This window comes from Oncorhynchus mykiss, chromosome 15, assembly GCF_013265735.2.
Source record: "Oncorhynchus mykiss isolate Arlee chromosome 15, USDA_OmykA_1.1, whole genome shotgun sequence".
NCBI classification, from domain to species: Eukaryota; Metazoa; Chordata; class Actinopteri; order Salmoniformes; family Salmonidae; genus Oncorhynchus; species Oncorhynchus mykiss.
In genome coordinates this window covers 78056653-78286652 of record NC_048579.1, presented here as the reverse complement: position 1 = coordinate 78286652, position 230000 = coordinate 78056653, and the positions used below count along the sequence as shown (strand labels likewise).

The 230000-nt window shown below is 44.8% G+C and overlaps 6 protein-coding genes across 8 annotated transcripts in view; 2 read left to right on the top strand and 4 right to left on the bottom strand.

Moving 5' to 3' along the window:
• Positions 1-9049: 9049 nt before the first annotated feature.
• LOC118938866 (CCR4-NOT transcription complex subunit 4-like) lies at positions 9050-60779 on the bottom strand. Its single transcript, XM_036945437.1, has 12 exons — positions 60578-60779; positions 50099-50321; positions 43384-43581; positions 40290-40376; positions 39982-40083; positions 38764-38889; positions 38354-38475; positions 35418-35633; positions 33073-33148; positions 31548-31812; positions 30137-30715; positions 9050-9928 (listed from the first exon to the last, which is right to left on the bottom strand). Exons 2-12 carry the CDS (start codon positions 50246-50248, stop codon positions 9594-9596), a joined length of 2256 nt encoding a protein of 751 aa, XP_036801332.1. The 5' UTR covers positions 50249-50321; positions 60578-60779; the 3' UTR covers positions 9050-9593.
• Positions 60780-92401: 31622 nt separating this feature from the next.
• Positions 92402-126862, top strand: LOC118938865 (probable E3 ubiquitin-protein ligase makorin-1). Its single transcript, XM_036945436.1, has 8 exons — positions 92402-92673; positions 93596-93730; positions 111135-111370; positions 114333-114556; positions 122127-122341; positions 124364-124474; positions 124999-125137; positions 125378-126862. The coding sequence occupies exons 1-8, from the start codon at positions 92606-92608 to the stop codon at positions 125591-125593; spliced, it is 1344 nt and encodes a 447-aa protein (XP_036801331.1). The 5' UTR covers positions 92402-92605; the 3' UTR covers positions 125594-126862.
• A 2707-nt stretch (positions 126863-129569) lies between these two features.
• LOC118938864 (transmembrane protein 121B-like) lies at positions 129570-137680 on the top strand. Its single transcript, XM_036945435.1, has one exon. The coding sequence runs from the start codon at positions 129693-129695 to the stop codon at positions 130920-130922; it is 1230 nt and encodes a 409-aa protein (XP_036801330.1). The 5' UTR covers positions 129570-129692; the 3' UTR covers positions 130923-137680.
• Positions 137681-137821: 141 nt separating this feature from the next.
• On the bottom strand, positions 137822-163571 carry il17r (interleukin-17 receptor). The gene is given in 14 exon segments (NM_001124413.1): positions 137822-138821; positions 138943-139534; positions 149673-150002; positions 150850-151091; positions 152258-152392; positions 152665-152731; positions 152876-152950; positions 156269-156423; positions 158293-158340; positions 158478-158604; positions 158694-158815; positions 160902-161048; positions 162302-162326; positions 163206-163571. Coding segments are annotated over 14 exon segments (2877 nt in total). The 5' UTR covers positions 163305-163571; the 3' UTR covers positions 137822-138108.
• Positions 163572-179635: 16064 nt separating this feature from the next.
• Positions 179636-191122, bottom strand: rergla (RERG/RAS-like a). The gene is made up of 5 exons (XM_036945434.1): positions 190421-191122; positions 190241-190297; positions 187872-187945; positions 186273-186421; positions 179636-181065 (listed from the first exon to the last, which is right to left on the bottom strand). The coding sequence occupies exons 1-5, from the start codon at positions 190470-190472 to the stop codon at positions 180780-180782; spliced, it is 618 nt and encodes a 205-aa protein (XP_036801329.1). The 5' UTR covers positions 190473-191122; the 3' UTR covers positions 179636-180779.
• Positions 191123-219688: 28566 nt separating this feature from the next.
• The window catches only part of LOC110490691 (Rho guanine nucleotide exchange factor (GEF) 39), a 107994-nt gene continuing 97682 nt past the window's right edge, over positions 219689-230000 (bottom strand). The window contains exons 10-12 of one of the 3 annotated variants that reach the window (XR_005036248.1): positions 222047-222289; positions 220041-220240; positions 219689-219997 (exon numbers count right to left, since the gene is read on the bottom strand). Coding sequence is in view for 1 of the 3 variants with exons in the window: in XM_036945433.1 (XP_036801328.1) it covers positions 220207-220240; positions 222047-222289 (277 nt within the window). In the remaining 2 variants the exon portion in view is untranslated. Of the gene's footprint in view, positions 220241-222046; positions 222290-230000 lie in introns of all 3 variants that reach the window. The other 2 variants (XR_005036249.1, XM_036945433.1) reach the window with 2 other exon arrangements.

Genomic DNA, 230000 nt, shown 5'->3' with positions numbered 1-230000 from the left:
GTCCCAATCCCTCCCTGGGCTAGCATTAACAATCAGAGGGCAGAGTGTAAACTGGTACCAATCCCTCCCTGGGCTAGCATTAACAATCAGAGGGCAGAGTGTAAACTGGTCCCAATGCGTCCTCCCTGGGCTAGCATTAACAATCAGAGGGCAGGGTGTAAACTGGTCCCAATCCCTCCCTGGGCTAGCATTAACAATCAGAGGGCAGAGTGTAAACTGGTCCCAATCCCTCCCTGGGCTAGCATTAACAATCAGAGGGCAGAGTGTAAACTGGTCCCAATCCCTCCCTCTACTAGCATTAACAATCAGAGGGCAGAGTGTAAACTGGTCCCAATCCCTCCCTGGGCTAGCATTAACAATCAGAGGGCAGAGTGTAAACTGGTCCCAATCCCTCCCTGGGCTAGCATTAACAATCAGAGGGCAGAGTGTAAACTGGTCCCAATCCCTCCCTGGGCTAGCATTAACAATCAGAGGGCAGAGTGTAAACTGGTCCCAATCCCTCCCTGGGCTAGCATTAACAATCAGAGGGCAGAGTGTAAACTGGTCCCAATGCGTCCTCCCTGGGCTAGCATTAACAATCAGAGGGCAGAGTGTAAACTGGTCCCAATGCGTCCTCCCTGGGCTAGCATTAACAATCAGAGGGCAGAGTGTAAACTGGTCCCAATCCCTCCCTCTACTAGCATTAACAATCAGAGGGCAGAGTGTAAACTGGTCCCAATCCCTCCCTCTACTAGCATTAACAATCAGAGGGCAGAGTGTAAACTGGTCCCAATCCCTCCCTGGGCTAGCATTAACAATCAGAGGGCAGAGTGTAAACTGGTCCCAATCCCTCCCTGGGCTAGCATTAACAATCAGAGGGCAGAGTGTAAACTGGTCCCAATCCCTCCCTGGGCTAGCATTAACAATCAGAGGGCAGAGTGTAAACTGGTCCCAATCCCTCCCTGGGCCAGCATTAACAATCAGAGGGCAGAGTGTAAACTGGTCCCAATCCCTCCCTGGGCCAGCATTAACAATCAGAGGGCAGAGTGTAAACTGGTCCCAATCTCTTTTGCTAACTCTTTATTACACCAGATTAGACATGACAATTCCATCAAGAGTTGGCAAGAGATCAGAACTAGACCGGCACCAGGCTACATCCAATTGTTTTAGTAGCTACTATCATGTCTCATCGTCACAACTCCCGTACGGGCTCGGGAGAGACGAAGGTTGAAAGTCATGCGTCCTCCGATACACAACCCAACCAAGCCGCACTGCTTCTTAACACAGCACGCATCCAACCCGGAAGCCAGCCGCACCAATGTGTCTGGCAACCTTGGTTAGCGCGCACTGCGCCCGGCCCGCCACAGAGTCTCTGATGGCACAGCTGGGGCTGCAGTACAGCGCCCTTAACCACTGTGCCACCCGGGAGGCCCGAGACTCCTCTTTTATGGCATTGGGACTTTTTATTTATTTATCCGTTATTTCACCCGGTAAGTTGACTGAGAACACGTTCTCATTTACAGCAACGACCTGGGGAATAGTTACAGGGGGGAGGAATTAGCCAATAGGAAACTGGCTTGTAATATTTCCTGTATAATAGTAGCTTGAGTCCTTACTTTGTGTATTTCATATTTCTTATGTTTTTTTTTTTTTTAGTATTGATTATTGATTATTGATTATTGCATTGCTGGGTTTTTGGAGTTAGCAAGAAAGGCATTTCACTGTACTTGTGCGTGTGACATTAAAAACGTCTCTCTAAAATCAGGACTCAAGTGGAGCGTTCCCTGATGGGTGAGCGTTCCCTGATGGGTGAGCGTCCCCTGATGGGTGAGCGTCCCCTGATGGGTGAGCGTCCCCTGATGGGTGAGCGTTCCCTGATGGGTGAGCGTCCCCTGATGGGTGAGCGTTTTCTGATGGGTGAGCTTTCCCTGATGGGTGAGCGTTCCCTGATGGGTGAGCGTTCCCTGATGGGTGAGCGTTCCCTGATGGGTGAGCGTTCCCTGATGGGTGAGCGTTCCCTGATGGGTGAGCGTCCACTGATGGGTGAGCGTCCACTGATGGGTGAGCGTTCCCTGATGGGTGAGTGAACTGTGTTGTGCCACGGTCCAGTTTTAAACTCGGGACCTGTAGTCTGTGTCACCGTTAAGTCATGGCTACCAGGTGTCGACTCACTGAGGGAAGTTACAGTACAACAAGCCCCACATAGTGGCGCCCAGTCTCCTTCCTGGCCCAACCTGTGCTGTTCTGAGAGGGTCACAGGTCCATCTCCATGCTCCCTATGAGGTAGAGGTGGTCGCCCCCTTCTGGTCTGGCATGGAGCTGCTCCTTCCTCTGATAGACGGTCAGCTTACAGCCACGCCTGGTAAGGGTCGTCTCAAATGCCACCCTATTCCCTATGTAGTGCACTACTTTAGACCAGAGCCCTATTCCCTATATAGTGCACTACTTTAGACCAGAGCCCTATTCCCTATATAGTGCACTACTTTAGACCAGAGCCCTATTCCCTATATAGTGCACTACTATAGACCAGAGCCCTATTCCCTATATAGTGCACTACTTTAGACCAGAGCCCTATTCCCTATATAGTACACTACTTTAGACCAGAGCCCTATTCCCTATATAGTACACTACTTTAGACCAGAGCCCTATTCCCTATATAGTGCACTACTTTTGACCGGAGCCCTATAGTACCGCACTATAAAGGGGTTAGGGCACCTTTTGGGACGAACCCAAGGTGAATCCTCCCAACCCCTCTCCCCCTTCTCAGGGAGGCCTGAAACCAGAGACCTATTTAGGGATGTGAGAAACTCTGAACCCTACAGATATAAATAAACCTGTGGAGTCAGAGGCTTAGCTTTCACTACTAACCTGCAGAGTAAACTAACCCGTAGAGTAAACTAACCTGTAGAGTAAACTAACCCGTAGAGTAAACTAACCTGCAGAGTAAACTAACCCGTAGAGTAAACTAACCTGTAGAGTAAACTAACCCGTAGAGTAAACTAACCTGCAGAGTAAACTAACCCGTAGAGTAAACTAACCTGTAGAGTAAACTAACCCGTAGAGTAAACTAACCTGCAGAGTAAACTAACCTGTAAACTAACCTGCAGAGTAAACTAACCTGCAGAGTAAACTAACCTGCAGAGTAAACTAACCCGTAGAGTAAACTAACCTGCAGAGTAAACTAACCTGTAAACTAACCTGTAAACTACCCTGCAGAGTAAACTAACCTGTAGAGTAAACTAACTCGTAGAGTAAACTAACCTGCAGAGTAAACTAACCTGTAAACTAACCTGTAAACTACCCTGCAGAGTAAACTAACCTGTAGAGTAAACTAACCCGTAGAGTAAACTAACCTGCAGAGTAAACTAACCCGTAGAGTAAACTAACCTGTAGAGTAAACTAACCCGTAGAGTAAACTAACCTGCAGAGTAAACTAACCTGTAAACTAACCTGCAGAGTAAACTAACCTGCAGAGTAAACTAACCTGCAGAGTAAACTAACCCGTAGAGTAAACTAACCTGCAGAGTAAACTAACCTGTAAACTAACCTGCAGAGTAAACTAACCTGTAGAGTAAACTAACCCGTAGAGTAAACTAACCCGTAGAGTAAACTAACCTGTAGAGTAAACTAACCCGTAGAGTAAACTAACCTGTAGAGTAAACTAACCTGCAGAGTAAACTAACCTGTAGAGTAAACTAACCTGCAGAGTAAACTAACCTGCAGAGTAAACTAACCCGTAGAGTAAACTAACCTGCAGAGTAAACTAACCTGTAAACTAACCTGCAGAGTAAACTAACCTGCAGAGTAAACTAACCTGCAGAGTAAACTAACCCGTAGAGTAAACTAACCTGCAGAGTAAACTAACCTGTAAACTAACCTGCAGAGTAAACTAACCTGTAGAGTAAACTAACCCGTAGAGTAAACTAACCTGTAGAGTAAACTAACCCGTAGAGTAAACTAACCTGTAGAGTAAACTAACCTGCAGAGTAAACTAACCTGTAGAGTAAACTAACCTGCAGAGTAAACTAACCTGTAGAGTAAACTAACCCGTAGAGTAAACTAACCCGTAGAGTAAACTAACCTGCAGAGTAAACTAACCCGTAGAGTAAACTAACCTGCAGAGTAAACTAACCTGTAAACTAACCTGCAGAGTAAACTAACCTGTAGAGTAAACTAACCTGCAGAGTAAACTAACCCGTAGAGTAAACTAACCTGCAGAGTAAACTAACCTGTAAACTAACCTGCAGAGTAAACTAACCTGCAGAGTAAACTAACCTGCAGAGTAAACTAACCCGTAGAGTAAACTAACCTGCAGAGTAAACTAACCCGTAAACTAACCTGCAGAGTAAACTAACCTGTAGAGTAAACTAACCTGCAGAGTAAACTAACCCGTAGAGTAAACTAACCTGTAGAGTAAACTAACCCGTAGAGTAAACTAACCTGCAGAGTAAACTAACCTGTAAACTAACCTGCAGAGTAAACTAACCTGTAGAGTAAACTAACCTGCAGAGTAAACTAACCCGTAGAGTAAACTAACCTGCAGAGTAAACTAACCTGTAAACTAACCTGCAGAGTAAACTAACCTGCAGAGTAAACTAACCTGCAGAGTAAACTAACCCGTAGAGTAAACTAACCAGCAGAGTAAACTAACCTGCAGAGTAAACTAACCTGCAGAGTAAACTAACCTGCAGAGTAAACTAACCTGCAGAGTAAACTAACCCGTAGAGTAAACTAACCTGCAGAGTAAACTAACCTGTAAACTAACCTGCAGAGTAAACTAACCTGTAGAGTAAACTAACCCGTAGAGTAAACTAACCCGTAGAGTAAACTAACCCGTAGAGTAAACTAACCTGTAGAGTAAACTAACCCGTAGAGTAAACTAACCCGTAGAGTAAACTAACCCGTAGAGTAAACTAACCTGCAGAGTAAACTAACCTGTAGAGTAAACTAACCCGTAGAGTAAACTAACCTGTAGAGTAAACTAACCCGTAGAGTAAACTAACCCGTAGAGTAAACTAACCCGTAGAGTAAACTAACCCGTAGAGTAAACTAACCTGCAGAGTAAACTAACCTGTAGAGTAAACTAACCCGTAGAGTAAACTAACCTGCAGAGTAAACTAACCTGTAGAGTAAACTAACCCGTAGAGTAAACTAACCTGCAGAGTAAACTAACCTGTAGAGTCAACTAACCTGTAGAGTAAACTAACCCGTAGAGTAAACTAACCCGTAGAGTAAACTAACCTGTAGAGTAAACTAACCTGTAGAGTAAACTAACCTGTAAAGTAAACTAACCCGTAGAGTAAACTAACCCGTAGAGTAAACTAACCTGTAGAGTAAACTAACCTGCAGAGTAAACTAACCTGTAAACTAACCCGTAGAGTAAACTAACCTGTAGAGTAAACTAACCTGTAAACCAACCCGTAGAGTAAACTAACCCGTAGAGTAAATTAACCTGTAGAGTAAACTAACCTGTAGAGTAAACTAACCCGTAGAGTAAACTAACCTGTAGAGTAAACTAACCCGTAGAGTAAACTAACCCGTAGAGTAAATTAACCTGTAGAGTAAACTAACCTGTAGAGTAAACTAACCCGTAGAGTAAACTAACCTGCAGAGTAAACTAACCCGTAGAGTAAACTAACCTGCAGAGTAAACTAACCTGCAGAGTAAACTAACCTGCAGAGTAAACTAACCCGTAGAGTAAACTAACCTGTAGAGTAAACTAACCCGTAGAGTAAACTAACCTGTAAACTAACCTGTAAAGTAAACTAACCTGTAAAGTAAACTAACCTGTAAACTAACCCGCAGAGTAAACTAACCTGTAAACTAACCTGTAAAGTAAACTAACCTGTAAACTAACCCGTAGAGTAAACTAACCTGTAAACTAACCTGTAAAGTAAACTAACCTGTAAACTAACCCGTAAACTAACCCGTAGAGTAAACTAACCTGTAAACTAACCCGTAGAGTAAACTAACCTGTAAACTAACCTGTAAAGTAAACTAACCTGTAAACTAACCCGTAAACTAACCCGTAGAGTAAACTAACCTGTAAACTAACCCGTAGAGTAAACTAACCTGTAAACCAACCCGTAGAGTAAACTAACCCGTAGAGTAAATTAACCTGTAGAGTAAACTAACCTGTAGAGTAAACTAACCCGTAGAGTAAACTAACCTGTAGAGTAAACTAACCCGTAGAGTAAACTAACCCGTAGAGTAAATTAACCTGTAGAGTAAACTAACCTGTAGAGTAAACTAACCCGTAGAGTAAACTAACCTGCAGAGTAAACTAACCCGTAGAGTAAACTAACCTGCAGAGTAAACTAACCTGCAGAGTAAACTAACCTGCAGAGTAAACTAACCCGTAGAGTAAACTAACCTGTAGAGTAAACTAACCCGTAGAGTAAACTAACCTGTAAACTAACCTGTAAAGTAAACTAACCTGTAAAGTAAACTAACCTGTAAACTAACCCGCAGAGTAAACTAACCTGTAAACTAACCTGTAAAGTAAACTAACCTGTAAACTAACCCGTAGAGTAAACTAACCTGTAAACTAACCTGTAAAGTAAACTAACCTGTAAACTAACCCGTAAACTAACCCGTAGAGTAAACTAACCTGTAAACTAACCCGTAGAGTAAACTAACCTGTAAACTAACCTGTAAAGTAAACTAACCTGTAAACTAACCCGTAAACTAACCCGTAGAGTAAACTAACCTGTAAACTAACCCGTAGAGTAAACTAACCTGTAAACTAACCCGTAGAGTAAACTAACCCGTAGAGTAAGACGCTAAGCAGTATTTTGTTGAGTCTCTCCATGTCCTTTTCTAGCTTTGATCTGGACAAATTGCTGCCAGGCACAAAGTTATATTTTTGGCCCATGAATTTTTCAAAAAGTAAAAAATAGAAATGTCAAAAAGTTTTAAGAAAAAGTTTATTTTCATTAGTTTATCATACTAATGATCGCTCCTGAGGTACTGCATCTCAGTTCATCACTACAGTACCTGGTTCGAATCCAGGCTGAATCACATCCGGCCGTGATTAGGAGTCCCACAGGGCGGTTCACAAATGGCCCAGCGTCGTCCGGGTTTGGTCCGGGGTCCACCGTCATTGTAAATAAGAATTTGTTCTTAACTGGCATTGCCTTGTGAAATAACACTACCGTCATAAAAATGCCATGAATTGTAACCACTGATAAATGGACATAAATCCATCATTTAAAAACCAATTTAATAACGAATGTAACAAACTGGACTATATTTAGGACCTTAATTTGAAGAGATTGTGATTGGGTCTGAATACAGTAGCAAATGTTGAGACACACCTCCTCATTCAAGGGTTGACAGAATGACAAAGCTGTCATCAAGACCACAAAAAAGTGGCTACTTTGAAAAAGAAATCTGAAATATAAAATATATTTTGATTTGTTTAACACTGTTTTGGTTACGACATGATTCCACATGTGTTATTTCATAGTTTTGATGTCTTCAGTATTATTTCACAATGTAGAAAATAGTAAAAATAAAGAAAACCTCGTGAATGAGTAGGTGTGTCTAAAGGTTTGACTGGTACTGTGCTTGGCAGGGTAGATTCTGTGTTTCTAACTGCCATTCCCCGACAGACTCACCACACAACAACTCTGGTTCCTCATCTTCAGAAGCATCAGCGGTCACCAAACGGTGTGTGGTTATCCTTAGACCTATTTTCTTACTTATACATAGGGCTTAGTTGACGTGTCGTCCAATTTTTTTTTATTCTAGATGACATTTTCTCCTGAAAAAAATTGCATTTGAGTATTTTTGACAGATAGATGGTTTAATTCACAATCTGTTATGTATAAATCCAGTCGTGGAGTGTCCTAACAAAATTAAATCGGCTAAATATTTGTGACTTTAAACCCAGTGTCCAAAATAATGTATTCGCGTGATATGCAAATATGTGCATAAAAATTTAAAAAATGAAATATCACCTCATTTGCATATCTCAACATAATATTTCCAGGGGGGGTAAATTAAACAAAACGTATTATATTTGTGTCCACGTTCAACCGGTAAAAGTTGATTGTGATGTGATTAAGGGTGTGGTGCCTGACCTTCCATAGAACAAATGGAAGAACTGCCCACCGGATCAAAGGAAGTTCCAAAGAGGAAGTGTGACGAAGCCCGAGATTTGATCTGCGAATCAGAAGCGTACGTCTCGGGGTCTGGCAGGAAGCTGCGTATAAACAAAACGGGAGGTGAGGGACGCACCCAAAACCTATGTAGGACACCGCTTTAGACCAGAGCCCCATGGGGTCCTAGGGAGTAGTGAACTATACAGGTAACAGGGTCCCCCGTTTGAGATAGATCTGATTCGTAGCTTCGAAGTGACTCGTTTCATTTCAGTCAACCAAACAACTCACGACTGTCGCATCCATCCTTTCAAACATGGTTTTATTTCTCCCTACGTTCAGTTATATTTGTGATAAAACACAATGTTTTAATATCTGGATCATTCGCCAATATCTCGGTTTTGACAACTTCAAATGCTCCTCTTTAGCTCGCCGTCAAATCCCGATGGTGCCGTCCCTAATGCTGCCATAGCAACCTGGGAACATCTGGTAACTGTTATCGGTCACGATGTGGTTGGACAGACAGAGACAGGTAGACAGACAGACAGACAGAGAGAGACACAGACACAAACAGACAGACAGAGAGACAGAGCCAGGTAGACAGACAGAGAGACAGGTAGACAGACAGAGACAGACAGAGCCAGACAGAGAGCCAAGTAGACAGACAGAGACAAGTAGACAGACAGAGACAGACAGAGCCAGGTAGACAGACAGAGACAGGTAGACAGACAGAGACAGACAGAGCCAGGTAGATAGACAGAGACAGGTAGACAGACAGAGACAGACAGAGCCAGGTAGACAGACAGACAGAGCCAGGTAGACAGACAGACAGAGCCAGGTAGACAGACAGACAGAGCCAGGTAGACAGACAGAGCCAGGTAGACAGACAGACTGAGCCAGGTAGACAGACAGACTGAGCCAGGTAGACAGACAGACTGAGCCAGGTAGACAGACAGACTGAGGCAGGTAGACAGACAGACTGAGGCAGGTAGACAGACAGACTGAGGCAGGTAGACAGACAGACTGAGGCAGGTAGACAGACTGAGGCAGGTAGACAGACTGGGGCAGGTAGACAGACTGGTGCAGGTAGACAGACTGGGGCAGGTAGACAGACTGAGACAGACAGAGCCAGGTAGACAGACAGAGGCAGGGCCAGGTAGACAGACAGAGGCAGGGCCAGGTACAGACAGAGGCAGGGCCAGGTACAGACAGACAGAGGAAGGGCCAGGTAGACAGACAGAGGAAGGGCCAGGTAGACAGACAGAGGCAGGGCCAGGTAGACAGACAGAGGCAGGGCCAGTAGACAGTGTAGCAGGATAGTAGTTTGCCTCTATAGACCAACTGAAACAACCCAACCAAGATGGAACACAGGATCATAAAACCAGCTCACCAGGAAGAACAACATCTCTTAATGTTTTTTTTGTTTGTTAATTACATCCGATTTAGTTTAATTTATGTTTCTGTGGGGGATTTAAAGACGGGAATCAGAAGTCCACTTCACAGCATCGCCCCCTAGTGGCGGTCCATGCCGGCGCTCTGTAGCAGCTCTGTGGGCGTCTGAGCCGGGGATCTGAAAGCAGTCTGGAAGCCTGGAGGTGGGGAGTGGAAGTGGCCGACTGGGTGGGGGTTGTGAGAGGCTGTGGATGGGGGTGGGAAGGGGGCCCAGCTGGGTCTGTGGTGAGGACGGACCTGGCCGCTGTGTGAGTTGGGCTGCTGGGGGTTCGGGTTCACAGTGGAGCTGGGGATAGACGGAGCATCCATCTCTGTAAGGGCCTGAAGGGACTTGAGCCAGTGGGGAGGGTTGTCATCCTGGGAGTCAAAACTGTTGCCTGCTGACGATGGGAAACCTGGAGAGAGAGAGAGAGACAGAGAGAGAGAGAGAGAGAGAGAGAGACAGGAGAGAGAGAGAGAGAGAGAGAGAGACAGGAGAGAGAGAGAGACAGAGAGAGAGAGAGACAGACAGACAGAGAGAGAGAGAGACAGAGAGACAGGAGAGAGAGAGACAGAGAGACAGGAGAGAGAGAGACAGGAGAGAGACAGAGAGAGAGAGACAGAGAGACAGGAGAGAGAGAGAGAGAGAGAGAGAGAGAGAGAGAAGAGTTAATGAGAACCACAGTACAGAACAAGCCTGAAGTCCAACTGACAAAACTCAGGGTGGAGAAAGAACTCCTAGACTGATGTCAGCACTGACAGACCCAGGATCCACATCACTAACCAGGCTGCCTCCCCCCGACAGGACAGCTACAGATAGGAGAGCTGGGCCTGGCTGGCTGACGAGAGAGCTTGCTATTAAAACCACACAGAGACAGACAGCCACAATGATTGGCCACCATTACATGATTAGCCGTTAGAGAGAGGAGAAATCCTCTGTGTAGAGGACCTGTCTGTCTGGAGTCATGACCTACTAATACGACAAAAATCCTTTAGGCCTAACAGCTAGCGTTAGCCACTTCCTGTCTGGGAAGATCTGCTGAGTTATTATAGTTACCCTATTCCCCATATAGAACACTACTATAGACCAGGGCCCCATATAGAACACCACTATAGACCAGGGCTCTATATAGAACACTACTATAGACCGGGGCCCTATATAGAACACTACTATAGACCGGGGCCCTATATAGAACACTACTATAGACCAGGGCCCTATATAGAACACTACTATAGACCAGGGCCCTATTTAGAACACTACTATAGACCAGGGCCCTATTTAGAACACTACTATAGACCAGGGCCCTATATAGAACACCACTATAGACCAGGGCTCTATATAGAACACTACTATAGACCGGGGCCCTATATAGAACACTACTATAGACCGGGGCCCTATATAGAACACTACTATAGACCAGGGCCCTATATAGAACACTACTATAGACCAGGGCCCTATTTAGAACACTACTATAGACCAGGGCCCTATATAGAACACTACTATAGACCAGGGCCCTATATAGAACACTACTATAGACCAGGGCCCTATATCGAACACCACTATAGACCAGGGCCCTATATAGAACACTACTATAGACCAGGGCCCTATATAGAACACCACTATAGACCAGGGCCCTATATAGAACACTACTATAGACCAGGGCCCTATATAGAACACTACTATAGACCGGGCCCTATATAGAACACTACTATAGACCAGGGCCCTATATAGAACACTACTATAGACCGGGCCCTATATAGAACACTACTATAGACCAGGGCCCTATATAGAACACTACTATAGACCGGGGCCCTATATAGAACACTACTATAGACCGGGGCCCTATATAGAACACTACTATAGACCAGGGCTCAGAGGGAATAGGGTGCCATTTGGACCACGATAACCGTTTCTTAGATTGATGAGGTCTTCTGCCCGCTGGTGATTGAACGTCATCTTAAAAGGAAGAAAATTGATTGGATGGGACCCTAGACGGAGTGCATTGATTGGTCGATGTCCAATTGGCAATAACCCTGTTTTACTGCCATTGATTCAGCATTGTTTCCAGGCTGTTATGGACTACAGGGGTGAAGAGAACAGCCCTATTGGACAATCTACTTCCCATAGTATTTTACTGAGACCGTTGGGTTGATACTAGAGCAGACAGACATTATGGTAGTATAGGGGGAGCTTCAGAGCTCCACTATCCTCAGTCAGAAGATATAGTTCTCTGATAATGTCTGTGAATTTATGCACTTCGGGAATAGACATTCTAAACAGAACAGTATCTGACAGTGGGGAGGTTTGGATGGAAGGAAGGAGGGAACAGTATCTGACAGTAGGGAGGATTGGATGGAAGGAAGGAGGGAACAGTATCTGACAGTGGGGAGGTTTAGATGGATGGAAGGAGGGAACAGTATCTGACAGTAGGGAGGATTGGATGGAAGGAAGGAACAGTATCTGACAGTAGGGAGGATTGCATGGAAGGAGGGAACAGTATCTGACAGTAGGGAGGATTGGATGGAAGGAAGGAACAGTATCTGACAGTAGGGAGGATTGGATGGAAGGAAGGAACAGTATCTGACAGTAGGGAGGATTGGATGGAAGGAAGGAACAGTATCTGACAGTAGGGAGGATTGGATGGAAGGAACAGTATCTGACAGTAGGGAGGATTGGATGGAAGGAAGGAGGGAACAGTATCTGACAGTGGGGAGGATGAGATGTTTCACAATCTCAGACAGTCTCACACAGTCACAGTCTCTCACAGTCTCTCACAGTCTCTCACAGTCTCACACAGTCACTCACAGTCACTCACAGTCACTCACAGTCACTCACATTCACAGTCTCTCACAGTCACAGTCTTTCACAGTCTCTCACATTCAGTCTCTCACAGTCTCTCACAATCTCTCACAGTCACAGTCTCTCACAGCCTCCCAGTCTCCCACAGTCTCTCACATTCACAGTCTCTCACAGTCTCTCACATTCACAGTCTCTCACATTCACAGTCTCTCAGTCTCACATAGTCACAGTCTCCCACAGCCTCTCACAGTCTCACACAGTCACAGTCTCTCACAACCTCCCACAGTCTCCCACAGCCTCTCACAGCCTCTCACAGCCTCTCCACAATACATATTATGGATCCCAGCAATATACTGGGATTATGTGTCCGAATTCATTTAATCCCAGATTACATGTAGACTAGTGGTTGTTTCTGACAAAACCCAAATCCTGGGCCTGCCAAGCAAGCATCTGCCAAGCAAGGCTTGACTACCCTGCCCAAAACACAGGGCATTCGACAAGTATTCCAGACAGACTTTTTCACACATTTTGTTATTTTATTTTTACCTTTATTTAACCAGGCAAGTCAGTTAAGAACAAATTCTTATTTTCAATGACGGCCTAGGAACAGTGCCTGTTCAGGGGCAGAACGACAGAACGACAGATTTGTACCTTGTCAGCTCGGGGGTTTGAACTTGCAACCTTCCGGTTACTAGTCCAACACCCTAACCACTAGGCTACCCTGCCGCCCCATGTTATGTTACAGCCTTATTCTAAAATGGATTAAATAAAACATTTTTCTCATCAATCTACAGACAATACCCAATAATGACATCACAATACCCAATAATGACATCACAATACCCCATAATGACATCACAATACCCCATAATAACATCACAATACCCCATAATGACATCACAATACCCCATAATGACATCACAATACCCCATAATGACATCACAATACCCCATAATGACATCACAATACCCCATAATGACAAAGCGAACAGGATTTATTCGGGAGGTGTTTGCAAATTAATAAAAATAAAATAAAAAATTATTTGCTTAAGGATTCAGACCCTTTGCTATGAGACTTGAAATTGAGTTCAGGTGCATCCTGTTTCCATTGATCATCCTTGAGATGTTTCTACAACTTGGAGTCCACCTGTGGTAAATTCAATTGACCGGCCAAACTGAGCAATCAGGGGAGAAGGGAACGATGGTCACTCTGACAGAGCTCCAGAGTTCCTCTGTGGAGATCGGAGAAACTTCCGGAAAGACAACCACCCCTGCAGCACTTCACCAATCAAGCATTTATGGTAGAGTGGCCAGACGGAAGCCACTCCTCAGTAAAAAGCACATAACTGCCCACATAGACTTGAACCAGAGAGCCAGACAGGCCATCTCAGGGAACCAGAGAGCCAGACAGGCCATCTCAGGGAACCAGAGAGCCAGACAGGCCATCTCAGGGAACCAGAGAGCCAGACAGGCCATCTCAGGGAACCAGAGAGCCAGACAGGCCATCTCAGGGAACCAGAGAGCCAGACAGGCCATCTCAGGGAACCAGAGAGCCAGACAGGCCATCTCAGGGAACCAGAGAGCCAGACAGGCCATCTCAGGGAACCAGAGAGCCAGACAGGCCATCTCAGGGAACCAGAGAGCCAGACAGGCCCTCTCAGGGAACCAGAGAGCCAGACAGGCCCTCTCAGGGAACCAGAGAGCCAGACAGGCCATCTCAGGGAACCAGAGAGCCAGACAGGCCATCTCAGGGAACCAGAGAGCCAGACAGGCCATCTCAGGGAACCAGAGAGCCAGACAGGCCATCTCAGGGAACCAGAGAGCCAGACAGGCCATCTCAGGGAACCAGAGAGCCAGACAGGCCATCTCAGGGAACCAGAGAACCAGACAGGCCATCTCAGGGAACCAGAGAACCAGACAGGCCATCTCAGGGAACCAGAACCAGACAGGCCACTCAGGGAACCAGCGAACCAGACAGGCCATCTCAGGGAACCAGACAGGCCACTCAGGGAACCAGCGAACCAGACAGGCCATCTCAGGGAACCAGAGAACCAGACAGGCCATCTCAGGGAACCAGAGAACCAGACAGGCCATCTCAGGGAACCAGAGAACCAGACAGGCCAGCTCAGGGAACCAGAGAACCAGACAGGCCATCTCAGGGAACACCTCAGAGCGAAACTAGGCAGACATCATCCCGGAGAAGAACGCCAAGAAGGTGTCATTGAACTCTCTGTCTGCAGCAAACACAACACAGAGGAGAGTGTGAGAACTGACCATTAGAAACATTCATCGAACTGAATCATAATGCTGTTGTAAGATGGGCTGGGGGCTTTGGGGAGTTGGGAGGGAGGGAGGGTAGTAATGTCTGCCAAAAAGCTCAGTGGCTCGCTGTGAACTATGACTTGATAGTCAGAGCACACGCAACATACAACACAACACACAACAACGAGAGGCTGTCAGTTTAAAAGCACCTGCTTTCAAAATGGAGACTGTTGGAGGGATGGAGGATGGGCTGTACAGTTGTCTGCAGTGCACAATGATCTAGCTTCATCTCAGTGCCTGGATCTGGTATATTCACCTCAGTGTCTGGATGTGGTATATTCATCTCAGTGTGGTATATTCACCTCAGTGTCTGGATGTGGTATATTCATCTCAGTGTGGTATATTCATCTCAGTGTCTGGATGTGGTATATTCATCTCAGTGTGGTATATTCATCTCAGTATCTGGATGTGGTATATTCATCTCAGTGTCTGGATGTGGTATATTCATCTCAGTGTCTGGATGTGGTATATTCATCTCAGTATCTGGATGTGGTATATTCATCTCAGTGTCTGGATGTGGTATATTCATCTCAGTATCTGGATGTGGTATATTCATCTCAGTGTCTGGATGTGGTATATTCATCTCAGTGTGGTATATTCATCTCAGTGTCTGGATGTGGTATATTCATCTCAGTATCTGGATGTGGTATATTCATCTCAGTATCTGGATGTGGTATATTCATCTCAGTGTCTGGATGTGGTATATTCATCTCAGTGTCTGGATGTGGTATATTCATCTCAGTGTCTGGATGTGGTATATTCATCTCAGTATCTGGATGTGGTATATTCATCTCAGTATCTGGATGTGGTATATTCATCTCAGTATCTGGATGTGGTATATTCATCTCAGTATCTGGATGTGGTATATTCATCTCAGTGTCTGGATGTGGTATATTAATCTCAGTATCTGGATGTGGTATATTCATCTCAGTGTCTGGATGTGGTATATTCATCTCAGTGTGGTATATTCATCTCAGTGTCTGGATGTGGTATATTCATCTCAGTATCTGGATGTGGTATATTCATCTCAGTATCTGGATGTGGTATATTCATCTCAGTATCTGGATGTGGTATATTCATCTCAGTGTCTGGATGTGGTATATTAATCTCAATGTCTGGATGTGGTATATTCATCTCAGTGTGGTATATTCACCTCAGAATCTGGATGTGGTATATTCATCTCAGTATCTGGATGTGGTATATTCATCTCAGTGTCTGGATGTGGTATATTCATCTCAGTGTCTGGATGTGGTATATTCATCTCAGTGTGGTATATTCATCTCAGTGTCTGGATGTGGTATATTCATCTCAGTGTCTGGATGTGGTATATTCATCTCAGTGTGGTATATTCATCTCAGTGTCTGGATGTGGTATATTCATCTCAGTGTCTGGATGTGGTATATTCATCTCAGTGTCTGGATGTGGTATATTCATCTCAGTGTGGCATATTCATCTCAGTGTCTGGATGTGGTATATTCATCTCAGTGTGGTATATTCATCTCAGTGTCTGGATGTGGTATATTCATATCAGTGTCTGGATGTGGTATATTCATCTCAGTGTGGTATATTAATCTCAGTGTCTGGATGTGGTATATTCATCTCAGTGTCTGGATGTGGTATATTCATCTCAGTGTGGTATATTAATCTCAGTGTCTGGATGTGGTATATTCATCTCAGTGTGGTATATTAATCTCAGTGTCTGGATGTGGTATATTCATCTCAGTGTCTGGATGTGGTATATTCATCTCAGTGTGGCATATTCATCTCAGTGTCTGGATGTGGTATATTCATCTCAGTGTCTGGATGTGGTATATTCATCTCAGTGTGGCATATTCATCTCAGTGTCTGGATGTGGTATATTCATCTCAGTGTCTGGATGTGGTATATTCATCTCAGTGTGGTATATTCATCTCAGTGTCTGGATGTGGTATATTCATCTCAGTGTGGTATATTCATCTCAGTGTCTGGATGTGGTATATTCATCTCAGTGTCTGGATGTGGTATATTCATCTCAGTGTGGTATATTAATCTCAGTGTCTGGATGTGGTATATTCATCTCAGTGTGGTATATTAATCTCAGTGTCTGGATGTGGTATATTCATCTCAGTGTGGTATATTAATCTCAGTGTCTGGATGTGGTACATTCATCTCAGTGTCTGGATGTGGTATATTCATCTCAGTGTGGTATATTCATCTCAGTGTCTGGATGTGGTATATTCATCTCAGTGTGGTATATTAATCTCAGTGTCTGGATGTGGTACATTCATCTCAGTATCTGGATGTGGTATATTCATCTCAGTGTCTGGATGTGGTATATTCATCTCAGTGTCTGGATGTGGTATATTCACCTCAGTGTGGTATATTCATCTCAGTGTCTGGATGTGGTATATTCATCTCAGTATCTGGATGTGGTATATTCATCTCAGTGTCTGGATGTGGTATATTCATCTCAGTATCTGGATGTGGTATATTCATCTCAGTGTCTGGATGTGGTATATTCATCTCAGTGTCTGGATGTGGTATATTCATCTCAGTATCTGGATGTGGTATATTCATCTCAGTGTCTGGATGTGGTATATTCATCTCAGTGTGGTATATTCATCTCAGTGTCTGGATGTGGTATATTCATCTCAGTATCTGGATGTGGTATATTCATCTCAGTGTGGTATATTCATCTCAGTGTCTGGATGTGGTATATTCATCTCAGTGTCTGGATGTGGTATATTCATCTCAGTGTGGTATATTCATCTCAGTGTCTGGATGTGGTATATTCATCTCAGTGTCTGGATGTGGTATATTCATCTCAGTGTGGTATATTCATCTCAGTGTCTGGATGTGGTATATTCATCTCAGTGTGGTATATTCATCTCAGTGTCTGGATGTGGTATATTCACCTCAGTATCTGGATGTGGTATATTCACCTCAGTGTCTGGATGTGGTATATTCATCTCAGTGTGGTATATTCATCTCAGTGTCTGGATGTGGTATATTCATCTCAGTGTCTGGATGTGGTATATTCATCTCAGTGTGGTATATTCATCTCAGTGTCTGGATGTGGTATATTCACCTCAGTATCTGGATGTGGCATATTCATCTCAGTGTCTGGATGTGGTATATTCATCTCAGTGTCTGGATGTGGTATATTCATCTCAGTGTGGTATATTAATCTCAGTGTCTGGATGTGGTATATTCATCTCAGTGTCTGGATGTGGTATATTCATCTCAGTGTGGTATATTCATCTCAGTGTCTGGATGTGGTATATTCACCTCAGTATCTGGATGTGGTATATTCATCTCAGTATCTGGATGTGGTATATTCACTTCAGTATCTGGATGTGGTATATTAATCTCAGTGTCTGGATGTGGTATATTCATCTCAGTATCTGGATGTGGTATATTCATCTCAGTGTCTGGATGTGGTATATTCATCTCAGTGTGGTATATTCATCTCAGTGTCTGGATGTGGTATATTCATCTCAGTATCTGGATGTGGTATATTCATCTCAGTGTCTGGATGTGGTATAATCATCTCAGTGTGGTATATTCATCTCAGTGTCTGGATGTGGTATATTCATCTCAGTGTGGTATATTCATCTCAGTGTCTGGATGTGGTATATTCATCTCAGTGTGGTATATTCATCTCAGTGTCTGGATGTGGTATATTCATCTCAGTGTGGTATATTCATCTCAGTGTCTGGATGTGGTATATTCACCTCAGTATCTGGATGTGGTATATTCATCTCAGTATCTGGATGTGGTATATTCACTTCAGTATCTGGATGTGGTATATTAATCTCAGTGTCTGGATGTGGTATATTCATCTCAGTGTGGTATATTAATCTCAGTGTCTGGATGTGGTATATTCATCTCAGTATCTGGATGTGGTATATTCATCTCAGTGTCTGGATGTGGTATATTCATCTCAGTGTGGTATATTCATCTCAGTGTCTGGATGTGGTATATTCATCTCAGTGTCTGGATGTGGTATATTCATCTCAGTGTGGTATATTCATCTCAGTGTCTGGATGTGGTATATTCACCTCAGTATCTGTATGTGGTATATTCATCTCAGTGTCTGGATGTGGTATATTCATCTCAGTGTGGTATATTCACCTCAGTGTGGTGCGGAGGAGAGCCGAGGAGGGGAGGAGCTGCTGAGGTAAACGGAAAAGCGAAGAGGAGCCCGACACTTACTTGTCAGCCTCACAGGATGAATGACCCAGAACCAGGGCTGACCCCAAACGGCCTGGTCACAAGTTGTTCTACACTATATAGGGGGGGGGGGGGGGGGGGGGGGGGGGGTGTTGAACTGGCCAATGACAGTTGACATTGTTTATTCTGGGCAGCCCATCCAGAGAGCAGAGGTGTGTCAGCAACAGCCAAACAAAGAGCTGACGGGACGAATGAGGAGCGAGAGTGGAGGTGGCTCTGATAAACTTGTTTGTTTCTGTTCTTCACACAGGAAGAGGTCGTTCAGGTCAGAGGCCATGGTCTGATTCCTATACTGGTCAGACAGATCTGACTCGTCCTGGGGAGGATTACGTTGTCGGTCAGTCAGAGAGAAAGATGGATTGTAAAATGTTTTGCAGTCAATGTAGGAGCTCAACTACCTAACCATAGGCATTTAGATTATTTGATCAATTTGCTATATTATTATTATAATTATATAATTATTATTACACATTATTTCAAAGCTATGTAGCCAAACAGTGATGCAAAATCTGTACATATGACCCTGGAATTAACATCCTGTGACATCTTCTATACTGTTGGCTGACTGGGTGAGTCTGTTCTGTTCTGATGGTCATTCCAGCCACTACACTACACTAGGGTAATCATGTGCTGCCACCCAGTGGTTCTCTCGCTCATGTATTACCTATTACTTACCCACAATGCAATGCAATTCAATGACCTCATGGGATTGTTTGTGGACAAAAAAACACACAAAAAAGAGAGCTGCAGGGTTGGGTTTTTCCCCCAGTCATAACTACCACTGGCAGCTGTTCCCAGTCATATCTACCACTGGCAGCTGTTCCCAGTCATAACTACCACTGGCAGCTGTTCCCAGTCATAACTACCACTGACAGCTGTTCCCAGTCATAACTACCACTGGCAGCTGTTCCCAGTCATAACTACCACTGACAGCTGTTCCCAGTCATAACTACCACTGGCAGCTGTTCCCAGTCATAACTACCACTGGCAGCTGTTCCCAGTCATAACTACCACTGGCAGCTGTTCCCAGTCATAACTACCACTGGCAGCTGTTCCCAGTCATATCTACCACTGGCAGCTGTTCCCAGTCATAACTACCACTGGCAGCTGTTCCCAGTCATAACTACCACTGGCAGCTGTTCCCAGTCATAACTACCACTGGCAGCTGTTCCCAGTCATAACTACCACTGGCAGCTGTTCCCAGTCATAACTACCACTGGCAGCTGTTCCCAGTCATAACTACCACTGGCAGCTGTTCCCAGTCATATCTACCACTGGCAGCTGTTCCCAGTCATAACTACCACTGACATCTGTTCCCAGTCATATCTACCACTGGCAGCTGTTCCCAGTCATATCTACCACTGGCAGCTGTTCCCAGTCATAACTACCACTGGCAGCTGTTCCCAGTCATAACTACCACTGGCAGCTGTTCCCAGTCATAACTACCACTGGCAGCTGTTCCCAGTCATATCTACCACTGGCAGCTGTTCCCAGTCATAACTACCACTGACAGCTGTTCCCAGTCATAACTACCACTGGCAGCTGTTCCCAGTCATATCTACCACTGGCAGCTGTTCCCAGTCATAACTACCACTGACAGCTGTTCCCAGTCATATCTACCACTGGCAGCTGTTCCCAGTCATAACTACCACTGGCAGCTGTTCCCAGTCATAACTACCACTGGCAGCTGTTCCCAGTCATAACTACCACTGGCAGCTGTTCCCAGTCATATCTACCACTGGCAGCTGTTCCCAGTCATATCTACCACTGACAGCTGTCCCCAGTCATAACTACCACTGGCAGCTGTTCCCAGTCATAACTACCACTGGCAGCTGTTCCCAGTCATAACTACCACTGACAGCTGTTCCCAGTCATAACTACCACTGGCAGCTGTTCCCAGTCATAACTACCACTGGCAGCTGTTCCCAGTCATAACTACCACTGGCAGCTGTTCCCAGTCATATCTACCACTGGCAGCTGTTCCCAGTCATAACTACCACTGGCAGCTGTTCCCAGTCATAACTACCACTGGCAGCTGTTCCCAGTCATAACTACCACTGGCAGCTGTTCCCAGTCATAACTACCACTGGCAGCTGTTCCCAGTCATAACTACCACTGACAGCTGTTCCCCAGTCATAACTACCACTGGCAGCTGTTCCCAGTCATAACTACCACTGGCAGCTGTTCCCAGTCATAACTACCACTGGCAGCTGTTCCCAGTCATAACTACCACTGGCAGCTGTTCCCAGTCATAACTACCACTGGCAGCTGTTCCCAGTCATAACTACCACTGACAGCTGTTCCCCAGTCATAACTACCACTGGCAGCTGTTCCCAGTCATAACTACCACTGGCAGCTGTTCCCAGTCATAACTACCACTGGCAGCTGTTCCCAGTCATAACTACCACTGGCAGCTGTTCCCAGTCATAACTACCACTGGCAGCTGTTCCCAGTCATATCTACCACTGGCAGCTGTTCCCAGTCATAACTACCACTGGCAGCTGTTCCCAGTCATATCTACCACTGACAGCTGTTCCCAGTCATATCTACCACTGGCAGCTGTTCCCAGTCATAACTACCACTGGCAATTGTTCCCAGTCATATCTACCACTGGCAGCTGTTCCCAGTCATAACTACCACTGGCAGCTGTTCCCAGTCATATCTACCACTGGCAGCTGTTCCCAGTCATAACTACCACTGGCAGCTGTTCCCAGTCATAACTACCACTGGCAGCTGTTCCCAGTCATAACTACCACTGGCAGCTGTTCCCAGTCATATCTACCACTGGCAGCTGTTCCCAGTCATAACTACCACTGGCAGCTGTTCCCAGTCATAACTACCACTGGCAGCTGTTCCCAGTCATAACTACCACTGGCAGCTGTTCCCAGTCATAACTACCACTGGCAGCTGTTCCCAGTCATAACTACCACTGGCAGCTGTTCCCAGTCATAACTACCACTGGCAGCTGTTCCCAGTCATAACTACCACTGGCAGCTGTTCCCAGTCATAACTACCACTGGCAGCTGTTCCCAGTCATAACTACCACTGGCAGCTGTCCCCAGTCATAACTACCACTGGCAGCTGTTCCCCAGTCATAACTACCACTGGCAGCTGTTCCCCAGTCATAACTACCACTGACAGCTGTTCCCAGTCATAACTACCACTGGCAGCTGTTCCCAGTCATAACTACCACTGGCAGCTGTTCCCAGTCATAACTACCACTGGCAGCTGTTCCCAGTCATAACTACCACTGGCAGCTGTTCCCAGTCATAACTACCACTGACAGCTGTTCCCAGTCATAACTACCACTGGCAGCTGTTCCCAGTCATAACTACCACTGGCAGCTGTTCCCAGTCATAACTACCACTGGCAGCTGTTCCCAGTCATAACTACCACTGGCAGCTGTTCCCAGTCATAACTACCACTGGCAGCTGTTCCCAGTCATAACTACCACTGGCAGCTGTTCCCAGTCATAACTACCACTGGCAGCTGTTCCCCAGTCATAACTACCACTGACAGCTGTTCCCAGTCATAACTACCACTGGCAGCTGTTCCCAGTCATAACTACCACTGACAGCTGTTCCCAGTCATAACTACCACTGACAGCTGTTCCCAGTCATAACTACCACTGGCAGCTGTTCCCAGTCATAACTACCACTGGCAGCTGTTCCCAGTCATAACTACCACTGGCAGCTGTTCCCAGTCATAACTACCACTGGCAGCTGTTCCCAGTCATAACTACCACTGACAGCTGTTCCCAGTCATAACTACCACTGGCAGCTGTTCCCAGTCATATCTACCACTGGCAGCTGTTCCCAGTCATAACTACCACTGGCAGCTGTCCCCAGTCATAACTACCACTGACAGCTGTTCCCAGTCATAACTACCACTGGCAGCTGTTCCCAGTCATAACTACCACTGGCAGCTGTTCCCAGTCATAACTACCACTGGCAGCTGTTCCCAGTCATAACTACCACTGGCAGCTGTTCCCAGTCATATCTACCACTGACAGCTGTTCCCAGTCATAACTACCACTGGCAGCTGTTCCCAGTCATAACTACCACTGGCAGCTGTTCCCAGTCATAACTACCACTGGCAGCTGTTCCCAGTCATAACTACCACTGGCAGCTGTTCCCAGTCATAACTACCACTGGCAGCTGTTCCCAGTCATAACTACCACTGGCAGCTGTTCCCAGTCATATCTACCACTGGCAGCTGTTCCCAGTCATAACTACCACTGGCAGCTGTTCCCAGTCATAACTACCACTGGCAGCTGTTCCCAGTCATAACTACCACTGGCAGCTGTTCCCAGTCATAACTACCACTGGCAGCTGTTCCCAGTCATAACTACCACTGGCAGCTGTTCCCAGTCATAACTACCACGGACAGCTGTTCCCAGTCATAACTACCACTGGCAGCTGTTCCCAGTCATAACTACCACTGGCAGCTGTCCCCAGTCATATCTACCACTGGCAGCTGTTCCCAGTCATAACTACCACTGGCAGCTGTTCCCAGTCATAACTACCACTGGCAGCTGTTCCCAGTCATAACTACCACTGACAGCTGTTCCCAGTCATAACTACCACTGACAGCGTTCCATGTCTCCATTATAAACAGGGACAGCTGTTCCCAGTCATAACTACCACTGACAGCGTTCCATGTCTCCATTATAAACAGGGACAGCTGTTCCCAGTCATAACTACCACTGACAGCGTTCCATGTCTCCATTATAAACAGGGACAGCTGTTCCCAGTCATAACTACCACTGGCAGCGTTCCATGTCTCCATTATAAACAGGGACAGCTGTTCCCAGTCATAACTACCACTGGCAGCGTCCCATGTCTCCATTATAATAAACAGGGACAGCTGTTCCCAGTCATAACTACCACTGACAGCTGTTCCCAGTCATAACTACCACTGGCAGCTGTTCCCAGTCATAACTACCACTGGCAGCTGTTCCCAGTCATAACTACCACTGGCAGCTGTTCCCAGTCATAACTACCACTGGCAGCTGTTCCCAGTCATAACTACCACTGGCAGCTGTTCCCAGTCATATCTACCACTGGCAGCTGTTCCCAGTCATAACTACCACTGGCAGCTGTTCCCAGTCATAACTACCACTGGCAGCTGTTCCCAGTCATAACTACCACTGGCAGCTGTTCCCAGTCATAACTACCACTGGCAGCTGTTCCCAGTCATAACTACCACTGGCAGCTGTTCCCAGTCATATCTACCACTGACAGCTGTTCCCAGTCATAACTACCACTGACAGCTGTTCCCAGTCATATCTACCACTGACAGCTGTTCCCAGTCATAACTACCACTGGCAGCTGTTCCCAGTCATATCTACCACTGACAGCTGTTCCCAGTCATAACTACCACTGGCAGCTGTTCCCAGTCATATCTACCACTGACAGCTGTTCCCAGTCATAACTACCACTGCCAGCGTTCCATGTCTCCATTATAAACAGGGACAGCTGTTCCCAGTCATAACTACCACTGGCAGCATTCCATGTGTCCATTATAAACACGGACAGCTGTTCCCAGTCATAACTACCACTGGCAGCGTTCCATGTCCCCATTATAAACACGGACAGCTGTTCCCAGTCATAACTACCACTGGCAGCGTTCCATGTCCCCATTATAATAAACACGGACAGCTGTTCCCAGTCATAACTACCACTGGCAGCGTTCCATGTCCCCATTATAAACACGGACAGCTGTTCCCAGTCATAACTACCACTGGCAGCGTTCCATGTCTCCATTATAAACAGGGACAGCTGTTCCCAGTCATAACTACCACTGGCAGCGTTCCATGTCCCCATTATAAACAGGGACAGCTGTTCCCAGTCATAACTACCACTGGCAGCGTTCCATGTCTCCATTATAAACAGGGACAGCTGTTCCCAGTCATAACTACCACTGGCAGCGTTCCATGTCCCCATTATAAACAGGGACAGCTTTTCCCAGTCATAACTACCACTGGCAGCGTTCAATGTCCCCATTATAAACACGGACAGCTGTTCCCAGTCATAACTACCACTGGCAGCGTTCCATGTCCCCATTATAAACAGGGACAGCTGTTCCCAGTCATAACTACCACTGGCAGCGTTCCATGTCCCCATTATAAACAGGGACAGCTGTTCCCAGTCATAACTACCACTGGCAGCGTTCCATGTCTCCATTATAAACAGGGACAGCTTTTCCCAGTCATAACTACCACTGGCAGCGTTCCATGTCCCCATTATAAACACGGACAGCTTTTCCCAGTCATAACTACCACTGACAGCGTTCCATGTCCCCATTATAAACACGGACAGCTTTTCCCAGTCATAACTACCACTGGCAGCGTTCCATGTGTCCATTATAAACACGGACAGCTTTTCCCAGTCATAACTACCACTGGCAGCGTTCCATGTGTCCATTATAAACAGGGACAGCTGTTCCCAGTCATAACTACCACTGGCAGCGTTCCATGTCCCCATTATAAACAGGGACAGCTGTTCCCAGTCATAACTACCACTGGCAGCGTTCCATGTCTCCATTATAAACAGGGACAGCTGTTCCCAGTCATAACTACCACTGGCAGCGTTCCATGTCTCCATTATAAACAGGGACAGCTGTTCCCAGTCATAACTACCACTGGCAGCGTTCCATGTGTCCAATATAAACAGGGACAGCTGTTCCCAGTCATAACTACCACTGGCAGCGTTCCATGTCCCCATTATAAACAGGGACAGCTGTTCCCAGTCATAACTACCACTGGCAGCGTTCCATGTCTCCATTATAAACACGGACAGCTTTTCCCAGTCATAACTACCACTGGCAGCGTTCCATGTCCCCATTATAAACAGGGACAGCTTTTCCCAGTCATAACTACCACTGGCAGCGTTCCATGTGTCCATTATAAACAGGGACAGCTGTTCCCAGTCATAACTACCACTGGCAGCGTTCCATGTCCCCATTATAAACAGGGACAGCTTTTCCCAGTCATAACTACCACTGGCAGCATTCCATGTCCCCATTATAAACACGGACAGCTTTTCCCAGTCATAACTACCACTGGCAGCGTTCCATGTCCCCATTATAAACACGGACAGCTTTTCCCAGTCATAACTACCACTGGCAGCGTTCCATGTGTCCATTATAAACAGGGACAGCTTTTCCCAGTCATAACTACCACTGGCAGCGTTCCATGTCTCCATTATAAACAGGGACAGCTTTTCCCAGTCATAACTACCACTGGCAGCGTTCCATGTCCCCATTATAAACAGGGACAGCTGTTCCCAGTCATAAGTACCACTGGCAGCGTTCCATGTCTCCATTATAAACAGGGACAGCTGTTCCCAGTCATAACTACCACTGGCAGCGTTCCATGTGTCCATTATAAACACGGACAGCTGTTCCCAGTCATAACTACCACTGGCAGCGTTCCATGTCCCCATTATAAACAGGGACAGCTGTTCCCAGTCATAACTACCACTGGCAGCGTTCCATGTGTCCATTATAAACACGGACAGCTGTTCCCAGTCATAACTACCACTGGCAGCGTTCCATGTCCCCATTATAAACAGGGACAGCTGTTCCCAGTCATAACTACCACTGGCAGCGTTCCATGTGTCCATTATAAACACGGACAGCTGTTCCCAGTCATAACTACCACTGGCAGCGTTCCATGTCCCCATTATAATAAACACGGACAGCTGTTCCCAGTCATAACTACCACTGGCAGCGTTCCATGTCCCCATTATAAACAGGGACAGCTGTTCCCAGTCATAACTACCACTGGCAGCGTTCCATGTCCCCATTATAAACAGGGACAGCTGTTCCCAGTCATAACTACCACTGGCAGCGTTCCATGTCCCCATTATAAACAGGGACAGCTGTTCCCAGTCATAACTACCACTGGCAGCGTTCCATGTCCCCATTATAAACAGGGACAGCTGTTCCCAGTCATAACTACCACTGGCAGCGTTCCATGTCCCCATTATAAATAGGGACAGCTGTTCCCAGTCATAACTACCACTGGCAGCGTTCCATGTCCCCATTATAAACACGGACAGCTTTTCCCAGTCATAACTACCACTGGCAGCGTTCCATGTCCCCATTATAAACAGGGACAGCTTTTCCCAGTCATAACTACCACTGGCAGCGTTCCATGTGTCCATTATAAACAGGGACAGCTGTTCCCAGTCATAACTACCACTGGCAGCGTTCCATGTGTCCATTATAAACAGGGACAGCTTTTCCCAGTCATAACTACCACTGGCAGCGTTCCATGTGTCCATTATAAACAGGGACAGCTGTTCCCAGTCATAACTACCACTGGCAGCGTTCCATGTGTCCATTATAAACAGGGACAGCTGTTCCCAGTCATAACTACCACTGGCAGCGTTCCATGTCTCCATTATAAACAGGGACAGCTTTTCCCAGTCATAACTACCACTGGCAGCGTTCCATGTCCCCATTATAAACAGGGACAGCTGTTCCCAGTCATAACTACCACTGGCAGCGTTCCATGTCCCCATTATAAACACGGACAGCTTTTCCCAGTCATAACTACCACTGGCAGCGTTCCATGTCCCCATTATAAACACGGACCGCTTGGATTCCGGATGCTTATTGACTAAGTATATAGCACTACATGCATCTATACTACTGTATATTTCATACATTATCCCCAAGTCCTTATCACTGACTATTTAAATACATTATCCCCAAGTCATTCTCGCTGACTATTTAAATACATTATCCCCAAGTCATTCTCGCTGACTATTTAAATACATTATCCCCAAGTCATTATCGCTGACTATTTAAGTACATTATCCCAGTCATTCTCAATGACTATATTCCATACATTATCCCCAAGTCCTTCTCACTGTGTATATTCCATACATTATCCCCTAGTCCTTCTCACTGACTATATTCCATACATTATCCCCAAGTCCTTCTCTGACTATATTCCATACATTATCCCCAAGTCCTTCTCACTGACTATATTCCATACATTATCCCCAAGTCCTTCTCACTGACTATATTCCATACATTATCCCCAAGTCCTTCTCACTGACTATATACCATAAATCATCCCCAAACCCTTCTGCCTATATTTCATACATTATTCCCAAACCCTTCTGCCTATATTTCATACATTATCCCTAAGTCCTTCTCACTGACTATTTAAATACTTTATCCCGAAGTCTTCACTGACAATATTTCATACATTATCCCAAAGTCCTCACTGACTATATTTTATACATTATACCCAAGTCCTCTCTACTTAGTCTGTACTGGGAGTCTTGGCTGTATCGTGTTATCTGTACTGGGAGTCTGGACTGTAGCGTGTTATCTCTCCACTTAGTCTGTACTGGGAGTCTTGGCTGTATCGTGTTATCTGTACTGGGAGTCTGGACTGTATCGTGTTATCTCTCCACTTAGTCTGTACTGGGAGTCTGGGCTGTATCGTGTTATCTGTACTGGGAGTCTGGACTGTATCGTGTTATCTGTACTGGGAGTCTGGACTGTAGCGTGTTATCTCTCCACTTAGTCTGTACTGGGAGTCTGGGCTGTATCGTGTTATCTGTACTGGGAGTCTGGACTGTATCGTGTTATCTGTACTGGGAGTCTGGACTGTAGCGTGTTATCTGTACTGGGAGTCTGGACTGTAGCGTGTTATCTGTACTGGGAGTCTGGACTGTAGCGTGTTATCTGTACTGGGAGTCTGGACTGTATCATGTTATGGGAGATGGGAGAACATTTCCGAATCACTCCACCAATCAGGTCTTTATGGGAGTGGCCAGACGCCAGCCACTCTTCAGTAAAAGGCACATGACAGCCCGCTTGGAGTTTCCCCAAAAGGCACCTAAAGAGTCTCAGACCATGAGAAGCAAGATTCTCTGGTCTGATAAAACCAAGATTGAACTCTTTGGCCTGAATGCTAAAGGAAACCTGGCAGCATCCCTACGGTGAAGCACGGTGGTGGCAGCATCCCTACGGTGAAGCACGGTGGTGGCAGCATCCCTACGGTGAAGCACGATGGTGGCAGCATCCCTACGGTGAAGCACGATGGTGGCAGCATCCCTACGGTGAAGCACGGTGGTGGCAGCATCCCTACGGTGAAGCACGGTGGTGGCAGCATCCCTACAGTGAAGCACGGTGGTGGCAGCATCCCTACGGTGAAGCACGGTGGTGGCAGCATCCCTACGGTGAAGCATGGTGGTGGCAGCATCCCTACGGTGAAGCACGGTTTTTCAGCGGCAGGGACTGGGAGACTAGTCAGGAATGAGGCAAAGATGAACTGAGCAAAGTACAGAGAGATCCTTGATGAAAATCTGCTCCAGAGCGCTCAGGACCTCAGACTGGGGTGGAGGTTCACCTTCCAACAGGACAATGACCCTAAGCACACAGCCAAGACAATTCAGGAGTGGCTTCAGGACAAGTCTCTGAATGTCCTTTAGTGGCCCAGCCAGAGCCTAGACTTGAACCCGATCAAACATCTCTGGAGACACCTGAAAATATCTGTGCAGCAACGCTTCCCATCCAACCTGACAGAGCTTGAGAGGATCTGCAGAGAAGAATGGGAGAAACTCCCCAAATACAGGTGTACCAAGCTTGTAGCGTCAAACCCAAGAAGACTCGATGCTGTAATCACCGCCAAAGGTGCTTCAACAAAGTACTGAGTAAAGGGTCTGAATACTTATGTAAATGTGATATATATATTTTTTTAAAGAAATTAGCAAACATTTCTAAAATCCCGTTTTTGCTTTGTCATTATGGGGCATTGTGATGTCATTATGTGGCATTGTGATGTCATTACGGGGTATTGTGATGTCATTACGGGGTATTGTGATGTCATTATGGGGTATTGTGATGGGGTATTGTGATGTCATTATGGGGTATTGTGATGTCATTGTGGGGTATTGTGATGTCATTATGGGGTATTGTGATGTCATTATGGGGTATTGTGATGTCATTATGGGGTATTGTGATGTCATTGTGGGGTATTGTGATGTCATTGTGGGGTATTGTGATGTCAGTATGGGGTATTGTGATGTCAGTATGGGGTATTGTGATGTCAGTATGGGGTATTGTGATGTCAGTATGGGGTATTGTGATGTCATTATGGGGCATTGTGATGTCATTGTGGGGTATTGTGTGTAGATTGATGAGGGAAAAACATTAATTTAATCCATTTTAGAATAAGGCTGTAACGTAACAAAATGTGGACAAAAACGTCAAGGGGTCTGAATACTTTCTGAACGCTCTGTATACATTATTATGGTATGTATTACCTGTCGTGGCGATGCCTCCCAGCCCTGCACTGGGCAGCATCAGGTCCAGGAAGCTGCTGTGTTGTGACACCGTACGATTGCCGCCGAAGTGCGTCATGAAGTTATTTCGGTTCGGGGCAGAAGTCATCCAGGGGTGGCGGCTGGTCTGTGATGAAGACGAGGACGATGATGATGATGATGAAGGCGGCTGTCCGGGGAAGCTGAAGGAGTTATAGACAGCCCGTTGTTGAGGGTGGTGTTGATGCATCTGGGAGAAGCAGTGATTACTAGAGAGACCGGAGATGGGCCCAGAGAAGAAGTGGTTACGGGGTATCAGCTCTCCAGGGGGACCAGGAGCAGCTTTGGTGGCTACGGAGGAGAGGAGTGAGTGGTGGTGGTGGGGGGGGAAGGGACCTGGGGAGATGGAGAGGGACGGGAGGCTGTCCTGAACGCTGAGCTCCTTCTCTATCAGGTCCTCCAGGGCTTTACGGGTGATGTCGAAAGGATCGAATCCCAAGTCATCTTCTGACGTCTGCTGTTTGGATGAGCCGAAGCCGAAGGCTGCCTGCCAGTCTGTTGAGGACGATACTGGGATGGAATCTAGAGGCGGAGAGGGAGGAAGAAAGAGAAAGATATCAGTGATGTCAAATTTAACAGAAAAAGCTTTTAAAACGCCTATAATTAATACACAAACGAACTAGGCCGCCTCCGACAGCGGCCAGGCCGCCTCGACAGCGACCAGGCCGCCTCGACAGCGACCAGGCCCCCTCGACAGCGACCAGGCCCCCTCGACAGCGACCAGGCCCCCTCGACAGCGACCAGGCCGCCTCGACAGCGACCAGGCCCCCTCGACAGTGGCCAGGCCCCCTCGACAGCGGCCAGGCCCCCTCGACAGCGGCCAGGCCCCCTCGACAGCGGCCAGGCCCCCTCGACAGCGGCCAGGCCCCCTCGACAGCGGCCAGGCCCCCTCGACAGCGGCCAGGCCCCCTCGACAGCGACCAGGCCCCCTCGACAGCGACCAGGCCGCCTCGACAGCGACCAGGCCGCCTCGACAGCGACCAGGCCCCCTCGACAGCGACCAGGCCCCCTCGACAGCGGCCAGGCCCCCTCGACAGCGGCCAGGCCCCCTCGACAGCGACCAGGCCCCCTCGACAGCGACCAGGCCGCCTCGACAGCGACCAGGCCCCCTCGACAGCGACCAGGCCGCCTCGACAGCGACCAGGCCCCCTCGACAGCGACCAGGCCCCCTCGACAGCGACCAGGCCGCCTCTCGACACCGGCTAGACATTTGGACAGTGTTGTCCACCCGGACTCTCAAACCCCCAGTAAATCAATTAGATGATCAAAAAGAGAACGGATCTCCCATTTGTAACGTACACAGATAAAAATAAAAAAAGCTATACTTGTCGTTTATATTGAGTTCCCACAGTACCTGAAGTGAAGAGGCTGTGTGGTTGGGGTGCAGTGGGCCAGGTGTCGTTATGTGTGGAGCTGCTGGTGAACCCACGGAGGCTACTGGGGACGGGGTTAGGATGGCGATAGTTACTGTTGTCTGAGAACAGAGACTGGGACTCGGCGTCAGCCCCCTGAAAGGGAGACCGGGTAGTCACACTGATGGGAACCACCTGGCTGGCTTTGGAGAAACCAGGAGGGCCGGAGAGGACAGGAGGGGGCGACGGAGAGTCACTGTCTGGGAGCTGGGGGAGGGAGGGAGATGAGGAGAGGGAGGGAGGGAGATGAGGAGAGGGAGGGAGGGAGATGAGGAGAGGGAGGGAGGGAGGGAGGGAGGGAGGGAGGGAGGGAGGGAGGGAGGGAGGGAGGGAGGGAGGGAGGGAGGGAGGGAGGGAGGGAGGGAGGGAGGGAGGGAGGGAGGGAGGGAGGGAGGGAGGGAGGGAGGGAGGGAGGGAAAGAGAGAAAGAGAGAAAGAGAGAAGAGAAAGAGAGAAAGAGAGAAAGAGATGAGGGAAGAGAGAAAGAGAGTGATGAGGGAAGAGAGAAAGAGAGAGATGAGGGAGGAGAGAGAGATGAGGGAGGAGAGAGATGAGGGAGGAGAGAGAGATGAGGGAGGAGAGAGAGATGAGGGAGGAGAGAGATGAGGGAGGAGAGAGAGATGAGGTAGGAGAGAGAGATGAGGGAGGAGAGAGAGATGAGGGAGGAGAGAGGGAGGGAGTAGAGAGAAAGAGCGAGATGAGGGAGGAGAGAGAGATGAGGGAGGAAAGAGAGAGAGAGATGAGGGAGGAGAGAGAGATGAGGGAGGAGAGATGAGGGAGGAGAGAAAGAGAGAGATGAGGGAGGAGAGAGAGATGAGGGAGGAGAGAGAGATGAGGGAGGAGAGAGAAAGAGAGAGATGAGGGAGGAGAGAGATGAGGGAGGAGAGAGATGAGGGAGGAGAGAGATGAGGGAGGAGAGAGAGATGAGGGAGGAGAGAGAAAGAGAGAGATGAGGGAGGAGAGAGAAAGAGAGAGATGAGGGAGGAGAGAGATGAGGGAGGAGAGAGGGAGGAGAGAGAAAGAGAGAGATGAGGGAGGAGAGAGAAAGAGAGAGGAGAGAGAGAGAGAGAGAGATGAGGGAGGGAGGAGAGAGGGAGGGAGGAGAGAGGGAGGGAGGAGAGAGGGAGGGAGGAGAGAGGAGAGGGGGGGGAGGAGAGAGGGAGGGAGGAGAGAGGGAGGGAGGAGAGAGGGAGGGAGGAGAGAGGGGGGGGGAGAGGGGGAGGGAGGACAGAGAAGGGAGAAGAAGCGAGAGCAATAATATTAGAATGAATAAACCATTAGTCAGCAACACTGATTAGTTGTTGTTTTTTATGAAGAATAATACTGACCAATGTGTAACAGCTTTTCAATCAAGATGTCTAGGAAGCAACAGATAGCTGCAGATTCCCATCTACCAAGTCTAAGGTCGAATAAAGACCATCTTGGCATTACATTTCCCCTGAAAACTCTCCCATGTTCTCCATCTTACCAGGTTGTGACGTTCTGAGGAGTCCCCATGTTGTGTGTCCCTGCTCCTGGTGACGTCTGGCAGAGCGTCCCTGGGGCTGAAAGACACAGCAGCCCTGTTAGAACAACCATGGTGTGGAGAGGATGACCAGAGATTAAATTACACCACCAACAGGATGTGGACACCTGCTCGTCCAACATCTCATTCCATCACCATGAGCATTAATACGGAGTTGATCCCTTCTTTCCACTAGATGTTGGAACATTGCTGCTATAACAACCTCCACTCTTCTGGGAAGGCTTTCCACTAGATGTTGGAACATTGCTGCTATAACAGCCTCCACTCTTCTGGGAAGGCTTTCCACTAGATGTTGGAACATTGCTGCTATAACAGCCTCCACTCTTCTGGGAAGGCTTTCCACTAGATGTTGGAACATTGCTGCTATAACAGCCTCCACTCTTCTGGGAAGGCTTTCCACTAGATGTTGGAACATTGCTGCTATAACAGCCTCCACTCTTCTGGGAAGGCTTTCCACTAGATGTTGGAACATTGCTGCTATAACAGCCTCCACTCTTCTGGGAAGGCTTTCCACTAGATGTTGGAACATTGCTGCTATCACAGCCTCCACTCTTCTGGGAAGGCTTTCCACTAGATGTTGGAACATTGCTGCTATAACAGCCTCCACTCTTCTGGGAAGGCTTTCCACTAGATGTTGGTACATTACTGCTATAATAGCCTCCACTCTTCTGGGAAGGCTTTCCACTAGATGTTGGAACATTGCTGCTATCACAGCCTCCACTCTTCTGGGAAGGCTTTCCACTAGATAGCAACACCAGTAGACGAGAGATAACAGCAACACCAGTAGACAAGAGATAACAGCAACACCAGTAGACGAGAGATAACAGCAACACCAGTAGACGAGAGATAACAGCAACACCAGTAGACGAGAGATAACAGCAACACCAGTAGACGAGAGATAACAGCAACACCAGTAGAGAGATAACAGCAACACCAGTAGACAAGAGATAACAGCAACACCAGTAGACGAGAGATAACAGCAACGCCAGTAGACGAGAGAGAACAGCAACACCAGTAGATGAGAGATAACAGCAACACCAGTAGACGAGAGATAACAGCAACACCAGTAGACGAGAGATAACAGCAACGCCAGTAGACGAGAGATAACAGCAACACCAGTAGACGAGAGATAACAGCAACACCAGTAGACGAGAGATAACAGCAACACCAGTAGAGAGATAACAGCAACACCAGTAGACGAGAGATAACAGCAACGCCAGTAAACGAGAGATAACAGCAACGCCAGTAGACGAGAGATAACAGCAACACCAGTAGACGAGAGATAACAGCAACGCCAGTAGACGAGAGATAACAGCAACACCAGTAGACGAGAGATAACAGCAACACCAGTAGACGAGAGATAACAGCAACACCAGTAGAGAGATAACAGCAACACCAGTAGACGAGAGATAACAGCAACGCCAGTAAACGAGAGATAACAGCCACACCAGTAGAGAGATAACAGCAACACCAGTAGAGAGATAACAGCAACACCAGTAGAGAGATAACAGCAACACCAGTAGACGAGAGATAACAGCAACGCCAGTAGACGAGAGATAACAGCCACACCAGTAGACGAGAGATAACAGCAACACCAGTAGACGAGAGATAACAGCAACGCCAGTAGATGAGAGATAACAGCAACACCAGTAGAGAGATAACAGCAACACCAGTAGAGAGATAACAGCAACACCAGTAGAGAGATAACAGCAACACCAGTAGATGAGAGATAACAGCAACACCAGTAGATGAGAGATAACAGCAACACCAGTAGAGAGATAACAGCAACACCAGTAGACAAGAGATAACAGCAATGCCAGTAGATGAGAGATAACAGCAACACCAGTAGATGAGAGATAACAGCAACACCAGTAGAGAGATAACAGCAACACCAGTAGAGAGATAACAGCAACACCAGTAGAGAGATAACAGCAACACCAGTAGATGAGAGATAACAGCAACACCAGTAGATGAGAGATAACAGCAACACCAGTAGATGAGAGATAACCAGTAGAGCATTGAGGAGGTTTGAAGGAGTTGTTGCCCGGGAAACAGGATAAATTAAAATTCTACTTCTCATGTTAGTCATTGTTCTTTGTGTGAAAACATTTCAAATGGGGCCTTTAGATAAGAAGCTGTGTGTAAAATGGGTTTGGGGAGTTAATGTCAGCGGACGGTTGTTTAAGACTGATACACACAAACAGAGCGATGGAGCGTTGTAGACCAGCGCCGTGGCAACATTAGAGGTACTCGGACGTGCTCGAGTGAAGTGTGTACCGCCCTTTTACCTTGGGGGGTCACGGCTTGAGGAGAAAGGCGAGAGGCCGGTCACAGAGCCCAGGCCAACGTCACGTTCTGGTCCGTCCGGTGTCACGTGTTCAGAGTCCAAGCCGCCGCCGTTCGACGGCGGACTCTTACTGTGCTCCGATAGACCATTGGTCGTCTTCCCCGTGGGTTGTAACGCTGGCCACGCCTCTTGTCCATGACTGTTGTTACTGTTGGATCTGGAGAGGAGAGGAGAGAGCGGGCAGGGGAAGGGGGTGGAAGAGAGCGAAGGGGGGGGAAGGGAGCGGGGGAGGGGAAGAGAGCGAAGGGGGGAAGAGAAGGGAGACGAATGTAACACGAGTCAATCTCAGCTCTTCAAAAGACATCAGTCAAGCGTCAGGTATCAAAATGGATCCCAGGATAGTGTTCTCCTCTAAAGAGCTTAGCCTACCTCTGTAAAGAGCAGGGTTTAGCGCTCTTAGCCTACCTCTGTAAAGGTTTAGAGCGCTTAGCCTACCTCTGTAAAGAGCAGGTTTTAGAGCTCTTAGCCTACCTCTGTAAAGAGCAGGGTTTAGAGCTCTTAGCCTACCTCTGTAAAGAGCAGGTTTTAGAGCTCTTAGCCTACCTCTGTAAAGAGCAGGGTTTAGAGCTCTTAGCCTACCTCTGTAAAGAGCAGGGTTTAGAGCTCTTAGCCTACCTCTGTAAAGAGCAGGGTTTAGAGCTCTTAGCCTACCTCTGTAAAGAGCAGGGTTTAGAGCTCTTAGCCTACCTCTGTAAAGGTTTAGAGCTCTTAGCCTACCTCTGTAAAGAGCAGGGTTTAGAGCTCTTAGCCTACCTCTGTAAAGGTTTAGAGCTCTTAGCCTACCTCTGTAAAGAGCAGGGTTTAGAGCTCTTAGCCTACCTCTGTAAAGGTTTAGAGCTCTTAGCCTACCTCTGTAAACAGCAGGGTATAGCGCTCTTAGCCTACCTCTGTAAACAGCTGGGTTTAGAGCGCTTAGCCTACCTCTGTAAAGAGCTGGGTTTAGAGCTCTTAGCCTACCTCTGTAAAGAGCAGGGTTTAGAGCTCTTAGCCTACCTCTGTAAAGAGCAGGGTTTAGAGCTCTTAGCCTACCTCTGTAAAGGTTTAGAGCTCTTAGCCTACCTCTGTAAACAGCAGGGTATAGCGCTCTTAGCCTACCTCTGTAAACAGCTGGGTTTAGAGCGCTTAGCCTACCTCTGTAAAGAGCTGGGTTTAGAGCTCTTAGCCTACCTCTGTAAAGAGCAGGGTTTAGAGCTCTTAGCCTACCTCTGTAAAGAGCTGGGTTTAGAGCGCTTAGCCTACCTCTGTAAAGGTTTAGCGCTCTTAGCCTACCTCTGTAAACAGCAGGGTTTAGAGCTCTTAGCCTACCTCTGTAAAGAGCAGGGTTTAGAGCTCTTAGCCTACCTCTGTAAAGGTTTAGAGCGCTTAGCCTACCTCTGTAAAGGTTTAGAGCTCTTAGCCTACCTCTGTAAAGGTTTAGCGCTCTTAGCCTACCTCTGTAAAGGTTTAGAGCTCTTAGCCTACCTCTGTAAAGAGCAGGGTTTAGCGCTCTTAGCCTACCTCTGTAAAGAGCAGGGTTTAGAGCTCTTAGCCTACCTCTGTAAAGAGTAGGGTTTAGAGCTCTTAGCCTACCTCTGTAAAGGTTTAGCGCTCTTAGCCTACCTCTGTAAACAGCTGGGTTTAGAGCTCTTAGCCTACCTCTGTAAACAGCTGGGTTTAGAGCTCTTAGCCTACCTCTGTAAAGGTTTAGAGCTCTTAGCCTACCTCTGTAAAGAGCAGGGTTTAGCGCTCTTAGCCTACCTCTGTAAAGAGCAGGGTTTAGAGCTCTTAGCCTACCTCTGTAAAGAGTAGGGTTTAGAGCTCTTAGCCTACCTCTGTAAAGGTTTAGCGCTCTTAGCCTACCTCTGTAAACAGCTGGGTTTAGAGCTCTTAGCCTACCTCTGTAAACAGCTGGGTTTAGAGCTCTTAGCCTACCTCTGTAAAGGTTTAGAGCTCTTAGCCTACCTCTGTAAAGAGCAGGGTTTAGCGCTCTTAGCCTACCTCTGTAAAGAGCAGGGTTTAGAGCTCTTAGCCTACCTCTGTAAAGAGTAGGGTTTAGAGCTCTTAGCCTACCTCTGTAAAGGTTTAGCGCTCTTAGCCTACCTCTGTAAACAGCTGGGTTTAGAGCTCTTAGCCTACCTCTGTAAAGAGCAGGGTTTAGAGCTCTTAGCCTACCTCTGTAAAGAGCAGGGTTTAGAGCTCTTAGCCTACCTCTGTAAACAGCTGGGTTTAGAGCTCTTAGCCTACCTCTGTAAAGAGCAGGGTTTAGAGCTCTTAGCCTACCTCTGTAAAGAGCAGGGTTTAGAGCTCTTAGCCTACCTCTGTAAAGAGCTGGGTTTAGAGCGCTTAGCCTACCTCTGTAAAGAGCTGGGTTTAGAGCGCTTAGCCTACCTCTGTAAAGGTTTAGAGCTCTTAGCCTACCTCTGTAAAGAGCTGGGTTTAGAGCGCTTAGCCTACCTCTGTAAAGGTTTAGAGCTCTTAGCCTACCTCTGTAAAGAGCTGGGTTTAGAGCGCTTAGCCTACCTCTGTAAAGAGCAGGGTTTAGAGCTCTTAGCCTACCTCTGTAAAGGTTTAGAGCTCTTAGCCTACCTCTGTAAAGGTTTAGAGCTCTTAGCCTACCTCTGTAAAGAGCTGGGTTTAGAGCGCTTAGCCTACCTCTGTAAAGGTTTAGAGCTCTTAGCCTACCTCTGTAAAGAGCTGGGTTTAGAGCTCTTAGCCTACCTCTGTAAAGAGCAGGGTTTAGAGCTCTTAGCCTACCTCTGTAAAGAGCAGGGTTTAGAGCTCTTAGCCTACCTCTGTAAAGAGCAGGGTTTAGAGCTCTTAGCCTACCTCTGTAAAGAGCAGGGTTTAGAGCTCTTAGCCTACCTCTGTAAAGAGCAGGGTTTAGAGCTCTTAGCCTACCTCTGCAAACAGCTGGGTTTAGAGCTCTTGGTCGTCTCCCCTCCTGAGGTCTGGGTGGTAAAGCTGGGGTTCTGGTACAGATCCTGTAACAGCCTCTGTTCATACTCTTGATGCTTCCCTGCCTGACAGACGACACAGAGCGACACAAAGGATCACGTTAGAAAGATAAAACACCTGCTGTGAAGTCGACACCACTACAATCCTGGGACTCCCATTTCAATTCTCCTCAGTTCATCGCATCCCATCTATTCGTCTCCTTCTCAAGCATGAATTGGAGGAGAAGGTCCCAGGTCCCTCAAACCATTCCCACAATGTGTTTTGAGAAGGAGGTAGGAGATAGCAGGGTGAGGATCGGAGGAAAGATGAATTGAGAAAGAGCCTTTCCTAAGTATTGAAATTGGTCATCTTACCTGCATCTCCTCTTTAGTGAAGCTGGCCGCATCGTCCCCCAGTTCGTGTAGATACATGCAGTCGGGTTTGGGACACCCCATGCTCTTCAGAAAGTAGCTGCAGTATTTCGTCGTCCCTAAAGAAGCCTGTAGAACACAACGACAGCTCGTTAGCGGCAGTATTTCATCATCCCTAAAGAAGCCTGTAGAACACAACGACAGCTCGTTAGCGGCAGTATTTCGTCGTCCCTAAAGAAGCCTGCAGAACACAACGACAGCTCGTTAGCGGCAGTATTTCGTTGTCCCTAAAGAAGCCTGTAGAACACAACGACAGCTCGTTAGCGGCAGTATTTCGTCGTCCCTAAAGAAGCCTGCAGAACACAACGACAGCTCGTTAGCGGCAGTATTTCGTCGTCCCTAAAGAAGCCTGCAGAACACAACGACAGCTCGTTAGCGGCAGTATTTCGTCGTCCCTAAAGAAGCCCGTAGAACACAACGACAGCTCGTTAGCGGCAGTATTTCGTCGTCCCTAAAGAAGCCTGCAGAACACAACGACAGCTCGTTAGCGGCAGTATTTCGTCGTCCCTAAAGAAGCCTGCAGAACACAACGACAGCTCGTTAGCGGCAGTATTTCGTCGTCCCTAAAGAAGCCTGCAGAACACAACGACAGCTCGTTAGCGGCAGTATTTCGTCGTCCCTAAAGAAGCCTGCAGAACACAACGACAGCTCGTTAGCGGCAGTATTTCGTCGTCCCTAAAGAAGCCCGTAGAACAACGACAACTCGTTAGCAGCAGTATTTCGTCGTCCCTAAAGAAGCCTGCAGAACACAACGACAGTTCGTTAGGTCAAACTATGCACGAGATATCCACATGTACAACACGCTTGGCAGTAATTCCCCAAGACAGGGATCTTGATTGAACGAGTAGAAAAGGGAAACATCTTCATTTAGTCAAGAAAGTTCAAGTTAAACCCCTTTTCAAACCGAGACGACAAGTCGCTAACGCCTCAGTATAAACCTCTCCTCTTAAAAAATAAAAATGGGGCTGTTTGAAAAGAAGATTTTAAAAACATCACACAAATGTTATTACAGCCAACATACAATAAATCCTGTGTGAAAGGTGTAGAAATTGACATCAGAGAAGCGGACATTTCAAACGTCGATCTAATACAGATATGCTCATTGTTTTGTCCTGTGCCCAGACTAGATGTACATAGCGTGGTATATTTCCCCAAACTTACCTTCAGTGTTCTGCCGTCTACTACTAGGTTGTTGACACACTGTATTGCTCTGAGGGCGTCTTCTGAGCGGATGTAAGTGACATAGGCACTGGCACTGGGACCCTTAGGGGGACAAGACCAAGACAATCAATGGATCAATCAATCTATGTACTTTATGTATTTCCCTTGTACTGGTGTTATGGCTGTATATCGTGTTAGTAATACATTTCTAATGCACTCCATCAACCAACCAAACGCCATCCATTTAAACTATAACATTACTGTCAATCATCCTCGCCCACAGGAAGTTCCCGCCCCCCACCTCATACCTGTGAGCCGGCGTATGAGGTGCTGTTGTTGATGACTACTTTATGGACCTTCCCAAACTTCACAAAATACTCGGGTCTCTTTAGAATCTGGGACGGACAGAGAAAACAGAGGGGCTGATGGGAAATGTAGTTTAGTCTACACATCAAAACATACAACTGTTATAATCAGGTTACAACAGGCAATTACGCTCCAAAGCTGTTACGATAAGACAGTCAGAACGAGAAAATAATTTCCATGATTTCTGATCCGTTTGGTTGGTGGTTTCTGATCCACAGTGAGGAGGTTTCTGATCCGCAGTGAGGAAGTTTCTGATCCGCAGTGAGGAAGTTTCTGATCCGCAGTGAGGAGGTTTCTGATCCGCAGTGAGGAGGTTTCTGATCCGCAGTGAGGAAGTTTCTGATCCGTAGTGAGGAAGTTTCTGATCCGCAGTGAGGAGGTTTCTGATCTGCAGTGAGGAAGTTTCTGATCCGCAGTGTTGGTGGTTTCTGATCCGTCATGTTGGTGGTTTCTGATCCGCAGTGAGGAGGTTTCTGATCTGCAGTGAGGAGGTTTCTGATCCGCAGTGAGGAGGTTTCTGATCCGCAGTGAGGAGGTTTCTGATCCGCAGTGAGGAGGTTTCTGATCTGCAGTGAGGAGGTTTCTGATCCGTTATGTTGGTGGTTTCTGATCCGTCATGTTGGTGGTTTCTGATCCGCAGTGAGGAAGTTTCTGATCTGCAGTGAGGAGGTTTCTGATCCGTTATGTTGGTGGTTTCTGATCCGTCATGTTGGTGGTTTCTGATCCGCAGTGAGGAGGTTTCTGATCCGCAGTGAGGAGGTTTCTGACCCGCAGTGAGGAGGTTTCTGACCCGTAGTGAGGAGGTTTCTGACCCGTAGTGAGGAGGTTTCTGACCCGTAGTGAGGAGGTTTCTGACCCGTTATGTTGGTGGTTTCTGATCTGCAGTGAGGAGGTTTCTGATCCGCAGTGAGGAGGTTTCTGATCTGTAGTGAGGAGGTTTCTGATCTGCAGTGAGGAGGTTTCTGATCCGCAGTGAGGAGGTTTCTGATCCGTAGTGAGGAGGTTTCTGATCCGTAGTGAGGGGGTTTCTGATCCGTTATGTTGGTGGTTTCTGTGGAAGGAGTCCAGGGTAGTGAGAGGGGTAAAAGAGGGAAGAGGTTGGTTGGTGGTTGCTATGGCCCGAGCCGCTGGGCGACGATAGTTTTGACATTCTGGTCACTCTCCGTCCACTTCGACCAGAGCTCAAGACATCTCTTTGCAGCCTTTGTTTGACCAATACACACACTCACTCTCTCTCTCTCTCTCTCTCTCTCTCTCTCTCTCTCTCTCTCTGAGACTGAGTGAAACCATTGGCAGTAGCAGCTGTGTGATAATCAAACACCACTATATCAGGCCAGCCAGAAACAACGAGGACAGACATGGGAAAATGTTGCTGGTCGTGTGCGTAGAAACAGCAGAGTGCACGTGAGCAGACGGGGTTCAACCGTGAGAGGATAGGACAACAGAAAGGTGTTGTCATGTCCAATTCCAACAGCATGGTAAACTCAGTATCTTCCTGACACTTCATGTCCACTTCCAATTCCAACAGCATTGTAAACTCTATCTTTCTTTCCATAGACATTTTTTTTTTTTTCTGTGAACAGATGAATATTGGTGTCCTGTCTATTTGTGTGGAGGGTTGTTGCTATGACGACCATCCGGGACCACGTCAGAACACGCCGTTGTTGTTGTCCTGTACTTATGTTGTTGTTGTTGTTGTTGTTGTTGTGTGGGAAATTAGCAAACAGAAAGGCTGATGCCTAGAAGCCAGCTAGCTAGTACACCAGATTCCAGACAAACCAGATTCCAGACAAACCAGATTCCAGACAAACCAGATTCCAGACACACCAGATTCCAGACAAACCAGATTCCAGACAAACCAGATTCCAGACAAACTATTTTTCCCCCTAGAGATTTTAGACAAGGTCTTTTGTTCTGGTGTTGTTGGGTTCACCAAAACCCTTCTGTTGTACATTACACTACAGAGGAAACTGCTCCAGCTTTCTGTTAATGGAGCCTTTTCACAACACTGAATAAATCACCAACTAGTGTGATTCTACATGAGGTTTAGTGATGGAATATTCCTGGGTCATTTATAGCCCCAGTGGGGATACAAAGCATATTACCCCACAAGCCTTACATTAAATCAAATTGGATTTTTCACATGCGCTGAATACAACCTTACACTGAAATGATTACTTACGAGTCCCGAACCAACAATAGCAGTTTTAAAAAATACAGATAAGAATAAGAAATAAATGTAACCAGTAATTAAAGAGCAGCAGTAAAATAACAATAGCGAGACTATAAAGAGGGGAGCACCGATACAGAGTCACTGTGGAAGGGGCACCGGTTAGTTGAGGTAGTATGAACATGTAGGTAGAGATATTAAAGTGACTATGCATAGATGACAACAGAGAGTAGCAGTGGTGTAAAGAGGAGGGGGGGGGGGGGGGGGGCAGGAATGTCAATAGTCTGGGTAGTCATTTAATTACTTTCCATTATAAACTGGCTTTGCCCTATAATCTCATCCTCTGCATATTATATCACACTCCACTGCCTCCAGAGTTACACATCTCTCTCTCTCTCCATCAGAGCTGACTGAGTCAACATCTCTCTTTCTCTCTCCCCCCGCTCCTTCCCTCCCTCTCTTCCTCTCCCCCCCTCCCTCCCTCTCTTCACCCCCGATCCTTCTCTCCCTCCCTCCCTCGCTCGCTCTCTTCCCCTCTCCCTCCCTCCCCATCCTCTCCCTCTCCCCCCCTCTCCCTACCTCCTCCTCTCCCTCTCCCCCTGTCCCTCCCTCTCTCTCCCCCTGTCTCTCCCCCTCCCTCCCTCCCTCTCTCTCCCCCTGTCTCTCCCCCTCCCTCCCTCCCTCTCTCTCCCCCTGTCTCTCCCCCTCCCTCCCTCCTCTCATTAAGTGAATTTACAGGAAGCAGGGAAGGAAAGGAAGGATAATCTCACAGCAGTCATTGATGACGACGATAATGAACAAATATTCCCTCTGTTGTTTTTAGGAGTGTTATTCTCAGATCTCCGGGTGTGTCTCTGTGTTCCTACCTCGGGGTCGGCCAGTCTCTGTGACAGCCCCACTAGAAACACCAGGTTTCTCTGCACCACCCTGACGCTGGCCAGGTGCTTCCTGTTTTCTGTCGTCTTCTGTTTCTTCTCCACCTGTTTGGCCTTCTTCTCATTCTTTATCCTCTGCAGCTCCTCCGCTGACAGGGGGTTGTAGACCGCTGGGTTCTCTGGGTAAGGCTGTTACAGAGACAGGAGAGAGAGGGGTTTGTACACCGCTGAGGCCTCTGGGTAAGGCTGTTAGAGAGACAGGAGAGAGAGGGGTTTGTACACCGCTGAGTTCTCTGGGTAAGGCTGTTAGAGAGACAGGAGAGAGAGGGGTCTGTACACCGCTGAGGTCTCTGGGTAAGGCTGGTACAGAGACAGGAGAGAGAGGGGTTGTACACCGCTGAGGCCTCTGGGTAAGGCTGTTAGAGAGACAGGAGAGAGAGGGGTGTGTTAGATAAAGGACAGGGATTTGTACACCTCTGTGTAAAGCTGTAGGCAGAGAGGCAGCACGTTACACCGCCCCCGAACTTTCCCAAGATTCCCCGGTTTCCTGTTGTTCCCAGAGCAGGCTATTCCCCAGTTTCCTGTTGTTACCAGAGCAGGCTATTCCCCAGTTTCCTGTTGTTACCAGAGCAGGCTATTCCCCAGTTTCCTGTTGTTACCAGAGCAGGCTATTCCCCAGTTTCCTGTTGTTACCAGAGCAGGCTATTCCCCGGTTTCCTGTTGTTCCCAGAGCAGGCTATAACCCAGTTTCCTGTTGTTACCAGAGCAGGCTATTCCCCAGTTTCCTGTTGTTCCCAGAGCAGGCTATTCCCCGGTTTCCTGTTGTTACCAGAGCAGGCTATTCCCCGGTTTCCTGTTGTTCCCAGAGCAGGCTATTCCCCGGTTCCCTGTTGTTCCCAGAGCAGGCTATTCCCCGGTTTCCTGTTGTTACCAGAGCAGGCTATTCCCCAGTTTCCTGTTGTTACCAGAGCAGGCTATTCCCCAGTTTCCTGTTGTTACCAGAGCAGGCTATTCCCCAGTTTCCTGTTGTTACCAGAGCAGGCTATTCCCCAGTTTCCTGTTGTTACCAGAGCAGGCTATTCCCCAGTTTCCTGTTGTTACCAGAGCAGGCAATTCCCCAGTTTCCTGTTGTTACCAGAGCAGGCTATTCCCCAGTTTCCTGTTGTTACCAGAGCAGGCTATTCCCCAGTTTCCCGTTGTTACCAGAGCAGGCTATTCCCCAGTTTCCCGTTGTTCCCAGAGCAGGCTATTCCCCAGTTTCCCGTTGTTACCAGAGCAGGCTATTCCCCAGTTTCCCGTTGTTCCCAGAGCAGGCTATTCCCCAGTTTCCCGTTGTTCCCAGAGCAGGCTATTCCCCAGTTTCCCGTTGTTCCCAGAGCAGGCTATTCCCCAGTTTCCCGTTGTTCCCAGAGCAGGCTATTCCCCAGCTTCCTGTTGTTACCAGAGCAGGCTATTCCCCAGTTTCCTGTTGTTCCCAGAGCAGGCTATTCCCCAGTTTCCTGTTGTTACCAGAGCAGGCTATTCCCCAGTTTCCTGTTGTTACCAGAGCAGGCTATTCCCCAGTTTCCTGTTGTTCCCAGAGCAGGCTACTCCCCAGTTATCTGTTGTTCCCAGAGCAGGCTATTCCCCAGTTTCCTGTTGTTCCCAGAGCAGGCTATTCCCCAGTTTCCTGTTGTTACCAGAGCAGGCTATTCCCCAGTTTCCTGTTGTTCCCAGAGCAGGCTATTCCCCAGTTTCCCGTTGTTCCCAGAGCAGGCTATTCCCCAGTTTCCCGTTGTTCCCAGAGCAGGCTATTCCCCAGTTTCCCGTTGTTACCAGAGCAGGCTATTCCCCAGTTTCCCGTTGTTACCAGAGCAGGCTATTCCCCAGTTTCCCGTTGTTCCCAGAGCAGGCTATTCCCCAGTTTCCCGTTGTTCCCAGAGCAGGCTATTCCCCAGTTTCCCGTTGTTCCCAGAGCAGGCTATTCCCCAGTTTCCTGTTGTTACCAGAGCAGGCTATTCCCCAGTTTCCTGTTGTTACCAGAGCAGGATATTCCCCAGTTTCCTGTTGTTACCAGAGCAGGCTATTCCCCAGTTTCCTGTTGTTACCAGAGCAGGCTATTCCCCAGTTTCCTGTTGTTCCCAGAGCAGGCTATTCCCCAGTTTCCCGTTGTTACCAGAGCAGGCTATTCCCCAGTTTCCCGTTGTTACCAGAGCAGGCTATTCCCCAGTTTCCCGTTGTTCCCAGAGCAGGCTATTCCAGTTTCCCGTTGTTCCCAGAGCAGGCTATTCCCCAGTTTCCCGTTGTTACCAGAGCAGGCTATTCCCCAGTTTCCCGTTGTTACCAGAGCAGGCTATTCCCCAGTTTCCTGTTGTTACCAGAGCAGGCTATTCCCCAGTTTCCCGTTGTTACCAGAGCAGGCTATTCCCCAGTTTCCCGTTGTTACCAGAGCAGGCTATTCCCCAGTTTCCCGTTGTTACCAGAGCAGGCTATTCCCCAGTTTCAAGTTGTTCCCAGAGCAGGCTATTCCCCAGTTTCCCGTTGTTACCAGAGCAGGCTATTCCCCAGTTTCCCGTTGTTCCCAGAGCAGGCTATTCCCCAGTTTCCCGTTGTTCCCAGAGCAGGCTATTCCCCAGTTTCCCGTTGTTCCCAGAGCAGGCTATTCCCCAGTTTCCCGTTGTTCCCAGAGCAGGCTATTCCCCAGCTTCCTGTTGTTCCCAGAGCAGGCTATTCCCCAGTTTCCTGTTGTTCCCAGAGCAGGCTATTCCCCAGTTTCCTGTTGTTACCAGAGCAGGCTATTCCCCAGTTTCCTGTTGTTACCAGAGCAGGCTATTCCCCAGTTTCCTGTTGTTACCAGAGCAGGCTATTCCCCAGTTTCCTGTTGTTACCAGAGCAGGCTATTCCCCAGTTTCCTGTTGTTACCAGAGCAGGCTATTCCCCAGTTTCCTGTTGTTACCAGAGCAGGCTATTCCCCAGTTTCCTGTTGTTACCAGAGCAGGCTATTCCCCAGTTTCCTGTTGTTACCAGAGCAGGCTATTCCCCAGTTTCCTGTTGTTACCAGAGCAGGCTATTCCCCAGTTTCCTGTTGTTCCCAGAGCAGGCTATTCCCCAGTTATCTGTTGTTCCCAGAGCAGGCTATTCCCCAGTTTCCTGTTGTTCCCAGAGCAGGCTATTCCCCAGTTTCCTGATGTTACCAGAGCAGGCTATTCCCCAGTTTCCTGTTGTTCCCAGAGCAGGCTATTTCCCAGTTTCCTGTTGTTCCCAGAGCAGGCTATTCCCCAGTTTCCCGTTGTTACCAGAGCAGGCTATTCCCCAGTTTCCCGTTGTTCCCAGAGCAGGCTATTCCCCAGTTTCCCGTTGTTACCAGAGCAGGCTATTCCCCAGTTTCCTGTTGTTACCAGAGCAGGCTATTCCCCAGTTTCCTGTTGTTACCAGAGCAGGCTATTCCCCAGTTTCCTGTTGTTACCAGAGCAGGCTATTCCCCAGTTTCCTGTTGTTACCAGAGCAGGCTATTCCCCAGTTTCCTGTTGTTACCAGAGCAGGCTATTCCCCAGTTTCCTGTTGTTACCAGAGCAGGCTATTCCCCAGTTTCCTGTTGTTCCCAGAGCAGGCTATTCCCCAGTTATCTGTTGTTCCCAGAGCAGGCTATTCCCCAGTTTCCTGTTGTTCCCAGAGCAGGCTATTCCCCAGTTTCCTGATGTTACCAGAGCAGGCTATTCCCCAGTTTCCTGTTGTTCCCAGAGCAGGCTATTCCCCAGTTTCCTGTTGTTCCCAGAGCAGGCTATTCCCCAGTTTCCCGTTGTTACCAGAGCAGGCTATTCCCCAGTTTCCCGTTGTTCCCAGAGCAGGCTATTCCCCAGTTTCCCGTTGTTCCCAGAGCAGGCTATTCCCCAGTTTCCCGTTGTTCCCAGAGCAGGCTATTCCCCAGTTTCCCGTTGTTACCAGAGCAGGCTATTCCCCAGTTTCCCGTTGTTACCAGAGCAGGATATTCCCCAGTTTCCTGTTGTTACCAGAGCAGGCTATTCCCCAGTTTCCTGTTGTTACCAGAGCAGGCTATTCCCCAGTTTCCTGTTGTTACCAGAGCAGGCTATTCCCCAGTTTCCTGTTGTTACCAGAGCAGGCTATTCCCCAGTTTCCTGTTGTTACCAGAGCAGGCTATTCCCCAGTTATCTGTTGTTCCCAGAGCAGGCTATTCCCCAGTTTCCTGTTGTTCCCAGAGCAGGCTATTCCCCAGTTTCCTGTTGTTCCCAGAGCAGGCTATTCCCCAGTTTCCTGTTGTTACCAGAGCAGGCTATTCCCCAGTTTCCTGTTGTTCCCAGAGCAGGCTATTCCCCAGTTTCCTGTTGTTCCCAGAGCAGGCTATTCCCCAGTTTCCTGTTGTTCCCAGAGCAGGCTATTCCCCAGTTTCCTGTTGTTACCATGGCAGGCTATTCCCCAGTTTCCTGTTGTTACCAGAGCAGGCTATTCCCCAGTTTCCTGTTGTTCCCAGAGCAGGCTATTCCCCAGTTTCCTGTTGTTCCCAGAGCAGGCTATTCCCCAGTTTCCTGTTGTTCCCAGAGCAGGCTATTCCCCAGTTTCCTGTTGTTCCCAGAGCAGGCTATTCCCCAGTTTCCTGTTGTTCCCAGAGCAGGCTATTCCCCAGTTTCCTGTTGTTCCCAGAGCAGGCTATTCCCCAGTTTCCTGTTGTTCCCAGAGCAGGCTATTCCCCAGTTTCCTGTTGTTCCCAGAGCAGGCTATTCCCCAGTTTCCTGTTGTTCCCAGAGCAGGCTATTCCCCAGTTTCCTGTTGTTCCCAGAGCAGGCTATTCCCCAGTTTCCTGTTGTTACCAGAGCAGGCTATTCCCCAGTTTCCTGTTGTTACCAGAGCAGGCTATTCCCCAGTTTCCTGTTGTTCCCAGAGCAGGCTATTCCCCAGTTTCATGTTGTTCCCAGAGCAGGCTATTCCCCAGTTTCCTGTTGTTCCCAGAGCAGGCTATTCCCCAGTTTCCTGTTGTTACCAGAGCAGGCTATTCCCCAGTTTCCTGTTGTTCCCAGAGCAGGCTATTCCCCAGTTTCCTGTTGTTCCCAGAGCAGGCTATTCCCCAGTTTCCTGTTGTTCCCAGAGCAGGCTATTCCCCAGTTTCCTGTTGTTACCAGAGCAGGCTATTCCCCAGTTTCCTGTTGTTCCCAGAGCAGGCTATTCCCCAGTTTCCCGTTGTTACCAGAGCAGGCTATTCCCCAGTTTCCCGTTGGTCCCAGAGCAGGCTATTCCCCAGTTTCCCGTTGTTACCAGAGCAGGCTATTCCCCAGTTTCCCGTTGTTCCCAGAGCAGGCTATTCCACAGTTTCCCGTTGTTACCAGAGCAGGCTATTCCCCAGTTTCCCGTTGTTACCAGAGCAGGCTATTCCCCAGTTTCCCGTTGTTACCAGAGCAGGCTATTCCCCAGTTTCCCGTTGTTACCAGAGCAGGCTATTCCCCAGTTTCCCGTTGTTACCAGAGCAGGCTATTCCCCAGTTTCCTGTTGTTACCAGAGCAGGCTATTCCCCAGTTTCCTGTTGTTCCCAGAGCAGGCTATTCCCCGGTTTCCTGTTGTTCCCAGAGCAGGCTATTCCCCAGTTTCCTGTTGTTACCAGAGCAGGCTATTCCCCAGTTTCCTGTTGTTCCCAGAGCAGGCTATTCCCCAGTTTCCTGTTGTTACCAGAGCAGGCTATTCCCCAGTTTCCTGTTGTTACCAGAGCAGGCTATTCCCCAGTTTCCTGTTGTTACCAGAGCAGGCTATTCCCCAGTTTCCTGTTGTTCCCAGAGCAGGCTATTCCCCAGTTTCCTGTTGTTACCAGAGCAGGCTATTCCCCAGTTTCCTGTTGTTACCAGAGCAGGCTATTCCCCAGTTTCCTGTTGTTACCAGAGCAGGCTATTCCCCAGTTTCCTGTTGTTCCCAGAGCAGGCTATTCCCCAGTTTCCTGTTGTTCCCAGAGCAGGCTATTCCCCAGTTTCCCGTTGTTACCAGAGCAGGCTATTCCCCAGTTTCCCGTTGTTACCAGAGCAGGCTATTCCCCAGTTTCCCGTTGTTACCAGAGCAGGCTATTCCCCAGTTTCCTGTTGTTACCAGAGCAGGCTATTCCCCAGTTTCCTGTTGTTACCAGAGCAGGCTATTCCCCAGTTTCCTGTTGTTACCAGAGCAGGCTATTCCCCAGTTTCCTGTTGTTACCAGAGCAGGCTATTCCCCAGTTTCCTGTTGTTACCAGAGCAGGCTATTCCCCGGTTTCCTGTTGTTCCCAGAGCAGGCTATTCCCCGGTTTCCTGTTGTTCCCAGAGCAGGCTATTCCCCGGTTTCCTGTTGTTCCCAGAGCAGGCTATTCCCCAGTTTCCCGTTGTTCCCAGAGCAGGCTATTCCCCAGTTTCCCGTTGTTCCCAGAGCAGGCTATTCCCCAGTTTCCCGTTGGGGTAGGGGGTAGACTAGGGCAGGGTTTAGGGTAGGATATGGGGTAGAGGGTAGACCAGGGTAGCCTACCTTTCTGCAGGCAGGGCAGAGGGTAGACTAGGGCAAGGTTTAGGGTAGGATATGGGGTAGGGGTTAGACTAGGGTAGTGTTTAGGGTAGGATATGGGGTAGGGGTTAGACTAGGGCAGGGTTTAGGGTAGGATATGGGGTAGGGATTAGACTAGGGTAGGGTTTAGGGTAGGATATGGGGTAGGGGTACACTAGGGCAGGGTTTAGGGTAGGATATGGGGTAGACTAGGGTAGCCTACCTTTCTGCAGGCAGGGCAGAGGCCGTTCTCGTCTGTGCGGATCCGGTGCCAACAGAAACGACAGATCTGGTAGCCGCAGGTGCAGGGGAAGAAGTTGGCATCGTCCGTCTCCAGCGGCTCCAAACACAGCGGACACTCCATAGGATCCATTTCCTTCACCTCTGGACTGCAGGATATCCAAGACAACGAGCAGAGAGAGACACGTGGCAGAGGGCAGCGCAGGCTGGAAAGAGACGTCGGGGGGGGATATTACAACACTGAACAGATAGTCCCACCAGTGGACAAAGTGTGTTGAATTTGGAAACAGGAAATGAGCTTTGAAAGTGTGTTGAATTGCAGGAAATGAGCTTTGAAAGTGTGTTGAATTGCAGGAAATGAGCTTTGAAAGTGTCACATTTCCTTTCCGCCAAACAAGAGGGAAGGGAACAGTTTTGGGGGAAGCATTTTGTCTCGAGGTGGACGTTCGTAACGATGTCGATAAACAATTACATCTATCCGAACCGTTGCCACCTAGGAAATTAGTGACCAGACCTTCTCAGATAGTATCTGGTTGAGTACCCCTGGTGTGAGTGTTAATAGTATCTGGTTGAGTACCCCTGGTGTGAGTGTTAATAGTATCTGGTTGAGTACCCCTGGTGTGAGTGTTAATAGTATCTGGTTGAGTACCCCTGGTGTGCTGGTTGAGTACCCCTGGTGTGAGTGTTAGTAGTGTCTGGTTGAGTACCCCTGGTGTGAGTGTTAACAGTATCTGGTTGAGTACCCCTGGTGTGAGTGTTAATAGTATCTGGTTGAGTACCCCTGGTGTGAGTGTTAATAGTATCTGGTTGAGTACCCCTGGTGTGAGTGTTAATAGTATCTGGTTGAGTACCCCTGGTGTGCTGGTTGAGTACCCCTGGTGTGAGTGTTAGTAGTGTCTGGTTGAGTACCCCTGGTGTGAGTGTTAACAGTATCTGGTTGAGTACCCCTGGTGTGAGTGTTAATAGTATCTGGTTGAGTACCCCTGGTGTGCTGGTTGAGTACCCCTGGTGTGAGTGTTAATAGTATCTGGTTGAGTACCCCTGGTGTGAGTGTTAACAGTATCTGGTTGAGTACCCCTGGTGTGAGTGTTAACAGTATCTGGTTGAGTACCCCTGGTGTGAGTGTTAACAGTATCTGGTTGAGTACCCCTGGTGTGAGTGTTAACAGTATCTGGTTGAGTACCCCTGGTGTGAGTGTTAACAGTATCTGGTTGAGTACCCCTGGTGTGAGTGTTAACAGTATCTGGTTGAGTACCCCTGGTGTGAGTGTTAACAGTATCTGGTTGAGTACCCCTGGTGTGAGTGTTAATAGTGCTGTACAGAACCAATGACCAACAAAGCATACTGACTACACGGTACCGTACAGAGAAACAATCATTGGCTTAAAAGGTTTCTGGTTGACCATGTGTCTGAGTGAGTCTCAACCAACCACTGAGAGAAAGAAAGGCTTTTATGTCCCAGCCGTGTGGCCTGTTTTCCGCTCAGCCATTTGAGGAATTAAATTGATTTAGTGGTCTAGACCTCGTTAAAATTCTCATGTTCCTCTACCCAGAGAGAGATGAGAAGAGCCATTGGAGAGGTTGAAACACAGGCCTATGCTTTAAGTCTTAAGTGAACACTACACATAATGAGTTGCTGTTTCCGGTGTTAACCGGCTAAAGTCTTCCGGCGTGCTTTGGTTCGGTTGGCGCCGAGGACCTCATCTACGCCAACCGAAACCAGCTCCATACTCCCTTAAAAAGACCTTCACTTGAAAAATGAGGGGGAACAAAACGGCACTAGTACTGTTTGTCCATCTAGAGACGCCGTAGCCAGTATATTCTGACTATTCCTCAAAATAGTCAGAATTAAAATCTAAGAATCTAACTCAAGAAAAATCGGTCAGTAATTTTGACGTGGAGAACACAGGCGTCCAATTTTATATCCAACACTAAATATGTGCATTATTTCTCAAGTCAAAAAAAGTTGCAAGGCGGCGGTGATTCCTCGATGAACCAAACTTCTCTTTGACTTGGTCTAGCAGAGAGAAAGAGAGAAAAAAAAGTCTTGTGCACAAACATCCCGAAAGAACCCTCGTCAAAGACCAAAAACACCATAAAATGTCCTGATACACGAAGGAACGGTCCTGAACTGTTTTAGATGGGAAGACAAGAAGATATAAACTAACCAGAGTCTCGTGAGGGTAATAACGGCAGCCTAATTAAAAACTGCCGTCAACAACATACCCAAAACGCTACACCCGTACTCATCAACATTCTCTGCAAAGCCTCGTCATGTGACGACTGACGTCTGAAGAGTGGAGATATTTATAAACTGATAGAGCAGACGTCTGGTGTGACGTGAGGAGTGTTGTATGTGTCAGGGAAGGTGTGAATCATAAGAACTATGAGCATACAGACTACAGGTACACAGTGCCTTGGGAAAGTATTCAGACCCCTTCCCTACTTTCCACCTTTGGTTACGTTACAGCCTTGTTCTAAAATGGATTGAATCATTTGTCCCTCAGTCTAAACACAATACCTCAATAATGACATCACAACACCCCGTAATGACGTCACAACACCCCGTAATGACGTCACAACACCCCGTAATGACATCACAACACCCCATAATGACATCACAACACCCCGTAATGACATCACAACACCCCATAATGACATCACAACACCCCATAATGACATCACAACACCCCATAATGACATCACAACACCCCATAATGACATCACAATACCCCATAATGACATCACAATACCCAATAATGACAAAGCCAAAACAGGTTTTTAGAAATGTTAGCATAAGTATTCAGACCCTTTGCTATGAGACTTGAAAATGAGCTCGTATGCATCCTGTTTCCATTGATCATCCTTGAGATATATTCTGCAACTTGATTGGAGTCCACCTGTGGTAAATTCAATTGATTGGAAATGATTTGGAAAGGCACACACCTGTCGATATAAGGTGCCACAGTTGACAGTGCATGTCAGAGCAAAAATCAAGCCATGGGGTCGAAAGATTTGCCTGGAGAGCTCCGAGACAGGATTATGTTGAGGCACAGATCTGGGGAAGGATACCAAAAAAATGTCTGCATCATTGAAGGTCTCCAAGAACACAGTGGCCTCCATCAATCTAAAATGGAAGAAGTTTGGATTCAACAAGACTCTTCCTATAGCTGGCCGCCCGGCCAAACTGAGCAATCAGGGGAGAAGGGCTATGGTCTGGGAGGTAACAATGAACCCGATGGTCACTGACAGAGCTCCAGCGTTCCTCTGTGGAGATGGGAGAACCTTCCAGAAGGACAACCACCTCTGCAGCACTTCACCAATCAGGCATTTATGGTAGAGTGGACAGATGGAAGCCACTCCTCAGTAAAAGGCACATGACAGCCCACTTGGAGTTTGCCAAAAGGCACCTAAAGAACTCAGACCATGAGAAACAAGATTCTCTGGTCTGATGAAACCAAGATTGAACTCTTTGGCCTGAATATCAAGCGTCATGTCTGGATGAAACCTGGCACCATCCCTACGGTGAAGCATGGTGGTGGCAGCATCATGCTGTGTGGATATTTTTCAGCTGCAGGGACTGGAAGACAAGTCAGGACAGAGGGAAAGATGAACGGAGCAAAGTACAGAGAGATCCCTTGATGAAAACCTGCTCCAGAGCGCTCAGGACCTCAAACTGGGGCGGAGGTTCACCTTCCAACAGGACAACGACCCGAAGCACATAGCAAAGACAGCGCATGAGTGGCTTCAGGACAAGTCTCAATGTCCTCGAGTGGCCCAGCCAGAGCCCGGACTTGAACCTGATTGAACATCTCTGGAGAAACCTGAAAATAGCTGTCAGAGCTTGAGAGGATCTGCACAGAACAATGGGAGAAACTTCCAGAATAGAAGTAGCGTCATACCCAAGAAGACTCGAGGATGTAATCGCTGCCAACGGTGCTTCAACAAAGTACTGAGTAAAGGGTCTGAATACTTGTGTAAATGTGATCTGTTTTTTTTTTTTTATAGATATATACATTTGCTAAATAACAGTTTTTGCTTTGTCATTACGGGGTATTGTGATGTCATTACGGGGTATTGTGATGTCATTACGGGGTATTGTGATGTCATTATGGGGTATTGTGTGTAGATCGACGAGGGGAAAAGACACGTTCATCCATTTTTAGAAAACGTCTGTAACGTAACAAAATGGGGGAAAAAAAGTCAAGGGGTCTGAATACTTTCCGAATGCCAAGTCACTAACACACAGGGACACACACAAAGGAAGAAAGAATCTCTCCCTCACACACACACACAGAAATGGGGATAGGAAGAAAGAATCTCTCTCTCACACTCACACCCCCCCCCCCCATATGGAAGGATAAAATCAGACCGGCTGAGTCAGAGACACACTGGAAGACTCCCCCAGAGAGGATCGTGGGTAAATAACAACTCATCAAGCTCTCATCAGGATGTCTCATCAGAGAGCGAGAGAGAGACACAGCATGCCTGTCTGTAAAAAAAAGCTCTGAATGGATGTGCTGGACAATAACAAGGGCCTTTTACAATCCATCCCATCACACCGGAAGACTCCCCCAGAGAGGATCATGGGTAAATAACAACATCCCCAGACATCTGTCTTTTTAATTGGGAAAGGATCCCCTACTTCTAAAGTGATTTACTCTAACAGTAAGCAATACAACACATACACTACATGACGAACGGTATGAGGACACCTGCTCGTCCAACAACTCATTCCAAAATGATGGCCATTAATACGGAGTTGGCCCCGCCCCTTTGCTGCTGTAACAGCCTCCACTCTTCTGGGAAGGCTTTCCACTAGATGTTGGAACATTTCTGCAGGGGGACTTGCTTCCATTCAGCCACAAGAGCATTAGTGAGGTCGGGCACTGATGTTGGGCGATTAGGCTTGGCTCGCAGTCAGTGTTCTAATTCATCACGAAGGTGTTCGATTTGGTTGAGGTCAGGGCTCTATGCAGGTCAGTCAAGTTCTTCCACACTGATCTTGACAAACCATTTCTGTATTGACCTCACTTTGTGCACGGGGGGCATTGTCATGCTGAAACAGGAAAGGGCCTTCCCCAAACTGTCGCCACAAAGTTGGAAGAACAGAATTGTCTAGAATGTCATTGTACGCTGTAGCGTTAAGATTTTCCTTCACTGGAACTAAGGGGCCCGAACCATGAAAAACAGCCCCAGACCATTATTCCTCCTCTACCAAACTTTACAGTTGGCACTATGCATTAAGCAGGTAGCGTTATCTTGGCATCCGTTAAACCTTGATTTGTCTGTAGGACTGCCAGAAGGTGAAGCGTGATTCATCACTCCATAGAACTATCTGCTCGATTTTATACACCCGTTACCAACGGCTGTGGCTGAATTAGCTGAATCCACTCATTTGAAGGGGTGACCACATACTTTTCTATATAAATTGTAGGCCTAAAGGGCAAATAACCAATTTCACTCCATGTTTCATGCTTAGAGATGCATTTTATTTTGTTATTTCCAGGGCAACATATTGGTTAGCAAAGCCTTCGCCGTTTTCTCCTCAAACTTTAAAATATCCTTTTTGTTTTACAAAACAATGGTCTCTTGAGGATGCTTTAGGCTGACACCTGGGCCTGCATGACTATCAACAAGTCCTGGTGCAAAGACCAAAGTTCAACTCAGGCTGAATTCTGTTCTGGTTCTCACAGAGAGAGAATGTCTCTTCAGGCTGACACACACACACACACACACACACGGGGTAGAGGAAGGGGGAGTCTAAAAATACACTGTCCCATCCCCAGCACGGAGAGAGGAGGAGGAGGAGCCAGCTCCCATCCCCAGCACGGAGAGAGGAGGAGGAGGAGCCAGCTCCCATCCCACGCCCAGAGAGAGGAGGAGGAGGAGCCAGCTCCCATCCCACGCCCGGAGAGAGGAGGAGGAGGAGCCAGCTCCCATCCCCAGCCCGGAGAGAGGAGGAGGAGGAGGAGCCAGCTCCCATCCCACATAGCCCTTCTTATACCCCTGCCCTTCTTCTCCTGCCTGCTCTACATGTAAGGCCACCAGCCTTTCCTGGGGTCGACCCCGTCATGCAGCCCAAATAGATCCCTATTCCCTATATAGTACACTACTTTAGACTAGAACCCTATTCCCTATATAGTACACTACTTTAGACCAGAGCCCTATTCCCTATATAGTGCACTACTTTAGACCAGAGCCCTATTCCCTATATAGTACACTACTTTAGACCAGAGCCCTTTTCCCTATATAGTGCACTACTTTAGACCAGAACCCTATTCCCTATATAGTACACTACTATAGACCAGAGCCCTATTCCCTATATAGTGCACTACTTTAGACCAGAGCCCTATTCCCTATATCGTGCACTACTTTAGACCAGAGCCCTATTCCCTATATCGTGCACTACTTTAGACCAGAGCCCTATTCCCTATATCGTGCACTACTTTAGACCAGAGCCCTATTCCCTACATTGTGCACTACTTTAGACCAGAGCCCTATTCCCTATATCGTGCACTGCTTTAGACCAGAGCCCTATTCCCTATATAGTGCACTACTATAGACCAGACCCCTTGTGATAAAGTAGCGCACTATAAAGAGAGTAGGGTGCCATTTGGGGGACAACCCCACTGGACACAGGCCAGAGGTGGGGTATCCGAGTGGGCCCTACCCTGATTGGATGGGTGATAGGCCTGCAGAGTGGAGCTTGTCTGACTCACGCTCCTGCACGTGTCCAGTATGAAATTAGAAAACAGCCACGGGCGCATTTTATCCTCCCAGTTAAGGTACTGTACAGCGTTGAGACTCGGGCAGTGGTTTCCCAGGATGCCGTCACGGTAAGATCTGTCTGTCTGGCTACGGAGGGAACCACCACTGTGGTCGTTCCTACCAGGGGGCGTAGAGTGGAGTCTGCACCATATACTCTCACTAGTGGGGTCCCCCAGGGCTCGGTTCTAGGCCCTCTCCTCTTCTCTCTATAGACCAAGTCACTGCTCCTCTCATGGTCTCTCCGATCATTGCTATGCATTGACAATCCACTACTCTTCCACATTTACTCAATATTATTTATTTTTTTAAATTATTTCTCTCAAAACCTTTTGTATGTTGTCCAATAGAATAATCTGTACTCTTTACTAATGTGTCAAAAAAAACTAGAAAAATATTTTAGGGACCCCACCGCAGTTTCCCTGCGACAACACTAGGGGTCGCCACCCCACCTTTGAATAGCACTGCTCTATAACATCAGCAGAGTGACATACCACTGCTCTATAACATCAGCAGAGTGACATACCATCAGCAGAGTGACATACCACTGCTCTATAACATCAGCAGAGTGACATACCACTGCTCTATAACATCAGTAGAGTGACATACCATCAGCAGAGTGACATACCACTGCTCTATAACATCAGCAGAGTGACATACCATCAGCAGAGTGACATACCACTGCTCTATAACATCAGCAGAGTGACATACCACTGCTCTATAACATCAGTAGAGTGACATACCATCAGCAGAGTGACATACCATCAGCAGAGTGACATACCACTGCTCTATAACATCAGTAGAGTGACATACCACTGCTCTATAACATCAGCAGAGTGACATACCACTGCTCTATAACATCAGCAGAGTGACATACCACTGCTCTATAACATCAGCAGAGTGACATACCACTGCTCTATAACATCAGCAGAGTGACATACCACTGCTCTATAACATCAGTAGAGTGACATACCACTGCTCTATAATATCAGACTTTACATCACACAGGAAGTGGCGCAGGTCCTAACCCAGGCACTTGTCATCTCCAGTTTAGACTGCTGCAACTTTGTTGTCTGGGCACCCCGATGAGCCATCCTTATCCACAATTTTTTTCATTTGACCTTTATTTAACTTGGCAAGTCAGTTAAGAACAAATTCTTATTTTACACGACAGCCGAGGAAGAGTGGGTTAACTGCCTTGTTCAGGGGCACAACGATTTTTACCTTGTCAGCTCAGGGATTTGATCCAGCAACCTTTCAGGATACTGGCACAACGCTCTAACCACTAGGCTACCTGCCACCCCATAATGAATGACACAGCCCGCCTGGTCGTTCAACCTTCCTAAATCCTCCCGTGTCACCTCGCTCCTACGCACACTCCACTGGCTTCCAGTCGAAGCTCGCATCATCTTCAACACCATGGTGTTTACCTACGGAGGAGCAAGAGGAACGGTCCCTCCCTACCTTCAGGCTATGATCAAACCCTACACCCCAACCTGAGCACTCCGTCCTGCGACCCCCTGGTCTCTTGGCCCCAACTACCTTCAGGCTATGATCAAACCCTACACCCCAACCTGAGCACTCCGTCCTGCCACACCCTGGTCTCTTGGCCCTAACTACCTTCAGGCTATGATCAAACCCTACACCCCAACCTGAGCACTCCGTCCTGCCACCTCTGGTCTCTTGGCCCTAACTACCTTCAGGCTATGATCAAACCCTACACCCCAACCCGAGCTCTCCGTTCCTGCCACAGCACTCCGTCCTGCCACGCCTGGTCTGTTGGGCCTCCCAACTAGGGCTGGGAAATATGGCCTAAAAATCATATCTTGCTTTTTTCAAATGTAAGGGTGATTCACAAATATATATATATATACACACACACACACACACATACACGCACCAGCTTGGTTCACAAGTTTCTAAACCATCTTTGGTATAGTTTCACCATAATATTTACATTGAGGAAGTGTGATCATAATCATTATATTTCCTGTAGTTACGTTCGCCTCCCATGGTCTGTTCTGGACTCAAGACTGCGAAGAGACCACTGGTGGCATGTCTTGTGGGGGTATGCATGTCCGAGGTGCGTGCTCTTTGTTTAAAAACAGACAGCTCGGTGCTTTCAACCTCTCACTAATACAAGTAGTGATGAAGTCAGATCTCTCCTCTACTTTGAACCAGGAGAGATTGACATGCATATTATTAATGTTTGCTCTCTGTCTACATCCGAGGGCCAGCCGCGCTGCCCTGTTCTGAGCCTTGTAAAAACCGCCATGCAGAGAAGATGGACGGAATCCAAACATTAAAACAGAATTGAACAATATTCAGTAAAGTTTATCATAAGACATGAACAGAATGCTTCAGTGATTCGTATTTCCTGCAACTTTCTGAACAGGCAACGAGATCCCCTGTGTGTATGTGCCGGTCTACCACTTTGTGTAGACGTTAGCAAAAATGCGACTATAAACAGTCTTCTGGTAGATGGAAAGGCTTTCCCAAAAACTTTCTCAATTAAATGTTAACTACAAAGTAGCCTATTGCCTACCTGGCAGAATGGTATCTTGATTATTTACAAACTCTACCATCATGTGCACTACAAAAACACTGCTAAACAACAGCCTCTGTAACTGTTTTAAAGTCACCATTGGCCTCATGGTGAAATTCTGAGCGGTTTCCTTCCTCTCCGGCAACTTAGTTAGAAAGGACGTCTATCTTTGTAGTGACTGGGTGTATTGATACACCCTCCAGAGTGTAATTAATAAATTCACTACGCTCAAAGGGATATTCAATGTATTTTTTTCTTCCCCATCTAACAAGCTCCCTGGTCTTTGTGGTTGAATCTGTGTTTGAAAAACACTGCGGAACCTTAAAGATAATTGTATGTGTGGGGTACAGAGATGAGGTAGTCATTCAGAAATCATGTTAAACACTATTGTACACAGTGAGTCCATGCAACTTGTGACTCAACTCAATATCATTCTAATACATATGTAAAGACTTGTAAAAAACATAATTCCACTTTGACATTACTATACGGGGTGTTGTGTGTAGGCCAGTGACAAACTAATCTAAATGTTATGAATTTTAAATTATGGGTGTAACAACAAAATGTGATAAAACTGAAGTGGTGTGAAAACTTTAAGGGGACTGACTGTATTTGACAGATGCTTTACACTTTTAAATAAGCCGGTCAAGTGACGCGAATGTAGCTAGCTAGCGCTAGCGTATGAAGCTAGGAACTCTCTGTAGGCTAGCTAGCTAACCAGACAACCCAACAATAATAAACAAAACTGAATACTAATGACATTCTAAAATACTATTTTCATATTATAAACAAAAACACTACACTACTTTTAGACGTATAAAACAGGTTTTCAAACGAGAAAGAAGTGTCAGGTTTGCTATCTGTTAGCTAGCTAGGTTTAGCATTAGCAAAGAAGAAGGAAAACCGTTCAACACTGACAGTGCGGCCTACCTCTTCCCGGCAAAGCCTGGGACTTTCCTACTCAGATTGGCCCCCAAGACCTGCAAGCATTTTGGGCGAACCTTTTGACTTTTCCCACTGCTCTTATAACATTAACTTCGAAGACAGGGGTGGGATATTTGTGGTGGGTTTGTACTCCATCCCGATTTACTTTTGTAATCATTGCAAGCTATCTGGCGCTAGTTTTCAGGCGAGAGTTTGAGTTACTCACCCTGTCTATTTTTGCTGGGATTTCTCTCCAGGGGATATCCAGACCAAACTGGGGCAGGGATTGATAATATTTCTGAGCTTGCAACTGTATTTCAGTCAGCGTTTATATTCAATTCTAGTTGTCCCTCTTGAGAAAACGCCTTGCTTTTTCTCTTTCAGCCTCTGTGTAATGATAGCGGTACCTTCTCTTCTTCTCTTCGTGTTGGTCTGACAGACTAGAGGCTTTGTTGCGTATCACTGCCTTTCACAGGTCGGAGTGTGAATTGCACGTTTTGTTCAAATCAAATCAAATCGTATCGGTCACGTACACATATTTAGCTGATGTTATTGCAGGTGTGGCGAAATGATTGTGTTCCTAGCTCCAGCAGTGCAGTGGTATCCCCTTCACAAAAAACGATAAAGGGGAATGGGATTTTCTTTTTTTATTGCACCACAATCTAACCCTACCACATGAGGCTGATGAGGGGAGGATGGCTACTTCGGCTGCTACCAGATCCTACAAAAGGATTACGGCCTGGGGGGGCTGGAACCCCTTCTCTCATAACCCCATGTAGTTCTTCTGCACTAAAAGCTCTGACGCCCAATAACTTATCTGCTGCTGATACCAGATCAACCTTCTGCGATTTCCATTCCATTTGTGTGGTACAATTAATGACCATAGAAATAAAAACTCAAGAAATCATACCTTACTAAAACTAATTCTCTCTGTCTCTCTCTCTCTCTCTCTCTCTCTTCAGGCCTACTCACTGACGGGCTCCCAGTGAAATCACTTACCCTTGGGCTATCTTCTAGTCTCTTCACTGCCTCAGCATAGGGAACTTTCTTCCCCACTCGAAACTGGCAATCTCAACCTGTCTGTATCTCACAGCGCACTTCGCATCCCCAGCTGCAGTTAACACACAGTGCTTTTTTCTATACCAACTCTATCCCAACTTTACACTCCCTCTGACCATGCCCTCCTGCACATCTACCTTTTACACAATGCTGCAACATGTCTGAATCCTTGGCACCTAAAGCACCGTAGCGGGTTCGGAACATGGGCCCTCACAGAATATCAAATATAACCTAACCTGACCTTATCAGGTGGAAACTCTGTGTCAAAGCTAACCAAACAGACAGGGAATTGCCACCGGGGCTACATCTCATCAAACGGCGGGCGTCACAAATACCAGCAATATTATTTTTTTCCATTTGATCCACCCCACTGATCACTCCTTTGAGCCGCGCCCTGCTCCGGATTGCAAAGCACGACACAGGTTGAGCCCTGAGACGCGTGACAGAGAGCGCCTGCAGCCTCTGGGCAAAGGATGCAGAAAAACAATAAAAACAATTACACTTTTCAAAACTTTGACAGATTTAACCGCTGCCAGTTTGTTTTTCAACCAGCTTGACACGACATACACCACATGGCCAAAAGTATGTGGACACCTGCTCGTACAACATCTCATTCAAAATCATGGGCATTAATATGGGATTGGCTCCGCCCCTTTGCTGCTGTAACATCCTCCACTCTTCTGGGAAGGCTTTCCACTAGATGTTGGAACATTGCTGCTATAACAGCCTCCACTCTTCTGGGAAGGCTTTCCACTAGATGTTGGAACATTGCTGCTATAACAGCCTCCACTCTTCTGGGAAGGCTTTCCACTAGATGTTGGAACATTGCTGTTATAACAGCCTCCACTCTTCTGGGAAGGCTTTCCACTAGATGTTGGAACATTGCTGCTATAACAGCCTCCACTCTTCTGGGAAGGCTTTCCACTAGATGTTGGAACATTGCTGTTATAACAGCCTCCACTCTTCTGGGAAGGCTTTCCACTAGATGTTGGAACATTGCTGCTATAACAGCCTCCACTCTTCTGGGAAGGCTTTCCACTAGATGTTGGAACATTGCTGCTATAACAGCCTCCACTTTTCTGGGAAGGCTTTCCACTACACTTGCTTCCATTCAGCCACAAGAGCATTAGTGAGGTCGGGCACTGATGTTGGGCGATTAGGCCTGGCTCGCAGTCAGCGTTCTAATTCATCACGAAGGTGTTCGATTTGGTTGAGGTCAGGGCTCTGTGCAGGTCAGTCAAGTTCTTCCACCCTGATCTTGACAAACCATTTCTGTATGGACCTCGCTTTGTACACGGGGGGCCTTGTCATCGTGAAACAGGAAAGGGCTTTCCCCATACTGTTGCCACAAAGTTGGAAGCACAGAATCGTCTAGAATTAAAATGTATGCTGTAGCGTTAAGATTTCTCTTCACTGGAACTAAGGGGGAAGGCCGAACCATGAAAAACAGCCCCAGACCATTTTTCCTGATCCACCAAACTTTACAGTTGACATTGGGGCAGGTAGCGTTCCAAAGCCAGATTCATCCGTCAGACTGCCAGATGGTGAAACGTGATCCATCACTCCAGAGAACACGTTTCCACTGCTCCAGAGTCCAATGGCAATGATCTTTACAACACTCCAGTCAATGCTTGGCATTGCCCATGGTGGTCTTAGGCTTGTGTGCGGCTGCTTGGCCATGGAAACCACTCTACATAAAGCTCCCAACGAATAGTTATTGGACTGGCGTTGCTTCCAGAGGCAGTTTGGAACTCAGTAGTGAGTGTTGCAACCAAGGACAGATGATTTTTTAGGTGCTACGCGGTTCAGCACTCGGCGGTCCCGTTCTGTGCGTTTGTGTGGCCTACCACTTCGTGGCTGAGCCGTTGTTGCTCCTAGACATTTCCATTTCACAATAACAGTACTTAGAGTTGACCGGGCCAGCTCTAGCAGGGCAGATTTTTGAAAAACTAACTTGTTGGAAAGATGGCATCCTTTAAATGGTGCCAAGTTGAAAGTAATTGAACTCTTCAGTAAGGCCATTCTACTGCCAGTGTTTGTCTATGGAGATTGCATGGCTGTGTGCTCGATTTTATACACCTGTCAGCAATGGGTGTGGCTGAAATAGGGCAGGCTTAACTTCAGAGCAAACCACTAGTGCCATTTAGACATTCTCAAGATTCTCAAATACATCTAAAAGGATGTTTACTTGGATTGTACTCAGGAGATGTTTCTTTGTACTCAGGAGACAAAGGTTTGTAGTAGGCGCCATTGTTTCGCCTTTGTCGCGTCGTCTCACTTTCTCTACCGACTTCTCTCTTCTGCATTACCTTCTCACCACCATCTTAAATTGGAATAGAGAGGAGGGAAAATGGGAGACCATTAACAACTCGCTGCTCCTCCTGCTGCTGCTCCCCTCTCCTGCTGCTCCTCCTGCTGCTGCTCCCCCTGCTGCTGCTCCTCCTGCTGCTGCTGCTCCTGCTGCTCCTGCTGCTCCCCTCTCCTGCTGCTCCCCTCTCCTGCTGCATGTGCTGCTTCTTCTGTGGTTTTTATATGACGGTTGGCAACCAACTTTAAGGTGCATTACTACCACCAACTGGAGTGGAGTGCGGACCAGAGACAGAGAAGGTCGGAATCCTACCCATTATTCTCATCTCCTTAAGGCAACGATATAAATCATTAAATACGACTATATCCTGAAGATTTCCCCAGCAGTTCACTTAAAGCTCTTCAACACCATTACTCCTTAAAATATAATAACTATCTCTCCCCCTTTCCCCCATCCCATATTGCTGGCACTAAAATAGAATGTGTTCCTTTGTCTCCATCTCCTCTGGTTAGCGATGACACCTCCCAGTCGGATGCTTTCCCACCAATCAACTGTTAAGCCTGGTGTGTCCAAACCTTTGTTTCCTCCGTTCCCTCTCCACCTGAGAATGTTCCTGTCGTCACCTTTTCCTGGATCTTATACAGGTGTCTTTCCATTGGTTTCTCCCTGTTCCACAACTCTTTCCATTGGTTTCTCCCTGTTCCACAACTCTTTCCATTGGTTTCTCCCTGTTCCACAACTCGTTCCATTGGTTTCTCCCTGTTCCACAACTCTTTATATTGGTTTCTCCCTGTTCCACAACTCTTTCCATTGGTTTCTCCCTGTTCCACAACTCTTTCCATTGGTTTCTCCCTGTTCCACAACTCGTTCCATTGGTTTCTCCCTGTTCCACAACTCGTTCCATTGGTTTCTCCCTGTTCCACAACTCGTTCCATTGGTTTCTCCCTGTTCCACAACTCGTTCCATTGGTTTCTCCCTGTTCCACAACTCTTTCCATTGGTTTCTCCCTGTTCCACAACTCTTTCCATTGGTTTCTCCCTGTTCCACAACTCGTTCCATTGGTTTCTCCCTGTTCCACAACTCTTTCCATTGGTTTCTCCCTGTTCCACAACTCTTTCCATTGGTTTCTCCCTGTTCCACAACTCTTTCCATTGGTTTCTCCCTGTTCCACAACTCGTTCCATTGGTTTCTCCCTGTTCCACAACTCTTTCCATTGGTTTCTCCCTGTTCCACAACTCTTTCCATTGGTTTCTCCCTGTTCCACAACTCGTTCCATTGGTTTCTCCCTGTTCTACAACTCTTTCCATTGGTTTCTCCCTGTTCCACAACTCTTTCCGTTAGTTTTTTTAAACAATGTAATAAATAAACCCCCTTGGCTTCTGCTTAACTGATGGACATTTCCATATGAATATTAGGATGTCGGAGAGCCTGCTTGGCAAGAACATCCACTTCCTCATTCCCCTGTACTCCAACATGAGCTGGTACCTAGAAGGAACCCCACAAATACCCTCTGGCTGCAGAAATAGTCATTGTAATGGACTTATGGGTATTGTAGTCACCAACATAGCTTTCTCCAAACGTTCCATTCAATAATATTGAAGGCAAAAGAGAGCACAAAATATGTTGTTGTTGTAGTTTTAAACATCACGCATTAAAATACACTGAGATACTAGACACACACAACTGATTACTGCATTACATTTCCTTATAAGTGATGCATTTAGGCATCATGTTTGGGCATTTAGGCATCATGTTTGGGCATTTAGGCATCACGTTTGGGCATTTAGGCATCATGTTTGGGCATTTAGGCATCATGTTTGGGCATTTAGGCATCATGTTTGGGCATTTAGGCATCATGTTTGGGCATTTAGGCATCATGTTTGGGCATTTAGGCATCATGTTTGGGCATTTAGGCATCATGTTTGGGCATTTAGGCATCATGTTTGGGCATTTAGGCATCATGTTTGGGCATTTAGGCATCACGTTTGGGCATTTAGGCATCACGTTTGGGCATTTAGGCATCACGTTTGGGCATTTAGGCATCATGTTTGGGCATTTAGGCATCACGTTTAGGTATGAGAAGCATTTGATAAAAATCACAAATAGGCCTTAGAATTATTTTAAAACATTTTATAAAACTGTTGTCACATTGTTATTTAAACACTGACACATACACATTGTATTTACAATGACATATTCTATGATATCCTACAGGAGAAAAAAGGTGCCATGCTCAGCCCTGGTCTGTCATCAGAGGTAATGTATCAGCTACATCTGCAGCTAGGACCTTTAGCACCATGCTCAGCCCTGGTCTGTCATCAGAGGTAATGTATCAGCTACATCTGCAGCTAGGACCTTTAGCACCATGCTCAGCCCTGGTCTGTCATCAGAGGTAATGTATCAGCTATATCTGGAGCTAGGACCTTTAGCACCATGCTCTTGTCTTCTGTCCTCAGCATAGCTTTCAGACTGCTCCAAAACGCCTGTCTCCTGTTCCTCTCCAGACCAGCCCCGGGACACTCCAGGTAGCTCTGCTGCCTCCGCATTGTCCGCAGGTTGGGGAACTTCCTAGGCAGAGAGTCTGGAGGGATGGACTCCAAGAGGAGGAAGACCAGGGAGTCCTGCTGTACACTGATTAGAGAGAGGAAGACCAGGGAGTCCTGCTGTACACTGATTAGAGCGAGGAAGACCAGGGAGTCCTGCTGTACACTGATTAGAGAGAGGAAGACCAGGGAGTCCTGCTGTACACTGATTAGAGAGAGGAAGACCAGGGAGTCCTGCTGTACACTGATTAGAGAGAGGAAGACCAGGGAGTCCTGCTGTACACTGATTAGAGAGAGGAAGAGAGAAATACTTTATTAATCACGAGGGGAACGTTTAGTTTCGAGAGAAAACCACTCACTTCCTGTCACCCGTATAAAGATATATAAGTTTCGCAGCGGGTCAAAGTCAATGTTGTTCACTGAAATGAGCAGTCGCTCTCCCAAACGCAAAGAATTCAAGATGGGTTAGGTTTTCAAAAGGTACTTGGCAGTCGATAGATGTCTTGATAAGGTCCAGGATCGGGAGTTGAGGCAACGAGAGATCCATGATGGTTGACAAGCAGTGAGATACATTCAGAACCTTTAGCTTCGCCTCAGACCCACAGTGAGTTGCCTTCAGGAGATATGAACCTCAGACCCACAGTGAGTTGCCTTCAGGAGATATGAACCTCAGACCACGATGAGTTGCCTTCAGGAGATATGAACCTCAGACCCACAGTGAGTTGCCTTCAGGAGATATGAACCTCAGACCCACAGTGAGTTGCCTTCAGGAGATATGAATCTCAGACCCACAGTGAGTTGCCTTCAGGAGATATGAATCTCAGACCCACAGTGAGTTGCCTTCAGGAGATATGAACCTCAGACCCACAGTGAGTTGCCTTCAGGATATATTAATCTCAGACCACGATGAGTTGCCTTCAGGAGATATGAATCTCAGACCCACAGTGAGTTGCCTTCAGGAGATATGAATCTCAGACCCACAGTGAGTTGCCTTCAGGAGATATGAATCTCAGATCCACAGTGAGTTGCCTTCAGGAGTTATGATCCTCAGACTCACAGTGAGTTGCCTTCAGGAGATATGAACCTCAGACCCACAGTGAGTTGCCTTCAGGAGATATGAACCTCAGACCCACAGTGAGTTGCCTTCAGGAGATATGAATCTCAGACCCACAGTGAGTTGCCTTCAGGAGATATGAATCTCAGACCCACAGTGAGTTGCCTTCAGGAGATATGAATCTCAGACCACGATGAGTTGCCTTCAGGAGATATGAACCTCAGACCCCACAGTGAGTTGCCTTCAGGAGATATGAACCTCAGACCCACAGTGAGTTGCCTTCAGGAGATATGAACCTCAGACCCACAGTGAGCTGCCTTCAGGAGATATGAATCTCAGACCCACAGTGAGTTGCCTTCAGGAGATATGAATCTCAGACCCACAGTGAGTTGCCTTCAGGAGATATGAATCTCAGACCCACAGTGAGTTGCCTTCAGGAGATATGAATCTCAGACCACGATGAGTTGCCTTCAGGAGATATGAACCTCAGACCCACAGTGAGTTGCCTTCAGGAGATATGAACCTCAGACCCACAGTGAGTTGCCTTCAGGAGATATGAACCTCAGACCCACAGTGAGTTGCCTTCAGGAGATATGAATCTCAGACCCACAGTGAGTTGCCTTCAGGAGATATGAACCTCAGACCCACAGTGAGTTGCCTTCAGGAGATATGAATCTCAGACCCACAGTGAGTTGCCTTCAGGAGATATGAATCTCAGACCACGATGAGTTGCCTTCAGGAGATATGAATCTCAGATCCACAGTGAGTTGCCTTCAGGAGTTATGATCCTCAGACTCACAGTGAGTTGCCTTCAGGAGATATGAACCTCAGACCCACAGTGAGTTGCCTTCAGGAGATATGAACCTCAGACCCACAGTGAGTTGCCTTCAGGAGATATGAATCTCAGACCCACAGTGAGTTGCCTTCAGGAGATATGAATCTCAGACCCACAGTGAGTTGCCTTCAGGAGATATGAATCTCAGACCACGATGAGTTGCCTTCAGGAGATATGAACCTCAGACCCCACAGTGAGTTGCCTTCAGGAGATATGAACCTCAGACCCACAGTGAGTTGCCTTCAGGAGATATGAACCTCAGACCCACAGTGAGCTGCCTTCAGGAGATATGAATCTCAGACCCACAGTGAGTTGCCTTCAGGAGATATGAATCTCAGACCCACAGTGAGTTGCCTTCAGGAGATATGAATCTCAGACCCACAGTGAGTTGCCTTCAGGAGATATGAATCTCAGACCACGATGAGTTGCCTTCAGGAGATATGAACCTCAGACCCACAGTGAGTTGCCTTCAGGAGATATGAACCTCAGACCCACAGTGAGTTGCCTTCAGGAGATATGAACCTCAGACCCACAGTGAGTTGCCTTCAGGAGATATGAATCTCAGACCCACAGTGAGTTGCCTTCAGGAGATATGAACCTCAGACCCACAGTGAGTTGCCTTCAGGAGATATGAATCTCAGACCCACAGTGAGTTGCCTTCAGGAGATATGAATCTCAGACCACGATGAGTTGCCTTCAGGAGATATGAACCTCAGACCCACAGTGAGTTGCCTTCAGGAGACAAAGGTGGTTTTAATCCTGTGAGGTCCTCATCATCTAGTCTATCGATGGTGTTGTGGGAAAATGTCTAAGTATTGGGGTGTCGTCGGGCAGATTTGGTGGCACGCTGTTGAGATTTCTGATAGGATAAATTCTTTATTCTCTTGTCTTGAAGTGACACACACAGGCCCAATCATCTCTCTCCTCCCTCTGGAAGCACACAGTGGGACTGTCAGGAGGGATGGGATGGCAACGGGACAAAAGAGTAAAGACATACTGGAAAGAAAGGCCGCTCCGACCTGGTGATGTGGAGAGGATCAGTGTCTGCACCACGTAGTCTCACTGACCTGGTGATGTGGAGAGGATCTGTGTCTGCACCACGTAGTCTCACTGGCCTGGTGAGGTGGAGAGGATCTGTGTCTGCACCACGTAGTCTCACCGACCTGGTGATGTGGAGAGGATCTGTGTCTGCACCACGTAGTCTCACCGACCTGGTGATGTGGAGAGGATCTGTGTCTGCACCACGTAGTCTCACCGACCTGGTGATGTGGAGAGGATCTGTGTTTGCACCACGTAGTCTCACTGACCTGGTGATGTGGAAAGGATCTGTGTCTGCACCACGTAGTCTCACCGACCTGGTGAGGTGGAGAGGATATGTGTCTGCACCACGTAGTCTCACTGACCTGGTGATAAGGAGAGGAACTGTGTCTGCACCACGTAGTCTCACTGACCTGGTGAGGTGGAGAGGATCTGTGTCTGCACCACGTAGTCTCACTGACCTGGTGATAAGGAGAGGATCTGTGTCTGCACCACGTAGTCTCACCGACCTGGTGAGGTGGAGAGGATCTGTGTCTGCACCACGTAGTCTCATTGACCTGGTGATGTGGAGAGGATCTGTGTCTGCACCACGTAGTCTCACTCCAGGCTCTTGTCATCTCCCCGTCTGGACTACTGCAACTCTCCGTTGGCTGGTCTCCCCGCTTGTGCCATCAAACCCCCTGTAACTTATCCAGAACGCAGCAGCCCGCCTGGTTATCAACCTTCCCAAGTTCTCTCATGTCACCCCGCTCCTCCACACACTCCACTGGTTTCCAGTCAAAGCTCGCATCCACTACAAGAGAGAACCAGTTTCATATCTCTGCTACTCACTTCCTGTCACCCAAACTAAGGTGTTTTAAAGATATACGTTTCTCAGGGTAGCAAAGTCATTGTTGTTCCCCCGGAAATGGCATTTACGCTTCCGAGCGCAAGGAATTGAAGGTGTGTTAGGTTTTTAATGGGATCTTGGCACTAGGTGACTGTCATATATTAGTTGCTTGATAAAGCAATGACAGATCCAGGATGGTTGACAAGGAGTTGTGAGATACATTTAGGAACTGGAGCCTGACAGTGTGAGCCAACGCATTGGGTCAGTCCAGGAAGGTCCTCATAATCTAATCTATCGATGTTGTTGTGTGAGATGTCTACATATTGGGTGTCGTCGGGCAGATTTGGTGGAACGCTGCTGAGATTCTGATTCTAAAATATCAGGTTGAATAGGACAGTTAGGTACAGTATAATACCAGGTTGAATAGGACAGTTAGGTACAGTATAATATCAGGTTGATTAAGACAGTTAGGTACAGTATAATACCAGGTTGAATAGGACAGTTAGGTACAGTATAATATAAGGTTGATTAAGATAGTTAGGTACAGTATAATATCAGGTTGATTAAGACAGTTAGGTACAGTATAATATAAGGTTGATTAAGATAGTTAGGTACAGTATAATATCAGGTTGATTAAGACAGGTAGGTACAGTATAATATCAGGTTGATTAAGACAGTTAGGTACAGTATAATATAAGGTTGATTAAGACAGTTAGGTACAGTATAATATCAGGTTGATTAAGACAGTTAGGTACAGTATAATATCAGGTTGATTAAGACAGTTAGGTACAGTATAATATCAGGTTGATTAAGATAGTTAGGTACAGTATAATATCAGGTTGATTAAGACAGTTAGGTACAGTATAATATCAGGTTGATTAAGACAGTTAGGTACAGTATAATATCAGGTTGATTAAGACAGTTAGGTACAGTATAATATCAGGTTGATTAAGACAGGTAAGTACAGTATAATATCAGGTTGATTAAGACAGTTAGGTACAGTATAATATCAGGTTGATTAAGACAGGTAAGTACAGTATAATATCAGGTTGATTAAGACAGTTAGGTACAGTATAATATCAGGTTGATTAAGACAGGTAGGTACAGTATAATATCAGGTTGATTAAGACAGGTAGGTACAGTATAATATCAGGTTGATTAAGACAGGTAGGTACAGTATAATATCAGGTTGATTAAGACAGGTAGGTACAGTATAATATCAGGTTGAATAAGACAGGTAGGTACAGTATAATATCAGGTTGATTAAGACAGGTAGGTACAGTATAATATCAGGTTGATTAAGACAGGTAGGTACAGTATAATATCAGGTTGATTAAGATAGTTAGGTACAGTATAATATCAGGTTGATTAAGATAGTTAGGTACAGTATAATATCAGGTTGATTAAGACAGTTAGGTACAGTATAATATCAGGTTGATTAAGACAGTTAGGTACAGTATAATATCAGGTTGATTAAGACAGTTAGGTACAGTATAATATCAGGTTGATTAAGACAGGTAAGTACAGTATAATATCAGGTTGATTAAGACAGTTAGGTACAGTATAATATCAGGTTGATTAAGACAGGTAAGTACAGTATAATATCAGGTTGATTAAGACAGTTAGGTACAGTATAATATCAGGTTGATTAAGACAGGTAGGTACAGTATAATATCAGGTTGATTAAGACAGTTAGGTACAGTATAATATCAGGTTGATTAAGACAGGTAAGTACAGTATAATATCAGGTTGATTAAGACAGTTAGGTACAGTATAATATCAGGTTGATTAAGACAGGTAGGTACAGTATAATATCAGGTTGATTAAGACAGGTAGGTACAGTATAATATCAGGTTGATTAAGACAGGTAGGTACAGTATAATATCAGGTTGATTAGGACAGGTAGGTACAGTATAATATCAGGTTGATTAAGACAGTTAGGTACAGTATAATATCAGGTTGATTAAGACAGGTAGGTACAGTATAATATCAGGTTGAATAAGACAGGTAGGTACAGTATAATATCAGGTTGATTAAGACAGGTAGGTACAGTATAATATCAGGTTGATTAAGACAGTTAGGTACAGTATAATATCAGGTTGATTAAGACAGGTAGGTACAGTATAATATCAGGTTGAATAAGACAGGTAGGTACAGTATAATATCAGGTTGATTAAGACAGGTAGGTACAGTATAATATCAGGTTGATTAAGACAGTTAGGTACAGTATAATATCAGGTTGATTAAGACAGGTAGGTACAGTATAATATCAGGTTGAATAAGACAGGTAGGTACAGTATAATGTCAGGTTGATTAAGACAGGTAGGTACAGTATAATATCAGGTTGATTAAGACAGGTAGGTACAGTATAATATCAGGTTGATTAAGACAGGTAGGTACAGTATAATATCAGGTTGATTAAGACAGGTAGGTACAGTATAATATCAGGTTGATTAAGACAGGTAGGTACAGTATAATATCAGGTTGATTAAGACAGTTAGGTACAGTATAATATCAGGTTGATTAAGACAGGTAGGTACAGTATAATATCAGGTTGATTAAGACAGGTAGGTACAGTATAATGTCAGGTTGATTAAGACAGGTAGGTACAGTATAATATCAGGTTGATTAAGACAGGTAGGTACAGTATAATATCAGGTTGATTAAGACAGGTAGGTACAGTATAATATCAGGTTGATTAAGACAGGTAGGTACAGTATAATATCAGGTTGATTAAGACAGGTAGGTACAGTATAATATCAGGTTGATTAAGACAGGTAGGTACAGTATAATATCAGGTTGATTAAGACAGGTAGGTACAGTATAATATCAGGTTGATTAAGACAGGTAGGTACAGTATAATATCAGGTTGATTAAGACAGGTAGGTACAGTATAATATCAGGTTGATTAAGACAGGTAGGTACAGTATAATATAAGGTTGATTAAGACAGTTAGGTACAGTATAATATCAGGTTGATTAATACAGGTAGGTACAGTATAATATCAGGTTGATTAAGACAGGTAGGTACAGTATAATATCAGGTTGATTAAGACAGGTAGGTACAGTATAATATCAGGTTGATTAAGACAGGTAGGTACAGTATAATATAAGGTTGATTGGGACAGGTAGGTACAGTATAATATAAGGTTGATTAAGACAGGTAGGTACAGTATAATATCAGGTTGATTAAGACAGGTAGGTACAGTATAATATAAGGTTGATTAAGACAGGTAGGTACAGTATAATATCAGGTTGATTAAGACAGGTAGGTACAGTATAATATCAGGTTGATTAAGACAGGTAGGTACAGTATAATATCAGGTTGATTAAGACAGGTAGGTACAGTATAATATCAGGTTGATTAAGACAGGTAGGTACAGTATAATATCAGGTTGATTAAGACAGGTAGGTACAGTATAATATCAGGTTGATTAAGACAGGTAGGTACAGTATAATATAAGGTTGATTAAGACAGTTAGGTACAGTATAATATCAGGTTGATTAAGACAGGTAGGTACAGTATAATATCAGGTTGATTAAGACAGGTAGGTACAGTATAATATCAGGTTGATTAAGACAGGTAGGTACAGTATAATATCAGGTTGATTAAGACAGGTAGGTACAGTATAATATAAGGTTGATTGGGACAGGTAGGTACAGTATAATATAAGGTTGATTAAGACAGGTAGGTACAGTATAATATCAGGTTGATTAAGACAGGTAGGTACAGTATAATATAAGGTTGATTAAGACAGTTAGGTACAGTATAATATCAGGTTGATTAAGACAGGTAGGTACAGTATAATATCAGGTTGATTAAGACAGGTAGGTACAGTATAATATCAGGTTGATTAAGACAGGTAGGTACAGTATAATATAAGGTTGATTGGGACAGGTAGGTACAGTATAATATAAGGTTGATTAAGACAGTTAGGTACAGTATAATATCAGGTTGATTAAGACAGTTAGGTACAGTATAATATCAGGTTGAATAAGACAGTTAGGTACAGTATAATATCAGGTTGATTAAGACAGGTAAGTACAGTATAATATCAGGTTGATTAAGAAAGTTAGGTACAGTATAATATCAGGTTGATTAAGACAGGTAAGTACAGTATAATATCAGGTTGATTAAGACAGTTAGGTACAGTATAATATCAGGTTGATTAAGACAGGTAGGTACAGTATAATATCAGGTTGATTAAGACAGGTAGGTACAGTATAATGTCAGGTTGATTAAGACAGTTAGGTACAGTATAATGTCAGGTTGATTAAGACAGTTAGGTACAGTATAATGTCAGGTTGATTAAGACAGGTAGGTACAGTATAATATCAGGTTGATTAAGACAGTTAGGTACAGTATAATATCAGGTTGATTAAGACAGTTAGGTACAGTATAATATCAGGTTGTTTAGGACAGTTAGGTACAGTATAATATCAGGTTGATTAAGACAGGTAGGTACAGTATAATATCAGGTTGATTAAGACAGGTAGGTACAGTATAATATCAGGTTGATTAGGACAGGTAGGTACAGTATAATATAAGGTTGATTAAGACAGTTAGGTACAGTATAATATCAGGTTGATTAAGACAGGTAGGTAAAGTATAATATCAGGTTGATTAGGACAGGTAGGTACAGTATAATATCAGGTTGATTAAGACAGGTAGGTACAGTATAATATCAGGTTGATTAGGACAGGTAGGTACAGTATAATATCAGGTTGATTAAGACAGGTAGGTACAGTATAATATCAGGTTGATTAGGACAGGTAGGTACAGTATAATATCAGGTTGATTAAGACAGGTAGGTACAGTATAATATCAGGTTGATTAGGACAGGTAGGTACAGTATAATATCAGGTTGATTAAGACAGGTAGGTACAGTATAATGTCAGGTTGATTAAGACAGGTAGGTACAGTATAATATCAGGTTGAATAAGACAGTTAGGTACAGTATAATGTCAGGTTGATTAAGACAGGTAGGTACAGTATAATATAAGGTTGATTAAGACAGTTAGGTACAGTATAATATCAGGTTGATTAAGACAGGTAGGTACAGTATAATATCAGGTTGATTAGGACAGGTAGGTACAGTATAATATAAGGTTGATTAAGACAGTTAGGTACAGTATAATATCAGGTTGATTAAGACAGGTAGGTACAGTATAATATCAGGTTGATTAGGACAGGTAGGTACAGTATAATATCAGGTTGATTAAGACAGGTAGGTACAGTATAATGTCAGGTTGATTAAGCCAGGTAGGTACAGTATAATATCAGGTTGATTAAGACAGTTAGGTACAGTATAATGTCAGGTTGATTAAGACAGGTAGGTACAGTATAATATCAGGTTGATTAAGACAGGTAGGTACAGTATAATATCAGGTTGATTAAGACAGGTAGGTACAGTATAATATCAGGTTGATTAAGACAGGTAGGTACAGTATAATGTCAGGTTGATTAAGACAGTTAGGTACAGTATAATGTCAGGTTGATTAAGACAGTTAGGTACAGTATAATGTCAGGTTGATTAAGACAGGTAGGTACAGTATAATATCAGGTTGATTAAGACAGTTAGGTACAGTATAATATCAGGTTGATTAAGACAGTTAGGTACAGTATAATATCAGGTTGTTTAGGACAGTTAGGTACAGTATAATATCAGGTTGATTAAGACAGGTAGGTACAGTATAATATCAGGTTGATTAAGACAGGTAGGTACAGTATAATATCAGGTTGATTAGGACAGGTAGGTACAGTATAATATAAGGTTGATTAAGACAGTTAGGTACAGTATAATATCAGGTTGATTAAGACAGGTAGGTACAGTATAATATCAGGTTGATTAGGACAGGTAGGTACAGTATAATATCAGGTTGATTAAGACAGGTAGGTACAGTATAATATCAGGTTGATTAGGACAGGTAGGTACAGTATAATATCAGGTTGATTAAGACAGGTAGGTACAGTATAATATCAGGTTGATTAGGACAGGTAGGTACAGTATAATATCAGGTTGATTAAGACAGGTAGGTACAGTATAATATCAGGTTGATTAGGACAGGTAGGTACAGTATAATATCAGGTTGATTAAGACAGGTAGGTACAGTATAATATCAGGTTGATTAGGACAGGTAGGTACAGTATAATATCAGGTTGATTAAGACAGGTAGGTACAGTATAATATAAGGTTGATAAAGACAGTTAGGTACAGTATAATATCAGGTTGATTAAGACAGGTAGGTACAGTATAATATCAGGTTGATTAGGACAGGTAGGTACAGTATAATATAAGGTTGATTAAGACAGTTAGGTACAGTATAATATCAGGTTGATTAAGACAGGTAGGTACAGTATAATATCAGGTTGATTAGGACAGGTAGGTACAGTATAATATCAGGTTGATTAAGACAGGTAGGTACAGTATAATGTCAGGTTGATTAAGACAGGTAGGTACAGTATAATATCAGGTTGAATAAGACAGTTAGGTACAGTATAATGTCAGGTTGATTAAGACAGGTAGGTACAGTATAATATAAGGTTGATTAAGACAGTTAGGTACAGTATAATATCAGGTTGATTAAGACAGGTAGGTACAGTATAATATCAGGTTGATTAGGACAGGTAGGTACAGTATAATATAAGGTTGATTAAGACAGTTAGGTACAGTATAATATCAGGTTGATTAAGACAGGTAGGTACAGTATAATATCAGGTTGATTAGGACAGGTAGGTACAGTATAATATCAGGTTGATTAAGACAGGTAGGTACAGTATAATATCAGGTTGATTAAGACAGGTAGGTACAGTATAATGTCAGGTTGATTAAGACAGGTAGGTACAGTATAATATCAGGTTGATTAAGACAGGTAGGTACAGTATAATATCAGGTTGATTAAGACAGTTAGGTACAGTATAATATCAGGTTGATTAAGACAGGTAGGTACAGTATAATATCAGGTTGATTAGGACAGTTAGGTACAGTATAATATCAGGTTGATTAAGACAGGTAGGTACAGTATAATATCAGGTTGATTAAGACAGGTAGGTACAGTATAATATCAGGTTGATTAAGACAGGTAGGTACAGTATAATATCAGGTTGATTAAGACAGGTAGGTACAGTATAATATCAGGTTGATTAAGACAGGTAGGTACAGTATAATATCAGGTTGATTAAGACAGGTAGGTACTTATTTAAATATATACAGTTATCGATATATATGTATTTATCAAACTGTGGTTGACATCAATTCATAAGTGGAATGAAAAGTAAATAATAATCATACTGTAGAGATATAAAACCAATGGGGGAAATCAAAACATTCCCCTTTACCTGGCCATAGTTTCTTTGGGTTCTACATAGACTGGTTCACATTGTGAGTCCTCAGCTCCAATAGTCTGTGAGTGGGACATTTCTCCAATAGTCTGTGAGTGGGACATTTCTAAACTATAAGTGTGTATTGTGAGTCCTCAGCTCCAATAGTCTGTGAGTGGGACATTTCTCCAATAGTCTGTGAGTGGGACATTTCTCCAATAGTCTGTGAGTTGGACACTTCTAAACTATAAGTGTGTATTGTGAGTCCTCAGCTCCAATAGTCTGTGAGTGGGACATTTCTCCAATAGTCTGTGAGTGGGACATTTCTCCAATAGTCTGTGAGTGGGACATTTCTCCAATAGTCTGTGAGTTGGACACTTCTAAACTATAAGTGTGTATTGTGAGTCCTCAGCTCCAATAGTCTGTGAGTGGGACATTTCTCCAATAGTCTGTGAGTGGGACATTTCTCCAATAGTCTGTGAGTGGGACATTTCTCCAATAGTCTGTGAGTTGGACACTTCTAAACTATAAGTGTGTATTGTGAGTCCTCAGCTCCAATAGTCTGTGAGTGGGACATTTCTCCAATAGTCTGTGAGTGGGACATTTCTCCAATAGTCTGTGAGTTGGACACTTCTAAACTATAAGTGTGTATTGTGAGTCCTCAGCTCCAATAGTCTGTGAGTGGGACATTTCTCCAATAGTCTGTGAGTGGGACATTTCTCCAATAGTCTGTGAGTGGGACATTTCTCCAATAGTCTGTGAGTGGGACATTTATCCAATAGTCTGTGAGTTGGACATTTCTCCAATAGTCTGTGAGTTGGACATTTCTCCAATAGTCTGTGAGTGGGACATTTCTCCAATAGTCTGTGAGTGGGACATTTCTCCAATAGTCTGTGAGTTGGACATTTCTCCAATAGTCTGTGAGTTGGGACATTACTAAACTATAAGTGTGTATTGTGAGTCCTCAGCTCCAATAGTCTGTGAGTGGGACATTTCTCCAATAGTCTGTGAGTGGGACATTTCTCCAATAGTCTGTGAGTGGGACATTTCTCCAATAGTCTGTGAGTTGAACACTTCTAAACTATAAGTGTGTATTGTGAGTCCTCAGCTCCAATAGTCTGTGAGTGGGACATTTCTCCAATAGTCTGTGAGTGGGACATTTCTCCAATAGTCTGTGAGTGGGACATTTCTCCAATAGTCTGTGAGTGGGACATTTCTCCAATAGTCTGTGAGTTGGACACTTCTAAACTATAAGTGTGTATTGTGAGTCCTCAGCTCCAATAGTCTGTGAGTGGGACATTTCTCCAATAGTCTGTGAGTGGGACATTTCTAAACTATAAGTGTGTATTGTGAGTCCTCAGCTCCAATAGTCTGTGAGTGGGACATTTCTCCAATAGTCTGTGAGTGGGACATTTCTCCAATAGTCTGTGAGTTGGACACTTCTAAATTATAAGTGTGTATTGTGAGTCCTCAGCTCCAATAGTCTGTGAGTGGGACATTTCTCCAATAGTCTGTGAGTGGGACATTTCTCCAATAGTCTGTGAGTGGGACATTTCTCCAATAGTCTGTGAGTTGGACACTTCTAAACTATAAGTGTGTATTGTGAGTCCTCAGCTCCAATAGTCTGTGAGTGGGACATTTCTCCAATAGTCTGTGAGTGGGACATTTCTCCAATAGTCTGTGAGTTGGACACTTCTAAACTATAAGTGTGTATTGTGAGCCCTCAGCTCCAATAGTCTGTGAGTGGGACATTTCTCCAATAGTCTGTGAGTGGGACATTTCTCCAATAGTCTGTGAGTGGGACATTTCTCCAATAGTCTGTGAGTGGGACATTTCTCCAATAGTCTGTGAGTGGGACATTTCTCCAATAGTCTGTGAGTGGGACATTTCTCCAATAGTCTGTGAGTGGGACATTTCTCCAATAGTCTGTGAGTGGGACATTTCTCCAATAGTCTGTGAGTGGGACACTTCTAAACTATAAGTGTGTATTGTGAGTCCTCAGCTCCAATAGTCTGTGAGTGGGACATTTCTCCAATAGTCTGTGAGTGGGACATTTCTCCAATAGTCTGTGAGTGGGACATTTCTCCAATAGTCTGTGAGTGGGACATTTCTCCAATAGTCTGTGAGTGGGACACTTCTAAACTATACGTGTGTATTGTGAGTCCTCAGCTCCAATAGTCTGTGAGTGGGACATTTCTCCAATAGTCTGTGAGTGGGACATTTCTCCAATAGTCTGTGAGTGGGACATTTCTCCAATAGTCTGTGAGTGGGACATTTCTCCAATAGTCTGTGAGTGGGACATTACTAAACTATAAGTGTGTATTGTGAGTCCTCAGCTCCAATAGTCTGTGAGTTGGACATTTTTCCAATAGTCTGTGAGTTGGATATTACTAAACTATAAGTGTGTATTGTGAGTCCTCAGCTCCAATAGTCTGTGAGTGGGACATTTCTAAACTATACGTGTGTATTGTGTTAACTAAACAAAGAGCCTAGAGGCTCAGTTATCTGATCACATAACACTTCTCCAATCTTGCCAAGACAAGAGGCTACTTACTTCCTGTTGCCAGCTACAACACAACGTTTGGTGGCCATGACATATTTTCTGCTTTTATCAAAGATGTAGTAAATTATCTTTGAAAACGTTGGCAGTTTTAAGTTGACACCATTTTATAACGCATGTATTTACAGACTATAATACATGTAACAGAGATGCTATTGCAGTAAAACCCTCATTAATTATTCAAAGTAGAATCAAGGTCATTTTTTAAAAATGTTTTTATTTTTTATTGATAAAATGTGAACATTTTTTGATCTTCTGAGGAAATTCCCCTTATATTTTGCCCAAAACAAGATAATATCATCAGGTATCCAGAGATGTTTATCAAATATTCTGACCACTAAGCCCATAACGAAGTAATATCCGAAGAGGAACTGACCCCTGAGGAGATTGATTACAAAATAGCATCACACATTATATTAACAATTCATATTAACATCAACGTTTGAGTACATTTGAGTTCACTCTAGTACCAGTAAACCATTGACCATGAAAATAAATTGCATTTTATTAGAAAATTCAAATTAGAAGTTGCATTTCCTGCACATCAGTAAAATGCGCAACAACAACAACAGAATCAGTAGAAAAGGTCAAGGTTCATCATCGGGTTGTGTTGGTTTAGGTGTCAACTCCGTCTGCTATCACTCAGGGTCTGGAAGAACTTGCTTTCTGCAAACGACAAGACAAAACACATCGTCTGTTTTTTTTACATTTATTTTTTAATAAACAACACATTTGTCATAACCTATGAGTGACACATCCAAATCGACAACATTATGGGGGACTTGGACCCAGGTTACCTGTCCTCTGTGAGATCCCCTTGAGGTGACACTTGCCAAGGTCCGCGTCACAGGTGTAGAGTCCCAGGCATCCTGCACAGTGACCATGACCACTGCAGCTCCTTGCCTGGATACCACTGCAGCCGTGCTACGGAGACATTACAGGGTCAATCGGTGACTCACATAAGTAAGATGTGATTCAACGTGTCTGCTGAATGTGACGTCCTTGGTGGGATCGAATTGACGAAGGAAGAAAAACTGTCGCTTCATTAAAGATCATTTATGACATTAAATGTTTTTAATGAGTTATCGAATCACAACAACACTCACCGTGTCCGAGTTGAATTGACCAGAGTTGAATTGACCGAAGCGTGTCTGTTCTCTGTCCCTGCGATTTCTGTTCAACTGTTTTGGCGGAGAAAATGAACCAAATCCCACAAAACCTCGGTTCAGACGGTCCCTATCGATTCGATCGATTACCCCGCCGTGGAACGTAGAATATTCGTCACGGTGTCTCTCTTCGGGGAGAAAAGAAGCGTGCTGTCCTCTCGGCGAAACCTCGCCAGTACTCTCCCTGTTACCGATATGACCTGACCAACTCAACTGACCGTCTCTCTTTCCCCGTCTTGGGTTGGACACTCCTGACTCGGCTGAACTCAACGCCTGTGTTAAAATCAACAGGAGGAGACACTTCCCAAGAGGAGACATGTTGTCCATTAGAACTCTGACAACAACCTAGAAGTTTAGCCTGGGTAAAAAAAATCTGTATCTATCTCAGGCTTGGGATCCATTTATAAAGGCCATCCTAGACCTAGAACCCCTCCTCTTTAACTCATCTGTGACGTCTCTACATCTCATAGATACTCACTTTAACATTTGAAAATAAAAAGTAACGCCCCCCCCCTGGGGCTACAAATGTTTAATTAACTGTTTAGTAAAGCTCGATGAGAGCAAATTTTAGTGATGTGATGATTGGTCTATTATTATGAGCTGTCAGCCAATCGCCTACTGCTTTGTCTGGAAGATTTTAACTTTTAATGAGTATTTACCTAGTGCTCCGTGTCCTGAAGAGCCGTGCTTTTGTGACATATTAGAGAGACATAGAATCTCTCTCTCTCTCTCTCTCTCTCTCTCTCTCTCTCTCTCTCTCTCTCTCTCTCTCTCTCTCTCTCTCTCTGTCTCTCTCTGTCTCTCTCTGTCTCTCTCTGTCTCTCTCTCTCTATCTCTCTCTCTCTATCTCTCTCTCTCTCTCTCTCTCTCTCTCTGTCTCTCTCTCTCTCTCTCTGTCTCTGTCTCTGTCTCTCTCTCTCTCTCTCTCTCTCTCTCTGTCTCTGTCTCTCTCTCTCTCTCTCTCTCTGTCTCTCTCTGTGTTTGCATCTCAAATGGCACCCTATTCCCTATATAGTACACTACATTAGACCAGAGCCCTATTCCCTGTATAGTACACTACATTAGACCAGAGCCCTGTTCCCTGTATAGTGCACTACACTCTTAGGGGGAAAAAGGTGCTAAGTAGAACCATACAGGGTTCTTTGGTTCCCCACAGGGTTCTTAATCCCCACAGGTTGAACCCTATTTTGGTGTTAGGTAGAACCCTCTGCAGAGGGTTCTGCCTAGCACCCGTCGTGTAGGGTTCTTCATAGAACTCTCTGTATACGGTTCTACCTAGAACCCTCTATGAAGGGTTCTACCAATAACCATTTTATAATATAAGCGTTCTTTCTAGAAGCCTCTATGAACGGTTCCACCAGCCTTATTAGTTTTTTAAACTGTAATTATGCATGAGAATACATTACATATATCACAAGGTCTTTCTTTGAGGGTCTAATTATACCCTAACACAATGGTGTATGGAAACCCCTGGTTTACAGGCCACATCAGGCCTGCAAGTCACATTATTCTGGCTTGCAAAGGGATGCTTAATCACTATTGGAATCTAGTCCGAGTTAGGATATCCAACAATTGGAATTGTTAATCACCCGCAACCTGCATTCAGAATAACTGCCAGGGTAGGGGAGATTGAATACTGAGACTACCTCAATCCTTTAAACTGGAACAACTGTCTCAGGAACAGGTGCAACTACTAACAGATTGGATTAGTTTAGAAAAATGTTCTCTATTTATATTTGTGTAGCATTCAATTAATGAATCAATCAATGTACATTCAAGAACACAGATATTAAAACAAAACAGAAAAACATAAAATCACCATGCAACACAGCATGCTGGGAAATATGATATATGGTTCAATGTAGAACCCTTTCCTGCATTCCAAAGAACCCTCCTTGCATTCCAAAGAACCCTTCTTGCATTCCAAAGAACCCTTCTTGCATTCCAAAGAATCATCAAAGAACCCTTTGTCTTCCAAAAGGGGTTCTTGAGATCAAAACGGTTCCTGGTAGAACCCTCATCCCTCCGCAAAGAACCCTTTTGTGGAACCCTTTTTTCTTCTAAGAGTGTACTTTTAACCTGAGTTTTTTTTTTTCTGGGCCTCCAGGCAACTCCTAGCCAAAAACACGTCTGCAAAACAGACTCGGTGACGACCGTTGCAGACGTCCAAATTAGTGAGCCGTCACTCAGAGAGTAATGAAGCTTTGCAGTTCTTTTGGAGGGCACTCAGAGTTATTCTGCCACACGGTAAGATGGTATACGGTCACCGTGTCAAAGCATTTCCTTCATAGGATTCTCATTTGACCTTTATAGTACAACTGTATAATGGTATTTCTCCATAGATTTTTTGGGGGGGTCATTGGGGGGTCATTGGGGGGTCATTGGGGGGGTCAGACGCCATTGAATGTCCATTCCAGGTCTAATATTGGAACCACACCTGTGGCACTTGCACCTGTGATTATCCCGTTTCCAAGGGTGGCAGTGTGTGTTTGGTCTCCAAGCAATGCTCTGTGGAGTCTAATCTCTCCTCTTAACGGGCCAATTCGGGTGAGGGTGATGACAGGTGACGGACAGGGAGTGCCACAGGGATCAATGTTGGGGTCAATTCTGTTCTCAGTTCAGTCAACTTATTTTGACTGAATTATAAAACTGAAGTGATGCAGGATTCTCATTCCTTCACGATGCAGGATTCTCATTCCTTTATGATGCAGGATTCTCATTCCTTTACGATGCAGGATTCGCATTCCTTTACGATGCAGGATTCTCATTCCTTTACGATGCAGGATTCTCATCCTCAGTGATAGCAAGTTGTTTGCTTCTCCAACATGGTCCTGTTGGTGTTTAAAATGGGGCTTGTTTATAGACCTCTTTCTGAAACACTACAGGTGAGAGAGAGTATTTTCCTTCTCTCTCTATCGTTGTCTTTTGTGTTCTCTGTTCTGATCTGCACTGAGACTTCATAATGAAGACAAATCAACCATCCATTTAAACCTAATGAACCACTCCTGTCCCTGGCAGGATAAAGCTGTTTATAAAACATATTTGGGTTGCTGTCTGCTGCACTGCACAGGCTGTCTCCACCAACACGCCTCTTCTTCTGTCCTTGTTTGCTTCTCAAAAGCAGTAATAATTAATTAATAATTAATTTATTTCACCCTTTATTTAACCAGGTAGGCTAGTTGAGAACACCTTTATTTAACCAGGTAGGCTAGTTGAGAACACCTTTATTTAACCAGGTAGGTTAGTTGAGAACAAGTTCTCATTTACAACTGCGACCTGGCCAAGATAAAGCAAAGCAGTTTGACACAAACAACAACACAGAGTTACACATGGAATAAACAAACATACAATCAATAATACAGTAGGAAAATAAGAGAGGTAAGGCAATACATATAGAGAATAGGGTGCCATTTGGGACGCAACTTCTGGCCGTTTGCCAGGATTCTCATTCTATTACGATGCAGGATTCTCATTCTATTACGATGCAGGATTCTCATTCTATTACGATGCAGGATCCTCATTCTATTACGATGCAGGATTCTCATTCTATTACGATGCAGAATTCTCATTCCTTTACGATGCAGGATTCTCATTCTTTTACGATGCAGGATTCTCATTCCTTTACGATGTAGGATTCTCATTATTTTACGATACATGATTCTCATTCCTTTATGATGCAGGATTCTCATTCCTTTATGATGCAGGATTCTCATTCCTTTATGATGCAGGATTCTCATTCCTTTATGATGCAGGATTTTCATTCCTTTACGATGCAGGATTCTCATTCCTTTACGATGCAGGATTCTCATTCCTTTACGATGCAGGATGCTCATTCCTTTACGATGCAGGATTCTCATTCCTTTACGATGCAGGATTCTCATTCCTTTATGATGCAGGATTCTCATTCCATTATGATGCAGGATTCTCATTCCTTTACGATGCAGGATTCTCCTTCCTTTATGATGCAGGATTCTCATTCCATTATGATGCAGGATTCTCATACTATTACAATGCAGGATTCTCATTACATTACGATGCAGGATTCTCATTCTATTACGATGCAGGATTCTCATTCCTTTACGATGCAGGATTCTCATTCCATTATGATGCAGGATTCTCATACTATTACAATGCAGGATTCTCATTACATTACGATGCAGGATTCTCATTCTATTACGATGCAGGATTCTCATTCCTTTACGATGCAGGATTCTCATTCCTTTACGATGCAGGATTCTCATTCCTTTACGATGCAGGATTCTCATTCTATTACGATGCAGGATTCTCATTCTATTACGATGCAGGATTCTCATTCTATTATGATGCAGGATTCTCATTCTTTTATGATGCAGGATTCTCATTCTTTTATGATGCAGGATTCTCATTCTATTACGATGCAGGATTCTCATTATTTTACGATGCAGGATTCTCATTATTTTATGATGCAGGATTCTCAGATACATGGTCTCCACGTTTCCTTTGTTTTAGACAGCATCAGATACATGGGCTACATATTTCCCTCCCACGGATGATTTTTTCTGGTGTGATTCAGCCATTTGCGAATATACCGAAAATTATGAAAACACAGAGACGAAAGAGAACATATTTAATATATATATATTTTTTAATTGGTCAAATATTTGGGGAAGCTTGGCTTCCTTTAGCATCCACTGCTTGCTATTCCCCATCCGTTTCCATCAACAACACTGTCGTAAGTCTACACAGTTACCTCTGACTGTTTGATGTACGTTGCTTAAATCTCCTAGAGAACAATAAATACAGAAATAGGGCTGAATAGTAACGGATTACAGGCTTTAGCAGGGTAAAGAGGAACAGAAACGGTTGCCTCTTGTGATCTTCACAAGTGTTCCACTACCGCTATAACCCCTCTATATCTCCTCCAGTGAGATCATATCAAGGAGGGTTTGTTTGAAAGCTTCAACACGTTTTTCATTTTGTTAAAAAATTAGCCTGTTGTTTTTTTTTTTTTGGTTGGGTGACATCAGAACATTGTGTGTGGTATTGTACACGCTTTCATCACTTCCCTCTCCTCAAACACGAGCTGTGTTCCGTGTTCCAGCCTGGTATCCACGGTGACAGCACATCCTTGTTTACCTTGCGTTGCTCATAGAGGAGTTTGCATAAATGTGCTGATGTCACAAAGACATCTGCTACACACACACACACACACACAACCACACACACACACACACACTGAACATGGAAACACACGGTTTACAGTATAGAATGTCTCTCCAAGGTGACTGAGCCCTCAGGATCAGTGGTCTTGTATGACGGTGACTTGAGCTGCATTGACAGACACGTTAATGTACTGAGATCTGTGAGAATTTCTCCAAGCTGTAAGCCTTACAGAATCATGTTGCCGCGACCTTTTATCAAAGGACTGTTAAGTGGATGTGCAGCTGATTGGGGATTTATAAAGACTTTTCTTCAGCTAATGATCTGTTCGTCTCCGGAGGTCTGCTTATGTCGCTATTCAACAACATCCAATCGACACCTGTCGTCGCTCTGAGGCGTAAGAGTTCGGGAAGTGTAGATCCTGGAAAATGTCGAGACAATTCCCAGCACCCGCGAGCAGAAAGCATGGCCGTGATCTCCTGCGTCGTCTACCTCCAACCTACCTAACCTCTCACCTGTAACCCTGAAGGACAGCTTTTGTCGTGGTAACCAAACGGTTAAACAACAGCAAAGTGGGAAACCTGAAGATCACTGCTGTGACAAAGGACGTTCCCCTAACCCATTCTCCCTAATTTATTCTCCCTAACCTATTCTCCCTAACCTATTCTCCCTAACCTATTCCCCCTAACCTATTCCCCCTAACTAATTCTCCCTAACCTATTCTCCCTAACCTATTCTCCCTAACTAATTCTCCCTAACTAATTCTCCCTAACCTATTCTCCCTAACTAATTCCCCCTAACTAATTATCCCTAACTAATTATCCCTAACTAATTCACCCTAACTAATTCTCCCTAACTAATTCTCCCTAACCTATTCTCCCTAACCTATTCTCCCTAACTAATTCCCCCTAACTAATTCTCCCTAACTAATTCTCCCTAATTTATTCTCCCTAACCTATTCTCCCTAACTTATTCCCCCTAACGTATTCTCCCTGACCTATTCTCCCTAACTTATTCTCCCTAACCTATTCTCCCTAACCTATTCTCCCTAACTTATTCCCCCTAACTTATTCCCCCTAACTTATTCTCCCTAACCTATTCCCCCTAACCTATTCCCCCTAACTAATTCTCCCTAACCTATTCTTCTGTCATGATCATACTGTTTCTACTTGTGTCTGGGGCCTTTTTTGTTCCAACCGTACTCACCAGAGGAGGCTGCTGAGGGGAGGACGGCTCATAATAACGGCTGGAACGGTGCACCAAACACCTGGAAACCATGGAAACCAATGTGTTTGATGTATCTGATACCATTCCACTGAATTCCGCTCCAGCTCTTACCAGGAGCCCATCCTAACCCACCTGAGATACCTATATATACATATATACAATTATACAGAATGGTGAAGCAGTGACTGTTTCCCTTGTGTCATCATAACAACTGCATCTGTCAGCCAATCATGATGCTAAGCTCATCCTCTGTTCTCCTGTCTATCTCCATAGCAACCCAACGGGTGTTCTCTGCCTGGCCTGGACCCAGAATACAGTTCTGCCATACTCCTGACATCCCAGAATACAGTTCTGCCATACTCCTGACTTCCCAGAATACAGTTCTGCCATACTCCTGACTTCCCAGAATACAGTTCTGCCATACTCCTGACTTCCCAGAATACAGTTCTGCCATACTCCTGACATCCCAGAATCCAGTTCTGCCATACTCCTGACATCCCAGAATACAGTTCAGCCATACTCCTGACATCCCAGAATACAGTTCTGCCATACTCCTGACTTCCCAGAATACAGTTCTGCCATACTCCTGACATCCCAGAATCCAGTTCTGCCATACTCCTGACATCCCAGAATACAGTTCTGCCATACTCCTGACTTCCCAGAATCCAGTTCTGCAATACTCCTGACTTCCCAGAATCCAGTTCTGCCATACTCCTGACATCCCAGAATACAGTTTGACTTCCCAGAATACAGTTCAGCCATACTCCTGACATCCCAGAATACAGTTCTGCCATACTCCTGACTTCCCAGAATACAGTTCTGCCATACTCCTGACATCCCAGAATACAGTTCGGCCATACTCCTGACTTCCCAGAATCCAGTTCTGCAATACTCCTGACTTCCCAGAATCCAGTTCTGCCATACTCCTGACATCCCAGAATACAGTTCTGCCATACTCCTGACTTCCCAGAATCCAGTTCTGCCATACTCCTGACTTCCCAGAATACAGTTCTGCCATACTCCTGACTTCCCAGAATCCAGTTCTGCCATACTCCTGACTTCCCAGAATACAGTTCGGCCATACTCCTGACTTCCCAGAATCCAGTTCTGCAATACTCCTGACTTCCCAGAATACAGTTCGGCCATACTCCTGACATCCCAGAATACAGTTCTGTCATACTCCTGACTTCCCAGAATACAAGACAGACCAAACTGAGGAGAACTTAACCCAGTGTCGCAAAAAGGAGAAGACACATTCTTTGCTACTGCTGTTTGAGGACAAAAGTAGGTAATAAAAAAATATTGATCCTAAAACCAGACAGTCACTATACCTGGGTGTATTGACAGAAACCTCAACCCAGCAGTGTTACAGTATTACTACGGACCGTTCTGTCTCGGGACTAGGCTTATTAACTAACACACACTAACTACCTATTACAGCGACAGACACACGTCTGACGTGGATAGTAAGATTACTGTTGATCATGATCATAATAAACAGATTTCAATCAATCCACCATCCTAATTGATCTCTGGTTCACTCCTGATAAACTATTCCATGAGACTGGCTGTAGGTGTAGAGGAGGCAGGGCTGGCTGTATGAGTAGGAGAGACAGGGCTGGCTGTATGTGTAGAGGAGAGACAGGGCTGGCTGTATGAGTAGGAGAGACAGGGCTGGCTGTATGAGTAGGAGAGACAGGGCTGGCTGTATGAGTGGGAGATACAGGGCTGGCTGTATGAGTAGGAGAGACAGGGCTGGGTGTATGAGTAGGAGAGACAGGGCTGGCTGTATGAGTAGGAGAGACAGGGCTGGCTGTATGAGTAGGAGAGACAGGGCTGGCTGTATGAGTAGGAGAGACAGGGCTGCCTGTATGAGTAGAGGAGACAGGGCTGGCTGTATGAGTAGAGGAGACAGGGCTGGCTGTATGAGTAGAGGAGACAGGGCTGGCTGTATGAGTAGAGGAGACAGGGCTGTCTGTATGAGTAGGAGAGACAGGGCTGGCTGTCAATCTGGCAAAGTCATTGCTGCCTGCCTTGAGCTCAGTGTTTGTGTTTGTGTGTGCGTGTGTGTGTGTGCGTGTTTGTGCGTGTGCTGGTTGGTGGCTCAGGCTCAGCTTGTAATCATGCTAATCATAGCTAATCATAGCTAATCAAGAAGCAGTGATCTCGCAGGGAGAGCAGTGGCTGTTCTAATTAACTGTGGTACACTAACGAGGTGTCTGTGTCAGAACGAGGCATCGGTAAGTGGCACAGAGAGAGAGACATACAGGCACAAGTAGGCATGAGTGGGAAAGGGATGTGGGTGCAGACACACACGTGCACGCGCACATTCACCTGTAAAGTCAAAATAAAACACAGAGTTTTAGTGTCCTCTAGTGGTGAAATATAAGGTTTACTCCCACCCACACAACAGGTGCAGATTCTCCCTCTCTCTCTCTCTCTCTCTCTCTCTCTGTTTCTCCCTCTGTTTCTCTCGCTCGCTCTCTCTCATTCTCATTCTCTCTCTCTCTCTCTCTCTCGCTCTCTCTCTCTCTCTCTCTCGCTCTCTGTTTCTCACTCTGTTCCTCTCGCTCTCTCTCTCATTCTCTCTCTCTCTCTCTCTCTCTCTCGCTCTCTCTCTCTCTGTTTCTCACTCTGTTTCTCACTCTCTCTCTCTCGCTCTGTTTCTCACTCTTTCTCTCACTCTCTTTCTCATTCTATCTCTCACTGTTTCTCATCTCTCTCTGTCTGTCTCTCTCTCTCTCTCTCTCTCTCTCTCTCTCTCTCTGTTTCCTCACTTCCCCCACCCCAACCCTCTTTCCCTAGTCCTCTCTCTTTCAATTAACAAAGAGCAAAATAGGTTTTTAAGGTCCCTCTCACTGAATATGCACGTTGTTCTGTCCCTCTCACTGAATATGAATGTTGTTCTTATATACAGGGCATTCGGGAAAGTATTCAGACCGCTTGATTTTTTCCACATTTTGTTACGTTACAGCCTTATTCTAAAATAGATTAAATAATTTTCCCCCTCAGCAATCTACACACACTCTGCCATAATGACATCGCTCAGCAATCTACACACATTCTACCATAATGACATCACAATACCCCATAATGACATCACAATACCCCATAATGACATCACAATACCCCATAATGACATCACAATACCCCATAATGACATCACAATACCCCATAATGACATCACAATACCCCATAAAGACATCACAATACCCCATAATGACATCACACAGACCTGTGAAAATCAACAACTCCTTTGGGAGTAAGTCAATAGGATTTCCTGTTTAGGGTGTCTAGACCGACCCAGTGGGAATACAATCTACACATTGTAACACCAGGTAAAAATGGGAGTTAGCCAATAAAAAAGGTTTTGGTAAAAAAAATGTATACAGGAGTCTGTCATCATGACATGTGACACTTTGGGGTGGAACCCCCCCCCCCCCCCCCCGTCTCAACCAATGAGAAGACTTGAAATAGACAAGACGACGAACACATTGTTCCGTTACTTCATGGAGCAAAACATATATTTATTTTAATTAACTGATCTTTTTTTCTTTTTGTTTCCAGAATTCAAACGCAACTGGACGTGAACATTTTATGAGACTCTTGTTTCCACAAATCAAAGACGAAGACGGTATCGCTGAGGTTGGTTGGCAATTCTCTGTGCTACACCAAACAGTACCTACCCTATAACTCCCTGTATAACCAGGTAGCCTAGTGGTTAGAGCGTTGTGCCAGTAACTGAAAGGTTGCTAGATTGAATCCCCCGAGCTGACAAGATAAAACATCTGTCATTCTGCTCCTGAACAAGGCAGCTCACCCACTGTTCCTAGGCTGTCATTGTAAATAAGAATTTGTTCTTAACTGCCTTGCCTAGTTAAATAAAGGTAAAATAATAATGGATTCCAAAGAAATGTGGTTAACTCACATTATCTGGTGTTAGAATCTGTAGTTATAAGAGAATCTATGCATTTGTTCCTGTTCTTTCATTCAGTTGAGTTGAGTTGAGCTCCATTTTGTTCTCTGAACACGTAGATAGTGTTACAACTACATCATAATGAATTGTCTACTTCTTAAATGACTTTTGTGTAAATTCTGATATGAAAGGGTGATTTATGCAATCGATGTAAAAATGTATTTTTTTTATTTTTTATTTAACTAGACAAGTCATTTAAGAACAAATTCTTATTTACAATGACAGCCTACCCGGGCCACAACCCTCCACTTACCAACACGACACTAGGCCAATTGGCGTCACCCTATGGGACGATCACAGCCGGTTGTAATACAGCCCGGGATCGAACCAAGGTCTGTAGTGACGCCTCTAGCACTGGCGATGCAGTGCCTTAGACCGCTGCACACCTCGAGATGTGATGTTGCATTTGCATAACAGCATATCTGTTCTGTCAGTTTTATTATGACCTCATAATGTGAATCAAAGATTTTTTACAACTGACCCAAGATATGCCAGCCTGTCGTTTCCGATGGGAACAAATTAGTCATAGTGGGCGGAAGAAGCAAGTAGGGAGCAGATCCTAGCTAGCTAGATCCTATTGGTGCGTTCTAACATTATTTGCATATTTCCGTTAGGGGATGCCTACGCTCCTAAACAACAAAACATTTTACAACTTTGGCAAAGGGTAAAATCAACAATAATTAGTCCACCCTGTTGTAACAAATTCTAGTTTTAGGAACAGAAGACTGTATTGAGATCAAATTATTCATAGATGAGAATTTGCATAATCTCGGCTAAAATGAATCGCCCTCGATCTTCTCCACTGCCGTCCACTGGGTTTCTTCTCATCCCCATATTTGACCCAACCGGATGCTTCACATTTATACATCCGGTGAAATATCTGGCTCATTGTTCTATCTGTGTTCAGATTATTTGATTGATTTGCCTGAAATATCCTGCTGCTCTGGCGTGCCCTCTGGCGGTAGGTCGGTGCATGGGCTTCATTACAGGTCACATGCAGAGAAACAGCAGCAGCGTCGATTTTCCGAAGATTCCCGATTCGGAGCTCGACTTTCCGGAAGATCCGGGTACTCGGCTTCATTACATTACAGGTCACATGCAGAGAAACAGCAGCAGCGTCGATTTTCCGAAGATCCCCGATTCGGAGCTCGACTTTCCGGGAAGATCCGGGTACTGGGCTTCAACCTCAACATAACAGCAATGGCGGAGGCAGCAGCTACAGCGGCTCCAGCAATACCAGGAGCCTGGACCAAACACGTCACCTGCAGGTAACGACCAGACCCGGGGATCAATTTAGCACCACTGTGTTGATGTTGTCCATGGTTTGTAACCAAAACGCCGGGGGTTTTGGCCGTTTGTTAAGCGACTTTACAACGCCGTCTTTTGTGCTCCGGTAGCAAGCCCAGCTGTGTTTTGTTGTGATACAGGCAGCCGACGGTAAAACGGCTTCGTCCTGCAGTTGAGACATTATTAACTAGAGAGAAATTCCCCCGTACGATTCAAAGTGATACACAGTAACATCCGCAATGGCAACACAAAAGGAAAACGCACGGAGACCCAGCGGCAAATAGACGCTGAATTCAATATAATTAAAATGGTTTTAATATGATTATATTTATCAGCCAAACACTGAAATGATTCCGGTGGGGTGTAAATATGGTTGGATATTTCGCAGAGCTCTCATTCCTCGACCAAAGCTGAAATGCGGTAGAGACAACCAGCTAACTAGCTAGAATTACATAAGTCAGTGTTTACTGTGTTACCTAATGTGAATTACACTCTGAACGTGGTCATCACCGTCAATGCCAGTTCTGTAATAGTGCTACTGTGTTTACTAGCTGTCCACTGGTCTCTGAATTCCGCTGGATATTAGTTGGAGTTACACCAATGGAGTATTGAGTCAAAGCTCCTGAAATAATGGTATCATTTAGGCCTTAATTTTGTCGCAAGTGATACATTTGTTTTATTGATAACGGGAAGAATTGTTTCCAGTCTTCATATTCCCACTGTGACGTTTTACAACGAGCATCATCGTTCGGTTCAACAGCTACATTCAGGCTGTTTGTAATCGATGTGAAATAACTTCAGCAGACATTTTTCCCATTTTGTCTTTCCCTTTCGCAGGTGTTTCAACAGAGCACATTTCAAATGATTTGTGTGACTTTTTTTTTGTCTTTGGTTTATTCGCAGGTATTTCATGCATGGGCTTTGCAAAGAAGGCATCAACTGTCGATATTCCCATGATCTCAACACCAGTCAACCAGCTGCAGCTATGATTTGCAAGTTCTTTCAGAAAGGAAACTGTGTGTTCGGCGACCGGTGCAGGTAAATATTATTTAAAGTTTAATATGTTCCTTGTAGGTGTTGGGCCATAACTAGCTGCCTTGTAGGTGGTGGGCCATAGCAAGCTGCCTTGTGGATAGTGGGCCATAGCATACTGCCTTGTGGGTAGTGGACCATAACAAGCTGCCTTGTGGGTGTTGGGCCATAGCATGCTGCCTTGTGGGTAGTGGGCCATAGCATGCTGCCTTGTGGGTAGTGGGCCATAACAAGCTGCCTTGTGGGTGTTGGGCCATAGCACGCTGCCTTGTGGGTAGCAGGCCATAACAAGCTGCCTTGTGGGTGTTGGGCCATAGCACGCTGCCTTGTGGGTAGTGGACCATAGCAAGCTGCCTTGTAGGTGGTGGGCCATAGCAAGCTGCCTTGTAGGTGGTTGGCCATAGCAAGCTGCCTTGTAGGTGGTGGGCCATAGCAAGCTGCCTTGTAGGTGGTGGGCCATAACAAGCTGCCTTGTAGGTGTTGGGCCATAGCAAGCTGCCTTGTAGGTGGTGGGCCATAACAAGCTGCCTTGTAGGTGTTGGGCCATAGCATGCTGCCTTGTAGGTGGTGGGCCATAGCAAGCTATCTGCTTTAGTTTTTGAGATTCTCGAACTCTGCCAAGTCATGCTGAGAGATTTGGTGCTGAGAGATTTGGTGCTGAGAGATTTGGTGCTGAGAGATTTGGTGCTGAGAGATTTGGTGTTTTTTGAGGTCTGGTTCAGATATTTACATGAAATACATTATAAAATAATGGCGTTACAATTATTTTATAGCTCTTTTTAATGGAAATTCCAAAGCCCAAAAATAGTGAACATTGAATTGCCAGAACAGTAAAAATATTCCATTGTCTCGGAGTTCCACATTGGGTAGACATCTATGAAATTATACATATTTCAGTTTTGTATATTACTTAGTGTTCTTTAATGACTTATTTTTCATTCCTTAAAGTTGCCTGATCACCTCATCGCTGTTCAGGCAGTAGCAGCCAGCCAGGCCGTCTAACTTTGTCCTGCCCCACACTGCACTGTCTGTAGTCTGTACTCCTTCTACTTAGCTAGCCTGCCCACACTGTACTGGCTGTACTCATTCTACTTAGCTAGCCTGCCCACACTGTAATGTCTGTACTCATTCTACTTAGCTAGCCTGCCCACACTGCACTGTCTGTACTCATTCTACTTAGCTAGCCTGCCCACACTGTACTGTCTGTACTCATTCTACTTAGCTAGCCTGCCCACACTGTACTGTCTGTACTCACTCTACTTAGCTAGCCTGCCCACACTGTACTGTCTGTACTCATTCTACTTAGCTAGCCTGCCCACACTGTACTGTCTGTACTCATTCTACTTAGCTAGCCTGCCCACACTGTACTGTCTGTACTCATTCTACTTAGCTAGCCTGCCCACACTGTACTGTCTGTACTCATTCTACTTAGCTAGCCTGCCCACACTGCACTGCCTGTACTCATTCTACTTAGCTAGCCTGCCCACACTGTACTGTCTGTAGTCATTCTACTTAGCTAGCCTGCCCACACTGCACTGCCTGTAGTCTGTACTCATTCTACTTAGCTAGCCTGCCCACACTGTACTGTCTGTAGTCTGTACTCATTCTACTTAGCTAGCCTGCCCACACTGTACTGTCTGTACTCATTCTACTTAGCTAGCCTGCCCACACTGTACTGTCTGTACTCATTCTACTTAGCTAGCCTGCCCACACTGTACTGTCTGTACTCATTCTACTTAGCTAGCCTGCCCACACTGTACTGTCTGTACTCATTCTACTTAGCTAGCCTGCCCACACTGTACTGTCTGTACTCATTCTACTTAGCTAGCCTGCCCACACTGTACTGTCTGTACTCATTCTACTTAGCTAGCCTGCCCACACTGCACTGCCTGTACTCATTCTACTTAGCTAGCCTGCCCACACTGTACTGTCTGTAGTCATTCTACTTAGCTAGCCTGCCCACACTGCACTGCCTGTAGTCTGTACTCATTCTACTTAGCTAGCCTGCCCACACTGCACTGCCTGTAGTCTGTACTCACTCTACTTAGCTAGCCTGCCCACACTGCACTGTCTGTACTCATTCTACTTAGCTAGCCTGCCCACACTGTACTGTCTGTACTCATTCTACTTAGCTAGCCTGCCCACACTGTACTGTCTGTAGTCTGTACTCACTCTACTTAGCTAGCCTGCCCACACTGCACTGTCTGTACTCATTCTACTTAGCTAGCCTGCCCACACTGTACTGTCTGTACTCATTCTACTTAGCTAGCCTGCCCACACTGTACTGTCTGTACTCATTCTACTTAGCTAGCCTGCCCACACTGTACTGTCTGTACTCATTCTACTTAGCTAGCCTGCCCACACTGCACTGTCTGTAGTCTGTACTCACTCTACTTAGCTAGCCTGCCCACACTGCACTGCCTGTACTCATTCTACTTAGCTAGCCTGCCCACACTGTACTGTCTGTAGTCATTCTACTTAGCTAGCCTGCCCACACTGCACTGCCTGTAGTCTGTACTCATTCTACTTAGCTAGCCTGCCCACACTGCACTGCCTGTAGTCTGTACTCATTCTACTTAGCTAGCCTGCCCACACTGCACTGCCTGTAGTCTGTACTCATTCTACTTAGCTAGCCTGCCCACACTGCACTGCCTGTAGTCTGTACTCATTCTACTTAGCTAGCCTGCCCACACTGCACTGCCTGTAGTCTGTACTCATTCTACTTAGCTAGCCTGCCCACACTGCACTGCCTGTAGTCTGTACTCATTCTACTTAGCTAGCCTGCCCACACTGTACTGTCTGTACTCATTCTACTTAGCTAGCCTGCCCACACTGTACTGTCTGTACTCATTCTACTTAGCTAGCCTGCCCACACTGTACTGTCTGTACTCATTCTACTTAGCTAGCCTGCCCACACTGTACTGTCTGTACTCATTCTACTTAGCTAGCCTGCCCACACTGTACTGTCTGTAGTCATTCTACTTAGCTAGCCTGCCCACACTGTACTGTCTTTACTCATTCTACTTAGCTAGCCTGCCCACACTGTACAGTCTGTAGTCTGTACTCATTCTACTTAGCCAGCCTGCCCACACTGTACTGTCTGTACTCATTCTACTTAGCTAGCCTGCCCACACTGCACTGCCTGTAGTCTGTAGTCATTCTACTTAGCTAGCCTGCCCACACTGCACTGCCTGTAGTCATTCTACTTAGCTAGCCTGCCCACACTGTACTGTCTGTACTCATTCTACTAGCTAGCCTGCCCACACTGTACTGTCTGTAGTCTGTACTCATTCTACTTAGCCAGCCTGCCCACACTGTACTGTCTGTACTCATTCTACTTAGCTAGCCTGCCCACACTGTACTGTCTGTACTCATTCTACTTAGCTAGCCTGCCCACACTGCACTGTCTGTACTCATTCTACTTAGCTAGCCTGCCTACACTGTACTGTCTGTAGTCTGTACTCATTCTACTTAGCTAGCCTGCCCACACTGTACTGTCTGTACTCATTCTACTTAGCTAGCCTGCCCCACACTGTACTGTCTGTAGTCATTCTACTTAGCTAGCCTGCCCACACTGTACTGTCTGTAGTCTGTACTCATTCTACTTAGCTAGCCTGCCCACGCAGTACTGTCTGTACTCATTCTACTTAGCTAGCCTGCCCACACTGCACTGCCTGTAGTCTGTAGTCATTCTACTTAGCTAGCCTGCCCACACTGCACTGCCTGTAGTCTGTACTCATTCTACTTAGCTAGCCTGCCCACACTGCACTGCCTGTACTCCTTCTACTTAGCTAGCATGCCCACACTGTACTGTCTGTACTCATTCTACTTAGCTAGCCTGCCCACACTGTACTGTCTGTACTCATTCTACTTAGCTAGCCTGCCCACACTGTACTGTCTGTACTCATTCTACTTAGCTAGCCTGCCCACACTGTACTGTCTGTACTCATTCTACTTAGCTAGCCTGCCCACACTGTACTGTCTGTACTCATTCTACTTAGCTAGCCTGCCCACACTGTACTGTCTGTACTCATTCTACTTAGCTAGCCTGCCCACACTGTACTGTCTGTACTCATTCTACTTAGCTAGCCTGCCCACACTGCACTGCCTGTACTCATTCTACTTAGCTAGCCTGCCCACACTGTACTGTCTGTAGTCATTCTACTTAGCTAGCCTGCCCACACTGCACTGCCTGTAGTCTGTACTCATTCTACTTAGCTAGCCTGCCCACACTGTACTGTCTGTAGTCTGTACTCATTCTACTTAGCTAGCCTGCCCACACTGTACTGTCTGTACTCATTCTACTTAGCTAGCCTGCCCACACTGTACTGTCTGTACTCATTCTACTTAGCTAGCCTGCCCACACTGTACTGTCTGTACTCATTCTACTTAGCTAGCCTGCCCACACTGTACTGTCTGTACTCATTCTACTTAGCTAGCCTGCCCACACTGCACTGCCTGTACTCATTCTACTTAGCTAGCCTGCCCACACTGTACTGTCTGTAGTCATTCTACTTAGCTAGCCTGCCCACACTGCACTGCCTGTAGTCTGTACTCATTCTACTTAGCTAGCCTGCCCACACTGCACTGCCTGTAGTCTGTACTCACTCTACTTAGCTAGCCTGCCCACACTGCACTGTCTGTACTCATTCTACTTAGCTAGCCTGCCCACACTGTACTGTCTGTACTCATTCTACTTAGCTAGCCTGCCCACACTGTACTGTCTGTAGTCTGTACTCACTCTACTTAGCTAGCCTGCCCACACTGCACTGTCTGTACTCATTCTACTTAGCTAGCCTGCCCACACTGTACTGTCTGTACTCATTCTACTTAGCTAGCCTGCCCACACTGTACTGTCTGTACTCATTCTACTTAGCTAGCCTGCCCACACTGTACTGTCTGTACTCATTCTACTTAGCTAGCCTGCCCACACTGCACTGTCTGTAGTCTGTACTCACTCTACTTAGCTAGCCTGCCCACACTGCACTGCCTGTACTCATTCTACTTAGCTAGCCTGCCCACACTGTACTGTCTGTAGTCATTCTACTTAGCTAGCCTGCCCACACTGCACTGCCTGTAGTCTGTACTCATTCTACTTAGCTAGCCTGCCCACACTGCACTGCCTGTAGTCTGTACTCATTCTACTTAGCTAGCCTGCCCACACTGCACTGCCTGTAGTCTGTACTCATTCTACTTAGCTAGCCTGCCCACACTGCACTGCCTGTAGTCTGTACTCATTCTACTTAGCTAGCCTGCCCACACTGCACTGCCTGTAGTCTGTACTCATTCTACTTAGCTAGCCTGCCCACACTGCACTGCCTGTAGTCTGTACTCATTCTACTTAGCTAGCCTGCCCACACTGCACTGCCTGTAGTCTGTACTCATTCTACTTAGCTAGCCTGCCCACACTGTACTGTCTGTACTCATTCTACTTAGCTAGCCTGCCCACACTGTACTGTCTGTACTCATTCTACTTAGCTAGCCTGCCCACACTGTACTGTCTGTACTCATTCTACTTAGCTAGCCTGCCCACACTGTACTGTCTGTACTCATTCTACTTAGCTAGCCTGCCCACACTGTACTGTCTGTAGTCATTCTACTTAGCTAGCCTGCCCACACTGTACTGTCTTTACTCATTCTACTTAGCTAGCCTGCCCACACTGTACAGTCTGTAGTCTGTACTCATTCTACTTAGCCAGCCTGCCCACACTGTACTGTCTGTACTCATTCTACTTAGCTAGCCTGCCCACACTGCACTGCCTGTAGTCTGTAGTCATTCTACTTAGCTAGCCTGCCCACACTGCACTGCCTGTAGTCATTCTACTTAGCTAGCCTGCCCACACTGTACTGTCTGTACTCATTCTACTAGCTAGCCTGCCCACACTGTACTGTCTGTAGTCTGTACTCATTCTACTTAGCCAGCCTGCCCACACTGTACTGTCTGTACTCATTCTACTTAGCTAGCCTGCCCACACTGTACTGTCTGTACTCATTCTACTTAGCTAGCCTGCCCACACTGCACTGTCTGTACTCATTCTACTTAGCTAGCCTGCCTACACTGTACTGTCTGTTGTCTGTACTCATTCTACTTAGCTAGCCTGCCCACACTGTACTGTCTGTACTCATTCTACTTAGCTAGCCTGCCCCACACTGTACTGTCTGTAGTCATTCTACTTAGCTAGCCTGCCCACACTGTACTGTCTGTAGTCTGTACTCATTCTACTTAGCTAGCCTGCCCACACTGTACTGTCTGTACTCATTCTACTTAGCTAGCCTGCCCACACTGCACTGCCTGTAGTCTGTAGTCATTCTACTTAGCTAGCCTGCCCACACTGCACTGCCTGTAGTCTGTACTCATTCTACTTAGCTAGCCTGCCCACACTGCACTGCCTGTACTCCTTCTACTTAGCTAGCCTGCCCACACTGTACTGTCTGTAGTCATTCTACTTAGCTAGCCTGCCCACACTGTATTGTCTGTAGTCTGTACTCACTCTACTTAGCTAGCCTGCCCACACTGCAATGCCTGTGGTCTGTACTCATTCTACTTAGCTAGCCTGCCCACACTGCACTGCCTGTAGTCTGTACTCATTCTACTTAGCTAGCCTGCCCACACTGCACTGCCTGTAGTCTGTACTCATTCTACTTAGCTAGCCTGCCCACACTGTACTGTCTGTAGTCATTCTACTTAGCTAGCCTGCCCACACTGCACTGCCTGTAGTCTGTAGTCATTCTACTTAGCTAGCCTGCCCACACTGCACTGCCTGTAGTCTGTACTCATTCTACTTAGCTAGCCTGCCCACACTGCACTGCCTGTAGTCTGTACTCACTCTACTTAGCTAGCCTGCCCACACTGCACTGTCTGTACTCATTCTACTTAGCTAGCCTGCCCACACTGTACTGTCTGTACTCATTCTACTTAGCTAGCCTGCCCAAGTATGGCTGCAGAGCTGTCTGAAAATCATTCTACTAGTTCTTCATAGTAGAGGTATACTTTCACAAACCGTCTCTGTCTCTGTCGTTGTTGTGTAAGTTTCTCTCTCATGTGCTCTCTGAGTGTATCTAGCCCAACGTAGCAGGTGTAGAAAGTGTATCCCGTCCAAAGATCTGTAAATAATGAGATGCTCATGTCCCCTGGCCCTAACAATGGCAGTCATTGTCCCAAAGGCAGGAAGGCAAGGTGACAAGCTTAGATCCAAAATAAGCCCATAGAAAGTCATTGTACTTATTTTGCTAAGAGTAAAACCTCTCGCTTCGCCTCTTTCTCTCTGATCACTCTCTTGAGTCTGAAAAACAAAATGGCGCAATGAATTATGGTAATTGTAGGTAATTACCACATTTCTGCGCTGAACTAGGTTGGATATTTGCTTAATGAAAACCACCACTTCCTACATCATTCCTAACTTGATTTCTCAGATTTCTCTCAAATTATTTGATTTCTCTCTAGAGAAACTGTGTGTTGGGCTCACAAATACCAGAACGAAATGGAATTCAAGTAATTGAATCAATGTCGGTCAATTAAAAAAAAATAAAAAAAAAATAATGAAAAAACAATGTTGGTTAACCACTCGGCACTACTGTGGAGGGAGGAGCTTGTTTTTACATTTTGTGTATATTTATTTATTCTGAACACATTTCTGTTTGGCAAAGTCAATTTTTGAAAATTATTTTAAAGTACTTAAGTTCGCTAGCTGGACAGGCCAACGCCGCGGAGTACCAAACTGTAAACCAATCAGAACTTGTGTCCTATCCATGGTACTACGCCTGCCAATCACGGAAGGTGGTATCGAGGTCCTGGTATAGAGGTCCTGAATGGCAGGGAGCTCAGCCCCAGTGATGTACTGGGCTGTATACACTACCCTCTGACACCGCCTGGTATAGAGGTCCTGGATGGCAGGGAGCTCTGTCCCAGTGATGTACTGGGCTGTATACACTACCCTCTGACACCGCCTGGTATAGAGGTCCTGGATGGCAGGGAGCTCTGTCCCAGTGATGTACTGGGCTGTATACACTACCCTCTAACACCGCCTGGTATAGAGGTCATGGATGGCAGGGAGCTCTGTCCCAGTGATGTACTGGGCTGTATACACTACCCTCTGACACCGCCTGGTATAGAGGTCCTGGATGGCAGGGAGCTCTGTCCCAGTGATGTACTGGGCTGTATACACTACCCTCTGACACCGCCTGGTATAGAGGTCCTGGATGGCAGGGAGCTCGGCCCCAGTGATGTACTGTATACACTATACCCTCTGTAGCGCCTTGCGGTCGGATGCCAAGAATGATATAGACCGTTCGTATTGCATTCTGCATACTTCAAGTGCACTCAAACAGATATCTTATTTCAGTCTTTGGGAGCTTCAGTTAACACACTGACAGACGATGAAAGGCTGTGTTTACATCTTAGATGCCATTGGCTGCAGGATACAGTATGTTTAGTATAGACGGCAGCAGGCCATTGGCTGCAGGATACAGTATGTTTAGTATAGACGGCAGCAGGCCATTGGCTGCACGATACAGTGTTTAGTATTGACGGCAGCAGGCCATTGGCTGCAGGATACAGTATGTTTAGTACTGACGGCAGCAGGCCATTGGCTGCAGGATACAGTATGTTTAGTATTGACTGAGACGGCAGTAGGATACAGTATGTTTAGTATAGACGGCAGCAGGCCATTGGCTGCAGGATACAGTATGTTTAGTATTGACGGCAGCAGGCCATTGGCTGCAGGATACAGTATGTTTAGTATTGACGGCAGCAGCAGTAGCATACAGTATGTTTAGTATTGACGGAGACTGCAGTAGGATACAGTATGTTTAGTATTGACGGCAGTAGGATACAGTATGTTTAGTATTGACTGAGACAGCAGTAGGATACAGTATGTTTAGTATTGACTGATACGGCTGCAGGATACAGTATGTTTAGTATTGACGGCAGTAGGATACAGTATGTTTAGTATTGACTGAGACAGCAGTAGGATACAGTATGTTTAGTATTGACTGAGACAGCAGTAGGATACAGTATGTTTAGTATTGACGGATACAGTATGTTTTAGTATTGACTGAGACGGCAGTAGGATACAGTATGTTTAGTATTGACGGCAGTAGGATACAGTATGTTTAGTATTGACTGAGACGGTAGTAGGATACAGTATGTTTAGTATTGACTGAGACGGTAGTAGGATACAGTATGTTTAGTATTGACTGAGACGGCAGTAGGATACAGTATGTTTAGTATTGACTGAGACGGCAGTAGGATACAATATGTTTAGTATTGACTGAGACGGTAGTAGGATACAGTATGTTTAGTATTGACTGAGATGGCAGTAGGATAGAGTATGTTTTAGTATTGACTGAGACGGCAGTAGGATACAGTATGTTTTAGTATTGACTGAGACGGCAGTAGGATACAGTATGTTTAGTATTGACTGAGACGGCAGTAGAATACAGTATGTTTAGTATTGACAGCAGTAGGATACAGTATGTTTAGTCTTGACTGAGACGGCAGTAGGATACAGTATGTTTTAGTATTGACTGAGGCGGCAGTAGGATACAGTATGTTTTAGTATTGACGGCAGTAGGATACAGTATGTTTTAGTATTGACTGAGACTGGTCAGTCAGCTTTTCTTCTGAGAACAGTTAGCAGGCTATGTAGTGGAATTCTCTTCCGGGGAATCATCTGACACCTAAGAACGCAACGCCACGAAACGCCACAGCGGTTTCCTAATGTCAACATGTTGTTCACGTTGCTTGCACGCACACACATACCCATACCGGGGATCAACCAGGCTAGAGATCATTAAGGGCCCTAGTAATGGGACAACATCTGCCGTCATATCAGCCTATATTGCCCTGATGGAGACATGGATTACCCAGAGCACACTGCGCCTCCAGCTGCTGTTTCTTCATCTGACCATGTTTTCTCTCATCGTCTGAGAGCATCTGGGTCATGGCGGTTTTGGCACAGGGCTACTCGTTTCTCCTAAGTGGAGATTCTCTCACCTGTCCATCTCCTCCTCATTTTAAATGCCATCACTGTAACTTGTCCTCTGAAGCTTAACATTATCTATCGCCCACCTGAGGGGTATCCCAGGAAGCAATATAGAGCCACTTAGAAAACCTTCCTAGCTTCAGTGACCTTCACATTCCAGGTCAGGCTCCATCCGTACTACGACAGTGACCTTCACATTCCAGGTCAGGCTCCATCCGTACTACGACAGTGACCTTCACATTCCAGGTCAGGCTCCATCCGTACTACGACAGTGACCTTCACATTCCAGGTTAGGCTCCATCCGTACTACGACAGTGACCTTCACATTCCAGGTCAGGCTCCGTCCGTACTACGACAGTGACCTTCACATTCCAGGTCAGGCTCCATCCGTACTACGAAGGTGGATAATGCTCGTTCCGCCTGCCGCTAACTCTCCCAGCAGGCTTGTAACTGCACGTCCATGTGGCACGTGGCGAGTCGAACGCCAAACGATGCTGAGACAGTCAGCCATGGGTTGGTGCCGCGTTTTTGATTTGTGCCAAAAGTAAAAAGTTATTGTTAATTCAGCAGGCTGTGGTGTGAAGCAGGCTGTGGTGTGGAAGCGGGCTGTGGTGTGGAAGCGGGCTGTGGTGTGGAAGCGGGCTGTGGTGTGGAAGCGGCCTGTGGTGTGGAAGCGGCCTGTGGTGTGGAAGCGGCCTGTGGTGTGGAAGCGGCCTGTGGTGTGGAAGCGGCCTGTGGTGTGGAAGCGGCCTGTGGTGTGGAAGCGGCCTGTGGTGTGGAAGCGGCCTGTGGTGTGGAAGCGGCCTGTGGTGTGGAAGCGGCCTGTGGTGTGGAAGCGGCCTGTGGTGTGGAAGCGGCCTGTGGTGTGGAAGCGGCCTGTGGTGTGGAAGCGGCCTGTGGTGTGGAAGCGGCCTGTGGTGTGGTGTGGAAGCGGCCTGTGGTGTGGTGTGGAAGCGGCCTGTGGTGTGGTGTGGAAGCGGCCTGTGGTGTGGTGTGGAAGCGGCCTGTGGTGTGGTGTGGAAGCGGCCTGTGGTGTGGTGTGGAAGCGGCCTGTGGTGTGGAAGCGGGCTGTGGTGTGGTGTGGTGTGGAAGCGGGCTGTGGTGTGGTGTGGAAGCGGGCGGTGGTGTGGAAGCGGGCTGTGGTGTGGAAGCGGGCTGTGGTGTGGAAGCGGGCTGTGGTGTGGAAGCGGGCTGTGGTGTGGAAGCGGCCTGTGGTGTGGAAGCGGCCTGTGGTGTGGAAGCGGGCTGTGGTGTGGTGTGGTGTGGAAGCGGGCTGTGGTGTGGTGTGGAAGCGGGCTGTGGTGTGGTGTGGAAGCGGGCTGTGGTGTGGTGTGGAAGCGGGCTGTGGTGTGGTGTGGAAGCGGGCTGTGGTGTGGTGTGGAAGCGGGCTGTGGTGTGGTGTGGAAGCGGGCTGTGGTGTGGTGTGGAAGCGGGCGGTGGTGTGAAGCGGGCGGTGGTGTGAAGCGGGCTATGGAGATGATTGCACGAACTGGAAGTCTCTCTAGATAAGAGAGATGAGTAAAATGTAAAACATTAGCCTGGTCCCAGATGTTTGAGGTCTTGCCAACTCCTATGGTTTGTCGTTACAATGACCGTTGGAGTGGGCAGGATGGTCCAAACCGACCAAGCTATCTAGGTCATCATGACAATTACCCAACAACTCAAAAACACTCCATCAAATCAAACACCCGTATTTACATTGTGTTCTGAGGAAGTCCGACTGCCCTACAATGTCTCTTACTGTGTAAATAATCTTGGGTTGTAATTCTATGCTGTTTTGTGTTGTTGTTGTTTTGCGTTGTTGTTGTGTTGTTGTGTGGTGTTTTGTTGTGGTGTTTTGTTGTGGTGGTGTTGTGATGTTGTGTTGTTGTTGTTGTGTTGTTGTGTTACTCCGAGGAATGTTTGCCCAAGCAAGAAAGAAAGGAAAGGCCATGATTATTTACACAGTAAGAGACATTGTAGGGCAGTCTGACAAGCAAGGCCTTTCATGGTGTTATCTGTTTTAAAAACAAAATGGCAGGCTGGGAAATAGGATTGAGACTGAAATGGCGGCGAGTTTTGTAATGGGCTAGCAGGTACGAGTGAACATGTTTAATTGTGCCGAGTTGAGATACTCACTCGAAATCGTATGTATTACGTGAAGTGAGAGTGTTGTAATGGGCTAGCAGGTACGAGTAAACATGTTTAAATGGCCAACTATTTGCGTTTTTTTTATTTTAAACAATAGGCTAAATCAATAATATCCAGGAGCCACGATGCTGTTTATGCCGTCAAGTGTGGGAGTCCTAGCCTACGTCACATCCTAAGAAATCTCACTGAAAACTCATTCCCACCACATTTGTTTGTAGACTTCTCATTGAGTCTTTAAACCAAGAACACGAGTTCAACCAGTTCATTCAGACAGCGTCTCTCTCCTATTGGTCTGCTTTTAGCAGCATACCCATAGTTACCATCCCATAGTTACCGCTGCTAGCATGCTCCCCAGGTCAACTGTCTGTCTAGGGAATTGTCCGTGTCCCCAAAAAGGCTCCCTTTTCCCTATTTAGTGCACTACTTTTGACCCAGGGCCCTTATCAAATGTAGTGCACTATATCGGGGATAAGGGTGCTATTTGGGATGCACTCAATGTGCTTTTGTTAGCCGTCTAGCCTAGATGGTAATAACAAGGATTTACATAGTCCATACATAGGCTGCTGACTCTGTGAGCATTTGCCTTCTAGCCTTCCCACTGAGACGGCTTTGACCAGAACCGGTGTGGCATTGACCCGTTGTTGTTATGTAACTAGACCTAAAGGAGGACTTCTACCAGCCAACCCACTGAGAGGACTTGAACATGTGTACCATTGACCCGTTGTTGGTATGTAACTAGACCTAAAGGAGGACTTCTACTTTTCCATACAGACTATTTATTTGACTACCAGCCAACCCACTGAGAGGACTTGAACATGTGTAGCATTGACCTGTTGGTATGTAACTAGACCTAAAGGACGACTTCTACTTTTCCATACAGACTATTTATTTGACTACCAGCCAACCCACTGAGAGGACTTGAACATGTGTAGCATTGTGTTGCTGCTGTTGGTATGTAACTAGACCTAAAGGAGGACTTGAACATGTGTAGCATTGTGTTGCTGCTGTTGGTATGTAAAGGAACTTTCCTCTGTCAGTCGGTCCATATGATGGGGATGTATCAGCCCTCATTATTCCATAGGAAGAAGAGGGAGGGAGGGAAGAAGAGGGAGGGAGGGAAGAAGAGGGAGGGAGGGAGGAAGAAGAGGGGTAGTGGAAGGAGGAAGACGATGGGTAGTGGAAGGAGGAAGACGATGGGTAGTGGAGGAAGAAGAGGAGTGGGGAGGAAGGAGAGGGGTAGTGAAAGGAGAGGGGTAGTGGAGGGAGGAAGGAGAGGGGTAGTGGAGGGAGAAAGGAGGGGGGGGGGGTGGAGGAGGGAAGAAGAGGGGTAGTGGAAGGAGGAAGAAGAGGGGTAATGAAGGGTCTGTACACTCTCTGTTTTTAATGTTGACAGCTGAAAAGAAACATGCTAGCCTGAGAACATGTTATGTAAACGTTAGTTATAGTCTACACAGATGTATATAGGATCCCAACTGAGTAGTATAGTGTGTCGACTAGTACTACACTACTCAGTTGGAATTCTATATAAATCTGTGTAGAGTGTTACTATATTTATAGGGGACAATGCACACACATCAATTTTACAATAATATACAGCCATGTAAGTGTGCCCGGGGTTAGCCAAAAGCTAATTAGCATCCGTAGTCCCTGGGCCTTTACACAGCCACTATACAACATACCATTACATCCAATAATATATCATTCTAACGACATCAACAACAACAACAGTCGTCTTGCGTATGAGGAACCACAGTACAGGTTTGGATTGATTTTGAGCCATGTTTTCAATATAACAACAATAACAACAACAAAAATACAATAATCAATGCAGCTTCTCCATGGGCATCGCGTTCCACTATATTGTAGCTCTAACAGAGAATACCCATGTTTACTGTGTGGAAAAGGCACAAGGTGATCCCCTCTAGTTACTGCCCTTGTAATCCTGATGGGGCTTTCCTTCAGCGTGATATAGAGGTGGAGGGGCAACCATGCAGGATCTAAAAGACAAGGGCTTTCCTTCAGCGTGATATAGAGGTGGAGGGGCAACACCATGCAGGATCTAAAAGACGAGGGCTTTCCTTCAGCGTGATATAGAGGTGGAGGGGCAACACCATGCAGGATCTAAAAGACGAGGGCTTTCCTTCAGCGTGATATAGAGGTGGAGGGGCAACACCATGCAGGATCTAGAAGACAAGGGCTTTCCTTCAGCGTGCAGGATCTAGAAGACAAGGGCTTTCCTTCAGCGTGATATAGAGGTGGAGGGGCAACACCATGCAGGATCTAGAAGACAAGGGCTTTCCTTCAGCGTGCAGGATCTAGAAGACAAGGGCTTTCCTTCAGCGTGATATAGAGGTGGAGGGGCAACACCATGCAGGATCTTAAAGAGGCTTTCATCTAATCTACATACTGCTTATTAAAGCTATCCAGACTTAAATCAATTATGTTTGTAAATGTTATGACAATAGTGGTAACTGTTTTTGGTTTGTGATCAAAAATCTGAAGTGTTTTGTTTTTGTAGAGTGACTCAATTGGTTCTCACATGCTGGTCACAAGCAGAAACATGACAGCAGGCCTCCAGAGGAAGGAAATGCCTTTTTATTCAAACCTAAAGTTGGATAATCCAACCGTAACCGTGTTGACCACCACCTTCTTCACATGTTTCTTACATGTCAAGTCGGAGTCCAAAATGACGGCGAGAGAAGTTAGACACAACTTTCAGGTTCTTCCCCCCCATTTCAACCAGAACGTCTGGATTTCTTAAGTCCGGTCTTGTCGATTTTAATAAAATGGCGGTTAAGAATTAGTCATCCATTTTTTAGAAACATGTGCCATAGCTTTAGTTAACTTGTTAACAACTAGTCTTGTTTTTTTTTTGTGTGTACAAACTGTATCGTCACATACATCTTCATGTTAAGAACAAATTCTTATTTACAATGACGGCCTACCAGGGAACAGTGGGTTAACTTCCTGTTCATGGGCAGAACGACAGATGTTTACCTTGTCAGCTCGGGGGATTCGATCTGGCAACCTTTCGGTTACTAGACCGACCTGCCGCCCCTATATACCGGTGTGTAGACTACTACTACATTGATGTTAGTCATTTAGCAGACACTCTTATCCAATTTACAGTAGAGGGATCACATTGTCATACTGGCCCCCCACCGTGGGAACCGAACCCACGACCCTGGCATTGCAAGCGCTACGCTCTACCAACTGAGCCACACGGGACCACCACCTATGTTGGGATTCTATATAGCTGTGTGTAGACGAGTACTCTATTGGGATTCTATATAGCTGTGTGTAGACTAGTAGTCTGTTGGGATTCTATATAGCTGTGTGTAGACTAGTACTCTGTTGGGATTCTATATAGCTGTGTGTAGACTAGTACTGTTGGGATTCTATATAGCTGTGTGTAGACTAGTACTGTTGGGATTCTATATAGCTGTGTGTAGACTAGTACTCTGGGATTCTATATAGCTGTGTGTAGACTAGTACTCTGTTGGGATTCTATATAGCTGTGTGTAGACTAGTACTCTGTTGGGATTCTATATAGCTGTGTGTAGACTAGTACTCTGTTGGGATTCTATATAGCTGTGTGTAGACTAGTACTCTGTTGGGATTCTATATAGCTGTGTGTAGACTAGTACTCTGGGATTCTATATAGCTGTGTGTAGACTAGTACTCTGTTGGGATTCTATATAGCTGTGTGTAGACTAGTACTCTGTTGGGATTCTATATAGCTGTGTGTAGACTAGTACTCTGTTGGGATTCTATATAGCTGTGTGTAGACTAGTACTCTGTTGGGATTCTATATAGCTGTGTGTAGACTAGTACTGTTGGGATTCTATATAGCTGTGTGTAGACTAGTACTCAGTTGGGATTCTATATAGCTGTGTGTAGACTAGTACTCTGTTGGGATTCTATATAGCTGTGTGTAGACTAGTACTCTGTTGGGATTCTATATAGCTGTGTGTAGACTAGTACTCAGTTGGGATTCTATATAGCTGTGTGTAGACTAGTACTCTGTTGGGATTCTATATAGCTGTGTGTAGACTAGTACTCTGTTGGGATTCTATATAGCTGTGTGTAGACTAGTACTCTGTTGGGATTCTATATAGCTGTGTGTAGACTAGTACTCTGTTGGGATTCTATATAGCTGTGTGTAGACTAGTACTCTGTTGGGATTCTATATAGCTGTGTGTAGACTAGTACTCTGGGATTCTATATAGCTGTGTGTAGACTAGTACTCTGTTGGGATTCTATATAGCTGTGTGTAGACTAGTACTCTGTTGGGATTCTATATAGCTGTGTGTAGACTAGTACTCTGTTGGGATTCTATATAGCTGTGTGTAGACTAGTACTCTGGGATTCTATATAGCTGTGTGTAGACTAGTACTCTGGGATTCTATATAGCTGTGTGTAGACTAGTACTCTGGGATTCTATATAGCTGTGTGTAGACTAGTACTCTGGGATTCTATATAGCTGTGTGTAGACTAGTACTCTGTTGGGATTCTATATAGCTGTGTGTAGACTAGTACTCTGTTGGGATTCTATATAGCTGTGTGTAGACTAGTACTCTGTTGGGATTCTATATAGCTGTGTGTAGACTAGTACTCTGTTGGGATTCTATATAGCTGTGTGTAGACTAGTACTCAGTTGGGATTCTACACACAGGTGTATAGACTACTTCTGTATATAGAATCCCAACGTAGTAATAGTTATAACATTGGGGTCCCACAAGGGTCAATATTAGGCCCCTTTCTGTTTACCATCTATATAAAATGATCTCCAAGTTAACTAGTTATATTTAAATATTTTGTATTTATTTAAATATTATGTCAATAGTGAAAGGTTCTGAGGGAGCTACGGTGAAGCTTTGTCTTCAATGAAAAGTTGGTTGTAAAGATGAGTTCAGTTCCCTGCAAGAGAACCTTAACATTGAATCATTTAAATGTATTATTTTCTCTCGTCTTTCTCTGCCTCTGACCTGTCTCATTTGCTCTCTGACCTCCCCCCTTCTCCCTCCCTCTCCCTCTCTCCCTCCCCCTTCTCCCTCTCTCCCTCCCCCTTCTCCCTCTCTCTCTCTCCCTTCTCCCTCCCTCTCTCTCTCCCTCCCTCTCTCTCTCCCTCCCTCTCTCCCTCTCTCTCTCACTCCTCTCTCTCTCACTCTTCCCTCTCTCTCTCACTCTTCCCTCTCTCTCTCACTCCTCCCTCTCTCTCTCACTCCTCCCTCTCTCTCTCTCCCTCCCCCCTTCTCCATCTCTCTCACACCTCCCTCCGTTCTCTCTCCCTCCAGGTTTGAACACTCTAAAGAAGACGTGCCTGGGCCCAAGCCGTCGCTGCCACCCCCTGCCTCCGCCTGCGCCCTTCTCACTCCTACGTCCCTCGCTGCCAGCGCCCCAGCCCCCGTTCCCAGTGGATCGGCGGGTGGTGAGTCGGCAGACGGCCCAGAGAACCCTCATGGATCAGGCGCAGGGGACTGGGTTATGGCGGCAGAGTTTGTACCAGGCCAGCCGTACTATTGTGGAAGGGGTGAGTGTGTCTAGGATGCTTGTGATTGAGCCTACTTGTACATAATTACACTTATTATTATTATTATTATTATTATTATTATTCTTATTATTATTATTATTGAAATGATTAAGTTAAAGTGCCTTAACATGTAACACGTACCGATAGCAAGGTGCAGCCTGTCTGGTCCAGTCATTCAATGTGGTGGTCTTTACCACGTTGTGATTGTTGTCACACTGGCTGGTTCTCATTCAGGACCCAGGTGACTACATCTTCTGTTAACCCTGTCACACTGGCTGGTCCTCATTCAGGACCCAGGCTGCTAAAGCTTCTCTTAACCCTGTCACACTGGCTGGTCCTCATTCAGGACCCAGGCTGCTAAAGCTTCTCTTAACCCTGTCACACTGGCTGGTCCTCATTCAGGACCCAGGCTGCTAAAGCTTCTCTTAACCCCAGAGCCATGTTGTCTCAATGTGATCAATTAATCGTGCAGCCCTACTGGCTTCTACAAGGTGTCGAAAGCGTTCCACAGGGATGCTGGTCCCGTGTTGACTTCAATGCTTTCCCACAGTTGTGTCAAGTTGGCTGGATGTCCTTTGGGTGGTGGACCATTCTTGACACACACAGGAAACTGTTGAGCGTGAAAAACCCAGCAGCGTTGCAGTTCTTGACTCTAACCGGTGCACCTGGTACCCCGTTCAAAGGCACATAAATATTTTGTCTTGTCCATTCCCCCTTCTGAATGGCACACATACACAATCCATGTCGCAATACTTTTTTTGTTGTATTTTTTTAAACCACCTGTCTCCTCCCCTTCATCTAAACTGATTGATTGAAGTGGATTTAACAAGTGACATCAATAAGGGATCGTAGCTTTCACCTGGATTCACCTGGTCGGTTGATGTCATGGAAAGAGCAGGTGTTCCTAATGTTTTGTACACTGTGTGAATAGGGTGCTGTTTGGGACTGGTATGCTTAGCTAGCTCAACTGTGGAATTGGAGGAGGAGAGCAAAGCTACGGTCAAAATGACACCCTGTTACTACGGTCAAAATGACACCCTGTTACTATGGTCAATATGACACCCTGTTACTACGGTCAAAATGACACCCTGTTACTATGGTCAAAATGACACCCTGTTACTATGGTCAAAATGACACCCTGTTACTATGGTCAAAATGACACCCTGTTACTATGGTCAAAATGACACCCTGTTACTATGGTCAAAATGACACCCTGTTACTATGGTCAAAATGACACCCTGTTACTATGGTCAAAATGACACCCTGTTACTACGGTCAAAATGACACCCTGTTACTATGGTCAAAATGACACCCTGTTACTACGATCAAAATGACACCCTGTTACTACGGTCAAAATGACACCCTGTTACTACGGTCAAAATGACACCCTGTTACTACGGTCAAAATGACACCCTGTTACTACGGTCAAAATGACACCCTGTTACTACGGTCAAAATGACACCCTGTTACTATGGTCAAAATGACACCCTGTTACTATGGTCAAAATGACACCCTGTTACTATGGTCAAAATGACACCCTGTTACTACGGTCAAAATGACACCCTGTTACTACGGTCAAAATGACACCCTGTTACTACGGTCAAAATGACACCCTGTTACTACGGTCAAAATGACACCCTGTTACTATGGTCAAAATGACACCCTGTTACTATGGTCAAAATGACACCCTGTTACTATGGTCAAAATGACACCCTGTTACTATGGTCAAAATGACACCCTGTTACTATGGTCAAAATGACACCCTGTTACTATGGTCAAAATGACACCCTGTTACTATGGTCAAAATGACACCCTGTTACTATGGTCAAAATGACACCCTGTTACTACGGTCAAAATGACACCCTGTTACTACGGTCAAAATGACACCCTGTTACTATGGTCAAAATGACACCCTGTTACTATGGTCAAAATGACACCCTGTTACTACGGTCAAAATGACACCCTGTTACTATGGTCAAAATGACACCCTGTTACTATGGTCAAAATGACACCCTGTTACTATGGTCAAAATGACACTCTGTTACTATGGTCAAAATGACACCCTGTTACTATGGTCAAAATGACACCCTAGTTACTACGGTCAAAATGACACCCTAGTTACTATGGTCTTAATCAGTGCGCTCTACAGAATAGAGTTCCATTTGAGAGGCAGATGGTGTCCTTAGCTAGCCCAACTGCTGACAGGGTGAGTTTGTGCCAGTCTGCCAGGGTGTCCTTAGCTTCAGCCACTGATATCCCAACAGTGCTAGTCGCTGCCAACTTCTGCCATGTGGCCGGACACAGTGTGAAATGAATGGATGATTTGAATGTAGCGATCTTTCAGTCTGTCCCTCCTGTCTCCCTGTAGGATGGACATGATGTACTGTCAGTCAGCTACTAAGTCAATAAGACACTTTCAGTCTGTCCCTCCTGTCTCCCTGTAGGATGGACATGATGTACTGTCAGTGACTCAATAAGACACGTTCAGTTTGTCCCTCCTGTCTCCCTGTAGGATGGACATGATGTACTGTCAGTCACCTACTAAGTTAGTACTTTTGGCCCCTGTGGGCACCGGTCAGAAGTATGGCTCTATATAGGAAATGGGGGCCATCTTGGAATACACAGCATCCCCTTTCTGTTTGGTCTGCTGCCAAATGCTCCCCAATCCAGTCTCCCACTGAACAGGTGTATTTTTATCAGAGAGAGAGAGAGAGAGGGGAGGGGGCGACTTCTGGTTGATTTTGTTTCCTTTTGGGGGCATTTTAGCATCTTTTATTTACAAGTTGGTTTGTAGACCACCAGACTCATGAGGTAAATAAATGACACCATTTTGTTGGCGCCAAGTCGATGACTGTTTTCCATGTGTCTTAATAAGGGTGTGTGTCTGGCTCGCTCACCTCTCTCTCCTTTTCGCTCACGTCTCTCCTCTTCGCCCTCTCTCCTCTTCCCCCTCCCTCGTCAGACCCGGTGAAGTCTGAAGGGTTGGGGATGAGTCCTCTGATGGAGCGAGAGAAGGACCGGTCGGGAGACGATAAGGAGTTGAGGAAGACTCTGTGTCCCTACGCCGCCATGGGGGAGTGTCGCTACGGACTTAACTGTGCCTATCTCCACGGCGACGTGTGTGACATGTGCGGTCTGCAGGTGCTCCACCCCTCCAACGACGCACAGCGATCAGAACACACCAAGGTAACGGTTCTACCCCTCCATCAGAACACACCTATACCTGTCAACACACGCCCCTCCATCAGAACACACCTGTACCTGTCCACACACGCCCCTCCATCAGAACACACCAAGGTAACGGTTCTACCCCTCCATCAGAACACACCTATACCTGTCAACACACGCCCCTCCATCAGAACACACCAAGGTAACGGTTCTACCCCTCCATCAGAACACACCTATACCTGTCAACACACGCCCCTCCATCAGAACACACCAAGGTCAAATCAAGATGAGGCGTTAGGATTAATGTAACTCAGCTGTGTGGTACTTAGTCTTCATGTTTTACTGTCAGATACTGTATTTATATACTACGGTCTCCATGTTTTATATACTACGGTCTCCATGTTTTACTGTCAGATACTGTATTTATATACTACGGTCTCCATGTTTTATATACTACGGTCTCCATGTTTTATATACTACGGTCTCCATGGTTTATATACTACGGCCTCCATGGTTTATATACTACGGTCTCCATGTTTTATATACTACGGTCTCCATGTTTTATATACTACGGTCTCCATGTTTTATATACTACGGTCTCCATGTTTTATATACTACGGTCTCCATGTTTTATATACTACGGTCTCCATGTTTTATATACTACAGTCTCCATGTTTTACTGTCAGATACTGTATTTATATACTACGGTCTCCATGTTTTATATACTACGGTCTCCATGTTTTACTGTCAGATACTGTATTTATATACTACGGTCTCCATGTTTTATATACTACGGTCTCCATGTTTTATATACTACGGTCTCCATGGTTTATATACTACGGCCTCCATGGTTTATATACTACGGTCTCCATGTTTTATATACTACGGTCTCCATGTTTTATATACTACGGTCTCCATGTTTTATATACTACGGTCTCCATGTTTTATATACTACGGTCTCCATGTTTTATATACTACGGTCTCCATGTTTTATATACTACGGTCTCCATGTTTTATATACTACGGTCTCCATGTTTTATATACTACGGTCTCCATGGTTTATATACTACGGTCTCCATGTTTTATATACTACGGCCTCCATGGTTTATATACTACAGTCTCCATGTTTTATATACTACGGTCTCCATGGTTTATATACTACAGTCTCCATGGTTTATATACTACGGCCTCCATGGTTTATATACTACGGTCTCCATGGTTTATATACTACGGTCTCCATGGTTTATATACTACAGTCTCCATGGTTTATATACTACAGTCTCCATGTTTTACTGTCAGATACTGTATTTATATACTACGTCTCCATGTTTTATATACTACGGTCTCCATGGTTTATATACTACAGTCTCCATGGTTTATATACTACAGTCTCCATGGTTTATATACTACGGTCTCCATGTTTTATATACTACAGTCTCCATGGTTTATATACTACGGTCTCCATGTTTTATATACTACGGTCTCCATGTTTTATATACTACGGTCTCCATGTTTTATATACTACGGTCTCCATGTTTTATATACTACGGTCTCCATGTTTTATATACTACAGTCTCCATGTTTTATATACTACGGTCTCCATGGTTTATATACTACGGTCTCCATGGTTTATATACTACGGTCTCCATGGTTTATATACTACAGTCTCCATGTTTCATATACTACGGTCTCCATGGTTTATATACTACGGTCTCCATGTTTTATATACTACAGTCTCCATGTTTTATATACTACAGTCTCCATGGTTTATATACTACGGTCTCCATGGTTTATATACTACGGCCTCCATGGTTTATATACTACAGTCTCCATGGTTTATATACTACGGTCTCCATGTTTTATATACTACAGTCTCCATGTTTCATATACTACGGTCTCCATGGTTTATATACTACGGTCTCCATGTTTTATATACTACAGTCTCCATGGTTTATATACTACGGTCTCCATGTTTTATATACTACAGTCTCCATGTTTCATATACTACGGCCTCCATGGTTTATATACTACAGTCTCCATGTTTTATATACTACGGTCTCCATGGTTTATATACTACGGTCTCCATGTTTTATATACTACAGTCTCCATGGTTTATATACTACAGTCTCCATGGTTTATATACTACAGTCTCCATGTTTTATATACTACAGTCTCCATGTTTTATATACTACGGTCTCCATGGTTTATATACTACGGTCTCCATGTTTTATATACTACAGTCTCCATGGTTTATATACTACAGTCTCCATGTTTTATATACTACGGTCTCCATGGTTTATATACTACAGTCTCCATGGTTTATATACTACGGCCTCCATGGTTTATATACTACGGCCTCCATGGTTTATATACTACGGTCTCCATGTTTTATATACTACGGTCTCCATGTTTTATATACTACAGTCTCCATGGTTTATATACTACGGTCTCCATGTTTTATATACTACAGTCTCCATGGTTTATATACTACGGTCTCCATGTTTTATATACTACGGTCTCCATGTTTTATATACTACAGTCTCCATGTTTTATATACTACGGTCTCCATGGTTTATATACTACAGTCTCCATGGTTTATATACTACAGTCTCCATGGTTTATATACTACAGTCTCCATGGTTTATATACTACGGTCTCCATGTTTTATATACTACGGTCTCCATGTTTTATATACTACAGTCTCCATGTTTTATATACTACAGTCTCCATGTTTTATATACTACGGCCTCCATGGTTTATATACTACGGTCTCCATGTTTTACTGTCAGATACTGTATTTATATACTACGTCTCCATGTTTTATATACTACGGTCTCCATGTTTTATATACTACGGCCTCCATGGTTTATATACTACGGTCTCCATGTTTTATATACTACGGTCTCCATGTTTTATATACTACGGTCTCCATGTTTTATATACTACGGTCTCCATGTTTTATATACTATGGTCTCCATGTTTTATATACTACGGTCTCCATGTTTTACTGTCAGATACTGTATTTATATACTACGTCTCCATGTTTTATATACTACGGTCTCCATGTTTTATATACTATGGTCTCCATGTTTTATATACTACGGTCTCCATGTTTTACTGTCAGATACTGTATTTATATACTACGGTCTCCATGTTTTATATACTACAGTCTCCATGGTTTATATACTACGGTCTCCATGTTTTACTGTCAGATACTGTATTTATATACTACGGTCTCCATGTTTTATATACTACAGTCTCCATGGTTTATATACTACGGTCTCCATGGTTTATATACTACAGTCTCCATGTTTTATATACTACGGTCTCCATGTTTTATATACTACAGTCTCCATGGTTTATATACTACGGTCTCCATGTTTTATATACTACAGTCTCCATGTTTTATATACTACAGTCTCCATGGTTTATATACTACGGTCTCCATGTTTTATATACTACAGTCTCCATGGTTTATATACTACGGTCTCCATGGTTTATATACTACAGTCTCCATGGTTTATATACTACAGTCTCCATGTTTTACTGTCAGATACTGTATTTATATACTACAGTCTCCATGGTTTATATACTACGGTCTCCATGTTTTATATACTACAGTCTCCATGGTTTATATACTACAGTCTCCATGTTTTACTGTCAGATACTGTATTTATATACTACAGTCTCCATGGTTTATATACTACAGTCTCCATGGTTTATATACTACAGTCTCCATGGTTTATATACTACAGTCTCCATGGTTTATATACTACAGTCTCCATGGTTTATATACTACAGTCTCCATGGTTTATATACTACAGTCTCCATGGTTTATATACTACGGTCTCCATGTTTTATATACTACAGTCTCCATGGTTTATATACTACGGTCTCCATGGTTTATATACTACGGTCTCCATGTTTTATATACTATGGTCTCCATGTTTTACTGTCAGATACTGTATTTATATACTACGGTCTCCATGTTTTATATACTACAGTCTCCATGGTTTATATACTACGGTCTCCATGTTTTATATACTACAGTCTCCATGTTTTATATACTACAGTCTCCATGTTTTAGATACTACGGTCTCCATGTTTTATATACTACGGTCTCCATGGTTTATATACTACGTCTCCATGTTTTATATACTACAGTCTCCATGTTTTATATACTACGGTCTCCATGTTTTATATACTACAGTCTCCATGTTTTATATACTACGGTCTCCATGTTTTATATACTACGGTCTCCATGTTTTATATACTACAGTCTCCATGGTTTATATACTACAGTCTCCATGTTTTATATACTACGGTCTCCATGTTTTATATACTACGGTCTCCATGTTTTACTGTCAGATACTGTATTTATATACTACGGTCTCCATGTTTTATATACTACAGTCTCCATGGTTTATATACTACAGTCTCCATGGTTTATATACTACGTCTCCATGGTTTATATACTACAGTCTCCATGTTTTATATACTACAGTCTCCATGGTTTATATACTACGGTCTCCATGTTTTACTGTCAGATACTGTATTTATATACTACGGTCTCCATGGTTTATATACTACGGTCTCCATGTTTTACTGTCAGATACTGTATTTATATACTATGGTCTCCATGTTTTACTGTCAGATACTGTATTTATATACTACGATCTCCATGTTTTATATACTACGGTCTCCATGTTTTACTGTCAGATACTGTATTTATATACTATGGTCTCCATGTTTTACTGTCAGATACTGTATTGATATACTACGATCTCCATGTTTTATATACTACAGTCTCCATGTTTTATATACTACGTCTCCATGGTTTATATACTACGATCTCCATGTTTTATATACTACGGTCTCCATGTTTTATATACTACGGTCTCCATGGTTTATATACTACGGTCTCCATGTTTTATATACTACGGTCTCCATGGTTTATATACTACGGTCTCCATGTTTTACTGTCAGATACTGTATTTATATACTACGGTCTCCATGTTTTATATACTACAGTCTCCATGGTTTATATACTACGGTCTCCATGTTTTATATACTACAGTCTCCATGTTTTATATACTACGGTCTCCATGTTTTATATACTACAGTCTCCATGGTTTATATACTACGGTCTCCATGTTTTATATACTACAGTCTCCATGGTTTATATACTACGGTCTCCATGTTTTACTGTCAGATACTGTATTTATATACTACGGTCTCCATGGTTTATATACTACGGTCTCCATGTTTTACTATCAGATACTGTATTTATATACTACGGTCTCCATGTTTTATATACTACAGTCTCCATGGTTTATATACTACAGTCTCCATGTTTTACTGTCAGATACTGTATTTATATACTACGGTCTCCATGGTTTATATACTACAGTCTCCATGTTTTATATACTACGGTCTCCATGTTTTATATACTACGGTCTCCATGTTTTATATACTACAGTCTCCATGTTTTATATACTACGGTCTCCATGTTTTATATACTACGGTCTCCATGTTTTATATACTACGGTCTCCATGTTTTATATACTACAGTCTCCATGTTTTATATACTACAGTCTCCATGTTTTATATACTACGGTCTCCATGTTTTATATACTACGGTCTCCATGTTTTATATACTACAGTCTCCATGTTTTATATACTACAGTCTCCATGTTTTATATACTACGGTCTCCATGTTTTATATACTACGGTCTCCATGTTTTATATACTACGGTCTCCATGTTTTATATACTACGGTCTCCATGGTTTATATACTACGGTCTCCATGTTTTATATACTACGGTCTCCATGGTTTATATACTACAGTCTCCATGGTTTATATACTACAGTCTCCATGTTTTAGATACTACGGTCTCCATGTTTTATATACTACGGTCTCCATGTTTTATATACTACGGTCTCCATGTTTTATATACTACAGTCTCCATGGTTTATATACTACAGTCTCCATGTTTTACTGTCAGATACTGTATTTATATACTACGGTCTCCATGTTTTATATACTACAGTCTCCATGGTTTATATACTACGGTCTCCATGTTTTATATACTACAGTCTCCATGGTTTATATACTACGGTCTCCATGTTTTATATACTACAGTCTCCATGGTTTATATACTACAGTCTCCATGTTTTACTGTCAGATACTGTATTTATATACTACGGTCTCCATGTTTTATATACTACAGTCTCCATGGTTTATATACTACGGTCTCCATGTTTTATATACTACAGTCTCCATGTTTTATATACTACAGTCTCCATGGTTTATATACTACGGTCTCCATGTTTTATATACTACAGTCTCCATGTTTTATATACTACAGTCTCCATGTTTTATATACTACGGTCTCCATGTTTTATATACTACGGTCTCCATGTTTTATATACTACAGTCTCCATGGTTTATATACTACGGTCTCCATGGTTTATATACTACAGTCTCCATGGTTTATATACTACAGTCTCCATGTTTTACTGTCAGATACTGTATTTATATACTACGGTCTCCATGTTTTATATACTACGGTCTCCATGTTTTACTTTCAGATACTGTATTTATATACTACGGTCTCCATGTTTTATATACTACGGTCTCCATGTTTTACTGTCAGATACTGTATTTATATACTACGGTCTCCATGTTTTATATACTACGGTCTCCATGTTTTACTGTCAGATACTGTATTTATATACTACAAAGTATCGGTGTTCTAGAATTGAGACATTTAATCATTTCCAATGACTTCATCATTGTTTTGTTATCTGCCCCGTGATGGTTTCTGGTGGTTAACTTGTTTTGGTTTCCCCTCAGGCTTCATAATGCATTATAGTGGTTAGCTATACCTTTAGTACCCCCCCCCCCCCCCAGGCTTCATAATGCATTATAGTGGTTAGCTATACCTTTAGTACCCCCCCCCAGGCTTCATAATGCATTATAGTGGTTAGCTATACCTTTATCCTCCACCCCCAGGCTTCATAATGCATTATAGTGGTTAGCTATACCTTTATCCTCCACCCCCAGGCTTCATAATGCATTATAGTGGTTAGCTATACCTTTATCCTACACCCCCAGGCTTCATAATGCATTATAGTGGTTAGCTATACCTTTAGTATTCCCCCCAGGCTTCATAATGCATTATAGTGGTTAGCTATACCTTTATTAATCACCCCCCAGGCTTCATAATGCATTATAGTGGTTAGCTATACCTTTATCCTCCACCCCCAGGCTTCATAATGCATTATAGTGGTTAGCTATACCTTTATCCTCCACCCCCAGGCTTCATAATGCATTATAGTGGTTAGCTATACCTTTAGTATTCCCCCCAGGCTTCATAATGCATTATAGTGGTTAGCTATATCTTTAGTACCCACCCCCTCTCCCCCAGGCTTCATAATGCATTATAGTGGTTAGCTATACCTTTATCCTCCACCCCCAGGCTTCATAATGCGTTATAGTGGTTAGCTATACCTTTAGTACCCCCCTCCCTCCCAGGCTTCATAATGCATTATAGTGGTTAGCTATACCTTTGTTATTCCTCTTCAGGCTTGCATCGAGGCCCATGAGAAGGACATGGAGCTGTCGTTTGCCATCCAGCGCAGTAAGGACATGCAGTGTGGCGTGTGTATGGAGGTGGTGTTTGACAAGGCCAACCCCAGTGAGAGACGCTTCGGCATCCTGTCCAACTGCTGCCACTGCTACTGCCTCAAGTGCATCCGCAAGTGGAGGAGCGCCAAGACGTTCGAGAGCAAGATCATCAAGTAAGGAAGTAGTGTTTATTATCCTGAGGGACAAGATCATCAAGTAAGGAAGTAGTGTTTATTATCGCGAGGGACAAGATCATCAAGTTAGGAAGTAGTGTTTATTATCGCGAGGGACAAGATCATCAAGTTTGGAAGTAGTTTTTATTATCCCGAGGGACAAGATCATCAAGTTAAGAAGTAGTTTTTATTATCTCGAGGGACAAGATCATCAAGTTAGGAAGTAGTTTTTATTATCTCGAGGGACAAGATCATCAGGTAAGGAAGTCGTTTTTATTATCCCGAGGGACAAGATCATCAAGTTAGGAAGTAGTTTTTATTATCCCGAGGGACAAGTTCATCAAGTAAGGAAGTAGTTTTTATTATCCCGAGGGGCAAGATCATCAAGTTAGGAAGTAGTTTTTATTATCCCGAGGGACAATTAATTTTGCAGCACGTAGTCAAAAATGCAATGAACACATGACAATAAATATAGACCTAAAACCAAAGCAGTGTATGCTGCAATATGTAGACAATACTACTACAGCTTATTGAGGTAGATGAGACTACTACAGCTTATTGAGGTAGATGAGACTACTACAGCTTATTGAGGTAGATGAGACTACTACAGCTTATTGAGGTAGATGAGACTACTACAGCTTATTGAGGTAGATGAGACTACTACAGCTTATTGAGGTAGATGAGACTACTACAGCTTATTGAGGTAGATGAGACTACTACAGCTTATTGAGGTAGATGAGACTACTACAGCTTATTGAGGTAGATGAGACTACTACAGCTTATTGAGGTAGATGAGACTACTACAGCTTATTGAGGTAGATGAGACTACTACAGCTTATTGAGGTAGATGAGACTACTACAGCTTATTGAGGTAGATGAGACTACTACAGCTTATTGAGGTAGATGAGACTACTACAGCTTATTGAGGTAGACAATACTACTACAGCTTATTGAGGTAGACGAGACTACTACAGCTTATTGAGGTAGATGAGACTACTACAGCTTATTGAGGTAGATGAGACTACTACAGCTTATTGAGGTAGATGATACTACTACAGCTTATTGAGGTAGATGAGACTACTACAGCTTATTGAGGTAGATGAGACTACTACAGCTTATTGAGGTAGATGAGACTACTACAGCTTATTGAGGTAGATGAGACTACTACAGCTTATTGAGGTAGATGAGACTACTACAGCTTATTGAGGTAGATGAGACTACTACAGCTTATTGAGGTAGATGAGACTACTACAGCTTATTGAGGTAGATGAGACTACTACAGCTTATTGAGGTAGATGAGACTACTACAGCTTATTGAGGTAGATGAGACTACTACAGCTTATTGAGGTAGATGAGACTACTACAGCTTATTGAGGTAGATGAGACAACTACAGCTTATTGAGGTAGATGAGACTACTACAGCTTATTGAGGTAGATGAGACTACTACAGCTTATTGAGGTAGATGAGACTACTACAGCTTATTGAGGTAGATGAGACTACTACAGCTTATTGAGGTAGATGAGACTACTACAGCTTATTGAGGTAGATGAGACTACTACAGCTTATTGAGGTAGATGAGACTACTACAGCTTATTGAGGTAGATGAGACAACTACAGCTTATTGAGGTAGATGAGACTACTACAGCTTATTGAGGTAGATGAGACTACTACAGCTTATTGAGGTAGATGAGACTACTACAGCTTATTGAGGTAGATGAGACTACTACAGCTTATTGAGGTAGATGAGACTACTACAGCTTATTGAGGTAGATGAGACTACTACAGCTTATTGAGGTAGATGAGACTACTACAGCTTATTGAGGTAGATGACCCAACACCTGTTTAGAGTGTTGGGTCACGTCCAACTAAACCTCTCTCTCTCTTCCCAGGTCCTGTCCCGTCCAACTAAACCTCTCTCTCTCTCTCTCTCTCTTCCCAGGTCCTGTCCCGTCCAACTAAACCTCTCTCTCTCTTCCCAGGTCCTGTCCCGTCCAACTAAATCTCTCTCTCTCTCTTCCCAGGTCCTGTCCGGAATGTCGGATAACGTCCAACTTCGTCATCCCCAGTGAGTACTGGGTGGAGGACAAGGAAGACAAGCAGAAACTGATACAGAAATACAAGGATGGCATGGGGTAAGATATGTACTGATGATAGGAGGGGGTAAGATATGTACTGATGATAGGAGGGGGTAAGATATGTACTGATGATAGGAGGGGGTAAGATATGTACTGACGATAGGAGGGGGGGGTAAGATATGTACTGACGATAGGAGGGGGGGGTAAGATATGTACTGACGATAGGAGGAGGAGGGGTAAGATTTATTTATTGATTTTATTTTACCTTTATTTAACTAGGCAAGTCAGTTAAGAACAAATTCTTATTTTCAATGACGGCCTAGGAACAGTGGGTTAACTGCCTGTTCAGTGGCAGAACGACAGTTGTACCTTGTCAGCTCGGGGGTTTGAACTTGCAACCTTCCGGTTACTAGTCCAACGCTCTAACTGACGATAGGAGGGGGTAAGATATGTACTGACGATAGGAGGGGCTAAGATATGTACTGACGGTAGGGGGGGGGGGGTCTGTCTCTCTGTTCCTCATCTATATCTGTGATAATCACTGTCCTCTGCTGACGGTCCCGTCCGTCTCTGTTCCTCAGGACTAAAGCCTGTCGTTACTTCGACCAGGGTCGGGGCACCTGCCCGTTTGGCTCCAACTGCTTCTACAAACACGCCTTCCCTGACGGACGGCTGGAGGAGCCCCAGAGGAGACCTGCAGGGTGCAACGGCAGGAACAGGGTAAGACGCTGCCCTGACAAATGTCCTTTCTGTCAGAAATAGATTGAGACCATTTTTGGTTTTCCTATGGGGGTTCATACGTTTAACAGACATCGATGTGGCATTTGGACATTTTGTGTTTTTTACGGTCCAGAAGTTCTCAGCCCTATTGTAAAACGCTTCCTGTTCTGCTTTCGTGATACCGAAACAAATTCCTGTTTTTTTTTGTTTTTTTTTATATATTCCTGTTCTCCCCTCCAGAACTCGAGGAGGACACCCCTGTGGGACCTGTTTGAAGAGCGGGAGAACAGCAGCGACTCTTTGGACAACGAGGACGAGGAGATGGTGACCTTTGAACTGAGCGAGATGCTCCTCATGCTCCTCGCCGCGGGAACCGACGACGACGTCACGGACTCGGAGGACGAATGGGACTTGTTTCACGAAGAGCTGGACGATATCTACGAGATTTACCTATAGCAACATCTCCCTAACGTTACCGTTGAAACCCCCCTTTATCGTTTTTGACTACCCCCCCCCCCTCCTTCACCTTTACCGTGCTGTAGAATGGACTGTCTTGTGTGTTTTGGACAGTAGCTTCTCTCCTCTGTGTTGTGGCAGTGCCGTTGGGGCAGGCCTTTCATTCAGAAATCAACTACATGAAGAAGAAGAAGAAGAAGAAGAATTAACAGATTTAAAAAACAAATGTAAATGAGAAACAGGTGGGTGTAAAACAATTTTTCTAGAAACATCCTGTCCTTGTGAATTTATCTATCCGTGTCAGGTTCATGTAAAAAAAATAACAACAACAAAAAACAAAGGGGGAAAAAAATTACAAACATTTTTTTGAAAATATCGCTAATAAACAGTGTTTATTTGTGGACGTGGGTTTGACTTACCGTTTTTACCCAGGTGATGTTTTTAAGACTTGTTTTTTGTTGTTGTTTTGTTTTGAGGATGATGCACCTAAACCAACTCTACACAACATATACTTCCTGGTGATGATGTCATGTCTGTGGTGGTCATGGGTATCGTAGTCCTCTGGTTGGTCATGCACTGAGTATATTGGGTGGAGGGAGACAGCAGTCCTGTCGACTTCCTATATTTACATGTACCCTCTTGATTCACTCTCTTTCCCTCCTCCCTGGTGGTGGGAACTCCCTCTGTCAAGGAGGGGGATGAGGACGACTCCTCTGTCAAGGAGGGGGATGAGGATGACTCCTCTGTCAAGGGGGGGGGTGGGGGCTTCGGGGAACAACTTACAATATCTAAAGTTGTTTGTTTTAAATGGGCCCAAGTCCACTTTTATTTTGTCCTCCCCCCCCGATCGAATCGCAGCTATTATTCAGGAACACCCGTGGTACCTAATGACAAGTCTCTCCTCGGAACCGAGCTGATAGTGACACTGTGTCCCTAATGGCGCCATATTGTGACGATACACTGAGTGAACAAAGCATTAGGAACACCTTCCCAATATTGTTGCACCCCCCCCCCCCCCCCCCAACCCTCTCATTTCTTTCGGGGGGGCATGAACTCTACCAGGTCTGATCCTTATACCGTAGGGCTCTAGTGAACTGCCAGTGGTCTAGAGAGGGTGCCGTTTGGAACACAGTCCTGGTCTTGGTCACTACTACTTCTCTCTGAACTCCCATTTAGAATGCACTATATATATTATGTATCTCTTCTTGTTTTTCTACGGTCCACAACCATCCATCATGACTTGAAATTAAAGTTTATTATCAAAAGTTACCAGGGTTGCTTTACTGAGTGGAATTCGTTATTGATCGTTAAACTTGTGCTCTGATATTATGGCTTGTATGTAGTACACGTGTCTATACATGTAGTACACGTGTGTCTATATACAGTGCCTTGCGAAAGTATTCGGCCCCCTTGAACTTTGCGACCTTTTGCCACATTTCAGGCTTCAAACATAAAGATATAAAACTATTTTTTTGTGAAGAATCAACACAGGTGGATTGTATTTATCATCATTAGTCATTTAGGTCAACATTGGATCATTCAGAGATCCTCACTGAACTTCTGGAGAGAGTTTGCTGCACTGAAAGTAAAGGGGCTGAATAATTTTGCACGCCCAATTTTTCAGTTTTTGATTTGTTAAAAAAGTTTGAAATATCCAATAAATGTCGTTCCACTTCACGATTGTGTCCCACTTGTTGTTGATTCTTCACAAAAAAATACAGTTTTATATCTTTGTTTGAAGCCTGAAATGTGGCAAAAGGTCGCAAAGTTCAAGGGGGCCGAATACTTTCGCAAGGCACTGTATGTAGTAGACGTGTGTCTATATATGTAGTAGACGTGTGTCTATATATGTAGTACACGTGTGTCTATATATGTAGTACACGTGTGTCTATATATGTAGTACACGTGTGTCTATATACGTAGTACACGTGTGTCTATATATGTAGTACACGTGTGTCTATATATGTAGTACACGTGTGTCTATATATGTAGTACACGTGTGTCTATATATGTAGTACACGTGTGTCTATATATGTAGTACACGTGTGTCTATATATGTAGTGCACGTGTGTCTATATATGTAGTGCACGTGTGTCTATATACGTAGTACACGTGTGTCTATATACGTTTTGGAATTTCACTTACATTTCTACATTTTTAAGTGGGGGCTCTGACATGGTGGTTCTATGTGATCTGTTGTGTCACCCAGAATGCATTATTTTGTTACCCAACTAACTCAAGTCCCTACTCGGGGGGGGGGGGGACAGTCGTTCAAGGTTTAGCATTCTCTGCCATGCTTTGTCCTCACTCTGAAGGTCTGTTGCCGTCCCAGCCAATCAACATGTCTGTTGCCGTCCCAGCCAATCAACCGCGGCATGTTTAATGACATGTCTGTGTACGGTGGGGAATTGATGTGACATCGGGGGGGGGGGGGGGGGGGACGTCAGTCCATATTACTGTCTTCTCTCTGCTGTCTCTCTGAATGTCTTATGTCCCAGAATCCACCTCTGTTCCATATAGTGAACTATCTATTACCTGGGTCCTGTGGATCATAGTTAAAAGTAGCATAGTTCACTACAGGGATCAGGGTGGGGTAACTAACTAAAGTTCTGGATACATGGAGCCTGGGTAACTGAGGTTCTGGATACATGGAGCCTGGGTAACTGAGGTTCTGGCTACATGGAGCCTGGGTAACTGAGGTTCTGGCTACATGGAGCCTGGGTAACTGAGGTTCTGGATACATGGAGCCTGGGTAACTGAGGTTCTGCATACATGGAGCCTGGGTAACTGAGGTTCTGGATACATGGAGCCTGGGTAACTGAGGTTCTGGATACATGGAGCCTGGGTAACTGAGGTTCTGGATACATGGAGCCTGGGTAACTGAGGTTCTGCATACATGGAGCCTGGGTAACTGAGGTTCTGCATACATGGAGCCTGGGTAACTGAGGTTCTGGATACATGGAGCCTGGGTAACAGGTTCTGGTAGTCCATTTAACAGGGTGGGATGAAGCCTGGGTAACTGAGGTCCCGGTGTTCTGGACACATGGAGACAGGGTGGGATGAAGCCTGGGTAACCGAGGTCCCGGTGTTCTGGACACATGGAGACACCAGTAGTCCATTTACTCTACTGGAGGATTCAGCTAGAAATGCTTCAGACCAGAGGGCTAGACTAGCTCTGGTCCAGGGTGTCTTCAGGCTGCTAGCTCATTATAGATAGTGATGGATGGTGAGAGCACAACAATGCCCTGCACCAGAGCTATAGGGCTAGAGGCTCTACTTCCTGTCACCTCTAGACATACTTCCTGTATGACACCTCTGAAGAGGTGATGGAATTATAACTAATCTATTATAACTAATTGCCAGGCACTCCTAGAATACCAAGGGATTTTGCTTAGCAAATCCTAGGGATAGATCAACCGTTATATCAACAGTATGATTCGTGTCCAATGTTGCGGAATTATTGGGAAAGGAGTCTCAATTTAAAAATCCTGGAAAGCTCAAAAAAAGAACAAAACGATTGGTGATACGCATCTGCACACAGCAATAATTCCGTCCACCGCATTTCATTCCAGTGGGAGAGAAATACCATGCCTTGGTTTACGCCGCGCCCCCTATCGCTCTCCAACCTAAAAGCAAAGACAGTACAGTAGGAAGACGGGTAGAAACTGCTTCTCCAATAGAAATCTCCGATCACGCTTGTAGGCGATGTCATGGCAATGTTGGCAAGCTAGGCGCATGCGTAAAAATTACGTAATTGTGCATGCCGTCAAATTAAAGGCACTCCTTCAATATAAAGTCATTTTTTAAGGAAAATTAAAACGTGTCAGTTTGTCACTTTCACGAAGTTGGAGTGACAACACGTTCAACTACTTAATTTGGCTCGAATATAGGTTGTGCCTTTAAATTTTGAGAAAGTTAACTAAGGAAGAATTTTTCTCGTCTCTCATTGACTTCTCAAGCCCTCAACACTGGCTTGTTCCCGGAAGTATCGCGATATTGCGCCTCTGGGTTTAGAAACTCTGTGCTAAAAGCATATATCACTACCAAACCAGGGAAGAAAAAGAAGAGAGGAGAGAAAGGAAAGCGAACGCGCAAATACATGCATACAATGATAGCAGAAATTGGTGCCGCCGACAATCCCAAGGCCAGCTCCAGCTATCCCCATCCCCAAGCAGCTGTGATCTGCCCGGACTCACCGGTTTCATTCGCCCCGGACTACGGAGTCGGACAGCTGTTCATACGTAGCGCCTCGTCCAGGAGGGACACACAGACGTCCGCGGGGAGTATCAACCCAGACGAGAGCTCCATCAAGCCGCTGGTATCCGGAGTATCCTCCGCTATTACAGACGCCTATATCATGACCTCTGAGGAATTCATGCAGACCGCTCCCTTGTTCGGCCAGAGGTCCAAGAGGAACGTTCTCTACAAGATCCTGTGTTTCCTCATTCTGATATTCCAAGGAGGCATTCTAGATTTCTACCTCATTATCTTCACGGATCTGTACTGGTGTTCGTGGATCGCCACGGATCTGGTGGTGATCTCTGGCTGGGGGATCTTCTTCATGAAGAACGCCAGGAGCAAGAGAGAGCGGGCGTGTGGGTTCCACCAAAAGAACTCTATATTCGGCTGTAACCTCGGCGAGTTTACCTACGCCTACCTGGCCTGGTTAATCTACGTGATCGCCTGCACCCCTAAAATAGTCCTCATTCTAGAGACTTCGATATTAGATCTCATCGCGCTCAAAGTTCCGTTCGGTGTAACCGGATTTAAGATTATCACGTTGCTCTCGGTCCCGTTACTCTACTGTCTCGTCAATTCTATCACCGAGGACCAGAACGGAGCTACGCGCCACCGGTCCCAAAGCTGCTTCATAACCACCTGTCTGGACCTCGCAGACTGTTTTACCCTGGTGGAGTTGTTTCTGAAGAACGAGATACCGACGGTCTATTTAAAATACACGGTCATCTCGGTGTATTTCATCGCCCTGGGCGTCCCAGTGGTGTGGTTATACGAGTTGACAGCCTCCGAGATGCGCTGTCGCTGGGTCTGGGCTAGGTTCCTGGTCGGTGTGTTGGTCAACGCCCCACTTCTGGTGGTGCGGTGTTTCCAGGTGTATGTTCACGAGATGCCCGTCTCAGTGTTCATGTTCAAGAATATGTTCTTCCTGGCCTGTAAGTGTCTGGAGCTGATAGAACAGTGTTTCACAGTGCGGGGTGTCAGGAGGTTCGGTGAGGGAAGCAACCCGGCGCAGTTCTCTCACTGTGTCTCAGAGAACGATATGTGTCCCCATGGATATGTCAACACCCTGGCGGTTACCACGCAGTCATAGGCCCGGCTTGGATCTCACCCTGGCCGTCACTACCTAGACCTAAAACGGCCTGGATTTTATTTTATCCCCCTGGAGGGTGGAAGGCACATGAGTGATGCTGAAGGAAGAATTTTGAGGGACAGGGTTACGCCCTTAAACGGCACCCTATGCCCTATATAGTGCACCTACTTTTGACCAGGGCTAATAGGGTTCTGATCAAAGGGAGTGCACTATATAGGGAATAGGGTGCCAATGAGGATGCATCAACGACAGCCTTATTGACGATTTTGTAATTTATTCAGATGTGAACATTTGATAACAACAGGTGCTACAGAATCATTATGCATCAACTACACCTGCTTAAGATCTGGTCAACCTGGCAGACCTGGCAGACCTGGCCAACCTGGCAGACCTGGCAGACCTGGCCACTGGCCAACGATTGTCGTTTTGAAATGGGAGTCTTGGATATGGTGTCAATGTCGATGTAAAGTCATGTTTTACGTTGGTAGAGTCTTGTCTCTCAATCTGTGAAACTTCCAAATAGCATTTCCTAATCAATGAATAGATGGAAACCTTGTGGTAATATAGATACCTGATTAGTGTGTAATTGCGGTATACGTAATGATTCTAATGTGTAATCATGTCCTCTCATATCCTAAACTATTTTTGGGGGAATATTTCATGTTATCAATATAAATCAATTGATATTTCTTAAAGAATTTGACATCACTATGTGTATTTTACTGTATGCTTTGAAGTAGCACGACAATGTGTCATGATGATATGAGATAGAGCAGGCAGCTATAGAGCAACCTCTTTATTATACTGTGTCTCTGTCTGTCTGTCTGTCTGTTAACATGTGTACTGACAGTCTGTCTATCTGTCAACATGTGTACTGACAGTCTGTCTGTTTGTCTATCTGTCAAAATGTGTACTGACAGTCTTGACTGATGGAATTTATACAGGGTCAGCCTTGCCAATTTGTCACCCAGAAATGAACGGAGCTTCAAAAAAGTGAATATAAATGTGATATCGTTTAGATCAAACATGATGAGACAATCTACTCCAAGGTGCTATGAAGGAATGTGCAGCTGTGGAATCAGATGTGAGTGGCGTTGATATGCGTAATCAGATGGGTGTGGCGTTGATATGCGGAATCAGATGTGTGTGGCGTTGATATGCGTAATCAGATGTGAGTGGCGTTGATATGCGTAATCAGATGGGTGTGGCGTTGATATGCGGAATCAGATGTGTGTGGCGTTGATATGCGTAATCAGATGGGTGTGGCGTTGATATGCGTAATCAGATGGGTGTGGCGTTGATATGCGTAATCAGATGGGTGTGGCGTTGATATGCGTAATCAGATGGGTGTGGCGTTGATATGCGTAATCAGATGGGTGTGGCGTTGATATGCGTAATCAGATGGGTGTGGCGTTGATATGCGTAATCAGATGGGTGTGGCGTTGATATGCGTAATCAGATGGGTTTGGCGTTGATATGCGAGGTGTTTGACATCCTATTGCCGGAACTCTGGATAAAAATTTAAAAAACACTGCTATTATTACCTAACAGAAGACCCTTATGTGGATGAGAGAAATATAGGTCACTGTGCAACCAATAGAACAGGGTTGAGAGAATGCAGGAATTACAGACAGATCGGAGAATAAATCACGATCGTAAACACTTGTCATCTCAAAATGTAGGTCTCTGTTTCTCCTCATGGATCTTCTCATACAGTGAAAAACACCAAAATGATGTTTGATAAAAAAAGTACCCAAATACATATTGGTAATGACCGCAGTCTGCAGAGAAGACACTATTGTACAGTACGTAACATCAGCCGCCATCTCGCATTTACTGTGTTACAAAAAGGAGTCCCTTTAGTTTCCAGTACCTAAGCCTCTAGTCATTAAAAAAAGATCTTGGATGTGATATAATTCATTCAACCTAATGGTGATCTGTGACATTTCCTGTTCCTGTTTGTCCTTCACTTTCTTTTTTCCTGATGGGGGGAAAAAAAAAAAGAGTGAGCTGAATATAGCCTGAGTTCCGGTCTGTATGTGCCATCACGCCAGCTCCTTGTTACTCAGCCTCAGTGCACGCCAAACTGTTTGTGTTGTATGGAGTATGGCTAGAACACCAACTGATCTGAGACCAGGCTATGAGTGTTGTATGGAGTATGGCTAGAACACCAACTGATCTGAGACCAGGCTATGAGTGTTGTATGGAGTATGGCTAGAACACCAACTGATCTGAGACCAGGCTATGAGTGTTGTATGGAGTATGGCTAGAACACCAACTGATCTGAGACCAGGCTATGAGTGTTGTATGGAGTATGGCTAGAACACCAACTGATCTGAGACCAGGCTATGAGTGTTGTATGGAGTATGGCTAGAACACCAACTGATCTGAGACCAGGCTATGAGTGTTGTATGGAGTATGGCTAGAACACCAACTGATCTGAGACCAGGCTATGATGAAGATGCAGGTAGGTGATGAATAGGAATGAAAAAAACACTTAAGAAAAAAAAATGGTGCCTTTTTGAGTGCAGTGTGAAGTGAACAGGATTGTTGATGGGTTCCTTCATGAAGTGTTGTGGAATAAAAGGACATTATATTTTAGCATATAAAGTCAAATTAGGATATTTATATTGAGGGATTTAAAATGAGGAGTCCTTCTACCTAGCCTTATGTTGGCTGATGGGACTGAGGTGTCCTTCCACCTAGCCTTATGTTGGCTGATGGGACTGAGGTGTCCTTCCACCTAGCCTTATGTTGGCTGATGGGACTGAGGTGTCCTTCTACCTAGCCTTCTGTTGGCTGATGGGACTGAGGTGTCCTTCTACCTAGCCTTATGTTGGCTGATTGAACTGAGGTGTCCTTCTACCTAGCCTTATGTTGGCTGATTGAACTGAGGTGTCCTTCTACCTAGCCTTATGTTGGCTGATTGGACTGAGGTGTCCTTCTATCTAGCCTTATGTTGGCTGATGGGACTGAGGTGTCCTTCTATCTAGCCTTATGTTGGCTGATGGGACTGAGGTGTCCTTCTACCTAGCCTTATGTTGGCTGATTGGACTGAGGTGTCCTTCTATCTAGCCTTATGTTGGCTGATGGGACTGAGGTGTCCTTCCACCTAGCCTTATGTTGGCTGATGGGACTGAGGTGTCCTTCTACCTAGCCTTATGTTGGCTGATTGAACTGAGGTGTCCTTCTACCTAGCCTTATGTTGGCTGATGGGACTGAGGTGTCCTTCTACCTAGCCTTATGTTGGCTGATTTGAACTGAGGTGTCCTTCTATCTAGCCTTATGTTGGCTGATGGGACTGAGGTGTCCTTCTACCTAGCCTTATGTTGGCTGATTTGAACTGAGGTGTCCTTCTACCTAGCCTTATGTTGGCTGATGGGACTGAGGTGTCCTTCTACCTAGCCTTATGTTGGCTGATGGGACTGAGGTGTCCTTCTACCTAGCCTTGTGTTGGTTGATTGAAATGAGGTGTCCTTCTACCTAGCCTTATGTTGGCTGATTGAACTGAGGTGTCCTTCTACCTAGCCTTATGTTGGCTGATTGGACTGAGGTGTCCTTCCACCTAGCCTTATGTTGGCTGATTGAACTGAGGTGTCCTTCTACCTAGCCTTATGTTGGCTGATGGGACTGAGGTGTCCTTCCACCTAGCCTTATGTTGGCTGATGGGACTGAGGTGTCCTTCTACCTAGCCTTATGTTGGCTGATGGGACTGAGGTGTCCTTCTACCTAGTCTTATGTTGGCTGATGGGACTGAGGTGTCCTTCTACCTAGCCTTATGTTGGCTGATTGAACTGAGGTGTCCTTCTACCTAGCCTTATGTTGGCTGATTGAACTGAGGTGTCCTTCTACCTAGCCTTATGTTGGCTGATTGAACTGAGGTGTCCTTCTACCTAGCCTTATGTTGGCTGATTGGACTGAGGTGTCCTTCCACCTAGCCTTATGTTGGCTGATTGAACTGAGGTGTCCTTCTACCTAGCCTTATGTTGGCTGATGGGACTGAGGTGTCCTTCCACCTAGCCTTATGTTGGCTGATGGGACTGAGGTGTCCTTCTACCTAGCCTTATGTTGGCTGATTGAACTGAGGTGTCCTTCTACCTAGCCTTATGTTGGCTGATTGAACTGAGGTGTCCTTCTACCTAGCCTTATGTTGGCTGATTGAACTGAGGTGTCCTTCTACCTAGCCTTATGTTGGCTGATTGGACTGAGGTGTCCTTCCACCTAGCCTTATGTTGGCTGATTGAACTGAGGTGTCCTTCTACCTAGCCTTATGTTGGCTGATGGGACTGAGGTGTCCTTCCACCTAGCCTTATGTTGGCTGATGGGACTGAGGTGTCCTTCTACCTAGCCTTATGTTGGCTGATGGGACTGAGGTGTCCTTCTACCTAGCCTTATGTTGGCTGATGGGACTGAGGTGTCCTTCTACCTAGCCTTATGTTGGCTGATTGAACTGAGGTGTCCTTCTACCTAGCCTTATGTTGGCTGATTGAACTGAGGTGTCCTTCTACCTAGCCTTATGTTGGCTGATTGAACTGAGGTGTCCTTCTACCTAGCCTTATGTTGGCTGATTTGACCTCAAATAAAACTGGAATGGCCCTTTCTTGCTTCTGTTTGTTCCTAATCAATCAAGCCAACGTATTTACAGTGTTTTTATACTTTTCACATATTATTTACGTGCCGATGACACTGCTGCATATTGAGATATTGAAAAGGTTACAATTTGTGACTTGGGGTTTAGAGATGATACAAGATAGCCTGGCCCCCCAGATCTGTTTAGAGATGATACAAGATAGCCTGGCCCCCCAGATCTGTTTAGAGATGATACAAGATAGCCTGGGCCCCCAGATCTGTTTAGAGATGATACAAGATACCCTGGCCCCCAGATCTGTTTAGAGATGATACAAGATACCCTGGCCCCCAGATCTGTTTAGAGATGATACAAGATAGCCTGGGCCCCCAGATCTGTTTAGAGATGATACAAGATAGCCTGGGCCCCCAGATCTGTTTAGAGATGATACAAGATAGCCTGGGCCCCTGGATCTGTTTAGAGATGATACAAGATAGCCTGGGCCCCAGATCTGTTTAGAGATGATACAAGATAGCCTGGGCCCCTGGATCTGTTTAGAGATGATACAAGATACCCTGGGCCCCAGATCTGTTTAGAGATGATACAAGATACCCTGGGCCCCAGATCTGTTTAGAGATGATACAAGATAGCCTGGGCCCCCAGATCTGTTTAGAGATGATACAAGATAGCCGGGCCCCAGATCTGTTTAGAGATGATACAAGATAGCCTGGGCCCCCAGATCTGTTTAGAGATGATACAAGATAGCCTGGGCCCCCAGATCTGTTTAGAGATGATACAAGATAGCCTGGCACCCAGATCTGTTTAGAGATGATACAAGATAGCCTGGGCCCCCAGATCTGTTTAGAGATGATACAAGATAGCCTGGGCCCCCAGATCTGTTTAGAGATGATACAAGATAGCCTGGGCCCCCAGATCTGTTTAGAGATGATACAAGATAGCCGGGCCCCAGATCTGTTTAGAGATGATACAAGATAGCCTGGGCCCCCAGATCTGTTTAGAGATGATACAAGATAGCCTGGGCCCCAGATCTGTTTAGAGATGATACAAGATAGCCTGGGCCCCCAGATCTGTTTAGAGATGATACAAGATAGCCTGGGCCCCAGATCTGTTTAGAGATGATACAAGATAGCCTGGGCCCCTGGATCTGTTTAGAGATGATACAAGATACCCTGGGCCCCAGATCTGTTTAGAGATGATACAAGATACCCTGGGCCCCAGATCTGTTTAGAGATGATACAAGATAGCCGGGCCCCAGATCTGTTTAGAGATGATACAAGATAGCCTGGGCCCCCAGATCTGTTTAGAGATGATACAAGATAGCCTGGGCCCCCAGATCTGTTTAGAGATGATACAAGATAGCCTGGGCCCCCAGATCTGTTTAGAGATGATACAAGATAGCCTGGGCCCCCAGATCTGTTTAGAGATGATACAAGATAGCCTGGGCCCCCAGATCTGTTTAGAGATGATACAAGATAGCCTGGGCCCCCAGATCTGTTTAGAGATGATACAAGATAGCCGGGCCCCAGATCTGTTTAGAGATGATACAAGATAGCCTGGGCCCCCAGATCTGTTTAGAGATGATACAAGATAGCCTGGGCCCCAGATCTGTTTAGAGATGATACAAGATAGCCTGGGCCCCCAGATCTGTTTAGAGATGATACAAGATAGCCTGGCCCCCAGATCGGTTTAGAGATGATACAAGATAGCCTGGGCCCCAGATCTGTTTAGAGATGATACAAGATAGCCTGGGCCCCCAGATCTGTTTAGAGATGATACAAGATAGCCTGGGCCCCCAGATCGGTTTAGAGATGATACAAGATAGCCTGGGCCCCCAGGATCTGTTTGTGCTCTCACCAACTCCATTTCTCATTGTCATGAGTTGTCATAACAACACAATCAGACAGGTACCCAGGCTAGATAAAAGACAGGTTGTAACAATGTATGTACTGACAACAACAAAAATATATATTTTGTGTCCAGCAATAGGCCAATAGAAGAAGCACTGAACCACCAAGGGCTTTCTTTCTTGGATCTAGAATACTTGTTAAAAGAGACCAAGACTAACTCTGACTGACTCCATTTTGATTTGTTAAAATGGGATTTACAGTGCCTTGCGAAAGTATTCGGCCCCCTTGAACTTTGCGACCTTTTGCCACATTTCAGGCTTCAAACATAAAGATATAAAACTGTATTTTTTTGTGAATAATCAACAACAAGTGGGACACAATCATGAAGTGGAACGACATTTATTGGATATTTCAAACTTTTTTAACAAATCAAAAACTGAAAAATTGGGCGTGCAAAATTATTCTATGGACATGATCACGTTTTATTGTCCCTGTACCAACCAGATAAGGAAGTGATGTCAGAACTAAATATATGGATTATGCTGTACAAACCCATTGGCTGATTCATTGACTCCAGGTTTGTTCATCATTTCAAATCAGGAAATCAGGAAAACTTTTATAGACAATAGTGTTATAACAACATGAAAAGACGATGCTGAACAACTAAAGTGTTTATGATCCAGAGTATATATGATTAACATCCGTTTTCTAGAACGTTCTCTCCGCGTTTTTATTGCAGAAGCCAGAGTATTTAATTGTTTAGGTAGAGAGCCTGTTGTAGCCTGGCCAGTGCCACCAGTGGACTGTCGCTGTCCTCTCCTACAGGGTAGTGGACAGAAGAGTCCTGCTGGAAGGAGCTCCTGGAGATATAGCCCAGGTCTGACCCACTGACGGGTCTCTTCTCCTGGGCAGCAGGCTTCATCACCTCCCCACCCTCCTCCATCTCTACCGGCTGGGAGTGGGTTATCTCTGGCAGGGGAAGGAGGTACGGAATCTGACTATCCATCGGTACAGGTGGGGTAACCTGGATGGAGCTGAAGGACAGTCGTGATTGGCCCATCTCTCCACGCGGTTGTGATAGGTAGCCGTTCTCCGTGGACACAGAGGTGATTTCTGGGATAGCACTGAGACCACAGAGTGACAGCTGGAGAGACATGAGTTGTTCCAGGGTGTCAACAGAGGGTTGACAAGAAGGACTGTATGCCTCCTCCTCTTCCTCGTTCTCTAGAGGGCAACGGTCTGCTGTTCCCCACCTCTCCTGTAGGCGGAGACAGTTCTCTCTGGCCAAGGGTGGCTCACTCGGGAGAAGATCTGACAACCCACAGGGTTGACTCTCCAGGGCATTGGGGTGCAGATCAGAGATAAGTACCCCGGGTGGGGCCTCAACGACTGGGTATGATGGGTACACCTGGTGGCTGTCGGAGCTGACCCCTGGAAGAAGCTCCAGCACACACGTCCCATGACCTGGAAGGAGAAGACTTTATTAATACGTATCAGACAGACATTTCTTCTGTTGTACCAAACCCCTTTAGCCTGGGCACCAGTCTGTTTGTGCTATCATTCCACTCCCCACTGATAACCTTACCTTCCAGTTTCACTTCAGGAGTCGAGACCTGGACTCCCAGGCTGTTTTCATTGATCTCTACATCATAGTTGGAGATTGGAGGCCCCTTCCTGTATTCTGGAACACACTCTAGAACAGGAGGCCCCTTCCTGTATTCTGGAACAAACTCCAAAACAGGAGGCTCCTTCCTGTATTCTGGAACAAACTCTAGAACAGGTGGCCCCTTCCTGTACTCTGGAACAAACTCTAGAACAGGTGGCCCATTCCTGTATTCTGGAACAAACTCTAGAACAGGTGGCCCATTCCTGAACTCTGGAACAAACTCTAGAACAGGTGGCCCCTTCCTGTACTCTGGAACAAACTCTAGAACAGGTGGCCCATTCCTGTATTCTGGAACAAACTCTAGAACAGGCGCGACCGGCTTTTCCAGTAGAGCGTCATACTCTGTTACTGCGAACACTTCCTCCTCTGCGTTGATGTCAACACACTCCTGTTCAAACCAGTCTGGGTTCTCTAACTGGAACGCCTGGAAGGCTTCGATGGCGTCTCGCAGATCCCTCCCCGGTGGACATTTGAAGTACTCTTCCACTCCGATCCCCTCGATGTGGCTGACCTGATTTGAATTAAATCATTCATTTTATTTGACACGTTCAAAATATACTGAACGAAAAAATATATAAACGCAACAACTTTGAAGATTTTACTGAGTTACAGTTCATATCAGGAAATCAGTCAATGGAAATAAATTCCTTAGGCCTAAATCTGTGGATTTAACATGACTGGGCAGGGGCGCAGCCGTGGGTGGGGGGCATAGGCCCACCCACTTGGCAGCCAGGCCCACCCACTAAGGAGCCAGGCCCAGTTAATCAGAATGTGTTTTTTCCCTACAAAAGGGCTTTATTACAGACAGAAATATTCCTCAGCACATTTTTAAAGGGGCCCTTTTATTGTCCCCAGAACAAGGTGCACCTGTGTAATGATCATGCTGTTTAATCAGCTTCTTGATATGCCACACCTGTCAGATGGATGGATTATCTTGGCAAAAGAGAATATGCTCACTAACAGGGATGTAAAACACATTTGTGAACAACATTTGAGAAAAAAATATATATATATTGGTGTAGTACATAAAGAGTTTCCTCAGCCATGAGAGTACTGGTACACTAACTAACTAACTAACTAACTAACTAACTAACTAACTAACTAACTAACTAACTAGCTAGCTAGCTAGCTAGCTCGCTCGCACACACACACACACACACACACACACACACACACACACACACACACACACACACACACACACACACACACACACACACACACACACACACACACACACACACACACACACCACACACACACACACACACACACACACACACCAAAAGTTATTTTGTTGGCATTTAAATACGTCCCCATTACCAGTAAAACATCATCAAAACCTGTTTCTTTCACTTACTGTGCTGTTTTGCTGTTTCGCTGTTCATTAGTTCCGTCGTTTCATTCTCAACCAGGATTTCTATGGAATGCTGTTTGGGTCTTTGCTTGTCAAAAAAGATAAATATACACTATTTGACCAATAAGGATCTGAATATGACGCGCGTCACTTAATAATTTAACGCATTCATTCATTATTTTTTTAACGTAGTTATGACACATTGATTACACGATCACTCGTATTTCATGTGTCACAACGATTCATCGATACGTACAGTTTGCCATGACGCTGGTAAAGTTGTCTCACGCACCTTCAGTGCTGGTTAAAAAGCTAGCTAGCTCATCATGGATGCAAAACGACATCTGTTCCAGTAGCTATCGTTAGCTAGCTACATATATAGCTACAGTTGAAGTCAGAAGTTTACATACACTCAGGTTGGAGTCGTTAAAACTAGTTTTTCATACACTGAGGTTGGAGTCATTAAAACTAGTTTACATCCACTGAGGTTGGAGTCATTAAAACTAGTTTACATACACTTAGGATGGAGTCGTTAAAACTAGTTTTTCATACACTGAGGTTGGAGTCATTAAAACTAGTTTACATCCACTGAGGTTGGAGTCATTAAAACTAGTTTACATACACTTAGGATGGAGTCGTTAAAACTAGTTTTTCATACACTGAGGTTGGAGTCATTAAAACTAGTTTACATCCACTGAGGTTGGAGTCATTAAAACTAGTTTACATCCACTGAGGTTGGAGTCATTAAAACTAGTTTACATCCACTGAGGTTGGAGTCATTAAAACTAGTTTACATCCACTGAGGTTGGAGTCATTAAAACTAGTTTACATCCACTGAGGTTGGAGTCATTAAAACTAGTTTACATCCACTGAGGTTGGAGTCATTAAAACTAGTTTACACACACGGAGGTTGGAGTCATTAAAACTAGTTTACATCCACTGAGGTTGGAGTCATTAAAACTAGTTTACATCCACTGAGGTTGGAGTCATTAAAACTAGTTTACACACACTGAGGTTGGAGTCATTAAAACTAGTTTACATACACTTAGGTTGGAGTCATTAAAACTAGTTTACATCCACTGAGGTTGGAGTCATTAAAACTAGTTTACATCCACTGAGGTTGGAGTCATTAAAACTAGTTTACATCCACTGAGGTTGGAGTCATTAAAACTAGTTTACATCCACTGAGGTTGGAGTCATTAAAACTAGTTTACATCCACTGAGGTTGGAGTCATTAAAACTAGTTTACATCCACTGAGGTTGGAGTCATTAAAACTAGTTTACATCCACTGAGGTTGGAGTCATTAAAACTAGTTTACACACACGGAGGTTGGAGTCATTAAAACTAGTTTACATCCACTGAGGTTGGAGTCATTAAAACTAGTTTACATCCACTGAGGTTGGAGTCATTAAAACTAGTTTACACACACTGAGGTTGGAGTCATTAAAACTAGTTTACATACACTTAGGTTGGAGTCATTAAAACTAGTTTACATACACTGAGGTTGGAGTCATTAAAACTAGTTTACATACACTTAGGTTGGAGTCATTAAAACTAGTTTATATCCACTTAGGTTGGAGTCATTAAAACTAGTTTACATACACTGAGGTTGGAGTCATTAAAACTAGTTTACATCCACTGAGGTTGGAGTCATTAAAACTAGTTTACACACACTTAGGTTGGAGTCATTAAAACTAGTTTACATACACTGAGGTTGGAGTCATTAAAACTAGTTTACATCCACTGAGGTTGGAGTCATTAAAACTAGTTTACATCCACTGAGGTTGGAGTCATTAAAACTAGTTTACATCCACTGAGGTTGGAGTCATTAAAACTAGTTTACATACACTTAGGTTGGAGTCATTAAAACTAGTTTACATACACTCAGGTTGGAGTCGTTAAAACTAGTTTTTCATACACTGAGGTTGGAGTCATTAAAACTAGTTTACATCCACTGAGGTTGGAGTCATTAAAACTAGTTTACATACACTTAGGATGGAGTCGTTAAAACTAGTTTTTCATACACTGAGGTTGGAGTCATTAAAACTAGTTTACATCCACTGAGGTTGGAGTCATTAAAACTAGTTTACATACACTTAGGATGGAGTCGTTAAAACTAGTTTTTCATACACTGAGGTTGGAGTCATTAAAACTAGTTTACATCCACTGAGGTTGGAGTCATTAAAACTAGTTTACATCCACTGAGGTTGGAGTCATTAAAACTAGTTTACATACACTGAGGTTGGAGTCATTAAAACTAGTTTACATACACTGAGGTTGGAGTCATTAAAACTAGTTTACATCCACTGAGGTTGGAGTCATTAAAACTAGTTTACACACACTGAGGTTGGAGTCATTAAAACTAGTTTACATACACTGAGGTTGGAGTCATTAAAACTAGTTTACACACACTGAGGTTGGAGTCATTAAAACTAGTTTACATCCACTGAGGTTGGAGTCATTAAAACTAGTTTACATCCACTGAGGTTGGAGTCATTAAAACTAGTTTACACACACTGAGGTTGGAGTCATTAAAACTAGTTTACATCCACTGAGGTTGGAGTCATTAAAACTAGTTTACATCCACTGAGGTTGGAGTCATTAAAACTAGTTTACACACACTGAGGTTGGAGTCATTAAAACTAGTTTACACACACACACACCACACACACACACACACACACACACACACACACACACACACACACACACCAAAAGTTATTTTGTTGGCATTTAAATACGTCCCCATTACCAGTAAAACATCATCAAAACCTGTTTCTTTCACTTACTGTGCTGTTTTGCTGTTTCGCTGTTCATTAGTTCCGTTGTTTCATTCTCAACCAGGATTTCTATGGAATGCTGTTTGGGTCTTTGCTTGTCAAAAAAGATAAATATACACTATTTGACCAATAAGGATCTGAATATGACGCGCGTCACTTAATAATTTAACGCATTCATTCATTATTTTTTTAACGTAGTTATGACACATTGATTACACGATCACTCGTATTTCATGTGTCACAACGATTCATCGATACGTACAGTTTGCCATGACGCTGGTAAAGTTGTCTCACGCACCTTCAGTGCTGGTTAAAAAGCTAGCTAGCTCATCATGGATGCAAAACGACATCTGTTCCAGTAGCTATCGTTAGCTAGCTACATATATAGCTACAGTTGAAGTCAGAAGTTTACATACACTCAGGTTGGAGTCGTTAAAACTAGTTTTTCATACACTGAGGTTGGAGTCATTAAAACTAGTTTACATCCACTGAGGTTGGAGTCATTAAAACTAGTTTACATACACTTAGGATGGAGTCGTTAAAACTAGTTTTTCATACACTGAGGTTGGAGTCATTAAAACTAGTTTACATCCACTGAGGTTGGAGTCATTAAAACTAGTTTACATACACTTAGGATGGAGTCGTTAAAACTAGTTTTTCATACACTGAGGTTGGAGTCATTAAAACTAGTTTACATCCACTGAGGTTGGAGTCATTAAAACTAGTTTACATCCACTGAGGTTGGAGTCATTAAAACTAGTTTACATCCACTGAGGTTGGAGTCATTAAAACTAGTTTACATCCACTGAGGTTGGAGTCATTAAAACTAGTTTACATCCACTGAGGTTGGAGTCATTAAAACTAGTTTACATCCACTGAGGTTGGAGTCATTAAAACTAGTTTACACACACGGAGGTTGGAGTCATTAAAACTAGTTTACATCCACTGAGGTTGGAGTCATTAAAACTAGTTTACATCCACTGAGGTTGGAGTCATTAAAACTAGTTTACACACACTGAGGTTGGAGTCATTAAAACTAGTTTACATACACTTAGGTTGGAGTCATTAAAACTAGTTTACATACACTGAGGTTGGAGTCATTAAAACTAGTTTACATACACTTAGGTTGGAGTCATTAAAACTAGTTTATATCCACTTAGGTTGGAGTCATTAAAACTAGTTTACATACACTGAGGTTGGAGTCATTAAAACTAGTTTACATCCACTGAGGTTGGAGTCATTAAAACTAGTTTACATCCACTGAGGTTGGAGTCATTAAAACTAGTTTACATCCACTGAGGTTGGAGTCATTAAAACTAGTTTACATCCACTGAGGTTGGAGTCATTAAAACTAGTTTACATCCACTGAGGTTGGAGTCATTAAAACTAGTTTACATCCACTGAGGTTGGAGTCATTAAAACTAGTTTACATCCACTGAGGTTGGAGTCATTAAAACTAGTTTACACACACGGAGGTTGGAGTCATTAAAACTAGTTTACATCCACTGAGGTTGGAGTCATTAAAACTAGTTTACATCCACTGAGGTTGGAGTCATTAAAACTAGTTTACACACACTGAGGTTGGAGTCATTAAAACTAGTTTACATACACTTAGGTTGGAGTCATTAAAACTAGTTTACATACACTGAGGTTGGAGTCATTAAAACTAGTTTACATACACTTAGGTTGGAGTCATTAAAACTAGTTTATATCCACTTAGGTTGGAGTCATTAAAACTAGTTTACATACACTGAGGTTGGAGTCATTAAAACTAGTTTACATCCACTGAGGTTGGAGTCATTAAAACTAGTTTACACACACTTAGGTTGGAGTCATTAAAACTAGTTTACATACACTGAGGTTGGAGTCATTAAAACTAGTTTACATCCACTGAGGTTGGAGTCATTAAAACTAGTTTACATCCACTGAGGTTGGAGTCATTAAAACTAGTTTACATCCACTGAGGTTGGAGTCATTAAAACTAGTTTACATACACTTAGGTTGGAGTCATTAAAACTAGTTTACATACACTGAGGTTGGAGTCATTAAAACTAGTTTTCATACACTTAGGTTGGAGTCATTAAAACTAGTTTATATCCACTTAGGTTGGAGTCATTAAAACTAGTTTACATACACTGAGGTTGGAGTCATTAAAACTAGTTTACATACACTGAGGTTGGAGTCATTAAAACTAGTTTACATACACTGAGGTTGGAGTCATTAAAACTAGTTTACACCCACTTAGGTTGGAGTCATTAAAACTAGTTTACATACACTGAGGTTGGAGTCATTAAAACTAGTTTACATACACTGAGGTTGGAGTCATTAAAACTAGTTTACATACACTGAGGTTGGAGTCATTAAAACTAGTTTACATACACTGAGGTTGGAGTCATTAAAACTAGTTTACATACACTGAGGTTGGAGTCATTAAAACTAGTTTACATACACTGAGGTTGGAGTCATTAAAACTAGTTTACATACACTGAGGTTGGAGTCATTAAAACTAGTTTACATCCACTGAGGTTGGAGTCATTAAAACTAGTTTACACACACTGAGGTTGGAGTCATTAAAACTAGTTTACATCCACTGAGGTTGGAGTCATTAAAACTAGTTTACATCCACTGAGGTTGGAGTCATTAAAACTAGTTTACACACACGGAGGTTGGAGTCATTAAAACTAGTTTACATCCACTGAGGTTGGAGTCATTAAAACTAGTTTACATCCACTGAGGTTGGAGTCATTAAAACTAGTTTACACACACTGAGGTTGGAGTCATTAAAACTAGTTTACATACACTTAGGTTGGAGTCATTAAAACTAGTTTACATACACTGAGGTTGGAGTCATTAAAACTAGTTTACATACACTTAGGTTGGAGTCATTAAAACTAGTTTATATCCACTTAGGTTGGAGTCATTAAAACTAGTTTACATACACTGAGGTTGGAGTCATTAAAACTAGTTTACATCCACTGAGGTTGGAGTCATTAAAACTAGTTTACACACACTTAGGTTGGAGTCATTAAAACTAGTTTACATACACTGAGGTTGGAGTCATTAAAACTAGTTTACATCCACTGAGGTTGGAGTCATTAAAACTAGTTTACATCCACTGAGGTTGGAGTCATTAAAACTAGTTTACATCCACTGAGGTTGGAGTCATTAAAACTAGTTTACATACACTTAGGTTGGAGTCATTAAAACTAGTTTACATACACTGAGGTTGGAGTCATTAAAACTAGTTTTCATACACTTAGGTTGGAGTCATTAAAACTAGTTTATATCCACTTAGGTTGGAGTCATTAAAACTAGTTTACATACACTGAGGTTGGAGTCATTAAAACTAGTTTACATACACTGAGGTTGGAGTCATTAAAACTAGTTTACATACACTGAGGTTGGAGTCATTAAAACTAGTTTACACCCACTTAGGTTGGAGTCATTAAAACTAGTTTACATACACTGAGGTTGGAGTCATTAAAACTAGTTTACATACACTGAGGTTGGAGTCATTAAAACTAGTTTACATACACTGAGGTTGGAGTCATTAAAACTAGTTTACATACACTGAGGTTGGAGTCATTAAAACTAGTTTACATACACTGAGGTTGGAGTCATTAAAACTAGTTTACATACACTGAGGTTGGAGTCATTAAAACTAGTTTACATCCACTGAGGTTGGAGTCATTAAAACTAGTTTACACACACTGAGGTTGGAGTCATTAAAACTAGTTTACATACACTGAGGTTGGAGTCATTAAAACTAGTTTACACACACTGAGGTTGGAGTCATTAAAACTAGTTTACATCCACTGAGGTTGGAGTCATTAAAACTAGTTTACATCCACTGAGGTTGGAGTCATTAAAACTAGTTTACACACACTGAGGTTGGAGTCATTAAAACTAGTTTACATCCACTGAGGTTGGAGTCATTAAAACTAGTTTACATCCACTGAGGTTGGAGTCATTAAAACTAGTTTACACACACTGAGGTTGGAGTCATTAAAACTAGTTTACATACACTTAGGTTGGAGTCATTAAAACTCGTTTTTCAACCACTCCACACATTTCTTGTTAACAAACTATAGTTTTGGCAAGTCGGTTAGGACATCTACTTTGTGCATGACACAAGTCATTTTTCCAACAATTGTTTGCAGACAGATTATTTCACTTATAATTCTCTGTATCACAATTCCATTGGGTTAGAAGTTTACATTCACTAAGTTGACTGTGCCTTTAAACAGCTTGGACAATTCCAGAACATTATGTCATGGCTTTAGAAGCTTCTGATAGGCTGATTGACATCATTTGAGTCAATTGGAGGTGTACATGTGGATGTATTCCAAGACCTACCTTCAAACTCAGTGCCTCTTTGCTTGACAATCAAAAGAAATCAGCCAAGACTTCAGAATTGTTTTTTTAGACCTCCACAAGTCTGGTTCATCCTTGGGAGCAATTTCTAAACCCCCTGAAAGTACCACGTTCATCTGTACAAATAATAATACACAAGTACAAACACCATGGGACCACGCAGCCGTCATACCGCTCAGGAAGGAGACGCGTTCTGTCTCCTAGAGATTAACGTATTTTGGTGCGAAAGGTGCAAATCAATCCCAGAACAACAGCAAAGGACCTTATGAAGATGCTGGAGGAAACATGTACAAAAGTATCTATATCCACAGTCAAACCAGTCATATATCGACATAACCTGAAAGGCTGCTCTGCAAGGAAGAAGCCACTGCTCCAAAACCGCCATAAAAAATGACCATCGTTATGTTTGGAGGAAAAAGGGGGAGGCTTGCAAGCCGAAGAACACCATCCCAACCGTGAAGCACAGGGGTGGCAGCATCATGTTGTAGGGGTGCTTTGCTGCAGGATGGACTGGTGCACTTCACAAAATAGATGGCATCATGAGGAAGAAAATGATGTGGATATATTAAAACAACATCTCAAGACATCAGTCAGGAAGTTAAAGCTTGGTCGCAAATGGGTCTTCCAAATGGACAATGACCCCAAGCATACTTCCAAAGTTGTGGCAAAATGGCTTAAGGACAACAAAGTCAAGGCATTGGAGTGGCCATCACAAAGCCCTGACCTCAATCCCATAGAACATTTTTGGGCAGGATGTCATCTGAGGAGGACATTGGGAAAAAATATCTTGGGTACCGAGTAGACTGATACCCCATTTCATTGCTTCACATTCCAGCCTTGTTTAACACGGTCTAAATATGCCATGACTCCACCAATTGTAACCTTCTGCCTCACTTTCAAAAGGTACTTTTATTTTGAAGGCAAACCGCAAATTCCACTATTGTGCCTAATCCTTATTGTGGCTAGCTTCACAACACATAACCAGGTCCGGTCGAGCCTCATTAGCCAGATGAGGCTAGCTGGCTGCTTATAACATTAGCTTTGGGCAACAGGGTTAAGTAGCTGGCTAGCTATTTATTTTCATGAACTTAAGTTCAATTTCAATAGTCGAACAACCAAGTGGAAACCTAGCTAATACTTACTCACAAGGATCCCTAAATCATTGCTTAGAATAATGAAAATGGCTGCAGGTTCTACTGGTCATTGTTTTCAGGCTGGTTGTATTGGGGCTAGCTAGATACCAAGCTAAAGCTAACTAGGTACCAAGCTAAAGCTAGCTAGATACCAAGCTAAATCTAACTAGATACCAAGCTAAAGCTAACTAGATACCAAGCTAAAGCTAGCTAGATACCAAGCTAAAGATAACTAGATACCAAGCTAAAGCTAACTAGATACCAAGCTAAAGCTAGCTAGATACCAAGCTACTGCTACTGGTGCTACTGTATCTTTTTTGACACTCAAAGACCCAAACGGCGTTCCATAGTATGTTGTGAAGCTAATAGCAGTGACGCTATTACTACTGTGTAGTGTGTACCGGTGCTCGACCAGTGCTACTGATAGTCATGGTGGCGCTTGGCTTGAACGTGCAAATTCAGAACACACAACATTCTATAATAGAACTATAACATTCTATAATAGAACTATAACATTCTATAATAGAACTATAACATTCTATAATAGAACTATAGCATTCTATAATAGAACTATAACATTCTATAATAGAACTGCGTTATTTAACGTGGCTATTTTGACGGGTATCTTTTTTTTTGACAGGCGAAAGACCCAAACTCTTTCAAATGACTGCTGGACTTGTTGACGGCTCGATCCACACAGGAGACATTGTGGGCGAGGTTAGAGATGCTGTGTTGCACGTGTAGCGTAACATTTTACGTGGCGTCATTACGTCATGTAGGTACGCACGCCAGCTATGACATCCGGTTGTTAACATCAACGTTCAACTAGACATCGGGCCGATACAGATGTCGTCATTTTTTAGCTAATATCGTCCGAGTCCGATGTGTTCACCGATATATTGTGCATCCCCCAACTATTACCTTTAGAAAGCTAGGACCATACACTAGGGTACAGAACAACAGACCAGGCAGGAAGCATAGGGAGATCCCATCAACAAACTGACCTGTCCCGGTGCGTACTTCTCCTGGTCCAGGATCCTGAAGCAGAGCTCCTCAAAGTGCTTCATCAGCTTGTACTTCACAGCGATGTCGAAGACAGACGGCACGTCACGCTCGCTGCCGACCTCGTCAAAGTAGGCCACCATGTACTTCCCTAGCGCGGCGGCCTGCTGCATGTCGGGCAGGAAGAGGTTGAGGGCCGGCGTCAGCATGTCGTCGATGGGCGACCGGAGGTCCTCTCTTAACGTCACACGACTCTGGCCACACATCGCCCTCCACTTGGCCTGGACGCCACGAGAACAGAGGACCAGGATCTTGTCTGATGATTTGTTGACCTGTAGGAGAGAAGCAGAGAGAGGGGGAGGAGAGAAGAGAAGAGAAGAGAAGAGAGGGGGAGGAGAGAAGAGGAGAGAGGGGGAGGAGAGGACAAGAGAGGAGAGGAGGGAAGAGAAGAGGAGAGAGGGGGAGGAGAGGAGAGGAGGGAAGAGAAGAGGAGAGCGGGAGAGGAGAGGAGGGAAGAGAAGAGGAGAGAGGGAGAGGAGAGAAGTAAAGGGGGAGGAGAGAAGAGAAGAGGAGAGAGGGGGAGGAGAGGACAAGAGAGGAGAGGAGGGAAGAGAAGAGGAGAGAGGGGGAGGAGAGAAGAGGAGAGAGGGAGAGGAGAGAAGAGGAGAGAGGGAGAGGAGAGAAGAGAAGAGGAGAGAGGGGGAGGAGAGGAGAGAATAAGAGGAGAGGAGAGAGGGGGAGGAGAGGAGAGAATAAGAGGAGAGGAGAGGAGAGAGGGGGAGGAGAGGAGAGAATAAGAGGAGAGGAGAGAGGGGGAGAAGACAATAAAAGAAAAAAGAGAAGAGAAGAAAGGAGAAGAAGAAAAGAGGGGGAGAGAAGAGGAGAAAATAAAAGAAGAGAAGAGAGGGGAGGGGAGAGGAGAGACAGATTTATCAATCTATCCATCTGTGGAAACAGATTTCTTTCCTTGCTAAAGGGAACAACGTTACAGGGTCTGAAACCAACAACACTTTTACTTCCTAACCATCTAGTCCTCTTCTCTACTGGGCCTGTATGTATAAAGCGTTTCAGAGTAGGACAACTGATCTAGGAGCAGTTTAGCCTTTTAGATTATATTGATGGATATTACATGAACAAGGGACACCTGATCCTAGATCAGCACTCCTGGTGTCTACCCGCCTGTTGTCTCTGCCACTCCAGCCAGGGTAGTCTCCCCACAGTGCCCAGCCAGGTTGTGTCTAGAAGGTCCAACACAACCTCAGTTCCACACTTGGCCTGGAGGAAGGCACAGAGCTTCAGGACTATCTTCCTGTAGAGAGGATGGTCCTGAGAGTAGATCACCAACACCTTGGGAGGAACCCTGGGGAGATGAGGAGTCTGGACCTCTGGCTCTACAGCTGGGGGATAGGGGCCTGGTGGGACTGAAGGAGAGACAGAGAGGGAAGGAGGGGAGGGAAAGAGAGAGATAGAGGGAAGGGAGGGAGAGAGAGAGAGAGAGAGAGAAGGGAGGGAGAGGAGGAGAAAGAGCGATAAAGAGAATAATGAGAAAATGAAAAAAAGAGAACAAGAAGATAGCAATAAAAGTATCAACTAGAAAGATGAAACTATGAAACAGGAAGTCAGATGGATGCTCCTCCTCTCCTCCCACGGACCATTTAGTCCCAAAATCCATCCTCATTTCTTAACCATCCTATTCTGCTGATGTCTTAATTAATGTCATGCATTTAGTTATGGCTACACGACCCTGCAGTAATGAAGCATGTTATATACATATTATAAACGCCTTCATTTCTGAACAGCCAAAGGAAGTCAAATAGAGACTGGTCAAAATAACTTGTTTGTCACTAAGGAGCACCGAATAACCGATTTCCAATACATTTTGAGTGAGAGATAATAAGTGAGAGATATTAAGTGAGAGATCATAAGTGAGAGATAATAAGTGAGAGATCATAAGTGAGAGATAATAAGTGAGCGATAATGAGTGAGAGATAATAAGTGAGAGATAATAAGTGAGCGATAATGAGTGAGCGATAATGAGTGAGCGATAATGAGTGAGAGATAATGAGTGAGAGATAATGAGTGAGAGATAATGAGTGAGAGATAATGAGTGAGCGATAATGAGTGAGCGATAATGAGTGAGAGATAATAAGTGAGAGATAATAAGTGAGAGATATTAAGTGAGCGATAATAAGTGAGCGATAATAAGTGAGCGATATTAAGTGAGAGATATTAAGGGAGAGATAATAAGTGAGCGATAATAAGTGAGAGATAATAAGTGAGCGATAATAAGTGAGAGATAATAAGTGAGAGATATTAAGTGAGAGATATTAAGTGAGCGATATTAAGTGAGAGATATTAAGGGAGAGATAATAAGTGAGCGATAATAAGTGAGAGATAATAAGTGAGCGATAATAAGTGAGCGATAATAAGTGAGCGATAATAAGTGAGAGATAATAAGTGAGAGATAATAAGTGAGCGATAATAAGTGAGCGATAATAAGTGAGCGATAATAAGTGAGCGATAATAAGTGAGAGATAATAAGTGAGAGATAATAAGTGAGAGATAATGGCATCTCTCCTCAACTCACCTTTCTTTCTCCGTGTCCGTAGCTGACAGACGAGACAACAGACCATTCCACCGACCAGCAGCACCACCGCGGCTGCTATGGCTGTGTAGACTTTAGGAGATGAAGAATCTCCCTTTAACACAGTTGGAGAGGTCTCTGAAATCACATCAGTATGTTGTTAGTGGAGAATCTCCTGTTAACACAGTTGGAGAGGTCTCTGAAATCACATCAGTATGTTGTTAGTGGAGAATCTCCTGTTAACACAGTTGGAGAGGTCTCTGAAATCACATCAGTATGTTGTTAGTGGAGAATCTCCCGTTAACACAGTTGGAGAGGTCTCTGAAATCACATCAGTATGTTGTTAGTGGAGAACATGAAATCTATCCTATTTTTACCATGTAATATAATAGACTTGTTGATGAACCTACCACATATGTTAAACGTTTTCCTTCTTCGTACACAGTCGTTGTTGCAACGGCTAAAAAACGGATGGATCTAGTAGGACGAAAACAAAGCTTTTACTAGGCCACTATCAGGTACACACAACAGGTCAACAACATAAACGTGTAGCGTTGCTGAACGCTGCCGAGCAAATTTGACGGAAACAAGTAGGTTGTAAAGTTGTAAAGGAGGACTTACCTCCACATCAAAATAGCAACAGGTCTGGGGCCAGTTCTCCAGGTCAAACACTACAGTCAGCCATGTCTGATTGGTCTTAAAGGGAAAACACAAGATACTGTCACGCCCTGACCATAGTTTGCTTTGTATGTTTCTATGTTTTGTTTGGTCAGGGTGTGATCTGAGTGGGCATTCTATGTTGTGTGTCTAGTTTGTCTGTTTCTGTATTTGGGCCTGATATGGTTCTCAATCAGAGGCAGGTGTTCGTCATTGTCTCTGATTGGGAACCATATTTAAGTAGCCTGTTTGGTGTTGGGGATTGTGGGTGATTGTTCCTGTCTTTGTGTTTGTTGCACCAGACAGGACTGTTTTGGTTTTTTTGGTCACCTTTCTTGTTTTGTAGATTGTTCTATTTTCATCTTTATTAAAGTACAAAAATAATACAATAATACAAAAATGTACAAAAATAACCACGCTGCATTTTGGTCCGCCTCTCCTTCACTAGAAGAATCCCGTGACAGATATGAACTTCCTTATCTACTTGATCTCTACATCATAGACGTGACGCAGGTACAGTCCCTTCAGAAAGTGTTCAGACCCCTTCCCTACTTTCCACATTTTGTTATGTTACAGCCTTGTTCTAAAATGGATTGAATCATTTGTCCCTCAGTCTAAACACAATACCTCAATAATGACATCACAACACCCCATAATGACATCACAATACCCCATAATGACATCACAATACCCCATAATGACATCACAATACCCCATAATGACATCACAATACCCCATAATGACATCACAATACCCCATAATGACATCACAATAACCCATAATGACAAAGCAAAAACATGGTTTTATGAATTTTGGCAAATGTATTACAAATAAAAAACAGAAATACTTTATTTATATAAGTATTCAGACCCTTTACTATGAAACTGTAAATTGAGTTCAGGTGCATCCTGTTTCCATTGATCATCCTTGAGATGTTTCTACAACTTTATTGGAGTCCACTTGTGGTAAATTCAATTGATTGGACATATATTTGGAAAGGCACACGCCTGTCTATATAAGGTTCCACTGCTGACAGTGCATGTCAGAACAAAAACCAAGCCATGAGGTCCCAAGAACAGTGGCATCCATCATTCTTAAATCAAAGAAGTTTGGAACCACCAAGACTCTTCCTAGTGCTGGCCGCCCGGCCAAACTGAGCAATCGGGGGAGAAGGGCCTTGGTCAGGATCAAGAACCTGATGTTCACTCTGAAGGAGCTGCTGAGTTCCTCTGTAGAGATGGGAGAACCTTCCAGAAGGACACCCATCTCTGCAGCATTCCACCAATCAGGCCATTATGGTAGAGTAGCCAGACGGAAGCCACTCCTCAATAAAAGGCACATGACAGCCAGCTTGGTCTAACAGTCTCTCAGACCATAAGAATCAAGATTCTCCGGTCTGATGAAACCTGACACCATCCCTACAGTGAAGCATGGTGGTGGCAGCATCATGCTGTGGGAATGCTTTTCAGCGGCAGGGACTGGGAGACTAGTCAGGATCGAGGGAAAGATGAACGGAGCAAAGTACAGAGAGATCCTTGATGAAAACCTGCTCCAGAGCGCTCAGGATCTCAGACTGGGGGGAAGGTTCACCTTCCAACAGGACAATGACCCTAAGCACACAGCCAAGACAACACAGGAGTGGCTTTGGGACAAGTCTCTGAATGTCCTTGAGTGGACCAACCAGAGCTTAGACTTGAACCCGATCGAACATCTCTGGAGAGACCTGATAATAGCTGTGCAGCGATGCTCCCCATCTAACTTGACAGAGCTTGAGAGGATCTGCAGAGAAGAATGGTAGAAACTCCCCAAATACAGGATTGCCAAGCTTGTAGCGTCATACCCAAGAAGACTCGAGGCTGTCATCGCTAGCAAAGATGCTTCAACAAAATACTGAATACTTATGTAAATGTGATATTTCCAGGCTTTTTTTTTTTTATACAATTTCTAAAAAACTGTTTTTGCTTTTTCATTATGGCGTATTGTGATGTCATTATGGGGTATTGTGATGTCATTATGGCGTATTGTGATGTCATTATGGGGTATTGTGATGTCATTATGGAGTATTGTGATGTCATTATGGGGTATTGTGATGTCATTATGGCGTATTGTGATGTCATTATGGGATATTGTGATGTCATTATGGGGTATTGTGATGTCATTATGGCGTATTGTGATGTCATTATGGGGTATTGTGATGTCATTATGGGATATTGTGATGTCATTATGGGGTATTGTGATGTCATTATGGCGTATTGTGATGTCATTATTTATTTATTTTTTTATTTATTTTACCTTTATTTAACCAGGCAAGTCAGTTAAGAACAAATTCTTATTTTCAATGACGGCCTGGGAACAGTGGGTTAACTGCCTGTTCAGGGGCAGAACGACAGATTTGTACCTTGTCAGCTCGGGGGTTTGAACTCGCAACCTTCCGCAACCTTCCGGTTACTAGTCCAACACTCTAACCACTAGGCTACCCTGCCGCCCCGATGGGGTATTGTGATGTCATTATGGCGTATTGTGATGTCATTATGGGGTATTGTGATGTCATTATGGCGTATTGTGATGTCATTATGGGGTATTGTGTGTAGATTGATGAGTAAAAAAAACAATGTAATCCATTTTAGAATAAGGCTGTAACGTAACAAAATGTGTAAAAAAGTCCAGCAGTCTGAATGCTTTCCGAATGCTCTGTATGTGTGAAGAAGATTAGAATCAGGGGCAGAACCACAGCGATGAAGTGTGACACAGGATGTGCAGTGTCTCGCTTTGAAAACCTAAATGTTCTAGGTCAAACCATTGGAAGGGAAAACAACACGTCTCCTGTAGCGATGTCATTTGACGTGGTGTAGCGAGCTACAGACACAATTCTGCTGATGATGCAGTTCTTTACACAATGAGAAGGATGTCAACAACAAAAAACGAATAGAGCAGCCTATTCCCTATATAGTGCACTACTTTTGACCAGAAGCCTATTAGTAGTTCACTTGATAGGGAGTAGGGCGTCATTTGGGACACACCTTTAGTTGATTTAGTTTGTATTGAACTAGGCATGTCAGTTAAGAACAAATTGTTATTGTACAATGACGGCCTACCCCGGACAAACCCTCCCCTAAACCGGACGACACTGGGCCAATTGTGCGCCGCCCTACGGGACTCCCGATCAACGACCAGTTGTGATACAGCCCGGGATCGAACCATGGTCTATAGTGACGCCTCTAGCACTGAGATGTAGTGCCTTAGACCGCTGCAACACTCGGGAGGACTAATTAGTTAAAGGGAACCTACATATATCTATTGACTTCATAAGATATTCATAAGGCATTCATAAGCCATTCATAACATTAATAACCATACCATGTCTGTGTCCTGCCATTGTCTGTTGCTGGAGCACAGTAGTGAGACTCTGTAGTTGTGTGAGTGCTGATCTGTACTGAACCCAACAGTGAGCGTGGTTCTGTCTTGTGGTCCAGTAGACCGCTCCAGCGTAGTGTTAGGTCTCCACAGACTCCCTTCACACAGCAACAAAGGAACCATGTCAGCACTGAGTAGCAGCATCCTGGAATGTTCTACTTCTGGAATGATCTACTACTGGAATGTTCTACTACTGGAATGTTCTACTACTGGAATGTTCTACTTCTGGAATGATCTACTACTGGAATGTTCTACTACTGGAATGTTCTACTACTGGAATGTTCTACTACTAGAATGTTCTACTACTGGAATGTTCTACTACTGGAACGTTCTACTACTGGAACGTTCTACTACTGGAACGTTCTACTACTGGAACATTCTACTACTGGAACATTCTACTACTGGAACATTCTACTACTGGAACGTTCTACTACTGGAACGTTCTACTACTGGAATGTTCTACTACTGGAACGTTCTACTACTGGAACATTCTACTACTGGAACATTCTACTACTGGAACATTCTACTACTGGAACGTTCTACTACTGGAACGTTCTACTACTGGAACATTCTACTACTGGAATGTTCTACTACTGGAACGTTCTACTACTGGAACATTCTACTACTGGAACATTCTACTACTGGAACATTCTACTACTGGAACGTTCTACTACTGGAACGTTCTACTACTGGAACGTTCTACTACTGGAACATTCTACTACTGGAATGTTCTACTACTTGTGTTCGGACACCTCTTATAGAATATTAGAGTTTATTATTATTGTCTATTTATTTGATTTATTTATATAAAAGTATTGAGGAGTTCCTGCAACTAAGTATAAACAGTACTGGCACCCAAAATGAGGACTGGCACCTGTTTCAGTCCAAGTCAATAACTGGTCATAATACACTATGCACATTATACCTGTATGACTTGATTTTAAGATATTTATTTAACGAGATGTTAATTACAACCACTGACCACTCACCACTTCACATAATATAACAGTAATGTGATTGGTCACTCACCACTTCATATAATATAATAGTAATGTGATTGGTCACTCACCACTTCATATAATATAAACAGTAATGTGATTGGTCACTCACCACTTCATATAATATAAACAGTAATGTGATTGGTCACTCACCACTTCATATAATATAAACAGTAATGTGATTGGTCACTCACCACTTCATATAATATAAACAGTAATGTGATTGGTCACTCACCACTTCATATAATATAAACAGTAATGTGATTGGTCACTCACCACTTCATATAATATAAACAGTAATGTGATTGGTCACTCACCACTTCATATAATATAAACAGTAATGTGATTGGTCACTCACCACTTCATATAATATAACAGTAATGTGATTGGTCACTCACCACTTCATATACTATAAACAGTAATGTGATTGGTCACTCACCACTTCACATAATATAACAGTAATGTGATTGGTCACTCACCACTTCACATAATATAACAGTAATGTGATTGGTCACTCACCACTTCACATAATATAACAGTAATGTGATTGGTCACTCACCACTTCATATAATATAAACAGTAATGTGATTGGTCACTCATATAATATAAACAGTAATGTGATTGGTCACTCACCACTTCATATAATATAACAGTAATGTGATTGGTCACACACCACTTCATATAATATAACAGTAATGTGATTGGTCACTCACCACTTCATATAATATAATAGTAATGTGATTGGTCACTCATATAATATAACAGTAATGTGATTGGTCACTCACCACTTCATATAATATAACAGTAATGTGATTGGTCACTCACCACTTCATATAATATAACAGTAATGTAATTGGTCACTCATATAATATAACAGTAATGTGATTGGTCAATCACCACTTCATATAATATAACAGTAATGTGATTGGTCACTCATATAATATAACAGTAATGTGATTGGCCACTCACCGCTCTCCAAACACACCTTGCTCCTCTGAATCTTGGGATCTTTACAATCTAAGGTTAAATAACATCAGGTATTGAATGAAAAGCTGTTGATGCCAATCCGATGTGCAGTAGGAATAGACAGTAGACTACTGTACAAAGTCTCTACACTGTGTTTTACTAATCTCACCAAAATGTACGGTTCTCACCGGGCACAGTGATATGTTTATCGATGTTGTAACCAGAGTGTTTCAGGTTGGGTTTGGGGAGGTTGGAGACTGAGACAACGTATGACAGGCCGGGTTCAACCACCACTCGATCCAGGGAGAAAGACCACTGAGAGAAAATAGATAGTCTGTTTACTAGGGTGTGTCACGTAAGAATGGATATTTACCATTAAATTGATCACTTGTAATGCCGCCTACCTTTTCATATGCTGGATTACGCATGGACATCTTGTCGAAGAATTCATACCGAACACACAGATTCTGGTTTGTGGCTTCCTTCAAAACATGAAGCTCTGTTCCTTTCAGGGAACTAATGCTTCCTGATGAGAAGAAGAAGGAGGAGAAGAAGATGAAGGTGGAGAAGAAGGTGAAGGAGAAGTAGATGAAGAAGAAGGTGAAGGATAAGAAGAAGAAGAAGGTGAAGAAGAAGGTGAGGGAGAAGAAGAAGGTGAAGGAGAAGTAGATGAAGAAGAAGGTGAAGGATACGAAGAAGAAGGTGAAGGAGAAGAAGAAGGTGAAGGAGAAGAAGAAGGTGAAGGAGAAGTAGATGAAGAAGAAGGTGAAAGAGAAGAAGAAGGTGAAGGAGAAGAAGAAGGTGAAGGAGAAGAAGAAGGTGAAGGAGAAGTAGATGAAGAAGAAGGTGAAGAAGAAGGTGAAAAAGAAGGTAAAGAAGGAGGAGAAGAAGGTGAAGAAGAAGGTGAAGGATAAGAAGAAGAAGGTGAAGAAGAAGGTGAAGGAGAAGAAGAAGGTGAAGGAGAAGTAGATGAAGAAGAAGGTGAAGAAGAAGGTGAAGAAGAAGGTAAAGAAGGAGGAGAAGAATGTGAAGGAGAAGAAGGTGAAAGAGAAGAAGAAGGTGAAGGAGAAGAAGAAGGTGAAGGAGAAGTAGATGAAGAAGAAGGTGAAGAAGAAGGTGAAGAAGAAGGTAAAGAAGGAGGAGAAGAAGGTGAAGAAGAAGGTGAAGGATAAGAAGAAGAAGGTGAAGAAGAAGGTGAAGGAGAAGAAGAAGGTGAAGGAGAAGAAGAAGGTGAGGAAGAAGGTGAATAAGAAGAAGGTGAAGAATAAGAAGAAGAAGGTGAAGAATAAGAAGAAGGTGCAGGAGAAGAAGGTGAAGAAGAAGGTGAAGAATAAGAATAAGAAGGTCAAGAAGAAGGTAAAGAAGGAGGAGAAGAAGGTGAAGAAGAAGGTGAATGATAAGAAGAAGGTGAAGAAGAAGGTGAAGGTGAAGAAGAAGGTAAAGAAAGAGGAGAAGAAGAAGGTGAAGAAGAAGGTGAATGATAAGAAGAAGAAGGTGAAGGAGAGGAAGGTGAAGGAGAAGAAGGTGAAGGAGAAGAAGAAGGTGAAGAAGGTAAAGAAGGAGGAGAAGAAGAAGGTGAATGATAAGAAGAAGAAGGTGAAGGAGAGGAAGGTGAAGGAGAAGAAGGTGAAGGAGAAGAAGAAGAAGGTGAAGAAGAAGAAGAAGGTGAAGGAGAAGAAGGTGAAGGATAAGAAGGTGAAGGAGAAGAAGAAGAAGGTGAAGAAGAAGGTGAAGGAGAAGGTCGAAGGTGAAGAAGGAGAAGAAGGTAAAGAAGAAGGTGAAGAAGAAGAAGGTGAAGGATAAGAAGATGAAGCAGAAGAAGAAGAAGGAGAATGAGAAGAAGGTGAAGAAGAAGGAGAAGAAGAATGTAAAGAAGGAGGAGAAGAAGAAGGTGAAGAAGAAGAAGAAGAAGAAGGTGAAGGAGAAGAAGGTGAAGAAGGTAAAGAAGAAGGAGAAGAAGAAAGCGAAGAAGAATGTGAAGGAGAAGAAGGTGAAGGAGAAGAAGAAGAAGGCGAAGAAGGAGAAGAAGGTAAAGAAGGAGGAGAAGAAGAAGACGGTGAAGGAGAAGAAGGTGAAGAAGAAGGTGAAGGAGAAGAAGTTGAAGAAGAAGGTGAAGGAGAAGAAAGTGACGAAGAAGGCGAAGGTGAAGAACGAGAAGAAGGTAAAGAAGAAGGTGAAGCAGAAGGTGAAGGAGAAGAAGGTGAAGGAGAAGAAGGTGAAGGAGAAGAAGAAGGTGAAGAAGAAGGTGAAGGAGAAGAAGGTGAAGGATAAGAAGAAGAAGGTGAAGGAGAAGAAGAAGGAGAAGAAGAAGTTGAAGAAGGTGAAGGTAAAGAAGGAGGAGAAGAAGAAGGTGGAGAAGAAGGTGAAGAAGATAAAGAAGAAGGTGAAGAAGAAGATGAAGGAGAAGGTCAAAGGTGAAGAAGGTAAAGAAGAAGGTAAAGAAGAAGGTGAGGAAGAAGGTGAAGAAGAAACGTAAAAGTCACAAAGTGCTGATATACTTCTAGTGCTCCTCTCCACTTACAACACATGTAACAAACAGCACCCTATGGCCTAGTGAGCTTTAATAGGGAGGCAAGGTCATGTCACATTGTGATAGTGGCCAGTCAACCCACCGTCATCCTGAGCTTTCCATCGGGCCACTAAAACAGGCACCAGGTGTCCCTCCTCATCTTTTCTAGTGTCCAGCTCCACCTCTAGGTTCACTGGGCTGCTAGGAGTGTAGCGCCAAGGCTTCAACCACCCAGGATCCAGGCAGTTATCTATGGAGGGGAGGGGAGGGGAGAGAGAGAGGGGTGGAGATGGGAGGGGAGGGGAGAGGGAAGGAGAGAAGAGGATATGGGAGGGGAGTGGAGGGGGGAGAGGGGTGGAGATGGGAGGGGGGGAGAGGGGAGGGAAGGAGAGAAGAGGAGATGGGAGGGGAGGGGTGGAGATGGGAGGGGAGGAGATGGGAGGGGAGGAGATGGGAGGGGAGATGAGGGGATGGGAGGGGAGGGGAGAGGAGGGGTGGAGATGGGAGGGGAGGAGATGGGAGGGGAGGGAAGGAGAGAAGAGGAGATGGGAGGGGAGGAGATGGGAGGGGAGGGAAGGAGAGAATAGGAGATGGGAGGGGAGGGGAGGGGAGGAGATGGGAGGGGAGGAGATGGGAGGGGAGGGGGGAGAGGGGAGGAGATGGGAGGGGAGGGGGGGAGAGGGGAGGAGAGGAGAGACGAGGAGATGGGAGGGGAGGGGTGGAGATGGGAGTGGAGGGGGAGGGAGAGAAGAGGGGATGGGAGGGGAGGGGAGGGGAGGGGAGGAGAGGGGAGGGGAGGGGAGGGGAGGAGATGGGAGGGGATGGGTGTGGAGGGGGGGAGAGGGGAGGAGATGGGAGGGGAGGGGTGGAGATGGGAGTGGAGGGGGGAGAGGGGAGGGAAGGAGAGACGAGGAGATGGGAGGGGAGGGGTGGAGATGGGAGTGGAGGGGGGAGAGAAGAGGAGATGGGAGTGGAGGGGAGGGGAGGAGAGGGGAGGAGAGGGGAGGGGAGGAGATGGGAGGGGATGGGATGGGTGTGGAGGGGGGGGAGGGGAGGAGATGGGAGGGGAGGGGGGAGAGGGGAGGAGATGGGAGGGGAGGGAGGAGAGGGGAGGAGATGGGAGGGGAGGGGTGGAGATGGGAGTGGAGGGGGGAGAGGGGAGAGGGGAGGGAAGGAGAGAAGAGGAGATGGGAGGGGAGGGGGGAGAGGGGAGGAGATGGGAGGGGAGGGGGGGAGAGGGGAGGAGATGGGAGGGGAGGGGGGAGAGGGGAGGAGATGGGAGGGGAGGAGGAGAGGAGGGCATTTTAATCCAATATGTCTACTTTGAACAGAAATGTTTTCCATCTTTATTACACTTATTGATGAAGGAAGTGATCGACTATCACATCATAAAGGAATCAGGCAACTGTGATCCCAGCTGGTCTGAACACAATAACCACACAATGTAAAACACTGTGTGGACCAATAGTAACAGTCTACGGTACGTTTAGAGATACTACTCACTGATGTTGGCTTCACATCTCAAACCCTGCACAAAAAGAGGAATGCACACAGGCACATGAGCAAATGAAAACCATAGAACAAGAAACAACAACAACTTAGAATGTACGATGGGACTAATCGTATATTTCTGTTAAGTCTGGCGCAAACCTGACTTCTCTCTGTTTTAGATATATTTCCACACTATGAGGTTGGAATAATATTGTGAAATTGTGAAAATGTTGATAATGCCTGTTTAGTGTAAAGAGCTGTTTGAAAATCCTTCCTGAAATGGCTGCCCGTTTTAGCGGGATGGACTTTTGGCCTGCCAGGTGGTAAACTAGTTCATAAAAGACCACTGGAAATGTTGGCCTGCCCAGTGACATCACAAGGCTGTAAAGTGACATCACAAGGCCTGCCCAGTGACATCACAAGGCCTGCACGGTGACATCACAAGGCTGTAAATTAGATTATTATTATTTTAAACAGCTGCATTTGTCCTTTAATCGTTTTGAATGATTTACAAATAAATGTACTTGCTGAGATTAGTGGTATTTTTTGTTAATATGACAATTTCAAAGAATGATAGAATGATTAGTCGTCTCTTTTGATAAGATATTTATCTTATTATGATCAAGTAAATTAGTAGCCTGAGGCATAATTAAAGTCAGCCTGATGGACGGATTATAGATACGGCAATTACATGTTTAAATATTTTATGTAACTTTTATTTAACTAAGAAAGTCAGTTAATTAAGAACAAATTCTTATTTACAATAACGTCCTACCCCGGACAAACCCTGACGACTCTGGGACCATTGTGCGCCGCACTACGGGACTCCCAATCACCGCCGGATGTACTGACGCAATGCACTGAGAGGGTTTGACTCTTTTGCCGAATACATTTTTAAAAGTCAGTCGTCATTTACCTCTTGAGTACAGTTTAGTGTGGGCCATTCCAAAATCCGTAGACTTGATGAAGTAGAGACAAACGCCAACAACAATCCCACCGTGAGAAGTAACTTCATTTTCGTTTAGTCAAAAGCAAGTAGCTTTCCTTCTGCGAATCATTTTCACAGCTCAAAAACAACAACACATTTCCAATTGTCATTGGGAATCATAAATGTAGCGCACACGTCACGATTGAAACAAAGAAAAACTCTCTAATCTGCAAACGCGCATTTACTGTACAATACAGCAGGCTATACTAGACAGACAATACATTAGATGCCACGAAATGTCTCATGAAGGTAAATCCCCAGAACTACCCGTGAAGGAAGGTCGGTACGACGTCTAAATGGTTAACTTACTGTAACTTCCTGGTGGTTATGCAAATGAAAAGAACACCTGACCTACTGGAAATATTGTTTTCTTTCCTTCCACTCTGTGTCAGGTGCGTGGGTATATGGGAGTCCTCCCAAAATGGCACCCTATTTCCTGTGTAGTGCACTACTTTTAACCAGGTCCAATAGGGATCGGGCCAGAAGTAGTGCACTATGAAGGAATAGGGTGCCATTTGGGAAGGTTACATGCAGTACGCGTGTATTATAGTCATTGCATATTTATATTTCCAGTTAGGCATGTTTCACTCCAGGTTATCATATTTATATTTCCAGTTAGGCATGTTTCACTCCAAGTTATCATATTTATATTTCCAGTTAGGCATGTTTCACTCCAAGTTATCATATTTATATTTCCAGTTAGGCATGTTTCACTCCAAGTTATCATATTTATATTTCCAGTTAGGCATGTTTCACTCCAAGTTATCATATTTATATTTCCAGTTAGGCATGTTTCACTCCAAGTTATCATATTTATATTTCCAGTTAGGCATGTTTCACTCCAAGTTATCATATTTATATTTCCAGTTAGGCATGTTTCACTCCAAGTTATCATATTTATATTTACAGTTAGGCATGTTTCACTCCAAGTTATCATATTTATATTTCCAGTTAGGCATGTTTCACTCCAAGTTATCATATTTATATTTCCAGTTAGGCATGTTTCACTCCAAGTTATCATATTTATATTTCCAGTTAGGCATGTTTCACTCCAAGTTATCATATTTATATTTCCAGTTAGGCATGTTTCACTCCAAGTTATCATATTTATATTTCCAGTTAGGCATGTTTCACTCCAAGTTATCATATTTATATTTAATAACCTTTTTTGATTCTACAACTACGTATAGCTAACTATATAACTATCTAACTATATATAACTATCTAACTATATATAACTATCTAACTATATATAACTAGATAACTATATATAACTATCTAACTATATATAACTAGATAACTATATATAACTATCTAACTATATATAACTAGATAACTATATATAACTAGATAACTATATATAACTAGATAACTATATATAACTAGATAACTATATATAACTAGATAACTATATATAACTATCTAACTATATATAACTAGATAACTATATATAACTAGATAACTATATATAACTATCTAACTATATATAATTAGATAACTATATATAACTATCTAACTATATATAACTAGATAACTATATATAACTAGATAACTATATATAACTATCTAACTATATATAACTAGATAACTATATATAACTAGATAACTATATATAACTATATAACTATATATAACTAGATAACTATATATAACTATCTAACTATATATAACTAGATAACTATATATAACTAGATAACTATATATAACTAGATAACTATATATAACTAGATAACTATATATAACTAGATAACTATATATAACTATCTAACTATATATAACTAGATAACTATATATAACTATCTAACTATATATAACTAGATAACTATATATAACTAGATAACTATATATAACTATATATAACTATATATAACTATCTAACTATATATAACTAGATAACTATATATAACTATCTAACTATATGTAACTATCTAACTATATATAACTAGATAACTATATATAACTATCTAACTATATATAACTAGATAACTATATATAACTAGATAACTATGTATAATTAGATAACTATATATAACTAGATAACTATATATAACTAGATAACTATATATAACTATATAACTATATATAACTATATATAACTATATATAACTATCTAACTATATATAACTATCTAACTATATATAACTATCTAACTATATATAACTATCTAACTATATATAACTATCTAACTATGTATAACTAGATAACTATATATAACTAGATAACTATATATAACTAGATAACTATATATAACTAGATAACTATATATAACTAGATAACTATATATAACTAGATAACTATATATAATTAGATAACTATATATAACTAGATAACTATATATAACTAGATAACTATGTATAACTATCTAACTATATATAACTAGATAACTATATATAACTAGATAACTATATATAACTAGATAACTATGTATAACTAGATAACTATATATAACTAGATAACTATATATAACTAGATAACTATATATAACTAGATAACTATATATAACTATCTAACTATATATAACTAGATAACTATATATAACTAGATAACTATATATAACTAGATAACTATATATAACTAGATAACTATATATAACTATCTAACTATATATAACTATCTAACTATATATAACTAGATAACTATATATAACTATCTAACTATATATAACTAGATAACTATATATAACTATCTAACTATATATAACTAGATAACTATATATAACTATCTAACTATATATAACTTGATAACTATATATAACTAGATAACTATATATAACTATCTAACTATATATAACTAGATAACTATATATAACTAGATAACTATATATAACTAGATAACTATGTATAATTAGATAACTATGTATAATTAGATAACTATATATAACTATCTAACTATATATAACTAGATAACTATATATAACTAGATAACTATGTATAACTATATAACTATATATAACTATATATAACTATATATAACTATCTAACTATATATAACTAGATAACTATATATAACTATCTAACTATATATAACTAGATAACTATATATAACTAGATAACTATATATAACTAGATAACTATGTATAATTAGATAACTATATATAACTAGATAACTATATATAACTAGATAACTATATATAACTAGATAACTATATATAACTAGATAACTATATATAACTATCTAACTATATATAACTAGATAACTATATATAACTATCTAACTATATATAACTAGATAACTATATATAACTATCTAACTATATATAACTAGATAACTATATATAACTAGATAACTATATATAACTATCTAACTATATATAACTAGATAACTATATATAACTATCTAACTATATATAACTAGATAACTATATATAACTAGATAACTATATATAACTAGATAACTATATATAACTATCTAACTATATATAACTAGATAACTATATATAACTATCTAACTATATATAACTAGATAACTATATATAACTATCTAACTATATATAACTAGATAACTATATATAACTAGATAACTATATATAACTATCTAACTATATATAACTAGATAACTATATATAACTATCTAACTATATATAACTAGATAACTATATATAACTAGATAACTATGTATAATTAGATAACTATGTATAATTAGATAACTATATATAACTAGATAACTATATATAACTAGATAACTATATATAACTATCTAACTATATATAACTAGATAACTATATATAACTAGATAACTATATATAACTAGATAACTATGTATAATTAGATAACTATATATAACTAGATAACTATATATAACTAGATAACTATATATAACTAGATAACTATATATAACTAGATAACTATATATAACTAGATAACTATATATAACTAAATAGCTATATATAACTATCTAACTATATATAACTAGATAACTATATATAACTAGATAACTATATACAGTTGAAGTTTACATATACCTTAGCCAAATACATTTAAACTCAGTTTTTCACAATTTCTGACATTTAATCCTAGTGAAAATTCCCTGTTTTATGTCAGTTAGGATCAACACTTTATTTTAAGAAGATGAAATGTCAGAATAATAGTAGAGAGAATTATTTATTTCAGCTTTTATTTCTTTCATCACATTCCCAGTGGGTCAGAAGTTTACATACACTCAATTAGTATTTGTTAGCATTGCCTTTAAATTGTTTAACTTGGGTCAAATGTTTCGGGTAGCTTTCCACAAGCTTCCCACAATAAGGTGGGTGAATATTGGTCCATTCCTCCTGACAGAGCTGGTGTAACTGAGTCGGGTTTGTAGGCCTCCTTGCTCGCACACGCTTTTTCAGTTCTGCCCACAAATTTTCTGCAGGATTGAGGTCAGGGCTTTGTGATGGCCACTCCAATACCTTGACTTTGTTGTCCTTAAGCCATTTTGCCACAACTTTGGAAGTATGCTTGGGGTCATTGTCCATTTGGAAGACCCATTTGCGACCAAGCTTTAACTTCCTGACTGATGTCTTGGGATGTTGCTTCAATATATCCACATAATTTTCCTGCCTCCTGATGATGCTATCTATTTTGTGAAGTGCACCAGTCCCTCCTGCAGCAAAGCACCCCTACAACATGACGCTGCTACCCCCGTGCTTCACAGTTGGGATGGTGTTCTTCAGTTTGCAAGCCTCCCCCTTTTCCTCCAAGGGGGCTGAATAATTTTGCACGCCCAATTTTTCAGTTTTTGATTTGTTAAAAAAGTTTGAAATATCCAATAAATGTCGTTCCACTTCATGATTGTGTCCCACTTGTTGTTGATTCTTCACAAAAAAATACAGTTTTATATCTTTATGTTTGAAGCCTGAAATGTGGCAAAAGGTCGCAAAGTTCAAGGGGGCCGAATACTTTCGCAAGACACTGTATATTACTTAGGAGGCTTAATAAGTGACAACACACATATATATTCCTTTATATGACCTGACAACCCAGACTACTAAATTAACTAACATCCTAACAGTCCTGTCAGTTACTACTATGATTCCTCTATATGACCTGACAACCCAGACTACTAAATTAACTAACATCCTAACAGTCCTGTCAGTTACTACTATGATTCCTCTATATGACCTGACAACCCAGACTACTAAATTAACTAACATCCTAACAGTCCTGTCAGTCTTTACTATGATTCCTCTATATGACCTGACAACCCAGACTACTAAATTAATTAACATCCTAACAGTTACTACTATGATTCCTCTATATGACCTGACAACCCAGACTACTAAATTAACTAACATCCTAACAGTCCTGTCAGTCACTACTATGATTCCTCTATATGACCTGACAACCCAGACTACTAAATTAATTAACATCCTAACAGTTACTACTATGATTCCTCTATATGACCTGACAACCCAGACTACTAAATTAATTAACATCCTAACAGTTACTACTATGATTCCTCTATATGACCTGACAACCCAGACTACTCAATTAACTAACATCCTAACAGTCCTGTCAGTTACTACTATGATTCCTCTATATGACCTGACAACCCAGACTACTAAATTAATTAACATCCTAACAGTTACTACTATGATTCCTCTATATGACCTGACAACCCAGACTACTAAATTAACTAACATCCTAACAGTTACTACTATGATTCCTCTATATGACCTGACAACCCAGACTACTAAATTAATTAACATCCTAACAGTCACTACTATGATTCCTCTATATGACCTGACAACCCAGACTACTAAATTAACTAACATCCTAACAGTTACTACTATGATTCCTTTATATGACCTGACAACCCAGACTACTAAATTAACTAACATCCTAACAGTCCTGTCAGTCACTACTATGATTCCTCTATATGACCTGACAACCCAGACTACTAAATTAACTGACATACTAAGAGTCCTGTCAGTCACTACTATGATTCCTGCGTCATGCCTAAGAACACCCCTAAGCCGTGGTATATTGGCCATATACCACACCCCCCCCCATGCCTTGCTCTAATTATAATGCCATCTTATGTGGTGGAGCACTAGGTCTTTGTCCCAAATGGCACCCTATTCCCTATTTAGTGCACTACTTTTGACAAGGGCCTATGGGGCTCTGGTCAAAAATAGTGCACTATGTTGGGAATATGGCGCCGTTTGGAAATAGCAGCGACCCAGTGGAAACAGCAGCGGCCCAGTGGAAACAGCGACGGCCCAGTGGAAACAGTAGCAGGCCCAGTGGAAACAGAGGAGGCCCAGTGGAAACAGAGGAGGCCCAGTGGAAACAGAGGAGGCCCAGTGGAAACAGTAGCTGCCCAGTGGAAACAGGCAAATTAATAGTGATTCATGATTCAATGAGGATTAATGATAGCCTACAACGAATATTACTGTAACACACACACACACACACACACACACACACACACACACACACACACACACACACACACACACACACACACACACTTCAAGCCCTCTCAGTGTCTAAACATCTCAGTCCCACCTGCTAGATGCTCCTCTTCATCAGCCCATGTCCTGTCCCATAACAACAGTGAGAACACCTGTACCTGCTGCAGGTAGCAGCACACAACTCCCAGGTTTGATATTAGGCATTATTAAACAATCTCTCTGAACAGCCCTCATGACAGAGTCTCTGCTCTAGTGGAGAGGCACGGTGACTCCCAGGTTTGATATTAGGCATTAATCAATCTCTCTGAACAGCCCTCATGACAGAGTCTCTGCTCTAGTGGAGAGGCACGACTCCCCCCCCCCATCCTGAACTGTTACAGAAGCTTCACACATGGCCGTTAGGTGGTATGACGCTGCAATGGACAGCTGCCGTTTTACTCGCTCCTGACCAGTTCTGCTTTCTTGTTTTTTTGTTTTGAGCTGATCTTGAACTTCTGTTTCCACCGTCGATTCCTACGACCAGAAAGAGTTTCAGGACATCGGGACAGCGATCGCTAACCTTCGATGTGGAGCTGGTCCAGTTTATTCTCCAGTGATTGAACGTTCGTCAATAAAACCGGAGGGGAAAGGTGGTAGTTTCGTCAGGGTGCCCCGCATGTCGGCCTCTCTTACGCAGTCTCTTCCTTTTCCAAGTTGTCTAGATGTCCAGTGGGTGTAGGACCATTCTTGATACACAGGGGAAACTGTTGAGCGTGAAAAAAAAACCCAGCATCGTTGCAATTCTTGACACACTCAAATGGGTGCACCTGGCACCTACTTCCATACCCTGTTCAAAGGCACTTACATCTTGTATCTTGCCCATTCACCCTCTGAATGGCACACATACACAATCCATTTATCAATTGTCTCAAGGCTTAAAAATCCTTATTTAACCTGTCTCCTCCCCTTCATCTACACTGACTGAAGTGGATTTGTGACATCTATCTATGATTCTATAGGGGATCATAGCTTTCACCTGGATTCACCTGGTCAGTCGATGTCATGGAAAGAGCAGGTGTTCCTGATGTTTTGTACACTCAGTGTCCATCTAGCTGGTTTTTCTATGCATCGGCAGGACCCAAACGGTAGCTGGGGGTAAGCTAAAGGGGGGAGGGGTGTGTCTCTCTGTTAACAACAGCTGGTTCTTTAATATTAAGGAAGTCTTGAGTTTCTGCTCACCCGAGGTAGAGTACCTCATGATAAGCTGCAGACCACACTATTTTACAGACAGAGTTTTCATCTATATTTTAATGGTAACTGTCTATTTACCACCACTAACTGATGCTGGCACTAAGACTGCACTCAACCAGCTGTATAGGTGGCCTAGTGGTTAGAGGCAGGTAGCCTAGTGGTTAGAGCGTTGGGCCAGTAACTGAAAGGTTGCTAGATGGAGTCCCTGAGCTGACAAGGTAAAACATCTGTCGTTCTGCCCCCTGAACAAGGCAGTTAACCCACTGTTCCTAGGCAGTTAACCCACTGTTCCTAGGCCAGTTAACCCACTGTTCCTAGGCAGTTAACCCCACTGTTCCTAGGCAGTTAACCCCACTGTTCCTAGGCCAGTTAACCCACTGTTCCTAGGCAGTTAACCCCACTGTTCCTAGGCAGTTAACCCCACTGTTCCTAGGCAGTTAACCCCACTGTTCCTAGGCAGTTAACCCCACTGTTCCTAGGCAGTTAACCCCACTGTTCCTAGGCAGTTAACCTCACTGTTCCTAGGTAGTTAACCCCACTGTTCCTAGGCAGTTAATCCCACTGTTCCTAGGCAGTTAATCCACTGTTCCTAGCCAGTTAATCCACTGTTCCTAGCCAGTTAACCCCACTGTTCCTAGGTAGTTAACCCCACTGTTCCTAGGCAGTTAATCCACTGTTCCTAGGCAGTTAACCCACTGTTCCTAGGCAGTTAACCCACTGTTCCCTAGGCAGTTAACCCACTGTTCCTAGGCAGTTAACCCACTGTTCTTAGGCAGTTAATCCACTGTTCCTAGCCAGTTAACCCCACTGTTCCTAGGTAGTTAACCCCACTGTTCCTAGGCAGTTAACCCCACTGTTCCTAGGCAGTTAACCCCACTGTTCCTAGGTAGTTAACCCCACTGTTCCTAGGCAGTTAATCCACTGTTCCTAGGCAGTTAACCCACTGTTCCTAGGCAGTTAACCCACTGTTCCCTAGGCAGTTAACCCACTGTTCCTAGGCAGTTAACCCACTGTTCCCTAGGCAGTTAACCCACTGTTCCTAGGCAGTTAACCCACTGTTCCTAGGCAGTTAACCCACTGTTCCTAGGCAGTTAACCCACTGTTCCTAGGCAGTTAACCCACTGTTCCTAGCCAGTTAACCCACTGTTCCTAGCCAGTTAACCCCACTGTTCCTAGGCAGTTAACCCACTGTTCCTAGCCAGTTAACCCCACTGTTCCTAGCCAGTTAACCCCACTGTTCCTAGCCAGTTAACCCCACTGTTCCTAGCCAGTTAACCCCACTGTTCCTAGGCCGTCATTGTAAATAAGAATTAGCCTGTTTCCACTGACTTGCCGAGTTAAATAAAGGTAAAAAATATATATATTAAATTGGCCCATAAGCAAACAGGGAATTGTTCATTCAGAAGTGGCGCTCCTAGTGGCCACATACAGAAATGCACATAAAGCTCACCCTCCATTTGGCAAACATGAACAAACAAACAAACAAACAAACTGTGCTTCTTCACCTGCATTGCTTGCTGTTTGGGGTTTTAGGCTGGGTTTCTGTACAGCACTTTGAGATATCAGCTGATGTACGAAGGGCTATATAAAATAAATTTGTTTGTTTGTTTGTTTGTTTGATGAGGCCCTAAAAATGTGTCATAGACTCCAGCCACCCAAGTCATAGTCTCTCTGCTCCCTGGCTGCAAGCGCTACCGATGCACCAAGTCTGAAAACCAACAGGACCCTGAACAGCTTCTACCCTCTGAGCCATAAGACTGAACAGCTTCTACCCTCTGAGCCATAAGACTGAACAGCTTCTACCCTCTGAGCCATAAGACTGAACAGCTTCTACCCTCTGAGCCATAAGACTGAACAGCTTCTACCCTCCGAGCCATAAGACTGAACAGCTTCTACCCTCCAGACCATAAGACTGATTGATACATAGTTAGTTAAATATTAAACCAAATAGCTACCTGGACTATCTGCAACGACCCTTTTTTGCACAAACTTTTTTGACTCATCACATCCGCTTCTGCTAGTGTTTGTCTATCCTGTATATAGCCAAGTTATGACCTGCACATTGACTCAGTTCTGGTACTTCCTGTATATAGCCAAGTTATGACCTCGTACCCCTGCATATTGACTCAGTTCTGGTACTTCCTGTATATAGCCAAGTTATGACCTCGTACCCCTGCATATTGACTCAGTTCTGGTACTTCCTGTATATAGCCAAGTTATGACCTCGTACCCCTGCATATTGACTCAGTTCTGGTACTTCCTGTATATAGCCAAGTTATGACCTCGTACCCCTGCATATTGACTCAGTTCTGGTACTTCCTGTATATAGCCAAGTTATGACCTCGTACCCCTGCATATTGACTCAGTTCTGGTACTTCCTGTATATAGCCAAGTTATGACCTCGTACCCCTGCATATTGACTCAGTACTGGTACTCCCTGTATGTAGCCAAGTTATTACCTGGTACCTGTGTATAAAGCCAAGTTATTACCTCGTACCCCTGCACATTGACTCTGTTCTGGTACTTCCTGTATGTAGCCATGTTATTACCTGGTACCTGTGTATAAAGCCAAGTTATTACCTCGTACCCCTGCACATTGACTCAGTACTGGTACTCCCTGTATGTAGCCATGTTATTACCTGGTACCTGGTATGTAGCCATGTTATTACCTGGTACCTGGTATGTAGCCATGTTATTACCTGGTACCTGGTATGTAGCCATGTTATTACCTGGTACCTGGTATGTAGCCAAGTTATTACCTCGTACCCCTGCACATTGACTCAGTACTGGTACTCCCTGTATGTAGCCATGTTATTACCTGGTACCTGGTATGTAGCCATGTTATTACCTGGTACCTGGTATGTAGCCATGTTATTACCTGGTACCTGGTATGTAGCCAAGTTATTACCTGGTACCTGGTATGTAGCCAAGTTATTACCTGGTACCTGGTATGTAGCCAAGTTATTACCTGGTACCTGGTATGTAGCCATGTTATTACCTGGTACCTGGTATGTAGCCAAGTTATTACCTGGTACCTGGTATGTAGCCATGTTATTACCTGGTACTGTCTGTATATAGCCATGTTATTACCTGGTACCTGGTATGTAGCCAAGTTATTACCTGGTACCTGGTATGTAGCCATGTTATTACCTGGTACCTGGTATGTAGCCATGTTATTACCTGGTACCTGGTATGTAGCCATGTTATTACCTGGTACCTGGTATGTAGCCATGTTATTACCTGGTACCTGGTATGTAGCCATGTTATTACCTGGTACCTGGTATGTAGCCATGTTATTACCTGGTACCTGGTATGTAGCCATGTTATTACCTGGTACCTGGTATGTAGCCATGTTATTACCTGGTACCTGGTATGTAGCCATGTTATTACCTGGTACCTGGTATGTAGCCATGTTATTACCTGGTACCTGGTATGTAGCCATGTTATTACCTGGTACCTGGTATGTAGCCATGTTATTACCTGGTACCTGGTATGTAGCCATGTTATTACCTGGTACCTGGTATGTAGCCATGTTATTACCTGGTACCTGGTATGTAGCCATGTTATTACCTGGTACCTGGTATGTAGCCATGTTATTACCTGGTACCTGGTATGTAGCCATGTTATTACCTGGTACCTGGTATGTAGCCATGTTATTACCTGGTACCTGGTATGTAGCCATGTTATTACCTGGTACCTGGTATGTAGCCATGTTATTACCTGGTACCTGGTATGTAGCCATGTTATTACCTGGTACCTGGTATGTAGCCATGTTATTACCTGGTACCTGGTATGTAGCCATGTTATTACCTGGTACCTGGTATGTAGCCATGTTATTACCTGGTACCTGGTATGTAGCCAAGTTATCGTTTCTCATTGTGGATTTATTATTACTTTTCTATTATTTCTCTATTTTCTTACTCTACATTGTTGGGACCCGTCAGTAAGCATTACCCTGTTAGTCTACACCTGTTGTTGGGAAGGGCCCGTCAGTAAGCATTACCCTGTTAGTCTACACCTGTTGTTGGGAAGGGCCCGTCAGTAAGCATTACCCTGTTAGTCTACACCTGTTGTTGGGAAGGGCCCGTCAGTAAGCATTACCCTGTTAGTCTACACCTGTTGTTGGGAAGGGCCCGTCAGTAAGCATTACCCTGTTAGTCTACACCTGTTGTTGGGAAGGGCCAGTAAGTAAGCATTACCCTGTTAGTCTACACCTGTTGTTGGGAAGGGCCAGTCAGTAAGCATTACACTGTTAGTCTACACCTGTTGTTGGGAAGGGCCCGTCAGTAAGCATTACCCTGTTAGTCTACACCTGTTGTTGGGAAGGGCCCATCAGTAAGCATGACACTGTTAGTCTACACCTGTTGTTGGGAAGGGCCCGTCAGTAAGCATTACACTGTTAGTCTACACCTGTTGTTGGGAAGGGCCAGTAAGTAAGCATTACCCTGTTAGTCTACACCTGTTGTTGGGAAGGGCCAGTCAGTAAGCATTACCCTGTTAGTCTACACCTGTTGTTGGGAAGGGCCCGTCAGTAAGCATTACCCTGTTAGTCTACACCTGTTGTTGGGAAGGGCCCGTCAGTAAGCATTACACTGTTAGTCTACACCTGTTGTTTACGAAGCACGTGACAGATAATATTTGTTTTGGGCTGTCAGGCTGTCACTCAAATGGAACCCTATGCTCTGGTTAAATGGAACCCTATTCTCTGGTCAACTGGAACCCTATTCTCTGGTCAAATGGCACCCTATTCTCTGGTCAACTGGAACCCTATTCTCTGGTCAAATGGCACCCTATTCTCTGGTCAAATGGAACCCTATTCTCTGGTCAAATGGAACCCTATTCTCTGGTCAAATGGAACCCTATTCTCTGGTCAAATTGCACCCTATTCCCTAGTCAAATGGAACCCTATTCTCTGGTCAAATGGAACCCTATTCTCTGGTCAAATGGCACCCTATTCTCTGGTCAAATGGAACCCTATTCTCTGGTCAAATGGAACCCTATTCTCTGGTCAAATGGCACCCTATTCTCTGGTCAAATGGCACCCTATTCTCTGGTCAAATGGCACCCTATTCTCTGGTCAAATGGAACCCTATTCTCTGGTCAAATGGAACCCTATTCTCTGGTCAAATGGAACCCGATTCTCTGGTCAAATGGCACCCTATTCTCTGGTCAAATGGAACCCTATTCTCTGGTTAAATGGAACCCTATTCCCTGGTTAAATGGAACCCTATTCTCTGGTCAAGTGGAACCCTATTCTCTGGTCAAATGGAACCCTATTCTCTGGTCAAATGGAACCCTATTCTCTGGTCAAATGGAACCCTATTCTCTGGTCAAATGGAACCCTATTCTCTGGTCAAATGGAACCCTATTCTCTGGTCAAATGGAACCCTATTCTCTGGTCAAATGGAACCCTATTCTCTGGTCAAATGGAACCCTATTCTCTGGTTAAATCGTTCTCTGGTCTCGTCTCTTCAACCACCATTAACACGGCACATCCTAATGGAAAAGGAAACTGCTTTAGACGACATAACAAACAGATAATGCCCCTCCTACATGTGAGATTGACCGGGGCCTGGGTCTATTTTCTACTCCGTGAGTCGGCCTCGGGGCCTAACTGTTGTCAGACGCAACGAGAGCATCTGGGCTTTGTGTTTGTTTACTTTCCGATGACCTCTCTCTCTCTGTCTCTCTCACTCCATCTCACTCCCTCTCTCACTCCCTCTCTCTCTTTCACTCTGTCTCTGTCTCTCTCTCTTTCTCTCTGTCTCTCTCTCTCTCTCTCCCTCTCTCTGTCTCTCTCCCTCTCCCCCCTCTCTCTCTGTCTCTCTCTCTCGCCCTCTCTCTGTCTCTCTCCCTCTCCCCCCTCTCTCTCTTTCTCTCTCTCTCTCTCTCTCTCTCTTCCTCTCTCTCCCTCTCTCTTTCTCTCTCTCTCTCTCTCTCTCTCTCTGTCTCTGTCTCTCTCTCTCTCTCTCTCCCTGTCTCTCTCTCTCCCTCTCTCTCACTCCCTCCCTCCCTCTCTTACCCCCCCCCCCCCCCCCCATTACAGAGAAGCTATGTATAGGTAGTCTGTCAAACAGACTCATTCAGACTGTCACACCCTGATGTAGAGAAGGACTTGAGGCCTGGGGGTGTTGATGGCAACTGTGTCTCTCTCTCTCTGTGTGTGTGTGTGTGTGTGTGTGTGTGTGTGTGTGTGTGTGTGTGTGTGTGTGTGTGTGTGTGTGTGTGTGTGTGTGTGTGTGAAGAGATTCGTACAGGTGTGACAACCAACCTGTCAGCTTTAAACACCATTCTTTGTCTAGTTGAGTCTTGCCAAGAGGTGTTCTGAATTGAGACAAAGGTGAGAGCAGAGGGCCCCGAGCATGGAAAGACAAAGGGAGAGCAGCTTTCAGTCAGTCTGGTGTAACCAGGCTATAGCAGAGGGCCCCGAGCATGGAAAGACAAAGGGAGAGCAGCTTTCAGTCAGTCTGGTGTAACCAGGCTATAGCAGAGGGCCCCGAGCATGGAAAGACAAAGGAGAGAGCAGCTTTCAGTCAGTCTGGTGTAACCAGGCTATAGCAGAGGGCCCCGAGCATGGAAAGACAAAGGAGAGAGCAGCTTTCAGTCAGTCTGGTGTAACCAGGCTATAGCAGAGCACCCCGAGCATGGAAAGACAAAGGGAGAGCAGCTTTCAGTCAGTCTGGTGTAACCAGGCTATAGCAGAGGGCCCCGAGCATGGAAAGACAAAGGGAGAGCAGCTTTCAGTCAGTCTGGTGTAACCAGGCTATAGCAGAGGGCCCCGAGCATGGAAAGACAAAGGGAGAGCAGCTTTCAGTCAGTCTGGTGTAACCAGGCTATAGCAGAGGGCCCGAGCATGGAAAGACAAAGCACAGCTCAGGCGCTGAAAATGGTTGAACTGGGTAAGGTCATAATCCCCTTTACCAAGAAACCATCAAATATGCTTCTTGTCCTTCTGATTCAGAGAATGAAGAGTATTAATTGTCTGGTTGATTTACAGTAATATGAGTATTAATTGTCTGGTTGATTTACAGTAATATGAGTATTATTTGTCTGGTTGATTTACAGTAATATGAGTATTATTTGTCTGGTTGATTTACAGTAATATGAGTATTATTGGACTGGTTGATTTACAGTAAAATGAGTATTAATTGTCTGGTTGATTTACAGTAATATGAGTGTTATTTGTCTGGTTGATTTACAGTAATATGAGTATTAATTGTCTGGTTGATTTACAGTAATATGAGTATTATTTGTCTGGTTGACTCCAATTTGCATACCTTCCAAACAGATCCACAGATGACGCCATCTCTACTGCACTCCACACTGCCCTTTCCCACCTGGACAAAAGGAACACCTATGTGAGAATGCTGTTCATTGACTACAGCTCAGCGTTCAACACCATAGTGCCCTCAAAGCTCATCACTAAGCTAAGGAACCTGGGACTAAACACCTCCTTCTGCAACTGGATCCTGGACTTCTTGACGGGCCTCCCCCCAGGTGGTTAGGGTAGGTAACAACACATCTGCCACGTTCATCCTCAACACTGGAGCTCCCCAGGGGTGCGTGCTCAGTCCCCTCATGTACTCCCGGTTCACCCACGACTGCATGGTCAGGCCAGACACGACTCCAACACCATCATTAAGTTTGCAGACGACACAACAGTGGTAGGCCTGATCGCCGACAACGACGAGACAGCCTATAGGGAGGTGGTCAGAGACCTCGCCGGGTGGTGCCAGAATAACAACCTATCCCTCAACGTAACCAAGACTAAGGAGATGATTGTGGACTACAGGAAAAGGAGGACCGAGCGCGCCACCATTCTCATCGACGGGGCTATAGTGGAGCAGGTTGAGAGCTTAAAGTTCCTTGGTGTTCACATCAACAACAAACTGGAATAGTTCAAACACACCAAGACAGTTGTGAAGAGGGCATGACAAAGCCTATTCCCCCTCAGAAAACTAAAAAGATTTGGCATGGGTCCTGAGATCCTCAAAAGGTTCTACAGCTGCAACATCGAGAGCATCCAGACCGGTTGCATCACTGCCTGGATCGGCAATTGCTCAGTCTCCGACCGCAAGGCACTACAGAGGGTAGTGTGTACGGCCCAGTACATCACTGGGGCAAAGCTGCCTGCCATCCAGGACCTCTATACCAGGCGGTGTCAGAAAAAGGCCCTAAAAATTGTGAAAAGACCCCAGCCGCCCCAGTCATAGACTGTTCTCTCTACTACTGCATGGCAAGCGGTACCGGAGTGCCAAGTCTAGGACAGAAAGGCTTCTCAACAGTTTTTACCCCCAAGCCATAAGACTCCTGAACAGGTAACCAAATGGCTACCCGGACTATTTGCAATGTGTGCCCCTCCAACCCCTCTTTTTACGCTGCTGCTACTCTCTGTTTATCATATATGCATAGTCACTTTAACTATACATTCATGTACATACTACCTCATTGGCCCGACCAACCAGTGCTCCCAAAAATTGGCTAACCGAGCTATCTGCATTGTGTCCCACCACCCGCCACCTGCCAACCCCTCTTTTACACTACTGCTACTCTCTGTTCATCATATATGCATAGTCACCTTAAAAATACCTACATGTACATACTACCTCAATCAGCCTGACTAACAGGTGTCTGTATATAGCCTCTCTACTGTTATTTTCAAATGTCTTTTTACAGTCGTTTTATTTCTTTACTTACACACACACACCTCCATAAAACCACAACTAGACTTGATTACAGTGTTTATTATAGTTTTACATTATTTTATGAGTTTATAATTCGGACTTTAATCCAGGGAACAATGAACAACAGGAAGATGGAACTAAACAGACAGACATTCATTATTTTATGATACATTACCTTTCCCTGGAAACCACAGTAACCACAGAAAGAATTTCCCCCCAAAAACAACCTCCATGCCAATAAACTGCTGGCTCTCTTCAGTAGCGGTATTCAGGAAGCATCCCAAATGGCACCCTGTTCCCTGTTTAGTGCACTACTTTCGATAAGGGCCCATAGGGCTCCGGTCAAACATAGTGCATTATATATAGGGAATAGGGTGCTATTTGGGATACAGTTGAGTCATAATGAAAGATGTATGAAACATGGACTGTGTCTGCCACTGTGGCATGCATTGAGCAGTAGAGGCAATAGGGCCAGTAATGGAATCTCCCTGTGGTATCATATACTCAACATAGCTAATAATGGAGTCTCCCCGTGGTGTCATTTACAGTACATAGCTAATAATGGAGTCTCCCCGTGGTGTCATTTACAGTACATAGCTAATAATGGAGTCTCCCTGTGGTATCATATACTCTACATAGCTAATAATGGAGTCTCCCTGTGGTATCATATACTCTACATAGCTAATAATGGAGTCTCCCTGTGGTGTAATTTACTTTACATAGCTAATAATGGAGTCTCCCTGTGGTGTCATTTACACACACACACACACACACACACACACACACACACACACACACACACACACACACACACACACACACACACACACACACGCGAGTTTGGTAAGCACGAGTCAGAAAGTCTAAACAGCAGCAGTCCTATCAGTCCAATAAGCTCTGTTCTAAGTGTAGAACCATTTATACCATATAGAGCTGTCCCTTGGTGGTTGGCAACCAGAGGAGTGGAGGTCTAATTATTATTGACTCTTTTCATGATCAACAATAATAATAGCAACAGCAAGTGAAGTAGGTGAAGCCCATGTTGTTGTTGTTGGTGGGTCCATTCAACATTATCGACCATTTTCCCACAATCCCTTTCACCATTCAACAACAGTCCCAAGGGGAGTAACGAAGTAACAAGGCTTCTTTAGGCCCGGGGTAAACACTTGACCTTTCCCATCTCCCCTTTCACACTGATTTCCTCCGCTTCCCGAAGACATTATTGATGAGTTTGGCCATGGACTTGGAGCCACTAGGTCTCCGTCTCCTCTCCTTGGCCTTGCCCCCAAGGCTGGCGTTGTGGACCATCTTCGAGAACATGAGGACCACTTCCTGGTAGTGTTCTGCTGCAGAGAGCTCATAGAACTGTGTCTGGGACTCGGCTGCCAGGCGCTGGCCTTCCTCTCGACTCACCTCCCTCACGTGACACAGGTCCTGCTTGTTACCCACCAGGAACACCAGAGTGTCAGCATCCCTGAGGGGGGAGAGAGAGAGAGAGAGAGAGAGAGGAGGAAGACAGGATGAGTAGGAAATAAAAATATATGAGACACAGTAAGGACGGACATAACGAATCCCTGGATGTAAGACAAGACAAACCAGGAGGGCAGGTTGAGTAAACGGTAGTGACGTTTAAAGACTACGGGACATCTGAAAATGACACCTTCTCCCATTTTACATGACACTATTTCTTACCAGAGGCATGTCAAAATGAGGTCAAGAAGCAGTCCAGAGTATTGCTCTCTTTATAGGGAATAGGGTGCCCTTTTCAGATGTAACCTACGAGACTAAAACCTCGATGGAGAGTTGAGGGTATCGTCATTGTATGTGTCAGTGCTAAACTGTAGGTCTGTTGTTGTTGTTGTCCACAAACTATTTTGGTGGGGCATTTACAGTATGTAGTAACTTTGAATGCTGTGGGTGAAGACTCCCTCATTACCCAGAAGACCATTAGGCAGATGTTCCCTCATCCCATTAGACAGATGTTCCCTCATCCCATTAGACAGATGTTCCCTCATCCCATTAGACGGATGTTCCCTCATCCCCAGAAGACCATTAGGCAGATCTTCCCTCATCCCATTAGACAGATGTTCCCTCATCCCATTAGACAGATGTTCCCTCATCCCATTAGACGGATGTTCCCTCATCCCCAGAAGACCATTAGGCAGATCTTCCCTCATCCCATTAGACAGATGTTCCCTCATCCCATTAGACAAATGTTCCCTCATCCCATTAGACAAATGTTCCCTCATCCCATTAGACGGATGTTCCCTCATCCCATTAGACAGATGTTCCCTCATCCCATTAGACGGATGTTCCCTCATCCCCATTAGACCATTAGACAGATGTTCCCTCATCCCCATTAGACCATTAGACAGATGTTCCCTCATCCCCAGAAGAACATTAAACAGATGTTCCCTCATCCCATTAGACAATTAAACAGATGTTCCCTCATCCCATTAGACAGATGTTCCCTCATCCCATTAGACAGATGTTCCCTCATCCCATTAGACAGATGTTCCCTCATCCCATTAGACAGATGTTCCCTCATCCCCATTAGACAGATGTTCCCTCATCCCATTAGCCAGATGTTCCCTCATCCCCATTAGCCAGATGTTCCCTCATCCCATTAGACAGATGTTCCCTCATCCCATTAGACAGATGTTCCATCATCCCATTAGACAGATGTTCCCTCATCCCCATTAGACAGATGTTCCCTCATCCCATTAGACAGATGTTCCCTCATCCCATTAGACGGATGTTCCCTCATCCCATTAGACAGGTGTTCCCTCGTCCCCAGAAGACCACTAGACAGATGTTCCCTCATCCCTAGAAGACCACTAGACAGGTGTTCCCTCATCCCCAGAAGACCATTAGGCAGATGTTCCCTCATCCCATTAGACAGATGTTCCCTCTTCCCATTAGACAGATGTTCCCTCATCCCATTAGACAGATGTTCCCTCATCCACAGAGACCATTAGACAGATGTTTCCTCATCCCCAGAAGACCATTAGACAGATGTTCCCTCATCACCCAGAAGACCATTAGACAGATGTTCCCTCATCCCCATTAGACCATTAGACAGATGTTCCCTCATCCACAGAAGAACATTAAACAGATGTTCCCTCATCCCATTAGACCATTAAACAGATGTTCCCTCATCCCATTAGACAGATGTTCCCTCATCCCATTAGCCAGATGTTCCCTCATCCCCATTAGCCAGATGTTCCCTCATCCCCATTAGCCAGATGTTCCCTCATCCCCATTAGCCAGATGTTCCCTCATCCCATTAGACAGATGTTCCCTCATCCCATTAGACAGATGTTCCCTCATCCCATTAGACAGATGTTCCCTCATCCCCATTAGACAGATGTTCCCTCATCCCATTAGACAGATGTTCCCTCATCCCATTAGACGGATGTTCCCTCATCCCATTAGACAGGTGTTCCCTCATCCCTAGAAGACCACTAGACAGATGTTCCCTCATCCACAGAAGACCATTAGACAGATGTTCCCTCATCACCCAGAAGACCACTAGACAGATGTTCCCTCATCACCCAGAAGACCACTAGACAGATGTTACCTCATCCCCACTAGACAGGTGTTCCCTCATCCCTAGAAGACCACTAGTGAAAACATTCCAACAATCAGTTCAGCCATAATAGAGAGATGACATGAGACGCCTCAACAGCAATAGAATTCTCATAGTGACAGGAGAATTCAATAGCAGTTAGATATTTACTAGAGGATTGGTTTGGGGGCAGAATGATGAGTTAGTGGTGTATTGGAATTACTACCAGCAAGAACTGAAGATCATACAGACAATAGATCTTGGCTCTGAATTTAAAAAAAAAGGTTCTGAATAATTGTCACATGGACATGAGCCAGAGAGTTGAATCTCTGTGGTAAAATCTATCAATGGGATTACTACCGATGTAACAGTTGTTGGGCAGTGTGAGCGGCTGTTAAACCCACATCGACGTCCAATCTATTGATGCACAATGACAATAATAGGATGGAATGTCAGTCCCACTGACTCCACTCTCCCCCTACGCCAAGAGGATGGAAGGTCTATATCAGTGTGAGAGTCTACCTTTTGGTAGGTGAGGGGAACTGGAAGGTCTATATCAGTGTGAGAGTCTACCTTTTGGTAGGTGAGGGGAACTGGAAGGTCTATATCAGTGTGAGAGTCTACCTTTTGGTAGGTGAGGGGAACTGGAAGGTCTGTATCAGTGTGAGAGTCTACCCTTTGGTAGGTGAGGGGAACTGGAAGGTCTGTATCAGTGTGAGAGTCTACCTTTTGATAGGTGAGGTGTGTGTGGACAGACTGGACAGGTAAGAGTCTATGGACTGGACAGGTGGGTGGATGGACTGGACAGGTGGGTGGATGGACTGGACAGGTGAGTAGATGGACTGGACAGGTGAGTAGATGGACTGGACAGGTGAGTAGATGGACTGGACAGGTGAGTAGATGGACTGGACAGGTGAGTAGATGGACTGGACAGGTGAGTAGATGGACTGGACAAGTGAGTAGATGTACTGAACAGGTGAGTAGATGGACTGGACAGGTGAGTAGATGGACTGGACAGGTGAGTAGATGGACTGGACAGGTGAGTAGATGTACTGAACAGGTGAGTAGATGGACTGGACAGGTGAGTAGATGGACTGGACAGGTGTGTAGATGGACTGGACAGGTGGGTGGATGGACTGTACGGACTGGACAGGTGAGTGGATGGACTGGACAGGTGAGTGGATGGACTGGACAGGTGAGTGGATGGACTGGACAGGTGAGTGGATGGACTGGACAGGTGGTGGGTGGATGGACTGGACAGGTGGGTAGATGGACTGGACAGGTGAGTGGATGGACTGGACAGGTGAGTGGATGGACTGGACAGGTGAGTGGATGGACTGGACAGGTGAGTGGATGGACTGGACAGGTGAGTGGATGGACTGGACAGGTGAGTAGATGGACTGGACAGGTGGGTGGATGGAGTGGACAGGTGAGTGGATGGACTGGACAGGTAAGTGGATGGACTGGACAGGTGAGTAGATGGACTGGACAGGTGGGTGGATGGAGTGGACAGGTGAGTGGATGGACTGGACAGGTAAGTGGATGGACTGGACAGGTGAGTAGATGGACTGGACAGGTGAGTGGATGAACTGGACAGGTGAGTAGATGGACTGGACAGGTGAGTGGATGGACTGGACAGGTGAGTGGATGGACTGTACGGACTGGACAGGTGCATGGATGGACTGGACAGGTGCGTGGATGGACTGGACAGGTGGGTGGATGGACTGGACAGGTGAGTAGATGGACTGGACAGGTGAGTGGATGGACTGTACGGACTGGACAGGTGTGTGGATGGACTGGACAGGTGCGTGGATGGACTGGACAGGTGGGGTGGATGGACTGGACAGGTGGGTGGATGGACTGGACAGGTGAGTGGATGGACTGTACGGACTGGACAGGTGCATGGATGGACTGGACAGGTGCGTGGATGGACTGGACAGGTGGGTGGATGGACTGGACGGACTGGACAGGTGTGTGGATGGACTGGACAGGTGGGGTGGATGGACTGGACAGGTGGGGTGGATGGACTGGACAGGTGAGTGGATGGACTGGACAGGTAGTGGGTGGATGGACTGTATGGGTGGGGTGGATGGACTGGACAGGTGCATGAATGGACTGGACAGGTGCATGGATGGACTGGACAGGTGCGTGGATGGACTGGACAGGTGTGTGGATGGACTGGACAGGTGGGGTGGATGGACTGGACAGGTGTGTGGATGGACTGGACAGGTGGGTGGATGGACTGGACAGGTGGGGTGGATGGACTGGACAGGTGAGTGGATGGACTGGACAGGTGAGTGGATGGACTGGACAGGTTAGTGGATGGACTGGACAGGTGAGTGGATGGACTGGACAGGTGAGTGGATGGACTGTACGGACTGGACAGGTGCATGGATGGACTGGACAGGTGTGTGGATGGACTGGACAGGTGGGGTGGATGGACTGGACAGGTTAGTGGATGGACTGGACAGGTGAGTGGATGGACTGTACGGACTGGACAAATGCATGGATGGACTGGACAGGTGTATGGATGGACTGGACAGGTGGGGTGGATGGACTGGACAGGTGGGGTGGACGGACTAGACAGGTAAGTGGATGGACTGGACACGTGAGTGGATGGACTGTACGGACTGGACAGGTGAGTGGATGAACTGGACAGGTGGGGAGTGGATGGACTGGACAGGTGAGTGCATGGACTGGACAGGTGGTGCATGGACTGGACAGGTGACTGGACGGACAGATGAGTGGACGGACTGTACAGGTGAGTGGATGGACTGAACAGGTGAGTGGATGGACTGGACAGGTGAGTAGATGGGCTGGACAGGTGAGTAGATGGACTGGACAGGTGAGTAGATGGACTGTACAGGTGAGTAGATGGACTGTACAGGTGAGTGGATGGACTGTACAGGTGAGTAGATGGACTGTACAGGTGAGTAGATGGACTGTACAGGTGAGTAGATGGACTGGACAGGTGAGTAGATGGACTGTACAGGTGAGTAGATGGACTGTACAGGTGAGTAGATGGACTGTACAGGTGAGTAGATGGACTGGACAGGTGAGTAGATGGACTGGACAGGTGAGTAGATGGACTGGACAGGTAAGTGGATGGTTACCTTTTGGCCACTCCCAGGTTTAACTCTCTGATCAGGTGTACTATGGCTTTAGCCTTGATGAAGGAGGAGCGGTCACTGATGTCATAGACCACTACGAAGCCATCAGCCCAGTGGATCTGGTCGGTCAGAGTCGACTTCCCCTCACAGGCCTGCAGAGCAACACAAACAGCAAGGACATGTTGCTATAACCAAGCAATCTGATACACACCAGTGGAGGCTGGTGAAAGGAGGGTGGGCTCATATTGGCCATATACCACACATCCTCTGGCCTTATTGCTGAATTATAACCCAAGGTTGCCTTCGCCCACTTCTGGCCATATCCACTTTGTTATCGCAAACACCCATCCAACTCAGAGCAAATTCAAAGTCTTCCTTCTGTGGGGAAATGGTTCTGATTTACAGTGATGTATTAACTGTGGGGGGGGGGGGGGGGGGGGGGGGGGGGGAATGGTTCTGGTCTGATTTATAGTGATGTATTAACTGTGGGGGAAATGGAAGAGGGAGGGTAGGAGGGAGACAGGGAAAGAGGGAGGGTGGGAGGGAGACAGGGAAAGAGGGAGGGAGACAGGTAAAGAGGGAGGGTGGGAGGAAGACAGGGAGGGTGGGAGGGAGACAGGGAGGGAGACAGGGAGGGTGGGTGGGAGGGAGACAGGGAGGGTGGGTGGGAGGGAGACAGGGAGGGAGGGTGGGAGGAAGACAGGGAGGGAGGGTGGGAGGAAGACAGGGAGGGAGGGTGGGAGGAAGACAGGGAGGGTGGGTGGGAGGAAGACAGGGAGGGTGGGTGGGAGGAAGACAGGGAGGGTGGGTGGGAGGAAGACAGGGAGGGTGGGTGGGAGGAAGACAGGGAGGGTGGGTGGGAGGGAGACAGGGACAGAGGGAGGGTGGGAGGGAGACAGGGAAAGAGGGAGGGTGGGTGGGAGGGAGACAGAGAAAGAGGGAGGGTGGGTGGGAGGGAGACAGGGAAAGAGGGAGGGTGGGAGGGAGACTGCTGCATGCTTGGCTGGGCACAATAAGTGAGATTGATTAATCTGTCAGGGGTTTTCACTGCACTGACTATATTATCCTGTACCATTCATTTATTATCCTGTACCATACATTTATAATCCTGTACCATACATGTATAATCCTGTACCATACATGTATTATCCTGTACCATTCATTTATTATCCTGTACCATACATGTATTATCCTGTACCATACATTATCCTGTACCATACATTATCCTGTACCATACATTATCCTGTACCATACATGTATTATCCTGTACCATACCTGTATTATCCTGTACCATACATGTATTATCCTGTACCATACATGTATTATCCTGTACCATACATTATCCTATACCATACATTATCCTGTACCATACATTATCCTGTACCATGCATTATCCTGTACCATACATGTATTATCCTGTACCATACATGTATTATCCTGTATCATACATTTCAGATAGAGGAATATTGGGTATGAGAGATGGCTTTTCTTCAGCGTATAAATCGTTGTTCATACATGTCAATGGATGGCCACTCAGATAACTGAATTGTGATACAAAACATGATGGTCAACAACGTGGTTCTCCTCCTCCTCTCAACTCACCTGTGAGCATGGATCATAGAGTTCTAGATTCAGCTGTCTACCATCAATAGACAGACGCTTCCTGTATATGCATTCTGCATGAGAGAGAAAGGGAAAGAGAGAGAGAGATAGAGGGAGGGTGAGAAAGAAACAGAGAGAGAGACAGAGGGGGATAGAGAGAGAGGGATAGTGAGAAAGAGACAGAAAGAGAGAGAGACAGAAAGAGAGAGGAGACAGAAAGAGAGAGAGAGAAAGAGAGAGACAGAAAGAGAGAGAGAGAGAGAGACAGAAAGAGACAGAAAGAGAGAAAGAGAGAGAGAGAGAAAGAGAGAGAGACAGAGAAAGAGAGAGAGAGACAGAAAGAGAGAGAGAGAGAGATAGGGGAGTGAAAGAGAGGAGAGAAAATGACAATAATTAGATAACATGAAGCTACGGTAAAGTCCAGTTTCCACAACAGTCACTATCTAACCTACTGCCCGAAGGAGTGTTATTCAACCTTTGGATCCATAGAAATATGATCAATACTAAATAATGACAACACACAGACTAATACCAATATTGACTAGATACTTTTATTTTGAATCACTGTAGTCTAAAATATTTCATACAAATGATCCAACATCAACAATACAGCATGTAGCCGACAACACAACATGTAGCACGTAGCCGACAATACAGCATGTAGCCGACAACACAGCATGTAGCCGACAACACAGCACGTAGCCGACAACACAGCATGTAGCCGACAACACAGCACGTAGCCGACAACACAGCACGTAGCCGACAACACAGCATGTAGCCGACAACACAGCATGTAGCCGACAACACAGCATGTAGCCGACAACACAGCATGTAGCCTACAACACAGCATGTAGCCTACAACACAACAGGTAGCCGACAACACAGCACGTAGCCAACAATACAACATACAGCACGTAGCCAACAACACAGCACGTAGCCGACAACACAGCATGTAGCCGACAACACAGCATGTAGCCTACAACACAACAGGTAGCCGACAACACAGCATGTAGCCAACAATACAACATACAGCACGTAGCCGACAACACAGCACGTAGCCGACAACACAGCACGTAGCCGACAACACAGCACGTAGCCGACAACACAGCACGTAGCCGACAACACAGCACGTAGCACACAACACAACATACAGCATGTAGCCGACAATACAGCATGTAGCCGACAACACAGCATGTAGCCTTCAATACAACAAGCAGCCTTCAATACAACAAGCAGCCTTCAATAAAACAAGCAGCCTTCAATAAAACAAGCAGCCTTCAATACAACATGTAGCCTTCAATACAGCATGTAGCCTTCAATACAGCATGTAGCCTTCAATACAACATGTAGCCTTCAATACAACATGTAGCCTTCAATACAGCATGTAGCCTTCAATACAGCATGTAGCCTTCAATACAGCATGTAGCCTTCAATACAGCATGCAGCCTTCAATACAACATGTAGCCTTCAAAACAGCATGTAGCCTTCAATACAGCATGTATCCTACAATACAACATGTAGCCTTCAATACAACATGTAGCCTTCAATACAGCATGCAGCCTTCAATACAGCATGTAGCCTTCAATACAACATGTAGCCTTCAAAACAGCATGTAGCCTTCAAAACAGCATGTAGCCTTCAAAACAGCATGTAGCCTTCAATACAGCATGTATCCTACAATACAACATGTAGCCTTCAATACAGCATGCAGCCTTCAATACAGCATGTAGCCGACAATACAGCATGTAGCCTACAATACAGCATGTAGCCTACAATACAACATGTAGCCTACAATACAACATGTAGCCTTCAATACAGCATGCAGCCTTCAATACAGCATTTAGCCGACAATACAGCATGTAGCCTTCAATACAGCATGTAGCCTACAATACAGCATGTAGCCTACAATACAACATGCAGCCTTTCAATACAACATGCAGCCTTTCAATACAACATGCAGCCTTTCAATACAACATGTAGCCTACAATACAACATGTAGCCTTCAATACAGAATGCAGCCTTCAATACAGCATGCAGCCTTCAATACAGCATGTATCCTACAATACAACTGAACAATACTTCTGATGGAAGTAGTCTAGCTGTAGCCAATCATCTACCATCTGATGAAGGACAATGTGTTCACTTGGTAACGTCAGGAAATCGAACAATTACGTAATTATGTCAGAACTGGACGTGCGTAATGATGCGTAAAAGCAATGACAATGGATCAAAGATCAATTGGAAAACAGAACTTTTGCAAATTATTTTTAAACATTTTTTTTTACAGATTGTTTCATAATAATTAGCATGACGTTGTATTCATGTTACACAAGTCTATTGTAGCAAACTAAGTAGGTTAGAGACCTTACCTGATGATGAGGCATATTCGCCGATAAATCGCCTCGTCAGGAATCGAACGATGAGGGCTGAGGAAGGAATACGATAGTTAAAATCAATAGCCTACGAACAATGTACACATTTGGACAAACAATAAGCCAAACCAACCGAACAAAATGTTTTTTACATGACAGGTAAAACATGTGTCTTACCTGATTTCCCGACTCCTTCGCCTCCCAAAACCGCAAGTTTAATATCATTCATTATGGCGGTTTGATTCCGTTACGATTTAAAAAGTGGTTGTTAAAGTTTACCACTTCAAAGAAAAAATAACAATAATCCCTTTGAAAAATGTTTTTTGTTTTGTTTTTTTGTATCGAGCAGGACGCATCCATAGTCGTTTGACCGTTTCCACTCTGTCGCTCTGTTCAAGTGTTGATCTGTTGGAGCGGCGTCCCGGTACCGGCGCTGCCGTACAGCCGTTTATCTCAGGGTTCTGAGGCACGCGCTGTTCTGAACCAAGAGAGAGAGAGAGAGAGAGAGGGAGAGGAGCAGCTCGATCACAACGTCACTATGACGAACACAGTGGTTGAAGTGAGCGAGAGACGGACATCAGAGGCATGCTTTTAGAAATGAGAAGCACTCTTGTTTTTCATGGAGAGGGGAGGTAGTGTTTGTGTTTTTCCCTCCCTCCCACCCTCTTTATTCTCCTCATTGAAGATACTCAATTCAGTAGGTTCTAGAATGAGCTATATGAATGTGTTCCCTCATAGCAACACAGACCATCAACACAGAGTAACATCAAGACCTCAGTGACCTATAAAATAGCCCATCATACACTACATGACCAACAGTATGTGGATACCTGCTCGTCCAATAATCTCATTCCAAAATCAGGGGCATTAATACGGAGTTGGTCCCCTCTCTACTGCTATAACAACCTCCATTCATCTAGGAAGGCTTTCCACTAGATGTTGGAACATTGCTGCTATAACAGCCTCCACTCTTCTGGGAAGGCTTTCCACTAGATGTTGGAACATTGCTGCTATAACAGCCTCCACTCTTCTGGGAAGGCTTTCCACTAGATGTTGGAACATTGCTGCTATAACAGCCTCCATTCTTCTGGGAAGGCTTTTCCACTAGATGTTGGAACATTGCTGCTGGGACTTGCTTCCATTCAGCCATTAGAGCATTAGTGAGGTCGGGCACTGATGTTGGGCGATTAAGCCTGGCTCGCAGTCGGCGTTCCAATTCATTCCAAAGGTGTTCGATGGGGTTGTGGTCAGGGCTCTGTGCAGGCCAGTCAAGTTCTTCCACACCGATCTCAATAAACTATTTCTGTATGGACCTCGCTTTGTGCACTGGGGGCATTGTCATGTTGAAACAGGAAATGGCCTTCCCCAAACTGTTGCCACAAAGTTTGAAGCACAGAATCGTCTAGAATGTCATCGGCCGAAACATGAAAAACAGCCCCAGACCTTTATTCCTCCTCCACCAAACTTTACAGTTGCATTGGGGCAGGTAGCGTTCTCCTGGCATCTGCCAAACCCAGATTAATCTGTAGGACTGCCAGATGGTGAAGTGTGAATAATCACTCCAGAGAACTTGTTTCCACGGCTCCAGAGTTCAATGGCAGTGAGCTTTACACCATTCCAGCCGACGTTTGGCATTGCGCATGGTGATCTTAGGCTGGTGTGCGGCTGCTCGGCCATGGAAACCTATTTCATGAAGCTCCCGACAAATAACAGTTATTGTGCTGAAGTTGCTTCCAGAGGCAGTTTGGAACTCGGTAGTGAGTGTTGCAACAGAGGACAGATGATTTTTACGCGCTTCAGCACTCGGCGGTCCCGTACTGTGAGCTTGTGTGGCCTACCACTTCGCCGGCTGAGCCGTTGTTGCTCCTAGACGTTTCCACTTCACAATAAACAGCACTTACAGTTGACCCGGGGACAGCTCTAGCAGGGCAGAACTTTAACGAACTGACTTGGTGGAAAGGTGGCATCCTATGACGGTGCCACGTTGAAAGTCACTGAGCTCTTCAGTAAGGCCATTCTACTGCTGACGTTGGGTCTATGGAGATTGCATGGCGGTGTCCTCGATTTTATGCAACGGGTGTGACTGAAATAGCCAAATCCACTAAATTGAAGGGGTGTCCACATACTTTTGTATATATAGTATACTTTTATAATAAAGAAGCCTTTCACTGACACTGTTAGAGCTCTGATATTAGGAAGGAAAACATCTGACAAAAATTGGCACAAAAGCGTACATCTGCTCCAGACATGACATCAGGCGAACACTTGACGTATTTTACAGAACTTTATAAAGTTATATCTTATCAACTGAGGTAAAAGTGGGGAAGGAAGCTGGCTCGCTGTACATACTCTGGATTGTTTCAGGCACTTTTCTAGAGGCAAGCAAGGTAAGTCATAAAAATAAAAAGGCAGGGGGGGGAGAGAGACAGAGAGAGAGAGAGAGAGAGAGGGGGAAAGAGAGAGAGATGAAGAGGGAAGAGAGAGGGAGGAGAGAGAGAGAGAGGGGAAGAGAGAGAGAGAGAGAGGGGAAGAGAGAGAGAGAGATGAAGAGGGAAGAGAGAGAGATGAAGAGGGAAGAGAGAGAGAGATGAAGAGAGAGGGAGGAGAGAGAGCGAGAGAGACAGAGAGAGGAGTGAAAGAGGGGAGAAAATGACAGATAAAATGAGGCTATGGTAAAGTCCAGTTTCCACAACAGTATTGTGAGGCAGACCCTCCTGAACTATGGCTGCCATCTCTACATTAGAGGATCTGACTTGACAGGGAACCAAGCAGTGTCAGAGTGGTGACAGGGAGTCTAGCGGTGTCAGAGTGGTGACAGGGAGTCTAGCGGTGTCAGAGTGGTGACAGGGAGTCTAGCGGTGTCAGAGTGGTGATAGGGAGTCTAGCGGTGTCAGAGTGGTGACAGGGAGCTGAAACTAGATTCACTCTGAAAAACAATGCTCCTGCTGAGACACTATCACAGAAATGTTCTTGTTTTTCAGAGGCACGTAAGGTAAGGCCAAACAGAGCAATCTGATTCTCTCTCTCTGTTTACCATGGTGATTGTTATCTAGTCAATATAACAATCTGATTCTCTCTCCGTTGATTGTAAACAACTATTATTTTAACTGAACCCAACAAGCTGTAACCTGGGAACAGTACAGTTGGCATAATTGTTGTTGGACCAGAATGCTAATGTCTGCTTTATTAAACCTCTCTGACACTGTGTTGTTGGACCAGCATGTTATTAAACCTCTCTAACACTGTTGTTGGACCAGCATGTTATTAAACCTCTCTAACACTGTGTTGTTGGACCAGCATGTTATTAAACCTCTCTAACACTGTTGTTGGACCAGCATGTTATTAAACCTCTCTGACACTGTGTTGTTGGACCAGCATGTTATTAAACCTCTCTAACACTGTGTTGTTGGACCAGCATGTTATTAAACCTCTCTAACACTGTGTTGTTGGACCAGCATGTTATTAAACCTCTCTGACACTGTTGTTGGACCAGCATGTTATTAAACCTCTGACACTGTGTTGTTGGACCAGCATGTTATTAAACCTCTCTAACACTGTTGTTGGACCAGCATGTTATTAAACCTCTCTGACACTGTTGTTGGACCAGCATGTTATTAAACCTCTCTGACACTGTGTTGTTGGACCAGCATGTTATTAAACCTCTCTGACACTGTTGTTGGACCAGCATGTTATTAAACCTCTCTAACACTGTTGTTGGACCAGCATGTTATTAAACCTCTCTGACACTGTTGTTGGACCAGCATGTTATTAAACCTCTCTAACACTGTTGTTGGACCAGCATGTTATTAAACCTCTCTGACACTGTGTTGTTGGACCAGCATGTTATTAAACCTCTCTAACACTGTGTTGGACCAGCATGTTATTAAACCTCTCTGACACTGTTGTTGGACCAGCATGTTATTAAACCTCTCTGACACTGTTGTTGGACCAGCATGTTATTAAACCTCTCTGACACTGTTGTTGGACCAGCATGTTATTAAACCTCTCTGACACTGTTGTTGGACCAGCATGTTATTAAACCTCTCTGACACTGTTGTTGGACCAGCATGTTATTAAACCTCTCTGACACTGTTGATGGACCAGCATGTTATTAAACCTCTCTAACACTGTTGTTGGACCAGCATGTTATTAAACCTCTCTAACACTGTTGTTGGACCAGCATGTTATTAAACCTCTCTGACACCATGTTGTTGGACCAGCATGTTATTAAACCTCTCTGACACTGTTGTTGGACCAGCATGTTATTAAACCTCTCTGACACTGTTGTTGGACCAGCATGTTATTAAACCTCTCTAACACTGTTGTTGGACCAGCATGTTATTAAACCTCTCTGACACCATGTTGTTGGACCAGCATGTTATTAAACCTCTCTGACACTGTTGTTGGACCAGCATGTTATTTCATTATTGAACTTGTATACTTTTCACAGATACATCCGTGTTAGTCAGTTGGCAGGTTTCCATTGACCCAGGTGTGGAATGAAGGGAATTGTGTCGTTGTGCCTCCGCTCTTCAAGAGGTGATGATATTTAAACCAAATAGTTATAACATTTATTTAACCATCCCTTGAACAACAGCACATATTCGTCAGTGGTTCTGCATCTGTAGAGATGCAGGTCTGCGGTTAACGTTATCATGGACAATGTTTAGAGAGAGAGATGTAGTCCTATACAGTCCTACAGACAGCACTGGCCTGGAGGCTGAGAGACAGCACTGGCCTGGAGGCTGAGAGACAGCACTAGCCTGGAGGCCGAGAGACAGCACTGGCCTGGAGGCTGAGAGACAGCACCGGCCTGGACGCCGAGAGACAGCACTGGCCTGGAGGCCGAGAGACAGCACCGGCCTGGAGGCTGAGAGACAGCACTGGCCTGGAGGCTGAGAGACAGCACTGGCCTGGAGGCTGAGAGACAGCACCGGCCTGGACGCCGAGAGACAGCACTGGCCTGGAGGCTGAGAGACAGCACCGGCCTGGAGGCCGAGAGACAGCACTGGCCTGGAGGCTGAGAGACAGCACCGGCATGGAGGCTGAGAGACAGCACCGGCCTGGAGGCTGAGAGACAGCACCGGCCTGGAGGCTGAGAGACAGCACCGGCCTGGAGGCTGAGAGACAGCACTGGCCAGGAGGCTGAGAGACAGCACTAGCCTGGAGGCCGAGAGACAGCACTGGCCTGGAGGCCGAGAGACAGCACTGGCCTGGAGGCTGAGAGACAGCACTGGCCTGGAGGCTGAGAGACAGAAAAAGAGAGAGTTAATGTGTTTTTCTTATCTCGGATGGTGGCTGATATGCCTGAATGATTCTGTTCCATTTCCTTCTGGTCTCCCTCCCACCCCCCTTACTCACTCCCCCCCTTCCCTTCCCTCTCTCCCTCCCCTCCCTCAGATCAGAGCTGGAGTTGGCCTGTCACCATGACGATGATGTAATACTCTATCAATAAACGAATGAAAGGGTCTGGCGTTGAGCTTCCCAGCAACTCCATATCTCTTAATGCTGACTGACCCAAAGTTTATATTTATGAGTTCTGTATGAGGACGGTCTGACCCAACATCAAAGTATGATACTGTAGGTCAGTATGATGGGTCAGTGTGATGGGTCAGTGTGATGGGTCAGAATGATGCGTCAGTATGATGGGTCAGAATGATGGGTCAGAATGATGGGTCAGAATGATGCGTCAGTATGATGGGTCAGTGTGATGGGTCAGTGTGATGGGTCAGAGTGATGGGTCAGAGTGATGGGTCAGAGTGATGGGTCAGAGTGATGGGTCAGAGTGATGGGTCAGTGTGATGGGTCAGAGTGATGGGTCAGAGTGATGGGTCAGTGTGATGGGTCAGAGTGATGGGTCAGAGTGATGGGTCAGTGTGATGGGTCAGTGTGATGGGTCAGTGTGATGGGTCAGTATGATGGTCAGAATGATAGGTCAGAATGATAGGTCAGTATGATGGGTCAGAATGATGGGTCAGTATGATAGGTTAGAATGATGGGTCACTATGATGGGTCAGAATGATGGTCACTATGATGGGTCAGTGTGATGGGTCACTATGATGGGTCAGAATGATGGGTCACTATGATGGGTCAGAATGATAGGTCAGAGTGATGGGTCACTATGATGGGTCAGAATGATAGGTCACTATGATAGGTCAGAGTGATAGGTCAGAATGATGGGTCAGAATGATAGGTCAGTATGATGGGTCAGTATGATGGGTCAGAGTGATGGGTCAGAATGATGGGTCAGCCATGTCCACAGAAATAGCCCCCACCACAGACCTACTTGCCATGACAATTTCTAATTTTGAGAGATGCGAGACAAGCTGGCAAAATTGAAAACTGGAATTGGGAAGAGAAACGAAGACAAAATGTCTGATATAAGCGAAGAGGCTAGATGGAGATACATGTCTCTGTGTCACACCTAGTTCTCTAAATCCATTTAACCCCAGTGAGTTAAGTTAAAAGTGCCAAAACAAGAGGTTTTAAGGCAGATCAATATTTTCTCTGTGCCACCAATCTTAATCCATTTGACCCTGTAGAGGCCATTCAGGTGAAAGGACTTGGGCTCCTGATAATGTAGGACAGCAGACACCCTTTAAACCCCCCGACTCTCCTCTGAGATCTCCTCTTCTACCCATGCTAGTCCAAATAACAGGCTTACTGGGCATTTTTATACATGACCCTATGCATGATGGGATGTAAAATGACTTCATAAACTCTGGAGTCACACCTGTGTGGAAGAAACTGATTTCAATATACTTTGTATCCCTCATTGACTCAAAGGGTTGACTTGATGTTGGCAGTTACCTGTAGGTCGGTCTCTAATTCATGAAAAAATAGTTTTGGTTATTAAAAGAGAGGTAATCACAGCCTAAACCTTGGAGGTGTCCCAAATGGCACCCTATTCTCTTTGTAGTGCACTACATTTGACCCGATCTCTATGGGCCCCTGATCAAAAGTAGTGCACTACAAAGGGAATACAGTAGGTTGCAAATTTGAGACGTAAAACCCTTTGTTTAGAAAGGCAACACGCTCGGGAACACTAGTTTCCTCTACTTCCATCGTCCAATGAATGATCTGGACCGGCGTATCCCGTAGCAACTCTCAGGAAAAATACCCCCCCCCATACATGGCATTACTGTTAGTCTTAAAGAGGAAGAGTCATATCTCTAACACTCAGGAGAATAAGGTAAATCAGCCTCCTATCTCTTTCACTGTCCAGTATATTATTCCATTGCTTTGACAGAAGACGGCCAAGCCATCTGTTCTTGGCACACCAGGAGACCACACAGACACCAGGAGACCACACAGACACCAGGAGACTACACAGACACCAGGAGACCACATAGACACCAGGAGACCACACAGGAGACCACACAGACACCAGGAGACCATACAGGCACCAGGAGACCACACAGGCACCAGGAGACCACACAAACACCAGGAGACCACAGACACCAGGAGACCACACAGACACCAGGAGACCACATAGACAACAGGAGACCACACAGGCACCAGGAGACCACACAGGCACCAGGAGACCACACAGGCGCCAGGAGACCACACAGACGCCAGGAGACCACACAGACGCCAGGAGACCACACAGACGCCAGGAGACCACACAGACGCCAGGAGACCACACAGACACCAGGAGACCACAGACACCAGGAGACCACACAGACACCAGGAGACCACACAGACACCAGGAGACCACACAGACACCAGGAGACCACACAGACACCAGGAGACCACACAGACACCAGCCCCGGCTGTGACACCAATGCAGCGCTGCGGTTCACGACCAGCCCAGTTCTAATAGCAGAGAGACACTTGAAAACACTGAAACCCGAAACGATGAAATGTCAAGCCTTTATTTTGATCATGCAGTTGTTCTCTCTGATCTCTTCTCCCTCTCTTCTCTCTCAGCCTCTTCTTCCCAGAAGGCTTTTCATCTACAGAGAAAATGGCTCCCATTCAGTGGTTGAAGGGACAGGTAGAGAATACTATCAGTGTGGAAATAGGACAGAGAGAGAGAGAGAAGGCCTTCAGAAAAGCAGGTTGGGTGCTGTTTGTTGACAGAGTTGTCAGACACCAATGTCTAGTATTACCACTACATGAGTAAATCTAACCCAAGGCTAACTAACCTGTGTCTCCAGTGCAAGCAACAACACTATGTTACCCCACCTATAGGGTTACCGTAGACCTACATGTACACTGTTAAAAGCCTGATGATTACATGGACAACTAATGCAACTGTAGAGGTTTGCAGCAGGCCAGGCATCGCTCGATGTTTTGTTACTTTCAAACCACAAACCTTTAACACTCTTCATGATCTTACTGTTCTGCTTGTTTTCAGAAAGGTACTCACCGATTTTGGAACATCAATGACAAAGATATTTTGAAGTCAGCAGCATACCACCCTGCATACCACTGCTGGCTTGCTTCTGAAGCTAAGCAGGGTTGGTCCTGGTCAGTCCCTGGATGGGAGACCAGATGCTGCTGGAAGTGGTGTTGGAGGGCCAGTAGGAGGCACTCTTTCCTCTGGTCTAAAAATAAAATATCCCAATGCCCCAGGGCAGGGACACTGACAGATCCATTGGCCCCCAGTGGGGCCTCCACTCAGTCTGAGTGCTCCAGCTCCGGTATTCAGGCCATACACTTACTGCAGATAAAAGTTAATGTCAGGATTAGATAAAAAACACAGCTTAGCTTGTTGTTAATCCACCTGGCGTGTCAGATGTCAAAAAAGCTTTTCGGCGAAAGCATACCAAGCGTTTATGTAAGGACATCTCTCTCAGCAGACAAAACATTACAAACAGCTAGCAGTAAAGTAGATTGGATTAGATCACGAATGTCAGAAAAGCAATAAAATGAATCGCTTACCTTTGATGATCTTCAAATGTTTGCACTCACGAGACTCCCAGTTACACAATAAATGTTCCCTTTTGTTCCATAAAGATGATTTTTATATCCAAAATACCTCCATTTGGTTGGCGCGTTATGTTCAGAAATCCCCAGGCTCGAGCGGTCACGACGGGGCAGACGAAAATTCCAAATAGTATCCGTAAAGTTCGTAGAAACATATCAAACGTTTTTTTATAATCAATCCTCAGGTTGTTTTTACAATATATAATCGATTATATTTCAACCGGACTGTAGCTTCTTCATTAGGAGAGAGAGAGAGTAAATGTCTGCTCCACTCTGTTGGCGCATGCAAAACGCTGCTGGCACCCAGCCATACAATGACGTGATGTTTTCGTTCTTGCTCATTTTTCTAAATAAAAGCCTGAAACTATGTCTAAAGACTGTTCACACCATGTGGAAGCCATAGGAAAATGAATCTGGTTGATATCCCTTTAAATGGAGGATATGCATGCAATGGAACAGGGAGATTAGTTTCTCTCTTAGGCACTTCCTGGTTGGATTTTCCTCAGGTTTTCACCTGCAATATCAGTTTTGTTATACTCACAGACAATATTTTGACAGTTTTGCAAAAAGTACAAATCAATCCCAGAACAATAGCAAAGTACCTTGTGAAGATGCTGGAGGAAACAGGTACAAAATTATCTATATTCACAGTAAAATGAGTCCTATATCGACATAACCTGAAAGGCCGCTCAGCAAGGAAGAAGCCACTGCTCCAAAACTGCCATAAAAAAGCCAGACTACGGTTTGCAACTACAAAGATAGTACTTTTTGGAGAAATGTCCTCTGGTCTGATGAAACAAAAATAGAACTGTTTGGCCATAATGACCGTTGTTATGTTTGGAGGAAAAGGGGGAGGCTTGCGAGCCGAAGAAAACCATCCCAACCGTGAAGCACGAGGGTGGCAGCATCATGTTGTGGGGGTGCTTTGCTGCAGGAGGGACTGGTGCACTTCACAAAAAGATGGCATCACGAGGCAGGAAAATTATGTGGATATATTGAAGCAACATCTCAAGACATCAGTCAGGAAGTTAAAGCTTGGTCGCAAATGGGTCTTCCAAATGGACAATGACCCCAAGCATACTTCCAAAGTTGTGGCAAAATGGCTTAAGGACAACAAAGTCAAGGTATTGGAGTGGCCATCACAAAGGCCTGACCTCCATCCTATAGAAAATATGTGGGCAGAACTGAAAAAGCATGTGTGAGCAAGGAGGCCTACAAACCTGACTCAGTTACACCAGCTCTGTCAGGAGGAATGGGCCAAAATTCACCCAACTTATTGTGGGAAGCTTGTGGAAAGCTACCCGAAACGTTTGACCCAAGTTAAACAATTTAAAGGCAATGCCACCAAATACTAATTGAGTTTATGTAAACTTCTGACCCACTGGGAATGTGATAAAAGAAACAAAAGCTGACATAAATAATTCTCTCTACTATTATTCTGACATTTCATATTCTTAAAATAAAGTGGTGATCCTAACTGACCTAAGACAGGGAATTGTAAAATCCTGAATTTAAATGTATTTGGCTAAGGTGTATGTAAACTTCCGACTTCAACTGTATCTTCATACCATTCTATGGGAATATGTGTTTAACTGATTCACTGAGGGCCAACATAACATTACCGGTCATATGACTCATCTGCAGTCTGATTCACTGAGGGCCAACATAACATTACCGGTCATATGACTCATCTGCAGTCTGATTCAGTCAGGGGCAACATAACATTACCGGTCATATGACTCATCTGCAGTCTGATTCAGTCAGGGGCAACATAACATTACCGGTCATATGACTCATCTGCAGTCTGATTCACTGAGGGCCAACATAACATTACCGGTCATATGACTCATCTGCAGTCTGATTCACTGAGGGCCAACATAACATTACCGGTCATATGACTCATCTGCAGTCTGATTCACTGAGGGGCAACATAACATTACCGGTCATATGACTCATCTGCAGTCTGATTCACTGAGGGGCAACATAACATTACCGGTCATATGACTCATCTGCAGTCTGATTCACTGAGGGGCAACATAACATTACCGGTCATATGACTCATCTGCAGTCTGATTCACTGAGGGGCAACATAACATTACCGGTCATATGACTCATCTGCAGTCTGATTCACTGAGGGGCAACATAACATTACCGGTCATATGACTCATCTGCAGTCTGATTCACTGAGGGCCAACATAACATTACCGGTCATATGACTCATCTGCAGTCTGATTCACTGAGGGCCAACATAACATTACCGGTCATATGACTCATCTGCAGTCTGATTCACTGAGGGGCAACATAACATTACCGGTCATATGACTCATCTGCAGTCTGATTCACTGAGGGCCAACATAACATTACCGGTCATATGACTCATCTGCAGTCTGATTCACTGAGGGCCAACATAACATTACCGGTCATATGACTCATCTGCAGTCTGATTCACTGAGGGCCAACATAACATTACCGGTCATATGACTCATCTGCAGTCTGATTCACTGAGGGGCAACATAACATTACCGGTCATATGACTCATCTGCAGTCTGATTCAGTCAGGGGCAACATAACATTACCGGTCATATGACTCATCTGCAGTCTGATTCACTGAGGGGCAACATAACATTACCGGTCACGACTCATCTGCAGTCTGATTCAGTGAGGGGCAACATAACATTACCGGTCATATGACTCATCTGCAGTCTGATTCACTGAGGGGCAACATAACATTACCGGTCATATGACTCATCTGCAGTCTGATTCAGTGAGGGGCAACATAACATTACCGGTCATATGACTCATCTGCAGTCTGATTCAGTCAGGGGCAACATAACATTACCGGTCATATGACTCATCTGCAGTCTGATTCACTGAGGGCCAACATAACATTACCGGTCATATGACTCATCTGCAGTCTGATTCAGTCAGGGGCAACATAACATTACCGGTCATATGACTCATCTGCAGTCTGATTCACTGAGGGGCAACATAACATTACCGGTCACGACTCATCTGCAGTCTGATTCAGTGAGGGGCAACATAACATTACCGGTCATATGACTCATCTGCAGTCTGATTCACTGAGGGGCAACATAACATCATTTGGTGTGTATTCCAGGCCAGTTCATATGGATATTTATTGTAGACGATAAATCACCTCAAGGTGTCAAGAGACACATCTCTTTGTCCTTATTCTCCCAGCTCTGACAGGAAACTAATGCCACTTTGACCCAGATTAAATCAGAGCAAGCGTTACCCGGGCGATATGCAGACACCAGCGTAGCTGTTGTGTTCGTGGTGTTGGAGGTGTGTAACGATTGTCGTCAGGAGAAGGAGAAGAGGACCAAAGAGCAGCGTGGTACGTATTCATAATCATTTTAATAAAGATGAATACTGGAACAAAAACAACAAAACCGACAAACGAACAGTTCTGTAAAGATGCAACAAAAACACTAAACAGAAAATAACTATCCACAAATCATAGTGGGAAAACAGGCTGCCTAAGTATGGTTCTCAATCAGAGACAACGATAAACAGCTGCCTCTGATTGGGAACCATACCAGGCCAAACACATAGAAATACAAAAACATAGAACAACGCATAGAATGCCCACCCCAACTCACGCCCTGACCAAACTAAAATAGAGACATACAAAAGGAACTAAGGTCAGGACGTGACAAAGGTGGAACTGCGTATGAGCTGTCAAAACGGTGAGCAGGCTGTTCTTGATCATTGTCACGAAGCTCAGAAGGAGAAAGTGTAGAGTATATAAACATAAATCATGCTCAAATTAAAAAAACATCATTCAACAAAAAATAATGAGGATTTCTATCAACCTTAATGGAGCTGTGGTTTACCTCACAATTTACTGTGGGAAAAAAAAGTCTGGATTCTGTTATTGTGACTGTGCAACGAATGGCACTGTCCTCTTCAGGTATAATGCTGGGAGCCACTTGTGGATTGAACAGCTCTAATGCAGTTCACCTCCGATACCACCCAAAACAACCACTGTGAGGATGTTGGCTGAAAGCGGATCTGATTGATTCGAGCCCTGAGTGTTTGATTATCAACACTAGGTTTATGGTCTGCCTGCCTGTTGTGGTCTGCTTTACAGTGAGTCACCTAATGGTGGCCTGTTGTGGTCTGCTTTACAGTGAGTCACCTAATGGCTGCATGTTGTGGTCTGCTTTACAGTGAGTCACCTAATGGCTGCATGTTGTGGTCTGCTTTACAGTGAGTCACCTAATGGTGGCCTGTTGTGGTCTGCTTTACAGTGAGTCACCTAATGGCTGTCTGTTGTGGTCCACTTTGCACTAAAACGTACGTCCAGCTCAACAGAGATGATGTACTCCATCCACTTTGCACTAAGACGTACGTCCAGCCCAACAGAGAATATATACTCCACCCACTTTGCACTAAGACGTACATCCAGCCCAACAGAGATGATGTACACCATCCACTTTGCACTAAGACGTACATCCAGCCCAACAGAGATGATATACTCCATCCACTTTGCACTAAGACGTACGTCCAGCCCAACAGAGATTATATACTCCATCCACTTTGCACTAAGACGTACGTCCAGCCCAACAGAGATGATATACTCCATCTGTTTCCATGCGTACATCATGGTTTTACCTCAGCCCTACAAACCCCCAACCTCCTTTGTCCAGATGATACTTCAGTTTGTGTTTCTGACTAGTTGATGTTGTCGGTATGTTGTACCAGAGATTTAAAGAGATGAATTACTTGCTGAGTAAGTGTCCAAATTGTGTTGCATAAGAGTAATTCATCTATAAATCACCGTGTAATGTCCATTACTAACATTGCTTGGTGAGCCGTACATTTGGTTCAACAGAGGCTGAGATGGTGTAGTCTACCATTGCAGTGGATCTACGTATGGCCCGTCACATGATCCAATGACAATGAAAGGTTGACCAGAACCACAGCTTCTTAGTCACGAGTCAATAGAGATGTCATCAATTCAAGTTTGGAGTTGGTTAATAAATAACCGTTTGAAAGAATATTCCTGTCACAACAAATTGACAAGTAATAGGGTCAAACTGTGTTTTGTGTCTGAGGGTCATGTTATCTCTTTGTGTTGTAGCATCTCTGTTGTCCAGGTATCTCTTCATGTTGTAGCATCTCTGTTGTCCAGGTATCTCTTCATGTTGTAGCTATGAGGGTGTTCTGTTGTCCAGGTATCTCTTCATGTTGTAGCATCTCTGTTGTCCAGGTATCTCTTCATGTTGTAGCTATGAGGGTGTTCTGTATGTCCAGGTATCTCTTCATGTTGTAGCTATGAGGGTGTCCTGTTGTCCAGGTATCTCTTCATGTTGTAGCTATGAGGGTGTTCTGTATGTCCAGGTATCTCTTCATGTTGTAGCTATGAGGGTGTCCTGTTGTCCAGGTATCTCTTCATGTTGTAGCTATGAGGGTGTTCTGTTGTCCAGGTATCTCTTCATGTTGTAGCTATGAGGGTGTTCTGTATGTCCAGGTATCTCTTCATGTTGTAGCATCTCTGTATGTCCAGGTATCTCTTCATGTTGTAGCATCTCTGTTGTCCAGGTATCTCTTCATGTTGTAGCTATGAGGGTGTTCTGTTGTCCAGGTATCTCTTCATGTTGTTGCATCTCTGTTGTCCAGGTATCTCGTCATGTTGTAGCATCTCTGTTGTCCAGGTATCTCTTCATGTTGTAGCATCTCTGTTGTCCAGGTATCTCTTCATGTTGTAGCTATGAGGGTGTTCTGTATGTCCAGGTATCTCTTCATGTTGTAGCTATGAGGGTGTCCTGTTGTCCAGGTATCTCTTCATGTTGTAGCTATGAGGGTGTTCTGTATGTCCAGGTATCTCTTCATGTTGTAGCTATGAGGGTGTCCTGTTGTCCAGGTATCTCTTCATGTTGTAGCTATGAGGGTGTTCTGTTGTCCAGGTATCTCTTCATGTTGTAGCTATGAGGGTGTTCTGTATGTCCAGGTATCTCTTCATGTTGTAGCATCTCTGTATGTCCAGGTATCTCTTCATGTTGTAGCATCTCTGTTGTCCAGGTATCTCTTCATGTTGTAGCTATGAGGGTGTTCTGTTGTCCAGGTATCTCTTCATGTTGTAGCATCTCTGTTGTCCAGGTATCTCTTCATGTTGTAGCTATGAGGGTGTTCTGTTGTCCAGGTATCTCTTCATGTTGTAGCATCTCTGTTGTCCAGGTATCTCTTCATGTTGTAGCTATGAGGGTGTTCTGTTGTCCAGGTATCTCTTCATGTTGTAGCATCTCTGTTGTCCAGGTATCTCTTCATGTTGTAGCTATGAGGGTGTTCTGTTGTCCAGGTATCTCTTCATGTTGTAGCATCTCTGTTGTCCAGGTATCTCTTCGTGTTGTAGCTATGAGGGTGTAGGGTGCTACTTGATGGTAGTTGCACAGCTGGCCTCAAGTGACACACGTCCCAAATGACACTTCATTCCCCATATAGTACACTACTTTTGACCAGAGACCTTATGAACAATATCCTAGAGCCTTACAGGCCCTGGTTAAACGCAGTGTACCACATAGGGACTAGGCAGCCAGTTGAGATACATTCACAGTGCAGTCTAGGTCTGTTTGATGAAAGTGTGTCTCAGCGTGGGTCCAGAGCTGGCTAACGTCACCACAGCTCTCTTCCTAAAGGTCACCTGGGCATGGGGTCAACGGGAGGTAGTCATAGTGCAGGCACAGGGACAAACACACTAAGCATGCTGGGATAGCATGAAAGAGAACTGAACAGGAACACAGTACAGGACGATTATTTCAGTGTTCTAGGACTCTGTTAAACATCTCATAACCTACCATTCACATACTACCATTCATCTACTACCATTCACATACTACCATTCACACACTACCATTCACCTACTACCATTCACACACTACCATTCACCTACTACCATTCACCTACTACCATTCACACACTACCATTCACACACTACCATTCACACACTACCATTCACACACTACCATTCACACACTACCATTCACACACTACCATTCACACACTACCATTCACACACTACCATTCACACACTACCATTCACATACTACCATTCACATACTACCATTCACACACTACCATTCACACACTACCATTCACCTACTACCATTCACATACTACCATTCACATACTACCATTCACACACTACCATTCACACACTACCATTCACACACTACCATTCACACACTACCATTCACACACTACCATTCACACACTACCATTCACACACTACCATTCACACACTACCATTCACACACTACCATTCACACACTACCATTCACACACTACCATTCACCTACTACCATTCACCTACTACCATTCACACACTACCATTCACCTACTACCATTCACACACTACCATTCACACACTACCATTCACCTACTACCATTCACCTACTACCATTCACCTACTACAATTCACACACTACCATTCACCTACTACCATTCACACACTACCATTCACACACTACCATTCACACACTACCATTCACACACTACCATTCACACACTACCATTCACCTACTACCATTCACACACTACCATTCACCTACTACCATTCACATACTGCCATTCACACACTACCATTCACATACTACCATTCACCTACTACCATTCACCTAATACCATTCACACACTACCATTCACATACTACCATTCATCTACTACCATTCACATACTACCATTCACCTACTACCATTCACCTACTACCATTCACCTACTACCATTCACATACTACCATTCACCTACTACCATTCACACACTACCATTCACACACTACCATTCACACACTACCATTCACCTACTACCATTCACACACTACCATTCACCTACTACCATTCACATACTGCCATTCACACACTACCATTCACATACTACCATTCACCTACTACCATTCACCTAATACCATTCACACACTACCATTCACATACTACCATTCATCTACTACCATTCACATACTACCATTCACCTACTACCATTCACCTACTACCATTCACCTACTACCATTCACATACTACCATTCACCTACTACCATTCACACACTACCATTCACCTACTACCATTCACCTACTACCATTCACACACTACCATTCACACACTACCATTCACACACTACCATTCACACACTACCATTCACCTACTACCATTCACCTACTACCATTCACCTACTACCATTCACACACTACCATTCACACACTACCATTCACACACTACCATTCACACACTACCATTCACACACTACCATTCACACACTACCATTCACACACTACCATTCACACACTGCCATTCACACACTGCCATTCACACACTGCCATTCACACACTGCCATTCACACACTACCATTCACACACTACCATTCACACACTACCATTCACACACTACCATTCACACACTACCATTCACACACTACCATTCACACACTACCATTCACCTACTACCAATCCACATACTACCATTCACATACTACCATACCATTCACATACTACCAAACACTAGATGGGTTGTAGAGAGGGAAACACTAGATGGGTTGTAGAAAGGGAAACACTAGATGGGTTGTAGACAGGGAAACACTAGATGGGTTGTAGACAGGGAAACACTAGATGGGTTGTAGAGGGAAACACTAGATGGGTTGTAGAGGGAAACACTAGATGGGTTGCAGAGGGAAATAGTGATGGGTTGTAGACAGAAATATTGATGGGTTGTAGACAGGGAAACACTAGATGGGTTGTAGATGGAAACACTAGATGGGTTGTAGACAGGGAAACACTATATGGGTTGTAGAGGGAAACACTAGATGGGTTGTAGACAGGGAAACACTAGATGGGTTGTAGAGGGAAACACTAGATGGGTTATAGACAGGGAAACACTAGATGGGTTGTAGACAGGGAAACACTAGATGGGTTATAGACAGGGAAACACTAGATGGGTTGTAGAGGGAACTAGTGATGGGTTGTAGACAGGGAAACACTAGATGGGTTGTAGAGGGAAACACTAGATGGGTTGTAGAAAGGGAAACACTAGATGGGTTGTAGAAAGGGAAACACTAGATGGGTTGTAGAAAGGGAAACACTAGATGGGTTGTAGAGGGAAACACTAGATGGGTTGTAGACAGGGAAACACTAGATGGGTTGTAGACAGGGAAACACTAGATGGGTTATAGAGGGAAACACTAGATGGGTTGTAGACAGGGAAACACTAGATGGGTTGTAGACAGGGAAACACTAGATGGGTTGTAGAGGGAAATAGTGATGGGTTGTAGACAGGGAAACACTAGATGGGTTGTAGAGGGAAACACTAGATGGGTTATAGACAGGGAAACACTAGATGGGTTGTAGAGGGAAATAGTGATGGGTTGTAGACAGGGAAACACTAGATGGGTTGTAGAGGGAAACACTAGATGGGTTGTAGACAGGGAAACACTAGATGGGTTGTAGAGGGAAAAACTAGATGGGTTGTAGAGGGAAAAACTAGATGGGTTGTAGCCAGGGAAACACTAGATGGGTTGTAGCCAGGGAAACACTAGATGGGTTGTAGAGGGAAACACTAGATGGGTTGTAGAGGGAAACACTAGATGGGTTGTAGAGAGGGAAACACTAGATGGGTTGTAGAGGGAAAAACTCGATGGGTTGTAGCCAGGGAAACACTAGATGGGTTGTAGAGGGAAACACTAGATGGGTTGTAGAGGGAAACACTAGATAGGTTGTAGACAGGGAAACACTAGATGGGTTGTAGAGGGAAAAACTAGATGGGTTGTAGCCAGGGAAACACTAGATGGGTTGTAGACAGGGAAACACTAGATGGGTTGTAGAGGGAAACACTAGATGGGTTGTAGACAGGGAAACACTAGATGGGTTGTAGAAAGGGAAACACTAGATGGGTTGTAGAGGGAAACACTAGATGGGTTGTAGACAGGGAAACACTAGATGGGTTGTAGACAGGGAAACACTAGATGGGTTGTAGAGAGGGAAACACTAGATGGGTTGTAGACAGGGAAACACTAGATGGGTTGTAGAGAGGGAAACACTAGATGGGTTGTAGACAGGGAAACACTAGATGGGTTGTAGACAGGGAAACACTAGATGGGTTGTAGACAGGGAAACACTAGATGGGTTGTAGAGAGGGCCTATTTGAGGAGAGATGTCTGGTTCCTGTAGTAAAGATTCAGATTTCTACATAATGAAAACTTGTTACAGAGTTTCTCTGTTTGGAGTCGTTTGGATACATGATCACAACCTGCCATAATGTCACCACCACCACCATCATCATGTCCACTCCATCCTATCGGTTACCTAACTGACATTTGGAATATTACCTACAGAGGATCAGAATGGCTCGACCTTGGTTAGGTTACAGCTCTGCTATCATGATGTGCTTATTGTATTGTTGACAGGAATCTGTCATAAACACCATGGTTTTTGTTTGTTTGTTGTTGTGTGAGTCATTTTCTAAAACAAAGTATCACTTTTACCCAGAGTGCTTTCAGGTAACGACTGTTCAATTTTCTCCACTCAGAAACTCAGTGTGTATTCCCTGTTGTATTAGTGACTGGTCATTCATGACACACAATCATTTTGCGTGGGTTATTCCGAAGCATTTTTACAGCCAAACCAGAAAGAGACAGACAGCATCAGATAGGACTCTGGTCAAACGTTAGATAGATTATAGATAGAGATTAGAGATTAGAGATATAGATTATAGATAGATAGAGTGCCATTTTGAATGCAGATTTACGAGCTGAAACGTCCACCCTGATCTGATCATTAAAGGAAGTGGACGTTGTTGATCTACAGACAAACGCTACAGTAACAAGAGGGTTAATGAGATACGTCTGATGGGATGACGGTTGGTTGTTATGACAACCCTGTAGAGAGATGGATTCATTTTTATGGTCACGTCCCTGTACGGTTTGGACAGGGGTCAGAGGTTAGACATACCACCGTGACGAAGAATAGAGCTCTCAGTATTAAAATAGAGATGGACAATATCACTCTGTAGAGAGAGAGAGAGAGAGAGAGAGAGAGAGAGAGAGAGAGAGAGAGAGAAATAGAGAGCAAGAAAGAGAGAGAGAAATAGAGAGGGAGAGAGACAAATAATGAGAGAGAAAGAGAGAGAGAAAGAATGAGAGAGAGAGAAAGAGAGTGGAGAGAGAAAAGGAAGAGAGGAGAGAGACAAATAAAGAGAGAGAGAGAAAGAGAGTGGAGAGAGACAAAGCAAGAGAGGAGAGAGACAAATAAAGAGAGAGAGAAAGAGAGTGGAGAGAGACAAAGCAAGAGACAAAGAGCAAGAGAGGAGAGAGACAAATAATGAGAGAGAAAGAAAGAGTGGAGACAAATAATGAGAGAGAGAGAGAGTGGAGAGAGAAATAATGAGAGAAAGAGAGAGAGACAAAGAATGAGAGAGAAAGAGAGTGGAGAGAGACAAAGAACGAGAGAGAGAGAGAAAGAACGAGTGGAGAGACAAAGAACGAGAATGGAGAGCAAAAAACAGAGAAAGATTAAGAGATTCTCACCCTCAGAGTCTGTCGTCTTTGCTTCCACAATAAGCAATGATCATCTATACTGAATGCAGATAGATCAGCAGTGTTGAGCTGAATGTGATCATCTATACTGAACGCAGATCAGCAGTGTTGAGCTGAATGTGATCATCTATACTGAACGCAGATCGGCAGTGTTGAGCTTAATGTGATCATCTATACTGAACGCAGATCGGCAGTGTTGAGCTGAATGTGATCATCTATACTGAACGCAGATCAGCAGTGTTGAGCTGAATGTGATCATCTATACTGAACGCAGATCGGCAGTGTTGAGCTGAATGTGGTCAACACCACATGATTCTTTATCTAAGCTGGAGCTGCCATCTTGTGGCGCTGCTTGGTACTGCATACGGATATCCTCAGAGCACACTGGTAACAGCAACACAGTAGGATAGCTGAGCTGCCATCTTGTGGCGCTGCTTGGTACTGCATACAGATATCCTCAGAGCACACTGGTAACAGCAACACAGTAGGATAGCTGAGCTGCCATCTTGTGGCGCTGCTTGGTAACAGCAGGACTTCAGACAGTGTGGCTGGCTGGTATACTGGGCTAACAGCAGGACTTCAGACAGTGTGGCTGGCTGGTATACTGGGCTAACAGCAGGACTTCAGACAGTGTGGCTGGCTGGTATACTGGCTAACAGCAGGACTTCAGACAGTGTGGCTGGCTGGTATACTAGCTAACAGCAGGACTTCAGACAGTGTGGCTGGCTGGTATATATATAGATGCCAGTAAACTGGTGTTATGGACCAGACAGCTCTTAGCTGAGAGGTCAGATAGATGCCAGTAAACTGGTGTTATGGACTAGACAGCTCTTAGCTTAGAGGTCAGATAGATGCCAGTAAACTGGTATTATGGACCAGACAGCTCTTAGCTTAGAGGTCAGATAGATGCCAGTAAACTGGTGTTATGGACCAGACAGCTCTTAGCTGAGAGGTCAGATAGATGCCAGTAAACTGGTGTTATGGACCAGACAGCTCTTAGCTGAGAGGTCAGATAGATGCCAGTAAACTAGTATTATGGACCAGACAGCTCTTAGCTGAGAGGTCAGATGCGAGGGAGGACCAATCGGTCTACAGTAGTTCACCATATAGGGAATAGGGTGCAATTTGGGACTTATCTATGAGGTAGACGGTCCATGGGACACCTTTCATCTGTAGCACTGGGTGGAGACATTGAGATGAGTGTTGCTTAGTGAATTAATGCTTGAGGTCCAAACGTCCTATGGTTATAATTGGTCTGTTATGGCTGCGATCCACGTACATTGGGACTGTTATGTAAGGTTGTCCTGTGTGAAATACACACAGCTATCTAGTACAGCCAGAGGAGGATAGGCCTCCTCTCTTCAGTCTGGTTTCTCTGGAGGTTTCTACCAGGACAGGCCTCCTCCCATCAGTCTGGTTCCTCAGGAGGTTTCTACCAGGACAGGCCTCCTCTCTTCAGCCTGGTTTCTCTGGAGGTTTCTACCAGGAGAATAGGCCTCGTCCTTCAGTCTGGTTTCTCTGGAGGCTTCTACCAGGAAAATAGGCCTCGTCCTTCAGTCTGGTTTCTCTGGAGGTTACTACCAGGAGAATAGGCCTCGTCCATCAGTCTGTTTTCTCTGGATGTTTCTACAAGGAGAATAGGCCTCCTCCCTTCAGTCTGGTTCCTCAGGAGGTTTCTACCAGGAGAATAGGCCTCCTCCCTTCAGTCTGGTTCCCCAGGAAGTTTCTACCAGGAGAATAGGCCTCCTCCTTCAGTCTGGTTCCTCTGGAGGTTTCTACCAGGAGAATAGGCCTCGTTCTTCAGTCTAGTTTCTCTGGAGGTTTCTACCAGGAGAATAGGCCTGGTTCCTCAGGAGGTTTCTACCAGGAGGATAGGCCTCCTCCCTTCAGTCTGGTTCCTCAGGAGGTTTCTACCAGGAGAATAGGCCTCGTCCTTCAGTCTGGTTTCTCTGGAGGTTTCTACCAGGAAAATAGGCCTCGTCCTTCAGTCTGGTTTCTCTGGAGGTCTCTACCAGGAGAATAGGCCTCGTCCTTCAGTCTGGTTTCTCTGGAGGTTTTCCCTTGCCACTGTTTGATGTCTAGACAGGGTTAGTTATACACTTTGTGACAACTGATATAAAAAGAGCTTTATAAATACATTAGATTGATCTAGTTCAACAGCGCTAGATTTATTAGAGGCTAAAGAGAAGCAAGCTCGAAGCCCGGGTGGAGAGACAGTATAACAGTCCATTGTACTGGGGGGGGGGGGGGGGGGGGGGATGGAGGGACAGTATAACAGTCCATTGTACTGGGGGGGGGGGGAACAGTATAACAGTCCATTGTACTGGGGGGGGGGGGGGGAACAGTATAACAGTCCATTGTACTGGGGGGGGGGGGGAACAGTATAACAGTCCATTGTACTGGGGGGGGGGGGGAACAGTATAACAGTCCATTGTACTGGGGGGGGGGGGGGGGTGGAGGGACAGTATAACAGTCCATTGTACTGGGGGGGGGGGATGGAGGGACAGTATAACAGTCCATTGTACTGGGGGGGGGGGGGATGGAGGGACAGTATAACAGTCCATTGTACTGGGGGGGGGGGGGAACAGTATAACAGTCCATTGTACTGGGGGGGGGGGAACAGTATAACAGTCCATTGTACTGGGGGGGGGGGGGGAACAGTATAACAGTCCATTGTACTGGGGGGGGGGGAACAGTATAACAGTCCATTGTACTGGGGGGGGGGGGAACAGTATAACAGTCCATTGTACTGGGGGGGGGGGGGAACAGTATAACAGTCCATTGTACTGGGGGGGGGGGGGGGGGGTGGAGGGACAGTATAACAGTCCATTGTACTGGGGGGGGGGGGATGGAGGGACAGTATAACAGTCCATTGTACTGGGGGGGGGGGGGATGGAGGGACAGTATAACAGTCCATTGTCCTGGGGGGGGATGGAGAGACAGTATAACAGTCCATTGTACTGGGGGGGGGATGGAGAGACAGTATAACAGTCCATTGTACTGGGGGGGATGGAGAGACAGTATAACAGTCCATTGTACTGGGGGGGGGGGGGGGGATGGAGGGACAGTATAACAGTCCATTGTACTGGGGGGGGGGGGGAACAGTATAACAGTCCATTGTACTGGGGGGGGGGGGGAACAGTATAACAGTCCATTGTACTGGGGGGGGGGGGGAACAGTATAACAGTCCATTGTACTGGGGGGGGGGGGGGGAACAGTATAACAGTCCATTGTACTGGGGGGGGGGGGAACAGTATAACAGTCCATTGTACTGGGGGGGGGGGGGGGGGGGTGGAGGGACAGTATAACAGTCCATTGTACTGGGGGGGGGGGATGGAGGGACAGTATAACAGTCCATTGTACTGGGGGGGGGGGGATGGAGGGACAGTATAACAGTCCATTGTCCTGGGGGGGGATGGAGAGACAGTATAACAGTCCATTGTACTGGGGGGGGGGGATGGAGAGACAGTATAACAGTCCATTGTACTGGGGGGGATGGAGAGACAGTATAACAGTCCATTGTACTGGGGGGGGGGATGGAGAGACAGTATAACAGTCCATTGTACTGGGGGGGGGGGATGGAGAGACAGTATAACAGTCCATTGTACTGGGGGGGGATGGAGAGACAGTATAACAGTCCATTGTACTGGGGGGGGGGGATGGAGAGACAGTATAACAGTCCATTGTACTGGGGGGGGGGGGGGATGGAGAGACAGTATAACAGTCCATTGTACTGGGGGGGATGGAGAGACAGTATAACAGTCCATTGTACTGGGGGGGGGGGGGGGGGAGATGGAGAGACAGTATAACAGTCCATTGTACTGGGGGGGATGGAGAGACAGTATAACAGTCCATTGTACTGGGGGGGGGGGGGGGTGGAGAGACAGTATAACAGTCCATTGTACTGGGGGGGGGGGGATGAAGAGACAGTATAACAGTCCATTGTACTGGGGGGGTGGAGAGACAGTATAACAGTCCATTGTACTGGGGGGGGATGGAGAGACAGTATAACAGTCCATTGTACTGGGGGGGGGGGGGGGGGGGGGATGGAGAGACAGTATAACAGTCCATTGTACTGGGGGGGGATGGAGAGACAGTATAACAGTCCATTGTACTGGGGGGGGGGGGGGGGGGGATGGAGAGACAGTATAACAGTCCATTGTACTGGGGGGGGGATGGAGAGACAGTATAACAGTCCATTATACTGGGGGGGATGGAGAGACAGTATAACAGTCCATTGTACTGGGGGGGGGGGTGGAGAGACAGTATAACAGTCCATTGTACTGGGGGGGGGGGGGGATGGAGAGACAGTATAACAGTCCATTGTACTGGGGTGGGGGTGGGGGGGGGGATGGAGAGACAGTATAACAGTCCATTGTACTGGGGGGGGGGGGGGGTGGAGAGACAGTATAACAGTCCATTGTACTGGGGGGGGGGGGGGGGGATGGAGAGACAGTATAACAGTCCATTGTACTGGGGGGGGATGGAGAGACAGTATAACAGTCCATTGTACTGGGGGGGATGGAGAGACAGTATAACAGTCCATTGTACTGGGGGGGGGGGGATGGGGAGACAGTATAACAGTCCATTGTACTGGGGGGGGGGGGGGGATGGAGAGACAGTATAACAGTCCATTGTACTGGGGGGGGGGGGGGTGGAGAGACAGTATAACAGTCCATTGTACTGGGGGGGGGATGGAGAGACAGTATAACAGTCCATTGTACTGGGGGGGGGGGGGGGGGGGGATGGAGAGACAGTATAACAGTCCATTGTACTGGGGGGGGGGGGGGGGGGGATGGAGAGACAGTATAACAGTCCATTGTACTTGGGGGGGGGGGGGGGGGGATGGAGAGACAGTATAACAGTCCATTGTACTGGGGGGGATGGAGAGACAGTATAACAGTCCATTGTACTGGGGGGGGATGGAGAGACAGTATAACAGTCCATTGTACTGGGGGGGATGGAGAGACAGTATAACAGTCCATTGTACTGGGGGGGGGGGGGGGGGATGGAGAGACAGTATAACAGTCCATTGTACTGGGGGGGGATGGAGAGACAGTATAACAGTCCATTGTACTGGGGGGGATGGAGAGACAGTATAACAGTCCATTGTACTGGGGGGGGGGGGGGGGGATGGAGAGACAGTATAACAGTCCATTGTACTGGGGGGGGGGGATGGAGAGACAGCATAACAGTCCATTGTACTGGGGGGGGGGGGGGGGGGGGGGGGTGGAGAGACAGTATAACAGTCCATTGTACTGGGGGGGGGGGGGGGGTGGAGAGACAGTATAACAGTCCATTGTACTGGGGGGGGGGGGATGGAGAGACAGTATAACAGTCCATTGTACTGGGGGGGTGGAGAGACAGTATAACAGTCCATTGTACTGGGGGGGGGGGGGGGTGGAGGGACAGTATAACAGTCCATTGTCCTGGGGGGGGGGGGGGGAACCAGAAGAAAACAGACATGACTAAATAGTAACAAAACGAAAACACATCAGACATTTAGATATACAAAAGAATGTTTAAAATGTTTAATGTTGTTGATAAATATATTGGACGGGGTGACTACATGACGACTAGAGAAGGAACGTGGACTGTAATAAGGAACGCAGTCGTATGATACAGAAGTGGAATCAGACGAGTAGACCATCGATTCACAAGGCTCAGAATGGTAGACCATCGATTCACAAGGCTCAGAATGGTAGACCATCGATTCACAAGGCTCAGAATGGTAGACCATCGATTCACAAGGCTCAGAATGGTAGACCATCGATTCACAAGGCTCAGAATGGTAGACCATCGATTCACAAGGCTCAGAATGGTAGACCATCGATTCACAAGGCTCAGAATGGTAGACCATCGACTCATAAGGCTCAGAATGGTAGACCATCGATTCATAAGGCTCAGAATGGTAGACCATCGATTCACAAGGCTCAGAATGGTAGACCATCGATTCACAAGGCTCAGAATGGTAGACCATCGATTCACAAGGCTCAGAATGGTAGACCATCGATTCACAAGGCTCAGAATGGTAGACCATCGATTCACAAGGCTCAGAATGGTAGACCATCGATTCACAAGGCTCAGAATGGTAGACCATCGATTCACAAGGCTCAGAATGGTAGACCATCGATTCACAAGGCTCAGAATGGTAGACCATCGATTCACAAGGCTCAGAATGGTAGACCATCGATTCACAAGGCTCAGAATGGTAGACCATCAATTCACAAGGCTCAGAATGGTAGACCATCGATTCACAAGGCTCAGAATGGTAGACCATCGATTCATAAGGCTCAGAATGGTAGACCATCGATTCACAAGGCTCAGAATGGTAGACCATCGATTCACAAGGCTCAGAATGGTAGACCATCGATTCACAAGGCTCAGAATGGTAGACCATCGATTCACAAGGCTCAGAATGGTAGACCATCGATTCACAAGGCTCAGAATGGTAGACCATCGATTCACAAGGCTCAGAATGGTAGACCATCGATTCACAAGGCTCAGAATGGTAGACCATCGATTCACAAGGCTCAGAATGGTAGACCATCGATTCACAAGGCTCAGAATGGTAGACCATCGATTCACAAGGCTCAGAATGGTAGACCATCGATTCACAAGGCTCAGAATGGTAGACCATCGATTCACAAGGCTCAGAATGGTAGACCATCGATTCACAAGGCTCAGAATGGTAGACCATCGATTCACAAGGCTCAGAATGGTAGACCATCGATTCACAAGGCTCAGAATGGCCAAGCACATACTAGAAGAGTCTCTAAAGGGGAGAATTCTCTCTCTGCAATAGTGAAAGACATAATCATGATATGGAATAAATATATTAATTAACTCAATAGCTATTAATTGTAATACAGTGATGCTGGCTTGTCTATAGTCCTAGTCCTGCACTCCATATAGATATAATATACTGTCTATAGTCCTAGTCCTGCACTCCATATGGATATAATATACTGTCTATAGTCCTAGTCCTGCACTCCATATAGATATAATATACTGTCTATAGTCCTAGTCCTGCACTCCATATAGATATAATATACTGTCTATAGTCCTAGTCCTGCACTCCATATAGATATAATATACTGTCTATAGTCCTAGTCCTGCACTCCATATATCTCCATATAGATATAATATACTGTCTATAGTCCTAGTCCTGCACTCCATATAGATATAATATCCTGTCTATAGTCCTAGTCCTGCACTCCATATAGATATAATATACTGTCTATAGTCCTAGTCCTGCACTCCATATGGATATAATATACTGTCTATAGTCCTAGTCCTGCACTCCATATAGATATAATATACTGTCTATAGTCCTAGTCCTGCACTCCATATAGATATAATACACTGTCTATAGTCCTAGTCCTGCACTCCATATGGATATAATATACTGTCTATAGTCCTAGTCCTGCACTCCATATAGATATAATATCCTGTCTATAGTCCTAGTCCTGCACTCCATATGGATATAATATACTGTCTATAGTCCTAGTCCTGCACTCCATATAGATATAATATACTGTCTATAGTCCTAGTCCTGCACTCCATATAGATATAATATACTGTCTATAGTCCTAGTCCTGCACTCCATATAGATATAATATACTGTCTATAGTCCTAGTCCTGCACTCCATATAGATATAATATCCTGTCTATAGTCCTAGTCCTGCACTCCATATGGATATAATATACTGTCTATAGTCCTAGTCCTGCACTCCATATAGATATAATATACTGTCTATAGTCCTAGTCCTGCACTCCATATAGATATAATATCCTGTCTATAGTCCTAGTCCTGCACTCCATATGGATATAATATACTGTCTATAGTCCTAGTCCTGCACTCCATATAGATATAATATACTGTCTATAGTCCTAGTCCTGCACTCCATATAGATATAATATACTGTCTATAGTCCTAGTCCTGCACTCCATATAGATATAATATACTGTCTATAGTCCTAGTCCTGCACTCCATATATCTCCATAACGATATAATATACTGTATATTACCATAGAGACAAGCATGATATGTTACTAATATTATAATATACTGTATATTACCATAGAGACAAGCAAGATATGTTACTAATATTATAATATACTGTATATTACCATAGAGACAAGCATGTTACTATTATTATAATATACTGTATATTACCATAGAGACAAGCATGATGTGTTACTAATATTATAATATACTGTATATTACCATAGAGACAAGCATGATATGTTACTAATATTATAATATACTGTATATTACCATAGAGACAAGCATGATATGTTACTAATATTATAATATACTGTATATTACCATAGAGACAAGCATGTTACTAATATTATAATATACTGTATATTACCATAGAGACAAGCATGATATGTTACTAATATTATAATATACTGTATATTACCATAGAGACAAGCATGTTACTAATATTATAATATACCGTATATTACCATAGAGACAAGCATGAAGTGTTACTAATATTATAATATACTGTATATTACCATAGAGACAAGCATGATATGTTACTAATATTATAATATACTGTATATTACCATAGAGACAAGCATGATATGTTACTAATATTATAATATACTGTATATTACCATAGAGACAAGCATGTTACTAATATTATAATATACCGTATATTACCATAGAGACAAGCATGAAGTGTTAATAATATTATAATATACTGTATATTACCATAGAGACAAGCATGTTACTAATATTATAATATACCGTATATTACCATAGAGACAAGCATGATATGTTACTAATATTTCAGCTCTTGTCTGAATTAAATGTAAATAGACAGTAAAAATCATGATTTAACATTCAGATGACATGGTGTTGTGCTGCCAAAATATCCCAGGGGACAGTTTTGATTCCCAATCTAGTAATACAGTATTTTCCTGCTGAGCTTTTGCTCTGACATATAAATGACAACATTCTATTCAGGACAAAACATTCATTTATTTCAGAGTCAAATCTCACATTTTCCATCTGCTGGAGCTTCTATCGTGAAGGTGTTTCAAAGTGTCTTTGGCATCAGTGTTAAAATCTTCACATTTCATATCATCTAACTACCTTGCATCTCTCCTCATATCCCACCGTTAACCTGATTCTCCAGTATCTACCTCCCATCTCTCCTCATATCTAACTACCTCCCATCTCTCCTCATATCTAACTACCTCCCATCTCTCCTCATATCTAACTACCTCCCATCTCTCCCAATTAACCTAATTCTCCAGTATCTAACTACCTCCCATCTCTCCCATTAACCTAATTCTCCAGTATCTAACTACCTCCCATCTCTCCTCATATCTAACTACCTCCCATCTCTCCCCATTAACCTGATTCTCCAGTATCTAACTACCTCTAATCTCTCCTCATATCCCCCCCATTAACGCTTATCTGTCAGACTTGATTGGTTTGTGTGAAAGAGCAAGGATCTCTGAAGTTCTTGGTCCTTCACAGGATCACACAGCTTGACCTGGCCGATTCACTGAGGAGAAAACGAAGAAGGATGTGAAAAAAATAGTTGTTCACCTCTGCTCTATATCAGGGTAATTACACTGTAATAACACCAGGATAGAGTGGAGAGAGGGTTCTAGTTCCTCTGCTCTATATCAGGGTAATTACACTGTAATAACACCAGGACAGAGGGTTCTAGTTACTCTGCTCTATATTAGGGTAATTACACTGTAATAACATCAGGATAGAGTGGACAGAGGGTTCTAGTTCATCTGCTCTATATCAGGGTAATTACACTGTAATAACATCAGGATAGAGTGAACAGAGGGTTCTAGTTCCTCTGCTCTATATCAGGGTAATTACACTGTAATAACATCAGGATAGAGTGGACAGAGGGTTCTAGTTCCTCTGCTCTATATCAGGGTAATTACACTGTAATAACACCAGGACAGAGGGTTCTAGTTACTCTGCTCTATATCAGGGTAATTACACTGTAATAACATCAGGATATAGTGGACAGAGGGTTCTAGTTCCTCTGCTCTATATCAGGGTAATTACACTGTAATAACATCAGGATAGAGTGAACAGAGGGTTCTAGTTCCTCTGCTCTATATCAGGGTAATTACACTGTAATAACATCAGGATAGAGTGGCCAGAGGGATCTAGTTCCTCTGCTCTATATCAGGGTAATTACACTGTAATAACATCAGGATAGAGTGTTCTAGATCCTCTGCTCTATATCAGGGTAATTACACTATAATAACATCAGGATAGAGTGGACAGAGGGTTCTAGTTCCTCTGCTCTATATCAGGGTAATTACACTGTAATAACACCAGGACAGAGGGTTCTAGTTCCTCTGCTCTATATCAGGGTAATTACACTGTAATAACATCAGGATAGAGTGGACAGAGGGTTCTAGTTCCTCTGCTCTATATCAGGGTAATTACACTGTAATAACATCAGGATAGAGGGTTCTAGATCCTCTGCTCTATATCAGGGTAATTACACTGTAATAACATCAGGATAGAGTGGACAGAGGGTTCTTGTTCCTCTGCCCTATATCAGGGTAATTACACTATAATAACATCAGGATAGAGTGGACAGAGGGTTCTAGTTCCTCTGCTCTATATCAGGGTAATTACACTGTAATAACATCAGGATAGAGTGGACAGAGGGTTCTAGTTCCTCTGCTCTATATCAGGGTAATTACACTGTAATAACATCAGGATAGAGGGTTCTAGATCCTCTGCTCTATAACAGGGTAATTACACTGTAATAACATGAGGATAGAGTGAACAGAGGGTTCTTGTTCCTCTGCCCTATATCAGAATATTTAATTCATTCAGATCTAGGATGTGTTATTTTAGTGTTCCCTTTATTTTTTTGAGCAGTATATATACAGTACATTCTGTATGAACCCACCTCTGAATGAGAGCATTATCATATATATACAGTACATTCTGTACGAACCCACCTCTGAATGAGAGCATTATCATATATATACAGTACATTCTGTACGAACCCACCTCTGAATGAGAGCATTATCATATATATACAGTACATTCTGTACGAACCCACCTCTGAATGAGAGCATAATCATATATATACAGTACATTCTATATGAACCCACCTCTGAATGACAGCATTATCATATATATACAGTACATTCTATATGAACCCACCTGTGAATGAGAGCATAATCATATATATACAGTACATTCTGTACGAACCCACCTCTGAATGAGAGCATTATCATATATAGACTGTACATTCTGTACGAACCCACCTCTGAATGACAGCATTATCATATATACTGTACATTCTATATGAACCCACCTCTCAGCTGGCCCCCCAGTCAGCTTCATCCTCTTGGAGGCGCTTCCCTCTGCTTCTGCTGGAGCGGTAGGTCTGGAGGGGGTCTGGGGTGGAGGGGGGGCCATCCTCTTCCTCCCTGGGGTGGAGGTGGTGGGTGGTGTGGTGGGGGTAGTTTGGTTCTTCTGGTCCTCTACAAAGCAGCGTAGAGGTCTCCTGACCAGATCATCTCTCTGATGGACCACTGTGTTCCTGGACTTCAACTGGCTGGAGAGACCACAGACAACAAGTTACAACAACTGACTGTAGAGACCACAGACAACAACTAGCTGGAGAGACCACAGACAACAACTGACTGTAGAGACCACAGACAACAACTGACTGTAGAGACCACAGACAACAACTGACTGTAGAGACCACAGACAACAACTGAATGTAGAGACCACAGACAACAACTGAATGTAGAGACCACAGACAACAACTGGCTGTAGAGACCACAGACAACAACTGGCTGTAGAGACCACAGACAACAACTGACTGTAGAGACCACAGACAACAACTGACTGTAGAGACCACAGACAACAACTGACTGTAGAGACCACAGACAACAACTGACTGTAGAGACCACAGACAACAACTGACTGTAGAGACCACAGGCAACAACTGACTGTAGAGACCACAGACAACAAGTTAGAACAACTGACTGGAGAGACCACAGACAACAAGTTAGAACAACTGACTGTAGAGACCACAGACAACAACTGACTGTAGAGACCACAGACAACATGTTACAACAACTGACTGGAGAGACCACATTGTTCATTGTCCTCCAAAAAACAAGATCTCAGTAACACCATTTCTCTGGTGAGCCACCGTTCTCCTTGACCTTAACTGACTGCTCAGTAACACCATTTCTCTGGTGAGCCACCGTGCTCCTTGACCTTAACTGACTGCTCAGTAACACAATTTCTCTGGTGAGCCACCGTGCTCCTTGACCTTAACTGACTGCTCAGAAAACAGAATATACAGTTACAACATGACTGGAAGTGAGGAGACTGAACATCACGTGAGAATAAATTACAGTTTAAAACTTCTGTTGATCACTGACATCTAGCCTTAATATTGGACTTTTCCTTTGGGTCATTAATGGGGGAGGCAGGTAGAGCGTTGGGCCAGTAACCGAGAGGTTGCAGGATCGAATCCCGAGCTGACAAGGTAAAAATCTGTCGTTCCACCCCTGAACAAGGCAGTTAAGCCACTGTTCACCGGTAGGCCGTCATTAAAGTAATAATTTGTTCTTAACTGACTTGCCTAGTTAAATAAAGGTTACATTTTAGCATCCCTGTCCAGCCAGGTAAGAGTGACCCACCAGGTGTTTAACATCCCAGCCAGGTAAGAGTGACCCACCAGGTGTTTAACATCCCTGTCCAGCCAGGTAAGAGTGGCCCACCAGGTGTTTAACATCCCTGTCCAGCCAGGTAAGAGTGACCCACCAGGTGTTTAACATCCCTGTCCAGCCAGGTAAGAGTGACCCACCAGGTGTTTAACATCCCTGTCCAGCCAGGTAAGAGTGACCCACCAGGTGTTTAACATCCCTGTCCAGCCAGGTAAGAGTGACCCACCAGGTGTTTAACATCCCAGTCCAGCCAGGTAAGAGTGACCCACCAGGTGTTTAACATCCCAGCCAGGTAAGAGTGACCCACCAGGTGTTTAACATCCCAGCCAGGTAAGAGTGGCCCACCAGGTGTTTAACATCCCTGTCCAGCCAGGTAAGAGTGACCCACCAGGTGTTTAACATCCCAGCCAGGTAAGAGTGGTCCACCAGGTGTTTAACATCCCAGCCAGGTAAGAGTGACCCACCAGGTGTTTAACATCCCAGCCAGGTAAGAGTGACCCACCAGGTGTTTAACATCCCAGCCAGGTAAGAGTGACCCACCAGGTGTTTAACATCCCAGCCAGGTAAGAGTGACCCACCAGGTGTTTAACATCCCAGCCAGGTAAGAGTGACCCACCAGGTGTTTAACATCCCTGTCCAGCCAGGTAAGAGTGACCCACCAGGTGTTTAAGATCCCTGTCCAGCCAGGTAAGAGTGACCCACCAGGTGTTTAACATCCCAGCCAGGTAAGAGTGACCCACCAGGTGTTTAACATCCCAGCCAGGTAAGAGTGGCCCACCAGGTGTTTAACATCCCTGTCCAGCCAGGTAAGAGTGACCCACCAGGTGTTTAACATCCCAGCCAGGTAAGAGTGACCCACCAGGTGTTTAACATCCCAGCCAGGTAAGAGTGGCCCACCAGGTGTTTAACATCCCTGTCCAGCCAGGTAAGAGTGACCCACCAGGTGTTTAACATCCCAGCCAGGTAAGAGTGACCCACCAGGTGTTTAACATCCCAGCCAGGTAAGAGTGACCCACCAGGTGTTTAACATCCCAGCCAGGTAAGAGTGACCCACCAGGTGTTTAACATCCCTGTCCAGCCAGGTAAGAGTGACCCACCAGGTGTTTAACATCCCAGCCAGGTAAGAGTGACCCACCAGGTGTTTAACATCCCAGCAGGGTAAGAGTGACCCACCAGGTGTTTAACATCCCTGTCCAGCCAGGTAAGAGTGGCCCACCAGGTGTTTAACATCCCAGCCAGGTAAGAGTGACCCACCAGGTGTTTAACATCCCAGCCAGGTAAGAGTGGCCCACCAGGTGTTTAACATCCCAGCCAGGTAAGAGTGACCCACCAGGTGTTTAACATCCCTGTCCAGCCAGGTAAGAGTGGCCCAACAGGTGTTTAACATCCCAGCCAGGTAAGAGTGGCCCACCAGGTGTTTAACATCCCTGTCCAGCCAGGTAAGAGTGGCCCACCAGGTGTTTAACATCCCTGTCCAGCCAGGTAAGAGTGACTCACAAGGTGTTTAACATCCCAGCCAGGTAAGAGTGACCCACCAGGTGTTTAACATCCCTGTCCAGCCAGGTAAGAGTGGCCCACCAGGTGTTTAACATCCCTGTCCAGCCAGGTAAGAGTGACCCACCAGGTGTTTAACATCCCTGTCCAGGCAGGTAAGAGTGACCCACCAGGTGTTTAACATCCCTGTCCAGCCAGGTAAGAGTGACCCACCAGGTGTTTAACATCCCAGCCAGGTAAGAGTGACCCACCAGGTGTTTAACATCCCTGTCCAGCCAGGTAAGAGTGACCCACCAGGTGTTTAACATCCCAGCCAGGTAAGAGTGACCCACCAGGTGTTTAACATCCCAGCCAGGTAAGAGTGACCCACCAGGTGTTTAACATCCCTGTCCAGCCAGGTAAGAGTGACCCACCAGGTGTTTAACATCCCAGCCAGGTAAGAGTGACCCACCAGGTGTTTAACATCCCAGCAGGGTAAGAGTGACCCACCAGGTGTTTAACATCCCTGTCCAGCCAGGTAAGAGTGGCCCACCAGGTGTTTAACATCCCAGCCAGGTAAGAGTGACCCACCAGGTGTTTAACATCCCAGCCAGGTAAGAGTGGCCCACCAGGTGTTTAACATCCCAGCCAGGTAAGAGTGACCCACCAGGTGTTTAACATCCCTGTCCAGCCAGGTAAGAGTGGCCCAACAGGTGTTTAACATCCCAGCCAGGTAAGAGTGGCCCACCAGGTGTTTAACATCCCTGTCCAGCCAGGTAAGAGTGGCCCACCAGGTGTTTAACATCCCTGTCCAGCCAGGTAAGAGTGACTCACAAGGTGTTTAACATCCCAGCCAGGTAAGAGTGACCCACCAGGTGTTTAACATCCCTGTCCAGCCAGGTAAGAGTGGCCCACCAGGTGTTTAACATCCCTGTCCAGCCAGGTAAGAGTGACCCACCAGGTGTTTAACATCCCTGTCCAGGCAGGTAAGAGTGACCCACCAGGTGTTTAACATCCCTGTCCAGCCAGGTAAGAGTGACCCACCAGGTGTTTAACATCCCAGCCAGGTAAGAGTGACCCACCAGGTGTTTAACATCCCTGTCCAGCCAGGTAAGAGTGACCCACCAGGTGTTTAACATCCCAGCCAGGTAAGAGTGACCCACCAGGTGTTTAACATCCCAGCCAGGTAAGAGTGACCCACCAGGTGTTTAACATCCCTGTCCAGCCAGGTAAGAGTGGCCCACCAGGTGTTTAACATCCCAGCCAGGTAAGAGTGACCCACCAGGTGTTTAACATCCCAGCCAGGTAAGAGTGACCCACCAGGTGTTTAACATCCCAGCCAGGTAAGAGTGGCCCACCAGGTGTTTAACATCCCAGCCAGGTAAGAGTGAACCACCAGGTGTTTAACATCCCAGCCAGGTAAGAGTGACCCACCAGGTGTGTAACATCCCAGCCAGGTAAGAGTGACCCACCAGGTGTTTAACATCCCAGCCAGGTAAGAGTGACCCACCAGGTGTTTAACATCCCTGTCCAGCCAGGTAAGAGTGGCCCACCAGGTGTTTAACATCCCAGCCAGGTAAGAGTGGCCCACCAGGTGTTTAACATCCCTGTCCAGCCAGGTAAGAGTGGCCCACCAGGTGTTTAACATCCCAGCCAGTTAAGAGTGACCCACCAGGTGTTTAACATCCCTGTCCAGCCAGGTAAGAGTGACTCACCAGGTGTTTAACATCCCAGCCAGGTAAGAGTGGTCCACCAGGTGTTTAACATCCCAGCCAGGTAAGAGTGACCCACCAGGTGTTTAACATCCCAGCCAGGTAAGAGTGTCCCACCAGGTGTTTAACATCCCAGCCAGGTAAGAGTGACCCACCAGGTGTTTAACATCCCAGCCAGGTAAGAGTGACCCACCAGGTGTTTAACATCCCAGCCAGGTAAGAGTGACCCACCAGGTGTTTAACATCCCTGTCCAGCCAGGTAAGAGTGACCCACCAGGTGTTTAACATCCCTGTCCAGCCAGGTAAGAGTGACCCACCAGGTGTTTAACATCCCAGCCAGGTAAGAGTGACCCACCAGGTGTTTAACATCCCAGCCAGGTAAGAGTGGCCCACCAGGTGTTTAACATCCCTGTCCAGCCAGGTAAGAGTGACCCACCAGGTGTTTAACATCCCAGCCAGGTAAGAGTGGTCCACCAGGTGTTTAACATCCCAGCCAGGTAAGAGTGACCCACCAGGTGTTTAACATCCCAGCCAGGTAAGAGTGACCCACCAGGTGTTTAACATCCCAGCCAGGTAAGAGTGACCCACCAGGTGTTTAACATCCCTGTCCAGCCAGGTAAGAGTGACCCACCAGGTGTTTAACATCCCAGCCAGGTAAGAGTGAACCACCAGGTGTTTAACATCCCAGCAGGGTAAGAGTGACCCACCAGGTGTTTAACATCCCTGTCCAGCCAGGTAAGAGTGGCCCACCAGGTGTTTAACATCCCAGCCAGGTAAGAGTGACCCACCAGGTGTTTAACATCCCAGCCAGGTAAGAGTGGCCCACCAGGTGTTTAACATCCCAGCCAGGTAAGAGTGACCCACCAGGTGTTTAACATCCCAGCCAGGTAAGAGAGGCCCACCAGGTGTTTAACATCCCAGCCAGGTAAGAGTGAACCACCAGGTGTTTAACATCCCAGCCAGGTAAGAGTGACCCACCAGGTGTGTAACATCCCAGCCAGGTAAGAGTGACCCACCAGGTGTTTAACATCCCTGTCCAGCCAGGTAAGAGTGGCCCACCAGGTGTTTAACATCCCAGCCAGGTAAGAGTGGCCCACCAGGTGTTTAACATCCCTGTCCAGCCAGGTAAGAGTGACCCACCAGGTGTTTAATATCCCAGCCAGGTAAGAGTGACCCACCAGGTGTTTAACATCCCAGCCAGGTAAGAGTGACCCACCAGGTGTTTAACATCCCAGCCAGGTAAGAGTGACCCACCAGGTGTTTAACATCCCTGTCCAGCCAGGTAAGAGTGGCCCACCAGGTGTTTAACATCCCAGCCAGGTAAGAGTGGCCCACCAGGTGTTTAACATCCCTGTCCAGCCAGGTAAGAGTGACCCACCAGGTGTTTAACATCCCAGCCAGGTAAGAGTGACCCACCAGGTGTTTAACATCCCAGCCAGGTAAGAGTGACCCACCAGGTGTTTAACATCCCTGTCCAGCCAGGTAAGAGTGGCCCAACAGGTGTTTAACATCCCAGCCAGTTAAGAGTGACCCACCAGGTGTTTAACATCCCTGTCCAGCCAGGTAAGAGTGACCCACCAAGTGTTTAACATCCCTGTCCAGCCAGGTAAGAGTGACCCACCAGGTGTTTAACATCCCTGTCCAGCCAGGTAAGAGTGGCCCACCAGGTGTTTAACATCCCAGCCAGTTAAGAGTGACCCACCAGGTGTTTAACATCCCTGTCCAGCCAGGTAAGAGTGACCCACCAGGTGTTTAACATCCCAGCCAGGTAAGAGTGACCCACCAGGTGTTTAACATCCCAGCCAGGTAAGAGTGACCCACCAGGTGTTTAACATCCCTGTCCAGCCAGGTAAGAGTGACTCACCAGGTGTTTAACATCCCAGCCAGGTAAGAGTGACCCACCAGGTGTTTAACATCCCTGTCCAGCCAGGTAAGAGTGGCCCACCAGGTGTTTAACATCCCTGTCCAGCCAGGTAAGAGTGACCCACCAGGTGTTTAACATCCCTGTCCAGGCAGGTAAGAGTGACCCACCAGGTGTTTAACATCCCTGTCCAGCCAGGTAAGAGTGACCCACCAGGTGTTTAACATCCCTGTCCAGGCAGGTAAGAGTGACCCACCAGGTGTTTAACATCCCAGCCAGGTAAGAGTGACCCACCAGGTGTTTAACATCCCAGCCAGGTAAGAGTGACCCACCAGGTGTTTAACATCCCTGTCCAGCCAGGTAAGAGTGGCCCACCAGGTGTTTAACATCCCAGTCAGGTAAGAGTGACCCACCAGGTGATTAACATCCCAGCCAGGTAAGAGTGACCCACCAGGTGTTTAACATCCCAGCCAGGTAAGAGTGGCCCACCAGGTGTTTAACATCCCAGCCAGGTAAGAGTGAACCACCAGGTGTTTAACATCCCAGCCAGGTAAGAGTGACCCACCAGGTGTTTAACATCCCAGCCAGGTAAGAGTGACCCACCAGGTGTTTAACATCCCAGCCAGGTAAGAGTGACCCACCAGGTGTTTAACATCCCTGTCCAGCCAGGTAAGAGTGACCCACCAGGTGTTTAACATCCCTGTCCAGCCAGGTAAGAGTGACCCACCAGGTGTTTAACATCCCTGTCCAGCCAGGTAAGAGTGACCCACCAGGTGTTTAACATCCCAGCCAGGTAAGAGTGACCCACCAGGTGTTTAACATCCCTGTCCAGCCAGGTAAGAGTGGCCCACCAGGTGTTTAACATCCCAGCCAGTTAAGAGTGACCCACCAGGTGTTTAACATCCCTGTCCAGCCAGGTAAGAGTGACCCACCAGGTGTTTAACATCCCAGCCAGGTAAGAGTGGCCCACCAGGTGTTTAACATCCCTGTCCAGCCAGGTAAGAGTGGCCCACCAGGTGTTTAACATCCCTGTCCAGCCAGGTAAGAGTGACCCACCAGGTGTTTAACATCCCTGTCCAGCCAGGTAAGAGTGACTCACCAGGTGTTTAACATCCCAGCCAGGTAAGAGTGACCCACCAGGTGTTTAACATCCCTGTCCAGCCAGGTAAGAGTGGCCCACCAGGTGTTTAACATCCCTGTCCAGCCAGGTAAGAGTGGCCCACCAGGTGTTTAACATCCCTGTCCAGCCAGGTAAGAGTGGCCCACCAGGTGTTTAACATCCCTGTCCAGCCAGGTAAGAGTGACCCACCAGGTGTTTAACATCCCTGTCCAGGCAGGTAAGAGTGACCCACCAGGTGTTTAACATCCCTGTCCAGCCAGGTAAGAGTGACCCACCAGGTGTTTAACATCCCAGCCAGGTAAGAGTGACCCACCAGGTGTTTAACATCCCTGTCCAGCCAGGTAAGAGTGACCCACCAGGTGTTTAACATCCCTGTCCAGCCAGGTAAGAGTGACCCACCAGGTGTTTAACATCCC

Bases quoted from the DNA above. Each gene is read 5' to 3' on its own strand.
- LOC118938866 (XM_036945437.1), bottom strand. From the start codon at position 50,248: ATGGATCCTATGGAGTGTCCGCTGTGTTTGGAGCCGCTGGAGACGGAC. The intron at 43,582-50,098 runs GTAGGCTACCCT...TCTCTGTAACAG, and splicing joins TCTGCCCTGCCTGCAGAAAG to CCTTACCCAGAGAACCCAGC. The intron at 33,149-35,417 runs GTAAAAGGGCGG...TGTGTCTTTCAG, and splicing joins TCAAGCCGTGACCCCCCAAG to CCCCAGGGACGCTCTGCCAG.
- LOC118938865 (XM_036945436.1), top strand. From the start codon at position 92,606: ATGGCGGAGGCAGCAGCTACAGCGGCTCCAGCAATACCAGGAGCCTGG. The intron at 111,371-114,332 runs GTGAGTGTGTCT...CTCCCTCGTCAG, and splicing joins GCCGTACTATTGTGGAAGGG to ACCCGGTGAAGTCTGAAGGG. The intron at 122,342-124,363 runs GTAAGGAAGTAG...CTCTCTTCCCAG, and splicing joins TTCGAGAGCAAGATCATCAA to GTCCTGTCCGGAATGTCGGA.
- LOC118938864 (XM_036945435.1), top strand. From the start codon at position 129,693: ATGCATACAATGATAGCAGAAATTGGTGCCGCCGACAATCCCAAGGCC.
- rergla (XM_036945434.1), bottom strand. From the start codon at position 190,472: ATGAATGATATTAAACTTGCGGTTTTGGGAGGCGAAGGAGTCGGGAAA. The intron at 190,298-190,420 runs GTAAGACACATG...TTCCTTCCTCAG, and splicing joins CGAAGGAGTCGGGAAATCAG to CCCTCATCGTTCGATTCCTG. The intron at 181,066-186,272 runs GTAACCATCCAC...CTCCCCCCTCAG, and splicing joins AACCTGGGAGTGGCCAAAAG to GGATGCTGACACTCTGGTGT.